We start from the raw sequence: 284,662 nt of genomic DNA, 5'->3' as shown, positions 1-284,662 counted from the left end.
CTCCTAGCAAAATGCTCTTTGAAGACTTTTAACCACTCTTCTCCTTGTTCCTTCCCTGCCAGTTTCTGGAGTTCTCAAGACACCCAAGTGAGAGTCAGTTGACTGCCATCTGCTGAGCTGTCCAGCGCTCACTCTAGCAAATGAACATCAATCAGAGTGCGAATCCCACTCCCGCGCTGCAGTGGGATAGGAATGCACAGCTGTTACTGCATCTTAGGTTGGAGAGACATCAGAAACCTGACAGTCATGACCACCACAAGCACATGCTGAAACTCTGACCTACTCAGGTCCTCACTGTGGTGAAGGCACATAATGCCCAGATACTGAATCTTGTCCCAGCATGTGGGCAAGTTCCCCCTTCTCCAGGAGGAAGACAAAAGCCAAGGCATTAGCCAGGCCAGCACGCACCCAGCGCATGCAGTGCTGGTGCTGACACCAAGTATGGCATAATTCTAGCTTCACACTTTCCATAGGCTGAAGCCAGTTGTTTATGAGAGTGCCCATTGGTCATGCCCAGCCTTGAGGAATCTATAAGTATCACCCCAGTTGGTAAACAAGTTGCCCCCCCCCCCCTTTTCACTTTGTCTCTGTGCTTGCTCGAGAGATCAACTCTCGAGCTGCAGCCTTTGCCATTGAGCTTATTGTTGTTAGCTTCTGTTATACATGCACGCATACTGAAAGCCTCTGCATCATGAGAAGCACAGAGGGAGGACCTTAGCAATGCTGAGGAGCCCAGCGTCGCTACAGCCAGTCGTACCGACCGGGAGAGCCCACCGTGCCACTGGAGGACTGGACCGACCCCGAGGGTAAGATCTGCCCAGTTGCCAGGGAGAAGAGACTTGATCAATACCGAGTCCACGTATGCCTAGCCCCGCCGTAGCGGGAGAGGAGCCGCCGAGTGCCGCTCTGAGCCCTGTGAATCTCAGGGAAGACTAAGGCATTGTTCGTGCCTATACTGCACCAAACCTGGGACCGCTCCGAGCGTCCCGCTGCTCCTTTAAGCTCAGTAAATGAGAATCCGCCACCTAATGCAGCCGCATTCTCTCCCCGAGGCTGTTTGCATCAGCCCCGAGAATCGCCGTGGTTGGGCCGACCCCCGTAGCTTTGCCTGCTGCCACGCCGTCCGAGCCCACCTACCGGCAACCGTCGTCCCACCCTGCCGTGTGAGCCGACTTTGAGGGCCGACCCCATGGACCGACCCCGACCAGGACTGATCCCTGTTGTCTGGAGGGAATCGAACATCTTCCACGTGTTTTCCATCCACTAGCACTCAGTTCAAAGTATCCACATCTAGCAGAGTAAGTGCTGACGCATAGGAAGATTGTAATATTGCTGTGTATAGCCAGAAGCCGCCCGCGTCCCGCCGAGTCACCATCTAGTGGCCAAGCAGCAGAACCACATCCTTTGTTATATAAATATAGAAATAGTCTGTAACTAGTTCAATTAAGTTCTAATCATAACACTAAGCCACCTGTGGAATCTATTTCACAAACGTGCACTAGAACGCCTTCTTTATCACACACTTTGGGATCTGCAGTTCTACACAACAGCAAAGCTTTTGTCCTGGCTGTCTTTGGATTAAAGATCAGCCTACAGAGAACAATGAGCTAAAAAAAGAGGAGAAAACAGTGGTTAACAATGAAAAGTGTAAGCACTGCTACCACCTCAGCAGGCCACACTGCACTGCCTTTTGTCTTTTTCCAAGAATGCTTTGGCAGTTCCCTGTTCCAGCTGTAGTGAGCAGGAAGCTGATGCAGCATCTTCACTGCTGACAAACAGCTTGAATTTCGAGGCAGTGGTACAGCAATGTACATCTACACTGTATGGTGGAGAACCAAACACAAAGCACTTACAGAAATGAGCCCTTTGGCTAGAGGGCAGGAGTTACACAAGGAAGAGAAATGCTGCACCTCAGATCAAAAGCTCAGCAGTATCCCCAGGGCACTGCTGGATACTGTTGTCACTACAGACTACCTCCACTTCTGCAGCAACCTGTGAAATTATTGCACCTCCACTAAGCCCAAGTTCAGTTCTGGTTTGAGTTCAATAGAAAATTCCTTTATCATATCTCAGACTAATTGGCCTGGATGGTCAACAATTTAACACAGGACTGAGATGTGGACTGTACATCACACCACATTGTCCCAGCAACTGCAGTCATTATTATTACATCAAGGATCTCAACTTGGAGCTGCATTCACAGTATCAGAGTGTCACCAAGGTTGGAAGAGACCTCAAAGATCATCCAGTCCAACCTGGCACCACAGACCTCATGACCAGACCATGGCACCAAGTGCCACATCCAATCCCCTCTTCAACACCTCCAGGGATGGGGACTCCACCACCTCCTTGGGCAGCACATTCCAATGGCTAACAGCTCTCTCTGGGAAGAACTTTCTCCTCACCTCCAGCCTTAACTTCCCCTGGCACAGCTTGAGACTGTGTCCTCTTGTTCTGGTGCTGGTGGCTAGAGAGAAGAGACCAACCCCTTCCTGGCTACAACCTCCCTTCAGGTAGTTGTAGAGAGCAATGAGGTCTCCCCTGAGCCTCCTCTTCTCCAGGCTAAGCAACCCCAGCTCCCTCAGCCTCTCCTCACAGGGCTGTGCTCAAGGCCTCTCCCCAGCCTTGTTGCCCTTCTCTGGACACCTTCAAGTCTCTCAATGTCCTTCTTGAACTGAGGGGCCCAGAACTGGACACAGGACTCAAGGTGTGGCCTAACCAGTGCAGAGCACAGGGCACAATGACTTCCCTGCTCCTGCTGGCCACACTGTTCCTGACGCAGGCCAGGATGCCATTGGCCTTCTTGGCCACTCCCACATACCAGCGATCCTCAAGGCTGTCCCTTTGCCCACAATTTCCTTTAACAATACTTTAGAGAAGGAACAAACTGTGAGAATCTGGAAGTTCCAGCTCTGACAAGCTCTAGCGGCTGCAGGGGCAGAGCACAACTCTGACCACAGAGCACTACTGCAGCAAGCACTGCCCCCAGCAGGCTGAGGGAGGCTCTCCCAATCCCACCCCTACAGAGATTTATACTATCACAGCAGAAAAAAATCAGCTTGCCACTGCCTAGCTTTGCACTTAAACTGATTTAATGTACAGCCCCAGCAAGAAGGTTACTGATTATCTCTACAAAGACTCACACTAAATCAACTGCCACACTGAGCTCCCTCATGGCTATCACAGCACATCGGCAGTGCGTGCACAGCATCATGCTCTCCTGTTTGTCACTCTTAGTGTTCCAGTTTGATTCAGCATGATTAACATTGCCAAGCTGGAATCTCCCCCTTGTTGCACACCAGTTCCTGAAGCATCCCTCAGGTGGTTGGCATGGTGACACTGACATGCAGACATCGTACCAGGTGACATATGCTCCAGGCTGCACACATCTCCTGGCTTTCCTGTTCACCTGTAGAAACCTCAAGTTCTCCTCCCACAAAAAAATTCCTTCCTTCCAGTCTCACATAATCTGAGATACTTCTTTAAATCTTTTTCTCAGGCTGCCTTACATGCCTGAGTAATGAGTCCCTCCCAGTGTTACTTACCTGGTTTAGACTTACTTTATCGACACTGTGGACTTCACACATGCAAGGAAAGAAATGATGAATGGTGTGGCAGGTTAGGCTGGGTGCCTCCTGCTGCTGCCACACAAGTTACACCTCTGGTGCCCAGAGGGTCCAACCCAGTGAGTGGACACAGGGAGCTGTGTATTTCATACCCATAATGTCCTGTGCCTTATAAATCCATCTGCACAGTCTCTCTCTTCCTCTTTCTTCCCTCTCTGCTCCCATGGGAGATGCTCCCTATCAAGTAGCACAGGGGGAGTATCTCAAGGGCTCTTAGGCCTGGCTAGGCCTAATGCCAGAAGGAGAAGGGGTTGGGGCAGTCTCAGACCTGGCCAGCTGAGACTAACCTAGCAGTGCAGGGGAAGAAAAAGCCCTGGGGGTTTTGGGTGTACCCTCAGGTGGGGAGAAGGGAAGTGCTGGGAGGCTCTTGGGTGTGCTGTAAGGGGATTCTGTATGCTTTGGCACCTCTTTTGTCACCGTGCTTGTAGTCCTCTGTTCTCTGCTTTCCCATTCACACTTTCCATCACTTCTGCAATCCATTTGTGTGAGTCTCATTTTTCTGCCCCAGTGGGAGGCAAGAGAGGATCTGCCTGGCCTCAAACTGGGACAAATGGCCAGACTGCAATTTAATTATGACAGAATCTGAAGAAAGTACAATGAGCAGCATGTGCAATATAACCTGGGCCATTCACAGAAAGTCTTGGTAACTCTTACAACCTGTTTTCCCCAAGCCAGACATCAAAGTATTGAACTTAATGAAAAACTACCTGCAACTCTTGCAACTCTTTTATAGTCCTGTTCCTGTTCCCTCCAGCTACACAGAACACTGAGAGAAGGCAGGGCCTGACATTTTAATCAAAACCAGCATCCTGCTAAGTTTGAACCTTCCCTTGTCTATCCAGCCTTTGAAGGCCTATGCATGTTCCCACTCTACTGTAGGCAAGTTTGCTGAGGACACAACTGAAAGGAGTGGCTGACACACCAGAAAGCTGTGCTGCCATTCAGTGAGACCTGGACAGGCTGGAGAGTTGGGTGAGGAGAAACTGAATGAAATACAAGGACAAGAGGCTAGAGTCCTGCATTTGGGAAAGAACAACCCTGTGGACCAATACAGGTTAGGGACTGACCTGCTGGAGAGCAGCACAGGGGAAAGGGACCTGGGGGTCCTGGTGGACAGAAGGATGATCATGAGCCAGCAATGTGCTCTTGTGGCCAGGAAGGCCAAGGCCATTTGGGGGTGTATTAGAAGGGCTGTGGTTAGCAGGTCAAGAGAGGTTCTCCTTCCCTTCTACTTTGCCCTGGTGAGGCCACATGCTGGGCACCAAAACAGACAGTGATGGTTTGACATCTCTATTATATTTCAAAAGTCATGGCAATCTGGGGCAGTCCCCACAGACTGGAAAAGGGGAAACATTGCCCCCATCTTCAAAAAGGGCAAGAAGGAGGAACCAGGGAACTCCAGGCCAGTCAGTCTCACCTCTGTGTCCGGAAATATCATGGAGCAGATCCTCCTGGAGTCACTACTCGCTCAAAAGAATAGTGAAGAGGTGATTGGGAACAGTCAGCATGGCTTTGCCAAGGGCAAATCCTGCCTGACCAACCTGGTGGCCTTCTATGAGCAGGTGACAAAATTAATAGCTGAGGGGAGAGCAGCTGATGTCATTTACCTGGAGCTGAGCAAAGCCTTCCACACTGTCCCACACCACATCCTGGTCTCCAAACTGGTGACACATGGGTGTGATGGGTGACCACTAGATGGATAAGGAACTGGCTTGATGGCTGCACCCAAAGAGTGGCTGTCCATGGCTCCATGTCCCAGTGGAGGCCAGGGACAAGCAGAGTCCCTCAGGGATCAGTCCTGGAACCAGGCTTGTTCAACATCTTTGTGGGTGCCATGGACAGTGGCATTGAGTGCACCCTCAGCAGGTTTGCTGATGACACCAAGCTGTGTGGTGCAGCAGACAGCTGGAGGGAAGGGATCCATCCAGAGGGACCTGGACAGGCTGGAGAGGTGGGCACAAGCCAACCTCAGAAGGTTCAACAAGAGCAAGTGCAGGGTCCTGCAGCTGGGTCGAGGCAATCCCAGGCACAAATCCAGGCTGGGCAGGGACTGGCTGGAAAGCAGCCCTGAGGAGAGAGACTTGGGGGTGCTGGGGGAGGAGAAGCTCACCAGGAGCTCTCAATGTGCTCTTGCAGCCCAGAAAGCCAACCAGATCCTGGGCTGCATCAGGAGAAGTGTGGCCAGCAGGGCAAGGGAGGTGATTCTCCCCCTCTGCTCAGCTCTGCTGAGACCCCACCTGGAGTACTGCCTCCAGTTCTGGAGCCCCTATTGCAAGAGGGATCTGGAGGTGCTGGAAGATGTCCAGAGAAGGGCCAGGAGGATGAGCAGAGGGCTGGAGCACCTCTCCTGTGAGGACAGACTGAAGGAGTTGGGGCAGTTCAGTCTGCAGAAGAGAAGGCTCCCAGGTGACCTCATTGTGGCCTTCCAGGATCTGAAGGGGGCTCCAGGAAAGCTGGGGAGGGACTGCTCAGGATCTCAGGCAGTGATAGGACTAGGGGGAATGGAATGAAGCTGGAGGTGGGGAGATTGAGGCTGGAGGTGAGGAGGAAGTTCTTCCCCATGAGAGTGGTGAAGCCCTGGAATGGGTTGTCCAGGGAGGTGGTTGGGGCCCTGGCCCTGGAGGTGTTTAAGGCCAGGCTGGCTGAGGCTGTGGCCAGGCTGATCTAGTGTGGGGTGTCCCTGCCCATGGCAGGGGGGTTGGAACAAGATGATCCTTGTGGTCCCTTCCAACCCTGACTGATACTATGAAAAAGAACCTCCCATTTTAAGCTGTTTCATAGCACAGGGGAGGATTGACTTACACTTAAAAGAATAACCAGCCCAGGGTATTTAAAACAAGTTTCCATCTCCAAAGCACAGACATGGTTTACAGAAGAATATCTGTTCTCTGGAAGAGACACTGGAAAGCAATATAACCTGTGTCTAAGCTATTGTCCTACCTCCTCATCAGCCCTTACAACCTATACCTGAAATACATTGTGCCTCATACTGTGTACAGCAGACAAACTGCTAAGACTCCATGTCCAGGTAATTAGAATACTCTGTCCAGAAGCTGTGCTGGATTTCTTAATGTGGTGAAAACAGACTGCTAAAGAGTTAGGGCACAGCCACAGATGCTCTGACAGGCAGCACTCTCTCCACAGGGACTATTTAAACTCGATGGAATTTTCTTCTCTTGGCTTCAAATCACAGTCTCACAGTATCACCAAGGTTGGAAGAGACGTCTAAGATCATCAAGTCCAACCTGGCACCACAGACCTCATGACTAAACTATGGCACCAAGTGCCACATCCAATCCCCTCTTGAACACCTCCAGGGATGGGGACTCCACCACCTCCCTGGGCAGCACATTCCAATGGCTAACAACTCTCTCAGTGAAGAGCTTTCTCCTCACCTCCAGCCTAAACGTCCCCTGGCACAGCTTGAGACTGTGTCCTCTTGTTCTGGTGCTGGTTGCCTGGGAGAAGAGACCAACCCCTTCCAGGCTACAACCACCTATCAGGGAGTTTTAGAGAGCAATAAGGTCTCCCCTGAGCCTCCTCTTCTCCAGGCTAAGCAACCCCAGCTCCCTCAGCCTCTCCTCACAGGGCTGTGCTCAAGGCCTCTCCCCAGCCTTGTTGCCCTTCTCTGGACACCTTCAAGTCTCTCAATGTCCTTCTTAAACTGAGGGGCCCAGAACTGGACACAGGACTCAAGGTGTGGCCTAACCAATGCTGAGTACAGGAGCATCATCGAGTCCAACCTGGCACCACAGACCTCATGACTAGACCATGGCACCAAGTGCCACATCCAATCCCCTCTTCAACACCTCCAGGGATGGGGACTCCACCACCTCCCTGGGCAGCACATCCCAATGGCTAACAACTCTCTCAGTGAAGAGCTTTCTCCTCACCTCCAGCCTAAACATCCCCTGGTGCAGCTTGAGACTGTGTCCTCTTATTCTGATGCTGATCCACATTTCCCTCCAAATATGCTATGAAGATGCAACCTATATGAACTATAGATACCCCCACTTACTGGTACTTGCCCCAGTAAATAAAACAGATGGAGGACTAAGCAAAATCCAAAGTGAAGACCAGCTGAGAGTGAGAGTATTCCCACAACACACAGTTCAGGTGAAGCCTTTAGTTCCTGTCAAACTGCCCACCAGGATGCTGCTTAAGACAGACTCAACACTGCTGATGTACAGATGTTTACAGAGAGATGCCAATTAGGCACTGCTGCAGGGTCAACTTCATAGGCCTAATCTGACTAATCAATGTCAACAAGAGAAGGAAAAGCTAGCCCTGGAACTCAAATTTGAAGAATGCTGTGAGATTTTCTAGCTGGGGTCAAATTATCCAGGAGCAGGAAAACAGCCTGAACTCAGGTGTCTCCTGGTTCCCAAGGCAATCACTCATTCACCCTAACTACATAGAATTACATAGAGTAAACCAGCTTGGAAGAGACCTTCAAGATCATCATGTCCAACCCATCAACCAATCCAACCCAAATCAATCAGAAATTCTGAACTGTGGGTGTGAAGCAGCTTTGATTTCTTCCTGACAGTCCCAGGGATACAGTTCAGTAACAGAACCTGCTGGCATGCCTACCAACCCTACATGTTCCATGTTCTAAAGCAGGAGTTCAGTTCTACCAAAAGAAGGGGAACAAACCCCACAAACCACAATCTGTTGGACTTGTAACAGTTCATTGATATCTTTCATGCTCTCTTTTCTTTCCTATTACTAATGATTCCCCACACTCTTACACGTGGGAAATGCACAAAGCATCCATTACATTATGTGTGAGAAGCTCACCCACTGCAGGACTCATGTCAAAAAGAAGTCTCCTTGCAAACACACTTTTTGGTTGTTTTGGATTTTGGGGTATTTGTTTGTTTGAATACAGATTGCAGTCATTGTATAGGACCCAGGAGAAAAATCCCTGTGACAGAGTTGGTTGTGGGAAGCTGCAACTTAATCACAAAGCAAAGCTGGTGGAAAATAAACTGCTTGTAGTTTTGCCTCATTCTTAGGAAATGACCTTACGATACAACAAACCAACCTCCTGTGCACTGCTCCCTTACCCCCCAGAGCCCTCTGTAAGTATGCAGTGTAATATTATGCCACTTGGCAATGTATGAGAAGTTATTGCCTGGAAAAGGACAGTTAAAGGCTGTACCAGATGCTGCTTCTCCAGAAGAGAAGCAAGACAGAGGAGGCTTTTGTATTGCTAACGCTCCCATGTTTGTTCTCAGCAGTTTGGCACCCTTAGGGAGGAAGAGACCACTGCAGCAGAGCTCCTCACAGACTTAACTAACTTAGAAGGAGAATTTAAGCTATTTGGATCACCAGCCAAACCGATGCTTGGTCTTGTTACAGAGAGTAGTACCATTTATTTTATGCTGAAAGAAGAACAGGAGCAAACAACCAGCACCCAACTGTTGCTGCAAAACTCTCCCACTGGGAGAATGGCTCTCAGCACCTGATCTGCCAGAGACAGTGGGATCATGGAGGAAAGTAGAATTTGCTACATCTTCCTCACACTGCAGAGAGAAGACATTCATGGTGGAACAGAACAAGTCTTATGGCCTACCATGGGGACTTTCAGACCAGCTTGATTGCCTGCATCAGGAACAGTGTGGCCAGCAGGAGCAGAGAGGTCACTCTGCTCCTGTACACTGCACTGGTTAGACCATACCTTGAGTCCTGTGTCCAGTTCTGGGCCCCTCAGTTTAGGAAGGAGGTTGAGTTGCTGGAAGGTGTCCAGAGAAGGGCAACGAAGTTGGGGAGGGGTCTGGAGCACAGCCCTGTGAGGAGAGGCTGAGGGAGCTGGGGTTGCTTAGCCTGGAGAAGAGGAGGCTCAGGGGTGACCTTATTGCTCTCTACAACTCCCTGAAGGGAGGTTGTAGACAGGCAGAGGTTGGTCTCTTCTCCCAGGCAACCAGCACCAGAACAAGAGGACACAGTCTCAGGCTGCACCAGGGGAGGTTTAGGTTGGATGTTAGGAAGAAGTTCTTCCCAGAGAGAGTGATTGCCCATTGGAATGGGCTGCCTGGGGAGGTGGTGGAGTCACCATCACTGGAGGTGTTCAGGAGGAGACTTGATGGGGTGCTTGGTGCCATGGGTTAGTTGTTTAGGTGGTGTTGGATTGGTTGATGGGTTGGACACGACGATCTTGAGGGTCTCTTCCAACCTGGTTTATTCTATGTATGTACTCTATGTATGTTCCCCTCCTTCTGATAGCCTGCTTTACATCCCATGGCACATTAGTGTGCTGGTAAACAAAGCTCTAGCAAGATCAAAATAAAAGGCAATGGTGTAGGATAGGTAAATGGTAATGATAGAGAAAGTCTCTCCAAAGTTGAGAGAGTCCAACAGAGGTCCACAAAGATAAGGGGACTGGAGATTACAAGGAGAGGCTGAGAGACCTGGGGCACTTTAGCCTGGAAAAGAGTAGACTAAGAGGGGATCTTATCCATTGCTAAAGGGTGGAGGTAAAGTGGATGCCCAGTGATAGGACAATGGACACAAACTAGAACACAGGAGGCTTCACTGCAGCATAAGTGGTTCAGTTGGTGGCACATCAGACCCTTAATGGGAAGGTTATGAGTTCAAGCCCGCATTGGGCAGTAGTGTCCTCCCTACTCTAGTCATGAGGTCTGTGGTGACAGGTTGGACTCGATGATCTTTGAGGTCTTTTCCAGCCTTAGTGATACTGATAGTGATAAGGAAAAACTTCTTCTCTTTGAGAGTGCCAGAGCCCTGGAGCAGGCTGCCCAGGGAGGCTGTGGATTCTCCACCTCTGGAGACTTTCAAAACCTGCTGGGAAATAATCTTGTGCAACCTGCTCTACGTGAACCTGCTCTAGCAAGGAGGTTGGACTAGATGATCTCTGGAGGCCCTTCCAACCCCTGCTAGTGTGTGGTTCTGTGCACAAGCTTTGTGTTTCCGGCAAAGTGCTCTTTGCTTTCCATTCTCACACGCTAGAGGAAGCTGTGCTCCTGAGAGCACAGAGAAACTGCTGCCAGGGCATTGTGTAACCAGGCAAAAAAACAAATCAAGCTACCAAAAGAGGCTGATCTTTTGATTGTTCATCATTTCAAATAGAAAGGAGCAAGGGGGAAATACCAAAGCAAAGCTACTATGACCTTAAAACATGAGGCATTAATATTGAAATATACAACATGCCCACTACAAAGCAATATTTTTTACAAGAGCCACATTACATGGACAGCCTGGTAAGCACTCAAGCTCAAACACAACCTGCTCTCAAACGCCATAGGAATAGCAGTGTCTTTCCACTAGACACAGCCCCAGTTTCATCTATGTGGTGGGTTGATGCCCATTCTGAAAAGAAACAAAGCAGGGGGGAGGGCTTGTGAGTGCTTTGCCCTCCCTGCAGGGCATTTCCCCCCTGGGAAAGCTGAGTCTGTCCCACTCCCCCCTCCCTGCCCAGATAGGGTATAACAAGCAGGGCATTGCAGCTATTAGCTCTCCTTTTGGCTCCTGCCTCTCCTGGAGGAGAGCTACTGCGGCTGCTTTCCTGCTCCTCTGGCACGTGGTCAGGCCTGATCCTTCTCCCTGCTGCCTCTGTGCCTCTTCAGAGAGAGACTGGTTTTGTATTCTTCTTCTTTGTCCCACTCCCATCCACCCTTGTTCCTTGCCCTTGTGAGCCTTACCTGCTATTGTTATATATAGAGTGTTTAAAGAAAACTCTGTCTCTCTACTTCCAGGCTGTCTCCAAATGATTGTTTGGTGGATTTGCTCCTTTCCTTTTTTTCCTTCCTCTCTGTCGGGGGGGGGTGGGAGGAGCAGGGGAGAATTTAATAGAATTTAATAGAATAAACCAGCTTGGAAGAGACCTTCAAGATCATCATGTCCAACCCACCAACCAATCCAACACCACCTAAACAACTAACCCATGGCACCAAGCACCCTATCAAGTCTCCTCCTGAACACCTCCAGTGATGGTGACTCCACCACCTCCCCAGGCAGCACATTCCAATGGGCAATCACTCTCTCTGTGTAGAACTTCTTCCTAACATCCAGCCTAAACCTCCCCTGGCGCAGCCTGAGACTGTGTCCTCTTGTTCTGGTGCTGGTTGCCTGGGAGAAGAGACCAACCTCTGCCTGTCTACAACCTCCCTTCAGGTAGTTGTAGAGAGATTCTCAGCCTTGCCCCCATCTGAGCTCTTAACTCCCAGTTAAGGCTCAAACCACCACAATCTATTAAACATAATGCCAACAACAGCTGGTGAAGGTCTAGCACTTTTTTGTCCTGTGGAAGCAATGGGCTTTGGAGAGAAGGAGCAGAAGTTTAGCCTTGACTAAAAGACATCAAAATAATTTACAGCTGGTTTAATTTCAGCAAGTCTACAAAGGAGATTGCACAGTGACAGTTCAGGGCATAACCACAGCCCAACAACTGAAACTCAGAGGAAGAAAATCTGTCCCTCAGCAAATTCCAGTGCTTCTTTCTAAAGGCTGCAATAATCTCTCCATTTGCAAGGATGGCAGCTGGGGCCAGAAGAAAAATGCCAGGTATTCTCATTTTAATTGGCTCTTTCTTGTGACACAGAATCATCAAGATTAAGGAAAATGCTCTAATACTGTCTTTAGAATAACTCCTGTGGAAATGCAGCTGCTGCTGCAGTAGGACTGTGCTAGTGTTCAAAAGCCAAGCAGCCCTGCACTTCACAGAGTCCCACAGAAAAACAACACACAAGCATCAACCATTTGTAAAACCTGCCCTAACCATCAGCAGAGGCTGGTTGAGAATGCTTGTTACATCCAAACGTGCCAAGGAGCTGTCAGAGATAACAGCTCTCTCTGCAACATAAAAAGGGAATGATGGGAGGCACCAAGCAAAAGCACAAAACCTGCAGCATTTTCAGGATATGACCTCAAAAGCAGATCAAGCCATTCCAGTCTCAGCACTCCAGCTCAGGCCCTTCTCTTCTCAAATCTAGGAAAGCTGCCATCCATAGTTTTGCATCACAGGATCAGCAAGGTTGGAAGAGACCTCAAGGATCATCGAGTCCAACCTGTCACCACAGACCTCATGACTAGATCATGGCACCAAGTGCCACATCCAATCCCCTCTTGAACACCTCCAGGGATGGGGACTCCACCACCTCCCTGGGCAGCACATTCCAGTGGCTAAGCAACCAGAAAAGGTGTCCAGAGAAGGGCAACAAGGCTGGGGAGAGGCCTTGAGCACAGCCCTGTGAGGAGAGGCTGAGGGAGCTGGGGTTGCTTAGCCTGGAGAAGAGGAGGCTCAGAGGAGACCTCATTGCCCTGAAAGGTGGTTGTAGCCAGGAAGGGGTTGGTCTCTTCTCCCAGGCAACCAGCACCAGAACAAGAGGACACAGTCTCAAGTTGTGCCAGGGGAGGTTTAGACTCAAGGTGAGGAGAAAGTTCTTCACCGAGTGAGTCGTTCGTCATTGGAATGTGCTGCCCAGGGTGGAGTCCCCATGCCTGGAGGGGTTCAAGAGGGGATTGGATGTGGCACTTGGTGCCATGGTCTAGTCATGAGGTCTGTGGTGACAGGTTGGACTCGATGATCTTTGAGGTCTCTTCCAACCTTAGTTATACTGTGATACTCTGATACTGTGATACTGTAACCCCAGCTCCCTCAGCCTCTCCTCACAGGGCTGTGCCCAAGGCCTCTCCCCAGCCTTGTTGCCCTTCTCTGGACACCTTCAAGCCTCTCAATGTCCTTCTTAAACTGAGGGGCCCAGAACTGGACACAGTGTCAACATTAACTATTTTGCCCTTTCCTTCCTCAAGCCTCCACTTTGGATTATGTTTTATGCTCACTAAGAGGGCAGAATAACATCTGGAAGGACGGAGCTTGTTGTTTTCAAACTTACTGGTGATAAAAAGATGACTTTAAAAGGACTCACAGAGCAAGGAAAGATCAGCTCAACTGCTGCAGAATTTCAGTTAGTATTACCTACCAACAAGAGCTATAAACTTAACTGGAAGTGCTACAAAAGAATCTTTCTTGATAATAATGACTAGAAGAGATGTTTATATACATTCTCACTCCTCCTTGTTGCTGAAACACTCATCTAATCACACAGGGAATAAAAGCATTATGCCTTCACAGCTAATAAAACATGAAACTATCCTCTGTCCTCGACTGCCACTCACTCTAACTGCATGAGAGAGCTATAAAGGCATAAAGAAAGCTAGAGAGTGGAAAGCCAGATTTTTAGGTTATGGAAGGGCTGAAAGAAATAAAGGAAATCAATTGCTGAAAAAATAAACATTGACAGGTGGCTAACAGAAGTCCCTTCTCCTGGTCATGAACAATGAAAGCTGCTCTCCTGCAGCTGGATGCCTCGAAGAATTGAAGGGTTTCAACTGCCCTCTAGTGTTAAGATTAATCATAGTATCACAGTATCAGTCAGGGTTGGAAGGGACCACAAGGATCAGCTAGTTCCAAGCCCCCTGCCATGGGCAGGGACACCCCACACTACATCAGCCTGGCCACAGCCTCAGCCTTAAACACCTCCAGGGACAGGGCCTCAACCACCTCCCTGGACAACCCATTCCAGGGCTTCACCACTCTCATGGGGAAGAACTTCCTCCTCACCTCCAGCCTCAATCTCCCCACCTCCAGCTTCATTCCATTCCCTTAGTCCTATCACTCCCTGAGATCCTGAGCAGTCCCTCCCCAGCCTTCCTGTAGCCCTCTTCAGATACTGGAAGGCCACAATGAGGTCACCTGGGAGCCTTCTCTTCTCCAGACTGAACAGCCCCAACTCCTTCAGTCTGTCCTCACAGGAGAGGTGCTCCATAAAACCTACAGGAGAATTGCTGGCTTTGATAATTCACTTCATTTACACTTAGCTATTTACATATAAGCATAGCTGATAAAATCAACTTTTCTTCCTCAGGCCCATATATGAATTTCAACTGGAGTTTAACTAGCATGTAGGACAAGGAAAATGCAGAGGGGAAACCTCTGAAAGGCACTGAAGGTTCTTTACCAGCAAATTAAAGGAAATCCTGAGCATCAATAAAGTTCATATGCCAGAAAATGAGACTCCTAAGAACATCAGGTACTGAAAGAAGGGAGAGAACCATTCCAACATATGTGCTATGCAATGAGCCAAAAAAGTGAAGTACAGATCAAGGATTTAATGACTGGGGGAAGAATCACCACTACATTTGATTGCTACACAGATTCACAGAATGGTTTGCCTTGGAAGGGGCCTTCAAGACCATCCAGTTCCAAACCCCCTGCCATGGGCAGGGACACCTCCCTCTAGCCCAGGTTGCTCAATGTTTCATCCAACCTAGCCTTGAACACCTCCAAGGGAGGGGGCATCAATTGTCTCCCTTGGGCAACCTTTCAGTGTCTCCCCACCTTCAATGTAAAGATTTTCTTCCTAATTTTCAGTCTACATCTCCTCTTTTCAAGCTTAAATCCATTCCCTCTCATCCTCTCACTCCAAGCCCTTACCAAAAGTCCCTCCCCAGCTCTCCTGTAGCCCCTTTCAGGTACTGGAAGATTACTCTAAGGTCTCTCTGGAGCCTTCTCTTCTCGAGGCTGAACATCCCCAGCTCTCTCAGCCTGTCCCCACATGGGAGGTTCTCCAGCCCTCTGATCATCACCATAATGGCTGCCTTCTCCCAGGCACCCAGCACCAGAACAAGAGGACACAGTCTCAGGCTGTGCCAGGAGAGGTTTAGGCTGGAGGTCAGGAGGAAGTTCTACACAGAGAGAGTGATTGCCCATTGGAATGGGCTGCCTGGGGAGGTGGTGGAGTCGCCATCCCTGGAGGTGTTCAGGAGGAGACTTGATGGGGTGCTTGGTGCCATGGGTTAGTTGATTAGGTGGTGTTGGGTGATAGGTTGGACAGGATGATCTTGAAGGTCTCTTCCAACCTGGTTTATTCTATTCTATTCTACAATCAAGACATCCATCCAGCAGAAAGTTATCCCACCCCCCTAAAATGGGCACATTTCTCAGTATCCTGCTGGGGATCATCTCAAGGGTTCAGCCCTGCAGTCCCAAACCTGGGGATGACAGACTCCAAAATCAAGCCTCAGATGAAGATTTCAATAAAACAGCTTCATGATCTTTAAAAGGAAAATCAGAGCAGTGACTTAAAAAATCCAAGTGGGTTTGGGGAATCTGACAGCAACCTTCACAAGGAGAAGCATCCTGAGGATGCTGGGATGCCTCACAGAAGGGAACACCTGGGCTCATTCCGTGCTCCACTTTGACCTCTTCTCCTTTCCTCCTGCTTGCTGTGTAGGGTTAGAGGTACAATGAAAGCCTGGTGAGATTTCAGCAGGCTGCAGAGAGCTCCTAGGATTTTTATCAAAGCAAGAAGAAACATGAGGAGATTTCTGAACTGATGATCTCATTCCCACTGAGACAGAGCCTTGAGCCTCCCAGTAGGAAAAGCATTATACCAGGATCCTAAGAAGCAACCCAAGCTTCACATCCCATGAGAGGAGATTCAGAGGGACAAGGACTCCAAACACCAGCTCCACAAACAGTATCTGATCAAGTGGCCTAAGGCAGTGCTGGACTGGGAAACAATTGCATTTAAAAGGAGGGCATTTCTATGATTTTAAACCACCCTCTGCATTTTCATTCCCACAGGAACAAGAAATCCATCTTTGCACCAACAAAGCCTTCAACTGCCCAGTCCAAGCCCCTCAGCTCTAAGAGGGGCTCCCATAAGCTGAAGGCCAATTCCATCCAGGGATGTTTTCATGTGGGTTTAACTGTATTCAGTTTTCTGGCAAGGAGCAACCCTTCCCCAATCAGCAGTTCACTCAGAAGCATCCAGCTGCACACCAGAAGTTCACCTGTGCTCGGTATTTGTGAACTGATCCACTTACAACCCAAACATGCCAATGCTTTCTGCTAAAGATTTACAGATCTCCTTTCCCCATGGTGCAGCAAAAAGCTCAGCCTGCCAGCATCTGTGCAGGGAGGATCCCTTTCTGTCCATCACTGCCCCTCACTGAGTCCCAGCACACACGGCTTTCCTGGCCCACGCTCTGCCCAGGGCTGCTCCCTAGCACCTAGGTTTGCTTTATTTCTGAGGCAGGGATAGACCTTTCTTTCTTCCCTGGTTCAAATGCTTATTTCCTGAGAGAATTCACATGGATGCTCTCATGAGCCTTCACCAGCCCACATGGAGAGGGGGACCAGCAAATGAGATGAAAGTCTATGGCAAAAGTCACTTCAGTTTGACCCTACTGTAAGAAAACACCAGGGACTAGATAGCTGGAAAAGAGCCAGCAACCACCAGTGGAGGTAACTCTACAGCAAACTCAGGAGCCAGGGCAGGGCACAACCTAAAGTAGGACAGGACAGGACAGGACAGGACAGGACAGGACAGGACAGGACAGGACAGGACAGGACAGGATCAATAAGGTTGGAAGAGACCTCAAGGATAATAATAATAAACCTTTATTAGAATAAACCAAACCAGGTTGGAAGAGACCTTCAAGATCATCGTGTCCAACCCATCAACCAATCCAACCCACCCAAACAGCTAACCCATGGTACCAAGCACCCCAGCAAGTCTCCTCCTGAACACCTCCAGTGATGGTGACTCCACCACCTCCCTGGGCAGCCCATTCCAATGGGCAATCACTCTCTCTGTGTAGAACTTCTTCCTAACATCCAACCTGAACCTCCCCTGGTGCAGCCTGAGACTGTGTCCTCTTGTTCTGGTACTGGGTGCCTGGGAGAAGAGACCATCATCTGCCTGGCTACAACCTCCCTTCAGGTAGTTGTAGACAGCAATAAGGTCACCCCTGAGTCTCCTCTTCTCCAGGCTAAGCAACCCCAGCTCCCTCAGCCTCTCCTCACAGGGCTGTGCTCCAAACCCCTCCCCAACTTTGTTGCCCTTCTCTGGACACCTTCCAGCAAGTCAACCTCCTTCCTAACCTGAGGGGCCCAGAACTGGACACAGGACTCAAGGTGTGGCCTAAGCAGTGCAGTGTACAGGGGCACAATGACCTCCCTGCTCCTGCTGGCCACACTCTTCCTGATGCAGGCCAGGATGCCATTGGCCCTCCTGGCTGCCTGGGCACACTGCAGGCTCATGTTCAGCCTACCATCAACCAGCACCCCCAGGTCCCTCTCTGCCTGGCTGCTCTCAGCCACTCTGACCCCAGCCTGTAGCACTGCATGGGGTTGTTGTGGCCAATGTGCAGAACCTGGCACTTGGATGTGTTCAATCTCCTGCCCTTGGACTCTGCCCATCTGTCCAGCCTGTCCAGGTCCCTCTGCAGAGCCTCTCTACCCTCCAGCAGATCAACTCTTGCCCCCAAGTCCAACCTGACACCCAACACCTCATGACTACTAAACCATGGCACCAAGTGCCACATCCAATCCACTCCTGAACACCTCCAGGGATGGGGACTCCACCACCTCCCCAGGCAGCACATTCCAATGGGCAATCACTCTCTCTGTATAGAACTTCTTCCTAACCTCCAGCCTAAACCTCCCCTGGTGCAGCCTGAGACTGTGTCCTCTTGTTCTAGTGCTGGTTGCCTGAGAGAAGTGACCAACCCCCACCTGGCTGCAACTACCCTTCAGGTAGCTGTAGACAGCAATGAGGTCTCCCCTGAGCCTCCTCTTCTCCAGGCTAAGCAACCCCAGCTCCCTCAGCCTCAGTGCACACAGTTCCATTGAATTCAGCAGATCCATTACTCATGTGTGGGTTTGCTGTATGCAGTACAGAGGTTTTACTGTCAGCAAGTACTGTGCTTGCTGCAGAACCAGTGCCAGTGTAATCCCATGGACAATGCTGCTCCTGATCTAATTACTCCTGCTGAGAGATAACGGGGATTAGCTCAGGTGCAGTGCTCTAATCACACATCTACTCCTCTTTAGGACTCAGACAGTATCTCCACACGATACCATAGGTGTCAGCCAGCAATAACCAAGGATTTTCTGATTGCAGTGTCTTATATTCTATGTCTGCTACTCTCTTAGCAAGATCAGGGATGGTATTGACCATAGCCTGCTGGCAGGCCAGGCAGATCAGTAAAATCTGCATGACACCTAGTTCAGAGCTGCACTTAGCAGACTGGTTTGAAACAAGCTCTTAAACCAAGGGAAGGAGAGGCTGGCAGGTCTTTGATGGCAACCTCCTTCAAGTGCAAGAATGGTCTGCTCAGGAAAGTCAGTGTACATACAGGAGACAAGGAAGGCAGGACTGAGCTCTGATGCAAATAGGACATTCACAAGAGACAGAAAGGAGGACATGTGACAGAGGCAGAACACAGAAACCCCGCCTGGCATGTAGAGTGCTGCTAAGAAAGCCAAAGCTCACCTGAACATGAAACTATGAAGAGGAGAGAGAAGAGGGAGAAGAGAGGAGAGAGAAAAGAGAGGAGAGAGAAAAGAGAGGAGAGAGAAAAGAGAGGAGAGAGAAAAGAGAGGAGAGAGAAAAGAGAGGAGAGAGAAAAGAGAGGAGAGAGAAAAGAGAGGAGAGAGAAAAGAGAGGAGAGAGAAAAGAGAGGAGAGAGAAAAGAGAGGAGAGAGAAAAGAGAGGAGAGAGAAAAGAGAGGAGAGAGAAAAGAGAGGAGAGAGAAAAGAGAGGAGAGAGAAAAGAGAGGAGAGAGAAAAGAGAGGAGAGAGAAAAGAGAGGAGAGAGAAAAGAGAGGAGAGAGAAAAGAGAGGAGAGAGAAAAGAGAGGAGAGAGAAAAGAGAGGAGAGAGAAAAGAGAGGAGAGAGAAAAGAGAGGAGAGAGAAAAGAGAGGAGAGAGAAAAGAGAGGAGAGAGAAAAGAGAGGAGAGAGAAAAGAGAGGAGAGAGAAAAGAGAGGAGAGAGAAAAGAGAGGAGAGAGAAAAGAGAGGAGAGAGAAAAGAGAGGAGAGAGAAAAGAGAGGAGAGAGAAAAGAGAGGAGAGAGAAAAGAGAGGAGAGAGAAAAGAGAGGAGAGAGAAAAGAGAGGAGAGAGAAAAGAGAGGAGAGAGAAAAGAGAGGAGAGAGAAAAGAGAGGAGAGAGAAAAGAGAGGAGAGAGAAAAGAGAGGAGAGAGAAAAGAGAGGAGAGAGAAAAGAGAGGAGAGAGAAGAGAATAGACCAGAACAGAACAGCTTGAAAGAGACCTTCAAGATCATCGTGTCCAACCTATCAACCAATCCAACCCACCTAAACATCTAGGACAAGGAGAAAAACTACCTTATTAGCAAAAGAGTGAATTAGGAAAGCACAGACCAGCTGGGAAGTAGAAGATGCAGTGGCAGTAGATACAGATAGGGCTGAAGCTCTTAACATGCCTCAGCCCTCACAAGGAAGGTCTCAGACCCCTATGCCTAAGGACGTGGTTCAAGGAGCAGAAGATGTGGTTCTTCACTAGCAGAAGAATTGCAAGTCAGGGATCTCTTAAAAAAAAACTCAAGCCATAGAAGTCTGTGAGACAAGAGAGGATATATCCTGGGGTGCTGAAAGAATCAGTGTCATGTTCAAAAGCTTGCAGAAATCATGGGAGGTCTCCCACAGCTGGAGAAAAGCAACTATTCAACCTGTTCTCAAGCAAGGAGAAAGGACAGTCCAGGCAGCCACCAGCTGGTTGACCTTGCTTTGGTACCTGAGAAAGTCAGGTTGGAAGGGGATGATCACAAGATCATCTCATCCAGACCCATGCTCATGCAGGGTCAACTACAGAGGTTGTCCAGAACTGTGTCCAGGCAGGTTTTGAGTATCTCCCAAGATGGAGACTTCACAGCCTCCCTGGACAACCCATTCCAGTGGTTGACTCATGGTGAAGAACTTCCTCCTCACCTCCAGCCTCAATCTCCCCACCTCCAGCTTCATTCCATTCCCCCTAGTCCTATCACTGCCTGAGATCCTGAGCAGTCCCTCCCCAGCCTTCCTGGAGCCCCCTTCAGATACTGGAAGGCCACAATGAGGTCACCTGGGAGCCTTCTCTTCTGCAGACTGAACTGCCCCAACTCCTTCAGTCTGTCCTCACAGGAGAGGTGCTCCAGCCCTCTGCTCCTCCTCCTGACCCTTCTCTGGACACCTTCCAGCACCTCCAGATCCCTCTTGCAATAGGGGCTCCAGAACTGGAGGCAGTACTCCAGGTGGGGTCTCAGCAGAGCTGAGCAGAGGGGGAGAATCACCTCCCTTGCCCTGCTGGCCACACTTCTCCTGATGCAGCCCAGGATCTGGTTGGCTTTCTGGGCTGCAAGTGCACACTGAGAGCTCCTGGTGAGCTTCTCCTCCCCCAGCACCCCCAAGTCTCTCTCCTCAGGGCTGCTTTCCAGCCAGTCCCTGCCCAGCCTGCATTTGTGCCTGGGATTGCCTCCACCCAGCTGCAGGACCCTGCCCTTGCTCTTGTTGAAGCTCCTGAGGTTGGCTTGTGCCCACCTCTCCAGCCTGTCCAGGTCCCTCTGGATGGATCCCTTCCCTCCAGCTGTCTGCTGCACCACACAGCTTGGTGTCATCAGCAAACCTGCTGAGGGTGCACTCAATGCCACTGTCCATGGCACCCACAAAGATGTTGAACAGGCCTGGTCCCAGGACTGATCCCTGAGGGACTCTGCTTGTCCCTGGCCTCCACTGGGACATGGAGCCATTGACAGCCACTCTCTGGGTGCAGCCATCAAGCCAGTTCCTTATCCATCTAGTGGTCACCCATCACACCCATGTGTCACCAGCCTGGAGACCAGGATGTGGTGTGGGACAGAGTCAAAGGCTTTGCTCAGGCCAGCTGTGAGTAGATCTACTGACAGAAATCTGAGAGCAACAATAACCCAGCAGGGCCAAACACACTGCTGCTTGGAATACAGAGTCTGATGTAATACTTGGCTTCAAGCTGCCCCCATGACTCCCAGTTACACCCAGCAGCACTCACCCACATGACATGACTATTTTTGTTCAGCAGTTTTGTGAAATCTGTCACAAAATTGCAGACTGTTCACAGCAGTACCAGCAGCAGGCACTGCAGCCCACTGAGCACCCTTCAGGAGGACAAAGGCAAACAAGAGCTTTACAGCAGAGAATGATGAGTATTTCAAAATAAAGTGTAAGCCTGGAAAGCAGAGGAACAGTGTTTATGAAGCACAGCAGCCTGCAAAGCACTCTGCCCAGCTACATGCTGCCCCAGCAGCGCTGCTGCCTCATGCACAGTCTCAGCATACTGTGATTGTGCTGCATGGGCATCCTCAGACCCTGCAGCCAGCACGTGTGCCACCCCTTGGCAATCTCTGAGTCAGTGCAGTATCTACTCTGGCAGCCAGCCATTTTGCAGAGCAACTCATCTAACCCTAAGCCCATTTTCCATCATCTTTGTTGACTGTCCCACAGCTGTGGGTAGACTAATTCCCCAGGGACTTCAGCCTGGTTCCTTTTTCCCCTGATACTCCCACTGCACAGCAGAAGTTACTGACCTGGATGGAAAAGCCTCCAGTTTTGCTGAATAAACATGCATCAGAATCACCTGCAACAACCTTCCTACCACATGGCAATGCCCTCTCACACATTCAGTGCTTCTCATATGCAGAAGTTCACTGGCCCCTTACCAGGAAGCTTCTGGACACCAGATCAGAGGGTACAAGCCATGATGCACAGCTTGCTGAAAATATCAGACCTCATGCAGTCTGAAATGCTGAGGGCAATGCTGGACAAGAATCAGAGAAGAGTCAGGAAAGGGAGAAATTCTTCCTGCTTGAAAACCCCTCACTGCACTCTGGTGAGGAGAGAGTGCTTGAAAACCCCTCACTGCACTCTGGTGAGGAGAGAGTGCTTGAAAACCCCTCACTGCACTCTGGTGAGGAGAGAGTGCTTGAAAACCCCTCACTGCACTCTGGTGAGGAGAGAGTGCTTGAAAACCCCACACTGCACTCTAGTGAGGAGAGAACAGGCTCAAGAGGTTAAATAAAATGTTTGAGTAGAATAGAATAGAATAGAATAGAATAGAATAGAATAGAATAGAATAGAATAGAATAGAATAGAATAGAATAGAATAGATCAGACCAGGTTGGAAGAGACCTTCAAGATCATTGTGTCCAACCTATCATCCAACACCACCTAATCAACTAAACCATGCAACCAAGCACCCCATCAAGTCTCCTCCTGAACACCTCCAGGGATGGTGACTCCACCACCTCCCCAGGCAGCCCATCCCAATGGGCAATCACTCTCTCTGTGTAAAACTTCCTCCTGACCTTCAACCTAAACCTCCCCTGGCACAGCCTGAGACTGTGTCCTCTTGTTCTGGTGCTGGCTGCCTGGGAGAAGAGACCAACCTCTGCCTGTCTACAACTTCCTTTCAGGTAGTTGTAGACAGCAATAAGGTCTCCCCTGAGCCTCCTCCTCTCCAGGCTAAGCAGCCCCAGCTCCCTCAGCCTCTCCCCACAGGGCTGTGCTCCAAGCCCCTCACCAACTTTGTTGTAGGACTTGTTGAGTTTTATATGTGGGTATTAATTACCTGAATGCACTCCCCTGGTGTTTGAAAGCCACAAGCCCAACATCAGCTCCAGTGCTGGCTTCTACAATGATGATGTGCTGTACCAGAAGTACACTAATGTCTTTCATTGTTTTTCCCACCTCTGAGTTTCAGTGAGCCTCCCCTTCTTGACCATGACAGGAAGCAAGCACAAGCTTCCTTTGAAGAATCTTGGAGGACTCCCAAACAAAAAGACAGGATGCCATGTATGATAATGCTGTGTATTTGTAAGAGCTTGTCTATGTTCTGGTTGGGTGTCCACAGCATCACAATAATGCACACAGAAGTGCACCAGGCGAATGAGCAGATGTTATTTTGAGGCAGGAGCACACAACTACATCTACAGCTTTGTGGACACTGAATGCAGAGAGCAAGAAGGTGTCCAAGGCACTAAATGGTTTCAGTATTTTCACCTATAGAAGTGCTTTCTTTTTCTCTTTCTTTACATGTCCTCCCTTAAAAGAGAACATTTCCATGCCCACACTATCTCATTTCTTTCCACACACTGCTGCTGTCTTTTCATTCACCCAAGGCTCCCCAGCCTCATTTACTGTATTTCAAATGGCATAGCTCTGTAGCTCTGGATGCTTTAACAAACAGAAATCTCCCTGAACTTGGCTGGATTCCCTCAGCCACCACTGGCAGCTGACTGGTACTAGGCAACTGTGAGCCACTGTTCCTGAACAAGGAACAATTGGTAAAACAACCATCAGAGAGTTTAGTCTGGGCATTGTTCTGTGCTGATATCAAAGGAAGCACTCACATGACAACACAAAGGCAGGAAACATTTTAAGAGTACATTGCTTGGCATCAGCTCTCTGCTGGCTTGAAGATGCACTGTGGGCAGCTTTAAAGGAGAGGCAAACAACAAAAACCAAATCAACCACCCACTCCCCCTAAAAAAACCCAAATTAAACCAAACCAGAAGCAGACTGAAGACAAAAGCTGCAAACACTCATGACTTGTAAATAAATCTTTAAGAAGGTCAGTGGTAAGCACTGCCCCTGAGACTTTTTATCTCTGCTATTAGCTTTGAAAGCCAGGCTTACAGATTGCCACAAATTCCCTCTTGTTTATATTACTTAACAAGGTTACAACAGGAAACAGCCAGGAAGCACACCAGTTCTGCTAGCAGCCTAATGTTCCAACTCAAGACTGAAGAAGAGCAATATTCAATTCAGTCCTGGATCCCTCATCCCATCTTGCACATCTCATAGTCTTAGAGTATCAGTCAGGGTTGGAAGGGACCACAAGGATCATCTAGTTCCAACTCCCCTGCCACGGGCAGGGACACCCCACACTACATCAGCCTGGCCACAGCCTCAGCCAGCCTGGCCTTAAACACCTCCAGGGACAGGGCCTCAACCACCTCCCTGGACAACCCATTCCAGGGCTTCACCACTCTCATGGGGAAGAACTTCCTCCTCACCTCCAGCCTCAATCTCCCCACCTCCAGCTTCATTCCATTCCCCCTAGTCCTAGCACTCCCTGAGATCCTGAGCAGTCCCTCCCCAGCCTTCCTGTAGCCCCCTTCAGATACTGGAAGGCCACAATGAGGTCACCTCAGAGCCTTCTCTTCTCCAGACTGAACAGCCCCAACTCCTTCAGTCTGTCCTCACAGGAGAGGTGCTCCAGCCCTCTGCTCATCCTCCTGGCCCTTCTCTGGACACCTTCCAGCAACTCCACATCCCTCTTGCAATAGGGGCTCCAGAACTGGAGGCAGGACTCCAGGTGGGGTCTCAGCAGAGCTGAGCAGAGGGGGAGAATCACCTCCCTTGCCCTGCTGGCCACACTTCTCCTGCTGCAGCCCAGGATCTGATTGGCTTTGTGGGCTGCAAGTGCACACTGAGAGCTCCTGGTGAGCTTTTTGTCCACCAGCACCCCCAAGTCTCTCTCCTCAGGGCTACTTTCCAGCCAGTCCCTGCCCAGCCTGCATTTGTGCCTGGGATTGCCTCCACCCAGCTGCAGGACCCTGCCCTTGCTCTTGTTGAACCTCCTGAGGTTGGCTTGTGCCCACCTCTCCAGCCTGTCCAGGTCCCTCTGGATGGATCCCTTCCCTCCAGCTGTCTGCTGCACCACACAGCTTGGTGTCATCAGCAACCCTGCTGAGGGTGCACTCAATGCCACTGTCCATGGCACCCACAAAGATGTTGAACAAGCCTGGTCCCAGGACTGATCCCTGAGGGACTCTGCTTGTCTCTGGCCTCCACTGGGACATGGAGCCATTGACAGCCACTCTTTGGGTGCAGCCATCAAGCCAGTTCCTTATCCATCTAGTGGTCACCCATCACACCCATGTGTCACCAGTTTGGAGACCAGGATGTGGTGTGGGACAGTGTGGAAGGCTTTGCTCAGCTCCAGGCAAACGACATCAGCTGCTCTCCCCTCAGCTATTGATGTTGTCACCTGTGCAGAGAAGGCCACCAGGTTGGTCAGGCAGGATTTGCCCTTGGTGAAGCCATGCTGACTGTTCCCAGTCACCTCTTCACTATTCTTCTGAGCCAGCAGTGCCTCCAGGAGGATCTGCTCCATGATCTTTCTGGGCACAGAGCTGAGACTGCCTGGCCTGGAGCTCCCTGGTTCCTCCTTCTTACCCTTGTTGCAAATGGGAGTAGCATGTTAGTAGCAGCTACTGGGAAAAAACTCACATCACGTTGAATATATTTCTGTCATAATAATCTCTGTAATCTTTGTGGAGTGTTAGTGCAATTTAAGGTGAAAACAGAAAGCAGGGTAGTTTGCAAATGAGTTCTCATTCTCATTGCAACAAATACTTGCTTTTTATAAGCATGGCTGTACAAAGAGAATGCCTCACAGCTACTTGATGTAAGCTCCAGGGATTTATTTTTAGCTGACACAGTGTTTGATATTTTCACTTCTGTTTAAGTGTTACATGCTTCTCTAACATCATTTCATACTGTTGCCTTACATGCATCCTTTAAGGCCAGGCTGGATGAGGCTCTGGCCAGCCTGATCTAGTGTGGGGTGTCCCTGCCCATGGCAGGGTGGGGGGAAGTAGATGACCCTTGTGGTCCCTTCCAACCCTGACTGACACTATGACACTATGCCTTCTACCTATTAAAATACCAGGAGGAAGCTCCTGAAGGCTCATCTTGTGATACTGACATTTTGCTCACTGTTTCGCTGTTAACTCCTGAATGGATGCTCCACAATTTAAGCTTAAACCATTGTGAGCAGTTGCTGAACACACACATTGTTAACTCTGTTTGGGTTTTGGTGTGTGGGTTTGGTTTGGTTTTTTCCCCTGTTGGTTCATCTTTCTAAGTTCTTTTCACCTACTAGAAAGGCAAGATGGGCTAAGAGCTGATTTTAGTTTGAGAGACCTCACCTGGGACAACTGTGCAGAGAGCTTTTCTTTGGCCACACCTATGAAAACTTGGTTCTGTTTTGGTTCTTCCAGAGATGGTAAGCTTGATGGCTGCACCCAGAGAGTGGCTGTCCATGGGTCCATGTCCCAGGGGAGGCCAGGGACAAGCAGAGTCCCTCAGGGATCAGTCCTGGGACCAGGCCTGTTCAGCATCTTTGTGGGTGCCATGGACAGTGGCATTGAGTGCACCCTCAGCAGGGTTGCTGATGACACCAAGCTGTGTGGTGCAGCAGACAGCTGGAGGGAAGGGATCCATCCAGAGGGACCTGGACAGGCTGGAGAGGTGGGCACAAGCCAACCTCAGGAGCTTCAACAAGACCAAGGGCAGGGTCCTGCAGCTGGGTGGAAGCAATCCCAGGCACAAATGCAGGCTGGGCAGGGACTGGCTGGAAAGCAGCCCTGAGGAGAGAGCCTTGGGGGTGCTGGGGGAGGAGAAGCTCACCAGGAGCTCTCAGTGTGCACTTGCAGCCCACAAAGCCAATCAGATCCTGGGCTGCAGCAGGAGAAGTGTGGCCAGCAGGGCAAGGGAGGTGATCCTCCCCCTCTGCTCAGCTCTGGGGAGACCCCACCTGGAGTACTGCCTCCAGTTCTGGAGCCCCTATTGCAAGAGGGATGTGGAGGTGCTGGAAGGTGTCCAGAGCAGGGCCAGGAGGATGAGCAGAGGGCTGGAGCACCTCTCCTGTGAGGACAGACTGAAGGAGTTGGGGCTGTTCAGTCTGGAGAAGAGAAGGCTCCCAGGTGACCTCATTGTGGCCTTCCAGGATCTGAAGGGGGCTACAGGAAGGCTGGGGAGGGACTGCTCAGGATCTCAGGGAGTGCTAGGACTAGGGGGAATGGAATGAAGCTGGAGGTGGGGAGATTGAGGCTGGAGGTGAGGAGGAAGTTCTTCCCCATGAGAGTGGTGAAGCCCTGGAATGGGTTGTCCAGGGAGGTGGTTGGGGCCCTGTCCCTGGAGGTGTTTAAGGCCAGGCTGGATGAGGCTGTGGCCAGGCTGATGTAGTGTGGGGTGTCCCTGCCCATGGCAGGGGGGTTGGAACTAGATGATCCTTGTGGTCCCTTCCAACCCTGACTGATACTATGCTACTTGCATCAGAGTTGAACAACAAGTCCATCACCTGCAGCTTGTTCATGCCGAGCACAGCACAACTACAGCGCAAACACTCCGTGTGAACACTCATGTCCGTGACACAGAGCCTATGAAGGCTGAATGTGCTTCAAGCTTACTTTCTACCCACATTCAGACTGACTTTTCTCTATGGATGAGTTTGTGCTTTTGCAGCTGCTCCCCACAAATCTGCATGGTCTGCCCTGCTCAGTCACAGGCACCAAAGTCTGCCTTTTCTCAGCCACCCCCACAGCACCTCACATCATTCTCACCCTGTCTTTCTCACCCTGCCAGGTTGGAGAAATGCAGGGAGGGGAACCTCATGAAGATCAACAAAGGCAAGTGTAGAGTCCTGCACTTGCAGAGGAACAGCCCCCTGCACCAGTATAGGTTAGAGACCGCTCTGCTGGAGAGCAACTGTACAAAGACCTGGGAGTCCTGGTGGACAAGTTGCCCTCATGGCCAAGAAGGCCAGTGTCATTCTGGGGTGCATCAAGAAGGGTCTGGCCAACGGGTCAAGGGATCTTTTTCCCCTCTACTCTGCCCTGGAGAGACCACATCTGGAGTATTGTGTCCAGTTCAGGGATCTCCACCTCCAAAGAGACAGGAAACTACTGGAGGGAGTCCAGTGGAAGGCCACAAAGATGAGGGGACTGGAGCATCTCCCTGATGAGGAGAGCCTGGGAGACTTGGGGCTCTTTAGCCTGGGACATTATCAGTTCTTATCAACATCTAAGTGTTGGAGATCAAGAGAATGGGGCCTGGCTCTTTTCACTGGTACCCAGTCATAAGACAAGGAACAATGGACACAAACTAGAACACAGGAGGTTCCACATTAACCTGAGGAAAAACTTCTTGACTTTCAGAGTGGCAGAGCACTGGGACTGGCTGCCCAGAGAGGTTATGGAGTCTCCTGCTCTGAAGGCTTTCAAAACCCATCTGGGCACATACCTGTGCACCTTGCTCTAGGTGAACCTGCTTCAGCAGGGGTGTTGGACTAGATCTCTGGAGGTCCCTTCCACCCTTACCAGTCTGTGATTCTTACCACTGCTAGCAGGGTACAGTCAAGCCTGTCTTAATGCTGAGAAGAGAAAGTAAAACCACACCAAATGCTAGCAAACTTGCCCTCCTATTTTATTCACCTTGCACAGCATCAAATAGGCCAGCTCCAAATGATTGGTCCATGTGAGGGGCTTTATTCAGTGGGTATGTCTTCCAGTCTCCATCAGCCTGGTCTTGTTACTGAACCAAAACCCAAACAGGTTTTAGCAACCCTCAACTCAAATAATTGACTCAGATAAAGGTCTGAGATTTGCAGCCCACTTAGAAAAAGAGGTTTCCTGCTGCATTACTTTGGGGAATCTCTCCATGAGCCTCTGAAACCCACTAGAGAAGGCAAATTAAAGTAAATCCCACAAGCTTTCTGTCTCTCACACCCTGAGCTCTATATAGCAACACTGCACTCATGCTGTATTTGGAATAATACTGCTCTTTGTTATCTGTCCTCAGAAGCTGCACACCAAATCCTGGCTAACTAACCATTTGTTTCCTGAGTCCCCTATTTTCCTTCTCAAATGTTCCTGGAGTGAAGGCTTTGAAACAGGAAAAATCCTACAAGGCTACATGAAATAATCCCCATGGCAGCTTGAGGGCAATATGCAGTGAAGGGATAGGACAGGACAAGACAGGACAGGACAGGACAGGACAGGGCAGGATAGAATAGAATAGAATAGAATAGAATAGAATAGAATAGAATAGAATAGAATAGAATAGAATAGAATAGAATAGAATAGAATAGAATAGAATAGAATAGAATAGAATAGAATAGAATAGAATAGAATAGACCAGGTTGGAAGAGACCTTCAAGATCATTGTGTCCAACCCATCAACCAATCCAACACCACCTAAACAACTAACCCATGGCACCAAGCACCCCATCAAGTCTCCTCCTGAACACCTCCAATGATGGTGACTCCACCACCTCCCCGGGCAGCACATTCCAATGGGCAATCACTCTCTCTGGGTAGAACTTCTTCCTAACATCCAACCTAAACCTCCCCTGGCGCAGCCTGAGACTGTGTCCTCTTGTTCTGGTGCTGGCTGCCTGGGAGAAGAGACCAACCTCTGCCTGTCTACAACCTCCCTTCAGGTAGCTGTAGAGAGCAATAAGGTCACCCCTGAGCCTCCTCTTCTCCACTAGCAGGACAGAAAAGACAGAACAACTGCATAATGTAGTTTAGTCAAACAGAGCACAAGGTTGTGAAGAAGCTAACAGCCTCCCAGTACTGCAATGGTAAGTCCACAAAGGGAAGGAATGATTGAAGCCTGACAGAAGGGAAAGAACTCTAGGACTAATGACAACAGAAGTGAAAGAACTACCATTAACACTGCCTCTTGTTACCTACACACATCCCCAACTCTGGTGTTTAAGAGCACTGTCAGCTCAAGTGATGGGCTTGGCAAAACACTCGGCAATGACTTCTACAGCCCATAATGCTACACCACACAAAAGCACACAGCACATCAGGAAAAGAATTGTGCCCCTGGCCTGGGGGAACCAAGCTGCCTGAGGGGCACTCAGCTGCCTGAGAATCCACAGGAACCAACCCAAAGTGTCAGGAGACACATTAGTAGGAAGCAATTTGATACTGGCTCTACAGAGCAGTGGCAAATGGAATGTTTTAGCAGGACCACCACCTCACAGCCCTGTGAGACTACCAACGTTTCTGCTCAGTGACAGAGGTACCCCTTTGAAAGTGACTGCCCAGAGCAGCTGTGAATGCTTCACCCCTGGAAGTGCTTTAAAACCAGGCTGGATGAGGCTTTGAGCAGCCTCCTCTAGCAGACAATGTCCCTGCCCATGGCAGGGGGTTGGAACCAGATGACCTTTACACCTCCCTTCCTCAAGGCATTCCATGATTCTATGACAGGGAGCAGATCAGTGTTGCTACCAAGGAAAGCAGGGCAGACTCCAAAACTCCCTCCTATGTCAACATGGAGCTACAAATACAGGGCCCAATTTCTCTCCTGCACTGAAAGAAATAGTTCAGAGCTCATAAAGCTGAAGATTTTTATGCAAAAGAATAAAAAGCAATAAGGAATTCACTGATAATTGAAGTTGTAGCACTCCAGTAGGTCCATTTCCTTGGCTCCTTAAGACAAAGACACCTAAGCATAGAGAGTCTCCCTGGAGCTGAGCAGCAGGAGCATGATGCACAGAGCAGGCATGACCAGGTGGGTTCAGAATTTAAGTACAGCACCTGAAAAACCAGAGTTCCAAGTGGGCTTGAAGTGACTGTGCAGAGAGCCTCTGGCAGGCCTGGTAATAGAAAGATAGAGAAGTACTGCTTCAAGGAACTGAATTTAGCTGACAGCTGCCCAGCAGCCCAGCATGTGAACATATCAACATCACTGTTAGAAAGGAGGCCTTTCCCCTTCATCACAGCTGTGCAAACAGCACAGTGCATGCAGAAATCCCACACCATGCACCCACTCAGGCCAGAGGAAGCACCCCACATTTGCTTCCAGAGGTAGCCATGCTCAAGAACTGCTGCATGGAAGGCAGGTGGAGACTACAGCTCTGCAGGATCTTGGTGACAAGCAATAGGGACAAAAAGCTATGGAAGAGCAGAGAATGGTGCACCATCAGTGATGACATTCCTCCATCCCCTCTGACAAACAAGGAAGAGGAAGCCCCACCTCATCAGAGTAAATTTGCAGCTGACACCAAGCTGGGGGCAGGAGTTGATCTGCTGGAGGGTAGAGAGGCTCTGCAGAGGGACCTGGACAGGCTGGACAGATGGGCAGAGGCCAAGGGCAGGAGATTGAACACATCCAAGTGCCAGGTTCTGCACATTGGCCACAGCAACCCCAGGCAGTGCTACAGGCTGGGGTCAGAGTGGCTGAGAGCAGCCAGGCAGAGAGGGACCTGGGGGTGCTGGTTGATGGTAGGATGAACAGGAGCCTGCAGTGTGCCCAGGCAGCCAAGAGGGCCAATGGCATCCTGGCCTGCATCAGGAACAGTGTGGCCAGCAGGAGCAGGGAGGTCGTTCTGCCCCTGTACTCTGCACTGCTCAGGCCACACCTTGAGTCCTGTGTCCAGTTCTGGGCCCCTCAGGTTAGGAAGGAGGTTGACTTGCTGGAAGGTGTCCAGAGAAGGGCATCGAAGTTGGGGAGGGGTTTGGAACACAGCCCTGTGAGGAGAGGCTGAGGGAGCTGGGGTTGCTTAGCCTGGAGAGGAGGAGACTCAGGGGTGACCTTATTGCTCTCTACAACTACCTGAAGGGAGGTTGTAGACAGGCAGAGGTTGGTCTCTTCTCCCAGGCAGCCAGTACTGGAACAAGAGGACACAGTCTCAAGCTGTGCCAGGGGAGGTTTAGGCTGGAGGTTTAGGAAGAAGTTCTACACAGAGAGAGTGATTGCCCATTGGAATGGGCTGCCTGGGGGGGTGGTGGAGTCACCATCCCTGGAGGTGTTCAGGAGGAGACTTGATGGGGTGCTTGGTGCCATGGGTTAGTTGATTACGTGGTGTTGGATGATAGCTTGGACATGATGATGTTGAAGGTCTCTTCCAACCTGGTCTGGTCTGGTCTGGTCTATTCTATTCTATTCTATTCTATTCCCCAGTTGGGCCAACATCATCCTTGTGTCTGATTTGAGTGACTTCTTGGCATCACGACTGATTCTTTGCCATACTGAGAGCTTATCCAGTTACATGGATGATGTTAGCAAATCTTCAGGACCATTATTAGAAGTCCTGCTAAGGTAGCATGAGATAAAGACAGTTCCTCTGAGCCTTGGGGTTGGCCTTTGGACAGGTCAGGCAATTTTGTTTACAGGAGTCTTTTTTAAACTGTATGCTGAGGCCTTGAGGCAGAACTGTAAATGATCTTGTCCTGCAAGTTACTAAGTAATGTGATACAGCCAAGTTTTAATGTGCCATAAGCTTGAATTTCCATGTGTGAAGGCACCCCACTGGCAAAAGATGAATTAGTTTTGGGGAAAGGAAAATGCTTTGTCCCAGAGATGCTGTTAAGAGTTAATTGCTGCCTTTCCTCAGGTTGCTTGAACATGGAGTATTTCCTCCCATCATTAATTAACTTAATGCAGAAGTTCTCTTTGGTGCTACCACTGTCACCAAGGAAGCATGTTTTCTCATTCCTTCTGCTCCCTTGGGAGGTCAGATCTGTGTCCCTCTCCCACAGGCAGATTTTTGTTTAAGATTTTTAATACAGAGGAAAGTTTCTGCTTAAGTCTTTAGTGACATGTCTAACCAAATCTCCTTATCAATGATAGAACAGAATAGAATGGACCAGGCTGGAAGAGATCTGGAAGAGGGCTGTGTTCCAAACCCCTCACCAACTTTGTTGCCCTTCTCTGAACTTGTTCCAGCAACTCAACCTCCTTCCTAAACTGAGGGGCCCAGAACTGGACACAGGACTCGAGGTGCTGCCTAAGCAGTGCAGTGTACAGGGGCAGAATGACCTCCCTGCCACTGCTGGAACACCTCAGCAGGTTACACACATTGTATGGATATGCACCTTTGACATAAGGAGGTCATCAAGTTCATTCTGAAACTGAAAGACAGCCAAATAAGTTAACTAACTCTGTTCTCACACTTCTCCTTCTCACCTCGCCTGCCTGACCTCACTTTGCATTAAACTCTACAACCCTCTCTGTGCCTCACTCCGCTGGGCACAGTACAAAGAACCTGGGAGCCATAACCCTGCCCAACAGTCCAAAACAAGCTAAACAAGTGAAAAACACACCCAAAGCAACAGGTATCCAGAGCCAGCCTAGCAGATCCCACACAGGCATGGTGCCAACCTGTCCCTGCTCAAGAGAACCTCAAGAGCACTGCAGAGGGACCTGGACAGGCTGGGCAGATGGGCAGAGGCCAAGGGCAGGAGATTGAACACATCCAAGTGCCAGGTTCTGCACATTGGCCACAACAACCCCAGGCAGTGCTACAGGCTGGGGTCAGAGTGGCTGAGAGCAGCCAGGCAGAGAGGGACCTGGGGGTGCTGGTTGATGGTAGGATGAACATGAGCCTGCAGTGTGCCCAGGCAGCCAAGAGGGCCAATGGCATCCTGGCCTGCATCAGGAACAGTGTGGCCAGCAGGAGCAGGGAGGTCATTCTGCCCCTGTACACTGCACTGGTTAGGCCACACCTTGAGTCCTGTGTCCAGTTCTGGGCCCCTCAGTTTAGGAAGGAGGTTGACTTGCTGGAAGGTGTCCAGAGAAGGGCAACAAAGTTAGTGAGGGGTTTGGAACACAGCCCTGTGAGGAGAGGCTGAGGGAGCTGGGGTTGCTTAGCCTGGAGAGGAGGAGACTCAGGGGTGACCTCATTGCTCTCTACAACTACCTGAAGGGAGGTTGTAGACAGGCAGAGGTTGGTCTCTTCTCCCAGGGAGCCAGTACCAGAACAAGAGGACACAGTCTCAGGCTGTGCCAGGGGAGGTTTAGGCTGGAGGTTAGGAAGAAGTTCTACACAGAGAGAGTGATTGCCCATTGGAATGGGCTGCCTGGGGAGGTGGTGGAGTCACCATCCCTGGAGGTGTTCAAGAGGAGACTTGCTGGGGTGCTTGGTGCCATGGGTTAGTTGTTTAGGTGGTGTTGGATTGGTTGATAGGTTGGACACAATGATCTTGAAGGTCTCTTCCAACCTGGTCTATTCTACATTCTAAAAATGGTTAAAATGTCCATCTCCCTTAAAATGGCTGCCTGCCCAAACCATACCAGTACACAGCATCTCACACACTCCTCCTGATTCCATTACACAACACTGAAAACATTCAGGGCTCACTGTGCTTTATGGACACTAAAAAAACCAGCAAAGTAGTTGTTTAAAGCTGTAACTGAAGCTTGTCTCCTCTCATCAGCCCAGGTCTGACATCCAGACACAGCAGTTTCCCACAGTAGCTTTTGCAACACACTGCAATGACTCTGAGTGATGAGCAGTGTGGCCTAACCAGTGCAGAGCACAGGGCACAATGACTTCCCTGCTCCTGCTGGCCACACTATTCCTAATGCAGGCCAGGATGCCATTGGCCTTCTTGGCCACCTGGGCACACTGCTGGCTCATATTCAGGCAGCTGTCAATCAGCACCCCCAGGTCCCTCTCTCTTTGGCAGCTCTCAGCCACTCTGACCCCAGCCTGTAGCTCTGCATGGGGTTGCTGTGGCCAAAGTGCAGCACCTGGCACTTGGACTTGTTGAATGCCATCCTGTTGGACTCTGCCCATCTGTCCAGTCTCTCCTTCCCAAGGGAATAGAATGCAAATATGGAAGAGAGTATTATGGACTGGAGATGAAAACTAAACCAGCTTTAATAAAAACACTAAAGAGAAAATGGAATCTATACACATACAGATATAAAGCCAGTATCAGACCAACTTGCCTGAGAGCAATGACACCACCATCATCACTGATGCTGTGGGCAGGCCCAGGCTGAACTCAGCTGTAGACAGGAACTAGACTGAGGTACAGAATTCTGCAACTGGTTTAAGGAACACATGGATCAGCAGAATGGACAGAGTTCTCCTCAGATGCTGGCCACTGTAAAAGAGGCTTGATCCTGGTGATCCCTCAGCTTTACCCTGCATATGATGTAGATGGAATGGAATCCCTTGTTGCTCGGTTTAGGGTCACCTGTCCTGTCTGCTCCTCCCTACAGGTACAGCCTTTTAACTTCTGCACCCCCAAGGTGGCACAGAAGATTTAGCAGTGAATTTGGTTTCCTCAGAAGCAAGTACAAGAAGCAAGAGCTTTCCTGCACCCCCATCTGTGGCAGTAACTCTAACTATCAGCATCATCACTGCTAGAATCAGACATTCTCTGCAGAAACACACCATGCACTCCACAAACTGCCATGACTTACAACAGAATCAGCTGAAAATTAGAAACTGGACTAATGATGTTCTCACTCAAACCAGGACACCAGGATTCTGCAATCACTCACCATAATTAACACATCATATGGTGACACTGCCATAGATTGGATCTGCAATGTAAATATTTGCCAAACAGCAGAGGGTCCAGTGCTACCTCACAGGGTAACACAAGACTCTCACTTGATGTGCTTTCCCTTCTACAGCAAGAGTTAAGGCTGCTCTGGGAATTCTCACTTTCATAACATAAGGCAGTTTAAACACTATAGATAATGTTACATTAATTCCTGCAGTATCAGGTTTTCAGGGGTAGACACAAGATGAAAGAGCTCAGAACACAGCAAGCACTTCAATGGTAGAGAAATTAGGAAGAAACTCCTGGAACAAATACCTAGTTCATGATTGCCCAGCTATCTGTCCCCTGCTGTATTCCATCACCCAAGAGCAGAGTCCAGCTTCCCTAGGATGCAGGTGTCCAGAGAACAACATTTGGTAGGATTCAGAGCAGGGCACACAAGCAAGATAATAACAATCACCAAAAAAATCACAGAATCACAAAGGCTCCAGCCTTGGTGAGAGAGAGAGACCTCAAAGATCATCAAGTCCAACCTGTCACCACAGAACTCATGACTAGACCATGGCACCAAGTGCCACATCCAATCCCCTCTTGAACACCTCCAGGGATGGGGACTCCACCACCTCCCTGGGCAGCACATTCCGATGCCTAACAACTCTCTCTGGGAAGAACTTTCTCCTCACCTCCAGCCTAAACTTCCCCTGGCACAGCTTGAGACTGTGTCCTCTTGTTCTGGTGCTGCTTGCCTGAGAGAAGAGACCAACCCCTTCCCGGCCACAACCACCCCTCAGGTAGTTGTAGAGGGCAATGAGGTCTCCCCTGAGCCTCCTCTTCTCCAGGCTAAGCAACCCCAGCTCCCTCAGCCTCTCCTCACAGGGCTGTGCTCAAGGCCTCTCCCCAGCCTTGTTGCCCTTCTCTGGACACCTTCAAGTCTCTCAATGTCCTTCTTAAACTGAGGGGCCCAGAACTGGACACAGGACTCAAGATGTGGCCTAACCAATGCAGAGTACAGGGCACAATGACTTCCCTGCTCCTGCTGGCCACACTGTTCCTGATGCAGGCCAGGATGCCATTGGCCTTCTTGCCCACCTGGGCACACTGCTGGCTCATGTTGTAAACAGACAGTGAACTTTGTTGCCTTTTGGACCCACTTCTCATCACAATTACCTCAAGAGGACAGAAAGGATGGATTGGGGTGGGAAGACAAAGCAAAACAGGAAAGGTTATGTCAAATCCCATTTGTTCTGAACAAAAGGAGTAAGTCTAAACCCTGGTCTCCAGGGCATTAAACAGTGATTGCATCTGGACTCACATCATGGCAATGGACAAAATAGTAAAACAGACTCACTCAGACTAAAGGGAAAAGAGAGATTAAAGGGAAAAGCAAAACTTGCTTTTGTAAGCCTGTTATGAGCTGTATGATCCATAGCAGAGGCAGAACTCATCTGAACAGCATCCTTTGAGTCATGCAACCCAGTGGTGCTAGCCACACAAAAGTCTCTAACAGACCAGAACTGAGGGGACACAAATTCCCAGGCAGATGTGACCAAGGAGCTCAACTCTTCCCTCCAAGATTTCCTACAGGGCAGAGGGAAATACAAAGTTGTTGCAACAAATGCAGGTGGAAGGAGCAGATTCTGCAAAGCAGGAAGAAAGGTGAGATGGCTGCATGAAGCAACATTCCTCCTGACTAAGCAGGTCAGAAAACACAGATGCACATTTAAATTACTTGCACTGATTTTGTTTCCCTTGTGGTTTAATTTAAAAGGAGAGAGGAAGAAATGGACTCCAGGCAAGAAAACAGAATGCATAGCTCTCTTACAACACAACGAACCTCCTCTGAAGAGCTCTTCAGAGAGGAATAGATGGAAAACAATGAGAAGGGAAAGCGAAGAGGACACAACTGGGAAAACCAAGCTGTGATGAGACATAAGCAAAACTTCTTGCTGTCATGAAAGAAAGAAAGAAAGAGAGATTGCTTGGGGGGGACTGGAGGGCAGGAAACTTCAACTGGTAGAGTAAGAAAAGTGTAAGAGGGAAAAAGAGAAAGATGAAGGTGAATTGTTCAGGGAAAACTGCTTTAAAAGAGACATCTCAAGAAATTCTTTTCAGAAAAACAGGATGAAGAGGGGAGAAGTGCTTGTGCAACTCTTGGGGGGCATTCTGTGGTGACCATCCGTAAGGAACAGGCAGGACAGCAGGGAAATTGGGAAGCTGAGAGCCATGCAGATGAATTTACACAGGGGTGGCAACCTAGACTCCATTGTTCTCATTTCCTTGTCCTGCTTCTACCTAGAGGATCCCTTCTCTGTTTCACAGCTCTTTTGATTCTGCCTTCTATATTTAAAACAGAGAACACTTCCAGAAAGCTCCCAGTCACAATGAAGCCTCTCTCTCATAGCCCTCTACAGGTTACTGGTTGCAGCACTTACTTTTAACATGGCTTTCTGATCCTAATCTAAAACTACATTCACCTGAAGTACAGTTCTGGGTGTACCCACCAAAACCAGGAGCAGCTTCACAGTGTTGGATCCAAGCCCATCTTCCATCCCAAGTGGTTGTGAGGGGAATAAGTTAGAATTGGAATGAGCTGCCTGAGGAGGTGGTGGAGTCACCATCACTGGAGGTGTTCAGGAGGAGACTTGATGGGGTGCTTGGTGCCATGGGTTAGTTGATTAGGTGGTGTTGGATGATAGGTTGGACACCATGATCTTGAAGGTCTCTTCCAACCTGGTTTATTCTGTTCTGTTCTAATTTTTCCAGAGCTGCAGTTCTTCCCCATTGCTCTTCATGGCATCAAACAGCTCACCAACAGCTATCTACACAACTCATGAATAGAATGGAATAGAATAGAATGGAATAGAATAGAATGGAATAGACCAGACCAGACCAGGTTGGAAGAGACCTTCAAGATCATTGTGTCCAACCCATCATCCAACACCACCTAATCAACTAACCCATGGCACCAAGCACCCTGTCAAGTCTCCTCCTGAACACCTCCAGTGATGGTGACTCCACCACCTCCCTGGGCAGCCCATTCCAATGGGCAATCACTCTCTCTGTGTAAAACTTCCTCCTGACCTCCAGCCTGAACCTCCCCTGGCACAGCCTGAGACTGTGTCCTCTTGTTCTGGTGCTGGCTGCCTGGGAGAAGAGACCAACCTCTGCATGTCTACAACCTCCCTTCAGGCAGTTGTAGAGAGCAATAAGGTCACCCCTGAGTCTCCTCTTCTCCAGGCTAAGCAGCCCCATAGCTGCCTGTGCTGCTAGCAGTAGTGTTCCAGGTGCTGTGAAATGCAGTTATCTTACATGTCTTGCTCTTTCCCACTGCTGGAAAACTGATCAGCACTGTTTAGCACTGAAAGCCACTGCTACTTTTCAAACCCTTGTGAGACAGCATAGCAGCACTGGGGAAAAAGTGCTCTGCTGTATCAGAGAGAACAACTTTGTTTGTATTTGGAAAGTTTCCTTCACAGAGTTTTACACTAGACATTTAGTTTATTTTACCAGGAAGCATGCTCCTGTCTGGTTGCTATTACAGGTCCCTTCTATAGCTAGAGCCATTATCCCATTCCTCTGATGGTGTTGTGTTCACATGTATATAAATACATATAGAACTCTGCACACTGTCCTACAATGGAAACAACACAACAGACATTCTTAGGACATTGCTGTGTGTCCTTCATCATTCCAGCTACACTTTCTTCAAACCATGCAGAGAACAACCTTCACTCACATATCATTACAGTTTTAATACACAATGCAATGCAAACAACCCCATGCAGTGCTACAGGCTGGGGTCAGAGTGGCTGAGAGCAGCCAGGCAGACAGGGACCTGGGGGTGCTGGTTGATGGTAGGCTGAACATGAGCCTGCAGTGTGCCCAGGCAGCCAGGAGGGCCAATGGCATCCTGGCCTGCATCAGGAACAGTGTGGCCAGCAGGAGCAGGGAGGTCATTCTGCCCCTGTACTCTGCACTGGTTAGGCCACACCTTGAGTTCTGTGTCCAGTTCTGGGCCCCTCAGTTTAGGAAGGAGGTTGACTTGCTGGAACAAGTCCAGAGAAGGGCAACAAAGTTGGTGAGGGGCTTGGAACACAGCCCTGTGAGGAGAGACTGAGGGAGCTGGGGCTGCTTAGCCTGGAGAGGAGGAGACTCAGGGGTGACCTTATTGCTCTCTACAACTACCTGAAGGGAGGTTGTAGACAGGCAGAGGTTGGTCTCTTCTCCCAGGCAGCCAGCACCAGAACAAGAGGACAGAGTCTCAGGCTGCGCCAGGGGAAGTTCAGGCTGGAGGTCAGGAGGAAGTTCTACCCAGAGAGAGTGATTGCCCATTGGAATGGGCTGCCTGGGGAGGTGGTGGAGTCACCATCACTGGAGGTGTTCAGGAGGAGACTTGATGGGGTGCTTGGTGCCATGGGTTAGTTGATTAGGTGGTGTTGGATGATAGGTTGGACTCCATGATCTTGAAGGTCTCTTCCAACCTGGTTTATTCTATTCTAAAGCTAATTTAGGGATAAGTACACATCTGAGAAACCAAAGACCTGTTCAAAATAAAGCTAGCTGAGTATTCTGGGCACCACCACCTTTCAGCTGCAGGCAGAGCTGTAAGTAAAACACAGCAGTAGACAAAGAAAGGGAAAGCATGCTTGCAAAAGCATTCTTGAACTGTTTAACCTTTATAAATAAGCACATCCAAATAGAAAGTCTCATTGCCTGTGCTCAGCACGAGTTCTGAGTACAGCTGCAGGCACTATAAAAAGTTTGCCAACATACTGCCACAAGGCACTTGAGGAGGCAGAACTCACCACTGAACTGCAAAAGATACTAACTCGGGTTTGTAACTTGAAGAGTGTGCAAGTCTGTGTCCCAGGCTCTGCCCCTTCACAGTCATTGGGAAATTAGTAGAGATTACCTAGAGGTTAGAGAGAACAATGAAAGCCCTGACTGCAGACACAACTACCCATCAGGCAGTACGGATCTAGCTTGTCACATCTGCCTTCCTAAGAGCCTTGCCAACAGTGTCCTAACCCCAGGATTCCTTCAAGGTCAAGTCTTGCCTCCTGCAATCATTCAGATCAAATCAATTAGGAGCGGACCTGAAGGACACCAGACACAGATGAACTCACAGATCCCTCTGCTCTCTGAGTTGTGACAGTCACAAGATTTAATGCCATCTCCTTCTAGCCTGCTGGGTGTGACATTTCAGCTCTCTGTGCAGCGCACCACCTCATCCTTCCTTTGCAGTCCTTCCTCCCAGAGCAGGGACACAGACTTCCTTTCTCTTAGCTTACTGCCTTCTCAAGACTCCTGCAATTTTACTCACTCCTCCTAAGATCCTTCTCTCTAGCCCCCTGACTCCTCCTCCTCAGATATGCCACATAAGGAAAATGCAGCTCTTGTGGTCCTGTGCTTGCATGAGGCTGATTTCCTCCATCATATCCTCATTGTGAGAACACAGAGTCCATGGAATTATCAAGCTGTGAAGACTGTCCATAGTGAAGGCAGCTCCACTTGAACATCAGTGTAGAAACCCAAGCTGTTATCACACTTAGGATCATAGTATCGGTCAGGGTTGGAAAGGACCCCAAGGATCATCTAGTTCCAACCCCCCTGCCATGGGCAGGGACACCCCACACTACATCAGCCTGGGCACAGCCTCATCCAGCCTGGCCTTAAACACCTCCAGGGATAGGGCCTCAAACAACTCCCTGGACAACCCATTCCAGGGCTGCTTCTGCTGATTCTAGAGACATGCAGTGACTTGGCCTCAGAACTATAACTGGCTTTTCACTAGTTAATGCAGTTTGTTTCCTCTTTTGAGCTTATACCAGGAATCATGGAAATAAACACCCTAGCTATTAGTCACTTCCACCTTCAGAAATATCAGGGTTAGAACAAGCATGACAGAGCTGGCATTAGCTAGAGCTCTGACAACACAAGGAAAAAGTGCTTTCAAAAGAATGCAAGGGAAGAATTCCATTTGAAACAAAGATGAATTCAAACTTCAAATCTTTTAACCTGATGATACTGCCTCAGTATGATCATAATATCACATCATGCTCCCATCACTGCAAAGAAATGCTAATCTTAATTCATATTTATCCACCTGAAGTTTTATTGGAGCAGATGCTCCTGATTTAGTCTGGCTCATCTCCCTGGAGTTATCCCCAGAACAAGCCTAGCTGGTTCACAGTCCTGATTTAAAAAGCTTTTTAATGATAGAATTTTTCCACTCCTCCTCAAAAGGCAGTTTAACAGCTTCATACAGCTCACTGCTATCAAAATGCAGTACATCATCTTCTGAGGATCCCACACTTCCTACCCACTTCTTCTGTGTGAAGCAGAGGTCAGATGCTGCCTGGTTTACTGTGCTTGCAGATGAGGCAAAAGCAGCAGAGCTCTGCCTGAGAGTTGTTTTTATTCTACAAACTCTGGGCAACCTGTTCCAACACTTAACCTTCCTGATAGCAGAAAAGGTTTTCATTACATATGGCTTGAACCTCCTGTTTGAGCTTGCCCCTCACACAACCACTCATACCAATGTGAAGAAACTAGCTCTGTCTTCTTAACAATCTCTTAAGTGCTGGGTTACTTTAGATCCTATCAAAGTCTTTTCTTTACTGGGCTAAGTGAGCCCAGTTCCATCAGCTAAGGGACACACTTTAGCACCACACTTAGTAGTGTTTAACAGTGGTTGGACACAATGATCTTAAAGGTCTTCTCCAATGTAAATGATTCTATGATATGATCCTCATACTGTACTAGGATCCCCAGTGCACTGAAAGGCTTTAAAGGACAAAATAAGCATCACCTCCACCCCTACTCTGTCCATGGCCACAAGCTCTCTATTTCAGCTCTGCCTTTGCCTGTCACTCCCTTTCTCTGGTCACAGACTGCTAATCCAGACCCTAGGCATGGTCTGACTTCCTCACTTGACCACAGTCCTGCCATATCACTTATGGACCTGCTCAGTGATAGCTTGACTACCATTAGTGGGCCTGATCCTGACCTGATGATTCACATCTCACAGTATCACAGTATCGCAGTATAACTTAGGTTGGAAAGGACCTCGAGGATCATCAAGTCCAACCTATCAACACAGACCTCATGACTAGACCATGGCACCAAGTGCCACATCCAATCCCCTCCTGAATGCCTCCAGGGATGGGGACTCCACCACCTCCATGGGGAACCCGTTCCAATGACCAATGACTCGCTCAGTGAAGAACTTTCTCCTCACCTCGAGTCTAAACCTCCCCTGGCACAGCTTGAGACTGTGTCCTCTTGTTCTGGTGCTGGTTGCCTGGGAGAAGAGACCAACCCCTTCCTGGCTACAACTACCCCTCAGGTAGTTGTAGAGGGCAATGAGGTCTCCCCTGAGCCTCCTCTTCTCCAGGCTAAGCAACCCCAGCTCCCTCAGCCTCTCCTCACAGGGCTGTGCTCAAGGCCTCTCCCCAGCCTTGTTGCCCTTCTCTGGACACCTTCAAGTCTCTCAATGTCCTTCCTAAACTGAGGGGCCCAGAACTGGACACAGGACTCAAGGTGCAGCCTAACCAATGAAGAGTACAGGGCACAATGACTTCCCTGCTCCTGCTGGCCACACTATTCCTAATGCAGGCCAGATCTCAGCATGGTCAAGGACCTTCCTTATACTCCACAAACCTGCCTGGTAATCTAGACTCTTGCTTGGCACTGGGGCCCTTGGTGCTGGGACACCTGCCTTGTCACCTGCATTGCCACCATCAGCTCCCAGCTCCCCATTCCATCCCCCAGTGAGGAACAGCTCTCCCATGACATATGCTCTGCCCCCAGTGGACCTAGTGGCCTTCCACTGGACTAGCTCCAGTTTATCCATACCTTTCTTGTCTCCTAGAGCAGAAAACTGGACACAGTACTCCAGATTCTAACAAATACTAAGTACAGGGAAATCCTTTCCCTTTGCACAATGGCTGCAGTCTTACCAATGTAGGCCTGCACACTGGTGGCAGCCTTTGCTTCCCAGGCACACTGCTGGCTCCCACCCAGCTTCTTTAAAGTGTTCTCATCTATTTTTATGCATCAATAAAAGCAGTGACATTTTGCAATGCAGAACACTAATGAGGCATCAGTCACTTGCAAGCAGCACGATTCTGAAAGGTGACAAATGGAGATGAGCTTTCAACTGCAAAGCCCAAGTGCAGTGGGAATGTTGATGTACTGCCTCTGAACAAGCAGGTCTGCCCAACCAAGGCCCAACCAACCCCATATTCAGCTCCCACTGAGTAATAGCAGGAGGCTTGAGTTCTCTAGTGAAAAATCACTAATTCTGTATACACCACAGATGTGAGTCACTCCTCCGAGCAGTGCTGCAGCCTCAATGCTCTTTTGCCATTTTATTCTGTGCAGTTCCTGTGTTTCACTTCTACTTTGTGTATTTGGGGAGGGAGGTGTTAAACACTGCAAATACACAGCTGTGTGGGAAACAGCTTCATGGACAAGCTGAGGGGCGCATGCTTTGGAAGAAAGGAACTTAGACTAGCAAACACTGTGGGATGTGTATCTCCAATGGCCATCTTCTGCTAAATAACCACAGAAGCTAAGATAACACTGATATTAACTATCTGCCTGCCTCAAGAGAGATGAACAGACTCATTCTAACACCACAGCTTCATCTGAGCAATGCTGCATTCGTCGTACTGATTCTGAAGTCTTCTCATGCAGCTTTATTCATGAGCATTAAAGAAAGTCAAGGTGCTCAAACCCAAATCTGCCCTCAGTTCTTCATCCTCCACTACAAAAAAAGACCTCCTTGTAGGATCTGTGCTTTGAACCTCAGAGGTCTAAAACTATGAAAGGGAATTATCTCTTGGCAGATTTTACATTAGCTCCCATCAGCTTTCACTCCTGCAGCTCAGAAAAACAATTGCAAAGTGGAAACAAAGGACATAGCCCCATAAGGACCAGGACTTTTTTCCCTGGGTGTTATCAGCCACATGCACATCACAACCAGAATTTACCTTCTGACATTGCTGAAATGATGGAGTGCTAACTTTGGCACCATATTCTGTGCCAAGGTAATTCACATGAATGTGTTTCCTCAGCTGCTGTTACCCTTTGCTATTATATACAGAATACAGAACTAAGCAGATGGGAAAAGACCTTTGAGATTACCAAATCCAACCTATCAGCCAACACCATCTGATCAACTAAACCATGGCACCAAGTGCCTCATCCAGGCTCTTCCTAAACACCTCCAGTTATGGTGACTCCACCACCTCCCTGGGCAGCACATTCCAATGGCCAATCTCTCTTGCTGGGACGAATTTCTTCCTACCATCCAGCCTAAATTTCCCCTGGCACAGCTTGAGACTGTGTCCTCTTGCTCTGGTGCTGGTGGCCTGGGAGAAGAGACCAACCCCCCCCGGCTACAACCTCCCTTTAGGGAGTTGTTAACAGCAGTAAGGTCACCCCTGAGCCTCCTCTTCTCCAGGCTAAGCAACCCCAGCTCCCTCAGCCTCTCCTCACAGGGCTGTGCTCAAGGCCTCTCCCCAGCTTTGTTGCCCTTCTCTGAACACCTTGCAGCATCTCAACATCTTTCCTAAACTGAGGGGCCCAGAACTGGACACAGGACTCAAGGTGTGGCCTAACCAGTGCAGTGTACAGGGGCAGAATGACCTCCCTGCTCCTGCTGGCCACACTGTTCCTGACACTGGCCATGATATGCTCAGGCTATAAAGAACTCCATCTATCATCTTAACGAATAAACCATTATAACTACCTGCAGCACCTCTGAACTCTGTTCAGTTCTGGCATCCACAGGTAAAGTTTCAGCCATCGGAGTTACGGCACAAAACAACCACAAGATTTGACTCTCCTAGCTGCTCTGGAGAATATCCAACCTTTTCCCAGTCAAATCCCAAGGGACTTACCCAAAGCCTTAAAATAAATTCAGTGAAGCCAGGTTAAGAAAATCCTAACCCCACGGTTCAAGCCACAGAACTATGCAGAGCAAAAGCACAGAATAAAAGCACTGATAAAGAGACTGAGCAGAAGAATGCAGCTTCATCCACCTTGTATTTAGATTTTCACCCCAAAGAGGTCCCCTCCTCTCTGCCCATCAGACATCTCCGGAGCTGAAGGCCTTTTCGGGAGTGCTGGGGAAGCACCCACCTCCCATCAGAGGAGCGGCGACAGGCAGATATCCAAGACTCAGCAAGGGAAGTTTCAAAAGCTTGAAGAGGAAAAGGCAAAGCCAAAGTCTTACATAAGCAGAGGGAAGGCAGGAACTGTCGGCACCATCTCTGCGAGCAGCTGCCAATGAGAGCTGTCAGCCAACTGACCAGCCAGGGCCTTGCTGCCCCATCGCCTCCCACCCGAGCTTCGCCCCCGCGCGTCTCCGCGCCCCACGGAGGCTTCTCCGCCCTCCCCCCCGTGCAGGGCTGGGCTTGGCGGTGCAGCCCCGGGCGGGGCGCAGGGCAGCAGCGCGGCGGGGAGCAGTCCCAGGCTGCCAGGGATGGGCACGGCGTGCTCCCGGCGGCGCGGCACCGCGCAGGCAGATGCCGCCGGGCTCCCCTCAGCCCTCGGAACTAACTTTCCTGTTTCCGCAGAAATCACACCGACAGGGCGGGGGCGAACGGTGCTGCTTTCACCCCACGCTGCTTACCCCCGCAGCCACCCACCGCTCCCTCGCACTCCTGCCGGGACCCGCCGCTCCCCAAGCGCCTCCAACCGCCAGGCCGGGGCCACCTGGCCCCCGCGCCCAGCCCCTCCGCCACCGGCTGTCCCCCGCCTCCCCTCCCCGCCGTCGCCCGTGACCCCCCGCCCGTAAGCCCCCGCCGCCGCCGCGCCGGCTCTCACCCGCGCGTCCCTGAGCCGGGCCGAGCCGGGCCGGATGGGGCCGAGTGGTAGGGGAGCCGCAGCTGCACAGCAGGACACGGCTCGGGCTCCTGCCAGCGGAAACGGGAGGAGGGACTCGGACCGGCGCTACCGAGCGGGGAGGAGCTGGGGGCGCTGCCCAGGGGAGGCTCCAGCCCCGCGGAAGAGGGGCTGCAGCGCCGGCGGCCGCTCCTACCGCGGGCTCTCGCCGCCCGGAGCTGGCCCAGCCGAGAGCGGGGCATGGGGCCGAGAGCCTCCCGCGCCGAGTCCCCTGTCTGAAAGCTCTGTCTGAAGGCTCTGCCTGCTCCTCTGCCGCCCGCCCCGCTACCGACGGGACCCCCCGGCAGGGCGCCAGGGCTGCCCCCTCCTGCATGCTCCCAGCGCTGGCCGGCGGCAGGCACTTACCGCCTCCCTCCTTCACCTGCCTGCCCTGCCCTGCCCTGCCCTGCAGGGCCTGCGGCTGGACGCTCCCTCGGAGCGCACAGCGGCCGGGGCAGTAACCACGGCAGGCCGAGGTGAATGCAACCCCCTGGCGCCTGGGCTGCTGCTGCAAATAGCCGACCCGGGGTTTCCCGTTTGCTCAGTGCTCCCCAGCCCACAGCTGCCAATGCACTGCTGGGGCTTCTGGCACCGCAGGCAGGCTTGTCTAGTGCTCGTCTGAGCACTCTGCTCCAGCAGCAGGAGGCTGCAGTCTGCGTAGCTTGTCATCCATGATGCTGAGAGGAGGCCGTGCGGGAGAGGGTCTGAGATCCTACAGAAGATCGCCATCTGCCTTCCCCTGGGCATCAGCAGAAGTGCAGCAAAAAGTTGGTGGTCAACTTCAAACACTGCCTCCATCAGAGGTGTCTCTGGAGTCTTAGCACAGCTGAGCAAGGGTCAGAGGTGAGCTCACAGGTGTTGTGTGAGGAAGAAGTGACCTCGAATTTGGGCAGACAACTATACAACAGACCAGTGCAGTTATGGACATGGGCCTCTTGGGGACAACTGTATTTGACAGCACATAAAGAGCAGCTCAAAGCTCTTCCACAAACCCTTCTGCCAAATGGAGGTCTGTTTCACATTCCTAGCTCCATTGTTCTCGCTTCCTTCTCTCCTGCTGCTGTTGTCACATTTCTTAATTCAAGGGTATGGCCCCATCAAATATGCTCTCCCATACCTTCCATTCTGTCCTCTGTGGGTTTTTATACAAACTGTTTAGTTCAAAAGAATCTAAACCTCCTGGTGGTAGTGCTGCCAACAACAAAAGTCTCACTTGCTGCATGGTTGTTCCTCTCTCCCCCAGGAAGAAGTGCTCTTCCTGTATTTATTTACAACAGTACACAAATGCTGCTGTGTGTTCACCCTGAAGAAAGCAATGAGGGAAATATGTCCTGCAGTGGAGCAGGGAATAAAAAGATTTATCATTTGATTCTTTGGTTCTAGGCTCTTGAGAACGGCCCATCTCCTGGATGCTGTACCTCTGATGCCGTAGCTCCCATTGTACCCAAGGACTGAAGGGTCTTCATTCCAGAATTGTTGTCTTATATAGGTGTGAGAGACTACAAGTTTGTCTCTCTTGGTGTGAGTCAACAAAGATAAACTGATAGCAGAGCCACTGGAAAGAAGGTGCAAAGAATCCTGTCTACCAATCCTGGATGCAAATCAGCTTGTGATTGCATCGCGATAACACAGGACTACAACAACGGACCCACGGACCCAGCCATCACGCCTTCAGGGCAAGATAATCTCCACCCATCAAGTACCCTGGGCAGGGTGACACAATGGTTTTTACCACCTGTTTCCTGATGTGTAAGGAATGTGGGGGAGCTTGTCTGGATGGAGACGGGGGAGACAGAGATCACCCCTCCCCCCATCCAAAATCTTGCCCAAACACACTGCAATACACAGAAAGATTTCCGGGGAAATGATACCTGGATGTTTACCTAAGGATTATTTCCTGCCCCTGGAATTCCTGAGGGACAATATTTGAATACATACCTAAGGACTAAAAACTGTATAAAAGACTGGAGCAACTACTGGCTTGTTAGAGGAGAAAAACGGGGAGAAAAACGGAGATGAAGGAAAACACAGGAGACGGGCCAGGCCGCTGAGAAGGGAAAGCCGGGACAATGCTGCTCCGGAGAAAAGAGGCTGCCCACAGGACCACAGCTCTTCTCCAGCCAGAGCCTCAGCACCCTTTCTCTACAGACCCAGGCTGCCCAGAGTACCACAGCTCTTCTCCAGCCAAAGCCTCAGCACCCTTTCTCTACAGACCCAGGCTGCCCAGAGTACCACAGCTCTTCTCCAGCCAAAGCCTCAGCACCCTTTCCCTACAGACCCAGGCTGCCCAGAGGACCACAGCTCTTCTCCAGCCAGAGCCTCAGCACCGTTCCTGTACCAACCCAACATCTCCTGCAGCACCTTTCCTCCACAGACTGTAACTGTCTTGGGGGGGATGAGGGGAGTGGTAATATAATTCCTTTCCTCTTCTCTCTCTCCCTCTCTATTTTCTCCCTCTCCCCTTCTTATGTCCACTTTATTTATGTAATCAATAGTGTAGCTGTTGATATTTTGGCCTCGTTTGTGCCTCTCATTTCACAACATGGGAATATTCAAAAGAACTGAGCCTCTTTCCCTCTCCGGACCGAGACAATAAGTCAGGCTCAAAGTTAGGAGAGAAAAGAACAGCTTTCTCAAACAGGAGTAGCATGAGAAACCAGCAGACAACAAGCACAAGTTTGACAGTTTTGGTGCTGATGTTATTGTGTTTGAGCAAAGACAGCAAGATGCTGTGATCTTTCCCTTTTGGCACAAGCACAACCAGGTGGATGGGATCTCTGTAGTTCAAGCCAAAGTGAAAGATGAGATAAACCCAAGTCATCATTAGGACTCTACCTTAGAAAGAAGGTTAAAAAAGCTTCAAAAGAAGATTTTAAACAATATGGGAGGCTAGTATTAGCAATCACTGAAGGAAGAACATGAGGATCAGTCTGAGACTGGGGACTGAAGTGGCTACTAGGCTGCAGATCTCCAAATACTAGCAAGTTTAGGAGAGTAATCTCATGTGACTTTCGTTTGAGCTTCAACTATCTGTTTCCCCTGTGACCAAACCTAATATGGGGGTACTCTGATGTTATCCAGACATTGAAGAACAGAAAGTGTTGGTGAGGGGTTTGGAGCACAGCCCTGTGAGGAGAGGCTGAGGGAGCTGGGGTTGCTTAGCCTGGAGAAGAGGAGGCTCTGGGGTGACCTTATTGCTGTCTACAACTACCTGAAGGGAGGTTGTAACCAGGTGGGGGTTGGTCTCTTCTCCCAGGCAGCCAGCACCAGAACAAGAGGACACAGTCTCAAGCTGTGCCAGGGGAGGTTTAGGCTGGATGTTAGGAAGAAATTCTTCAGAGTGATTGCCCATTGGCATGTGCTGCCCAGGGAGGTGGTGGAGTCACCATCACTGAGGTGTTCAGGAGGAGACTTGATGGGGTGCTTGGTGCCATGGTTTAATTGATTAGGTGGTGTTGGATTGGTTGATGGGTTGGACTCGATGATCTTGAAGGTCTCTTCCAACCTGGTCTATTCTATTCTATTCATCAGCAAAACAGTTGAATCTACACCACCTGAGCAGCAAACCTAAAGGCTATCTACAGCTTTGGGGAAAAAAAAGTAAAGGAAAAAAACCAAACGCACAACTTTGAGTAGCTGCATTTGAGGCATGTGGAAATGGACATGCAGCTTTCCAGGGTGAGTCACTGGGGGAGCTTTTTTCCCAAGTCCAAAAAAGCCCAAAAGGAACCAGATTTAGCTTTTCCTCCCCCTCTCCCTTTTCCCCAGTAGGGTAAAAGCAAGTTAGGCAGGGGAAGGGAGAGATAAAATCACACAAGGAATGGTCTGGAATTGGTTTAGAAGTAAAAAGGTGATTTTTAACAAAATATATGTAGCATTTGAGTAGCAGGGAAGGTTACAAAGGTATAAGGAAAAGGGTAAATAGGAAGAACACCACAACCAGGCCCAGCTGGCATTGGATTCCCTCGATGTGAATGGATACTGTTCTGTAGAAGTGGTGTGGAAGCAGCATGGAGGTCGGCCTTGCCACATGGCAGGAAGCAGGAGCAGCAGAGGCCCTTCTGTCAAACACACAGGCAGGGGGACAGAAAGTGAATGAAGAACATGGTCCCCTTTAAGTAGGCTTGCTGGACAGGAAGGGGGAGAGAAATAGACCTTTGACCCAGGGGACCCCTCCTCCTGGGAGGGGAAAACCAAATCTCGCTCTCCGTCCCGCTGGATCAAGTTTCTTTTGTCCATCTGGGGGCTGGGTGTAACCTGGGACAAATGGATATACCTCCTCAGCTGTGACAGATTGCATTGAGTCCCATCCACCAGTTTCAGGGGAAATAATACCATGGCAAAAGTACTGAGTACTATGAGGAGATGAGATAGGTTGAGAGTGAAAGTCAGTGCTGCTCTTTTTGGCAGAAAGAGATTATCCATCCAGACTGTGTAGCTTTGCTGTATTCAGCTGCTTCCCATCATTTCTATATTGCCCATTTGGAGGAGGGATGAGGGGTGTGTTTTAATGATGCACTCCTTATTCTCTTCAGAAGAAGCCCCAGTACTTTTTGGCTTATTTATTTGGCTTATGGATCACACCTCTGGAGTCCTGACTGGCTGCTGAATATGGTGCTCAAAAGAGTGAATCTGGATCTGGTGCCTAAGAGGGGTGCTGTCCACAAGAGCTGACCTTTGCAAAGTGTGGGACACACCATGACAGAAGGGGAAAGTTGCTCTTTGGACCTTGTTTGCACTAGGCCTCAGGTGCCCTGGCTAACTTTACCTGAGGTTTCCATCTGTTCACTACTCATTAGCCCAGGAGCTTTATCTGTGTTCAGGTTTGGGTGCTCCAGTCATTGTCTGAAAGATGCTCTAAGTTTTGCCTTAAGTATTGCCCTGGATTGACCTCAGCCTTGACAGGGCCTTTGTCTGACAGTGATGGACTCCTAGTGAAGCTTTTGCACCCCTTGCTCTGCTTGCCTGCTTAGGTAATATGAGACTATAGCCCAGTCTGTGAGTTTACTGACAGAGCTGTGGGCAACCTAAGCTTCAGCTAGCCTTCCCTTGTAGTTCCATGACTAGCTGTCTGCTGCATTGCTTCTTGGTTTGGTGTAGACCGTGCTTGCAGGGTTGATGAAGCAGCATGACTCCCTAGCAGCTTCCTGGAGGCTCAGCATGCACTGTCTCTGCCTCTCATACAACTTTACAATGAGTTTGAGCGTGTTCTCACCTGTCTGAATCAGTTTTTAGTCTTTGCTGTCACCACTCACATTCTCCAAGTCCTTCATCTGGTCCAAGATAACAGAGAGCCAAGTTAAAATGAGATGAGGAATGGGGAAGAAAAAGTCACTGGGAAACCTTTGCACTGAGGGCCAAAGCATGTGTGTAATAGTCAAGGAAATAATGATCCTTAGGTCTAGATATTGAAGTAAAAAGAGCAGTAAATTCAATCCTTATCTCTAGTCTCCAGCCCTGCTTACATGTTCTCTTTGTTGGCAATGTCAGCTTCAGAAGTTCCCACCCCCTTATCACAGATGAATGAATGAATTCAAATGAATTTGTCTTACCTGAAGGCTTTGAAGTGAAAACAAAAGGAGGGCTCCTGTCTTACCTAGTGCTGTATTGCTCAGCCCCCTGGTGGGTTGTGTCTTATCTCAGAAGTGGAATCATTGCAGTAATCGAATTTGACCTGACCCCACAAGCAGATAGAGCTGCACAACTGAGGGCTGATAAAGTGAAGTGTATGGGTTAGGAAATAAAGGAGTTGAATGGAAACTTTGGGGCTAGTTTTTTGTAAAGACAGACATTTCAGTGCCTGCTTTGCTGCTTTTATCTGCTGTGCCTGGGTGTTGTGGCTGTAAAGGGATCAGGGGAATCAGCCTTTCCTGGTTTGTCCTTTGATTTTATGGTAAGTTAGGCTAAGAAATTACATTTGTAAAACACTGATAGCCTTAATTTTTGTTGGTGCTTACAGTTCTGCCATGGGCTGCAGGTCATTAGCAGTTCTGAGTCACCCAAGACAGCTGACTTGAGTTGGCTACAGGTGTTCCAAGCCCATGACCATCACACACAGTACAAAGCTTCCTTCTCACCTTACTCCTTTTCCTTCTCTCTCCCTTTCTCACTTACCTGGAGAAGAGAAGACTCAGGGGAGACCTTCTTGCTCTCTACAACTACCTGAAGGGAGGTTGTAGACAGGCAGAGGTTGGTCTCTTCTCCCAGGCAGCCAGCACCAGAACAAGAGGACACAGTCTCAGGCTGCACCAGGGGAGGTTTAGGCTGGAGGTTAGGAAGAAGTTCTACACAGAGAGAGTGATTGGCTATTGGAATGGGCTGCCCAGGGAGGTGGTGGAGTCACCATCACTGGAGGTGTTCAGGAGGAGACTTGATAGGGTGCTTGCTTGCATGGTTTAGTTCGTTGGGTGGTATTGGATGATAGGTTGGACATGATGATCTTGAAGGTCTCTTCCAACCTGGTCTATTCTATTCCACTCCACTCCACTCCACTCCACTCCATTCCATTCCACTCCATTCCACTCCATACCATTCCACTCCATTCCACTCCATTCCACTCCATATTGTGAGTGCTGCACTTTATCTGGCCCCAGTACAAATGTATGTATGTTGTATTGTTGTAGAATGTGTGAAAATTAATAATACGGCAAATACACATCTTAACAAAAATATCAATAGCTTTTTATTAATATGCAAAACTGCCCCAAACATATTGAACCCATTCAATGTAGGAGTGTGCCATGCTTAGGCAATGGAGCAAGTTCAACAGTTTTAAGCCACCCAGACGGAATAAGAGAAAGAGAGCATCCTGAGGTGCAAAGTGGTGCTTGACCACAGGGGTGAGGGGGAGGTGTGACAAGATTATCAGGAACAGTGTGGCCAGCAGGAGCAGGGAGGTCATTCTGCCCCTGTACACTGCACTGGTTAGGCCACACCTTGAGTCCTGTGTCCAGTTCTGGGCCCCTCAGTTTAGGAAGGAGGTTGACTTGCTGGAAGGTGTCCAGAGCAGGGCAACAAAGCTGGGGAGGGGTTTGGAACACAGCCCTGTGAGGAGAGGCTGAGGGAGCTGGGGCTGCTTAGCCTGGAGAGGAGGAGACTCAGGGGTGACCTTATCACTCTCTACAACTACCTGAAGGGAGGTTGTAGACAGGCAGAGTTTGGTCTCTTCTCCCAGGCAACCAGCACCAGAACAAGAGGACACAGTCTCAGGCTGCACCAGGGGAGGTTTAGGCTGGAGGTGAGGAAGAAGTTCTACACAGAGAGAGTGATTGCCCATTGGAATGTGCTGCCTGGGGAGGTGGTGGAGTCACCATCCCTGGAGGTGTTCAGGAGGAGACTTGATGGGGTGCTTGGTGCCATGGGTTAGTTGATTAGGTGGTGTTGGATTGGTTGATGGGTTGGACACGATGATCTTGAAGGTCTCTTCCAACCTGGTTTGGTCTATTCTATTCTATTCTATTCTATTCTATTCTATTCTATTCTATTCTATTCTAAGCCAAGGAGGCAATGAATTAGTTACTCATGAAGAGTTCCTGCTGCTGTATGTTAGCCATTAGGGCTGTAAGGGTGCCAGTGTGGTCTTGGGGCTGGTGTGGCTTCAGCAGGACAGCAGGCTGTGTGATGCTTTCTCTCGAAGGGCTCTTGCATCTTCCTGGGTAAACTGAGGCATGGTACCAATTCTAGTTGCAAGGGGAAGCAAGGCTTGGGTCCTAGGGCTCATGGCTTCTCAAGCTTGCAGTGAGTAGGCTTCATGGCTTCTATCCCAGGTTTTGGACAAGGTGACTCAAGGCAAGGTGAGTCCAGGCAAGGCAAATACAAACCAGCCTGCATGTATCACTCACCCAAGATTCACAGTATCACAGTGTCACTAAGGTTCGAAGAGACCTCAAGGATCATCGAGTCCAACCTGTCACCACAGACCTCATGACTAGACCATGGCACCAAGTGCCACATCCAATCCCCTCTTGAACACCTCCAGGGATGGGGGCTCCACCACCTCCCTGGGCAGCACATTCCAATGGATAACAACTCTGGGAAGAACTTTCTCCTCACCTCCAGCCTTCCTGGCCACAAGCACCTTTCAGGTAGTTGTAGAGGGCAATGAGGTCACCCCTGAGCCTCCTCTTCTCCAGGCTAAGCAACCCCAGCTCCCTCAGCCTCTCCTCACAGGGCTGTGCTCAAGGCCTCTCCCCAGCCTTGTTGCCCTTCTCTGGACACCTTCAATTGGGCCAGTGGGGCCTCTGAAGCCAGCAAACAGTTGCCCTATGAAATGGGACTCTGCCAGGCTGTGGCCATAAATGGCATAAGCATACACCTCGTCTGGGAGAAATAGTGGTCAGTACATGTGCCCTCAAGGCAAAAGGAGACTTGTTTACCCAGCTGTGTTGGGGACTGTGCTTTTGTCCCTTTTCCTGTGTTACCCTGACTCCTGCAGGAAGGAGGGAGGAGGAGGGGGGCCATGTCTAGCCACAGCAGGACCTGGCTGGGTTTGTGCTGGGCCCATTTGGCCCTACCATGACATTGGTATTTATTTAGCTGTTTCATTACATCTGTTTTAATTTCAATCTGTGGCTCTCTTCTCATTTTCCTGTTTCCCTGTGTCCAGTTCTGGGCTCCTCAGTTTAGGAAGGAGGTTGACTTGCTGGAAGGTGTCCAGAGAAGGGCAACAAAGTTGGGGAGGGGTTTGGAGCACAGCCCTGTGAGGAGAGGCTGAGGGAGCTGGGGCTGCTTAGCCTGGAGAAGAGGAGGCTCAGGGGTGACCTTATCACTCTCTACAACTACCTGAAGGGAGGTTGTAGCCAGGCAGAGGTTGGTCTCTTCTCCCAGGCAGCCAGCACCAGAACAAGAGGACACAGTCTCAGGCTGTGCCAGGGGAGGTTTAGGCTGGATGTTAGGAGGAAGTTCTACACAGAGAGAGTGATTGCCCATTGGAATGTGCTGCCCAGGGAGGTGGTGGAGTCACCATCACTGGAGGTGTTCAGGAGGAGACTTGATGGGGTGCTTGGTGCCATGGGTTAGTTGTTTAGGTGGTGTTGGATTGGTTGATGGGTTGGACACGATGATCTTGAAGGTCTCTTCCAACCTGGTCTGGTCTATTCTATTCTATTCTATTCTATTCTATTCTATTCTATTCTATTCTATTCTATTCCCTTTCTCTATTGGGAAGGGATCATTGATGACAGAGCAACAGCTAGAATTTGCCCCAGATGCAGGCTAACTGCAGACAGAGTTGAATTTTGCTTCTCTTGTAACTAGGCTAGCTCCTTGTTGAACATTTTTGGTGTCTGCTTTCTGTTACTTTCTTCAGAGCTGCACATAGCTCTTAGTTACAATGTCTGTCTGGTTTCTTCTGGTTAAATTCCAAGCTTTGAGTACAGAGGCCCACAGTCTCTTCAGTCTTTGAAGTGTTTTTGCACAGATCTTGCTCAGTCTTCAAGGAGACACAAGCCCTTTAGTCCTGTACAAAACTTCCAGCATTCCTTTTGATTCACAGCTTTATTAAACCTTCTTCATCTTGTAGCCCTCATAAAAGAGAGGTCCTGCCAGACACATGACTTTCCTGTTGGTTTCTTCACTGAGCTTCAAAGGTAGGCAGGTACCTCTTGCAGACCCTGATTATTGACATCAAGGAGCTGTGAAATTCAAGTGCAAGAGCAGAAAGGAACAGTCCCAGAAGCAGCTTTTATTGCTCCTGAGTGAAAAGACAAGACCTTCATGACTGTCTCTAAAGTAGCGGTCCGACACCTCCAGCCTTCAGCCTGTTAACTTGTATGCATTGTATCCCAAGGCTGTGCTGATGTGGTTTTAGGCAGGATCAACTGATAGATGGATGTGGTCTGCCTGGACTTCAGCAAGGCCTTTGACACCGTCCCCCACAGCAAACTGCTGGCTAAGCTGTCAGCCCCTGGCTTGGACAGCAGCTCTCTGAGCTGGGTTAGAAACTGGCTGGAGGCTGAGCCCAGAGAGTGGTGGTGAATGGTGCCACAGCCAGCTGGCAGCCAGGCACCAGTGGTGTGCCCCAGGGATCAGTGCTGGGCCCCATCCTCTTTAACATCTTCATTGATGATCTGGATGAGGGGATTGAGTCAGTCATCAGCAAGTTTGCAGATGACACCAAGCTGGGAGCAGATGTTGGTCAGTTAGAGGACAGAAGGGCTCTGCAGAGGGACCTTGACCGACTGGACAGATGGGCAGAGGCCAACAGGATGGCATTCAACAAGTCCAAGTGCCAGGGGCTGCACTTTGGCCACAGCAACCCCATGCAGAGCTACAGGCTGGGGTCAGAGTGGCTGAGAGCTGCCAAACAGAGAGGGACCTGGGGGTACTGGTTGGTGGTAGGCTGAACATGAGCCTGCAGTGTGCCCAGGTGGCCAAGAAGGCCAATGGCATCCTGGCCTGCATTAGGAGCAGTGTGGCCAGCAGGAGCAGGGAGGTCATTGTGCCCTGTGCTCAGCACTGGTTAGGCCACAGCTTGAGTCCTGTGTCCAGTTCTGGGCCCCTCAGTTTAGGAAGGACATTGAGACTCTTGAAGGTGTCCAGAGAAGGGCAACAAGGCTGGGGAGAGGCCTTGAGCACAGCCCTGTGAGGAGAGGCTGAGGGAGCTGGGGTTGCTTAGCCTGGAGAAGAGGAGGCTCAGGAGTGACCTCATTCCTCTCTACAACTCCCTGAAGGGAGGTTGTAGCCAGGTGGGGGTTGGTCTCTTCTCCCAGGCAAGCAGCACCAGAACAAGAGGACACAGTCTCAAGCTGTGCCAGAGGAAGTTTAGGCTGGAGGTGAGGAGAAAGTTCTTCACCGAGAGAGTCATTCGTCATTGGAATGTGCTGCCCAGGGAGGTGGTGGAGTCCCCATCCCTGGAGGTGTTCAAGAGGGGATTGGATGTGGCACTTGGTGCCATGGTCTGGTCATGAGGTCTGTGGTGACAGGTTGGACTCGATGATCCTCGAGGTCTCTTCCAACCTTGGTGATACTGTGAGACTGTGATAGGCTAAGTAGACTTCTAGGACTCATCTTCTTTAGGGACTGCTCCCTGGGGTCTGCTGTATGAGAGTAAACTGCAGTGGAGGCATGCAAGGCACCAGTCTTAGTTTGTGGAAGGTAACTAATACACATCACAACCCATTTGCCACTGCTGAGCCCTTTGTACAGGCTTCCATGCACAATGGCTTTGTTGTCTGTGTTGCTCACGAGTCCTTTTGCCCAGCATCAGTGCTCTTTCTCATCAGCAAGATTTGGTTTGATTTGTTGTGAGCTCCACACATGGCTCAGAGATCAGGGCTGAAGTAGGCAAGTACATGCATCAGGAATGGACTGCAGGCAGGTGGTGCCCTTCAGAGCTGGGTGAGTGCCATTCACACCCAAGTAGTGATTGTTCTTTCTTGACTGCAGTAGCAATTAAATCCAGTTGGGAACTAATGGGAGTTTTCCATGGCATCTCTGTTCAGTAGAACCAAAGTTTCATAGTTTCATAGTTTCATTCAGGGTTGGAAGGGACCACAAGGATCATCTAGTTCCAACCCCCCTGCCATGGGCAGGGACACCCCACACTACATCAGGCTGGACAGAGCCTCATCCAGCCTGGTCTTAAACACCTCCAGGGACAGGGCCCCAACCACCTCCCTGGACAACCCATTCCAGGGTCTCACCACTCTCATGGGGAAGAACTTCCTCCTCACCTCCAGCCTCAATCTCCCCACCTCCAGCTTCATTCCATTCCCCCTAGTCCTAGCACTCCCTGAGATCCTGAGCAGTCCCTCCCCAGCCTTCCTGGAGCCCCCTTCAGATCCTGGAAGGCCACAATGAGGTCACCTGGGAGCCTTCTCTTCTGCAGACTGAACAGCCCCAACTCCTTCAGTCTGTCCTCACAGGAGAGCTGCTCCAGCCCTCTGCTCCTCCTCCTGGCCCTTCTCTGGACACCTTCCAGCACCTCCAGATCCCTCTTGCAATAGGGGCTCCAGAACTGGAGGCAGTACTCCAGGTGGGGTCTCCCCAGGGCTGAGTAGAGGGGGAGGATCACCTCCCTCGACCTCTGGATGCCTGGCTCTGGGTGCCTTAGTATAAAACAGGCCTTTCCATTTGCATGTCTGAGATGGAGAGCTGGATGGTGGTTATTTAGATTTACCTGGGTGCTTGGTTGCCTGGCTCAGCTCTTCTTGGCTCTTTCATACCACGGCCAGGATTGTGTGACACCTCATGGCCAGTGTAGGAATGCATGTGGTGACTGCAGATGTGGTGGCTGTACACACATGTGGACATGGCACTCTGGGACATGGGTGGTCTCAGGCTGATGGCTGAACTTGATGATCTTGGAGGTCTTTCTCAGCTGAAACAATTCTGAGAGCTGGGTGGGTTTCAGAGCAGTTCATTTGATCTGCAGTGGTTTGGTGACCTTGCTCTGGCTAACAGTGACACCGCCTGGGCCAGGGCAGGACTGCACTCGCACTTGCCATGTGTAGCACGCACCAAGAGGCATTGTGACATGTTCTGTGGCTTCTCCTCTGCCAGGCTATGTTGTGGTTACAGGCCATACAGATCTTGGGGCAGGCTGGTGGCAGCTGCAGTGTGTGTGGCTGTTTGGAAGGCGTTGCCTGAAGGCAAGCTTGTCCTGGAGAGAGCAGCCACAGCAGGACCTTCGTGCACACTTTGCTGAACCGGTGCAGAGAGGGGTTCTGCCCCTCACTAGCCACATTTAGCACCTGCACAGGCATGTTCAACAGCACCAGCCCTACACAGCCCTGAAAATAAGCATCATAGGGCTGGTTTGGTTGGAAAAGATCTTTGAGTGCAGCCATTTTTTAGCTCTACCAAGACTGATGCTAAACTCTCCTTCAGCTTCACATCTCCGCTTCCTTTCACACTCTGGGGATGAGAACTTAACTACCTCCCTGGGGAGCCTATTCCAGTGCCTGAGAATCCTTTCAGTGAATAAGTTTCATCTAACAGCCAACCTAAACCTCCCCTTATGTGTCTGGAGGCCATTTCCTCTCATTCTATCACTTGTTATTTGGGATGGGGAGCAGAAAGCAGCCCCCACAGTCCAGGAGGAAACAATCAATTCTGTATTGTGCCACTTAGATGTGCACAAGCCTATGGGACTGGATGGAATCCACCCCAGGGTACTTAAGGAGCTGGCAGAAGTGCTCACCAAGCCACTCACCTTTATCTGCCAACAGTCCTGGCTAACCAGGGAGGTGCCAGCTGACTGGAGGCTGGCAAATGTGACACACAAGGATGCTGTGGGAGATGGTGTGGAATGCTTGCCTGAAATCAAGACAAACCACATCCACTGCTCTGCCATCATCTGTCCACCTGGTTATGTCCTCATAAAAGGCTGTCAGGTTGGTCAGACATGACTTCCCCTTGGGAAAGCCATGCTGACTGCTCCTAATGACCCTCTTGTCCTTTTTAGTCATGAGGTCTGTGGTGACAGGTTGGACTTGATGATCTTTGAGGTCCCTTCCAACCTTAGGAATACTGAATACTGAATGATGTGCCTAAGGACAGCACTGAGGATAAGTTGCTCCATTACCTTTCCAGGGATGGAGGTGAGACTGGCCAATCTGTAGTTACCTGGGTCCTCCTTCTTACCCTTTTTGAAGACTGGAGTGATGTTTGCCCTCCTCCAGTCCTCAGGCAGCTCTGCCATGACTTACCAAAGATGGTAGAGAGTGGTCTGGCAAGGACCACCAGCAGCTCCCTCAGCACCTGGGAGTGCCTTCCATCAGGACCCACGGATTCATGGATGTCTAGACTACTTACCTCTTCCCTAACCCTCTCCTCATCAACCCAGTTCTCATCAAGCAGGAAAACTCGTGTCTTCCTCTGGGGCCTCTGGGGCCTGGGGCTCCTGAGGACAGTCTCCAGCAGTATAGGTGGAGACAAAGAAGGCTTTTAGTGACTGCACCTTCTCTATCCTCTGTCACCAGGCACCCCCCTCGTTCAGCAGGGGCCCTGCATTGCCTCTAGTGTTAGTTTTTCCTGCAATGTGTCTGAAGAAGCCTTTTCTGCTGTCCCTGACCTCCCTTGCAAGGTTGAATTCCCAGGAGGCCTTAGCTTTCCTAGTTGCCTCCCTACATCCTGACAACAGTCTCTCGCTCCTCCCCAGCGGCCAGCTCCTCCTTCCATGAGCTGTAGATTCTCTTCCTTCCCTTCAGTTTGCTCAGCAGTTCCCTATTTAACCATGCAGCTCTCCTGGCTCCCTCCTTGATTTCCTACTTGCTGGAATGCTCTGATTATGTCATTGATACATATTTCTTCTCTTGAGGAATATCCAGCTTTCCTGGACCCCTTACCCTTCAGGGTTGCCTCCCAAGGGATTCTGTCAGCCAGTTTCTTAACACAGCTCAGTGTGCCCTTTGGAAGTCCCAGGCAGCATTCCTGCTGACCCCCTTCCTTAATTCCCCAAGAACTGCAAACTATCATTTCATGCTATCTATGCCCAAGACAGCCTCCAGCCTTGACATGCCCCACCAGTCCTGCTCTGCAAACAGGCCTGGCAGGCGGCCTGCCCTAGCTGCCTCACCAGCTGCCAGTAAGTTACCTTCCATGCACTCCAGTAGCCTTCTGGACAGTCTCCTCACTGCTGTATTGCATTGCCATCTGGTCAATGGAAGTCCCTCATGAGGAGAAGAGGTAGTGATTGTGAGCCTGCTCCCAGCTGCTTACAGGATATTCTGTCTCTTGCTCCTAGTTGGGTGACCCATAACAGACTTCCACCGAGATGCCTCCCTTCTTGGCCTTCCCCATCATCCTGGCCCTTAAAAGCTCAACCCTAGCATCACTGTCATGCTCAAGACAGCAAAACCATAGCACCACCCATAGCACCACCCAGCCATCTCTCCTTCCTGACCTATCCCTTCTGAAGAGCTTTCAGCCATCCAACACAGCACTCCAGTTTTGTGAATCACTCCACCATGTTTCTGTGATGGCAACTGAAGCATCTTTCCTGCTGTACAGTGGCTGCCAGCTCAACCTGTTTCCTGTGCTGTCTTCATTGGTGTAGGTGCCCTGCAGTAGGACTACTGATCCCTAATCTGTCCCTGATTGTTCCTAGACATCACCATTTCTAGCCCAGCAATACCACATTATGTCTCTGCTATCACACAGCATTCCATCCCCACTGGCACTGCAGACCTTGCTAACATGCTGTCCCACAAACACTGAGGAGCCACCCCCAGGCTTATCCCCAGTGAGCCTGGTTTTATCCCCTTTTCCCCTTCATATCTAATTTAAGGCTCTTTAGATGAGCCCTGCCAGCTCCTGTGCAAAAAGTCTTTCCCCCACTGAAGCAGGTACAGCCCCTCTGCTGCCAGCAGGCCTGGCCTCCTCTACATTCACCCATGGTCAAAAATCCTGCCAGCCAGACCAGGCTCAGAGTCCACCAGTTTCTTCCCTTGTTATTCCCTGCAACTGGAAGGACAGAGAACACTGTTTGTGCTCCTTGAACACTCTTTGTAGAGCCTAACATTGCCTCCTCCAAGGATAGTGAAATCTTAATCCTCCAATGTAGCTCTGGAGGTTCTATGTAAACACAGGAAAAGATTTATTTGGAGGGTGGCAGAGCACTGGGATAGGCTGCCCAGAGAGGTTTTGGAGCTTCTGGCTCTGGAGGCATTCATAGTTTCATTCAGGGTTGGAAGGGACCACAAGGAGCATCTAGTTCCAACCCCCCTGCCATGGGCAGGGACACCCCACACTACATCAGCCTGGCCACAGCCTCATCCAGCCTGGCCTTAAACACCTCCAGGGACAGGGCCCCAACCACCTCCCTGCACAACCCATTCCAGGGCTTCACCACTCTCATGGGGAAGAACTTCCTCCTCCCCTCCAGCCTCAATCTCCCCACCTCCAGCTTCATTCCATTCCCCCTAGTCCTATCACTGCCTGAGATCCTGAGCAGTCCCTCCCCAGCCTTCCTGTAGCCCCCTTCAGATACTGGAAGGCCACAATGAGGTCACCTGGGAGCCTTCTCTTCTGCAGACTGAACAGCCCCAATTCCAAACTCACCTCTGTGTGTTCCTGTGTGATTTGCTCCAGGTGATCCTGCTCTAGGCTGATTGGACTAGATGATCTCCAGGAGCGCCCCTGCCATTCTGTGCTCCCATCTCCATTTCATTAAGCAGGCAGCACCATGAGACTTTCCTCTGATTCAGGTTCACCCTGAGCAATGCCACAGGCTTAGGGCTGAGCATCTGGAGAGTTAGCCAGCAGAAAAGGACCTTGGGGTGCTGGTTGAGAGCCCTATGAACATGAGCTAGCAGTGTGCTCGGGTGGCCAAGAGGGCAAACAGCATCCCAGGCTGTATCAGGAACAGTGTGGCTAGCAAGAGTAGAGAAGTGATCATGCCCTTGTACTCAGGGAACTGGGGAGGCTGAACCTTGAATACTGTGGTCAGTTTTGGGCCCCTCACCACAAGAAGGCCATGGAGTTGCCTAAGCACATCCAGAGAAGGGCAACAAAGCTGGTGAATGGTCTAGAGACCAGGTCTTACAAGGACCTTCTGAGGGCACTGGGATTGCTTAGACTGGAGATGAGGAGGCTGAGGGGAGGCCTCATTGTTCTCTACAACTCCCTGAAAGGAGGTTGTACTGAGGGGGTGTCAGTCTCTTCTCCCTAGTATCAGGTGACAGAACCAAAGGAGATGGCCTGAAATTGTGCCAGGGGAGGCTTAGATTGGATATCAGGAAAAATGTCTTTGCTAAGAGCGGTCAGGCACTGGAACAGGTTGCCCAGGGAGGTGGTGGAGTCACTGTGCCTGCAGGCATGCAAGAAATGTGTGGCCATGGCACTTCAGGCCATGGTTTAATGGCCACAGTGGTGTTAGGCTGATGATTGGCCTTGATGAACTCAGAGGTCTTTTCCAACCACAACAATTCTATGATTCTGTGTAGGTACCTCCGAGGCAGGCACTGATTGTCCTTCTGCTCATTTGCAATCCTTCTCTTGTTCTTTTAAGGTCATTTAAAATTACAGTTCAAATCATTCTCACTGTGTACTCTCCTGGTTCCACTGTTTCCTTGCTGTTGAGCTCACTCAAGTTCACTGCACATATTCGAGCTTGCAAAAGTCTCCTTCAGTTCTACCTGCAGATGAATTTCACAGTATCACAGTATCACTTAGGTTGGAAAGGACCTCGAGGATCATCGAGTCCAACCTATCAACACAGACCCCATGACTAGACCATGGCACCAAGTGCCACATCCAATCCCCTCTTGAACACCTCCAGGGATGGGGACTCCACCACCTCCCTGGGCAGCACATTCCAATGATCAATGACTCGTTCAGTGAAGAACTTCCTCCTCACCTCGAGTCTAAACCTCCCCTGGTGCAGCTTGAGACTGTGTCCTCTTGTTCTGGTGCTGGTTGCCTGGGAGAAGAGGCCAACCCCTTCCTGGCTACAACCTCCCTTCAGGTAGTTGTAGAGAGCAATGAGGTCACCCCTGAGCCTCCTCTTCTCCAGGCTAAGCAACCCCAGCTCCCTCAGCCTCTCCTCACAGGGCTGTGCTCAAGGCCTCTCCCCAGCCTTGTTGCCCTTCTCTGGACACCTTCAAGTCTCTCAATGTCCTTCTTAAACTGAGGGGCCCAGAACTGGACACAGGACTCAAGGTGTGGCCTAACCAAAGCAGAGTACAGGGGCACCATGACCTCCCTGCTCCTGCTGGCCACACTGTTCCTAATGGAGGCCAGGATGCCACTGGCCCTCCTGGCCACCTGGGCACACTGCTGGCTCATGTTCAGGTGGCTGTCAATCAGCACCCCCAGGTCCCTCTCTGTTTGGCAGCTCTCAGCCACTCTGACCCCAGCCTGTAGCTCTGCCTGGGGTTGCTGTGGCCAAAGTGCAGCCTCTGGCACTTGGACTTGTTGAATGCCATCCTGTTGGACTCTGCCCATCTGTCCAGTCGGTCGAGGTCCCTCTGCAGAGCCCTTCTGCCCTCTAACTGACCAACATCTGCTCCCAGCTTGGTGTCATCTGCAAACTTGCTGATGACTGACTCAATCCCCTCATCCAGATCATCAATGAAGATGTTAAAGAGGATGGGGCCCAGCACTGATCCCTGGGGCACACCACTGGTGCCTGGCTGCCAGCTGGCTGTGGCACCATTCACCACCACTCTCTGGGCTCAGCCTCCAGCCAGTTCCTAACCCAGCTCAGAGTGCTGCTGTCCAAGCCAGGGGCTGACAGCTTGGCCAGCAGTTTGCTGTGGGGGATGGTGTCAAAGGCCTTGCTGAAGCCCAGGCAGACCACATCCACAGCCTGCCCCACATCCACCAGGCAGTCACCTGATCATAGAAGGAGATCAGGTTGGTCAGGCAGGACCTGTCCTTCCTAAATCCATGCTGGCTGGACCTGAGCCCTTGGCCATCCTTTAGGTGCGCAGTTGTTGCCCCCAGGATAATCTGCTCCATCACTTTCCCTGGCACTGAGGTCAGGCTGACCGGGCTGGAGTTTCCAGTTTACCCTGCTGCCTTCTGCCTCCTCTAGCCCCCTGATGGTGTGAAAAGAGGATAGTTCCAAACAAAGCTTTTCCAGTAGCTCCTCTTCCCTCAGTTCAGTACATCATCTCTCATCTTTGTGAAAGGTCTTTTTACAACCATGGAATCATCGTGGCTGGAAAAGACTGTTGGGATTATTGAGTCCAACCATTATCTAACTCAGAACAAGAGGACACAGTCTCAAGCTGCGCCAGGGGAGGTTTAGACTCGAGGTGAGGAGGAAGTTCTTCACTGAGTGAGTTGTTTGTCATTGGAATGTGCTGCCCAGGGAGGTGGTGGAGTCCCCATCCCTGGAGGTGTTCAAGAGGGGATTGGATGTGGCACTTGGTGCCATGGTCTAGTCATGAGGTCTGTGTTGATAGGTTGGACTCGATGATCCTCGAGGTCCTTTCCAACCTTAGTTACACTGTGAGACTGTGACACTGTAACTCCACCCAGTCTGGCACTAAATGTCCCCCAGCACCACATCTCTGTGTCCTTTAAACACCTCCAGGGCTGGGGGTTCAACCACCTCCCTCAGAAGCCTGTCCCAGTGTCTGAGAACCCTCCCAGGGAACAGTTCAGTGTGAACTCCTGTGCCAGGCAAATATTTTTAGGGGGTCCTACATAAAAATTTTACCATGACCAACTTGCCTAACTCTATTTATTGATCATTCATTCCTTACTGTTCCTTGTGAGCAATGCACTCACCCTGCTCAAACACAGAGGCAGAGATTGGAGTGAATCCCAAGGGCATAAACTAAGTACTACAAACCTAGAGGCAGCATTGTAGCCTTGTAAAAGTCTTACATAGGCTGTGTAAAACTCCAGCAGCTAGCCAGCATGAGCCAGAGGAACACTGAAGTGTTAAGTCAGAGAGGAAGCCATGTTTCTCTACACTTACACACTAGCAAAGAGTAACTGCTTCTGATACCAACTTCCAAATGAAATGATGCTTCCAAGGCATCATCAGATTCTTCCTCAGAACTTATTTAAAGCCAAGCAAGAGCAAGCTCTGCTGGTGAAGCACAGAAGGAAGCTCATGAACACCATTAGGAGCTAGTGAAGCACTGGCTTGTTGAAACAAGCATCTGAAGTATCAGATCACCCACAACATCTTGGGGGGAAAACTTAAGGAGCCCAAGAACCCCTGGGAAGTACAGAGCCACAGATTGCATCAGGTTGGAAGGGACCCTCAATGGTCATCCTGTTCCAACCCCCCTGCAGTAAGCAGGGACACCAACTAGATCAGGCTGCCCAGGGCTACATCGAGGCTGATGTTGCTATCTCCAGGCATGGAGCCTCAACCACTTCTCTGCACAACCTGTTACAGTATTTGACCACTGGAGTGTGTTCTGGCAAAGGAAGCATCTCTTCTGCCCTCCTTCCACAGCTTAATATATCAATGGTGGCTGTGGGGCAGGCTGTGGATGTGGTCTGCCTGGACTTCAGCAAGGCCTTTGACACCATCCCCCACAGCAAACTGCTGGCCAAGCTGTCAGCCCCTGGCTTGGACAGCAGCAACTCTGAGCTGGGTTAGGAACTGGCTGGAGGCTGAGCCCAGAGAGTGGTGGTGAATGGTGCCACAGCCAGCTGGCAGCCAGGCACCAGTGGTGTGCCCCAGGGATCAGTGCTGGGCCCTGTGCTCTTTAACATCTTCATTGATGATCTGGATGAGGGCATTGAGTCCATCATCAGTAAATTTGCTGACGACACCAAGCTGGGGGCAGGAGTTGATCTGCTGGAGGGTAGAGAGGCTCTGCAGAGGGACCTTGACAGGCTGGACAGATGGGCAGAGTCCAAGGGCAGGAGATTGAACACATCCAAGTGCCAGGTTCTGCACATTGGCCACAACAACCCCATGCAGAGCTACAGGCTGGGGGCAGAGTGGCTGAGAGCAGCCAGGCAGAGAGGGACCTGGGGGTGCTGGTTGATGGTAGGATGAACATGAGCCTGCAGTGTGCCCAGGCAGCCAAGAGGGCCAATGGCATCCTGGCCTGCATCAGGAAGAGTGTGGCCAGCAGTAGCAGGGAGGTCATTCTGCCCCTGTACACTGCACTGCTTAGACCACACCTTGAGTCCTGTGTCCAGTTCTGGGCTCCTCAGTTTAGGAAGGAGGTTGAGTTGCTGGAAGGTGTCCAGAGAAGGGCAATGAAGTTGGTGAGGGGTTTGGAACACAGCCCTGTGAGGAGAGGCTGAGGGAGCTGGGGTTGCTTAGCCTGGAGAGGAGGAGGCTCAGGGGTGACCTTATTGCTGTCTACAACTCCCTGGAGGGAGGTTGTAGACAGGCAGAGGTTGGTCTCTTCTCCCAGGCAACCAGCACCAGAACAAGAGGACACAGTCTCAGGCTGTGCCAGGGGAGGTTTAGGCTGGAGGTTAGGAAGAAGTTCTACACAGAGAGAGATTGCCCATTGGAATGGGCTGCCTGGGGAGGTGGTGGAGTCACCATCACTGGAGGTGTTCAGGAGGAGACTTGATGGGGTGCTTGGTGCCATGGGTTAGCTGTTTAGGTGGTGTTGGATTGGTTGATGGGTTGGACACAATGATCTTGAAGGTCTCTTCCAACCTGGTCTGGTCTATTCTATTCTATTCTATTCTATTCTAAATAGAAGGGAGGCTGTTGGTACAGTGAGAGGTGACTGGCAAAGCATTTCTCATGAGTTTCCATTGAGGATATGGAATATTCAACGATGCTTATAAAAAGCCCAGGGCAGACTTGCTTCCAGAACTTTAAACTGCCCCATAAACATGGGAAGAACATTCTCCTGGAGTGGGAGACTTACACTTTGAAGGGAGTTGAGATTTACATGTACAGGAAACAACACTGTCAATCTGTGAGAAGATTCCTGCAGTGCCTGGTGAATGAGTACAATCTCAAGTACAGAATGAGACATTTTGAAGGACAGGAAGGTGCTCAGGAAGCTGGAGGAGACTTGCAGGACTCTACCTATGCTGTGGGAAGAGTTGTACAGAATCTTCCTTGGATTCACAAAGCCCTTTAACTGGGTGTTGAAGGGAGCACCAACAAGCTCAGGAGGTTTGGAAAGAAGGGAGATTTCATCTCTGTGTGGCTGAAGCCTTCTGGCAATGCTCATAAACCCTTGATTCAACAAGTCCAAGTGCTGGGTGCTGCACTTTGGCCACAACAACCCCATGCAGAGCTACAGGCTGGGGTCAGAGTGGCTGAGAGCAGCCAGGCAGAGAGGGACCTGGGGGTGCTGATTGACAGCTGCCTAAACATGAGCCAGCAGTGTGCCCAGGTGGCCAAGAAGGCCAATGGCATCCTGGCCTGCATCAGGAACAGTGTGGCCAGCAGGAGCAGGGAAGTCATTGTGCCCTGTACTCTGCACTGGTTAGGCCACACCTTGAGTCCTGTGTCCAGTTCTGGGCCCCTCAGTTTAAGAAGGACATTGAGAGACTTGAAGGTGTCCAGAGAAGGGCAACAAGGCTGGGGAGAGGCCTTGAGCACAGCCCTGTGAGGAGAGGCTGAGGGAGCTGGGGTTGCTTAGCCTGGAGGAGGCTCAGGGGAGACCTCATTGCTCTCTACAACTCCCTGAAGGGAAGTTGTAGCCAGGTGGGGGTTGGTCTCTTCTCCCAGGCAACCAGCACCAGAACAAGAGGACACAGTCTCAAGCTGTGCCAGGGGAAGTTTAGGCTGGAGGTGAGGAGAAAGTTCTTCACCAAGAGAGTCATTTGCCTTTGGAATGTGCTGCCCAGGGAGGTGGTGGAGTCCTCATCCCTGGAGGTGTTCAAGAGGGGATTGGATGTGGCACTTGGTGCCATGGGCTAGTCATGAGGTCTGTGGTGACAGGTTGGACATGATGATCCTTGAGGTCTCTTCCAACCTTGGTGATTCTGTGATACTGTGACTGTGATTTGTGACAGGGTCTCAGATTTCTCAGGTATCCAGGACTACTTTTCTCTGTGCCAGAAATGGAAGGGTGGAAACATGTGAGGTAACTGAGAGATGTTTCCTAAGGTGTGCTTATGCACTGTGGAAAGAGGAGATAAAACACATCATATCCATGGGGTATGGGACTGTGCCACCCCATATACTGCCAGTTCAGTGCCTGTAAGCCTGCCTGTGCCTGATCTACAAAGGCATGCACATGAGTTCAGACACTCAGGCCAGTGTAGCATGAACATTCTCAACCTGTTCATATGTGGCCAAACTCGTGGGAGCTGTTGCATTGCCCTAGCTGTGTGCTCAGGTACACACCACTGCTTCTGTACCTATGCTCACACCCTGTGTGTGCTGCATTCATTCCAGAGGATACAGTTTGAGGTGGAACCCTTCAGCAGGCACCTGCCTGTTCCTCTGACTCCCAATTGCATAAACCTGGAGATCAAGTTGTGTGACCCTGGCAATCACAAACAGCTCAGAGGTGCTTTTCTGAAAATACATAGTATCTGGAGTTTATTTTTCAGCTGGTAGGGCAGGGGGTGCTGGAGCACAGGCTCTGTCTCAGACGTGCAGCCCAGGGGGGACGCGGAGCAGAGAGTCTCTAGTCCTTCACCAGCCGGTAGATGTGATGCTGGGCGCCGTGGTCACTAGTGGACACCTCAAAAACATATGCTATGCACAGCAGTGTCTCCTGTGTGTCCCTGTTTGTCACAACCTAGGCAGAAAAGGAGAAGAAGCTGTGATGGCAACTGCTGTTTCTCTGCTCACACGTTCCAATGCATTTAACATAGAGCACAAAGTCACTAACAGGCAAAGGACAGAGAAGCGCAGGGATGACACTCGGCTCCGTCACCACAACCTCCTGCTCTCTGTACACCCCCCCAAGCAAAGCACTTCCATGGCATTAGGACTACCACACAGTGAAGAGACAGTAAGAAGAGTCCACTGTGGAGCACAAGCTGTGACCAAGCAGTGACCACAGCAGTGGAAGCATGTCCACTAGGCTCTCTACTCCCCAGCCTCTGGGGGTGCAGATTTCCACAGACAGTGTTCCACAGAAATCACTTTGTGCTCTGCTTGTGGGTACCAAGAGGGCCTCCTGTGGCACATCCACTCCTGCTTACATGTGTGTTGATGTATCCTGCCACGTGATCTCACTTGTTAGCAGCAGCAACAGACCATGAGGATTATAGAGTACAACTCCACAGGAGACAGGTTTGACTCCATTATACCTCCCACTCCATACACTGTAGGTGTCAGGAGAAGGAGAGCTGCTGCACTCATGCACTCCTAGAGAACCTCCTCCTTTCCCCATTTCTATTTTATGGTCTCAGGAACTCTCTGCAATGTGACTCAGTCTCAGCAGCATGGTGATGGGACAGTGTTGTCCTAGTTTCAGGAGCAGGTACTGCCTACACTACATGGCAGGGACAAGCCTAATGTTGCACTCCTAGCTCAGCTTCCCTCTCTCCCTCACTGCACAACTGCACACAGTCTGGTCCTGTGTGTCTGAGCCACAGCTAAAGCTTCAAGCAGTTCTCTCCTGCTGGAGGAGACACGTTTTTATCAGCAGTAGCACCAAATCAGCTGCAGAAGGAAAACATACCAGCTGAAGGCATGAGCTGTACCAAACCCCAGCTGTTCCTGGGGAAACAGAACATAGCTGGCTTCAAACTTGCTTATCAATTTTAGCAGCCTGATTCTGGTCTGTTCTGTTGTCTTTCTTACACCATGATCAGGTTTGCAGCTGAGCTTAACTAACCCATCTCCTTCCTCCTGCAGGCTGTTGTGAGCTGCACATATCCAGGTGTGGTGAGGCACAGCCTTTTCTGAAGAATGGGCTCTGAAAGCTCACCAGAGGGCTAGATCCAGAGCAGTGTGCACAGATAAACCCTGCTGTGAGACTAGGGGCATCCAAGGTCATGAGACAGTCCAGAAAAATTATACTGAGACTTGCCTCAGAAGCTGTTCTTGGGGACTGAGCACTAGCACCAGGCTTTGCATTAAACATGCCAACATTTCAGCTTTCCCATGGGAAGCAGAGGGCAGAAAATGCTCAGCCTGCTGCTCAGGGAACAGGACTGCAAGGCAATATATATCAAAGGGTGTGCCAGCACCCAGAGGAGACATGCCTCTCTGTGACAGGAGGTAAGGACAGGACATAAGACTACTCAAAACATAAAACCTCAGAGGAATTAAACTCTGAGACAGCTTTTCTCATAACATTCATGGAAGGAGCCAGCCTGCCTGAGGAATGAAACACAGAGGAAGCAGTGACAGTGCTCCTCAGGATGGATTACAGTGCACAAGCTGTCCCTGTGCCCTTTGGGTTTCTGCTCATCTGAAAACTCTCTTACTTCTCTTTTCTCTCAGGTGCTCAACACCTTAGTACAGATGATCTCCTCCTGCCCTGTCAGACACACTATTAACCTTGCATTTCATAGCTGAGGTACTTCAGACACAGTAGTGAAGTGAGTATGAAGTTCCACAAGATCTCCAGAGAACAGAATGAAGACCACTTGGTTTCTGGTCTTTCACACAGCCACTAGCATCTCTTCTGCTTACTCAGCCTCAGGTTTGCTGGGCAAAGATCTGGGATGAGTCTTCTAGAGGCAAGCACAGGACTCAGTCCATCAGGAAAATCCACCTCTTGAGCTGTCTTTGTCCTGCTCCCAAATGTATGCTGCAGCCAAGGCCTGGAAAGGCCTGGTGTAACACTGACATGAATGGAAGTTTAGTTTCTGCACCTGTAGTACAGCCCTGCCTAGAGGCTGCAGTGATTCAGGAAGTGCCAGAGCTGCCAGCAGCACACCTCCTCCTTCACTGGCCTGTATATTCTTCCCAGCTTCAGGAGGGCCTTGAAGAGACAACTACATTTTTTCTTTCTCTCTACCTGGTCAGTGAAGAACTCTTCCCATGATGAAATTATACAGCCACTTAACAGTGCTCTTGGGGTTCTTTTCATCTTGCACAAAGGGCACAGAAAGGACCTCAACCTTTGACCCACAGTGGAGTAAGCATTTCCTTCACTGACTTTTGCATCCTTCTCTTTCCTTTATCTCATTGCCTTGATGGTTCTCCCTTTATTATCCATTCCCCCCCCCCCCCCCTTACTTAGGTGTCTCAAATTCTTCTGCTGCTTCTCTGCATGAGTGACTGTTCCTAGAGCTTCATAAATGGGCAATACATAAACAGCCAACCAACAGCAGAGCTTCTTGAATGGGCAATATACGTTCAGATAGACCCTGAGCTGCAGAAGGCGAGCTGCTTCGACTCACAAGCGAGCTCCTGCAGGGGGTTTCCATGCTCCAATGCAAACAGCTGAAATTCCCACCTGTAAGATGGTAAAGTTCTCCAGCACACTGTTCATCATGTACTTCTCAGGAAGGTGCTTGAGTTTGTGGATGAAGTTGATCATGTACTCGCAGAGCGGCGAGCGGTGGATGCGGTAGGAGTAGTGTCCATTTTCATAGCGTGCGTACTCTGTCTGCAATGCAAAGCACAGAAGGGTGCATGGGGCTGGGGGTGTCACATGAGCAGCACTCAGCACAAAGGGATTCACAACAGAAAAGTTACAGTTGCATTTGCAAGTCACTTTACTAACAGTAATGAGCAGATCAAGCATTCCTCTGCAGTACTTCTCACCAATGCTAGTTTCCAGTCCACTTTGCCTTGGTTTTTGTCTCTACACAGAATAAACCAGGTTGGAAGAGACCTTCAAGATCATCGTGTCCAACCTATCAACCAATCCAACCCACCTAAACAACTAACCCATGGCACCAAGCACCCCATCAAGTCTCCTCCTGAACACCTCCAGGGATGGTGACTCCACCACCTCCCCAGGCAGCCCATTCCAATGGGCAATCACTCTCTCTGTGTAGAACTTCCTCCTCACCTCCAGCCTAAACCTCCCCTGGCACAGCCTGAGACTGTGTCCTCTTGTTCTGGTGCTGGCTGCCTGGGAGAAGAAACCAACCTCTGCCTGTCTACAACCTCCCTTCAGGGAGTTGTAGAGAGCAATAAGGTCACCCCTGAGTCTCCTCCTCTCCAGGCTAAGCAACCCCAGCTCCCTCAGCCTCTCCTCACAGGGCTGTGCTCCAGACCCCTCCCCAGCTTTGTTGCCCTTCTCTGGACACCTTCCAGCAAGTCAACCTCCTTTGTAAACTGAGGGGCCCAGAACTGGACACAGTACATACTTCAGGATGCTGGGTTCCAGCTTCCAAGCAGCAAACTGCCAAGGAACTGTGAAAGATTTTCAGAGAAGTAGAGCAGTTTTCAGCTATCCTACAGGTCTGCATCTCCACCAGAAAAAACATGCTAGGTGTGAATAAACTGGGAGAGTACTTTAGTGAGACCAGAAAGCTCCTAGTGATGACAGCAATCATGTACTCAGGATGCTTCAGAGCTGGAAAGGACAAAAGTCTTCTGGTACCTGTGAGAGAGAACACAGTCTCTCTGCTCCTCCTTAGGAGAATCACAGACTTGTTTTGGTTGGAAATGACCTTTAAGATCTTTGAGTCTGACTATCATCTAACTCCACCCAGTCTGGTGCTAAACCATGTCCCTCAGCCCCACATCTCTTGGCCTCTTTGAAACACCTCCAGGGATGAGGAGCCTGTTCCAGTCTTGGAGAATCCTTTCAGTGAAGAAGTTTCTTTTCAATAACCAGTCTAAACCTCCCCCCCTCCTATCACTTGTTGCTAGGAAGAAGAGACCAATACCCACCTGGCTCCTGCCTCCTTTCAGGGACTGAGACTAAACAACCTCAGTTCCCTCAGCCTTTCTTCACAAGACCTGAAAAGGCCTGGCCACTGTTACACAGAGGAATCTTCTGTTGTTAGCTCCTATGTATTTCATCTTCCTTTCAAGAGAATCTGAGCCTGGATTCTATTATTTCATAGCAGACTCTTAAATGCCTGTTACCTCCTTTTAGCCCAAGACCTAGGCCTCCTTTCCTGTGGACCATGACACCTATCTATCCTGTCATATCCTGGGTACAGGACTTCAGCAGGGAGGCAGCTTGAACTGACTGGTGACACGAGAACAACTTGTGCTCTGCACAGCGCTGCTCCTCCTGCATGGAAAGGCTCCGAGGGACCAGCAGGAAGCAGGTCAGAGCAACTACCTTAGCAGCTGAATGTGGCAGCAGGAAGAACTTCTTCAGTGCCAGATATATGCATCATTAGCATCTCCACTGCTGCTTCAGCTGTAAGAGTGCAAGCACAAAGATATGCCTCGAGGTGAGGAGAAAGTTCTTCACTGAGAGAGTCATTGGCCATTGGGATGTGGTGCCCAGGGAGGTGGTGGAGTCCCCATCCCTGGAGGTATTCAAGAGGGGATTGGATGTGGCATTTGGTGCCATGGTCTAGTCATGAGGTCTGTGGTGACAGGTTGGACTCGATGATCTTTGAGGTCTCTTCCAAGCTTGGTGATTCTGTGACCAGAGCCTGTAAATTGCTCCAGTCCATTAATTAATGGCTAGTCTTTCAGTGATCTGTTTAAGAGCACTGATGGAAGCAAGGCGCTGCCTACTTGTTTTCACTCTTCTGGACTACAAACTGAGGGTCCAGGTTTCCCAGCTCTTCTTTGTTCTCAAAAAAATCCAGAGAATCAGCAGGGCTGAGAGTCTCACATATTCACAAGCCATCAGAAAGTGGTATCCAAAGGAAAACCAGCAAACACTACCAGACATCCAGTGAAGGACGTGCTGCAGGCTGGAGCAATCCTGCCTGTCTCAGAAACCATCATCTATGACATCCACCTCTCTGACATGGGATATATGCAGGCAGGATGCATACTTGGAAGGGACAACACAGCAGAGCAGGTGTCTGATCCCTACCTCCACTTTCTCCACCACCTGCTTTCCAAAGGAGCACACCTTGGTGGAGCAGGTAATGACCATGTTTTCTGGGCTCTCGTATTGGCTGGAAACGCCATAGAAAGATCTGGATTCATCTTCAATGTTGGTGTTCAAATCAGCCTGCCAAAATAAAAAGAAAACCAGGTGGTTATCAACAGATTGTTGTGGTGGTTTTACACCATTCCCTTGTGCAGCCAAGACTGTGAGGTATTGGACTGTCTGAAGACTGTGCACTAAAATGCAGTATCTGCTTCAGCAAGTGGTGCTGGCTTATCCTCCCAGCAGTATAAACACACAGAACAGCCTCTTGCCCTGGCTGATCACCTACCACAACTGAACAGTATCACAGTATCACTTAGGTTGGAAAGGACCTCAAAGATCATCGAGTCCAACCTATCAACACAGACCTCATGACTAGACCATGGCACCAAGTGCCACATCCAATCCCCTCTTGAACACCTCCAGGGTCGATGACTCCACCACCTCCCTGGGCAACCCCTTCCAATGACGAATGACTCTCTTGGTGAAGAACTTTCTCCTCACCTCGAGTCTGAACCTCCCCTGGCACAGCTTGAGACTGTGTCCTCTTGTTCTGGTGCTGCTTGCCTGGGAGAAGAGACCAACCCCTTCCTGGCTACAGCCTCCCTTCAGGTAGTTGTAGAGGGCAATGAGGTCTCCCCTGAGCCTCCTCTTCTCCAGGCTAAGCAACCCCAGCTCCCTCAGCCTCTCCTCACAGGGCTGTGCTCAAGGCCTCTCCCCAGCCTTGTTGCCCTTCTCTGGACACCTTCAAGTCTCTCAATGTCCTTCTTAAACTGAGGGGCCCAGAACTGGACACAGGAGTCAAGGTGTGGCCTAACCAATGCAGAGCACAGGGCACAATGACTTCCCTGCTCCTGCTGGCCACACTATTCCTAATGCAGGCCAGGATGCCATTGGCCTTCTTGGCCACCTGGGCACACTGCTGGCTCATATTCAGGTGGCTGTCGATGAGCACCCCCAGGTCCCTCTCTGTTTGGCAGCTCTCAGCCACTCTGACCCCAGCCTGTAGCTTTGCATGGGGTTGCCATAGCCAAAGTGAAGCCCCTGGCACTTGGACTTGTTGAATGCCATCCTGTTGGCCTCTGCCCATCTGTCCAGTCGGTCGAGGTCCCTCTGCAGAGCCCTTCTGTCCTCTAACTGACCAACATCTGCTCCCAGCTTGGTGTCATCTGCAAACTTGCTGATGACTGACTCGACCCCCTCATCCAGATCATCGAACTGAACAGTGCCAGGACAGCATGGGTACCCACAAAGCATGTGGAGAGCCAGACAGCAGGGCGCTGGAGAGACAGAACAATGCAACTGACAGGCAAGACTGGGCTGCCTCACTAGGGGTAAAAATCATGGTACAGCAACTGTAATGAAATTTTTGCACCCTGCACATGCAGGTAACAGGAAAGAGAGCAGAGTGCCTGAGTGTGCAAGTGCACACATGCACCAGGCTCAACTGCATGAAGAACATAAGGAGACAGGATGCAAAATAAGGAATGGAGGATGTTGATAGTTCCAGCCTAGTTCCGTCTGAATACAAACCCATCTCCAGCAGCAGTGTGGAAGCTGCACATTGGAAGCCTACTCCTGAAAGTCCTGGTTATCTGAAGCTTCCACCAGGGGTCATCCAAACCACAAGTGTAACAAGAGGGAGCTCCCTTCAGCTCTGCCAATCCAGCAGGTGTGTGGAAATGCCCCAGCTAGGCTTGTAGCATTCAGACAATGCTGTGGGACACAGATTGACTTCAGGCAGGATGACAGAATGCTCCAGTGTTCACATCACCACTGGCAGCATTGAGGATGGATGCACAGCTTTCACTCTGCTCTTAACAGAGAGCATAACAGCACAGTATTTAAATACATTACCACAAATCAGTCTTCAAAATCACAGTATCACAGAATCACCAAGGTTGGAAGAGACCTCAAGGATCATCAAGTCCAACCTGTCACCACAGACCTCATGACTAGACCATGGCACCAAGTGCCACATCCAATCCCCTCTTAAACACCTCCAGGGATGGGGACTCCACCACCTCCCTGGGCAGCACATCCCAATGGCGAATGACTCGGTGAAGAACTTTCTCCTCACCTTGAGCTTAAACCTTCCCTGGCACAGCTTGAGACTGTGTCCTCTTGTTCTGGTGCTGCTTGCTAGAGAGAAGAGACCAACCCCTTCCTGGCTACAACCTCCCTTCAGGGAGTTGTAGAGGGCAATGAGGTCACCCTGAGCCTCCTCTTCTCCAGGCTAAGCAACCCCAGCTCCCTCAGCCTCTCCTCACAGGGCTGTGCTCAAGGCCTCTCCCCAGCCTTGTTGCCCTTCTCTGGACACCTTCAAGTCTCTCAATGTCCTTCTTAAACTGAGGGGCCCAGAACTGGACACAGGACTCAAGGTGTGGCCTAACCAGTGCAGAGTACAGGGCACAATGACTTCCCTGCTCCTGCTGGCCACACTGTTCCTGATGCAGGCCAGGATGCCATTGGCCCTCTTGGCCACCTGGGCACACTGCTGGCTCAAAATGACCCTGAGCAGTTGTACCAACTTCACCACAGATTATGGATGCAAGGCAGTCTGTCAGAATGGCTTGGTGCCCTTCTCACCAACTCCTCCTTTCAAGCAGAATTCCTCCCTTTGAAGCAGTGACAGATGTTCAGTGCCTGTGAGTACACTCGGCCGCACATGCCCACTGCGTTCCTATCAGCTTACACCAGCTGTGCACTCATTCCTTTATGTTTTCTACTCAAGAGCAGCTTCTGATTCACCAGGAGATCATCATACAAAGCTGGCACTTACTTCATTTGCATGTTTGCTCCTCCTTACAAGAGCTTTACAAGGCACTTTACCCTGTTGAACTTGTTCCTGACTTCTCTTAACAACTGCTCTGCTTTTGCCCCCAGAGTTTTCCTGCCTCCTCACTGAGCTGGAGAGAAATTTGGGCACATGTGTTGAAATACACCAGTGAAACAGTCTGGATTTACAACCTGGGTTTTAAGAATCATTTCACACCATTCACTTTTGCACCACTGAGGCAGTGCACGAGACCTGGAAACAACAGCTGAGGGAAGAAGAGAAGCCTGGGCACTGACATGACCGTCTACAGAACTGTGATGCAGTTATGCTCCAGTGGCTTGTCTACACTGGAACAGCATGTGGGCAAATCCAGGCTAGCTTGAAGCTGGCAGCACAGGTCTTAGTAAGAACAAGGCACAGACATTACAGACTGCAACATGGTTCAGACTGACAAGGAATGATTATGGTTCTGCTGAAGTCCTTGCTATGGGATTGTCCCCACTGTGGCCATGCAGCTGTGTCTGCACCACAACTGTGCACGGATCAGACAGCAGCAGTGCCAGTGAATGGAGTTAATCTAGTTGGCAGCTGGTCACTAGTGGTGCTCCACAGGGCTCAGTGCTGGGGCTGGTTCTCTCCAAAGATGTTATCTTTATCTGTGATCTGGATATGAGGATTGAGTGCACCCCCAACAAGTTTGCTGAGAGGGAGTGTTGATCTGCTGGACTGATGGTCTGAGGCCAGTGGGATAAAGTTCAACAAGACCAAGTGCTGAGTCCTGCACTTCACAGAATCACATAGAATCACAGAATCACCAAGCTTGGAAGAGACCTCAAAGATCATCAAGTCCAACCTGTCACCACAGACCTCATGACTAGACCATGGCACCAAGTGCCACATCCAATCCCCTCTTGAACACCTCCAGGGATGGGGACTCCACCACCTCCCTGGGCAGCACATTCCAATGGCCAATGACTCTCTCAGTGAAGAACTTTCTCCTCACCTCCAGCCTAAACTTCCCCTGGTGCAGCTTGAGACTTCAGTCACAACAACCCCATGAATGCTCCAAGCCTGAGGAAGAGTGGCTGGAAAGCTGCTCAGCAGACTATGACCTGGAGGTGCTCATCTACAGAAGGCTGAACATGAGCCAGCGTGTGCCCAGGTGGCCAAGAAAGCCAACAGCATCCTGGCTTGAGTCAGGAATGTGGCCAGCAAGACCAGGGAAGAGATTGCTCACCCTGTACTCAGCACTGGTGAGACCACACCTCGAGTACTGGGTTCAATTTTGGGGTCCTCACTACAAGAAAGACATTGAAGATGGAACATGACCAGAGAAGGGCAACAAAGCTGGTGAAGGGTCTGGAGAACAGCTCTGGTGAGGCGCAGCTGAGAGAGGTGTGACTGTTTAGTCTGGGGAAAGGCAGCTGAGGGGAGACCTTCTCACTCCCTGCAACTACCTGAAAGGAGGTTGGAGCAAGATGGGTGTGGGTCTCAAGTTGAGCCAGGGAGGTGGTTGAATCCCCATCCCTAGAGGTGTTTAAAGATGCAAAGATGTGGTGCTGAGGGACATGGTTTAGCACCAGGCTTGGTAGAGGTAGATAACGGTTGGACTTGGTGATCTTAAAGATTTTCTCCAACCAAAGCAGCTCTATGATCCTACTCTGTTGTGGTTCAGGTTTTGGAGCTGCTATCCCTCACACTCATTTACATGTCAATGCAACTGTGTAATTGATGTGACCCACAGTCCAGCTGTCTGAATGAAGATTAATTCCCTCCCTTCTGCAAAAAGGAACTGACTAAGCAGTCCTTCACAGTACTGATCAGCTGCTTCCCTTGGGGACCACACACACAAGGCATGGACTCAATTCCACTTTCCCCCCAAAACTGTCCCACCAAGTCAAAAGAACAAAGTCTCAGGGCTCCAGAAACTTGGTTGGACCACTGCTACATGCACACAGCAGAGGCTTGCCGGGGAATTGGAAGTTGCATTCTGCTAAACTCTCAATGGCAAATGGAAAAGTAAGTGCAGTAATTATGAGGCAAAGTAGAAAGGTTCCACTTAATGAGTAAAGCTTCACTAGCCCTAAGAAGCCACTCTAGGTGTCTCCACAATTTGGCAAGTCTCCCAGCAAAAGGCCAGAGCAGAATTTCACAGACAGTTAACATCCAATTAACCGACATTAAACTATTTGGCAGTAGGCAGAGCTATGCTAACGCTGCTTGAGCTAACCAGGCACTGCCATTACACACAATCAGGGTGCCAAAAGCTCTGGAGCACTGAAGCCATGGAGCCATGCTGAACCCTCTGGTGGGTACCCTGCACCTTTTCTGTCAAAGCATGGCCATATTATGGGCTAGGGATTTCAGAGAGGTCTCAGGGTGGTCAGTCAACAAGAGCTATGCACTCGCCTCCGTCCTCTGAACATCCTCAGCCCATAAGCATGGAGCATGTGTCATTTCAGCAGCTCAGGGAATGACAACAGCTACCTGAGGGCTCCAGATCCTGTTTGCAGGAGGAGAGAGATGCTGCACCTCAGACAGATACTGTTACTCTTGAAGGTACAACTTCCAGGTGCTGGTTCCCACTCCTCTTTCCTGGAAGCAACTACCCCTGTACCAGAGGCCATTGGGCATGGGGGTATTTGCTCCTGAACTCTTTGCTAACAGGTTTGTTCATGTCACTGAAACTGGCAACAATTTACACCAACACAAATGAGGCCAAAGGAACCACTCAGGGGTGGCACTTGAAACCTGCAAGCTTTGCCTGCTATAGAGAGGATTACCTCCTGAAGGGAGGCAAAGCAGCAAAGTGAGGAAGAGCACTGTCACATGCTAAGTGTCAGCTGGACCCTGGGGTAAATGGACACTTAAACTTCCCAGGATTGCCCCACAACAAAATACACACATGGGGAAGAACAACCCTATGTATCAGTACAGTTTGGGAGCTGGTCTGCTGGAGAGCAGCTCTGGGGACAAGGATCTGGGAGTGCTGGTGGACAACCTGACCATGAGCCAGCAATGTGCCCTTGTGGCCAAGAAGGCAAATGGCCTTCTAGGATGCATTAAGAAGAGTAAGGGCAGTAGGTCACAGTGTCACAGTACATTAGAGGTTGGAAGGGACCTCCAGAGATCATTGAGTCCAACCCCTGTGCCAAGGGCACCTAGGGCAGTCCACACAGGAACGCATCCAGGTGGATTGTGAATGTGTCCAGGGAAGGAGACTCCACAACCTCTCTGGGCTGTAAAGATGGTCGAGGGAGGTTCTCCTCCCCCTCTCTACTTTGTCTGGTGAGGCCTCATCTGGAGTATTGTGTTCAGTTCTGGGGTCCCCAGTTCAAGAGAAACAAGAGCAAAAATGTGCAAAGCTGACAAGAATCTCTGCCTTGTGTGCTGCCTCTGGAGTGCCAGGGACAGAACGGACATGTAGACCAAGCGACCGTCTCCCTGCTCTCCAAGCAGTTTCTGCATATGGTGGGCAGGGCAGGGCACAGGAGGGAATTTGCACTGCTGCTCTTTGGACTGGATTTGCTTGGGACAAGAAAGAAGCCAAGTCCAGGACAGCAGTCTCTAACACACCCTTCCAGCCACTTCCACAAAACTATCATTCATTCATTGGGAAGCAAACGCTCAGCAATTTGACAGGCTCTTCATGGAGAGGGAACGGCTACATACATTCATCACTGGCAAGAAAGGGCTCCCATGAAATTCCCCTGATCTGCCTGTCAGCAGATGGCTGCTCTGGACCAACTACTAACTTCCCTGAAGTCCTGGTTTATCATTTTCCTTTCATCTTCCAGCCAGAATCTCGACCCTGCTGTAAACTTCAAGCTGGAAGCGCAGCGCTCTGTGCAAGGCTCGGGAGCGCCTGCTCCCCGGCCTATTAATAACGACACATACAGCAGGAGTTCAGGGGGAGAAGCAAGTGACAGGTGGTAGAGATAGGATTGCACTGGAAAAGAGCAGAGCTCACACTGCCCATGTGTTGGGAGGCTAGTGTCTCACTTTCACTGTCATGTGCTAGAATGCACTTGGTGCACAGAGAGAAGTCCCCCACATGCCATACACGACCTGCCAATCCAAACCCAAGAGTTCACTGTGTCAAACTCTCAATGCCAAAATGCTGCTGGTGTTTAGAACTAATCCACCTCTGACTGCTAGCTATGTTAGAAATATTGCAAAGCACCACTGAACAAACACAGACTCACAGAATTGTTTTGGTTGGAAAAAATCCTTTCAAAGCCTTGCATCCAACCATGATCTGAATCTGCCGAGTCTGGGGCTAAACCTCCAGCACCACGTCGCTCCAGGGATGGGGATTCAACCACTTCCCTGGGAAGCCTGGTCCAGTGGTGGAGAGTCTTTTCAGTCAAGAAGTTTCTTCTAATATCCAACCCTAAACCTCTCCTGGTGCAAATTCAGGCCCTCTCTACCTATCACTTGTTACTAGGGAGAAGAGCAACACCCACCTTGCTCCAGCCTCCTGCTGTGGACTTGCAGAGCGTGAGAAGGTCTCCCCTCTCAGCCTCCTCTTCCACAGACTCAACCATTCAGGTTCAGGTTGGATGTTAGGAAGAAGTTCTATACAGAAAGAGTGATGGCGCTATGGAATGTGCTGCCCGGGGAGGTGGTGGAGTCGCCGTCATTGAAGGTGTTCAGGAGGAGACTTGCTGGGGTGCTTGGTGCCATGGGTTAGCTGTTTGGGTGGGTTGGATTGGTTGATGGGTTGGACACGATGATCTTGAAGGTCTCTTCCAACCTGGTTTGGTTTATTCTAATAAAGGTTTATTCTAATAACCATCTCAATTCCCTCAGCCACTCTTCACAAGACCTATTCTCCAGACCCCCCACCAGTTTTGTTGCTGTTTTCTGAGCCCACTCCAACACCTCAATGTCCTTCTTGTAGCGAGGTCTCCAAGACTGAACCCAGTACTCAACATGTGGCCTCACCAATGCTGAGCCCCAGGACGTCATGGATACCTTAGAGGAAAGGAGTTTCAAAGGCTGTCCCCTCTGCTTATACAAGCCCATGTTCAGTGAGCTGATAATCTCTGAACACCAGACACCTCATGCTGGCCCACCAACAGGCCAACTTCAGAACACCCCACCATCCCAGTCCTTCAGCAGCCTCACACAGGTTGGTCTCACGCAATGCATGTGTCAGATTTATCCATCTGCTCTTAAACAAAGCCAAAGCAAATCCCACGAGCACTAAAGCACACTGACAGTTCTGATAATCAATATCACAGCTGCAATCACAATGTCATTATACTTCAAGGAATTCAAAGAGGTTTATCCTCCCTGGGTAATAGCTCCTTCTAAGTCCTTCCTTTTGGTTTCTGAAATCCCAAAGCCCTTCAGAGTGATGCCACACAGCAGCCAGTGCTCTTTGCCTCCACATGAAGGGTTTCCTGGGGTCCTACCCCACATCAGGAAGCAGCTCTCAGAGCTCATACTTTCCCAAGGATCGTTTCTTAGAAACTGTCCCCTCCTACTTTCCTTCCTTTCTTTTGTCCCATCCATACTTTCCAGACATTTCTTAGTAGGCAAATCACCACCTAGATTTTGTCAAAGGATAGAATAATAGAATAGAATAGACCAGGCTGGAAGAGACCTTCAAGATCATTGTGTCCAACCTATCATCCAACACCACCCAACCAACTAACCCATGGCACCAAGCACCCCATCAAGTCTCCTCCTGAACACCTCCAGGGATGGTGACTCCACCACCTCCCTGGGCAGCACATTCCAATGGCTAACAACTCTCTCTGTGAAGAACTTCTTCCTCACCTCCAGCCTAAACCTCCCCTGGCACAGCCTGAGACTGTGTCCTCTTGTTCTGGTACTGGCTGCCTGGGAGAAGAGACCAACCTGCATCTGGCTACAACCTCCCTTCAGGTAGTTGTAGAGAGCAATGAGGTCACCCCTGAGTCTCCTCTTCTTCAGGCTAAGCAACCCCAGCTCCCTCAGCCTCTCCTCACAGGGCTGTGCTCCAGACCCCTTCCCAACTTTGTTGCCCTTCTCTGGACACCTTCCAGCAACTCAACCTCCTTTGTAAACTGAGGGGCCCAGAACTGGACACAGGACTCAAGGTGTGGCCTAACCAGTGCAGTGTACAGGGGCAGAATGACCTCCCTGCTCCTGCTGGCCACACTGTTCCTGATGCAGGCCAGGATGCCATTGGCCCTTCTGGCTGCCTGGGCACACTGCAGGCTCATGTTCAGCCTACCATCAACCAGCACCCCCAGGTCCCTCTCTGCCTGGCTGCTCTCAGCCACTCTTACCCCAGCCTGTAGCACTGCCTGGGGTTGCTGTGGCCAATGTGCAGAACCTGGCACTTGGATGTGATGTCACATTCTCAGCCAGGTGCTGCTGTCTCTCCCAAGTATTCCTCTTCTATCTGGAACAGAGCTGGTCTTTTACTTTCTGGTTTCCACCTTCCCAAGAAGAAAGTACTCTGACAGAAGCTAATCCTGTGTGCTCCATGGCACAGCCTGCAGGTAGTGAAATGTTTCTCCAAGAATCACCAGCAAGTAACCCTGAAAGCATCAAACACCTGGAGAGCAGACTGCCAGGAAAGATTGTCCAACTCAGATGTGGAAAGGCTGTGCTTGGGAGCACTAGGAAGCTGCATCTCAGTGCATTTCAATCACCTGTTCTATCTCCTGAAAGCACCAGTTAAGAGGCTTTCTAGTGCCAGCTTCTATGAAGACTACGAAATATGAAAGCTCACTTCTCCTTACAGAATCACAGAGTGATAGAGGTGTTGTGAGGCACCTCCAGAGTTCATCCAGTCCAACCCCCTATTAAAGCAGCTTTGCCTAGATCAGGTTGGTCAGGAACACACCCAGGCAGGTTTTGAGAATCTCAAGAGAAGGAGGCTCCACAACCTCTCTGAGCAGCCTGTTCCAGTGCTCCAGCACCCTCATAGTAAAGAAGCTTTTCCCTAAGTTCAAGTGAAAGCTGTGCTCTAGCCTGTACCCACTGCCCCTTGCTAGTGACCACCACTGAAAAGAACCTAACCCCACCCTCATGGCCTCTGCCCTAGGTACACAGAGAATAACTTCCTCCAAATTCTTCTCACATGTAAATAAATATTGTAAAGAACCTGAGATACCATTAGGAAATAAAATCTTCAGCCACTAGTAAAGAACAACTCTACAGATGACAGTGTGAAAGACACCTCTTGCTCCAGGGCAGAATGAGTGCCCTGGGCAGTCAAAGAAAGCTCTCTGGTGATGTTTGTAACTGCACTGAGTTGCCTGTACAGGGAAAGTTTATCGGGAGACAGCAGTCTTCTAACAGACAGGGAGGCCCTGCTTTGAAAGAAAGAACTTCACAGCAATTGAGTACCCTACAAAGGGTCCTTCACTTACCCAGAATTTGACAAGGAAGAAGGCATTAGCTGGCCCCCTTTCAAACAGCTCCTTCAGGCCCCCTTTCTTCTCAGGGAACTTGTCATAGATCTGTCGGATATCCACTGCCTCGAGGTAGGGGTCATTGTAGCTGGGGCTTGACTGCCCAATGTGCACAAAGAGGTGTTTGTTATACTGCAAGGAGAGGAACACATGGAATTAGGAAATTGTTAAGTATATACTGAACACTCATGCTTCTTCACAGAAGGCTGCTGGAACTCACTGAAGATTCCACAGCACTTTCTAGAATAGCAAAAGTATTAGAGGTGGTTGGGGCCCTGTCCCTGGAGGTGTTTAAGGCCAGGCTGGCTGAGGCTGTGGCCAGGCTGATCTAGTGTGGGGTGTCCCTGCCCATGGCAGGGGGGTTGGAACTGGATGATCCTTGTGGTCCCTTCCAACCCTGACTGATACTATGACACTATGAATATCTCTGCTAGCAGCAGCTCATGCTGGTCTTTCTTTCCTATCAACACATCCATGTTCCTTGCTTCTGAAAAGTTAGTTGGTTTTTCCCTCCACTCACTCCTAAATCAGTGCTTCATTGCTGCTGGTTTATAGTCTGAAACAACATGAGATACAGTGTTATCTCTTCCCAGGTCATCCAGGAAAACATTGATGCTCCAGCCCCGTGAAGAACTGCCTGAAATCCCACATCAGGGATCCAGCCAAATTCCCTGAACTGTCCTTTCTCAGGCAGAGGAAATGTACCTGGCCTACACCAGTGTACATCTCAAGATGCAGTACCACAAGGTTTAAGCAAGTCAGGCAAATCTTAATGCTTTCATTTTACAGGTGGCATCATGCAAACACATTGGTGCAAATCCATCCCAGCTGCCCTCAATTTAAGTTTCCAGTGCACCAGCAAAATACATGGCAACAGGTGACTCAGCCTCCTGTGATTATTGCCATCATCTGATTCTGGGTCTGTCCCCCAAGGCTGAGTGGGACAGCTGTGCCACAGTCTCATGACCTCTGTGCCTTGAACTCTGGTTTGTGAACATCCACCACAGCCCTCGAAAGGGAGGCAAGAAGCACAGAGCTGACTCTATCACTGTGGGCAATTCTACCCTCTAAGAGAGTGATATTCTGTGTTTCCCAAAGACAGTCTTCTATTCTCAGCAGATCAATCAAACAACTACAGCCATACACAATCCATGATGACAGGAGCTACTTGAAGACCAAAAGTCAGTCAGGAGTGCAAGTTGGGAGTGTATCTTACTGTGTCTTGGTCTTGTTGTTCCAAGAACGCAGAGAATTCTAACATCCAAAGCTTGGAGCTGGCAACCCTTCGTCCTTGCCAAGCTGGTGCTGATGGGGAAGGTGACAGGCCAGGAGACTCAAACCCTAAGCACAAAGGATTCATTTTAAGAAGGTTTAGCAAAAGGGAAGTTGGTAGTAGCTTGGCAGTAGAGCACCTGGCAGCAAAGCTAATCACATTTCCTTATGATTTCAATCATCATGCAGAACCATCACTCACACGGCACTCACTCCACCTGCAATCCAAAAGGCTTGTGCACTTGCAGCCCGCAAAGCCAATCAGATCCTGGGCTGCAGCAGGAGAAGTGTGGCCAGCAGGGCAAGGGAGGTGATTCTCCCCCTCTGCTCAGCTCTGGGGAGACCCCACCTGGAGTACTGCCTCCAGTTCTGGAGCCCCTATTGCAAGAGGGATCTGGAGGTGCTGGAAGGTGTCCAAAGAAGGGCCAGGAGGATGAGCAGAGGGCTGGAGCACCTCTCCTGTGAGGACAGACTGAAGGAGTTGGGGCTGTTCAGTCTGGAGAAGAGAAGGCTCCCAGGTGACCTCATTGTGGCCTTCCAGGATCTGAAGGGGGCTACAGGAAGGCTGGGGAGGGACTGCTCAGGATCTCAGGCAGTGATAGGACTAGGGGGAATGGAATGAAGCTGGAGGTGGGGAGATTCAGGCTGGATGTGAGGAGGAAGTTCTTCCCCATGAGAGTGGTGAAGCCCTGGAATGGGTTGTCCAGGGAGGTGGTTGGGGCCCTGTCCCTGGAGGTGTTTAAGGCCAGGCTGGATGAGGCTGTGGCCAGGCTGATGTAGTGTGGGGTGTCCCTGCCCATGGCAGGGGGGTTGGAACTAGATGATCCTTGTGGTCCCTTCCAACCCTGAATGAAACTATGAAACTATCCTCTAAGACAGCCCTGCTGGGCACAGTGATAATGTAAAAGACAATCCACCTGGCTTTTCACAACAGAGGAAACATATTCAATGACTTCAAGAGGCCCTTCACTGAGCCCCAAAAGAGCAACAAAATGAATTGCTTTAGTATCAGGGTGAAGTATTGCTGTTCACATCACCATTGACCTCTCACAATGAGGCAACTGAGAAGGTGAAAACACCTTTGTCATCCACTTCATGAGAAATGGGGGAGGCAATCATGTTGTCATGGAAAACAGTGGTCCAGTACATGCAGCAGAGTAGAAGAACAGCAGACACTCAAAGGTTTCTTTGCTGCTGAGCCAGGAGGAAGAGAAAGTCCAAACAAATTCAAAGCAAGAAAGCACTGTTTTAAAGTAAGACTGCCAAGGCTTCAGCTCCCTCCACAAAGGGCTGTGAGCCACAGCAAATGTGATTTTTGGCTCACTAAAGCGTTTAAAGAGGTAAAAATGAATATATAGCTTAATCATTTTTAACCCTTTAAAAGCATTCCCTGTTTGAAAGCAGGTTGAAGTTGGAACAAAAGGTAAAAGCCAGGAAGTACATTGCCTCACCCACCTGGTAATGGCAGTGGAGCCTGCACCGCGTAAGGCTGCTGAGAGAAAGGCTTCACGCTGCAGAAGGACACAGAGACAGATGGTTAACAAACCAAACCAAACCAAATCCAAACCAACCCAACCCCCAAACTAACCAGCCAAACCCCCACCAAACCCAACCAACCAACCCCAACCTAGGCCTTCCTGACCAGCTGTTCCTGTAATTAAATCAAGTGTTTCTGCTGAGGGACAAAGTGCTGCAAAGGCATTTGAGAAATCATCCTTCTGCATGGCCAGCAGCAAGACTCAAACCCCAGGACAGGGCCAGGAATGGACTAAGATTTTTCTGTAGGCATTCAGCAGGGTCTCTGTGCTGACTTGTTATATCAGCTCATTAACACAGTGGTGACTTTCTCCTTTCCCTTCCAGATTTACATTTATGCAAGTGGATGCACTGGGCTGGATACCTCTCGGGCACTTAGGCCCAGATTCAGAGATGCTCAACAGGCATAACTGGTCCTGGCTTTCAAAGCAGCTCAGCTCCATTTTAATACCACTGTAAGAAAAACCAGCATCTGGAGACATCATCTGACATCATGGATGGCAGATATGTCAAGCTTCTAGAAGAACCTCTCACACTGGTGCTGCTTTCTTGCTCACTTTCAAGCTAAAGGCATAAAATTTCTCTTGGGTTGGCTCCCATCCTTTTTCTCCACAAGCTATTTTAATAGTATCTGCTCCCTGATCTGCTCCACAAACATTAGCAACAGCACCACAAGACAGCAGCTGCTTGTCCTTACATTGGCTTAAATTGCTCCTGTTAGGTTACAAAGAGTGTGTCTCCATACAAACAAAGGAGCACAGAGAGCAGTGGCTGGTGGAGCAACATGAACACACACTGACACAATACTCTGACACAGTGACACCCATGGCCATCACTGAGGAACATCAAAGGGCCAGCTCAGCACCTAGACAAAGGAGCCCAGCAACACCCTCAGAGAAAGAAGCCCATCACAGGGCTGTCACAGGAGAGCCATCAGATCCATTGTTTAGGTATAAACCAACCCAGTGAGACAGCTGGGGATGCTTACAAACCAGTCACCTTACAAACTGAGTTACTGCACAGGTGGTATGGAACACTTTATGGCAAGCATTTTGGGAGTGCACAAGGTCAGAGCAACATTTATGCCTCCCCATATGGGGAGGATGTGGCGACAAGAAGTGTCGGTCGTGTGTAAGCAGCTCGGTGCCACGGTCTGTCCGTGCCCTGCACCTTGCAGTCTGTCCAATCTTCTCATTAAATTCAGTTGTCGTTGTTTCCCTGAATGAGGAACTCTCAGCCCTCTGTGTGGGTTTCTGGTGTGCCTGCAGTGAGGGTGTGATCACAGGTGATTATCAAACCAGACTAACCAGCAAGTAGGTGGTTTGGGAGTCAGTTGTGTGTGTCTCCGGAGGTAAGGATGCTTTCAGAGGGACCAAAGATTTCAGGCCAAATGGCAGAGAGACTCTGGAGTCTGGAGATTGACTGAGAGATGAGTTTGTGTGTGTATCTCTGTGGGATGTAAACCAGGGAAGGTGAAGATACAGCTTCTGGGTAGACTGAGTGTGTAAGCTCTGGAGAGATTCACACTCTGGGTTTTGTGCACATGTGTCTGTGTGTATAAGTGAGGCTGTGGCCTTGAGGGCTTACCTCCCTGGCTGCCAGCACCTGAGGAGGCAAGGGCTGTGGGGCAGCTACCAGATGGATCCAGAGAGCATATACTTCCCACTATCACACCTTCATGCTCATCAGGCAGACACAGTACAGGAGGAGGCTGCTGGCGCCGTTTGTAGTCGTGCGAGCGATGAGCACGGTCTGTGCTGTCCTGTGTAGCCAGCTGTGTGCATGCATGCAATGTGCAAGCAGATTTTTATGTGTGCCTGCCAGGGATACATGCTCAGCCTCACCACTGGTTGAACTTGAGAGCATGAAGCTGAAGCAGCCTCACCTCCAACAGGCTGCTAGAATCAGCAGCTCCCTGCATTAGTCCTTTTTAGGCTGCTTCAGCCATGGGACACATTAAAGAGGTGCACTCCATGGTGAAGGTAGCCTGTGAAGACATGGGGTTTAGGTGTTTAAGATGCTCTCATGACTCTCAGTTTGCCTTCAGTCATGGACTTTAAGTCTCAGGGAACCTGTGTGAGAGCAAAGACTACATTGTCTTAGCATTTTATGAATATTGCAGTATGTAGTGATGCTGCTCAGGCAGCACACAGAAAGCAGCAGGAGCCCAGCTCAGGAGGCTCCTGCGCAGGAATACTCACTCTTGAGACGATCCAGCTTGGCCTGGTAAAGCTCCTTGCCAAAACTACAAGAGAACATAGAATCACAGAATCACCAAGCTTGGAAGAGACCTCGAGGATCATCAAGTCCAACCTGTCACCACAGACCTCATGACTAGACCATGGCACCAAGTGCCACATCCAATCCCCTCCTGAACACCTCCAGGGATGGGGACTCCACCACCTCCCTGGGCAGCACATTCCAATGACCAATCTCTCTTTCTGTGAAGAACTTTCTCCTCACCTCCAGCCTAAACTTCCCCTGGCACAGCTTGAGACTGTGTCCTCTTGTACTGGTGCTGGTTGCTTGAGAGAAGAGACCAACCACACCTGGCTACAACCTCCCTTCAGGTAGTTGTAGAGAGCAATGAGGTCTCCCCTGAGCCTCCTCTTCTCCAGGCTAAGCAACCCCAGCTCCCTCAGCCTCTCCTCACAGGGCTGTGCTCCAGACCCCTCCCCAGCTCTGTTGCCCTTCAAGTCTCTCAATGTCCTTCTTAAACTGAGGGGCCCAGAACAGGACACAGTACTCAAGGTGTGACCTAACCAGTGCTGAGTACAGGGCAGAATGACTTCCCTGAAGGTAAAAGTCACCACTCTTAGCACAGAGATGAAAAGTAAGTCTTGCTCCTTTATGAGGAAGGAAACTGCAAGCTCACAAACTTTTAAGGATGTGCCTGAGCTATATCTCTTCTTTCCACACTCCTGGTTTCACCCTCCTGGAGGGGCTGATTGTTCCTTGTTTTCTTTATGCACACTACCAGCAGTGACATGCAAGTAACTGAACCAATAGTGTGTTATTAAATACTATGTATGCACCCTGTACCTCCATCTCTGAGGCTTTAATGATGTCTGCTCTCTTGGATGGACCATTTCCCCCAGGAAAGCTCCACAGTAATATTTTGGCAGAAGTCAATGCTCAGGAAAAGCCAACTAGGCCCAGCTCAAAGGTTAGGGGATGTGACAATCCTCCTTTGTTAAGGATTTTATCTAAGCACCACCTGTTCATTATCTAAGCACTCAGGATGAGCTTGGAGATGATAAGACTGAGAAAGGGTCAGGATGGCCCAATTGGCTTTAATCCAACAAGATCCTGAACTGATTTCTCACTTGTGTCATTAAATTACCCCCCTGTAGTGAACCTCTAATGTTTTACACCAAGGAGAGCAAAGAATCAGACTGAAACCACTGAAGCCATAAGACAGATTAGTTCCTCACAGACAAAGCCTTTTGGCCTATTCTTCCTGATGTTCTCAGGATTTCCTGAGCAAGTCCCAACACCTTTTCAAATCCCCACATGTCTTAACCTCAACTCCCCCAAGATGTTGATTCACTCACCCCAGAAACAGCAGGATAGGCTGGCCGTGGGAGACCAGGCAAGGTCACTTTACTATGGAAGGCAGTTGCAGAGATAATTTGGGCAGATGACATGGTAGCCATACTCTGCATGGCTTTATCTTTAGCTGCCTGATCCTGTGCACAAAAGCAGAAACAGAGAAACACAGAATTATTACCATGATCAGCGAGCTGCCTGGTCCAATGCTGCACAGCCAGGGTTCTCACCAGCTTCCATGGAGCAGACTCACCAGTAAGTGTCCTAAGAACTCATCAAAGCATCCAAGCCTTTCAGCCACTACTGTAACTTCAGATGTGACAAACCCTTAGTTCTGACCTCCTGGTGTTACTGGTTTAGCAACTATGAAGCATTTATCCTTTCCCTCTGAAGGCTTTCAGCTGTACAGCTGAAAGGTTTCATCAAGTATAGCCCTAACTGACTCTTGTGTTTAATCAGTGCTACTAATACTCAACAGGAAAGACTCTTGCTTAGCAAAAAACCTTCTAGAACAAGCTCTCAAAAGGAGTTTGTCACCACTGAGACTTCCTCAAGTTGGGAATGCATTAGTCTCAGCTAGAGTTGACATTTTAATTCCCATCCCTGGGGAAACAGGAAATCTTAATATCCCAGGGCACATAGGCAAAGACATTCCTTGTTCTGCCTGAACAGGGCTCTGGACTTGCACACACTTTTGCAGTCAATGACAGTGCAGCAGCTAGGGGATCTGATACATGTTTAAGCCAAATAGCAGGCTTCATTTTTTCTTCCAGGGAACAAACAGGCAAACAGAAGCACCTTCCTACGCTCTGCCTTTCTTTCTACATCCCCTACCATGAATCCTCACCCTTCCAACACTGCATGTCCATCTGTGACATTACAATGGCAATGCATACACACAGATGAGTGTATGGCTTGGAGAAACTGCTGGAAGAGGTAAGCTCTGGCTGTCTTTGGGGATGCTCAGCTCCCACTTGGATTGATTGAGCTGCAGTAATTTCTCAGCCTTGGGTCTCCATTCCCTCTAACCTCTCCACTTTCTTGAAGGTTTTCTAAAGTTCAAACCCCTGGTATCCTGATGTGTCTTACACAAAGCCATTTGGAAGAGGCACAACAAAAATCATAGAATCATAGAATAGTCAGGGTTGGAAGGCACCCCAAGTATCATCTAGTTCCAATCCCCCTGCCATGGGCAGGGACACCCCACACTAGGTCAGGTTGCCCAGAGCCACATCCAGCCTGGCCTTAAAAACCTCCAGGGCTGAGGCTTCCACCACCTCCCTGGGCAACCTGTGCCAGGCTCTCACCACACTCATGGTTAAGAACTTCTTCCTAACATCCAATCTGAATCTACCTATTTCTGGTTTTGTTCCATTCCCCCCAGTCCTACCACTCCCTGACACCCTAAAAGCTCAAGGAGCAATGGTAATGTTCAAGTGGAATGAGCAGCAGGAATGGACAAACCCTACATGCCTTCCTTTTCACAGGATCTATGACTCCTGTTAGTGTCACTCTAGTGAGTGGAAGGGGAACATTCTGATCCCTGAGAAAATCCCTCTGATTCTCCAAAGCTGTGGTAAAGTTGTGCAGAGTCCAGTTTAAATGAGGCCTTAGGGAATGCTTTCAGAACTGTGTGCACTCTCAAAGGTAAGAATCCTTTTGCCTTTTATTGTGCCATACATAAGAACCGTTTCACAGTTGCCATTGCAGCACAAGGATTTCTTTGTGTCCCTTCAGCCTCTCACTGAAAAAAATGGATTCATCTACCTCAATTTATACCTGAGTTATCATAGTGTCAGTCAGGGTTGGAAGGGACCACAAGGATCATCTAGTTCCAGCCCCCCTGCCATGGACAGGGACACCCCACACTAGATCAGCCTGGCCAGAGCCTCATCCAGCCTGGCCTTAAACACCTCCAGGGATGGGGCCTCAACCACCTCCCTGGACAGCCCATTCCAGGGTTTATGGGAAGGATTCATTTACTTGTGGAACCGTTAATGTTAAAAAAACCTCCTGAACAAGCAAGAAAATATTAGTATTGCATCCATTAACCTTGTTGTGGTGTTCAGTGTGAGATGCCTGACAGGCTGCTGCAAAAAGCCTCTTTTTGTTGAAGCCATCTCCTTTCCTTCCAGCCAAAAGTTCTGTATGGGTTTGTATTGTGTTTCCAGTATGAAAACCAAAACCCAGCACTGCTCCCACACCCTGCACCTCCCCCAAGGAAAAAACAGGAATTAAGGCTTTCACCAAACACTCACAATGCTTGCATTTAAAATACATCATCATCATCCTCATCACCACAACACCACTTCCCCCTCTTTCCTTAGTGATTTCACCAACAGTGATTTCTGTTAGCCACCCAAGACATGGAGAAGTTCTGATTTCTGAGAACAGGTATTCCTCCATGCTTTACCCTACTTTCCCACCTCTCTTATACACACTGTGTACCCTTAGAGAAGACACCCCCCCAGTTTGTGTGTAGACATCAGCATCATAGCATTTGCTCTAAGAAACCAGCATGTAGCTGCTCTGATCTCTAGGATATAAATATGAAAATGTAGCCTTGCTACTGGCAATGAACAGTGATAGAACACCACACAGCTACCAGCAGGACCTTTGAAGCAGGACAGCAGTTTCTGTGATTTCATTTCCTTGCTCTTTGCAAATGACCACAGAAAGCAAAGAAGTAAATGAGTTGAATCAGTACCACAGACTTGCCTCTGCAGGCAGGAAGGAACAGTCTGGTACTGGGGGATGGTTCACTGCAGGCAGCAGGGCAGAGCTCACAGCATGGCCCGGGGTGGTGTAAAAGGAGAACAACCAATGGCTCCATGGAGCTCCCTGAGACACCTGTGCTCCCTGAGAGAAAGCACTGGGCAGCTCCTGGGCACTAAGTGGATACGAGCTCGGCTGACTGCCTTTTCAATCATGCCAAGTCCCAGAGCTGTAATATGCAAGGAATGAAATCAAGGTTACAGCTGTAAGCAGCAGTAAATCTTTTAACACCCTGTGCAGCTGTTGTTTCCTGCTCACTCTAACTCCCCTCTCAAGCAGCCTCCACCTGAACTGTCCACTTAACAGCACCACAGGTTTCAAGCTCAGGCAGCTCTACCTAGAAGCACGGAATTAGATAGTTGTAATTTGTGGCTCCTTCTCTTTACCACCACAGCTGGAAACACAATGGGCTGATGCCAGGCACAAAACCACCTTCTGAACTAGAGCTGGGGATGGGCTGTGGGGCTGCAGTCGTAACTCACAGGTAACCACTGCTTGCAACAGAAATGCACACACTTCAACACTGCTCCAGACTGAGTGCCAGCAGCTCACTCACAGGATCAGAGAATCAGAGAATCAATGCGGTTGGAAGACATCTCAAAGATCATCAAGTCCAACCTATCACCCAGCACCTCATGACTAACTAAACCAGGGCTTCAAGTGCCACATCCAATCCCTCTTTGAACACCTGCAGGGACAGTGACTCCACCACCTCCCTGGGCAGCACATCCCAATGGCCAATCCCTCTCTCTGTGAAGAACTTTCTCCTCATCTCCAGCTTAAACTTCCCTGGCACAGTTTGAGACTGCTTAAATAGTAAGCTCCATGTGCAATCCTGAGTGACACTGTGTTCACAGAGAGAGTATGCTTCTCCTGGTGCCCAGTGAAGTCACCCAGTCAAGAGGAAGCACATACTAACAGCCACCCACTCAACAGTCAGGGCTAGACTGGGCTCTCAAGCTGAAGCTTAGAAGACCAGGGAAGCAACCACACTAGCCTCCAGATCACTTCCTGCCACACAAACTCAAGATGATCAGCACACTCCTTTGTCCTCTGGCTGTCTCTTGGATACATAACAAGGACTTCACCTCACACCCTGCTTAGTGAGCCCCTTCTAGACGGCTGACATTCTAACATGGGACACCCTCTCGTGCAGTTGTCACCCATAAACTTGACCTTTGTGACATTTCTGTCAATGCAGGCTGAGGACATAAACCACCCTGCTTCAAATGTGAGTGGAAACAAATGCCAAGAGTGTGGTTGCAGAGCTCTTCCAATAGAAAGAAAAACAAGTAGTCAACCGCTTTCCCCCTCATCAGCCCAGGCCTCCTCAGATCAGGTCTGAATTAATCAAGGGACAAAATCTGTGTAGTTGGTATCATTTCACCTAAGAAGATACCATCTGGCTTTATAGATTGCTCTCAAAGCTTAGGCCAACTGAGAACACTTTGTCAAGGACAACTCCACTACCACCAGCAGAAGAGGAACTAGTACTGAAGTAACTGCAAGGCCACCTTTTCCCAAGGGCCCCACACCACCAGGAACTGACTACTGGTTAGCATAAAATACTTCTCCTCAGATAAACACTCTTCCCATACTTCCAAGTCTAAGAGTCTTTCAGACTTGAATGACTGCAGCATAAACCAGAGGTAGAAATCAGACTCATTACATTTCAAGTTATTGTTCCTTTATTCTTTAAACAGAGGTGCTCCAGATGTCAAAGAGCTACCACAGTACAAGTGTTTTGATAACACTTCCTGGGAAGTACCTTTTCCTCCCCACTTTGCTACAGTCCAGTAGCTAATCTCACCCTTTTTTAAGGCTATTCAAAGAGGGAATGGGTGAGGGAATAGCTGACTCAGGGGTCTTACTAAAACATTAAAGGATATCCATCATACCTTGAGTTTGGCTTGGATCTCTCTAGCTTTCCGCCTTGCCAGGACCTGGATGTGACTAGATACCTGCATTGAAAGACAAAACCCATCTTTATTGCAGGAGTACTTGGTAGCTGCTTGCAGAAATAAATAGGCTTTAGGCATCCTGTGCAACAGGGACTGTGTTCAGGTTTGGAGGGAGGGGGAGTGGCTGAAGTAGCAATGAGATGCTTTTCTGAACCTGACTTCAGTGTCATGCAAGGAGGAGGGAGACCAGCAAAGGTGGGCCACTTAAAGCCTTTTCCAACTCCAACAGATTTGTCAAGCCAGAGACCTCCCCTAAAACTAAAGAACCCATCCTTAAATTCAGGGGTTGAGACTTCTATCCCAGAGTTCCACATCCCTGCCTACTGCATAGTGACTCTCAGAACCTCCACATACTGGAAATGCATCATGAAATAAATAGGTTGGGAGGAACTTTTGGTTGCTGGTCACCAACTCCCTGTCCAAAGCATATCCAGGTTTCCCAGTTCTGTGTCCAGCAGAGCCTGGACTGTCATTTCCAAATTACAAAGATTCATGTGCATCCCATGTGCCACCTCCCTGAGCTGAACAAAGACTCTTTGTGTAGAGGATCACTTGTGTGCCCTGGAATCCAAAAGAATAAAGATCACACTCTGTTTAACAGGAGAAAAATATCTGTCATGAGATGGTTGGGAGCTACTCTTGGCTTAAGGAGCGAGACAGATGCTCTTTACCACTCCCCAAAGCAGTGAAAACACAAGTGCTCCACACAGGACTGGACAGAACTGGAGATGTAAATGGCAGTACCATTCATCACTAATGAGACAGTACAAGAACGTGCAAAGATACCCAGCCCAGCTCACCAATCTGGGCTTCTCAACAAACCTCACCAGGCCATCACCTTCTCAAACCTTCCCCCAAACCAGACCTCATAGCCCCCAAAGTCTACAATGGCCCCACCCCCTCCCCTACCTTCCTACACCTCCCTACCCAGGCCTGAATGATGCAGGAAGGAAATCAGGCTTGCCAGCACCAGGCCCCATTCTCCCACACTGCAAGAGAGACAGCAGTCCACGTCAGGAGCGGGGAGAGGAGAAGGGGCTGAACAGCCTGTGCTGTTTGTTTATAAAGAGGAGATGCAGGCATTCTGGGAATGAAATAACAAAAGATTACACCCACTGGTCCACCTCTGGACCTATCTATCCCCTGGACTCTATGGTTAAGACATCCCAGCTTCCCAAACCCGTAACAGGAGCCATGAACATTACAACCCCTCTGCAAAACGCCCGAGCTGACTCTTCCCACCATTCTAATTAACCAGCTGAGCACAACCACCTCCTTCCAGCAAAGCCAGAAACCAGTAGCAGCTAGGAACTTGTTCTCTTAAGTCCTCATCATGTCTAGTGGCCCCATGAAACCAATGTTAACAGGGAAAGATTTACACTTACCTGCTTCCTTGTGCGTGTTTTCCCTGTTCTCAGCTTAATATAGCGCGCAATCAGCTCGTTCCGGCCTGCAACACAAACAGTGCAGAGAGACGTTTGGAAAGCTCTGCTCCCAGAGGAGAGGTGCACAGTGCAATTAGCCATCCATGGGCATCAGCAGTGGGAGGGGACTCTGTCATGCTACTTTCTATCTTAGAAAGGTATGAATTAGATCATGCTCGAGAGGTCTGAGTTTTAGGAGCAACTTAGCCTGGAGAAGAGGAGGCTCAGGGGAGACCTCATTGCTCTCTGCAACTACCTGAAAGGTGGTTATAGCCAGGAAGGGGTTGGTCTCTTCTCCCAGGCAACCAGCACCAGAACAAGAGGACACAGTCTCAAGCTGCACCAGGGGAGGTTTAGGCTGGAGGTGAGGAGAAAGTTCTTCACTGAGAGAGTTGTTAGCCACTGGAATGTGCTGCCCAGGGAGGTGGTGGAGTCGCCATCCCTGGAGGTGTTCAAAGGGGGATTGGATGTGGCACTTGGTGCCATGGTCTAGTCATGAGGTCTTGGGTGATAGGTTGGACTCAATGATCCTTGAGGTCTCTTCCAACCTTGGTGACACTGTGACACTTTGAAATGCAAGCCCTATTTCCCAGGTTGCAGCTACGATCGCTTCCAATCAGCGATAAAACTGAGACTCACAGCATCGCTGTGCAGTTACATTTCCACAGGGTGTAGAAGCTGTCAACATGGATTAAGATTCCCAGTAAAAAGAAGAAGGAAATCCACTCACCCTAAGACATTCCTGCTCAGTGGGAGGGAGTCTTAAACCAGGACAAATTCCCAAGAGTGCGTTTCAGCCAGGTTCATGAAACAGAACCAAAGCAGACACAGGGATAGGAAAGCATTTTACATTTACACATCTTAATCTTTTCCTGATGGTGTCATTAAAGAAGCTCTCCACATTCCCTGGGAGAAGAATCAGTAGCTGAGAAAATAACCCAGCTCCAGCTGCTCTAGACACGCACTAGGACCTCTGTCTGTTCCAGAAGCACAACGCGCAGCCTGCAACCGCTGCCCTCCTGGGTTCCCACGGGTTCTGTGTTAGCACAGTGACATGTCTAGAAGAGTTTGATGGGAGCAGATCACAGCATCACAGTATCAGAGTATAACTAAGGTTGGAAAGGACCTCGAAGATCATCAAGTCCAACCTGTCACCACAGACCTCATGACTAGACCATGGCACCAAGTGCCACATCCAGTCCCCTCTTGAACACCTCCAAGGATGGGGACCACCACCCTTCAGGTAGTTGTAGAGGGCAATGATGTCTCCCCTGAGCCTCCTCTTCTCCAGGCTAAGCAACCCCAGCTCCCTCAGCCTCTCCTCACAGGGCTGTGCTCAAGGCCTCTCCCCAGCCTTCTTGCCCTTCTCTGGACACCTTCAAGTCTCTCAATGTCCTTCTTAAACTGAGGGGCCCAGAACTGGACACAGGACTCAAGGTGTGGCCTAACCAATGCAGAGCACAGGGCACAATGACTTCCCTGCTCCTGCTGGCCACACTATTGCTGATGCAGGCCAGGATGCCATTGACCTTCTTGGCCACCTGGGCACACTGCTGGCTCATGTTCAGGCAGCTGTCAATCAGCACCCCCAGGTCCCTCTCTCTTTGGCAGCTCTCAGCCACTCTGACCCCAGCCTGTAGCTCTGCATGGGGTTGCTGTGGCCAAAGTGCAGCCCCTGGCACTTGGACTTGTTGAATGCCATCCTGTTGGACTCTGCCCATCTGTCCAGTCGGTCGAGGTCCCTCTGCAGAGCCCTTCTGTCCTCTAACTGACCAACATCTGCTCCCAGCTTGGTGTCATCTGCAAACTTGCTGATGACTGACTCAATGCCCTCATCCAGATCATCAGTGAAGATGTTAAAGAGCATGGGGCCCAGCACTGATCCCTGGGGCACACCACTGGTGCCTGGCTGCCAGCTGGCTGTGGCACCATTCACCACCACTCTCTGGGCTCAGCCTCCAGCCAGTTCCTAACCCAGCTCAGAGTGCTGCTGTCCAAGCCAGGGGCTGACAGCTTAGCCAGCAGTTTGCTGTGGGGGATGGTGTCAAAGGCCTTGCTGAAGTCCAGGCAGACCACATCCACAGCCTGCCCACATCCACCAGGCAGTCACCTGATCATAGAAGGAGATCAGGTTGGAGAGGCAGGACCTGCCCTTCCTAAATCCATGCTTGCTGGACCTGAGCCCTTGGCCATCCTTCAGGTGTGCAGTTATTGCCCCCAGGATAATCTGCTCCATCACTTTCCCTGGCACTGAGGTCAGGCTGCCAGGCCTGGAGTTTCCAGGATCTTCCATCTGACCTTTCTTATGGATGGGGACCACATTGGCCAGTTTCCAGTCATCTGGAATGATGTGAAGCTACCTTCCATCTGGCTGCTTCCCCAACCAGTGTAACCATTTTTACAGAGCTGAGACTAAACACTAGTGACACATACCCACACCACCTTCTCCTAGGTGCCAAGAATAATATTTATGGCTTTTCCAAAGCCTCTGCCTGTTGGACATGGATCCAAGATGAAAGCTAAGAAAGAACCAAACTGACTCTTCTCTCATATATCACAGCACATAGAGCACTGCAAGACAGTTTGACAGAGATCAGAAGTGGGAAATGTGGAGAACACAACAAGGTGCTCAAACTGCATAAATAAACAAGAAGGAAAACATATATGGATGAAAAAGACCCTTTGAGGGGCAAGGGGGATGAGTTACTGAAGAGAGAGGGAAAAATAGTCTTGAGAAGTGGGTGTGGGGAATTGCAAGCACATTTCTAAATGGTGCAGCTGGACTCTGCTGGCAGTTTGAACACCTGAAAACTCTGCAGACACTGGCTGAAATATCATAGTATCAGTCAGGGTTGGAAGGGACCACAAGGATCATCTAGTTCCAGCCCCCCTGCCATGGGCAGGGACACCCCACACTACATCAGCCTGGCCACAGCCTCATCCAGCCTGGCCTTAAACACCTCCAGGGACAGGGCCCCAACCACCTCCCTGCACAACCCATTCCAGGGCTTCACCACTCTCATGGGGAAGAACTTCCTCCTCACCTCCAGCCTCAATCTCCCCACCTCCAGCTTCATTCCATTCCCCCTAGTCCTATCACTCCCTCAGATCCTGAGCAGTCCCTCCCCAGCCTTCTTGGAGCCCCCTTCAGATCCTGGAAGGCCACAATGAGGTCACCTGGGAGCCTTCTCTTCTCCAAACTGGACAGCCCCAACTCCTTCAGTCTGTCCTCACAGGAGAGGTGCTCCAGCCCTCTGCTCATCCTCCTGGCCCTTCTCTGGACACCTTCCAGCACCTCCACATCCCTCTTGCAATAGGGGCTCCAGAACTGGAGGCAGGACTCCAGGTGGGGTCTCCCCAGAGCTGAGCAGAGGGGGAGAATCACCTCCCTTGCCCTGCTGGCCACACTTCTCCTGATGCAGCCCAGGATCTGATTGGCTTTCTGGGCTGCAAGTGCACACTGAGAGCTCCTGGTGAGCTTCTCCTCCCCCAGCACCCCCAAGTCTCCTCAGGGCTGCTTTCCAGCCAGCCAGTGCCCAAATATGGGCCATCCTTGTACGAATTCAGACTTTCAGAAGCCACTGACATTCATTGCAGTTGCTTCTCCACTAGATATAACATTTGTTACAGCTCCAGTTGAGCTTTGTGGTGTTTCCAGGAAAGTCAAGAAATTCAACAGTGCAGCCTGACAGAGAACTTCATCAGCAGAGGGACACAGGGATAATCTGTGTGGGAGGATGCCATGAAAAACGTCCTGTGACAGCCATAGCTGATTCCAGCCATCTCCAAAACAGATGACCAAAACAATCCATCAAAACCTCCATCAGCCAGAGGAGCACCAAGCTACCTCTGCTCAAATGTATTTCAGGAAGGGCAACAGCCACGAGGGGCAGGAGATCTAGGAAGAGAAACACAAAAGGAATGGCAAGAAGGAGAGGTGGGAGGATGGTACAGGAGAAATGCAAGATCTGTAAAAAGACACATTTGGAGAAAAAGAATGAAAGGAGACATGTAGCAGGGGACATTGTTGGGGACATGGCTGGAAAATTACTCTTCAAAGAGGTGCACCACGGCAGGAGTACACTTTGAGGCAGCTGCAGCCTAGGGAGGAGCCATGCCAGAACAGGGACAACTCTGAATGGATTGCAGCCAACTGAGAACCCACAGAGGGGTAGCAAGGAGCATGGGAGGAAGCAACAAAGAAACAAACAAAACCCCCACAAAACTAAAAAGCAAGGACTGGTGGGATGAAACCTTCCTGCAGTATCCCCAACCTTCTGCACCACCTAGCACATCAAACGGAATTAGGAGGGCCTGAGTACTGCAGGGAATAAAACAAGGGAAGCTGAAACTAGGAAGTGAGGAGAGGGGGCAGTACACTGTAGTCAAGCCTGGGAAAGTGGGAGGTGTCTCCCTAAGTGCATGTTTAGCTGTCTTTGACAACATCAAAAACTGCAAAGCTATCTCTTCTCACTGGAGGAGACTAGAGGGATGGGAAGCTGTTGTGCAAACTGCACACATCAGAAGCTGCTACAGAAGTTCTCTAGAGCCATTACCTAGAGAGAACATTCAAAGGTGGATCCCCCAAACTTCCAGCTTTAGAACTGAGTTCCCCCTTGCCAGGACCTCTTCCAGAAGTCTGTCCCCACAGAGCCAGGGAAAAACCAGAAAGGTGGCAGGATATACTGAGCTAAAAAAGATCCTGGCAGCAAACCCATCAGATCACTCTTACAAAGGCACCAGCATCACAGGAATTACTAACTACAGAGCTATGTGCATCATCGAGACCAGTCAACTGCAGCAAGAACATATTGAATTACCATGAATCACAACTGCAAGAGAAGCAAATCCTCAGTGTCTTTCTTTTTTCTTCCCCAAAGCTGGATGTGTTATGCAGCTGGTAGCCTGTAGGTTCACAGCCCCTGGAAAGAATTCCCTTTGTTTCACAGCCCTGGCTGCAGGGTCAGCAGGGACTAGCGCTCCTCACTTGGCTGGAACAGGCAGAGCTATCATAACCCCTCAGATGGTTCATTTTTCAGAGCCATGTAAAATGTCCCTCAGTAATCTGATCATATGTTGTGTTCTTAGAATAACTCCTGCTGGGGCCTGCCACGGTCACCAGAACCCGCCAGCAGTTGTGCCTCCTCTGTCAAAGCCGCGCATTAGATTTCATCAAGCTCCAGCCAACATACCAACTGCAGCACAGCACCCAAAAGCTCTTTATCCTCCCTGCAGCCTTCTCCTTGGAAGCATGGCATGAAAAAAGATGAGATAGTGTCTTATCTTTAACTCCCACTCCTCTAAGAGGTACATTTCCGAGGGCATCACTTTAGCTCCCACTCGTACTCCAAACTGCAAAGTCTTGTATTCAGTAGTTATACTGAGTACAGGAAGGTGCTGCTCAAGAGAAGTCCATAAAGAGATTTACTGATTCTCCATTCAACACCTGTGTGCCCTTCAGTACAAGGGAAGTGTCTGTGTGTAAGGAAGAGGGGGGGAAAATTAATCACAGGAGTTCCCACGGCCACAGAAAGCATTTCCCAGTCCTGCCTTGAAGCTTCGAGTGGCTTTCTGCTAGTAACGGAGTATTACTGCTTGTACAGCAGGCAGGTAAAGCATCTCTTGAAGCCTTACACTTCCCCACATCCTTGTTGCTGAAGAAAGCAGAACTAAAAGCCTCTCTGCTGTGATGGATGACAGCAAAATCTTTCTGGGGGAAACTACATGAAAGTGTTTGCTTCTCGGTGGTGCCATGGGATGGAGGAACCTGGAAACTACAGACCTGTCAGCCTGACCTCAGTGCCAGGGAGCAGGGAAGTCATTCTGCCCCTGTACTCTGCACTGGTTAGGCCACACCTTGAGTCCTGTGTCCAGTTCTGGGCCCCTCAGTTTAAGAAGGACATTGAGAGACTTGAAGGTGTCCAGAGAAGGGCAACAAGGCTGGGGAGAGGCCTTGAGCACAGCCCTGTGAGGAGAGGCTGAGGGAGCTGGGGTTGCTTAGCCTGGAGAAGAGGAGGCTCAGGGGAGACCTCATTGCTCTCTACAACTACGTGAAGGGAAGTTGTAGCCAGGTGGGGGTTGGTCTCTTCTCCCAGGCAACCAGCACCAGAACAAGGGGACACAGTCTCAAGCTGTGCCAGGGGAAGTTTAGACTCAAGGTGAGGAGAAAGTTCTTCACTGAGCAAGTTGTTGGCCATTGGAATGTGCTGCCCAGGGAGGTGGTGGAGTCCCCATCCCTGGAGGTGTTCAAGAGGGGATTGGATGTGGCACTTGGTGCCATGGTCTAGCCATGAGGTCTGTGGTGACAGGTTGGACTTGGTGATCTTTGAGGTCTCTTCCAACCTTGGTGATTCTGCGATCTTTTCTGTCCCCAAAGCAGGCCCAGGCACCTAACTGTGAAGCACAGCAAAGAAAACTACAGAAGCAACTATCCAGCTGTATCCAGTGAAAGGTTAACCAAAGAAAGACCAAGGAAGCCATCTCAGCTATCATTTCAAACTCTCTGTGCTGCTGAAAGATAGCTCCTGGAACATGGCAGTCTCCTGAACTTGCTAAGCATATAGTTAACTGTTGATCACAATCAACAAAGACAATGAAGTTTGTGCATCAGACAGCAGGAGAAACAGATGTGGGCACAAGAGGGAATGTGAGGACGCCTCAGCTGTCCGTTAAATATCAGTGTTTCTCTGTGCATACCAAGCAAAACACATGCAGAATGACATCATCACAATGACAAGGCCAAAGCAGGGTGTGTTATGTTCACACATGTGTGCATATGGAAATCACTGCCACTGGGGTCTCCCCCAGTCCATACCTCCCTGCACAACCTTACACTAAATGCCTTCCTGGGCATTACTTTGTCCAGAACAGGACTGCATGTGTCCCAACCCACGATTTTGTCTTTCTGAGGGTTAATCTTATCTTCTCATCAAGATGCACAGACACTCACCTCTTACTGATAAGCTGTAAAGATAGAATTACTAGACTTTTCCTTCATCACAAACCATCTCTTCTTACCAAAACCTTGGTGACAGAATCCTGCTGGCTTCCCAGTTTCCCAGAGCAGCTTTTTCAAGGCTAGAGAAAGTGCAGCATGTCTGGGTTCCCTTTGTCATCATCCTATCTTCCTTGACTCCTGGCAGTCACTGATGTTGCATCTTCCCTGACTGCTCAGCATGCTTGCTCTCAACCTTAAAATATCTTTTTCAGCAAACCTGATCATGAAGTTTTAGACTTTGGCCTCTCTCTCTCTCTCCTGTAGGTCCTTCTTCCTCTCAGAATTTGTGAGATTTGTCTTGGTATACAACTTATAAAATGCAGTGATAATGTTCAGCATCAAACCTCTGTCAAAGGCTCAATCCTTCCCTCTCTCTCTGTTTCAGCTCTTGCTTTTACTAGTAATTTCACTGCCAGAGCTGAGGCTGTCCCCAAAAGTCACTAAGTATTCTGCAACAACTGTCTCCCTAGTCATCCCTAACTTTAAACCTCTCCTTGGGAACTTCCACCTCACTCCCCCACCATTAAACTCTACACTCTGGTTTTTGCTCCTCACTGGTCACTTCAGCCTTTGTTGGTACTTCCAAGCTAAGCACACTGAGCAAGTAATGCAGTTTGGGGTCTTTTTCCCCCCCATTTATCTGGACTGCAACTGTGGGAAATCCACCTGGGGAAGTAAAGGCAAACAGCAGTGGAGAATCTCAAGAGCAGTGTGTTTATTTTTCGTTAGGAGCTGCAGACAACTCTTTAAACACCATATGAATGGCAACAAAGCTGACTCTGATCGAGCTTCTTTCGAGGCCTTTTCGAACATCCTCTACTTTCATTCCTAACTTCCATAATGAATCCAGAGGGCTGTTCAGGAGGTAGTAAAAGAACTATGACCATCACAATGGGATCACTTCTCATGAAAGAGACCCAAAACAAGCACAGTGCATTTCACTGCACTGGCCTGTGCTGTGAGGACCTCTCTCCCTTCACCACGCAGAACTTCAGTGCTCAATAGTCAGGCTGCAATTCCTATAGCGCAGTTACACAGATCAGAGGATTTTATGATCGGCTCTGAGAAGTTTCCTCACGCTGAGGATTTATTCCATGCTTGAATTTACACAGTATTAACCTTCCACAAGAAGATTCCCCAAGTCCATGCAATCCCTGCAATAAAGGGATTTTGAGATGGAGGCTCAAAGAAAGCTGAGACAGTACTTGTGAAAAGTGAGAGAACAGTTCTGTCCCTGAAAACACGATACCAAAGCGATTAGCACCGCCACCTCCCCGGCTCTCCCGACCCACCTGTCTTCGTCACGTCACTCTGCAAATCCTGAGCTCCCTCCTCTCCAGAAATGACAAAGTTGTTCAAGTTTGATTTGCTGGGCAGCATGTGCAAGCCAAACACCTCAAGTGGGGAACTGGCAGCCAGGTGAGCAGTCTATCCAAGTCATAAAACTCAGCTGTCTCAGTTACAGACTTGTCTAAATTCTGTGTAAAAGGCCCTTTGCTGGGAAGCTTTGAGTTCACTCCTCTCTCTTTTCCCACTCTGTAACCTAAATTCACAGCTAGAAAGAGAAGTGCTATCCCCATTTAGAAACTTCTCTTTCCTGATGGCCAGTTTAAGAGACTTCAAACAAGGTGCGTGACTAAGGCATAACAACTCTAGACCCTGAAGGTTTGGGGAAGCTTCTTATTGGTCCCAAACAAGGAATGGAGATAAGAGTCAGTCATCACAGGTGTAGTTACAGCAAGAATTTTCTCATCAGTAAAACAATCTGCAGAGGTTTCCCTCTTCTCTGCTGGTCATTCCTCCTCCTCCTCTAATATTCCATCAAATCCTGTGTGCAGCTGCACCAAGGACATTGTCAGAAGGACTGACACACATCACTCTCATTACTAATATTCAGAAGCAAGCTCCCTCTCCCCCTGCTTGTATTTTTTGGTTCATTTTGGTTTCCTCAACCAGCATATTTTTAACTGGACTGATGAACTAGTTCCTATTGTGGCCACATAAACCTCAGCACTGGCACAACAGAGAGAACAGAGAAAGAATCAGGACAGAACTTAAATTGGTTTTAACATCAGAGAAACTGTAGCCTGGAACTGTGCTCCACGTAACACAAACACACAGAGAGGTGAGAAAATGGGCAAGACTCTTCCTGAGCTTGAATCAGTTTATCTAAAGGCTAGACAGAGCTAAAGTGCCTTCTAATCGCTGCCCAAAGGCACATTGAGCTATTCCTTGTAAAGATGAGCTTTTACCAAGGTACAACAATGTATGCCTGCAGCAATCCCTCCACCCCAATCCAATGGGAACCTCCAGGCTATGAAACTCTTCACCACCCTTCAGCCTTTAACATGACTTGAATGTCCCCATCAGCTGTGTTTTCCCACATTAGCACCTCAGGCCACAGAAATGCAATGGATTATCATCCATCCAACAGCTACCTCTCCACATATGTGTTAAGGACTGCAACAGGAAAAGAGCTGGGACTTGTTCTGGTTCTGAGCAAGACTGATGAGAAGCTTACAGAAATGATTTATGTTCAGTTTGCCTGGGAAATCCCACACTCACACCAAAGCATACAGCAAAGGATACAGCAATGTCAGTCTTCCACATGCCATGCAGTGTATAATGCATTAAATAGCCAATTACAGTCTCACAGTATCACCAAGGTTTGAAGAGACCTCAAAGATCATTGAGTCCACCCTGTCACCACAGACCTCATGACCAGACCATGGCACCAAGTGCCACATCCAATCCCCTCTTGAATGCCTCCAGGGAAGGTGACTCTACCACCTCCCTGGGCAGCACATTCCAATGGCTAACAACTCACTCGGTGGAGAGCTTTCTCCTCACCTCGAGTCTAAACCTCCCCTGGTGCAGCTTGAGACTGTGTCCTCTTGTTCTGGTGCTGGTTGCCTGGGAGAAGAGACCAACCCCTTCCTGGCTACAACCTCCCTTCAGGTAGTTGTAGAGAGCAATGAGGTCTCCCCTGAGCCTCCTCTTCTCCAGGCTAAGCAACCCCAGCTCCCTCAGCCTCTCCTCACAGGGCTGTGCTCAAGGCCTCAATTACAATCCTACATGGCAAGGCACATCAAACTAACAGCTTTCAGTCTCTTAGAACACCTGAGAATCATACTATCCTAGTATCAGTCAGGGTTGGAAGGGACCACAAGGATCATCTAGTTCCAACCCCCCTGCCATGGGCAGGGACACCCCACACTACATCAGCCTGGCCACAGCCTCAGCCAGCCTGGCCTTAAACACCCCCAGGGACAGGGCCCCAACCACCTCCCTGGACAACCCATTCCAGGGCTTCACCACTCTCATGGGGAAGAACTTCCTCCTCACCTCCAGCCTCAATCTCCCCACCTCCAGCTTCATTCCATTCCCCCTAGTCCTATCACTACCTAACACTTCCTGAGCAGTCCCTCCCCAGCCTTCCTGTAGCCCCCTTCAGATCCTGGAAGGCCACAATGAGGTCACCTGGGAGCCTTCTCTTCTCCAGACTGAACAGCCCCAACTCCTTCAGTCTGTCCTCACAGGAGAGGTGCTCCAGCCCTCTGATCATCCTCCTGGCCCTTCTCTGGACACCTTCCAGCACCTCCACATCCCTCTTGCAATAGGGGCTCCCGAACTGGAGGCAGTACTCCAGGTGGGGTCTCAGCAGAGCTGAGCAGAGGGGGAGAATCACCTCCCTTGCCCTGCTGGCCACACTTCTCCTGCTGCAGCCCAGGATCTGATTGGCTTTCTGGGCTGCAAGTGCACACTGAGAGCTCCTGGTGAGCTTCTCCTCCCCCATCAGTACCCCCAAGGCTCTCTCCTCAGGGCTGCTTTCCAGCCAGTCAGAATGATGATGTTATACATGCAGAAGCATACTTATTAAGCCCCAGGATCAGCAAAACCATTGCAGGTGGCACTCCAAGTGATGTTTAACTGTAACATCTTCCAGGTCCAGGACATATGCTAAATTCTTCCTTAGGTCAATAAACCTCTTGCCTGCCTGTTTCAGTAACTTCAAATAGCCACTAGCTATCTGAAAGCAACTCTCAATGGCACTTCAGTGATGTTACCTCAATGAGCAGGAAAAACTTCAGCACCTCTCCTCCCCATTTTACAGTCAGCTGCCTCTGCTGGCACCAGTAAGTACACTGTTTCTTGCAGATTCCTTGCCCAAGTGCTTATCTTGGGCACATGCCCAGATGACAGTTCTAGCTAAGTACTCAAAGTTTCACAGCAATCAGAGCTAAAAGGGCTCTGAAACTTCCATGCAGCCACTTGCTGTGTCACCAGCACAAGGACTATGCAATTCCCAAGGCCTGGTTTGGATTAATCCTGTCTGGAGTTGTGACCACTCCACTTGACAAGGACCCACTCCTGGTCAACTGACTGAAAACTACAACAGCTTCAAGAAAAGCCTAAACACCCAGGAACTGTTCTTACATTATATGAATGACACTACTCTTTCATTACAAGACACTGATGTGAATAATTCACATAAGTGAATGGCTGCAACTTCATCCAGCCTTAGTTTCTGACATCATAAATAAGACTGTAGTCACCATGATTATTTTATATCATCAAGCTTTAGCTTCAGCCTAAGCAAATGGCTTGCCACTGCTAAAAGAAATTACTGCCTTTTTATCCTAACTCCTCACCAGATTGTTCCACAGGCCCCTTGAACTCACTGATCTCTCCATCTTGTTTTGCCAGAGGAGTTTGTTACCAGTTTAGCGAGCCAAAATGCATTAGCAAGGAGTCTGCTGGAAACTGAAGTCATCCCAAAGAGCGAGAGCACAAACCCAGGAGCAGGGCAGGGGATCAGGCAAATAAGAGTGGTGACTCCATCTCTTCCCCTGCAGTGAACTGCTAGGTCATCTCACTGTTTCTGAAGGAAATATACTCTTGGTCTCAACACAGAAGTTTGACACCACCCTAGCACTAAGAAAAATAGTTATTATAGATTATTCTGTCATTAGTTATTATAGATGTTATTCTGTCAAAGGTGAAGAGGGAACTGACAGAAAATCCTAGCAGAGATGCAGCTTCATAAGTGTTCTAGATAATAGCTGGATTCTGCTAAGCTTGTAAAATTTCCTAGCACTAACTTGTGACATTCTGCCCCACACCTCCCTTTCCTTTTCTCCTAACATGAGTAACTATGCTCCATATTTTTTAACCACCAGTTCACCAACTGAGTTTACACCAGGAGTCTGATAGCTGAGCAAGCACAATTCAGGCAGTGGCAGGAGAGCAGGGACATGAAGATGAAGAAACTACTCAGGCTGCTGCTGTGATACCTAAAAAAGCACATGGATGCATAAGGAAATTTGTGAAAACCTCTGTGTGCTTCAGCTCCCTTGCAGAGGAAAGCTGCTGGATTTAGAACCGCCAAATCACCTTCCTCCATTCTTAGCCACAAAGGACCAGACTAGACAAGAACAGTTTAAGTACTGGCTTTGCCTTCGAGCACAGGAACAGATGAGATCACATTTGCAGGTCCTTCCCAGCACCATTTTCTATGACTCTGCAACTAAAGCTGATGATGGAATGCAGGAATACTCCTAAGCCCCATTTAAGGTTGAAGGCAAGGTTGTGCTGCGACCACACACAGACACACACTTCCCTGTAATACTGTCAAGCTTAGAGCTAAGCCTATGGCTACAGCACTTGCAGTCTACAATTCAGGCCATTCCTATTTGCCTATCCCATCAAGCACTGGTTACGCTCCCAGAACTCAAGTCCATAGATCTCAATCTAAGCTCCTGAAGAGAGATTTGCGAATTCTGTACTGATCAGACTCAAGAGCACAGAGAAGTAATTCTCAAGGCATTTTACATGAAAAGTGAAAACAGTTAATTTCCTGTTCCAGAAGCCAGAGACAGAGCAAGACCATGCCTGTATAGGTGCAGGCAATACGCCTCAGAGAAGCTGAATGAGTACCCAGAAGATGGGTCACAAGTTCAAGGTGACAGTAATGAAGAACAGCTGCTGGCTATGCACCACTCAGCAGCAGGTGTACCCAGGCCCCAGAGGTTTAAATCAGCTCCACCAGTGACCAACAGACTTAGAAGACCATCTGTTTGGGCACAAAACACACACAGCCCTCCCAGCTTTGCTGCCCAGATCTTCACCACGCACAGACAATACAAGGCTTGTTATGGATTAGCTAGTAAGCAACTGTTTAAAGCAACAGACAAGTCCTGGTTCTCCTGTGCTCGTTATCTGGATCCCACATGCAGGAGAGCAGTGTCTCTTGCTCTAGCTGTAACATTTTCCTTTTCTCATCAAGTTCCCTTCATTCACTTGTTAAAGTCATATTTCATACATGCCCTCCAGGAATAAGGCATGCCCCTGACTGAAGCTTCTCAAGTGAGCTCATAGTCAAGGTTTTGATTACCTGCCCTACAGATGTAAGAAAGCTCCACCTTTCCTACACCAGGTCTCCACCCAATCTATGCATTGAGACTGTGCATGTGCACCTCCTTGCCTGAGAAATGCTACCCCCCCTTCCCTACCCCACATCTGAACAACCAACAGAAGACAAATTCTGAGAAGACACTCCCACTTGGTTGTCTCCTAATTTGCTCTGGCAGTCTCAGACCTGAGAAAGGCTCTCTGTGCCCATCAGTCTGACAGGGTGACTCGTGTCACAAAAGCATAGACAGTGTAAATCACAATGCTAACAATTTTGACAAAACCTGCACATATTTGCAATGGAAAGCCGGATTGGATCACTACCTAGTGCCAACTTCCTGTTTCCTGCACATCTAACCTAGATTCCACCTCTCATTCACACAGAACAGCCCTGCAGACACACACATGTGCCATTCCTTGGAACTAGTTTTACAAATCCATTCCTTCACTGCTTTGTTTGAGATAATTCTTAAAGCCCCAACAGCAGCACTTTCATTCCAGCACTACAAGAGATCCCTCAGCACCGAGTACCATGCTGTCACAAAGCTTCTGCTGATACCCATCCTATATTCCTCCTTTCTCTCTCATTAATCCTAGTCATGCTCACATGTTCCACATAAAATCCCTCTCCTTCCTAGATGTTAACACCCTTCAAATATTTTTAGACTGTTATTATGTGTCCCCCCCCACCCTCCACCTTTCAGTCATCACTTAGCCAAGCAATGTATATATAGCTACTTTAATCTTTCCTTCTAAATCAGCCTGTTCAACTTCTAGAGCTCAATGTTAAGTCTGGTATGCTTGTTGCTCTTCTCAGAACTCACTCTGTGGTTTGGAGACCTTTCTGGTAATGCCTTCACAAAAATCTGTCCAAAAAAGTTTTACATGGACTTGCTTTGAAGAAAAAAGCAACCCAGGGCAGCAGGCACTATTCATTTTCTTTTTCCCTGTCTTGCTTTGGATTCCAGGTTTTGAATCTCATCTGAGATATTAAATGTAAGTATGTTTGTATAGTGAAGAGATTAGCAACTGTATATGTTTGGATCCAACTGTGAAAGAACAGGATGTGAAAAAATGGTAAAAACCCCCAATACAACACCACCAAGGCCTTTGAACTAAACTTGTCACAAAACAACTGGAAAGGTGTGAGGTTATCCAGGAGCACAGCAGAGGCACAACAGCGAGGGAAGGGCTGACAAAACGGGAACAGCCTCTCAAGTACAAGGCAGATGAGTGGACACAGCGATAAAGCACAAGTCTGGCTTACTGAAGTAGAACTCAATTGAACTGTGTTATTAGCCTGGAGAGGAGGAGGCTCAGGGGTGACCTTATTGCTCTCTACAACTACCTGAAGGGAGGTTGTAGCCAGGTAGGGGTTGGTCTCTTCTCCCAGGCAGCCAGCACCAGAACAAGAGGACACAGTCTCAAGCTGCGCCAGGGGAGGTTTAGGCTGGAGGTTAGGAAGAAGTTCTACCCAGAGAGAGTGATTGCCCATTGGAATGGGCTGCCCAGGGAGGTGGTGGAGTCACCATCCCTGGAGGTGTTCAGGAGGAGACTTGCTGGGGTGCTTGGTGCCATGGGTTAGTTGTTTAGGTGGTGTTGGATTGGTTGATGGGTTGGACACGATGATCTTGAAGGTCTCTTCCAACCTGGTCTATTCTATTCTATTCTATTCTATTCTATTCTATTCTATTCTATTCTATTCTATTCTATTCTATTCTATTCTATTCTATTCTATTCTATTCACAAATACAGAAAAATTAGTAGAATTTAAGCATATATGACTACAGATCAATTTCATCTTTGATACCTACTAAATGTTTGAAACTCAGAAATTAAGAAGTCAGAGGCTGGAAAGTAGCCCTGAGGAGAGAGACTTGGGGGTGCTGGTGGACAAAAAGCTCACCAGGAGCTCTCAGTGTGCACTTGCAGCCCGCAAAGCCAATCAGATCCTGGGCTGCAGCAGGAGAAGTGTGGCCAGCAGGGCAAGGGAGGTGATTCTCCCCCTCTGCTCAGCCCTGGTGAGACCCCACCTGGAGTACTACCTCCAGTTCTGGAGCCCCTATTCCAAGAGGGATGTGGAGGCGCTGGAAGGTGTCCAGAGAAGGGCCACAAGGATGATCAGAGGGCTGGAGCACCTCTCCTGTGAGGACAGACTGAAGGAGTTGGGGCTGTTCAGTCTGGAGAAGAGAAGGCTCCCAGGTGACCTCATTGTGGCCTTCCAGTATCTGAAGGGGGCCTACAGGAAGGCTGGGGAAGGACTTCTCAAGATCTCAGGGAGTGCTAGGACTAGGGGGAATGGAATGAAGCTGGAGGTGGGAAGATTCAGGCTAGATGTGAGGAGGAGGTTCTTCACCATGAGAGTGGTGAAGCCCTGGAATGTGTTGTCCAGGGAGGTGGTCGAGGCCCCGTCTCTGGGGGTGTTTAAGAGCAGGCTGGATGAGGCTGTGGCCAGGCTGATCTAGTGTGGGGTGTCCCTGCCCATGGCAGGGGGGTTGGAACTAGATGATCCTTGTGGTCCCTTCCAACCCCGAATGAAACTATGAAACTGTAAGAGCTGAAAGGCTAATGCAACACTGCTAATGAAGCAGCACTGAGTATGTAATAAAAAGACCACTGAAGGCACTCCAGCAGTGAAAGTAATATTTTGATCATCCTTTGAAAACACAGTAAAAGAGGTCTGAGCTGTAATAGTAATATACATTTCTCTGACAGCATGCTTAGAAACTGTGATGCACTGCCATCGTCAGCTGTGAGGTACCAGCCAGCCTCTCAAGTCCAGGCTTCTTGCTGTCTCACACCTGAGCTAAAGCTCCACAGCTGTTTCCAGAGCACTTGAGAATTATTTGCCCCATGGGTAAGAGTGGAAGAAGTGGAGGGAAATGTTGCAACAGCAACATCTTACAGGCAAAAGCCTATGTTAAACAAAAATTGCTTACAGACAGCTTAGGAAATAACAGGGAACGAGATCAAGAACTGCACTCCAGCACACCATTACTAATTGTGTGGCTACAACATTCAGCTACCAAAAGCCCCATCCTAAGGCTCAGAATTACTTAAGCACAATGAAAGCTCTGTGGCTGCACACATGTATCATGAGAAAAACATAATCATACAATCATAGAATCAATAAGGTTGGAAAAGACCTCAGAGATCATCAAGTCCAACCTATCACCCAACACCTCATGACTAACTAAACCATGGCACCAAGTGCCACCCTCCATTTTAAGCCTGACAGAGAAAAATGGGACTACAAAGCTGCTAAAGAAGTCAAAAGATACAGGAAAAAGTATGTGCCATTTGTTGGAACAGCAGAACAAAGGCCCCTCTCAAAAGCAGTCACAATAAACGTAACATGCAGCAACACAGCTAATCAACCTGGAGGTTAGGAGGAAGTTCTACACAGAGTATCACAGTAGTATCACAGTATCAGTCAGGGCTGGAAGGGACCACAAGGATCATCTAGTTCCAACCCCCCTGCCATGGGCAGGGACACCCCACACTAGATCAGCCTGCCCAGAGCCTCAGCCAGCCTGGGCTTAAACACCTCCAGGGACAGGGCCCCAACCACCTCCCTGGACAACCCATTCCAGGGCTTCACCACTCTCATGGGGAAGAACTTCCTCCTCACCTCCAGCCTCAATCTCCCCACCTCCAGCTTCTTGCCCATTGGAATGGGCTGCCTGAGGAGGTGGTGGAGTCACCATCACTGGAGATGTTCAGAAGGAGACTTGATGGGGTGCTTGGTGCCATGGGTTAGTTGATTAGGTGGTGTTGGATGATAGGTTGGACACAATGATCTTGAAGGTCTCTTCCAATCTGGTCTAGTCTATTCTACTCTACTCTACTCTACTCTATTCTATTCTATTCTACTCTAATCTACTCTATTCTATTCTATTCTATTCTACTCTATTCTATTCTAATTCTATTCTATTCTAATATCTATGCAGCCCCAAGCATGTCAAAGAAAGATGCCACTACTAACTCTTAATTGCAATGACAGCCAGTTTCCTGGTTGGTTGGCATTTCTAAAGTGGGAAATGCCTCAATATTTAGTGAATGCTGGTAACTCCTGGAAGGATGTCTCTTTCCCTTTGCATGGAAAAAACAGCAGTTAAACTGGCACAGACTGTAGCAGGAAGAATCCTAAACTCAGCCTTAAGAGAAGACAGAAAGAAAAATCTGACAAACTCCAGCAGAAGTTCAGTCTGCTGTAAATCTCTCCAGCACTCTAGCTGCATCTAGTCTTCAACAAATAACTAGAACCACACAAAGGCAAAGCTGGAAGGTGACTCAGTGAAACCAAGATTTGTTATGAAGCGACTGCAAAAACATAACACCTACTGCTGGGAAAAGAGAAGGGAAGAGTCTGCATCCCGCCCCACGAGCCACAAATATTCAGTTATGTCTGTCTTCTATTGCTTAAATGGGAGATTCCATTTCTTAAACACAATTATGAGATGAAGGCCTACTCTACAGGTCACTAAGTCACAACAGCCACAGAATTGTTTTGGTTAGAAAACACCTTTAAGGCCCTTGAGTCCAGCCATTCCCCAGTTTCAGCAAGTCTGGTGCTAAACCACATCCTTCAGCACATCTCTGCATCTTTTAAACACCTCCAGGGATGGGGATTCAACCACCTCCCTGGGGAGTCTGTTCCAATGGTTGAGAACCCTTTCAGTGAAGAAGTTTCTTCTAATGTCCAACCTAAACCTCCTCTGGTGCAACTGGAGGCCATTCATAGTTTCATAGTTTCATAGTTTCATTCAGGGTTGGAAGGGACCATAAGGATCATCTAGTTCCAACCCCCCTGCCATGGGCAGGGACACCCCACACTACATCAGCCTGGACAGAGCCTTATCCAGCCTGGTCTTAAACACCCCCAGGGACAGGGCCCCAACCACCTCCCTGGACAACCCATTCCAGGGCTTCACCACTCTCATGGGGAAGAACCTCCTCCTCACATCTAGCCTGAATCTCCCCACCTCCAGCTTCATTCCATTCCCCCTAGTTCTATCACTACCTCAGATCCTGAGCAGTCCCTCCCCAGCCTTCCTGGAGCCCCCTTCAGATACTGGAAGGCCACAATTAGGTCACCTCGGAGCCTTCTCTTCTGCAGACTGAACAGCCCCAACTCCTTCAGTCTGTCCTCATAGGAGAGGTGCTCCAGCCCTCTGCTCATCCTCCTGGCCCTTCTCTGGACACCTTCCAGCACCTCCACATCCCTCTTGTAATAGGGGCTCCAGAACTGGACACAGTACTCCAGGTGGGGTCTCACTAGGGCTGAGTAGAGGGGGAGGATCACCTCCCTCGACCTGCTGGCCACACTTCTCCTGATGCAGCCCAGGATCTGATTGGCTTTGCGGGCTGCAAGTGCACACTGAGAGCTCCTGGTGAGCTTTTTGTCCCCCAGCACCCCCAAGTCTCTCTCCTCAGGGCTACTTTCCAGCCAGTCCCTGCCCAGCCTGTATTTGTGCCTGGGATTGCCTCGACCCAGATGCAGGATCCTGCCCTTGGTCTTGTTGAACTTCATGAGGTTGGCTTGTGCCCACCTCTCCAGCCTGTCCAGGTTGGATCCCTTCCCTCCAGCTGTCTGCTGCACCACACAGCTTGGTGTCATCAGCATCATACCAATGGAGGGCATAAACTGCAGTCCAAATTTTGCAATTACCTGGGCCAGACAGTTCAGTGTCAGCTTAGCATGTTCTCAGCATGTTCCAGTTCCCTTGACTGAAACATCACCAGGTGAATTGCTGCACTAGATAGAGAAGGAAATACTTGAAGACTGACACCTTAGAGGCTTTCATACTTGTACTAGCTGCCACACTCCTTTCTCCCCTCAAGGAGAAGTGATTATGAACTGGGACAGGCAGTGTATGCTTTGTGCTTCTTCAAGGTTGCTTTTTAGTTCTACTTTTAGTGACTTTTTGAGGTTGGGATAAACATTAACTGATACCATCTCCTTTTGAGATGAAGGCAATGTCATGCAAATGTACCTAGTTACTTCAGAACGGGAATGGCAGGGATCACCTGCCACATGGGAGTTTTCAGCATCACACTGACCTTTTGTGAGAGCTTAACTCATGTTGCAAGCTCAAGTCTTCACAGTTTGCTGCCTGCTCCAAGTTTTAACTAGTAACATGGTTAACTACTTTTATTGCTCAGCCTCTGAGCTTTGGACAGCTATCTTCTATCAGCCGTTTCAAGGCTTTGACTCGGAGGGCACCAGCTTGGGAGACAGATGAGAGCCCCCAGCTGTCTGCCCTACCCCTTCAGCACAGAAAAGGCCAAGCAAAACAGCTGCTAAACTACTGGGTACTACAGAACAGCAATCTAGCAAAGAGCTGCCAGTCCCAGTTGCTCTTACATAAAAAGGTGCTCGAAGCCAGATGTTTGTGTAGCAGAAAGGAGCACTGGGCACTTAGGGCAGTAGTTAGGTTCTTCCAAGCTCTTGCTTCCTCATTTGTAAATCAAGGCCCCGGCAGTTTTGTCAAAGCTGATTACTGTTTTTTATTGCTCTGTTCTCAGCAGTTTTGGGACACCTGCTCTGATAGCATCTCCATGCAAATCACACAAAGGTCATCAAGCATTTTCATCTCCTTTTACCAGATCAGTACTGAAGATACTAGGAGGTAGTGACTTCCATGGCTGCTTATTTGATAGAAACACTACAGGTGTTGCTTCTTCCATGAAAACAGACAGTTGGAAAATGTAAGAAACATATTTGTAGTACTGTGTCCCCACAGCATTCCAGCAAGCCTGACCAGTAAGGTAATGGTGCCCTGGACTCATTGGTTCTCTAACTGGTTCTCCTAAACACTGTTGGACTCGATGATAAACCCTTATTTAGAATAGAATAAACCAAACCAGGTTGGAAGAGACCTTCAAGATCATCGTGTCCAACCTATCAACCAATCCAACACCACCCAAACAGCTAACCCATGGCACCAAGCACCCCATCAAGTCTCCTCCTGAACACCTCCAGTGATGGTGACTCCACCACCTCCCTGGGCAGCCCATTCCAATGGGCAATCACTCTTTCTGGGAAGAACTTCTTCCTAACCTCCAACCTGAACCTCCCCTGGCTCAGCCTGAGACTGTGTCCTCTTGTTCTGGTGCCGGCTGCCTGGGAGAAGAGACCAACCTCTGCCTGGCTACAACCTCCCTTCAGGTAGTTGCAGAGAGTGATAAGGTCTCTTCCAACCTTGGCAATACTGTGATGCTGAGACAGCATACCACCCCAGACAAGACAGCTTTTTGTGTCTGAAGCAGGCAGCAAGCAGAGACTGCTGCAGAGGACAGTGAGGGCTTGAACCAGGAGCAGTGCTGTGCAATAGGAGCTTATGCAGTCAGGGTGCTGCCTCCATGTCTAGGAGGGAAAAAGATAATTAAAGAGGGCATCAAGAGCCAAGTTTGTCAATGTACAGAGAAGAGCTTGTCTGACCTTCTGGATGAAGCAGGAATCACATCCACTAAGCAATCAGCAGAGCATCTTCTAAAGAGCTGTAAACAGCAAGCTGACTGTGTGCCTCTGGCCCGTGGTCTCTACTGTGTGTAGGTTGAAACACACCTTTCTGTGCAACGTGAAATGTATCCAAACCCAACAGGCATAAGTCCTCCAAATGAGCTCTGTGCAACTAAGCTTGTTCAACATGTTTGCTGGTTAAAAGCTACTAACTAAGGTTAGTAAGGTTAGTTGACCTGATAACAGGTGAGAAGTATCTAAATTGCCCATAGAAAAGATACTGCAACCTGGAAAACCATGCCCAAAAGAGTAGAACCATGCAAGGCACTCCCCAGAGTGAAATGGCTGCACTTTTGTCAGGGAAAAGAGGCATACAGAACTCTCTGTACAGCTCTGTCCCTTGGTTCAACGAGCTCTGTACAAGTCAGTCACAGGACAGCTAAACAACTGTCCATGGGAAGCAAGGCCAGCTCCACAGAGACCTTGTCCTGCTCTGTCAGTGAGTTCATGAGCAGTGAAGATTAAATCACAAACTATATTTATTTCCTTTGCCTGGTCATATCTTCCTGTAGATCCTGGGCTGGACCCTGCTTCCTTGGCACAGATCCTGGAGACCAGTAAGTGAAGGAGGGCATAAATCAGTGCCTCAGGTTCTGTCAGGAGCACACTGAACCAACCATCCATGCCAGGAACAGGTGCACTGAAGGCAAGCAGGGACACTCTCACTTGCAGCAGGGAGGAGGGCTTACAGAAAAGCTGTTTGCTTCTCCTCTCAGAGCCTAGACTAAACTTTTCACTCTGCAAATGGGTTACTTACCTTCTGCAGCTCCCAAGTCCAGCTAACTAGAGACTTTCACTAAACATTAGTCCAATGCTAGGCCAGGCCCTAGCTAAGTGGGGTTGGTTTGTGTAGCACATTCTACTTCACTCTTACTTTTTTTCTGGCCCATTTCACTCTCTGATCCATTTCACTCCGAAGCTGAAGTATTTCAGTGGCTGTGCAGAATGATCAGTAAATGAAGACAGTCTTAGAACACAACTGTAGTTTTTCACTTGTGAGAACTAGTGCTGCCTTCCAGCAGCAAGGAGCACATCACTGATCTGTGCTTCATAACCATGGAGGGGATTCTCAATTAAAACTTTCGTTTGCATAACCTTTAAAGCAAGCATTGCTTCTGAAAGAAGTAGTCCTACCCTCACCTCAACCACAGCTGCTCTTTCCCACTCCCATCATTCCTTAAGTACCAGCAAAAGCAACTGTGCAGCGAAACGATTCAGGGAACACGTCCGAATTAGTTTGTCCCAGCACTGATGTCTAGGCAAGAATACCCTCAGGGTGATCAGCCTCACTCAACATGGATTGCTCTGCGCAGACACAATGCTTTATCTACCCAGTGAAACCAGCCATTGTAGATAAGGCTGTGTAAACAAGACCCCACCTATGCCTGCAGAGGGAGAGCAATCTGTTTCCTAGCTCAGGGAACAATGGCTTGATGGGTGGACAGAAACCTACAGAAAGACTTGTGAAGTGCTCCATCTGAAGCTTCGGGGAGGTCCCATAAGGGGGTCTGCAAAGGCACACAGGTGCCATTTACAAAACAAAAAGAGCAAGCACCGACTAGGTAAGGAGAGGGCTGCCGTTTGCAAGATCTTTGCTGGTGCTTTGAGAAAGCTTTAGCAGGGTGGAACTTACAACCAAATACTGTGCACTCTCAACCTTGGCTTCAGAGAAATACCTAATGGCTTTTTCCAGCACGGAATTAGAAAACCCAGCCCAGGTCAGCTTTTTTTGTGGACAAAATAGAGAGATTTTAAATGTAGGCTAGGTGAATAATCCAATTCAAGATCTACCACATAAAACCGGACTTCTGCTACAGCTGCGAGCTGCATTCAGGGCTGGGTATCTAACTACCTAGTTGAGAAGAGTCCATACATGAAAGGCATTCATACCAGGGCAATAGGAAGGCAAACAATAAAGAAAGGGAGCAGAGAGGCCTCTTTTCTGCCCTTCTTAATAGCTGAAAAGTGTAGCTAGTCAACAAACTGTAGGTGTTTTCACCATTCAGGGTTTCAGGGGCTGAACTGCTGCCATTGAGCACCAGTGACACTGCAGTTCCACACCGACACTCCCCCTAAAACAGACATCTGTAATTCTTCCTGCGCATGTGAAAATCCTGGGAACCCCTGCCAGAAGAGTTCAGAACATCATTTGGTACCAGTCAAGTGGCCCGCACAAGACAAGCTCCCCGAAGTGCTGTGAGGTGCCCTGTCTTTCTCCTTACCATACATCTTGCCTTCATCTGACAAGATGATCTTCCGCCGGCCACATGGTGGGTAGATGGCTAGCGCTTCCTGGAAGCTCTGCTCAATGTCCGGACTCCACACCCCCTCAGCATCATTGTCAATGGGTTTGTCCAAGGCCTCGCTGCCCCCCGAGTCGTTGCTCCCCTCAGGGGAGGTGGGAGAACTCCACTCGTTGGAGGTAATGGTGCCAGCTAGAAACTCCAAGGTTACACGTGGAGAAGCAGACTCAGAACCTGTGATGACAAACACATATTTAGAATAAACCAAACCAGGTTGGAAGAGACCTTCAAGATCATCGAGTCCAACCCATCAACCAATCCAACCCACCCAAACAGCTAACCCATGGCACCAAGCACCCCATCAAGTCTCCTCCTGAACACCTCCAATGACTGCGACTCCACCACTCACAGATGACTCACTGACTCACTTGTCAGCTAGAAATCCTCCTGTCTGGGAAAATGAGGAGATAATGAAGACAAACAGAAATCCCTCAGTGAGGAGGGTTCTACTTGAAGCTTACTCAGCCACCTGCTTGATTTATATTTAAGATTGAAAACTTTACTACAAATCCATCTGATAAAACAACCTGGCTCATTAATTCTTGATCACTTCCCAGTTCTTTTCTTGCCTGTGTCTTTGTACCCTAATTTATTTTTCCTGCTGTCCTCATCTGTATAAATGTTACTTAACTTTCTCAAGCAGGCATTCAGTGAAAGAATAGAATAGAATAGAATAGAATAGAATAGAATAGAATAGAATAGAATAGAATAGAATAGAATAGAATAGAATAGACCAGACCAGACCAGGTTGGAAGAGACCTTCAAGATCATCGTGTCCAACCCATCAACCAATCCAACACCACCTAAACAACTAACCCATGGCACCAAGCACCCCATCAAGTCTCCTCCTGAACACCTCCAGGGATGGTGACTCCACCACCTCCCCAGGCAGCACATTCCAATGGGCAATCACTCTCTCTGTGTAGAACTTCCTCCTAACCTCCAGCCTAAACCTCCCCTGGAGCAGCCTGAGACACTTGTCCTCCTGTTCTGGTGCTGGCTGCCTGGGAGAAGAGACCAATCCCCACCTGGCTACAACCTCCCTTCAGGTAGTTGTAGAGAGTGATAAGGTCACCCCTGAGTCTCCTCTTCTCCAGGCTAAGCAACCCCAGCTCCCTCAGCCTCTCCTCACAGGGCTGTGCTCCAGACCCCTCCCCAGCTTCATTGCCCTTCTCTGGACTCGCTCCAGCAACTCAACCTCCTTCCTAAACTGAGGAGCCCAGAACTGGACACAGGACTCAAGGTGTGGCCTAACCAGTGCAGCATACAGAAACTACAACAGTGATGAATTATTTAGTCATCACTGAACACTGGGCTTGACATTTTCTAAGCTACTGTTTCACTGAATCAGAATTGTTAGGCAGTGTCATTTTTGTTAACACTGCCATATCTTCCCAAGGATCAGCTGTGGTTCTACAAAGCAATCCCTGGAGCCAGCCATCTTTCAAATCTCAGCACTATATCCTGGCAGAAGCTGAAAGCACCATGAGTGAAAGGATAAAGCCACTAGGCTGCAGGTGAAAAATCTTAAGGCACTTAGTCTGTTTCTACTGCTCATCTTCAGAACCACCACAGGTCAATTCCTTCAGGACTCTGTGCCTCCCTGCTTGCTGCCTTTACCGGTCTTAGGCTGTCAGATTCACCACTGGGCAGAAGCAGAAACTGGTTTCTCCTTGAACTTCATCAGGTGGCTGCTAGCACTCAAAAACTACAATCTACAGCAGAGGCTTTAGTCACTGAATACAGCTGCTAGGAGACTCATTCAGAAAGCATCTTCAGATCACTTCCAGTCAACCACACAAAAGACAAATGGCTTCTAAAGACAGAGATCATCCCCCTGCCTTCATCCCAAAGCTGTTAACTTGCCTCTTCAGTTGTTTCCTTATCTGAGTGACAAAGAAGCTCACAAGCCACCACTGGAGAATCCTATTAAAGGAGAGTTCAAAAATTCCCTGCCTATCACCACACTGAGCTGGGTGAGGGGGAAAAAATTCTGAGTAAGGCACTGTTCTCTGTGTGAGGGTTTTGTCTGCTTGTTTTTTTGCAAGAGTGACAGAAAAAACAAACTCATATTGAACAAGAGAGTAAGGGGACAGCACTGACCTGATAATGTCGTTTGCCTGGAGCTGAGCAAAGCCTTCCACACTGTCCCACACCACATCCTGGTCTCCAGGCTGGTGACACATGGGTGTGATGGGTGACCACTAGATGGATACAGAACTGGCTTGATGGCTGCACCCAAAGAGTGGCTGTCAATGGCTCCATGTCCCAGTGGAGGCCAGGGACAAGCAGAGTCCCTCAGGGATCAGTCCTGGGCCCAGGCTTGTTCAACATCTTTGTGGGTGCCATGGACAGTGGCATTGAGTGCACCCTCAGCAGGTTTGCTGATGACACCAAGCTGTGTGGTGCAGCAGACAGCTGGAGGGAAGGGAGGCCATCCAGAGGGACCTGGACAGGCTGGAGAGGTGGGCACAAGCCAACCTCAGGAGGTTCAACAAGACCAAGGGCAGGGTCCTGCAGCTGGGTGGAGGCAATCCCAGGCACAAATACAGGCTGGGCAGGGACTGGCTGGAAAGCAGCCCTGAGGAGAGAGACTTGGGGGTGCTGGGGGAGGAGAAGCTCACCAGGAGCTCTCAGTGTGCACTTGCAGCCCAGAAAGCCAATCAGATCCTGGGCTGCATCAGAAGTGTGGCCAGCAGGGCAAGGGAGGTGATTCTCCCCCTCTGCTCAGCTCTGGGGAGACCCCACCTGGAGTACTGCCTCCAGCTCTGGAGCCCCTATTCCAAGAGGGATCTGGAGGTGCTGGAAGGTGTCCAGAGAAGGGCCAGGAGGATGATCAGAGGGCTGGAGCACCTCTCCTGTGAGGACAGACTGAAGGAGTTGGGGCTGTTCAGGCTGGAGAAGAGAAGGCTCCCAGGTGACCTCATTGTGGCATTCCAGGATCTGAAGGGGACTCCAAGAAGGCTGGGGAGGGACTGCTCAGGATCTCAGGGAGTGATAGGACTAGGGGGAATGGAATGAAGCTGGAGGTGGGGAGATTGAGGCTGGAGGTGAGGAGGAAGTTCTTCCCCATGAGAGTGGTGAAGCCCTGGAATGGGTTGTCCAGGGAGGTGGTTGGGGCCCTGTCCCTGGAGGTGTTTAAGGCCAGGCTGGATGAGGCTGTGGCCAGGCTGATGTAGTGTGGGGTGTCCCTGTCCATGGAAGCAGGCTTGGAACTAGATGATCCCTGTGGTCCCTTCCAACCCTGACTGATACTATGATACTATGATAACTCACACTGCCTCAGAAATACTGTGGTGATAATGTCAAGGAGGATAGAGGAGAAATGGGCTACATAAAGTTAAGCCCTAGCTGGTGATTAGGAAAAGCAAGTCCATTCGTTCAACTTCTGGTCAAAATTCCAGGACTCATGGCTCCAGAAGTTTAAAACATTACATCATACACTCCTTTTGAAGTCTCAGTTTGGGTTTTTACCTCTTGGGATTTCCAAGACCATAAAGACTCTTCTTTTTTTTTTCCTTTTTGGTAATAAAAGCTGACATTCTTAAGCCTTTTATCATCATGTGTGGACATGGCCCTTTGGGACATGGTTTAATAGCCATGGGGGTCTTAGGTCAATGGTTGGACTCAATGATTTTGGAAGTCTATTCCAACTCAAACAATTCTATGATTATCTTCATCCCTGCAGGCATTCCAAACACCCTAAACATGTACCTGTGTGATTCACTCTAGGTGATCCTAGCTCTGGCAGGGAGGTTGGACTCAGTGATCTGTTTAGGAAGAGACCAGATGGGGTGATCAGTGCCATGGTTTAGTTGATTAGATAGGGTTGGGTGATAGGTTGGACTTGCTGATCTCAAAGGCCTCTTCCAACCTGGTCTGGTCTATTCTATTCTATTCTATTCTACTCTACTCTACTCTACTCTTCTCTTTCTTTAGAGGTCCTTTCCAACCCCTACCAGGCTGTGATTCTGTGTGATTCCAAAAGCTGAAGTTACAAAAAGAGTTGATAGGAGTGGCTCTCAGAAGGTTTTGCTGCTCTTCAGTGACTTTAGACAGCAGCAGACACTGTTTCTGCATTTCCATGCCACCCCACAATGCTAGGCACTTGGGCAATTTCTAGACAAAGTGTACTTCTTATACCACAATGCAGCATTTTGAGTGGTTCCTATAAACATTTAGAAAACTCATTACACAACTTGCTTCCTATGATGATGTTTGGAACACAGAAACCATAGAGTAGAATAGAATAGAATAGAATAGAATAGAATAGAATAGAATAGAATAGAATAGAATAGAATAGAATAGAATAGAATAGAATAGAATAGAATAGAATAGAACAAAACAAAACAAACCAGGTTGGAAGAGACCTTCAAGATCATTGTGTCCAACCCATCAACCAATCCAACACCACCTAAACAACTCACCCATGGCATCAAGCACCCCAGCAAGTCTCCTCCTGAACATCTCCAGTGATGGTGACTCCACCACCTCCCCAGGCAGCACATTCCAATGGGCAATCACTCTCTCTGTGTAGAACTTCCTCCTAACATCCAGCCTAAACCTCCCCTGGCACAGCCTGAGACCGTGTCCTCTTGTTCTGGTGCTGGCTGCCTGGGAGAAGAGACCAACCTCTGCCTGTCTACAACCTCCCTTCAGGTAGCTGTAGAGGGCAATAAGGTCACCCCTGAGTCTCCTCCTCTCCAGGCTAAGCAACCCCAGCTCCCTCAGCCTCTCCTCACAGGGCTTATGTTCCAAACCCCTCACCAACTTCATTGCCTTTCTCTGGACAGGCTCCTGCAAGTCAACCTCCTTCCTAAACTGAGGGGCCCAGAGGTGGACACAGGACTCAAGGTGTGGCCTAACCAGTGCAGTGTACAGGGGCAGAATGACCTCCCTGCTCCTGCTGGCCACACTGTTCCTGATGCAGGCCAGGATGCCACTGGCCCCCTTGGCTGCCTGGCACTGCCCTTCCATCCATTTCAGCCCCTACATTAGATTATTTCAATCTGCCTGCCCCATGTTATATGTTTTCAGAGCTCTATCAAACAAAGGAATAAAGAATAAAATGTGAGGCAAGAGGGGGACTCACAGCTGGCTTTTACCACTGAGACAGGCTTCCCAATCTTACTATGAATGGCACTAAAGCAGGCAGTGTGACTGCTAAGAGACTCTGAAAGGAATGTTAACAGTTTCTTTCCTCACAAAGCATCTACCATTTATACACCTGGCCTTTCACTGGCAGATGCTCATATACATGAGTACTGAAGAGACTGTCCTGCTGGGGAATCAGTGTAGAGTAAGCTTTCCACAGGGGAACTCTGACAGAGGTACAGAAACTATCTGTTTCAGCTGCTTTTTTGCTGTTTCCTCTGTCACAGAATCAAAGAATCATAGAATGGTCTGGGCTGGAAGGGACCTCCAAAGGTCATCCCATCCAATCCCCCTGCAGTCAGCAGGGATGTCTTCAACTAGACCAGGTTTCCCAAAGCCTTGCCAGGCCTCACCTTGAGTATCATCCCTAGTCCTTGTAGTCTGTCAAGACCTTTGTACTCAATACACATTACAATTCCCACAAACACAGGCTGACTGAGAAGTTGAAGGGTTCAGAATGAAGCACAAGGTGTGACAGCTAGTGTCTTCATATCATAGTCTTGTAGGAGCCAGCAGGCTCCACACCCACTGTAACTCATACAGCTCAGTGTATGACTCCCAAAGCCACAGACACTGGCAGCTACAGGCTGTTATCAAGCCAAATCCTCTAGCAATGTATACAAGCAGACAAAGTTACCTCCTAGGGTATGTATGGCAATCATGACTATAAGAAACACCTACTCTGAAACCAGCTCTTTTCATCTCCTTAACATCCATCTAGACATAGATGAACACCTAGCAGGTAACTTCAGCATGACACACTCTTATGATAGAAACAAAGCAAATCTATCTGAAGTATAACTATGTCCACACCCCCAGCCCCTTGGAGTTTTTGCCTGTTCAGTTCATGTTTTGCAAGGCTTCACAGTTGCACCAGGCACCTTTGGTGGCAAAGGAATCTCTGGGTTCTTTCTGACCCAAGCTCCAGAGTAAGTGGATGAGGAAACGTGCTGCATTCTGTTCGGTGTCAGCTCCCAAGGCTCACTTCTCCAAGCACAAGTTGTGCCAGCTTGAGCAGGTCACTTCCGTACTCAGGGAAGTCCACTAAGCAAGAAATGGAATCTGTGAGCCTCATCTCACACAGATCTAACCCATGTGAAGGAGTGATTAGATACTCTTTTCTCTAAAATGCTTCATACTGTTTCTGCCCAGAGCACCAGTGTAAGTCCTATCCCATGCTACAGCTAGGTCATCAGGCACCAAAATGTGATGCCATGACCAAGCACAACTTTTCCATACCTTTGGTTCCATACCTTGGCACTAAAGCCATTCCTGATGGATGATGAGAAAACACTACAAAACCAAGAATGTTTGTCCATCTCCAGACAAAGCCTCAGTAATCACCCAGATACTGACACAATCTGGCCTCCTTTTTCCAGCTTCCAATGAAATCCTACAGACTGAAGGGAGCGTGAAAATCCTTGTAGCTCTTCTCTCTCTAGTTCAGTAGGATGCCAAATCTTAAAGGGCCTGCAAAGTTTTCTTGAATCATAGAATCAATAAGGTTAGAAAAGACCTCAGAGATCATCAAGTCCAACCTATCATCCAACATCTCATGACTACTAAGCCATGGCTTCAAGTGCCACATCCAATCCCTTTTTGAACACCTGCAGGGACAGTGACTCCACCACCTCCCTGGGCAGCACATTCCAACGGGCAATTCCTGTCTCTGTGAAGAACTTTCTCCTCACCTCCAGCCTAAACTTCCCCTGGGGCAGCTTGAGACTGCTTAAATAGTAAGCTCCATGTGCAATCCTGAGTGACACTGTGTTCACAGGCAATCAACAGTAAGCCATGTAAGACAGACAGTAAGTCCTGGCTGAGTGCTGTCTGGTCTTTGGGTCTCCCCTTTGGCTGAACACTTCAGGCCTTCTGCGTTCTGTGCTGTTGATCTGAACAAACATGGTCATTTTTTAAACTAGGCAAAGGAAACTGCAGAGGAGTCAGGGGGTAAACCTTATGGTAAACGGCTTTATTAGTATGGCAAGTTGAAAACTCTCCCTGGAATCAATTTCCATGGCAAAACCCAATCCGGTCAAAAGCAGAGCATTTTTCAGGAAGATGCTGATGTTGAGAGTGTTATTGATAAGAGAGGTTTGAATAATATTCACTAGTGACTAACAAGAGACAAGGTTAAAGGGAACACTAAGAACTTCTACAGGTATATGAATGGGAAGAAGCAGCCTAGGGAAAGTGTGGGCCCCCTCAGAAAGGAAACTGGTGACATGGTCACAAGTGATGAGGAAAAGGCTGAGGTACTTAATAACTTCTTTACCTCAGTCTTCACTGCAAGGGCCTCCAGCCACACTCCTGATGTTATGGTAGACAATGCCAGGGACAGGGAGGAAGAACTGCCCATGGTAAGTGAGGATCAGGTTGGTGATCACCTGAAGAACCTGAAAGTGTTCAAGTCCATGGGACCCGACGGGATACACCCAGGGGTGCTGAGAGAACTGGCAGAGGAGGTTGCTGAACCCTCTCTATTATATTTCAAAAGTCATGGCAGTCTGGGGCAGTCCCCACAGACTGGGAAAGGGGAAACATTGCCCCCATCTTCAAAAAGGGTAAGAAGGAGGAACCAGGGAACTCCAGGCCAGGCAGTCTCACCTCTGTGCCTGGAAAGATCATGGAGCAGATCCTCCTGGAGGCACTGCTGGCTCAGAAGAATAGTGAAGAGGTGATTGGGAACAGTCAGCATGGCTTCACCAAGGGCAAATCCTGCCTGACCAACCTGGTCAGCCCGCAAAGCCAATCAGATCCTGGGCTGCATCAGGAGAAGTGTGGCCAGCAGGGCAAGGGAGGTGATTCTCCCCCTCTGCTCAGCTCTGCTGAGACCCCACCTGGAGTACTGCCTCCAGTTCTGGAGCCCCTATTCCAAGAGGGATCTGGAGGTGCTGGAAGGTGTCCAGAGAAGGGCCAGGAGGATGAGCAGAGGGCTGGAGCACCTCTCCTGTGAGGACAGACTGAAGGAGTTGGGGCTGTTCAGGCTGGAGAAGAGAAGGCTCCCAGGTGACCTCATTGTGGCCTTCCAGGATCTGAAGGGGGCTACAGGAAGGCTGGGGAGGGACTGCTCAGGATCTCAGGGAGTGATAGGACTAGGGGGAATGGAATGAAGCTGGAGGTGGGGAGATTCAGGCTAGATGTGAGGAGGAAGTTCTTCCCCATGAGAGTGGTGAAGCCCTGGAATGGGTTGTCCAGGGAGGTGATTGGGGCCCTGTCCCTGGAGGTGTTTAAGGCCAGGCTAAATGAGGCTGTGGCCAGGCTGATCTAGTGTGGGGTGTCCCTGCCCATGGCAGGGGGGTTGGAACTAGATGATCCTTGTGGTCCCTTCCAACCCTGACTGATACTGTGATACTACTATGATACAAATTCAGTTAGTATCTAGCCTTCATTTTCCTTGTTTCCCCATCCAGTCCACAGTAACTCTACAGCTTGGTAACTTCAAAGGCAATTTGCATTACTCAGTGTTATAATATCACTAAATATTTTAGTAGTTGTAATTTCTGACCTGCCCCCCCCACACCCTCCCAAGTTCTATCTGTGGAAGCTTATAATCACAGAGCTTTCTTCTGATGTGGAAGGAACTTTCTGAAATCATTAAATGGACCTCCCATTTTCCAGGCATGCTCAGACAATTCCTCCACCATCTGAATCCCCTTGCCAGGCACAATTCCTAGGATCAGAGGAGTCACAGAATGTTGCCCCATTCTCCTAACAGGAAGTTTTGCCAGAGGTCCCAGGCTTGGTGTTTGCTCTCTTCAGACTCCCTCAGTTTGAATTTATGCTCCACTTCCTGCCTCTTGTATTTCTGGTATTGCACCTTACAGTTGTTCTTATTCTGACCCTGCTTGTATACTTTACTGAGAGAAGGTTAGCTACCTTTCTTTGTGAGGTCCAGTCACAAGTTCTTCACAGGATTACAGACACAAGCCCCTCACAGCACCTCCACCTCCTCAACACACTATCACTGCTTCCTTCTAATGTTTTCCTCTGTCCAAACAGTGTTTGTTATTCACTCTTGGTCCATAATCTTCTTTCTTTTTGAGTCAGAGGAAAGCAAAACCATGAAAAAACCCACAAAAATCTTTCAGCTCCAGCAGCTTTGGTTTGATTGTTCTGCTGGTGGTAATTTCAGCACAACCTCTCTTTCCCAGCACACATGGCATCTCATTGAGAGTCAGGGATCATGCAGAGCCAGGCAGCTGCCAAAAGCCCTTCATGAGGTCTCACTGGCAGGGAGCACATCTTTAACAGACTCCATGCTTGGACACATCTGCTTTTGAATGCCAATCTCTCAGTCACTGTGTTGGTAACAGCTCCCTTACACACTTGTGGCAACTGCTCAACACCAAATTGTACTTTCCTCAGGATCTGAAAAATTGCTGCCAGCTGTCTCCAGTTGTTCAGTTTTCTTACAGCCACTCTGTCCAAAAGACTCCTCCCATTCCACAGCCACCCCCTTCCCCCTGCTGGAATCAGTATGGAGCTCAGCACACTAACCAGAGAGCTCCCTATTTACTCAACCCTCTCAGGCAGGAAGGCTTGAACACAGCCATGAGGAGCCTGGCAGCGTGGCTCCATTCTGCACATTGCGTGACTATGCGTGGCATTCTGCACATAGGCCACAACAACCCCAGGCAGTGCTACAGGCTGGGGTCAGAGTGGCTGGAGAGGAGCCAGGCAGAGAGGGACCTGGGGGTGCTGGTTGATGGTAGGCTGAACATGAGCCTGCAGTGTGCCCAGGCAGCCAAGAGGGCCAATGGCATCCTGGCCTGCATCAGCAACAGTGTGGCCAGCAGGAGCAGGGAGGTCATTCTGTCCCTGTACACTGCACTGGTTAGGCCACACCTTGAGTCCTGTGTCCAGTTCTGGGCCTCTCAGGTTAGGAAGGAGGTTGACTTGCTGGAATGAGTCCAGAGAAGGGCAACAAAGTTAGTGAGGGGTTTGGAACACAGCCCTGTGAGGAGAGACTGAGGGAGCTGGGGCTGCTTAGCCTGGAGAGGAGGAGACTCAGGGGTGACCTCATTGCTCTCTACAACTACCTGAAGGGAGGTTGTAAACAGGCAGAGGTTGGTCTCTTCTCCCAGGCAGCCAGCACCAGAACAAGAGGACACAGTCTCAGGCTGCGCCAGGGGAAGTTCAGGCTGGAGGTCAGGAGGATGTTTTACACAGAGAGAGTGATTGCCCATTGGAATGGGCTGCCTGGGGAGGTGGTGGAGTCGCCGTCACTGGAGGTGTTCAGGAGGAGACTTGATGGGGTGCTTGGTGCCATGGGTTAGTTGTTTAGGTGGTGTTGGGTGATAGGTTGGACACAATGATCTTGAAGGTCTCTTCCAACCTGGTCTATTCTATTCTATTCTATTCTATTCTATTCTATTCTATTCTATTCTATTCTATTCTATTCTAATTCTATTCTATTCTATTCTATTCTCACTTCTGAGCTAACTGCACTTTAAGCAAGACATTCTACCAAGTCTCTTCATTCCTGGCTGCACTGAGTGGAAGTGCAAGCTGTAGGGGCAGCTGTTTCTTAATATCACCATAATGAACCACAACATTTTCATATTTGATCAGCAGTCAAACAGGGCATTTCAAACCCAGCATGAGTTCTGCCAGAAAAGCTGTCCCACTGCTCAAACTGCAACTCTGGAGTAACTGAGAACACTAAGGAAACCTGGAGACAGTAACAGCCACTGCCATCCAGAACACATCCACCAATGAGCTCAGACAATGCAGGCATGCAAGGAGACTGGGATATAGGAAAGCAACAGTCCAGAGCACCGAGAAATCTATTGTGCAAGTCGTGATGGCAGAGATCATTCAAACTTACCAGAGGAAGAAGGCTGGGAAATCCTGTGGGACACAACAGTAACTGCAGTTCCTCTGAAAGAGAAGAATGAATGCAATCAGCAGATGAGTAGCTCCAAGCAGGTGTAACTCAAAGGCTGCAAGAAAAAAACAGCTTACTGGCAAGTGAAAAGGCAGGGAAACAATCAACAGTAACTAGGGTCTGTTAAAGCCTGCAGGCAAAAGAGGACAGAACTAATGAACGTGTTTACGGGATCTCTACAGAGCAAAATAAAGATGCAACTGTAGCGGTGTGCTGGGGTAACAGAGGGGACAGCACTTCTGCAGCAGCAGCCAGCAACCAGCTGCTCAGGCTCACCAGGAGCTGAGCTCGTCACTCAATCAGCCTGAAGCCAGAGCCGCTCAGTTTCAGCAGGAAACCCACCGAGAGTGGAGACACTCCTATGAACTACTGAAGGTACCAAGCCGTTTGAGAAGGCTCCACTTCAGCAGTCCCTAACAGTTTAGCCATGTGCTGAGCCTGGCTACAGTCTCACCTTTTGCTCTGAGCCCACTGCAGTCCCTAAGCAATGCTGGCTATTCCCTGTGAGTATCCCTATCCACTCAGGACACCAGAGTAATGCCACCTAATCCTATGAGTAAGATCAGTTAAGGTGTTACTTGCTGTAGGTGAAGGCAGCAGCAGTGCCAGGCAAGGAAGAAAGGAGAAGTCAGATTTCCCCACTGTGTACTGGGTAAGGTCATATAATGATTACATCTACAGGCTGTGAGGTTCATTTCTCCATCTCATCATGAAAGCAGGCTGGTTTACAGAAGAACAACCACTACCAGCCTCAGATCATATCCAGCTTAAACTTGGGCTCTCACTGAATGCCTACCACACTTCTTAGCACAAAACCCAGCTTGGTTTGCTTGCTATGCCCAAACCACCTGCAGCAGCTCCTGTTCACACAGGCCTGACTTCAGAGTGAAGTACTACAGCAGCCTCCAATTATTGCAGTAGCTGAGCTCTTGCTGAAACAGAGAGAGGAGGTCATGTATCACGAATAGAATAGAGAATGGAATGGAATGGAATGGGATGGGATGGGATGGAATGGGATGGAATGGGATGGAATGGAATGGAATGGAATGGAATGGAATGGAATGGAATAGAATAGAATAGAATAGAATAGAATAGAATAGAATAGAATAGAATAGAATAGAATAGACCAAGTTTGAAGAGACCTTTCAAGATCATCATGTCCAACCCTAATGTCCAGCACAGAGATGTAAATCAAAATAAGGAGAGAGGAGAACTACTATCAATGCAGCCCTGGATAGTGCAGTCAGAGGGCATGTGGTAAGGATGTGTGGCCTTGCACATCATCCCATGGTGATCGAGAAAACCCAACAGAGAGCCTTGCTGCCCTGAGGAGTGTGAGAAATCGTTCTGCTTGGCTTTCACAAGGGGAAGGTGGGTGCTGTTGGGTGCTGGTGGGTGCTGGTGGGTGCCTGTGGGTGCTGAGCACTGCTGGGGACAGCAGGGTTCAATCCTTAAGCTGATTGGTTGGTTGTAGTCTGTGTTGTGTAGGATGTGTTGGGAGTAAATGGAGAGCAGGTGAGGCGTAGAGGTGTCAAAGACTGGCCAGGAGTGACGAGGTCAGGAGTGCAACCATTAACCCAGCCCTGAGACCACAGCCAACAAATGGGACTGGGACTGGGGGGGGGGGGTTGGAGCATGCTTGGCAAACATAAAAGGATTTGTGGAGACACTGATGGGTGTAAGTTTGATGTCTATAGAAGCTCAACTCCTGTGGCTATGGCACCTCCAGCAAACCTGCTCTGTGCCCAGCGCTGCCTGCCTATGTTTGATAACAAGCTGTTGGTATTTGAGATTCAGCAGTGAGTTGGTTTCTCACACTTTGGTGACCCGTACGTGATTACTCTCTCTGCTACGGCCTCAGGGACCCTTCGGACGGGGTGGGGCCTCCTTCCAGGAGCAGCCTGGAAGTCTCTCGGAACACTGTGAAGGATTCAGCGACTATTATAAGCTAAAGGCAGGGGACGGAGCTCGGAGCTGCTGCGGCTGCCTGTGATTGTGGTGCACGAAGATCCGGGTGAGAACAGGACTGTGAGCACTGTCCGGCTGGGAGGGAACTGAGGCCGGTGACTGTGTGCCTGAGGTGGGCTGGACAGCCCGGAGTCACGGCGCGAGTGCGGAGTCCTGCTAACCATGGCTCCAATATCCCCCTTTGCGGCTGGCAAAGGGACGAAGCAGTTGGTGATGGAATGAGTGGACCTCAGGAAATGGGGCAGGGGTTGGGTAGACAGACCTGCCCTGGGAGAAACGGGAGTGACAGGGTGGCCAGGGACAGACCCCTGGACAGTCCTCTGGGGTTACAATTAGCGTCTTGGAGGGATAATCACAGAGTATCACAGTATAACTTAGGTTGGAAAGGACCTCGAGGATCATCGAGTCCAACCTATCAACACAGACCCCATGACTAGACCATGGCACCAAGTGCCACATCCAATCCCCTCTTGAACACCTCCAGGGATGGGGACTCCACCACCTCCCTGAGGAGCCCGTTCAAACGACTCGCTCAGTGAAGAACTTCCTCCTCACCTCGAGTCTAAACCTCCCCTGGCACAGCTTGAGACTGTGTCCTCTTGTTCTGGTGCTGGTTGCCTGGGAGAAGAGACCAACCCCTTCCCAGCCACAACTACCCCTCAGGTAGTTGTAGAGAGCAATGAGGTCTCCCCTGAGCCTCCTCTTCTCCAGGCTAAGCAACCCCAGCTCCCTCAGCCTCTCCTCACAGGGCTGTGCTCAAGGCCTCTCCCCAGCCTTGTTGTCCTTGAATCCTAATACACAGGATAGGAATAAGGCAATAAATTATCGTATGGAGGAAGGAGCAAGAGAGAAAGTTAGACCAATTTATTAGGACAGCAGGAATGAGGATTTGGGAAAGGGAAAGTCAGCAGGGACCTCCAGGTGGCCAAAAGATGCCCCTAGTACCTACTAATTGGAACCATAATGCTAATAGGGGCAGGCAAAACACGAATGAATATCACACCCTGATTAAGCAGCACCCAGAGGGCAAAATACAAACAAGGCATCTGATGGGTGTGGAGATGAGGAAAAAGCAAAGGGAGCTGGGGTTGCTTAGCCTGGAGAAGAGGAGGCTCAGGGGAGACCTTCTTGCTGTCTACAACTACCTGAAGGGAAGTTGTAGACAGGCAGATGTTGGTCTCTTCTCCCAGGCAGCCAGCACCAGAACAAGAGGACACAGTCTCAGGCTGTGCCAGGGGAGGTTTAGGTTGGATGTTAGGAAGAAGTTCTACACAGAGAGAGTGATTGCCCATTGGAATGGGCTGCCTGGGGAGGTGGTGGAGTCACCATCACTGGAGGTGTTCAGGAAGAGACTTGCTGGGGTGCTTGGTGCCATGGGTTAGTTGTTTAGGTGGTGTTGGATTGGTTGATGGGTTGGACACGATGATCTTGAAGGTCTCTTCCAACCTGGTCCATTCCATTCCATTCCATTCCATTCCATTCCATTCCATATTCAAAGGCCAAAATTAAAGCCGCTAGCCTCACCAGGACCAAGGGAATGCTCAAGCTGGACAGAAGGGCACCAAATGTTACTGTTGTGGGTAAGCTGGGCATTTCAAACGAGATTGCCCAAGGAGGAAGAGAGATCTTAATGTTTTTGAGGAAGATGTAATATTTAGCTTCTTTAAGGAAGGAGCAGAGAAGTGATTCTGGAAGCTGAGTCCTGCACAGCCTGTGCATGGGCTTGTAGGCACTACCTAGTGACTGACCTGCAACCTTTCAACAGCCTGGGGTTTTTTGGGTGTTATTTTTTGTTTCTCCCTCCCATTTCCTGGACCATTTTGTTAAGCTTTGCATGTATTCATGTGCCAAGCAAGCACAGAAGGGAGAGAGAGGCCACTTTATAACAAACCCAAGTTTGTGGTTTTTTCCCCAGCCACAGGGGTATCAGGGGCTGTTTGAAAATACCAACAGGGGCCCTTGATAAAATTAAAAGTTCTAGGGACAAAAGGGGAAGGGTTTAAAGTCCCAGCAGTTAAGGACCAAGGGTACTAAAGGGTGTGTGGATCAGAGTACACCAGCATCCCATACCTAACGAAGGGAGGGAAGGATTAGAGCCAGTTATAGACCACCTCCTTAAGAGGCTGGAACTTACAGGTTGGTGCAGGACCTGCAGGAGGTATCACAGTAGTATCAGTCAGGGTTGGAAGGGACCACAAGGATCATCTAGTTCCAGCCCCCCTGCCATGGGCAGGGACACCCCACACTACATCAGCCTGGCCACAGCCTCATCCAGCCTGGCCTTAAACACCTCCAGGGACAGGGCCCCAACCACCTCCCTGGACAACCCATTCCAGGGCTTCACCACTCTCATGGGGAAGAACTTCCTCCTCACCTCCAGCCTCAATCTCCCCACCTCCAGCTTCATTCCATTCCCCCTAGTCCTGTCACTGCCTGAGATCCTGAGCAGTCCCTCCCCAGCCTTCCTGTAGCCCCCTTCAGATACTGGAAGGCCACAATGAGGTCACCTGGGAGCCTTCTCTTCTCCAGACTGAACAGCCCCAACTCCTTCAGTCTGTCCTCACAGGAGAGGTGCTCCAGCCCTCTGCTCATCCTCCTGGCCCTTCTCTGGACACCTTCCAGCACCTCCACATCCCTCTTGCAATAGGGGCTCCAGAACTGGAGGCAGTACTCCAGGTGGGGTCTCACCAGGGCTGAGCAGAGGGGGAGAATCACCTCCCTTGCCCTGCTGGCCACACTTCTCCTGCTGCAGCCCAGGATCTGGTTGGCTTTCTGGGCTGCAAGTGCACACTGAGAGCTCCTGGTGAGCTTCTCCTCCACCAGCACCCCCAAGTCTCTCCAAGAGTCTGATACTGCCTAGCATTCAGACACCAATGATTTCAGCTGAATTCCAGTTCACCTGGCAGTTTCATACAAGGGACAGCAAAGCCATCCTCAGCTCAGACTACTACCATCTGGAGTTCAGAACTCCTCCCTCTCAGCTGTGACATGAAGAGACTTCTTTCCAACCTGTTGAACATATAAGGGGTTCCACAGAAAGGAAGTGAAAGTCCTGAGCATTTCAAGTACAACTTCAACTCTCAAACAGGGAACAGTAAGGAAAGGCAAGAAAAGAAAAGGGGAAAAAAAGGTGAATGAGAGAACAGTGACTCAGTTTACACATTGCTGAGTCACATACCTCCAAGTCATAAATGGTAATAGATCTTAAGGATGCCTTTTGGGCCTGCCTGTTAGCTGAAAACAGCAGAGGCATCTTTGCTTTTGACTGGGAAGATCCAAGACTTAGACAAGTTATTATTACAATTGGTGGCACCTGAGGTTAAATATTTAGGACATTATTAACCTCAGGAGAAGGGGCAGAGAAGGACTCTAGGAAGATAGATCCCAAAAGAGTAAAAGGGATTGTATCTCTTCAAGCCCCCAAAACAAAGAGACAAGTCAGAGGATTGTTAGGATACTGTAGACTATGGATTGAGTGGTACAGTCAGGCAAGTTTTTGTATGACTTCATTTGGACAGAGGAAGATGAGGAGAAATTTGAAACAATTAAGAGGCTTTGACTATTGCTCCAGTCTTGGGCCTCCCTTCCCTGAGTTTGGGAGCAGTCAGCAGTACACTAACAGTGACAGACCTCAGGATGTTTATCAAAAGCCTTGATGAGCTTTGTGATACATATCCTGCAGCTCTCCCTGTGCCAAGCAGTGCACCAGCACGGAGAGCCTGACTGGATCCCATGGGGATGTGGAGGGAGGGGTGGTTTATGGAGTGCTGACTCAAGAATGGGGAGGCTCACGTAAGCCAGTGGCACACTTAATGGTGGATGACTTCACCTTAAAAATAAAGGCCAAGAAGGTTTTACTCTGGCTTGCAAAAGCTCCTGCTGTGCTGGCTCCAGATGTCTCAGTGCTGTGGCTTGCTGCAGCCACCTGTACACTGCCTCTGATTGTGTCTCAGGAGTGGGGACTTGCTCCTGGCTGGGGGTTTCTGTGAGGTGTTGAGCAGATGTCTGCACAGAGGAAGCTCGCACCTGACCTGTCTGTACAGTAAAAAGGGAGGAATGAAGTGAGGAGCCAGCAGCTCAGTGAGCAGGCTAGCACAGAGGCCTGAGCAGCTGACCAGCAAAGCACTCTGCTGCAGCCCATGCTGTGCTGTCTCGGCTCTCACAGTGGCATTAGACTTTCTGTCCCTGTAGCTGGCTGAGCTGTTGGGTGTGCCAGGTGTGTGTGGATGCTCCGCTGCCGCTTGCAGAGCCACAGGTGCCTGCCCAGGGCTTTGGTGGGGATCAATCACTGCAGAACATCCGGGGCAAGGCAGAGTCCTCTCCACACGTGCAGAGCAGGCCTTGCTTTTTCTGGAACCTGCTGCACCACAGAAGGCTACCAGTGAAGACAGCAAGCCTCTGGCTGTAAATAAATCTGTTCAGGCTCCAGTTGCAGTTTGCAGCAGTTTGGGCTGGGTGCCTCCTGCTGCAGCCACATCAGACACATCCCCGAGGGTCCAGCCCAGCGGGTGGACACAGGAAGCTGTGTGTTTCATCCCACAATGTCCTGCTCCCTATAAGTCCACCTGAACAGTCCTACACTTCCTCTGTCTTCCCTCACCACTACCGTGGGAGATGCTCCCTGTCTGGTAATGGAGGGGGAGCCACCTTGAGGCTCCTGGGGGCCTGGCCAGGCCTAATGCCTGGAGAAGGGAGAAGGCATCTCAGATCTGGCCAGCTGAGGTTAGCCTAATGGGGGGGGGGGGGGGGAAGAAAGAGCCCTGGGGGGTTTGGGCACACCCTCAGGTGGGGAGAAGGGAAATGCTGGGAGGCTTCTGGGTGCTCTGGGATCTCTTTTGTCACTGTGCTTGTGGTTCTCTGTAAAACATTCACTGCTTTTCCATCCAAACTTCCCACCACTTCTGCAACCCGTTTTGTCTGAGTCTCGGGTTTTTGCCCTGGTGGGAGGCAAGGAAGGATCAGCCTTCCAACCCACCACACAGCCACAGAAACAAGGGAAGATTTATTTGAATAGGAATTACCAGGAGGAGAGAAGTATTGTGTGGATGAGTCCTCACAGAGCATAAATGGGAAAAGTGTATTGGGGTACGCAGTAACTGGTGGGCTAAGAATGGAAACATCGGAGAAAGGAGATTACCCTCTCCTTGGTCAGCCCAAAAGGTCCAGTTCAGGTCTTGTTTACCGTGGAGACTGCGGTACAGACAGCCAAGAAGGGATGGACACAAAGGACCCGTGGATCCACCCACTGAATGGACTGTGGTACCCCAAATGGAGGACGTAAGGATGGCCATGAGATGAGTTCTGGTATTGAATGGGAGCGGTAACAGTCCTTGCCTGAAAACATAAACTAGAAAGAAGTCAGGGAGGGAAACTGGCAAAGCCTCCCTGGACAAGGGAAGGGGACATAATCATAGTATCATTCAGGGTTGGAAGGGACCACAAGGATCATCTAGTTCCAACCCCCCTGCCATGGGCAGGGACACCCCACACTACATCAGCCTGGCCACAGCCTCATCCAGCCTGGCCTTAAACACCTCCAGGGACAGGGCCCCAACCACCTCCCTGCACAACCCATTGCAGGGCTTCACCACTCTCATGGGGAAGAACTTCCTCCTCACCTCCAGCCTGAATCTCCCCACCTCCAGCTTCATTCCATTCCCCCTAGTCCTATCACTCCCTGAGATCCTGAGAAGTCCTTCCCCAGCCTTCCTGGAGCCCCCTTCAGATACTGGAAGGCCACAATGAGGTCACCTGGAAGCCTTCTCTTCTCCAGACTGAACAGCCCCAACTCCTTCAGTCTGTCCTCACAGGAGAGTATTGGCAGACCTCTGTAATTGCCATGAAGAAGATCTAGAAACATGGCCGTGGACAGCAACCCCATAGGCTGTGTGAGTGGAGTTGCAAGTCAAACCAGACTCCCACAAGCCAACTGGAGGGAGAAAGTTGTCACCCAGACCTTGGTGTAGCATACCCACTCACTGCATATGGTGCATAAAGTAAGGGAGGAAATATTCTCAGGCAAGGAAGATCAGTTGTTATCCCACTCCTTTTAGCAGGAAGTTGAAATCAGAGCCTTTTTGCTTGGTATAGAATTGTTGCCAGGTTATGTGACTGCTTCCCCCCACCTTTGAACTTGGTGGTGGTGGGGGAACAACTGAAAGGCATCTTCTTGGGAGAATTTCTTAGGTTATTATGGCTCAAGCCAAATGTCGTAGAAAGAAGAGGAGGGAGTGTGAGAAATTGTTGTATTTGGCTTTCACAAGGGGAAGGTGGGTGCCAGTGGGTGCCAGGCACTGCTGGGGTCTGCGGGGTTCAAGCCTTAAGCTGCTTGGCTGGTTGTAGTCTGTGTTGTGTTGGATGTGTTGGGAGAGACATGGAGCGGGGGTGAGGCACTGAGGTGTCGGAGACTGGCCAGGAGCGACGAGGTCAAGAGTGGGGGCTGGGAGCATGCTTGGGAAATGTAAAGGGATTTGTGGAGATACTCATGGGTGTAAGTTTGATGCCTACAGAAGCTCAGCTCGTGTGGTTATGGCACCTCTAGTGAACCTGCTCTGCACCCAGCGCTGTTTGCCTTTATTTGACAGCAAGCTGTTTGTATTTAAAATTCAGCAGTGAGCTCATTTCTCACAGGAGGAAAGAAACAAAATATCCAACCCAATGACAGAACCCAAACACTGCTTCTGCTCCCACGAGTCCAGGGTTGGCCAACCTGGGGACTGATCCTGAGCCACAGGCAACTCATACGTAGCTCCCCCATACAGGCTACATCACAAGGCCACTAGCACGATCTACTCGACTGGGGAAGCAAATGAGACAGCAAGGGCAGCAGAGATTGACACTGCCAGGTTGCCCTCGGTCTGAACCACACACTGGGCTGGCCCCAGCCCTCAAAAGAACAGTGAAATTCCTGGGGAGTCACTGTTATCTCCCATGTGGGACCTGTTCCCAGAGCTCCTACTCTCCCTGCCTTTCCAAGACATGTGGCACATGTTTCACAGCTCCCCAAACAGATGAAGCCTGTGGTGGGGTGAAAACAGTTTGCCAGCTTCGTGCTGTCAGCAACGGTCACCAGGAGTCATTCTCCCAGCATGCACAGGGCTGCTCAGAAAGCAGTGAGCCGAGAGGGAAGGTCTATTATTATGGCCCTTGTCTAAGGCAGAATAACCAGTGCTAGCTGACATGTTCAAACCACAACTGTCCCTTTAAGTATAGGCAAGTGTGGACACTGACTGACTGAAGTGACTTGAGTCTCACCAAACCAAGCTAGAGACAGCAACAAATCACATTTAGCCTTTCCCCATTTTTCACATCATTATTAAAGTATAGGGAACCTTTAACAGCAACCCAAAAAAGCCTTGCTCCTGAGCCCAGTCACTCCTGAACACCTCAGAATTTACCTATGGGAAAAACAGCAGCACAAAGACCGAAGCGAACTACCCCCTGCCAAACTCAGAGAGGGGCCAAAGCTCAGACAGGAGTTTGAAGCCACGAAAGGGTGGACGTTACAAGCCTGTTGTGATTGCAAGTGCTGTAAGTTCAGAGGGGGGCACGTTTAACACTGCCTGGAAATAGGGCACATTTTGTGTATGTCCTGACCAGTACACATGAAATTGAGACTCATAATGCCCAGTTGAAGACATCCAAATCGAGCAGGAGCAGGGAGGACATCCTGCCCCTGTACACTGCACTGGTTGGCCGCACCTCGAGTCCTGCGTCCAGTTCTGGACCCCTCAGTTTAGGAAGGAGGTTGACTTGCTGGAATGAGTCCAGAGAAGGGCAACAAAGTTGGTGAGGGGCTTGGAACACAGCCCTGTGAGGAGAGGCTGAGGGAGCTGGGGTTGCTCAGCCTGGAGAAGAGGAGACTCAGGGGTGACCTTCTTGCTCTCTACAACTACCTGAAGGGAGGTTGTAGACAGGCTGATGATGGTCTCTTCTCCCAGGCAGCCAGTACCAGAACAAGAGGACACAGTCTCAGGCTGCGCCAGGGGAGGTTTAGGCTGGAGGTTAGGAAGAAGTTCTATACAGAGAGAGTGATTGCCCATTGGAATGGGTTGCCTGGGGAGGTGGTGGAGTCGCCGTCATTGAAGGTGTTCAGGAGGAGACTTGATGGGGTGCTTGGTGCCATGGGTTAGCTGTTCGGGTGGGTTGGATTGGTTGATGGGTTGGACACGATGATCTTGAAGGTCTCTTCCAACCTGGTTTGGTTTATTCTAATAAAGGTTTATTCTAATAAAGGTTATTTCCTAATCCTGCCTCCTGTTGATGACATCTCTCAGCCTACCACCTAGAACTGCTGGTAGGTGTCCCCCAAAACCTCACAACCATGACAGTGCACTAGTGGCAGAAAACTCACATCAGCTCAGACAGATGTTTGCAAATCTCTTCCAAAGCAGTAAAAGTATTTCACTCAGGAAATATAGCCAGTCTCCAAGAAAAGAAACAGCTGAAGTGGGGCTCAGAGACTCACAAGTGAACGGACAGAAGCACTGACCACACACGCAGCCATGTTTCCCTGCACAGGCATGACCCGGCCTGGGCTAAGCCCTTCACTAAAGCCTCAAGAGAGAAGCAATGGGATCTTGATTCATTCACCCAGTCTTTAGCAGCAGTTAGACAGGAGCTTAAAGATGTCTGGTACTTCTGATAAATCAATGTGTAAGTAAAGACCAACCATGGAATGCCTGCAGCACACCAAGCCCCACCTGTGAACAGCAGCCACGCTGCACCTCCTCAGGGGCTTCAGGAACCACCCCGGAGCAGTTTCGGAGCACATGCTACACCTAAGCCACACTGCTTACTAAGATGATCACTTCTTGAGGGCTGACACTGAGGGAAGTCCACCAGATTGGTTTTTCTATCATAGTAGTATCACAGCATCAGTGAGGGTTGGAAGGGACCACAAGGATCATCTAGTTCCAACCCCCCTGCCATGGGCAGGGACACCCCACACTACATCAGCCTGGCCACAGCCTCAGCCAGCCTGGCCTTAAACACCTCCAGGGACAGGGCCCCAACCACCTCCCTGGACAACCCATTCCAGGGCTTCACCACTCTCATGGGGAAGAACTTCCTCCTCACCTCCAGCCTCAATCTCCCCACCTGTAGCTTCATTCCATTCCCCCTAGTCCTATCACTGCCTGAAAGCCTGAGCAGTCCCTCCCCAGCCTTCCTGTAGCCCCCTTCAGAGACTGGAAGGCCACAATGAGGTCACCTGGGAGCCTTCTCTTCTCCAGACTGAACAGCCCCAACTCCTTCAGTCTGTCCTCACAGGAGAGGTGCTCCAGCCCTCTGCTCATCCTCCTGGCCCTTCTCTGGACACCTTCCAGCACCTCCACATCCCTCTTGCAATAGGGGCTCCAGACCTGGAGGCAGGACTCCAGGTGGGGTCTCAGCAGAGCTGAGCAGAGGGGGAGAATCACCTCCCTTGCCCTGCTGGCCACACTTCTCCTGCTGCAGCCCAGGATCTGATTGGCTTTCTGGGCTGCAAGTGCACACTGAGAGCTCCTGGTGAGCTTCTCCTCCCCCAGCACCCCCAAGTCTCTCCAAGAGTCTGATACTGCCTAGCATTCAGACACCAATGATTTCAGCTGAATTCCAGTTCACCTGGAAGTTTCATACAAGGGACAGCAAAGCCATCCTCAGCTCAGACTACTACCATCTGGAGTTCAGAACTCCTCCCTCTCAGCTGTGGCATGAAGAGACTTCTTTCCAACCTGTTGAACATAGAAGGGTTTCCACAGAAAGGAAGTGAAAATCCTGAGCATTTCAAGTACAACTTCAACTCTCAAACAGGGAACAGTAAGGAGAGTCAAGAAAAGAAAAGGGGAAAAATAGGGGGAAAAAAACCCCAACAAACAGACAAAACCCAAGTGGGTAAACTTGCCCCTAGATATTACAGGAAAGCACAAACCTTCTGATTTATCCCTCTGCCCTCCCAGACCCTTCTGGCCAGGAAGGTCAACAGGTTATATACCTTCTGTTGGATTAATCTACAGGAGAACAAGGGCTGCCAGCCAAGCAAAACTCGATTCTTAAAGGGACAGAGCCTGTCCCAGACCTGAATCCAGTTCTGAAAACATACTCTTACATAGAAAACCTGTGACCAGCAGCAGTGGGAAAAGATGCTGCTCCTCCACTTTTCACTGAACTTTCTGGGTGACAGAAAGAGCAATTTACACTGCTTCCCCTGCAGTCATTTTCTTCTGTCCATGTACACACTTCCCCAACAAACTGGAGCGGGGAAGCAAGTAGGATTTTGCTGATTTTTATAGAGACAAATCAAAGAGCAGCAAGTGTGCTTGGAGAAAATCTTCTCATGCAAACCTTTCTGTCACACCTTTTTTCTCTCTAAGGGGACCAGATTTTTACCCAAGAGAACCTGTTTAAATCCTGCTAGTCTGGTATCATTGAGCTTTATTTCAAGGACCTGCTGAGGAGGCAAAATGAACCTGAGACACACATCGGTAAATCCCCCCTTTCCGTTTCAGCATGCAGATGACGTTTTCTCCCTCAATTAAAGCAGTCCTGGTTACAACAGATCAGACTTTGCCTAGATGTCTGCCATTAATGGTTAGTGTTTGAAGGGAGGCACTTTGAGGACTATGCTAGTTTGTTTTCTCTTGGCCATAGCAAAGGAGATTCTTCACAGGCTTGCATCCAGGCTCTGAAAGACACTGGCACCTACATCGCAGAAGCACAGCGATGTGAAGTCAAACACCCATCCTTTGGCAAGCATATTCTCACAAAGGTAAGAACAAGGTAAATATAAGCCTACAATGGAAGAGAAAAACAGAGCCAGTGACTCAGCTAGTGGCACTGGGAACTGGAAACCCTGCCCCTCCCTAGCAGGAAAACGTCTAATTCATACGGTGTTAAAAACAAACGGGACCGACTGCATCATCTCCATGAAAAGGAGGGCCCAAGGGGCAGGAACTACAAAACCAGAAATTAAGGGGAAACAAGACACAAACCACACCACAACCAAACCCCACAAACACACACCACCACACAGACAAACACACAAAGCCCAAGAACCCAAAACACCACCTCCAAACAAACTGCTCAGGTCTTGCAATGAAGGCCATGTATGCAGACGCCTGACTTTTCACAAGGCTCGACAAAGCCTTGGTGGAGGCTGATCTCTTTCCCTTAAGTGACAGGATGAGAGGAAACGGCCTCAAGCTGCACAAGGGGAGGTCAGATGTTAGAAGAAACTTCACTGAAAGGGTTCTCAAACACTGAAGAGGCTCCCCAAGGAGGTGGCTGAATCCCCCTCCCCGGACGCGTTTCAAAGAGATGTGGTGCTGAGGAGCATAGTTTAGCACCAGGCTTGGTAGAGTTGGGTGATAGTTGGACTGGATGCCTGTAAATGGTGGTGGTGGAGGTGTGTTTAAAGCAAAATTGCTCTGATCCTGTGAAAGGAATGGGTTGGGTATTTACTAACCATGGCAGTGGCATAATGCAAAAGTCAGGAAGATGAGCAACCTTGACAAACTCGATCACTCTTCAAAGGAGGACAGGAATGCCATGAAGTCAGGGCATAAAGAGCATGATGCCATAGATTTAGATTTACAGCACTATTTGCTACTTCCCTGGAGAATCATAGTGAGAAATTGCTTCAAGTTACCTGTGGAGAACACTGCTCATAGTATTAGAGAATTAATGAACAGCTTCAAAACTAAGTGCAATGATTTATACCAACAGAACCAACAGGTACAAGGGACATCGACTGGGTTGCTAGAGGGATCTCTCCCAGTTCAGCTCTCTTGGACATCACAACTGTAAATTTATAACTGACTAAAGGGACATTGACATTTGCCAACAATACAGAATGAAGCTTACAAACACCAGTGGACAGAGCTCAAAAACAAGTAAGAGAAGCAAGGGATTACAAATACGACCATGAGGAAGAACTATGCAAAGAAATGCAAGAAATCACTTCGGAAAAATAAAAGATCAATCGAGGAAAAAGCCTCAGAAGAAGCAGAAGAAAAGGTCTGCGAGTGAGGATGATGAAAAACGGAGAGAGCTGTTGGCACAGCAAATGCTTCCACAAAATGGCCAATGTAAGTCCTGTCTGCCTGTGCTCAGACATCACTTCAGGCAAGATGGAGAGATTAACCGCCTCCAAGGCGCTGACTGTAAGAGCTCACTCCGCAAGAGGCACGCAGGTAAAGCGAAGAAAGCGAAGGGGATCAATCACTAGGCTGAGAATAACAGATACTGAAAAATATTCACAGAAATACCCGCCAAGCCCAAAACTCTTGCAGCAGGACGAGAAAACTTTTCTGATGCTGAAGTACGTTGGGTGATGCCCAAGACAAATACTAGAGGATCCACTGCCCAGTGTTTATCGAAAAGGAAAACAGCAATAAAAAGGAGCACGGCAGAAACGAACAAACCAACCCCAAAATGAAAGAGGATGGCTCTGAGCTATGGGGAAAGCGTTAACAGATCTGTAAAGAAAAGTTAACGATGAACTTTTGCTTTCTTAAGATACAATCGTGGCCGGAGAAGACAGAAAATCATTTCACGATCGCAGGGGAAAGGAACTCCTTAAGGTGGGAGAAGATGGCAATGCTGCTAAGAGAATATCCCCATTCTTCCTCCGCCGCCCACACCCTAATTACTGCACCTCCTTCTCCAGACACAACATCGATGTGACCGTATGACTAACTGAGCCGGAGAACAAATGTCACTGAAACACAGCTCCAACAGTTTGAGGCCGTGCAGCTCCTGCCTACAGCAGCTCCAGCACCCACCCCTTGAGTTATGTTGTGACAGAACCAAGAGCTGAGAGGTAACCCGAAAAAGACACTAAGGAAGAAAAACTGTGAGCAAGCATTCCGAACAGAGATGAAGTAGTAGCTATCGAAAAGTACTTTTCAGCAACCGTCTCAAAACTGTGCTTGCTGTATTGAGTGTCTATTTGTATTTGTGACACGAATCTCTGAATAAGAAAACCAACAGCCACTCCAATTTTATTTGAGCCGCAAGCCAGGTTCAGTGCCACGGAGCCCTGTCTCGCTTCAGAGCTCGGCAGCGCTATTTTCACACCCTTTCCCCCCAGATGTTCTGTAATACACTAACATTGAGACAATTGTCACGGTAAGAACCTTCTTCACGAAGGTAAGAACCTTCTTCACGGTAAGAACCTTCTTCACGATACTTCGAAGTTATCGGTAAAATCAATCAGGACATTAAAAAGCGGTAGCAGAAACCAAGAAAAAGCATACCCCAGGATCGCCTCAGAGCAGGTAAGAGCAAGGAGCTTAGAGATGATGGACTTTGTGGCGTGCTCAGGTTTGAGGAGGCCATAAAGACCAAAAGTTAGGACAACCCCTGACTGCATCCAGTGGCTGATCGCTCTTCCCTCTGCCAACCCAAGTTCCAAAGGAAACCAGAGCTCCTCAGCATCCAACAGCCCGAAGAAAGCAGCCCCTCTCTACGCGACACAGCACAAGCTTTTCCAACCCAAACCATTCTGGGGTTCTGATTCAAGCTCCCCCTTGTCATGAGGAAAAGCTACCACGAGCAAGTGACTTTAACTGCACAGGTGACAGAGCAGCAGCTTCAACCCGGGCCTACCACTTGTTATATAACGGTCTGCCTTCCCCCCCCTCTTGTTTTTCTCTCTCCTCCCTGGGCCTTCATGCCGTGTCCTACTGCCCACTCCCTTCTGCAGAACAATGAAACCTCTGGCAGCTGTAAGACAGATGGACAGGCAGGTACACCCAATGCTCTAGTTGCTCTGCACGCTGCCACTGCAATCCCGGCTGGGGGAAGCCACTCACTCTGTTAGCAGCAATAGGAAACAAGAAAAAACCCCGAAACAAAACAACCTCACAACCACCACCGCCCCACAAACCAACCGAACAAAAACCGCCAGGAAAACAAAACCCCACAAAATCCATAAGTAAATAAATAAATCAGCCAACTCCAAAGAGCCAAAACTCGACACAAACCTTTCCTCTCACCCAGCCCTCTGCATTTGCAAAGGTGTTTTGCATTGTTTATTTGTAGCCCTCCGGAGCTCAACTCCTGTTAGGGAGTAACGTGAACCGAACTTAAGGTTAAAAGAAGAATAAATTAGTAATTAGCTGCTTGGTTTATTGCTTTGTTTTGGGTGGTTGGTTTAATTTTTACTTAATAAGCGACCGTTCACCATAAAACACTTCCCAGCGGTCCTTAAAATCCCTTGAGGTACACTCCTGCCCTCCACACAAAAAGCCTGATCTTCAGCATCCCATGCAAGGAGTTGTTTAAGCCGAATTATGTACGTGACACAGAAGATCACCTGAGTAAGCTTCTGGGCTTGGTGGCTGGGGGTTTGTTTTGTTTCGTTTTTGTTTGGGGGTTTTGTTGGCGTTGTGTTTGTTGCTTGTTTCTAATTTAAGCCCTTTCCGGAGGCATGCCACCAAAACTCAAGCGACTCAGACCTTAAGAGTCACTTCTCTGGGAAACAGTATTCCCTCACCTTTTCAGGGAACTGTTTCGGTTGGAAAAGACCTTTAAGATCACCGAGTCCAACCAGTATGTAACTCCGCCAAATCTGATGCTAAACCATGTCCCCGGGTGTGCGTCTTTAGACGCTCAGGTGAGATCTGGCAGATGCCCCGTCGGAACTCAGCCGCCTTCGCAGGGATCCACGGATTCGCTGCTTATTTCGTTGTTTTGGTTTTGGTTTGGTTGTATTTTTCCACAAAACATCTTCCAAAATTTACAATCAAATTAATTACAGAAACCACCGATTCTCCCCTCCAGCCTGCCCATTAACACCTCTACGAACGGTACAGAAACTTATCTTTTCCCACCAGACGGGTCAACAGTTTTCAGCCGATGCGACAAGCGACCGAGCTCCCTAAATCCCAGAGCCAGCAGCCCCTTCCCGTCGGGGGAAGCCTCCATTAAGGCTGTTTCCATCGCTTCCTTTGTACGCCTGTGCCTCCGCCGCCGCACACGACCGGCTCCCAACTCGCCCTTTCACCCCCTCCCCGGCAGGCACCCGCGTCCTTCCACCACTCGGCGAGAGCGTCGTGGAGCAGCGTGTCCTAACCTGAGCGAGGCGAGAACCGCTGTTGTTCCGCACGGACAGCTGAGACCGACTCCCGACCCACCTCCTGCACCTCCTGCTCCAGGACGTTCTGCTGAACAGCAGAGGGCTGTGGCTGCGCGCCTGCCCCTCGCTGCCCGCCGGAGCCGCAGGGGTGGGAGCGGGGGCTTGGACAGGGGGAGCGGGTGGGTCAGCTGCTCGCTCGGCAGCGGCGCCTCCACCGAGCCGGAGACGCTGACAAAAGTTGCCGGGGAGACTCGGGGTGGGCCCTCAGGGCTCCTTCCTCCCCGGCCCTCCAGCAGCAGGGACAATGCCGGCCAGGTACTCGAGGAGCAGCCAGCCCGGCCCCAGGCACAAAGGTCACACTCACCCTGAGCAGCGCGGAGCGGCCAGCGGTGGGGAGGGGGCGGCGGCGGCCGGGCAGCAGTTTGGGGAGGAAAAGGGAGGAGTTTTATTCTCCCACTCCCGGAGTTTGAACGAGGAAGTGAGGAATGCGAGGAATGAGAGTTGGTATGAAATGAACGCGGCTGAGGGAGGCGGCTGCCGGCTCAGGCGGGTGGGGGCTGGAACGGGGCCGGGGAGGGGCTGGCCGGGCAGAGACGAGAGAAAGGCCGAGGTGGAGTCAGGAACAAAACCTAGCAGGGCCGAGCACTCCCCGGCCGGGGGAACGCGGGCAATGGCCGGAAGAGGGGCCCGCGGGGCGGAGGGAGGTGGCCTCTCACTGGGGGAAGGGGAGGAAGGAAACTCCGGGCGGCCGGGAGCAGGGAGCGGGAAAGGGGGTGGGGGGCGGCGGAAGCGGCCGGGACAGCGCAGCCTCCAGGAATCGACGCCGCGCCCGGACGGGGAAGAAGTTGGAGTCGGCGTCCGGGACGAGCCGGCCGTACAACCCTGGAACAAGCCTCTGTTTTGCCTGGTTCTTTCCTAGGGGCGGGACTCCCCCGGTTTCTGGGAGCCAGGCACTTCACAGAGTCCAACCCCCTGCTAGAGCAGGGTCACCTCTTGGAAGCCCGTGAGTGGTGGGACGCGATTCCCACCCGCTGTACCTGAGCCACTGCGAAAAAGACCCAACCCCAACAGGGCAGAAGTGGTTATCTCAGTTTAGTTGTGCTGAGATCATGCCGAAGAGTAAGCTAACAGAAAAGCAATGCCCTCTGCGATTTTTCCCACTTTCCTGGCGAAGCTGCGTTCTCTCCCCTCCTCCCCTCCGCTACCCATTCATGCAGGAATGCCAGCATCCACTAGAGGATGCTGATAAGACTGAGAGCTACACTAGGGCTGTAGTAGTAGCGAACCAGCAAATCTGAAGTGTGACCAGCAGGAGCGATTGTCCCCTTGTACCCAGCTGTGCTGGAGCCACGCCTTCAGCACTGGGTTCAGTTTTGGGGCTCTCACTACAAGAAGGACTTCGTGGTACTGAAGTGCGTCCAGAGAAGGGCAATGAAGCTGGTGAAGGGTCTGAAGACCAGGTCTGCCGTGGAGCAGAGGAAACCGAGGATGTTTAGTCTCTAGGAGATTTTATTGCTCTCTGCACCTCCCTGAAAGGACCTTGTAGTGTTGGTCTCTAGTACAGGCCGAACAAGGAACACCCACAAGGGACAGCAAAAAGTACCCCCCAAAATAACTTGAGAGTTAAGGGGTTTTTATCAAGATATAAATTAGTTTATTTTCATATAGATATAAAAGTTATAAACACAAGCAATGTAGAACAGCATCTGATAAAAAAGCAGTGGACCTATTTGTGTACCTGTATAATTTGACTGACGCTGCTGGGATCATTGGATAGCAATAGATAGCTTGATCATCTCAAGCCAATGGAGCACCAGCTAGGGCCAGCATGTGCTGTCATTTTCAGTACCAATTCATCATTTACAGAGGTCACACAGGATTATCATTTTTTTTCCCCCCTGGTGTTGTCATAAAAAGTCTTCACAAAGTTTCCTGGTTCTTACCACTGCAGGCTCGAGATAATAAACCTGTCTCTTTGGGACTTGAAACAGAGTTTAGTCTGCTGACAGTAGCCAAAGGTGGAAAACACCTATGCCTGTCTAAATAGAGGGATGGAGTTACCCAGGATCATCAGGAATATGCATGCCATGAAACAGGCAAGATATAAACTGTTCTCTCAGTACACAGCAGGCACATACACTTCGAGTGCACATGCCCCAGTGTCCAGCAATCCACTCTCATCAAGGCCACCTGAGTCAAGCAGCATTCCATCCTGTGACCTGCAGGCTCCATGCTGTAGATCCATCATTGAAGCTGGAACTGCAAGGACGTATTGCAAAGCCCCAGGATACAGTCAGTAACTTTTCTGGTAAACTTTGAAGACATCTGTCACCTCCCTTGAGGTAACTCCTTCTTAGAGGCAGGCTGAAGTTATTATGTAAGGTCATGACTTGAGATCATCTCATGATGATAAATCAGTTGCTAACTTATTCCTAAAAATGTAGCAAATTGTATGAACAGTGGAAAAATGACAAACACTTCTGATCATGGCACAGCCTGGATGCCATCAGTCACAACACTGCACTTCAGGAACAGTGCTGTGTATTGCCACAGTAGTGCCTGCTGCCACACTCAGTTGGGATTCCACCCTCCATCCAGTCTCTCCACGTGGTTAAGAGCATCAAAACTAGCAATGGATATAATGCCACCAATTAAAAAGAGAGCATTTAAGATGTGACTGTTCTTTATTTGTTAAAAACACTGTCAGGGTACATGGGGAATGATGAAAGGGAACTGGACTTAACAGAGAGTCATCCCACAGAGTCAAAGTGTTTTACCAGAGCAAATGTCTCCTTCCAGTCCTGTAGCTGTTGAACGTTACCTGGACCCTTCCATGTCCAACTGCTGCAGCGGCAAAGTGCTACCCAGGGCAAAGCAAACACCTGCTAGTGACTGTTGTATTTGTTCTCTGAATTCATCTGATGGGGAACTCAGTCCCAGCAGCATGATCTCTAGGGGCACGGCAAAGGTTCCAGGTATATGAACACTAAACTACTGTTTTTCTAATCCTAGCTGCAAGAGGTTGCAATCAGTAGGTTAAGTTCCTTAGATTCTGAAAGCAGAATCAACACCCATGACAAAAACATCACCCACATTTACTGGTCTTCCACAGGAACAACTCAGGCTTGGAGTCAGCCTCCCATGATGGCCTACTGTCAGCTACCCTAATGTCCTGAAGCCTGCTACTGCAGAAATCCAGAGTCCAGTCCCCTTCCATCCCCAGTGTGCTTTTCATTACTCCACCTGGAACACTTTAACAAGATGAGAGGATGGGAGTGAGTTCCATGTTTCAAATCTGTTTCTCATTCACAGGCCAGTTTGCTATCAAAGCTGGACAGTCCAATAGCAAAGGCCTGAAGAGCACAGAGAGGATAATTGTAGTCCAAAGTGAACACATCTTCTGCCACACGGCCGAACTGCATCACGATGTAGTCAGCTAGAAAGGAAAAAACAGAGATTCAGAGACAAATTTCACTGTGAAGCCACAAAAAGAACCCCAAAACAAACCAGCCCACACCACCACCCAAACAAACAAACAAACACAAACCACCCAAAAAGCCCCAACAAACAGAACATCCAACAAAGCTGGGGAGGGGTCTGGAACACAGCCCTGTGAGGAGAGGCTGAGGGAGCTGGGGTTGCTTAGCCTGGAGAAGAGGAGGCTCAGGGGAGACCTTATTGCTCTCTACAACTACCTGAAGGGAGGTTGCAGCCAGGTGGGGGTTGGTCTCTTCTGCCAGGCAGCCAGCACCAGAACAAGAGGACACAGTCTCAGGCTGCGCCAGGGGAGGTTTAGGTTGGATGTTAGGAAGAAGTTCTACACAGAGAGAGTGATTGCCCATTGGAATGGGCTGCCTGGGGAGGCAGTGGAGTCACCATCATTGGAGGTGTTCAGGAGGAGACTTGATGGGGTGCTTGGTGCCATGGGTTAGTTCATTAGGTGGTGTTGGATGATAGGTTGGACACAATGATCTTGAAGGTCTCTTCCAACCTGGTCTGGTCTGGTCTGGTCTGGTCTACTCTATTCCATCCCATCCTATCCAACCAACTCCAAACATCTTGAAGTCCCAAACAAAAAATAGGTTTTAAAAATCAGGAAGTTGATGTGTTCAGCCTTTCTCACCACAGTGACCTTGACACCTGTTCTCTGGAGTATTATTCTTGAGATTGCTTCTCAGAACAAAGCTCAAACCACTTTTTTGCTGGGCTAAAGAATAGAAATAGGAATAGAATAGAATAGAAATAGGGATAGGAATAGAACAGAAATAGGAATAGAATAGGAATAGAATAGAATAGGAATAGAATAGAATAGAATAGAATAGAATAGAATAGAATAGAATAGAATAGAATAGAATAGAATAGAATAGAAACAGAATAGAAACAGAATAGAAACAGAATAGAATAGAATAGGAATAGAATAGGAATAAAATAGAATCAGAATAAGAATAAGAATAAGAATAAGAATAAGAATAAGAATAAGAATAAGAATAAGAATAAGAATAAGAATAGAATAGACCAGGTTGGAAGAGAACTTCATGATCATCGAGTCCAACCTATCATCCAACACCACCTAATCAACTAACCCATGGCACCAAGCACCCCATCAAGTCTCCTCTTAAACACCTCCAGTGATGGTGACTCCACCACCTCCCCAGGCAGCCCATCCCAAAGGGCAATCACTCTCTCTGTGTAGAACTTCTTCCTCACCTCCAGCCTAAACCTCCCATGGTGCAGCCTGAGACTGTGTCCTCTTGTTCTGGTGCTGGTTGCCTGGGAGAAGAGACCAACCTCTGCCTGTCTACAACCTCCCTTCAGGTAGTTGTAGAGAGCAATAAGGTCACCCCTGAGCCTCCTCCTCTCCAGGCTTTGTCTGGTGCTGCATTAATTGCTCTTTCCCCTCAGGAGGCTTGTGTTTGCCCCCCTCCTTTACTGCCACTATGGACAGTAGTGACTGCACCCACCCCAGACAGAGAACAGCCTTGTAAAACTTTCATGACAACTGAAAAGTCCCCAGTCATCCTGAGATGAACCCTTCCACCCACTCTCCCTTCTTCAGGAAGCGTGTCCTTGTTCCCTCCCAGGCTTCACCAAACTCTCCCTGCCCAGCTCAGCCCCTGGTGCTCTGCACCGGACTCTTACGGTCGTTGTCATGGACAATCTGGAAGTTCTTCACCGAGGCCTGGGTGACTCTGCCATGGAAGTTCAGAACATAGGACTGAGTATCATCATTCCAGACTGGAGCTTTGTTGTGCAGCTCAATGAGGTTTTCCAAGTTTCTGGTTTGCCATTTTGACAGCAGACTCTCATGCTCCTGTTCAGAAGAAAGAAACACATTCATCAGGTGTGCCATCGCTCTGCTTTTGAGGGCTGCTGTGCTCTGACACTTGAAGGCCATTCCCTGCTTAATCAGAGAATCACCAAGGTTGGAAGAGACCTCGAGGATCATCAAGTCCAACCTGTCACCACAGACCCCATGACTAATGCAACACAATGACAGCATTCACACTCAGTATCTCACTGAGAGCTCCCTGCAAGCACCAGAAAGAGACTCCTGTGGATTCTCAGTTCAGTCACTGTATTGCCACCCAAGCAAGAAAAAAGTGAGAGAGAAGGAAGTCTGTGTATAGGAAAGGGAGCAATTCACAGGCCACAGATGACTGCCACCCTGCTGGCAGGAGTCCTTTCTGAGTCTCATGAGCTTTCTCTGATCCTGCTGCACTCAGGATTCATTTCTAACATTCTACATTTCAAAACACAAGAAAATAATCTCCAGTTAACTGCACAGTGCCAGGCCCTGGGGTGCCTGCAGCAGGCTGTAAGCACACCTTAAGCAGGTTAGCTGTCATCCTATTGGGCCTAGTGAGTGATGCACAGTATGAAAACCAGCCAGAAGTAAAACCAAACTGCTACAAAACTGAGGTAAAGCAGCACAGTAAATCTGACAAACAGAATGAATTACAAGGAACCACAAAGAGCAGTGAGTGACACGAGTGACATATGATTTATTTCTTGAAGTTCTGCAACAAACCCAATCTGAAGTTATTGAACAGGAAAACAACCTGCTGTGGAGGTCTGGCTCACCTGGTTTAGTATTGGATATAGGTACACAGTATCACAGAATCACAGAATCACCAAGGTTGGAAGAGACCTCAAAGATCATCAAGTCCAACCTGTCACCACAGACCTCATGGCTAGACCATGGCACCAAGTGCCACATCCAATCCCCTCTTGAACACCTCCAGGGATGGGGACTCCACCACCTCCCTGGGCAGCACATCCCAATGGCGAAGAACTCTCTCTGGGAAGAACTTTCTCCTCACCTCCAGCCTAAACTTCCCCTGGCACAGCTTGAGACTGTGTCCTCTTGTTCTGGTGCTGCTTGCCTGGGAGAAGAGACCAACTCCCACCTGGCTACAACCTCCCTTCAGGTAGTTGTAGAGAGCAATGAGGTCTCCCCTGAGCCTCCTCTTCTCCAGGCTAAGCAACCCCAGCTCCCTCAGCCTCTCCTCACAGGGCTGTGCTCAAGGCCTCTCCCCAGCCTTGTTGCCCTTCTCTGGACACCTTCAAGTCTCTCAATGTCCTTCTCAAACTGAGGGGCCCAGAATTGGACACAGGACTCAAGGTGTGGCCTAACCAATGCAGAGCACAGGGCACAATGACTTCCCTGCTCCTGCTGGCCACACTATTGCTGATGCAGGCCAGGATGCCCTTGGCCTTCTTGGCCCCCTGGGCACACTGCTGGCTCAGGTTCAGCAGCTGTCAATCAGCACCCCCAGGTCCCTCTCTGTTTGGCAGCTCTCAGCCACTTTGACCCCAGCCTGTAGCTCTGCATGGGGTTGCTGTGGCCAAAGTGCAGCCCCTGGCACTGGGACTTGTTGAATGCCATCCTGTTGGACTCTGCCCATCTGTCCAGTCGGTCGAGGTCCCTCTGCAGAGCCCTTCTGCCCTCTAACTGACCAACATCTGCTCCCAGCTTAGTGTCATCTGCAAACTTGCTGATGATGGACTCAATGCCCTCATCCAGATCATCAATGAAGATGTTAAAGAGCACAGGGCCCAGCACTGATCCCTGGGGCACACCACTGGTGCCTGGCCTCCAGCTGGAGAAGTGGATTTGAGTGGATTACAGGAGTGGATTTGAGTATAACTTAAACAGAACTTCGTGTGCAGTTTCACCTCTTTACTCTCTATCCTTATTTTGACCTTTATTTACTTTTTAAAGATATAAAGTATCTTTAATTTGAATTTAATTTTCAAAGATGCAAAAATCAGATTGAGAACTGACATCCAAGTGCAATTAGATGCAATTTTTTCCTCCTTTGAACTGGGGGCAATAATGCTTGATAGCAGGCATTGCCCTACTGAGGAGGGCAAAACCAGAGTCAAACACCTGCACTGGCAGCCTTGGCAGCTTCTTAGAAGAGCTTTGTGCCTTGTCCAGTGTCAATATGCTTCCAGCTAGCAAAGCAAAGAAAAAGGCAGTGCTGAGGTTATCAGTGAGGGGGATGCAAAACAAACTGAAAGATCATAGTATCATGGTATCAGTCAGGGTTGGAAGGGACCACGAGGATCATCCAGTTCCAACCCCCCTGCCATGGGCAGGGACACCCCACACTACATCAGCCTGGCCACAGCCTCATCCAGCCTGGCCTTAAACACCTCCAGGGACAGGGCCCCAACCACCTCCCTGGACAACCCATTCCAGGGCTTCACCACTCTCATGGGGAAGAACTTCCTCCTCACCTCCAGCCTCAATCTCCCCACCTCCAGCTTCATTCCATTCCCCCTAGTCCTATCACTCCCTGAGATCCTGAGCAGTCCCTCCCCAGCCTTCCTGTAGCTCCCTTCAGATCCTGGAAGGCCACAATGAGGTCACCTGGGAGCCTTCTCTTCTCCAGACTGAACAGCCCCAACTCCTTCAGTCTGTCCTCACAGGAGAGGTGCTCCAGCCCTCTGCTCATCCTCCTGGCCCTTCTCTGGACACCTTCCAGCACCTCCAGATCCCTCTTGGAGTAGGGGCTCCAGAACTGGAGGCAGTACTCCAGGTGGGGTCTCCCCAGAGCTGAGCAGAGGGGGAGAATCACCTCCCTTGCCCTGCTGGCCACACTTCTCCTGCTGCAGCCCAGGATCTGGTTGGCTTTCTGGGCTGCAAGTGCACACTGAGAGCTCCTGTTGAGCTTCTCCTCCCCCAGCACCCCCAAGTCTCTCTCCTCAGGGCTGCTTTCCAGCCAGTCCCTGCCCAGCCTGCATTTGTGCCTGGGATTGCCTCCACCCAGCTGCAGGACCCTGCCCTTGCTCTTGTTGAACCTCCTGAGGTTGGCTTGTGCCCACCTCTCCAGCCTGTCCAGGTCCCTCTGGATGGATCCCTTCCCTCCAGCTGTCTGCTGCACCACACAGCTTGGTGTCATCAGCAAACCTGCTGAGGGTGCACTCAGTGCCACTGTCCATGGCACCCACAGAGATGTTGAACAAGCCTGGTCCCAGGACTGATCCCTGAGGGACTCTGCTTGTCCCTGGCCTCCACTGGGACATGGAGCCATGGACAGCCACTCTTTGGGTGCAGCCATCAAGCCAGTTCTGTATCCACCTAGTGGTCACCCATCACACCCATGTGTCACCAGCCTGGAGACCAGGATGTGGTGTGGGACAGTGTGGAAGGCTTTGCTCAGCTCCAGGCAAACGACATCAGCTGCTCTCCCCTCAGCTATTGATGGTGTCACCTGCTGGATGGTGAATAATGGCCACCTTCAGATACAGCTTTCCACTTTTTGAGGCTCTCATGACTCTGAATTTCCACTCCTGAAGATTTGTTTTCTCTGACCTCAACAAATACCCTCTTGTCCTACTCATAACACAACTGCAAATGCTATTTTCTAGCCTAAAGCACTAACAATGTCTTGCATTTGGCAGCTGCCCCTTCTGCCTTTTAGTCTTCTCTCACAAGCACAAAACCCATGGTGAAAGGACTGACAAAGAGACACATTGATTTGGCCACTGCATGGGAAATCCTCAGCTAAAGAGTCACCACAAAGCAGCCTCCTCCTTCTCATCCCACGTTTTCCTTAAAGAATCCTCCTTGATTGTGATTCCTACAGAGACTGACAACATTCCAACCAGAAGTGTGTTTACTCTCTTCCATCAGAACACCATTCATGTGTTAACTGCAGCCTCTTCCTCCGTTCTGAAACACAATCAGCCTCCGGGACTCACATTTCGTGGACGGATTGGAATTCGCTTATGGTTCATGTTCATTCCTGGAATGATCACAGACATCTTCCTGGGACCCTTGAAGCCCAACACATTGGTTTCCTGAAAAGACAAGGAAAGGCATCATCTTCAGTAAATGAAACACTCCAGGAAGGGAAGACAGCAAAACTGAAGCTGGATCCATGTTTGTACTGCTTTTTAGATCATCGTGTCCAACCCATCAACCAATCCAACACCACCTAAACAACTAACCCATGGCACCAAGCACCCCAGCAAGTCTCCTCCTGAACACCTCCAGGGATGGTGACTCCACCACTTCCCCAGGCAGCCCATTCCAATGGTCAATCACTCTCACTGGGTAGCACTTCTTCCTAACATCCAGCCTAAACCTCCCCTGGCACAGCCTGAGACTGTGTCCTCTTGTTCTGGTACTGGCTGCAAGGGAGAAGAGACCAACCTCTGCCTGGCTACAACCTCCCTTCAGGGAGTTGTAGAGAGCAATAAGGTCACCTCTGAGTCTCCTCTTCTCCAGGCTAAGCAACCCCAGCTCCCTCAGCCTCTCCTCACAGGGCTGTGCTCCAGACCCCTCCCCAGCTTTGTTGCCCTTCTCTGGACACCTTCCAGCAACTCAACCTCCTTCCTGAACTGAGGGGCCCAGAACTGGACACAGGACTCAAGATGTGGCCTAACCAGTGCAGTGTACAGGGGCAGAATGACCTCCCTGCTCCTGCTGGCCACACTCTTCCTGATGCAGGCCAGGATGCCATTGGCCCTCTTGGCTGCCTGGGCACACTGCAGGCTCATGTTCAGCCTACCATCAACCAGCACCCCCAGGTCCCTCTCTGCCTGGCTGCTCTCAGCCACTCTGACCCCAGCCTGTAGCACTGCCTGGGGTTGCTGTGGCCAATGTGCAGCCCCTGGCACTTGGATGTGTTCAGTCTCCTGCCTTTGGCCTCTGCCCATCTGTCCAGCCTGTCCAGGTCCCTCTGCAGAGCCTCTCTACCCTCCAGCAGATCAACTCCTGCCCCCTGCTTGGTGTCATCTGCAAATTTACTGATGATGGACTCAGTGCCCTCATCCAGATCATCAATGAAGATGTTAAAGAGGATGGGGCCCAGCACTGATCCCTGGGGCACACCACTGGTGCCTGGCTGCCAGCTGGATGTTTGTTAGCATTTAGGCTAAAGCACTCCTGAAGAATGAATTACACACTTCTTTGGGTGCCATTAATTGTGTTTAAGAGCATACCTACAATTTCCTCTCAAATCATGCTCTTTTATAAATGACTAAGGACAGACACAGAAGGCAAAGCATTCAGCACGTGCTGAGTCTTCAATCTTAAGCACATTTTTCTAGGGTGCTGCAAGAGAATGCTCCAAGAGGACCAAGTAGGAAAAGCACAGGAAGAGGCTTGGTGCTCTCAAACCATCCATTTAACCACGTCAACCAAAATCCAGGGCTCCATTGGAAGCGTTTGGTAACAATGTCAGATAACCTTTAAAATTCCCAGAGGCTAATTGAAAAGTCAGAACAATTCAGCAGCAGTGAATGGGTGGACAGAAGTCCTACAGCTGCCCCCAGCATGCTGGCACACTTTGTAGACACAGAGCAAACGTCTTTGGGGCTGCAACCTTTGTGATTTCACTTCAGAAAACCTAGGGGTGTGTTATGAGGAGGAGGGTGCTGACTGCATTCAGATCTGAACTTTATGAACTTACTGTACATGGAAGTTCAGAAATCTGACAAGATGACCTTGTATTATCTGAGGTACTCATTTTAGAATCATAGAATCACCAAGGTTGGAAAAGACCTCAAAGATCATCAAGTCCAAGCTGTCACCCAAGAGCTCATGACTACTAAACCATGTCTGCTTGGAGCACCATGTTGCATTTGTTAAATGCTGACACTGGCCACAGACACTGCTGAACTTCATTCAACACTAGTCATGTTTTGTGACATTTGTGAGGAACAGTTTAACATTTAGAATAAACCTTTATTTAGAATAAACCAGACCAGGTTGGAAGAGACCTTCAAGATCATCGAGTCCAACCCATCAACCAATCCAACACCACCTAAACAACTAACCCATGGCACCAAGCACCCTGTCAAGTCTCCTCCTGAACACCTCCAGTGATGGTGACTCCACCACCTCCCCAGGCAGCCCATTCCAATGGGCAATCACTCTCTCTGTGTAGAACTTCTTCCTAACATCCAACTTGAACCTCCCCTGGCACAGCCTGAGACTGTGTCCTCTTGTTCTGGTGCTGGCTGCCTGGGAGAAGAGACCAACCCCCACTTGGCTACAACCTCCCTTCAGGTAGTTGTAGAGAGTGATAGGGTCACCCCTGAGCCTCCTCTTCTCCAGGCTAAGCAACCCCAGCTCCCTCAGCCTCTCCTCACAGGGCTGTGTTCCAACCCCTCCTCAGCTTTGTTGCCCTTCTCTGGACACCTTCCAGCAAGTCAACCTCCTTCCTAAACTGAGGGGCCCAGAACTGGACACAGGACTCCTAGGGATCAGTGCTGGGCCCTGTGCTCTTTAACATCTTCATTGATGATCTGGATGAGGGCATTGAGTCCATCAGCAGTTAATTTGCTGATGACACCAAGCTGGGGGCAGGAGTTGATCTGCTGCAGGGTAGAGAGGCTCTGCAGAGGGACCTGGACAGGCTGGACAGATGAGCAGAGGCCAAGGGCAGGAGACTGAACACATCCAAGTGCCAGGTTCTGAACATTGGCCACAACAACCCCAGGCAGTGCTACAGGCTGGGGTCAGAGTGGCTGAGAGCAGCCAGGCAGAGAGGGACCTGGGGGTGCTGGTTGATGGTAGGCTGAACATGAGCCTGCAGTGTGCCCAGGCAGCCAAGAGGGCCAATGGCATCCTGGCCTGCATCAGGAACAGTGTGGCCAGCAGGAGCAGGGAGGTCATTCTGCCCCTGTACACTGCACTGGTTAGGCCACACCTTGAGTCCTGTGTCCAGTTCTGGGCTCCTCAGTTTAGGAAGGAGGTTGAGTTGCTGGAAGGTGTCCAGAGAAGGGCAACAAAGTTGGGGAGGGGTTTGGAACACAGCCCTGTGAGGAGAGGCTGAGGGAGCTGGGGCTGCTTAGCCTGGAGAAGAGGAGACTTAGGGGTGACCTTATTGCTCTCTACAACTACCTGAAGGGAGGTTGTAGACAGGCAGAGGTTGGTCTCTTCTCCCAGGCAACCAGCACCAGAACAAGAGGACACAGTCTCAGGCTGCGCCAGGGGAGGTTTAGGCTGGAGGTTAGGAGGAAGTTCTACACAGAGAGAGTGATTGCCCATTGGAATGGGCTGCCTGGGGAGGTGGTGGAGTCACCATCACTGGAGGTGTTCAGGAGGAGACTTGCTGGGGTGCTTGGTGCCATGGGTTAGCTGTTTGGGTGGGTTGGATTGGTTGATGGGTTGGATGTGATGATCTTGAAGGTCTCTTCCAACCTGGTTTGGTTTATTCTATTCTAAATAAAGGTTTATTCCTATCCACCAAAACACCTCTGTTTCTGCAAGAAGTGACTCTGCTTCACAGTGTACTCCAAATTCCTCCTTACAGTTCACCAGACAGCAGCTAGGCAAGAGGCAGTTCAGCCTGTGGATGGCTCAGACATGCTGACTGGCCACCCATCACATAGGCCAGTTGGGAAGGTCACCAGGATGTTAGCTGAGGTCTCTCTCCCATCCCTGCACTGATTGTTTTTTCCATTGAACTTGGAAGAACTCTTTTTTTTGAGGCCTCTGGCCTTTGCTGTACCTGGCAGAAATTGGTCAATTGGTTTCAAAGTGAAAGGTGGAGGCTGCAAAGCAGCAGGATTTGGTAAGCCCTGTTTCCTTGCTGCAAAAGAACCCAAAGGTGGGGGGTGCCTAAAGGGGAGGGGCACTACTTACGTAACAAATAGCTGCGAGCTCCTGCCTGGTATGAGCCTTCTCCACTAGCTCCTGTGCCTTGACTGGGCTGACTCCATGGTCATACACTGTAAACTTAGTTCCCATGAGGTTTGACCTAATGCCAAGGCAAGAAAAGACAGAGAGAGGCATCAGTGAAATAGACTTGTCATATTCTGAAACTCTTTGTACAGCCACAGTATCACAGTCTCACAGTATCACCAAGGTTGGAAGAGACCTCGAGGATCATTGAGTCCAACCTGTCACCATAGACCTCATGACTAGACCATGGCACCAAGTGCCACATCCAATCCCCTCTTGAACACCTCCAGGGATGGGGACTCCATCACCTCCCTGGGCAGCACATTCCAATGGCAAATGACTCTCTCAGTGAAGAACTTTCTCCTCACCGCCAGCCTAAACTTCCCCTGGTGCAGCTTGAGACTGTGTCCTCTTGTTCTGGGGCTGGCTGCCTGGGAGAAGAGACCAACTCCCACCCAGCTACAGCCTCCCTTCAGGTAGTTGTAGAGAGCAATGAGGTCTCCCCTGAGCCTCCTCTTCTCCTGGCTAAGCAACCCCAGCTCCCTCAGCCTCTCCTCACAGGGCTGTGCTCAAGGCCTCTCCCCAGCCTTGTTGCCCTTCTCTGGACACCTTCAAGTCTCTCAATGTCCTTCTTAAACTGAGGGGCCCAGAACTGGACACAGGACTCACGGTGTGGCCTAACCAGTGCAGAGTACAGGGCACAATGACCTCCCTGCTCCTGCTGGCCACACTGTTCCTGATGCAGGCCAGGATGCCATTGGCCTTCTTGGCCACCTGGGCACACTGCAGGCTCATGTTTAGGCAGCTGTCAATCAGCACCCCCAGGTCCCTCTCTGTTTGGCAGCTCTCAGCCACTCTGACCCCAGCCTGTAGCTCTGCTGTGGCCAAAGTGCAGCACCTGGCACTTGGACTTGTTGAATGCCATCCTGTTGGACTCTGCCCATCTGTCCAGTTGGTCAAGGTCCCTCTGCAGAGCCCTTTTGCCCTCTAACTGACCAACATCTGCTCCCAGCTTGGTGTCATCTGCAAACTTGCTGATGACTGACTCAATCCCCTCACCCAGATCATCAATGAAGATGTTGAAGAGGACAGGGCCCAGCACTGATCCCTGGGGGATGCCACTGGTGCCTGGCTGCCAGCTGGCTGTGGCACCATTCACCACCACTCTCTGGGCTCAGCCTCCAGCCAGTTCCTAACCCAATCCTAAGCCCTGTGTGCACATACACCTCCTGCCATCTGAGTCTCTACTGCTAGCTCAGGAAGGAGCTTCTGTGAAGTGCCTGTGGTGAACTGAGCCTGTAAGCTAGCCTGGAAAAGCACCAAGCCAGAATTCCTTTTCTGAGCTGCCACAGTGAGTGATAACTTACCCAGCTGAATGCAGATGACATGAAGTAGGACAATGCAAGTTCCTTACTTCTGTATTAAGACCAGATTTGTACCCACCCAAGTGAAATGGAAACCCAGTCTCTCCCGTCCGTAGCTTCCATCGGGTTCCTCACCTGAGTTTTCCAATGAAACTCTCCCCTTCCCGGGACAAATCTGTAGGGTCAACTGAGATGAGGTAATTGGATGTCTTGCTCTTTTTCCTTTTTCTCCCTGCAAGAAGGAATGTCTGCAAACACAAACCTTTGATCAAGACCTGAGCTTTGCAAGAGCACAGAGGCACTGCTAGGCATGACTCTCCAAACTGTTCTCTCTCCATTCCCCACATCCATTTCCCCGTTCGCTCTGTGCTATCATTCCTGTCTCCACAGTTTTGATCTCTTCCTCAAGTACCCACCCTGAAAGTACCCATGCCTCCAATTAGCTCACTGGGCAGTCTAGATTTCATGTAACTATGCTTTCTAGTCCTCTCCCCTCTCCCTTTGGAGCAGGTGTCTCCCTGCTCTCCTTTGTCCTTCACATTTTCATACTTCTTAATGTAACCTTCCATTGTCTTATGGCTTTTTCTCTCTGTAGTGCCTTGGCCAAAGATAAACTGTCCTCATCTGCATGCTGCCTCTCCTCAGCTTCTGCTTTCTTAAGAGAAACTCTCCTTTACAGCAAAGATGGAGAGGAGAGAGAGGAGGTTCGGAGAGGAGAGGTTCAGAGAGGAGAAGAGAGGTTCGGAGAGGAGGGGAGAGGAGGGGAGAGGAGGGGAGAGGAGGGGAGAGGAGGGGAGAGGAGGGGAGAGGAGGGGAGAGGAGGGGAGAGGAGGGGAGAGGAGGGGAGAGGAGGGGAGAGGAGGGGAGAGGAGGGGAGAGGAGGGGAGAGGAGGGGAGAGGAGGGGAGAGGAGGGGAGAGGAGGGGAGAGGAGGGGAGAGGAGGGGAGAGGAGGGGAGAGGAGGGGAGAGGAGGGGAGAGGAGGGGAGAGGAGGGGAGAGGAGGAGAGAGGAGGAGAGAGGAGGAGAGAGGAGGAGAGAGGAGGAGAGAGGAGGAGAGAGGAGGAGAGAGGAGGAGAGAGGAGGAGAGAGGAGGAGAGAGGAGAGATTTGGTTCGGTTCAGAGAGGAGAAGAGAGGTTCGGTGAGGAGAGGTTCGGTGAGGTTCGGAGAGGAGAATTAACCAGGTTGGAAAAGACCTTAGAGATCATCAAGTCCAACCTATCACCCAACACCATCTGATCAACTAAACCATGGCACCAAGTGCCTCACCCATTCTCTTCCTAAACACCTCCAGTGATGGTGACTCCACCACCTCCCCAGGCAGCACATTCCAATGGGCAATCACTCTTTCTGTGTAGAACTTCTTCCTAACCTCCAGCCTAAACCTCCCCTGGCACAGCCTGAGACTGTGTCCTCTTGTTCTGGTGCTGGCTGCCTGGTATTCTGTAGTAGGAATACAACAGCCAAGACACTGTATGCTGCTTCCAATACCTTTCTGCTGTCATCCCTTTCCAGATGCATGTAGTAGGTGGGGAAGAGCCCCCGGTCCATCCCCTTCTTGTCCCTAGTGATCCGACACTTCACTGTTACACCACGAGGGGCCGGCCGGAACGCAAAATCCTCCAAGTTCTCCACCTCTCCCAGCTGTGCATCTGCCTGAGGGGAGGGACTGCAGGAAGCACCTGTTTCCTGTGGGAAGATCCATCATATTAGCTCATTACCATCAGATCAGAGGCTCTGGTATTCCACAAGAAAGGCCTCTTTGAGAAAGGGAAGGTAAATGAGAGATCACCTGTGTTTCTCTACAGAAAGTGGCTGAAGACTTTTACCCTGAGGGAAGACTAGGTCCCCAAGAGGGAGTGATAGGTGGATTTCCAGGAGGTGGAAAATGGGATGAGACTCTGTCAAATAGGCCAAGCAAAGAGCCTCTCTGCTTTTAGAACTTCAGAATCACAGCATTAGCCAGGCTGGAAAAGACCTTTGAGATCATCAAGTCCAACCTATCACCCAGCACCATCCAATCAACTAAACCATGGCACCAAGTGCCTCAGCCAGGCTCTTCTTAAGCACTTCCAGGCACAGTGACTCCACCACTCCAGGCAGCACATTCAAAGGGCAGTCTCTCTTTCTGGAAAGAACTTTCTCCTCACCTCCAGCCTAAACCTCCCCTGGTGCAGCCTGAGACTGTGTCCTCTTGTTCTGGTGCTGCTTGCCTAGGAGAAGAGACCAACCTCCACCTGGCTACAACCTCCCTTCAGGGAGTTGTAGAGAGCAATGAGGTCTCCCCTGAGCCTCCTCTTCTCCAGGCTAAGCAACCCCAGCTCCCTCAGCCTCTCCTCACAGGGCTGTGCTCCAGACCCCTCCCCAGCTCTGTTGCCCTTTTCTGGACACCTTCCAGCATCTCAACATCTTTCCTAAACTGAGGGGCCCAGAACTGGACACAGGACTCAAGGTGTGGCCTAACCAGTGCTGAGCACAGGGGTCAAACTTCAGACACTCTGTGGCAAGTAAGGCAGCAAGATCATAGAATCACAGAATGCACTGGGTTAGAAGGCATCCTCGAAGTTCCTCTTGTCCAAGCTCCCTCAGTGAGCAGGGACATCTCTAGCTAGACCAGGCTGACACATCAAGATTGACCTTGAATGTCTCTGGGGACAGGGCCTCAGCCCACATTCCCAGGCAACCTGTTCCGGTATTTCTCCACCCTCATTGTAAAGTACTTCCTCCTAAAGTCCAACCCAAAGCTGCCCTGCTCCAGTTTAAAACCATTGTCCCTCATCCTATTGCTACAAGCCCTTCTAAACACTCCCTCCACAACTCTTTTGTAGGTCCTCTTCAGATACTACAGTGTAGCTACCAGGCCTCCCCAGAGCCTTCTCTTCTCCAGACTGAACAACCCCAACTCTCTCAGCCAGCCTTCACAGGAGAGGTGCTCAAGCCCTCTGACCATCTTTGTGGCCCTCCTCTGGACCTGCTACAGCAGGTCGATGTCCTTCCTGTATTGAGGACTCCAGAACTGGACACAGTGCTTCAGGTGAGGTCTCACCAGCACAGAGTTGATGACCAGAATCACTTCTCTCAACCGTCTGGCCACGCTTCTTTTGATGCAGCCCAGTACACAGTCTGCCTTCTGGGCTGCAAGCACACTGCTGGCTCATGTACAGCTTCTCATCCACCAGTATACCCAAGTCCTTTTCTGCAAGGCCACTCTCAAGCTCATCTTCCCCCAGCCTGTATTGGTACTGAGAATTGCCCCTGCCCAGATGCAGGCCTTGCACTTTGCCTCATGAGGTTCACCTGAGCCCCTTTCTCCAGCCTAAGTCCCTCTGGATGGCATCCCATCCCTCAGTCTCATCAGCTGCACCACCCAGATCAGTAACATCAACAAACCTGCTGAGGGCACACTGCATCTCCCTGCCTGTACCATCAATGAAGATACTGAACAGCACCGGTCCCAGCACAGACCCCTGAAGGACATCATCACTTGTCACCTGTCTCCATCTGGACATCAACTCATTCACCACTACCCTTCGGATGCAATCATCCAATCAATTCCTTATCCACTGGGCAGCACAGCCACTGGGTTAAAGGCTTTACAGAAACCCAGACAGAGGGCATCCCTTGGTCTTCACTTCACAGTCTCACAGTATAACATAGGTTGGAAAGGACCTCGAGGATCATCAAGTCCAACCTATCAACACAGACCTCATGACTAGACCATGGCACCAAGTGCCACATCCAATCCCCTCTTCAACACCTCCAGGGATGGGGACTCAAACCACCTCCCTGGGCAACCCGCTCCAACGACGAATGACTCGCTCGGTGAAGAACTTTCTCCTCACATCCAGTCTAAACCTCCCCTGGCACAGCCTGAGACTGTGTCCTCTTGTTCTGGTGCTGCTTGCCTGGGAGAAGAGACCAACCCCTTCCCGGCCACAACTACCCCTCAGGTAGTTGTAGAGGGCAACGAGGTCACCCCTGAGTCTCCTCTTCTCCAGGCTAAGCAACCCCAGCTCCCTCAGCCTCTCCTCACAGGGCTGTGCTCAAGGCCTCTCCCCAGCCTTGTTGCCCTTCTCTGGACACCTTCAAGTCTCTCAATGTCCTTCTTAAACTGAAGGGCTCAGAGCTGGACACAGGACTCAAGGTGTGGCCTAACCAGTGCAGAGCACAGGGCACAATGACTTCCCTGCTCCTGCTGGCCACACTGTTCCTGCTGCAGGCCAGAAGTTGTTTTTCTTTCACAAAAGCTTGTGTCGAGGGATGATTCTCCATAGATCGCTGCGAGGGAGCTGCTCTGCTACCTACGAAACCCTCACCCAGAATCAGGTTGTCTACGAATGGTTTAGCAGCGGGTGCCCCACGACCATGCGTTCCGGAACGGGGGAGAGGCGGCGCCCCATCCGTCCGCCCCTCCGGTTCCCAGCTACGAGCGGCATTCCCCACCGGGCGCTGCCCCACGCGGGCCGGGCCGGCCGGCTATCGCGAGCCCGCCGAGGCTCCGGCGGCGCTGCGCTATCGCTGCGTCTAGGCGGGATGCTGACTTAGAGGCGTCCAGTCCTAAGGCCGCAGATGGTAGCCTCGCGCCAGTGGCTCCTCAGCCAAGCGCACGCACCAGGGGGCTGAGCCTGCGGTTCCTCTCGTGCTGAGCAGGGTTACTACTGCAACAACACATCATCAGTGGGGTAAAACTAACCTGTCTCACGGCGGTCACGACTTGTCCACTGATGGAGTCACTCCACTGTAGACAATCATCTGATTGCTCAGGCAGGACTTGCCCTTGCTGAAGCCACACTGGCTGTCTCAAATCACCTCCCTGTTCTGCAGGTCCTTATCATAGCTTCTAAGAGGATCTGCTCCATGATCTGCACAGTGGTGAGGCCAACAGTTTGGTGATTTCTAGGGTCCTCTTTTCTGCCCTTTTTAAAAGCAGGCATGTTTCCCTTCTTCCAGTCACCAGGGACCAGGTTCCTGCCATTCTTCTGTTGATCATTACTACTTCTTTGTGTTTATCTCAAAGGCTGGCCCTGCAGTAAGATAACTGCTAGTCAAGACCCTCCCTCTGCCTTCCAGCTGCTGTAGCTGCAGCACTGTATTTTAACCCAGTGCTCAAGGGACTAGTACTAAAATAAAGCATATGCCTAGCCCTTATCAGAGATGGATTTCAAGATACTTACTGCAAAAGATTTGTTGCTGGTTTCAGAGCCAGGCCTCTCAGATTCAGAACAGGGTGAATGAGGTGATGGTCTCCTGCTAGCTGCTTCTTCTTCTGTGTCCTCCTCATCAAAATTCAAACTGCCTGAAATGCCTGTCAGAATACAGGATCAAGCAGGTAAAAGAGAGTATCATGGGTTCATGGCATCACAAACTCATGTACAACTTCTGCATAACTATTTGGTCTTTTAACAGATCTCTGTTGTTTCAACTGCTGATTCTTTTCTGTGCCATATTGCTACCTCACAATTCAACCCCCAGTGACACTTTGCAGCTGTCATCACAGTATCACAGTGTCACCAAGGTTGGAAGAGACCTCAAAGATCATCAAATCCAACCTGTCACCACAGACCTCATGACTAAACCATGGCACCAAGTGCCACATCCAATCCCCTCTTGAACACCTCCAGGGATGGGGACTCCACCACCTCCCTGGGCACCACATTCCAATGGGCAATCACTCTCTCAGTGAAGAACTTTCTCCACACGTCCAGCCTTAACTTCCCCTGGTGCAGCTTGAGACTGTGTCCTCTTGCTCTGGTGCTGCTTGCCTGGGAGAAGAGACCAACCCCTTCCTAGCTACAACCTCCCTTCAGGTAGTTGTAGAGAGCAATGAGGTCTCCCCTGAGCCTCCTCTTCTCCAGGCTAAGCAACCCCAGCTCCCTCAGCCTCTCCTCACAGGGCTGTGCTCAAGGCCTCTCCCCAGCCTTGTTGCCCTTCTCTGGACACCTTCAAGTTTCTCAATGTCCTTCTTAAACTGAGAGGCCCAGAACTGGACACAGGACTCAAGGTGTGGCCTAACCAGTGCTGAGCACAGGGCACAATGACTTCCCTGCTCCTGCTGGCCACACTGTTCCTGATGCAGGCCAGGATGCCATTGGCCTTCTTGGCTGCCTGGGCACACTGCTGGCTCATGTTTAGGTGGCTGCACATTTTACATATTACATAATGTGACATATTGCTGAGCACATACTGCCATGGAATTAATTTTGCCTATTTTTACAAGAAAAATATGATTTCCATGATTTCAGAACAAAGCAGAAGATGTGCTGGAGTCTCTACACTTTACATCCTTTACCATTTCCCTGTAGCCTTGTATCCCATTCTTACCTCAGCAGCAATAACTCAAGAGCTCAGAAATGCTACTGCAAGTTTGATTTGTAAAAGCAGAAGCACAGACTGAGTAGTTCCAGGACTGACTTACTTAATTTTAACCTAATGCAGAGATGGCTGTGGGTATATAACTAAAGTAATGGAGAAAGCCATTTATAAAGGGTTTCTGTACACACCATTGTTTGGTGTTTCCTTCCACTTGGAACTGTGACTCTATTCTTTCATTTGGTTGCAGCATGAAAAAGCACAGAGAGCACTACAGAAGATGAACTCATTCAGCCTCCTCAGCTGAATTATCTTCTGAGAACCAGTATTACAACAGTGCTCCAACATGACACTGCATAGAACAGGCACTGCTCAGATGAGACAGACAAATACAGTCTTAACCACCTGCCACTAAACTTCCCAAAGCACATTTTGCAAGAGAAGAGGTATTAACTTCTCCCAGGCAACCAGCACCAGAACAAGAGGACACAGCCTCAAGCTGTGCCAGGGGAAGTTTAAGCTGGAGGTGAGGAGGACGTTCTACACAGAGAGAGTGATTGCCCATTGGAATGTGCTGCCTGGGGAGGTGGTGGAGTCACCATCACTGGAGGTGTTCAGGAGGAGACTTGATGGGGTGCTTGGTGCCATGGTTTAGTTGGTTGGGTGGTGTTGGATTGGTTGATGCGTTGGACATGATGATCTTGAAGGTCTCTTCCAACCTGTTCCATTCCATTCCATTCTGTTCCATTCCATTCCAACCCCAGAGCTCTGGACAACTTCCAAATTCCAATTTCACTGATTTCCTCTGAAGTTTCCAGATATCCTCTCCTGCTTCATTTCCTGGTTTTTGTGTAATGCTGCTATCCATAGGTAAGCAGCTGCTGCATCTGACAACTGCATGGAAGTACTTCTGTACCTTAACATGTAAGCCACACTGGAATTATTCTGGGAGAGAGGCTCTGCAAAATAAAAGACAACCTGTCTACCATATTAAACACCAGCCAATACTCTGCTGCAGAGTGCTAAGGCTGCATGCAACCAAAATCTGTTTCCCATGGTAGTGGTGACAACATAGGATACAGGGCAGATAGAGGCAGACACTCCACTGGGAAAGTACTCATTTAGATGTAACTGCTGCATGTAAAGCTCTGAAATGTTGATTGTGACAGGATCTCAGGGAGTGATAGGACTAGGGGGAATGGAATGAAGCTGGAGGTGGGGAGATTCAGGCTGGAGGTGAGGAGGAATTTCTTCCCCATGAGAGTGGTGAAGCCCTGGAATGGGTTGACCAGGGAGGTGGTTGAGGCCCTGTCCCTGGAGGTGTTTAAGGCCAGGCTGGATGAGGCTGTGGCCAGGCTGATGTAGTGTGGGGTGTCCCTGCCCATGGCAGGGGGGTTGGAACTAGATGATCCTTGTGGTCCCTTCCAACCCTGACTGATACTATGATACAGCCTCTGACTTAGAAGAGCACCTTTCCTGTTAGTCTCCTGAACATTTCAGTGATGGCATTTCCTGGCTATAGAGGGTTCTGCTGCTGTGAAAATACTCAAGCATCATATCTAGACAGAGTTTATCTAGAATTAAAATACCCTTAACTTAAGCAAAGTATGAACACAGCCTTTTGTCACCAACCTCCTTAGGAAAGCCAGAACTTACACAACCTGTACCAGAAGAAGGAGCTGCATTTCTACATGCTGTAGAATTTACTAGCTCTGCATTTAGAATATCCTACAGACATTTGTTTCTTAGTTCTTCATAATCATTAGGGGTGTTTTAATGCTGCTTTAATGCCCATTATCAACTGTTACCTTGTTTCTGTAAGATTTCTTGCAGATCTGGCTTCCCCACTGTGTCTGTTAGAGTCTTTTCATCATTTTCCTCATCTGCACTGCCTTCTGTTTTGGGAGATTCAGCAGATAGAGTTTGGACCTTGGTCCCCAAGTTTTGCACTTCTGATTTCAGGAAAGCAGCTGGTCCATCAATGCCTGCAACGAAACAGAATGCTCAAGCCTGCTTTTGATAGCTAAGGACACATCCCAGCATGGTCATCCTTTTTGTCTGCCCTTGCTCCAGCACCTCTATCAAGTACTGATGTATCCATGTCCAGCTTTTCTCAGAATCTTGGGAGGAGTACAGAACACCTACCAAACATTAGGCATCAGTTTATCTCTTTATGAATACAGTGTTTTACAAGGGCTTAAGCAACTAAAGTGAGTTGTGTTTGTCACACACATTGATTTACTAGAATAGAATAGAATAGACCAGACCAGACCAGGTTGGAAGAGACCTTCAAGATCATCGTGTCCAACCTATGACCCAGCACCATCTAATCAACTAAACCAAGCACCCTATCCAGGCTCTTCCTGAACACCTCCAATGATGGTGACTCAACCATCCCCCTGGGCAGCACATTCCAATGGGCAATCACTCTCTCTGTGTAGAACTTCTTCCTAACATCCACCCTAAACTTCCCCAGGCACAGCTTGAGACTGTGTCCTCTTGTTCTGCTGCTGGTTGCCTGGGAGAAGAGACCAACCCCTTCCTGGCTACAACCTCCCTCAAGGTAGTTGTAGAGAGCAAAAAGGTCACCCCTGAGTCTCCTCTTCTCCAGGCTAAGCAACCCCAGCTCCCTCAGTCTCTCCTCACAGGGCTGTGTTCCAAACCCCTCACCAACTTCATTGCCCTTCTCTGGACACCTTCCAGCAACTCAACCTCCTTCCTAAACTGAGGGGCCCAGAACTGGACACAGGACTCAAGGTGTGGCCTAACCAGTGCACTGTACAGGGGCAGAATGACCTCCCTGCTCCTGCTGGCCACACTGTTCCTGATACAAGCCAGGATGCCATTGGCCCCCTTGGCAACTACTCCATTTTCTTTTCCTGCACATTCCTGGTAAGTAAGTGAGTGCTCCTGCCAGTGAGTGAGTGCTCCACAGTGCACATCACAAATCACTGTGATAGAAATACCTACAGCCACAGGCAGAAGAAAGCCTAAACAGATGCCCTGTATATTTTCAGCAGAAATGAAATTTCCACTGCACATCACAACTGGTGGAGAGGTCTCCCTGTCAGAGTCTGGCATACCACTGACACACACACTTTTGTGTCGCACACAGCATGCAAGGGTACATGCAGCTTTGGATTTCTTGCTTTCCCTCTTCTCCTCCTGCAAACTGTACTGCTTTATCTAGTCACCACATTTCTCAGGTTTTCTGCTCTTAACACTTTGGAGCAGGGTTTGCCTGGACTGAGGAAGCTTCAGAAGTATGGAAGCTAGAGAGGATGCAGTTAGTTTTCATTTTCTTTCTCACAGTTTTGCTACTACTCAAGTGTCCTAATTTGGAAGTGTTATCTATCTTTTCTCTCACTTGCTTTTTGGCTTAAAAAGCAGCTTTTAACAAACACACAAATGGTACCATCCACATCACCACTCTCCTCCCTAACCTGTGATCTTGAAAGACATCTGGAGGACAAGAAACAGACTAAAAAGACAGGGGGTAACACACTTCAAAACATCCTCTTCAATCCAGGCAACACTGCTTGGTGTGGGGGTTCAAAATTTCTCTCTATACTTTTAATTCCTGTTGTGGTCTAACACTAGCCAGCAGCTAAGCACCATGCAGCCACTTGCTCACACCCCCACTGCCCCTTCCCCTGTGGGATAGGAAAGAGAAAAACCCTGTGGGTTCAGCTAAGGACATTTAATACAACAATACAAAGAGCAAAGAAAACAGCAATAATACTAATGAAATAATAGATAAAATGAGTGATGTTCAGTGCTACTGCTCAGCACCCAAATGCTGCTGCCCCTGTCCCCAGCAACAGCTGCTCCTTCCAATCTCAATCCCAGGGATCAGTGCTGGGCCCCATCCTCTTTAACATCTTCATTGATGATCTGGGTGAGGGGATTGAGTCAGTCATCAGCAAGTTTGCAGATGACACCAAGCTGGGAGCAGATGTTGGTCAGTTAGAGGGCAGAAGGGCTCTGCAGAGGGACCTCGACCGACTGGACAGATGGGCAGAGGCCAACAGGATGGCATTCAACAAGTCCAAGTGCCAGGGGCTGCATTTTGGCCACAACAACCCCATGGAGAGCTACAGGCTGGGGTCAGAGTGGCTGAGAGCTGCCAAACAGAGAGGGACCTGGGGGTGCTGATTGACAGCTGCCTAAACATGAGCCAGCAGTGTGCCCAGGTGGCCAAGAAGGCCAATGGCATCCTGGCCTGCATTAGGAATAGTGTGGCCAGCAGGAGCAGGGAGGTCATTGTGCCCTGTGCTCTGCATTGGTTAGGCCACACCTTGAGTCCTGTGTCCAGTTCTGGGCCCCTCAGTTTAAGAAGGACATTGAGAGACTTGAAGGTGTCCAGAGAAGGGCAACAAGGCTGGGGAGAGGCCTTGAGCACAGCCCTGTGAGGAGAGGCTGAGGGAGCTGGGGTTGCTTAGCCTGGAGAAGAGGAGGCTCAGGGGTGACCTCCTTGCTCTTTACTACTACCTGAAGGGAGGTTGTAGCCAGGAAGGGGTTGGTCTCTTCTCCCAGGCAAGCAGCACCAGAACAAGAGGACACAATCTCAAGCTGTGCCAGGGGAAGTTAAGGCTGGAGGTGAGGAGAAAGTTCTTCCCAGAGAGAGTCATTTGCCATTGGAATGTGCTGCCCAGGGAGGTGGTGGAGTCCCCATCCCTGGAGATGTTCAAGAGGGGATTGGATGTGGCACTTGGTGCCATGGTCTAGTCATGAGGTCTGTGTTGATAGGTTGGACTCGATGGCCCTCGAGGTCCTTTCCAACCTTGGTTACACTGTGATACTGTGATGTCTTGCCCTTCTCAAGCCGGCTGCCCCTTACACAAAGGCCATGACTTCAGTACAGTACCCAGTGCCCCATCTGCTGGTTCCTTCCAGCTACCCCAGCTGTGGCCTCTCCCAGCTTCTTGTGAAAATGAACCCAGGACAATTCCATACTAATGCAATGGTGGCATTCTAACATCCTGCAAGAGAATGCATCCCCAAGCCTCGGGGTGTTTCCTGTGCCTTTCTTGACATGCCAATGGGATCCTGGCTCTCAAACTACTTCCTGACATTTTCCCTGGAATCTAAGGGTTCCATTGCTGCTGTTTTCCTCACTGTGACATGCAGGTCTCAAGGCACTCTCACTAATGGATTTCTCTTCACTCCTAACAGAATGGACGCTATTTTACTGCAATGTTTGAGCCCATCAAGTTACTACCTTTGGCTCTGATATAATTCCATGCTTCTGACTTTCTGGACCACTACAGTTTCACTTGTGACACTGAAGCCCACAGAAAACAAGAGAGGAGGTAAAAACTAGCAAGAACCAAATTCAGTATTAAAAAGACTTTTGTTTTCTTCTTATCTACTGTATCACTCAATCTTGAGCTGGAGTGACACCATGATAACATGAAGAGAAGCACAGGCAGTCACTATAGGACTGTTTACATTTGTCATCCCACAGCTTCAGAAGATTCTTGGTTTGGATTTGTATCTCTTTACCTTTACAGAAGTTCCTGACCCATCTCTACAATTGCTGTTAGCCCAGGACAAGGGAGAGGTTACTCAAAGGCATGTGGTGAAGATTCCCAGCTGTCACAAAAGTCGAGGTGAGTTTTTTCACAGCTCACTATAGCTCAACAATACCATACCATACCATACCATAAATTTGCTGATGACACCAAGCTGGGGGCAGGAGTTGATCTGCTGGAGGGTAGAGAGGCTCTGCAGAGGGACCTGGACAGGCTGGACAGATGGGCAGAGGCCAAGGGTAGGAGATTGAACACATCCAGGTGCCAGGTGCTGCACATTGGCCACAACAACCCCAGGCAGTGCTACAGGCTGGGGTCAGAGTGGCTGAGAGCAGCCAGGCAGAGAGGGACCTGGGGGTGCTGGTCGATGGCAGGCTGAACATGAGCCTGCAGTGTGCCCAGGCAGCCAAGAGGGCCAATGGCATCCTGGCCTGCATCAGGAACAGCGTGGCCAGCAGGAGCAGGGAGGTCATTCTGCCCCTGTACACTGCACTGGTTAGGCCACACCTTGAGTCCTGTGTCCAGTTCTGGGCTCCTCAGTTTAGGAAGGAGGTTGAGTTGCTGGAAGGTGTCCAGAGAAGGGCAACAAAGTTGGTGAAGGGTTTGGAACACAGCCCTGTGAGGAGAGGTTGAGGGAGCTGGGGTTGCTTAGCCTGGAGAAGAGGAGACTCAGGGGTGACCTTATTGCTCTCTACAACTACCTGAAGGGAGGTTGTAAACAGGCAGAGGTTGGTCTCTTCTCCCAGGCACCCAGCACCAGAACAAGAGGACACAGTCTCAGGCTGCGCCAGGGGAAGTTCAGGCTGGAGGTCAGGAGGAAGTTCTACACAGAGAGAGTGATTGCCCATTGGAATGTGCTGCCCGGGGAGGTGGTGGAGTCACCATCATTGGAGGTGTTCAGGAGGAGACTTGATGGGGTGCTTGGTGCCATGGGTTAGTTGTTTGGGTGGTGTTGGATGATAGGTTGGACACGATGATCTTGAAGGTCTCTTCCAACCTGTTTTATTCTATTCTATTCTATACCATACCATACCACACCACAATTCTACTCCTGTGCATAGAGAGCTGTGTAATCAACCCTGTTTATCAGCTGACCACTCTCACATCAACACATATGCCCACCCATGACACAAAATGCACACACTGGCATTTGGAGAACATTGGTGAGATGGGGATGATACTTACCATGTAAAATCACATTGCTTTGGAAAGGGATAGGAGTTTCTACTAAGGGAGTCTGTTCCTCACACCCTTTGGGCTTTGCCCTACGCAGCTTTGCCTCTGTGTTTGGCTGTACCATCAAGGGATCGAGACGTTTCTTCCTCTGCTTCTTCTCTAGGAGAGCTCTCTGGGAAATAAAGACAAAACCCCATAAAATGAGAATAGAAGAAGAGAATAGAACACTGGTTTGTACTGAAACATATCCCTTACCGCTGCAGATCCTCTTGCAGTAACTTTATGACAACCCAAGCAACACAATTTGACAGCAATATGATTTGCTTTATGAAGGCTTCTCCCTACTGCATTGACTCGAGGTGGAAAAATTCCTCAAGTCCACTGACAGCACAGACTGCAGCAGTTCATGTTCTCTACATAAGGTGGCAGAACAGCCTTACCTTCAGTACTATGTATTCTCAAGACTTACTCCCCTAAAATGAAGTAGAAAAAAAGGAAACTGGTTTTTTGTTTGGTTTTGTCTAACTAGTCTTTGTCTCCAGCTCTGTGTCACAGTAAAAATTAATGTATTACCACAAATAACTTAGTTCATCAAAAGGATACCAGAATAGAGTGGAGTAGAATGGAGTGGAGTAGAATGGAGTGGAGTAGAATGGAGTGGAGTAGAATGGAGTGGAGTAGAATGGAGTGGAGTAGAATGGAGTGGAGTAGAATGGAGTGGAGTAGAATGGAGTGGAGTAGAATGGAGTGGAGTAGAATGGAGTGGAGTAGAGTAGAATAGACCAGGTTGGAAGAGACCTTCAAGATCATCATGTCCAACCTATCATCCAACACTATCCAATCAGCTAAACCCATGGCACCAAGCACCCCATCAAGTCTCCTCCTGAATACCTCCAATGATGGTGACTCCACCACCTCCCCAGGCAGCACATTCCAATGGGCAATCACTCTCTCTGTATAGAACTTCTTCCTAACCTCCTGCCTAAACCTCCCCTGGCACAGCCTGAGACTGTGTCCTCTTGTTCTGGTGCTGGTTGCCTGCCTGGGAGAAGAGCCCAACCCCCACCTGGCTACAACCTCTCTTCAGGGAGTTGGAGAGAGCAATAAGGTCACCCCTGAGCCTCCTCTTCTCCAAGCTAAGCAACCCCAGCTCCCTCAGCCTCTCCTCACAGGGCTGTGCTCCAGACCCCTCACCAACTTCGTTGCCCTTCTCTGGACACCTTCCAGCAACTCAACCTCCTTCCTAAACTGTGGGGCCCAGAACTGGACACAGGACTCAAGGTGTGGCCTAACCAGTGCAGTGTACAGGGGCACAATGACCTCCCTGCTCCTGCTGGCCACACTGTTCCTGATGCAGGCCAGGATGCCATTGGCCTTCTTGGCTGCCTGGGCACACTGCAGGCTCATGTTCAGCCTGCCATCAACCAGCACCCCCAGGTCCCTCTCTGCCTGGCTGCTCTCAGCCACTCTGACTCCAGCCTGTAGCACTGCCTGGGGTTGCTGTGGCCAATGTGCAGCACCCAGTACATAAACCATTCAATAAATAGCAGATGCAGATTATTATGGTCTGTTCAGGATTTTGTGAACTCCAGGTCAGAATCATTTTCTTTCAGCACAGAAAAGCATAAGATTAGGATACAGGATGATTAAAGGATGATTGGTGGGCAAACCAGCAACTCCAGTTCCAATGATCACAGAAGTCAGATGTGTTAGATGAATATAACACAGCAGACTACTAAGACTAATGAGTTTAGTATTCTTTCCATGACTGCAATGAACAGGAAGATTTGGTCTCTTCTTCCAGGCAAGCAGCACCAGAACAAGAGGACACAGTCTCAAGCTGTGCCAGGGGAGGTTTAGACTCGAGGTGAGGAGAAAGTTCTTCACAGAGAGAGTCATTGGCCACTGGAATGTGCTGCCCATGGAGGTGGTGGAGTCCCCATCCCTGGAGCTGTTCAAGAGGGGATTGGATGTGGCACTTGGTGCCATGAGGTCTGTGGTGACAGGTTGGACTCGATGATCCTTGAGGTCTCTCCCAACCTTGGTGATACTGTGATGATGATATACAGGAGGATTCCAACCAGTCCACCCCTGAAGGTGCAGCACCATACTAGTGATTACTTGGTAGAGTTCTGCCTCAGTAGGCCAGGTGGGAGGGGTCTTAGCTTTAAAGAAAAATGTTAGCACTGAGGCTGGTTGTATTTTTCAGACCAAGCATTTTTAGCACTCTGCCTCCACTTGCCCCATCTCCAGATGGCTCATGTTTGGTGGTTCTTGGGTTTTTTAACCAGCTTGAGCATAATCCTTTACCTGATTCTCTAGTTTCAGCTGTCGCAGTTTCAGGCATTCATCCTCAAAGGCACTGGGAAAGGAAAGGAAACAAATCAATTATTGCTAGGTAGCTTGTTGGCATGGCAAGAGCACAGGACATCCACAGACTACAGCTTCACTGGAAAGACTTGAAAACAGCTGGTAAGCCATGACTTTTATGCCATGACAAGACCAAGTTACAAGGCATTAAAAAACCCAAACCATGTTTCATATTCTGTCATAAACAGGAGCACACTAGAGTTTGATCATCTTAGTAAACTATGCCAAAAACATTCTTGTACACAAGAAAGCCTTCATTGCTGATGAACAAGGTCATGCACTGGTCAGGCCACACCTTGAGTCCTGTGTCCAGTTCTGGGCCCCTCAGTTTAAGAAGGACATTGAGAGACTTGAAGGTGTGCAGAGAAGGGCAACAAGGCTGGGGAGAGGCCTTGAGCACAGCCCTGTGAGGAGAGGATGAGGGAGCTGGGGTTGCTTAGCCTGGAGAAGAGGCTAAGCAGGGGAGACCTCATTGCTGTCTACAACTTCCTGAAGGGAGGTTGTAGCCAGGTGGGGGTTGGTCTCTTCTCCCAGGCAAGCAGCACCAGAACAAGAGGACACAGTCTCAAGCTGTGCCAGAGGAAGTTTAGGCTGGAGGTGAGGAGAAAGTTCTTCCCAGAGAGAGTTGTTAGCCATTGGAATGTGCTGCCCAGGGAGGAGGTGGAGTCCCCATCCCTGGAGGTGTTCAAGAGGGGATTGGATGTGGCACTTGGTGCCATGATCTAGTCATGAGGTCTGTGGTGACAGGTTGGACTTGATGATCTTTGAGGTCTCTTCCAACCTTGGTGATACTGTGATACTACCATGTCTGGAAGTAAGTTTCCAGGTTTTCTCTTTCACCTGGAAGACAGCAAAATGCTGTAACTATTAAATCCCTGCCTTGCAGAAAACCTCAATGAAAAATATTGACTTTGTATTTTAAAATTGTTTCCTAGCCAGACTGGAATAAAGTTATAGGATGTCAAAGACAAGCCTGAAACTGTTGGAACAGGACCCTAACACAGATTACCCAATGCTGCACCTCCAGCCACTTTGCTGAGACTCAAACATGGTTCTAATATGTAAAGATTCCAACCCCCCAGCAAACTTACACCGGTTTTATTTACTCCTCCTGCAAGCTTCCTTCCAGTGCTTGGTCATCATGAAAGCACAACATCACTAGACAAAACAAAGCTCCCCTCACAGACACAACACTTATAACAGGGATTTTTTTGCACACCACAGCACTGCTGGTGCTACTCCAGCCTTTTTACAGGAAAAGGCTGAGGCAGTCACTAGCACAGCTCACCACTAAGGAATGCAAGTAATGTGCCTACAGTGCCGCAGGCTTGAAACAGAACCCTCCTTCCCATGGGCGGGCAACAGAGGCCAGTAACATCCAATTGCTCCTTGGGCAGACCCAGGCAAAGCTTCTACCTTTCACTGTGCTGTTCTGTGTGAAGGGTTTATGTGCAGTAAGATGACAGTATCACCAAGGTTGGAAGAGATCTCGAGGGTTATCGAGTCCAACCTGTCACCACAGACCTCATGACTAGACCATGGCACCAAGTGCCACATCCAATCCCCTCTTGAACACCTCCAGGGATGGGGACTCCACCACCTCCCTGGGCAGCACATTCCAATGGCTAACAACTCTCTCTGTGAGGAACTTTCTCCTCACCTCCAGCCTAAACTTCCTCTGGTGCAGCCTGAGACTGTGTCCTCTCGTTCTGGTGCTGGTTGCCTGGGAGAAGAGACCAACTCCCTCCTGGCTACAACCTCCCTTCAGGTAGTTGTAGAGGGCAATGAGGTCACCCCTGAGCCTCCTCTTCTCCAGGCTAAGCAACCCCAGCTCCCTCAGCCTCTCCTCACAGGGCTGTGCTCAAGGCCTCTCCCCAGCCTTGTTGCCCTTCTCTGGACACCTTCAAGTCTCTCAATGTCCTTCTTAAACTGAGGGGCCCAGAACTGGACACGGGACTCAAGGTGTGGCCTAATCAGTGCAGAGCACAGGGCACAATGACCTCCCTGCTCCTGCTGGCCACACTGTTCCTAATGCAGGCCAGGATGCCATTGGCCTTCTTGGCCACCCAGGAACACTGCTGGCTCATGTTCAGGTGGCTGTCAATCAGCACCCCCAGGTCCCTCTCTGTTTGGCAGCTCTCAGCCACTCTGACCCCAGCCTGTAGCTCTGCATGGGGTTGCTGTGGCCAAAGTGCAGCCCCTGGCACTTGGACTTGTTGAATGCCATCCTGTTGGACTCTGCCCATCTGTCCAGTCGGTTGAGATTCCTCTGCAGAGCCCTTCTGTCCTCTTAACAATTAAAGATCAATTAAATATCCAGAGAAAGTGAGCAGCATTTCCATAGCTACAGCAACACAATTCAAACCAGGAACATATTCAAGCAGCCCTATCATCATCTTCCTTTTCCCAGAGGCTAAAGCAGAGCAGACTAAGACCTGACCCACTAAGTCCTCTGCTACATCAGCTCAAGAATCCACTAAAGCTGCATGACAGCCAATTGCAGAATACCAAACCACAATGAGGAGCAAACTCATGAGTTCAAGTTAACAGATTTTCATATCTGCAACTAAGGCTTTGTCTTTACACAGCTTAGTTTCTTTTGTGCAAAAATGGCACACTAACAACCCATGCAACGTCCCAGGCTTGGGGAAGAGTGGCTGGAAAACTGCCCAGCAGCTAAAGACCTGGGGGTGTTGATGGACAGCCAGCTGAACGTGAGATGCATGCCCAGGCATCCAAGGTGGCCAACAGCATCCTGGGCTGATGAGGAATAATGTGACCAGTGGGATCACTTAAGTGATTGTCCCCCTGCTCCCAGAAGTGGTGAGGTCACAGCTGCAGTACTAGGTTCAGTTTTGGAGCCCTCATTACAAGAAAGACATTGAAGTGCTGAAGCATGTCCAGAGAAAGACAATAAAACTGGTCTGGAGAACAGGTCTTGTGAGGAAGAAGCATGGAGAAGAGGAGGCTGAAGTGAGAACTTCTCACTCTACAGTTCCCTGAAAGGAGGTTGGAGTGAAGTGGGAGGTGGGGGGTCTGTCTGCTCTACCTAGTAACAACTGGTAGGAAGAGAAGAAATGTCCTCAAGTTGCACTAGGGGAGGTCTAGGTTTCGTAATAGAAGAAACTTCTTCGCTGAAAGGGTTCCCAAACACTCAAATAGGCTGCCCAAGGAGATCACAGAATCACCAAGGTTGGAAGAGACCTCAAAGATCATCAAGTCCAACCTGTCACCACAGACCTCATGACTAGACCATGGCACCAAGTGCCACATCCAATCCCCTCCTGAACACCTCCAGGGATGGGGACTCCACCACCTCCCTGGGCAGCACATTCCAATGGCAAATGACTCTCTCTGGGAAGAACTTTCTCCTCACCTCCAGCTTAAACTTCCCCTGGTGCAGCTTGAGACTGTGTCCTCTTGTTCTGGTGCTGGTTGCCTGGGAGAAGAGAGCAACTCCCACCCAGCTACAGCCTCCCTTCAGGGAGTTGCAGACAACAATGAGGTCTCCCCTGAGCCTCCTCTTCTCCAGGCTAAGCAACCCCAGCTCCCTCAGCCTCTCCTCACAGGGCTGTGCTCAAGGCCTCTCCCCAGCCTTGTTGCCCTTCTCTGGACACCTTCAAGTCTCTCAATGTCCTTCTTAAACTGAGGGGCCCAGAACTGGACACAGGACTCAAGGTGTGGCCTAACCAGTGCAGAGTACAGGGCACAATGACTTCCCTGCTCCTGCTGGCCACACTGTTCCTGATGCAGGCCAGGATGCCATTGGCCTTCTTGGCCACCTGGGCACACTGCTGGCTCCTGTTTAGGCAGCTGTCAATCAGCACCCCCAGGTCCCTCTCTGTTTGGCAGCTCTCAGCCACTCTGACCCCAGCCTGTAGCTCTGCATGGGGTTGTGGTGATGATTGAATCCCCACCCCTGAAGGTGTTTAAAGAGCACCAGACATAGAGTTAGTAACAGCTGGATCTTCAAGGTGTTTCCCAGCCAAAGCAGTTCTGTGGCTTGTGATTCTCCAGCCATGCCTTTCAGAACATGCATTATTATTATTCAGTAACATGGTTTACAACTGCAGAATAGCAGAGTTAACACTCTTGTTTAGATTGCAACTTTTTGGTGTCCATGAATCTATATTATAGCAAAACCCACAAACAGTGATGTTTTAAGCACTTAGCAATAATTACTTCTGAATGAGCCTATGGAGGCAAATAAAAGGCTGCCTTTATTATGGTCTAATTTTGCAAGGAATGGGCAGTTTGCAGCTGTGAGGGAAAGGCAAGAGGCAGAGGAACCAAGAAAAGCCAGAAAGGGCAAGGAAGCTGGGTGAAGGGTCTAGAGAACTTATGAGGAGCACCTGAGGGAACTGATGTTGTTTAATCAGGACAAGAGGAGGGTGGTGAGGGGAGACCTTGCACCACACAACTCCTGGAAAGGAGGCTGGAGGGAGCTGAGGGATTGGGCTCTTCTCCCTAGTAGCAAGTGACAGGGCAAGTGGAAAGGGCCTCAAGTTGTGCCAGTGGAAGTTTAAATTGGATGTTAGGAAAACTTTTTCCCCCACTAGCCTTGTCAAGGCCTGGACCAGGCTGTCCACAGCAATGATTGAACCTGCCACCCCTGGAGGGTTGAGAAGTCATAGAGATGTGGTGCTAAGGGATAGGGTTGTGACCTGGCAGTGTTGAGTAAATGGTTGGACTCTATGATCTTAAAGTTCTTTTCCAACCAAAACAATTGCATGACTCAAGAAATACTTCAGTTTTCTCACTCCTAAGCAAGCATGGCCCTGCAGACATGTGAGTTTCCCAGATAACTAAAGCTCTTCTGCAATTTGCCAGCAAAACCTTCAGTTGATTTTAATGTGGACTGGAGTTGGAGCTTAGCACACCTTCTTACAAACAAGCTCAGTATTCTGTTAGTCTGGCACATAAATCCTTCTTTTAACAAACACAGTCTTCCAGTGTTGATGGGAATGTGAACCCAGGCATTAGCAATCACAATGTTGGAGGTTGGAAGGGACCTCCAGAGACTGAGTCCAGCCCCCTGCCAAAAGCAGGATCACCTAAGGCAGTCTGCAGAGAGGTACATCCAGGCAGGTTTTGAAAGTCTCCAGAGAAGGACTCAATCAAGATCTCCCAAGTTTACAGTTGTTTCTGTTGCTCTAACTCCTTTACAGGAACTCACACACTAAACCTCCCAATACATTATATTCCATTTCTTGCTCTACAAGGGCCGCTTGTATCAGGAGTCTAACAAAGCTCACCTAACTCCTTTTCCCATTGCAGGGCACTTGATTAACGTAGTGGCAGCAGTTAGGTCTCTACAGTGCTCCCAAAAGTTAAGAATCAGGCAATGAGAAGAATGTGGCTTGTGACACATCTCTTGGTTGGTGAGATTTGAGTTTTTAGTTGTAGGAATGCAAGTAAAAGCTTGGAACACAGCCCTGTGAGGAGAGGCTGAGGGAGCTGGGGTTGCTTAGCCTGGAGAAGAGGAGGCTCAGGGGAGACCTCATTGCTCTCTACAACTACCTGAAGGGAGGTTGTAGACAGGCAGAGGTTGGTCTCTTCTCCCAGGCAGCCAGCACCAGAACAAGAAGACACAGTCTCAAGCTGTGACAGGGGAGGTTTAGGCTGGATGTTAGGAAGAAGTTCCACACAGAGAGAGTGATTGCCTATTGGAATGGGCTGCCCAGGGAGGTGGTGGAGTCACCATCACTGGAGGTGTTCAGGAGGAGACTTGATGGGGTGCTTAGTGCCATGGGTTAGTTGATTAGGTGGTGTTGGATGATAGGTTGAACTTGATGATTTTGAAGGTCTCTTTCAACCTGATCTATTCTATTCTAAATGTGGAGCTAGATACCTGGTGTGAGAGAGGCTTAGCTCTTAAACCTCCAAAGAGCTTTCCTGGGAAATGCACTCATGTGAACTACAGCTACAAAACCCCCAGCAGCTGTAGAAAAGACAATTTGACAACCCAGCCTTATCTTTTAAAATATGGATTATCAAACAAAAATTGCAGTACTGCCTCTGAGAACCTGCTGAGGAGCAAAATTCATCTGCAATACAACTTCCAATCCACAGAAGGGCAGAGTCCCGTCTGCTTTCCTTGCAGCTCTGATTATTTCTGGGCAAAGAGCGAGGATTAGCAAATTTCTCTTTTGCCCAAGGCAAAAGAATGGAAGTTTGTGTTGCAGAGCCTGGATATCCTTTCCTCTGTAATTAAATTAACTACCAGGAGATTTTTCCAAAGTGAACCAGGTCTGCTGCAAGTCAGCCACACAAGGCCACACCTCAGTGACACAGCTCAGCCTGCATCAACATTTCTGTTGCGTTCACTATAATTCAATTAGTGGAAGTTCAGGTTTGTTTCTTTAGTTGCTTTTCCCTTCTCCATTCAGACACCAGCACACAATTGTCATTTTTCCCCAGTGGCTTTTGTAATCACACCACTTCTGTCAGATTTTGCTGCCTGCCCATATCCCTGCATTTAACTTAAGATAGCTGCAGGTTTGAGCTAACCAAGTTAGGGCTCTCAAACACTGGAATAAGCTCCCCAGGGAGGTGGTTGAATCCTCACCCCTGGAGGTGTTTCAAAGGTGCAGATGTGGTGCTGAGGGACATGGTTTAGCAACAGAGCAGGCAGAGTTAGATAACGATTGGACCTGATTATCTTAAGGGTCTTTTCCAGCCGAAACAATTCTATGATTCCAAGTGCCCCGTGCACAACCTCTCTCCAACATTTCTTCTCCAAAGTTCGGTTGTCTTTCCCATTATATCACTTCGCTTCACTTATTCTTCTCTTTTTCTTGCACGGGCATGTGGAACATGCTTCCACGTACACCGAAATTCATTAGGATCAGAAGAGCAGGGTAAGGCTGCAAACCCGATTTGCAGCAACACCTAGAAACCAGCAGCACAGACCGAGACCGCACACAACCCATTTGACACGCAAGTGTTTTGAGGATGCACTACGTATACCGTTGAACATAGAGTCAGAGAGGTTTCAGCCAGCTGCTGAGCTCCTGCCGCGGTCGCAGCCCCCAGCCCGCGGGTACTCGTTAGCGCCTGCAGGGCCAGCGCAGGGGCAGCGCAGCCCCCAGCCCGCGGGTACTCGTTAGCGCCCGCGCAGGGGCAGCGCAGCCCCCAGCCCGCGGGTACTCGTTAGCGCCCGCGGGGCCAGCGCACGGGGGAGCGCAGCCCCCAGCCCGCGGGTACTCGTTACCGCCCGCGGGGCCAGCGCAGGGGCAGCGCAGCCCCTCTGCCCGCCCAGGCCTCGCCGCCGCCGCTCCAGCCCGGCACCGGCCGCTGCCCCTGATGGACGATGCAAAGCAGAGCTGCGCCGGGCAGCCCCAGCCCGCACTTTCAGCTCCAGACACCGCCTACCCGAAACCGCGCCCGTCGGCCCGAAGGTGGCAACCCGATGGAGAACGCCGCACCGGGCCACCCTCACCGAGATGCGGGACCGGGCCGGAGGCAGCCCCACAAACACAGCGGAGCCCCGTCTGCCCCGGGCCCTGCTCACCTGCAGCTGGCCGGGACACCCCTGCCCCTCGAGCGCTCCATCGCCACCCAGTCCGGCGCCGCCGCTCCCCTTGGCAACGGAACTCGCTGCCGAAGCGCGGCGACACGGGCCGGAGGCGAGGCAGGCTGCCCGCCCATTGGCCAGGGCGCCTCGGCGGGGCGGGCCCAGCCCCGACCATGCGCACAGCCGGCCCCGCCACAGGCCAGCCCCGCTGCCTTCCCGCGCTTGCCTGCGGGCGCCCGGCGCTAGCAGACCGTGTGAGAAGTCACCGACAGAAAGCTCCTTGCAGAGCCGCCTATTCCCCAGGGAAACCCAGCCCCACGTACCCAAAGAAACACCCCGGCACGCCTCTGCAGTGTTTCTGAGGAGCACCAGCCAGCTGTTTCAGGGTTTATAGCTTAAACAATCTCCTCTCCGTCCTCCAAAGTAACATTACCTATTTGGATGCATCTTTGAACAGAATAAAACTACTGCTCCCACGACGTCAGAGGTTAGCCTGCCTCCTCGAGAGCTCGAGGCTTGCTTTCACCAGCACATCGGCAGCGCTCAGCCTCCCTCTCTCCTGCAGGTATCTCATCAGATGAGGTCGCTGCCTCCACGTCACCCTTACCCCATACTCGCGCTCAGGAGTGTCTGTAACCAGCACTGCTGCCGCCTCCCCTCTCCCGCGGGGCTCAACACCAAACGTCAGCTCCTTCTCTGGATGCCAGACCTGGCTGCTTTGCTTTGGCAGAGTGCTGCTGCATTGCTGGTTCCTTATGGAAGGCACCTCTGGAGTCGCTGTACCTGCTGGACTAAGGACTTCCAGCTCCACAGGCTGGGGAGCAGGTAACAAAAGTATTTCTCCAGTGGTCTCCTGACTGTGCACCTGGATGCTGGCTGTTGTTGCTGTCCCTTTGTTGGCTTGGCTGTCGGAGCAGTGTTTGTCCTTCCTTGAGCAATTTGGATAATTTGACAGGGGGACTGCAAATCCTTCTGGAGCCTCAAAAGTTAAAGGCAGAAATTTGCAGGCTGTAGTTTTTTGATGAGCTCCTCCTGCGTGAAGTAAACTGTGGCTGGAATTCTTAGACTGGGTTTTGTGAGGACCACAGTGCTGCTTCTGGTGGCCTTTCAACACCACTGACTTGGTTGTTTCAAACTGGGGGCAGACCTGAAAGGAAAGAAAAATACAAACTATTTTCTCCAGATGAAGGAATTCTGATTCTAGAATAGACTAAAACAGGTTGAAAAAGACCTTTGAGATCATCAAGTCCAACCTATCACCCAACACCATCTGATCAACTAAACCACAGCACCAAGCATCCCATCCAGGCTACTTCCAGATCCTCTGTCTTTCTTCCCAGTCAGATGAAAGTGAGACAATGGTGCGAGGGCTTCCTGCTGGCACTGAAATCCCACTCAAGCTGTACCTGTTTTCTTCTTTGACAGCTTAATTGATTTAATGAGTAGAAGGGCTTCAAGCTCGCAGCTCTGCAGGAGTATCTGGCTGCTGGGATGGGTGACTGACTTTGAATGCCTCTAACTCCAGGAGAGCTTTGTTTATTCTGGTTATTGGAGGATATAGACCCATATCTACTTTGTATCTTTCAGCGTTGAAAACTTGAGGTACCAAGCACAGATCAGCCATGGAAACTTCATCCCCCACACCTATCCCATTTTTCTCCCAATGTGGGTAATCTGGTCCATGGCAAAGCACATCTGTTGTTAACCAGGCTACTAAGCAGGAGTCACCTCTGAGCTTCAGTATCCTGTTCTCTAAAGAGTGACTGGGAGGCAAGTGAGCTCCTCTGGCAAATTACAAAGACCTAAACATTTGACTTCTATAGGAGTAGACAACTGTTGGATTCTTCTTTAACTCTTACACATTTGAGACATTTCAGAGCTGGATCCTGTTTCTTTATATGTCTCAGTGAACTACATCCTCAGTACCCCCAAACAGATAGAGGTTGAACTGAGAGCAATACAAAATCGTTTGAAGGATGTCCACTTAGCTCCAACGTACTTCCTGAAAACATCTTTGCTACAACCTCTGTATTCTGAAGTAACAGGTCACCCAAAAGCCACTTCTAAAATTGGTTTTCTATGGAAGATGGTCAAAGCTTATTTATTTCTATGTATTTCCCTGAAAGACTCTGAACTCTTACTCAAAACCTGTCAAACCTTTTACTACAGTATCCTTTACCTGAGCATCAAGAGTCAGGCTCTCTGTTTCATGCCATTTGTTTTTCCCTAGAGCACACTAAACTGGGTTCCAGCTATGTTAGCTGCAGATCCCTTTCAGCATTTCTAAGTTACTATATAATCCCTCCAAAACCCCCAAGTGGTCTGCTGCACAGCTGAACTGTTTGAATGCAAAGCCTTCATGCAGGAAAAGAGAAATGAGCACAGGTGAACCACTGACCAAATTTGAGGATACAAGTCCCTGGCTTGCACAGAATTACAGATGAGGGGGTTGAGTCAGTCGTCAGCAAGTTTGCAGATGACACCAAGCTGGGAGCAGATATTGGTCAGTTAGAGGACAGAAGGGCTCTGCAGAGGGACCTCGACCGACTGGACAGATGGGCAGAGTCCAACAGGATGGCATTCAACAAGTCCAAGTGCCAGGGGCTGCACTTTGGCCACAGCAACCCCATGCAGAGCTACAGGCTGGGGTCAGAGTGGCTGAGAGCTGCCAAACAGAGAGGGACCTGGGGGTGCTGATTGACAGCTGCCTAAACATGAGCCAGCAGTGTGCCCAGGTGGCCAGGAGGGCCAATGGCATCCTGGCCTGCATTAGGAATTAGGAATTAGGCCAGCAGGAGCAGGGAAGTCATTGTGCCCTGTACTCTGCACTGGTTAGGCCACACCTTGAGTCCTGTGTCCAGTTCTGGGCCCCTGAGTTTAAGAAGGACATTGAGAGACTTGAAGGTGTCCAGAGAAGGGCAACAAGGCTGGGGAGAGGCCTTGAGCACAGCCCTGTGAGGAGAGGCTGAGGGAGCTGGGGTTGCTTAGCCTGGAAAGGAGGAGGCTCAGGGGAGACCTCATTGCCCTCTACAACTACCTGAAGGGAGGTTGTAGCCAGGAAGGGGTTGGTCTCTTCTCCCAGGCAAGCAGCACCAGAACAAGAGGACACAGTCTCAAGCTGTGCCAGGGGAGGTTTAGACTCAAGGTGAGGAGAAAGTTCTTCACCGAGCAATTCGTTCGTCATTGGAATGTGCTGCCCAGGGAGGTGGTGGAGTCCCCATCCCTGGAGGTGTTCAAGAGGGGATTGGATGTGGCACTTGGTGCCATGGTCTAGTCATGAGGTCTGTGTTGATAGGTTGGACTCAATGATCCTCGAGGTCCTTTCCAACCTAAGTTATACTGTGATACTGTGACTGGTAGGGACCTCCAAAGATCATTTAGTCCAACACCCCTGATGAAGCAGGTTTGCCTAGATCAGGTTGAACAGGAGCACATTCTGGCAGGCTTTGAAAGCCTCCAGTCCAGGAGAGTGGGAAGAAAGTGGAGTCCAGGAGACTTAACCTCTCTGGGCAGCCTTTTCAGTGCTCCAGCACCCTCAAATGAAAGAAGTTTTTTCCTTATACATAGGTGGAATTTCCTGTGTTGTAGTTTGTGCTTGTTGTCCTTTGACCCAACCTCACCCTCTTGACACCTGCCCTTTAGATATTGATCAAGTCCCCTCTCAGTCTGCTCTTTTCCAGGCTGAACAGCCCCAGTCTCAGCCTCTCCTTATCAGAGAGATGCTCCAGCCCTCTCCATCTTTGTGGCTCTCCCTTGGACTCTCTCCAGTAGTTCACAGTTTTTCTTGAACTTGGGAGCCTAGGACTGAGCACAATACTCCAGATGAGGCCTCAGCAGGACAGAGGGGAAAAAGAACCTCCCTCAACTTGCTGGTCACACTCCTCTTAATGCAATTTTAGGCAACATGTATGGTAGACTTCACCAATGCAGGAACCTAGCAGCCAGTAAGAAGAGGGCAGCCAAAAATCAGTTGCCACTGAAACAAGTTACAAACCTCCCAGGATGTTCAATGGAATAATACCCAACAGTTTCAGTAATGATGACTTCAAATAAATTTCAGAACCTTTGTATGTTTGAAATTAAAGAGAGAAATACCAGTGTGGTTATTTCCACCTCTTCCAGACAAAAAGAACGCTTATTCACAGCAGCTATTTCACTTAGTGTTTCAAAAGCCATAGAGCTAATTGCCTCAAGTGTATAAAACAATCATTGAAGATGGGAAAAAAATCAAACATCTTGTGCTTCAAGGTTAAGGCAGCACAAAAATAACTCCAGGTCACCAGAAACAAAGGAATGGCTCATGCAGGTTTGAAGCCACACTTAGTGAGCCTGCCTTGGGAAGAGCAGAGCATCAAGCAGCAATAATCCTTAAGCAGAACTCCCCTAGGTGATGATTACAGAGTTTTAATCTCCCTGGCTAGATTCAATTCAAGGGAACACTAAGAACTTCTACAGGTGTATTAATGGGAAGAAGAAGCCTAGGGAAGGTGTGGGCCCCCTCAGAAAGGAAACTGGTGACATGGTCACATGTGATGAGGAAAAGGCTGAGGTACTCAATAACTTCTTTACCGCAGTCTTCACTGCAAGGGCCTCCAGCCACACTCCTGATGTTATGGAAGACAATAGCAGGGACGGGGAGGAAGAACTGCCCATTGTAAGTGCAGATCAGGTTGGTGATCACCTGAAGAACCTGAAAGTGTTCAAGTCCATGGGACCCCACGGGATACACCCAGGGGTACTGAGAGAACTGGCAGAGGAGGTTGCTGAACCCCTCCCTATTATATTTCAAAAGTCCTGGCAGTCTGGGGCAGTCCCCACAGACTGGAACAGGGGAAACATTGCCCCCATCTGCAAAAAGGGTAAGAAGGAGGAACCAGGGAACTCCAGGCCAGGCAGTCTCACCTCTGTGCCCGGAAAGATCATGGAGCAGATCCTCCTGGAGGCACTACTCGCTCAAAAGAATAGTGAAGAGGTGATTGGGAGCAGTCAGCATGGCTTCACCAAGGGCAAATCCTGCCTGAACAACCTGGTGGCCTTCTATGAGCAGGTGACAACATCAATAGCTGAGGGGAGAGCAGCTGATGTCATTTACCTGGAGCTGAGCAAAGCCTTCCACACTGTCCCACACCACATCCTGGTCTCCAGGCTGGTGACACATGGGTGTGATGGGTGACCACTAGATGGATAAGGAACTGGCTTGATGGCTGCACCCAAAGAGTGGCTGTCAATGGCTCCATGTCCCAGGGGAGGCCAGGGACAAGCAGAGTCCCTCAGGGATCAGTCCTGGGACCAGGCTTGTTCAACATCTCTGTGGGTGCCATGGACAGTGGCACTGAGTGCACCCTCAGCAGGTTTGCTGATGACACCAAGCTGTGTGGTGCAGCAGACAGCTGGAGGGAAGGGATCCATCCAGAGGGACCTGGACAGGCTGGAGAGGTGGGCACAAGCCAACCTCAGGAGGTTCAACAAGACCAAGGTCAGGGTCCTGCAGCTGGGTGGAGGCAATCCCAGGCACAAATGCAGGCTGGGCAGGGACTGGCTGGAAAGCAGCCCTGAGGAGAGAGACTTGGGGGTGCTGGGGGAGGAGAAGCTCAGCAGGAGCTCTCAGTGTGCACTTGCAGCCCAGAAAGCCAATCAGATCCTGGGCTGCATCAGGAGAAGTGTGGCCAGCAGGGCAAGGGAGGTGATTCTCCCCTCTGCTCAGCTCTGGGGAGACCCCACCTGGAGTCCTGCCTCCAGTTCTGGAGCCCCTATTCCAAGAGGGATGTGGAGGTGCTGGAAGGTGTCCAGAGAAGGGCCAGGAGGAGGAGCAGAGGGCTGGAGCACCTCTCCTGTGAGGACAGACTGAAGGAGTTGGGGCTGTTCAGTCTGGAGAAGAGAAGGCTCCCAGGTGACCTCATTGTGGCCTTCCAGGATCTGAAGGGGGCTCCAGGAAGGCTGGGGAGGGACTGCTCAGGATCTCAGGGAGTGATAGGACTAGGGGGAATGGAGTGAAGCTGGAGGTGGGGAGATAGAGGCTGGAGGTGAGGAGGAAGTTCTTCCCCATGAGAGTGGTGAAGCCCTGGAATGGGTTGTCCAGAGAGGTGGTTGGGGCCCTGTCCCTGGAGGTGTTTAAGGCCAGGCTGGATGAGGCTGTGGCCAGGCTGATGTAGTGTGGGGTGTCCCTGCCCATGGCAGGGGGGGTGGAACTAGATGATCCTTGTGGTCCATTCCAACCCTGAATGAAACTATGAAACTACTGTTGTATAGGAACAGTCTGCAGCAAAGAGGAGGGGGGGGAATCTTAGAATGCTGCAACAGTCCCTGGAATATTTTTCAGTCCAGAGCCCATCAGATGTGGCGTGATACAGAGAGAAGCTATTCAAAACACACAGAAGAGAGGGCAGGTTAACACAAATAATCCCAAAGTGAAAGCAAATCCTCTCTAAATTTGGCAGTGACAGGTTTAAACAAAATGCCTAACACCTCAAAATGCAACATTTGGGGTCCAGAAGTTATTTCAAGCAGCAACCAAATAAAACCCCCTCCAGCTAATGTTTATTGTGTGTGCAGTTTTCAGCTGCCATAGGAAAGTTTGCCTTGTAAGAACTAGTTTTTCAAAAGACAAACAGCCATACTCAGAATAAAAAAAAATAAAATAGAATAAACCAAACCAGGTTGGAAGAGACCTTCAAGATCATCACATCCAACCCATCAACCAATCCAAGCCACCCAAACAGCTAACCCATGGCACCAAGCACCCCATCAAGTCTCCTCCTGAACACCTCCAGTGATGGTGACTCCACCACCTCCCCAGGCAGCACATCCCAATGGGCAATCACTCTCTCTGTGTAGAACTTCTTCCTAATATCCAACCTGAACCTCCCCTGGTGCAGCCTGAGACTGTGTCCTCTTGTTCTGGTGCTGGATGCCTGGGAGAAGAGACCAACCCCCACCTGGCTACAACCTCCCTTCAGGTAGTTGTAGACAGCAATAAGGTCACCCCTGAGTCTCCTCTTCTCCAGGCTAAGCAACCCCAGCTCCCTCAGCCTCTCCTCACAGGGCTGTGTTCCAAACCCCTCCCCAGCTTTGTTGCCCTTCTCTGGACACCTTCCAGCAAGTCAACCTCCTTCCTAAACTGAGGAGCCCAGAACTGGACACAGGACTCAAGGTGTGGCCTAACCAGTGCAGTGTACAGGGGCAGAATGACCTCCCTGCTCCTGCTGGCCACACTCTTCCTGATGCAGGCCAGGATGCCATTGGCCCTCTTGGCTGCCTGGGCACACTGCAGGCTCATGTTCAGCCTACCATAGACCAGCACCCCCAGGTCCCTCTCTGCCTGGCTGCTCTCAGCCACTCTGACCCCAGCCTGTAGCTCTGCCTGGGGTTGTTGTGGCCAATGTGCAGAACCTGGCACTTGGATGTGTTCAATCTCCTGCCCTTGGACTCTGCCCATCTGTCCAGCCTGTCCAGGTCCCTCTGCAGAGCCTCTCTACCCTCCAGCAGATCAACTCCTGCCCCCAGCTTGGTGTCATCTGCAAACTTGCTGATGACTGACTCAATCCCCTCATCCAGATCATCAATGAAGATGTTAAAGAGGCTGGGGCCCAGCACTGATCCCTGGGGCACACCACTGGTGCCTGGCTGCCAGCTGGCTGTGGCACCATTCACCACCACTCTCTGGGCTCAGCCTCCAGCCAGTTCCTAACCCAGCTCAGAGTGCTGCTGTCCAAGCCAGGGGCTGACAGCTTGGCCAGTACATACCACATGCAAAAAGTTTTATGTATTCAAGTAACCAAGACCTCAGTGATTGTAGAGAGAATGTGCAGCAACTCAACAGCACTTATGTTTTAAGCAGCTACAGTGAATTCAGGTCTGCACTACTAATTCGGTATCCAGAACAGATGCTTTCTGCGGAGACATACAGGAGAAAACTCGAAGCCAGTTGCTGTGGCACACAAGGGGAAAGGATAATCTGTACCAACCCAGTCAGCCGAGGTGTTGTGATCTACAGGTTTTGTAGGAATACGTCTTGGATTCTTAGCTGAGGGTAGAGCAGCCTCGTAGCAGCGGACGGGTCCCTCTCGTGGCCTCTCAAGGAATACCAGCTCTGCCTTCGGCACCTTGGGGATGCGTTTCTTCTTTGGAGGCATCAACAGATACGGCAAACCCACTTTGAAACCTCATGATGCTTGCTAGGGAAAGTGGAAAGCACCCCAAGGAGATGCTAAAGGGGTCTCAAATCTGTAAAAGGCAAATGAAAGGTCTTGAAGACAAATTTATTTGGAAACCTCAGACCCTGTAACACATTTGTGCAGCAGGATGGCATCCACAGTGCACACACACTTCTCAGAGCATCAGTAAGGTTAGAAAAGACCTCAAAGGTCATCAAGTCCAACCTGTCACCCAACACTTCATGACTACTAGACCATGGCTTCAAGTGCCATTTCCAATCCCTTTTTGAACACCCCCAGGGATGGGGACTCCACCATCTCCCTGGGCAGCACATTCCAAAGGCTAACAGCTCTCTCTGGGAAGAACTTTCTCCTCACCTCCAGCCTAAACTTCCCCTGACATCCAGCCTGAACCTCTCCTGGCATAGCTTGAGACTGTGTCCTCTTGTTCTGGTGCTGCTTGCCTGGGAGAAGAGACCAACCCCCACCTGGCTACAACCTCCCTTCAGGTAGTTGTAGAGAGTAATGAGGCCACCCCTGAGCCTCCTCTTCTCCAGGCTAAGCAACCCCAGCTCCCTCAGCCTCTCCTCACAGGGCTGTGCTCAAGGCCTCTCCCCAGTCTTGTTGCCCTTCTCTGGACACCTTCAAGTCTCTCAATGTCCTTCTTAAACTGAGGGGCCCAGAACTGGACACAGGACTCACCACCAGTTGTGTTTGAAGCTTCATGTAGCTTGTGAAATGCACAGCAGAATAGATGAATACTCAGGAGCTTCGTTAAAGCTCATAGCCAAATCTATTAAGGGTGAGAGAGATGCAAACAACTGTCCCGAAGGAGTTAAAAGCTGGCCTTTAGGTGAGAGTAAGCCTTACCAGGAAAATGAGTTTCCCATGAAAGCACACATCTTGGACACACAAGAGAGGCAAACTCACACAGGTTTTCTTCATGAAAAAATCAGAAGTCATTTCAAAGACACCCATGGAACCATGGAATCATTTCGGGTGGAAGAGACCTCTAAGGTCACGGAGCCCAACAGCTCCCTAACTCTACCAAGTCTGCTGCTAACCCATGTCTCTCAGCTCTACATATCTGCATCTCCAAAACACCTCCAGGAATGGGGATTTCAACTGCACCCCCCACCCCGGGAGGCCTGTTCCAGCGACTGAGAACCGTTTCAGTGAAGCTTCTTCTAACAGCCAACATAAACCTCCCGTGGTGGTGCAACCTAGGGCTGTGTACTGTCATCCCATCACGTGTTACTAGAGGGAAGAGATCACTATCCACCTCTCTACAGCCTCCTCTCACGGAGCTGCACAGAACCATAGAGTCCTCTCAACCTCCTGCTCTACAGCCTAAGCAACTCGGTTTCCTCAGCTGCTTCTCACAAGACCTGTTCTCCAAACACTTCACCAGCCTTCTTGTCCTCTGGATCTACTCCAGCACCTCAATGTTTTTCTGGTAGTGAGGACCCCAAAACTGAACCCAGTACTCAAGGTTCCAGCACTCACCAGTGCTGAGAATAGGGGAAAACAAACAACTAACATTGGTACAGGAATAGTAGACCTAGTGACCAGCTATATCCAGTTAGTTACTAAGTATTTCAGAAACCAGATAGTTAGCTAGTGTGAACAACTAAGTCAGTCCAGTTACAGAATACCTTAGGAGCCAAAAGTCAGGAAAACGTCTTTCCCCCCAGGACCCAGTGCAATCCATAGTCCCGGGCTGTAACCCCAGCATACAGTATCGGTATCACAGTATAACTTCGGTTGGAAAGGACCTCGAGGATCACCGAGTCCAACCTGTAGGGCTGAGTCCAACACTGCAGGGCTGAGAAACCAGCCAGCTTCTAACTGCAGCTGCTTCCTCCCTATACTTTTTCCATTGTAAGGTTTTTCAGCACAGAGCATACCTGTTATTCCCCTGCGGTATTCTGCATGCCTTGCGCGGGTCTACTGGGGTTTGTTTGCTTTTTAACCTGGGGAATTATTTAAGTCAAAAGACATTTCATTTCTTTGTCCATTCAAAACGAGCTCACCGCAGGCAAGGAAATCCAAAGATAACGACAGACTCGGAGAAATGCGTTCTCTTACCGAATACGTGAGACCGCAGCTGCCTGAGCGCTCTCCCAGCTGCTGAGGGAGCGCAGCGAGCCCCTGCAGCCGAGCGCAGCCCGTGAAGCGGTGCACCCCGGCGCTCCGCATTCACCCGCGGCGGGCGCTCTGCCGCACGCAGGGCTTTCGGCCCGGGACAACACTGCAGAAGGACGTTCCCAAACCGTCCCCGCCGGGGTGGGAGCAGCTCTTCCAGGACAAAGCCCTCGCTACCGCTTGCCCAAACGGCCAAGGAGCGGCAGCGCGGCTCCGCCTCCCGGGCCCGGCACAGCGCTGGCCACCCCAAGCAGCGCCGGCCCTTGGCGGGCTACCGGTACTTCCGCATGCGCCGCCGCCGCCGATTGGCGCGCCCCGCGCCCGCCGCGCCTGATTGGCCCAGCCCGGCACGTGGTACCAACGCCCCGCCGGGCGCCAAATTCAAACCGGGAAAGCATCGCAGCTGCCAGCGCCGGACCGGGGGGTTGTTGTCTCTTTCTGTACGTCCCGCCGGGCCGGGGAAGCGGTGAGTTCCGCCCTGCCCTCGGCACTCCTTCCCGGAGTGTCAGGGCGCCTCTCCGTAGCGGCTGGAGACAGGGCCCGACAGCCCTGCGGGGGCTGCGCGGCAGGAAGAGGGAAAAGCGCCTGGGCTCGGGCCGCCGCGCTGGGACCCTGGGGCAGCAGGTAGACTTCCGGGCGACCGTGGCGGGCCTGGAGGTGGAGCGGGTGAAGAAAGAGCCCAGAAGCCTTTAGCGCTCTTTCCCCTTACGATCTCTGCGGCAGTGCACCCGCAGGGCTGCTCCTGGGCCTATGCTGGGGGCAGTGGCTCGAGGCCTTCCGAGGAAGTGCCTCGCTCCCGTTGGGAATGCCATGCCTTAGGGGCTAGCTGAAGGCGACTTTTACCCTTGTCCCGCGGGGAGTCTCTTTCTGAGGGAGTGGAACTGGTGCCAAAGGGTCGCATGTGTAATTGTGAACGTTTGTGTTAGTAGCCTTCGGTTGCTGGGCAGTCCCTGGTCACAGGGCTGTCTACTCCCTGCCCTTTAGGAGCCAGCTTGATGTTTTTATTTGCCAGACTCTTTCCAGTTTGTGTCTTCGTACAGAAATCCCTGCTGAGAATGTTCTTATTTGCTGGCTGGCCAGCTTAAAATCTAACAATGCCAAAGGCCTTTTGAATTCATTCATTTTTATTCTGCTTGCTATCCCTAATGCTAAGCAGGTACAGTTTGTACTCTTGTCCTGGTACAGCTTGCTGCAGGAGACAGCTTCCACCTAATTCCTGAATGGTGTGATATTTACAAGGGGTATTCTCAGAAGGGACACACCACATCTTAGCCTGAAAGCATTAACTCTAAGTTTCATCTCCTCTGCTTTATACTTTGTAATCTAAATTGTCTGTTGTCCTAATGTTTGACTCTTAAATTACATTCTGTTGACTAATGCATCTAACTGGTTCTTGACAGTTCTACAGAAGGAATGGCTAAAAGCATTTACATTACACTTTAAAGCACCTAACTTCTGCTGCATTTATTGTGTCCCTTTGTGATGTTCAGGAAATCTCTGCTTCTCAGTCCTTAAACCATATGTTAAATTCCCTTTTGTCTGAGATCAGCTGGTTACAATGATGAGCTAGAAGACTCAAGGCTGTTCTGAGTTCTAGTGTCCCCCCTGTCAGCCTGGTGGCTGACACTGGTCAAATCACTTTACATCCCCATTTCTGTAAAGCACATATACATACTGGACTTCAGCAAGGCCTTGGACACCGTCCCCCACAGCAAACTCCTGGCCAAGCTGTCAGCCCCTGGCTTGGACAGCAGCACTCTGAGCTGGGTTAGGAACTGGCTGGAGGCTGAGCCCAGAGAGTGGTGGTGAATGGTGCCACAGCCAGCTGGCAGCCAGGCACCAGTGGTGTGCCCCAGGGATCAGTGCTGGGCCCTGTGCTCTTTAACATCTTCATTGATGATCTGGATGAGGGCATTGAGTCAGTCATCAGCAAGTTTGCAGATGACACCAAGCTGGGAGCAGATGTTGGTCAGTTAGAGGGTAGAAAGGCTCTGCAGAGGGACCTCGACCAACTGGACAGATGGGCAGAGTCCAACAGGATGGCATTCAACAAGTCCAAGTGCCAGGGGCTGCACTTTGGCCACAACAACCCCATGCAGAGCTACAGGCTGGGGTCAGAGTGGCTGAGAGCTGCCAGGCAGAGAGGGACCTGGGGGTGCTGATTGACAGCTGCCTAAACATGAGCCTGCAGTGTGCCCAGGTGGCCAAGAAGGCCAAGGGCATCCTGGCCTGCATCAGGAACAGTGTGGCCAGCAGGAGCAGGGAAGTCATTGTGCCCTGTACTCTGCACTGGTTAGGCCACACCTTGAGTCCTGTGTCCAGTTCTGGGCTCCTCAGTTTAAGGAGGACATTGAGAGACTTGAAGGTGTCCAGAGAAGGGCAACAAGGCTGGGGAGAGGCCTTGAGCACAGCCCTGTGAGGAGAGGCTGAGGGAGCTGGGGTTGCTTAGCCTGGAGAAGAGGAGGCTCAGGGGAGACCTCATTGCCCTCTGCAACTACCTGAAAGGTGGTTGTAGCCAGGAAGAGGTTGGTCTCTTCTCCCAGGCAACCAGCACCAGAACAAGAGGACACATTCTCAGGCTGCGCCAGGGGAGGTTTAGACTCGAGGTGAGGAGAAAGTTCTTCACTGAGCCAGTCGTTCATCATTGGGATGTGCTGCCCAGGGAGGTGGTGGAGTCCCCATCCCTGGAGGTGTTGAAGAGGGGATTGGATGTGGCACTTGGTGCCATGGTCTAGTCATGAGGTCTGTGTTGATAGGTTGGACTGGATGATCCTCGAGGTCTCTTCCAACCTTGGTGATACTGTGATACTTCCCTTGTCTTTATGTGCTCTGTGGTTCCCATCTTGTGATGCAAATTTTCTACCCTGCAAATATCTTTCCTGTTGTCCTTTGTTAAACTGTAGGTCAAGGAGGTGCAGCACCATTTCCCACTAGCCTCATCAACCCTTTTAAATGCTTTCATTTTTAATCTGCTTTCCTTGTGTCTGGCTTTGTAGCCACTGCTGAGAGTCTGTGCTCTGTGCGAGGCCTGTGGTGATTTGCTGGAGCTTTCCTAGGTGTTCCTGCCCCCTACATGCTTTATGTTGTGTCTCTTCTTTTGCAGGGTTTGGTTCTGTCCCTTTCAATGGAGAGTGACTGCACAGATCCACAATGAGGACTAGCCCTCGGAGGCCCTTAATTCTCAAGCGCCGGAAGCTGAGCCTCCCCCCGCGCGATGCGTCCGGCGCCTCAGCGGGGGCTGAGAGCGGCGCTCAGCAGCGCAGCCAGCAGGACGCCCCCGGCAGCCAGCCCGCAGACCAAGAGCACGCTGGCCTGCAGAAATTCCCGGCAGGAATCAAGATGATTGACCACCCTACCATGCCTAACACACAAGTGGTGGCCATCCCTGCTAATGCTGATATCCAGAGCATCATAGAGGCACTGACAGTGAAAGGGAAAGAATGTGGCAGCAACGGGCCAAACAAGTTCATTCTCATCAGCAGTGGGGGCAGGTCCCGCTCCTCAGGTCTGATACCCTCGCAGCATCTCCCCTTGGAGAAGAAACCCAGTGCAGCAACCAAGGCTGCAAATGGCCAAGAGAGAGAGAAGACTGTTAAAAAGATAGCTGGCCTTGCAGGAGGAGCAGTGCTCTGGCATTCAGGAATTGATTCAGTGATTGGAAATGAACAGGAGAACAACAGTATGTAATTGCAACATTCTTCTTGTCCTGACAGATAAACTGATGTGAAGTGGGCCAGGGAACATAGTGTTCAGATACCTGTACTCAGTAATGGAAAGCATTTCCTTCATTGCAAAATAGCTATGGGTTTGATTCTGTAGAGTTATGTGTGTGTAGGGAAGTCTAAAGGATCTGCTGAAGTAGATACATTTTTGGTGAAAGAAATTGTAGAACAGCTTGAGTGGGAAGGCATCTTAAAGATCATCAAGTTCCAACCCCCCCTGCCATGGGCAGGGACACCTCCTACCAGGCTAGGTCCACAGCTGATCTGGCAACACATTCCAGTGTCTCACCATCCTCATAATGAAGAATGTTTGGGGCCCTCCTCAGGGAGGCCATACTCCTGGTATGCACTGGTTAGGCAGCACCTGGAGTCCTGTGTCCAGTTCTGGGCCCCTCAGCTTAGGGAGGAGGTTAACTTGCTGGAAGATGTCCAGAGAAGTGCAAAATTGGTGAGGGGTTTGGAACACAGCCCTGTGAGGAGAGGCTGAGGGAGCTGGGGTTGCTTAGCCTGGAGAAGAGGAGGCTCAGGGGTGACCTTATTGCCCTCTACAACTACCTGAAGGGAGGTTGTAGGCAGGCAGAGGTTGGTCTCTTCTCCCAGGCAACCAGCACCAGAACAAGAGGACACAGTCTCAGGCTGCGCCAGGGGAGGTTCAGGCTGGAGGTCAGGAGGAAGTTTTACACAGAGAGAGTGATTGCCCATTGGGATGTGCTGCTTGGGGAGGTTGTGGAGTCACCATCACTGGAGGTGTTCAGGAGGAGACTTGCTGGGGTGCTTGGTGCCATGGGTTAGTTGTTTAGGTGGTGTTGGATGATAGGTTGGACACAATGATCTTTGAGGTCTCTTCCAACCTGGTCTGGTCTATTCTGTTCTATTCTATTCTATTCTCCAGGCAAGGTCTCACGAGATCAGAATGCAGAACCAAGGGTCAGAAGCAGTGAGTTTGTAGTGTTGGGGAAAACAGAAGGGCTGGCTTGAGGATACAGAGCCTAGATGAACAAACCCCTAAGGTTAATTTAGAAAAAGTGTAATAGAATCATAGAATTGTTTTGGTTGGAAAAGATCTTTAAGACTGAGTCCAACCATTCTCTAACTCTACCCAGTCTGGTGCCAAACCATGTCCCTCAACACCACATCTGTGCCTCTTTTAGAATCATAGAATCAATATGGTTGGAAAAGAGATCATCAAGTCCAGCCTCTCACCCAACACCTCCTGACAACTAAACCATGGCTTCAAGTGCCACATCCAATCCTTTTTTGTACACCTCCAATGGCAATGACTCCACCACCTCCCTGGGCAGCACATTCCAATGGCCAATTACTTTCTCGGTGAAGAACTTTCTCCTCACCTCCAGCCTAAGCTTCCCCTGGCACAGCTTGAGACTGTCCTCTTTTTCTGGTGCTGGTTGCCTGGGAGAAGAGACCAACCCCCACCTGGCTACAACCTCCCTTCAGGTAGTTGTAGAGAGCAATAAAGTCTCCCCTGAGCCTCCTCTTCTCCAGGCTAAACACCTCCAGGGATGGATAGGGATTGGAGATTCAACCACCCTCCTGGGGAGCCTGTTCAATGGTTGAGAATGTGTACAGTGAAGAAAATTTTCCTAACACCCAACATAAACCTCCCTGGTGCAGGAAGAAACCTTCAAGATCATCTTGTCCAACCTATCATCCAACACCACCTAATCAACTAACCCATGGCACCAAGCACCCCATCAAGTCTCCTCCTGAACACCTCCAGTGATGGTGACTCCACCACCTCCCTGGGCAGCACATTCCAATGGGCAATCACTCTCTCTGTGAAGAACTTCCTCCTGACCTCCACCCTGAACCTACCCTGGCACAGCCTGAGACTGTGTCCTCTTGCCAGTCTGGTCTGGTCTTATTCTGTTCCGTTCTGTTCCATTCTATTCCATTTCCCTCTCATACTATCACTTGTTACCAGGGAGAGGTGACCAAGACCTGTCTGGCTCCAACCTCCTTTCAGGGAGTCATGAAGTGTGATAAAGTCTCCTCAGCCTCCTTTTCTCCAGGGTAAACCCCAGTTCCCTCAGCTGCTTCTCAGAAAACCCTTCACCAGCTGTGTTGCCTTTCTCTGGCCCTACTCCTGCAAGTCAGTGTCTTTCTTGTAGTGAGCTGTGTAGCTGAATTCAAAACTAACATAGGGTACCTTAGCCAGTGACAAAACACATGGCCCTGGAGCTTTGAAAAAGCCTCTAATAAGTAAGTGGCATGTTTGTTCTTTGTCTGTCTCTGGAAACTGCTGAATAGATGTCAGAAGTGGGATGGATTTTACTCTGAAGCACTGTTTGCATCAAATTTATATGAGCAGCTTTAAATAGCAGTGCAGCTTCTGGGCTGCAGCAAATCTTATCCCACAGCAGAGTGCTGTCTGTCAGGAGCCCACAGGCAGCTGAAATGGTTATATTGCTCCAGTCAGCCTTACAGGAAATAAAGGAACTGGGTTAGTTTCTGTTGCTGCAGTTCAAAGACCTGGATATGCCTGAGCTATTGACTTGGGTCTTGCACTAGGTCTTTCAGTTAGTCACTGCCTTCCTTGGGCTTTGCTTGCTAGGTTCACCCTGTAGCTAACAATAGTTGAGTTGTTGAAATCAGTGTTGTCCTGTTTCGTTTGAGAGCCACGGTCTGGGCTGAATGCTCGGTTTTAAGGCTGCAGCCTTTTCCAGGAATGGGGCAGATTGACACAAAATCAGGAATTCAAGATTGAATCCCTTCCACAAGAAACATTAGCACTGCAACAGCATCTTGTCTTGAGACAAGGGTGCCTCATTTAGCAGCGAGGCTAGTGCCTCCCCTGTGGCAGCTGAGACGAAGGGCGGAGAGGCTTCCTTTGGAGTAAGCAGAGCTATGGGCTTGTTATCCCAACAGGCAGTGGTGAAACCACCAACTCTATGTTGGATGATAGCCTAACTAACATCCAGTGGCTGGGGAAGATGAGATCTGATGGGCTAAGCCCCTCCTCGGTGAAGCAAGGCGTGGCGAAAGAGAACCGGGTGCCTCTGCAGGAAAGAATCAAGGTAAGCAGGAGGCAGCAGGCTGGGTGCTAAACACTCTGAGAGAGAAGTAGTCCCTGTGGGCCAGAAGACTTGCAAGAGCTAGGCATCACCATCTCTTAAGTAACCAAGTTTGGCCTTTACTGATTCGAATAGCCCAACCTGGAAGATCCAGGAATGTTTCATGGCCCATCTCATCGACTTTGTGAGCACTCATTGTCGTTCCTTCTGTCTCTCAGACTGAAGAAGATTATGCCACTGCCTCCAGGCCTACTGCTCCCCCCTCCTCCTGGCAGGATTCGGTGTCAGAGCGACCTCCTTACTCCTACATGGCCATGATCCAGTTTGCTATCAACAGCACTGAGAAGAAGCGTATGACTCTGAAGGACATCTATACTTGGATTGAGAATCATTTTCCATACTTTAAACATGTGGCAAAGCCAGGCTGGAAGGTAACAAGCCAGCCCTCGAGTTGCTGAGGGCCACGGGGGGGATATTATTTTGGATGAAAATGAGAAGTTGCTCCCCAGCCTGCAAAGCTCTGTGGAAGTTCATTTAAACACCCCACCCAAAATACCCTCTCCTTCCAGATGTTCCTTGTTCCACTTCTTTTATCCCATTTCTCATTCCACTTAGGTGAGATGATGTGATGTTTGATCACTGGAGTAAGAATAAGGACCTCAAAAGTAAATAGAATAAGAGACTGATGACAGGATGGGCTAGGTGTGCAGTGACTATGAAGGTCCACGTTGCCTAGCCTTTGGAATGTAATCCCTCTGCCAGGGCAGTCACATCTGAGGTAAGCCTTGCAGTACTGATAAGAGAACTACTGCTTTTCAACCTGCTCCTCCTTTCTCTCCAGAACTCCATCCGGCACAACCTGTCCCTTCACGACATGTTTGTCCGCGAGACGTCCGCCAACGGCAAAGTTTCCTTCTGGACTATCCACCCTGATGCAAACCGCTGCCTGACGCTGGACCAGGTGTTTAAGGTGAGTGCTGCCTGCAAAGAAAGTGAGATAGGCTGTGCACTTCCCAAATGCCACAGCAGCCAGATGCAGTTTATTTTAAGCTGCTTTGCCATCAGCCTGCTTATGGAACCTGGATTTAGTCAATCTCCTGTGTTTGAAAGCGTGCCGTGGCTGTACACGTGAGCTGGAGCTGCGCTAGGGTGGGGCTCTTCTTCAGGTTGTCTGCCAAATGTAATAGTGAGTTTGTTCCACTTCTTTCCCTGGGCCTGATTCAAATTCCTTGTGAGAAGCTTTCCACTGAAGTCAACGAGGAATTCCTGCATCGTTTGAGCAGGCAGTCACAGGATGGCATTGCCTTGCCCCAGCTAGGGACAGAGGGTGCTCTGAGAGCGCTGTTCTGTGGGAGAAACAGCTTGTGAGCCTGGCATGTGTGTGTTAGACAACTCTGTGTTTTCTGCAGTGGGTGGGCAGATTGTCTCTTGTGCTCAGATTATACAACTTCAAAATGACCAATTTGTTCCCTCCTTGGTTGATAACTTCCCCTCATTTTTCTCCCTCTCGATGCCTTGTTGCCACCAGCCCCTGGACTCGGGGTCACCAACGTCACCTGAGGGCTCTGAATTGGTAAGATTTACCCTCTGGCTCGGGGCTTGGGCTTCCACTCTCTCACCAGTTACTGAAAAAGGACAAGAGACTTGGGGAGGGGAACTAGGTCACTGCTGCACCTAGTCATAGAGCTCCACTCACACCCTTTCTGGGGAGAGGGGGCAGGCCAAAGCTTAACTGCTTTCAGGGAATAAGCTCTCTACAGCTGGCAGACCTGTACAGCTTTGAGAAACCACAAGTCTACTGCTGAAGTAGACTGCAGTGGGCACTGCCAGGCTTCAGAGAATAAACCCAGACACTGCTGGGCTCAGATCCAGAGAGAATAGGATCCTTCTGTGCTCCTTTTCATTTTGGAGCCCAGCTGCATTGTGACTCTTGGAAGGATGAAACTGCTGTGGCTCTTGGCACAGCTCCCTTCATACAGCCTGTCAAACACTTTTGTGCCATGGCTGCAGCCTTCTCTCCTCCATCTGCTTAGACTTCTCATTCCTCCGTTGCCTCTGCTCTTCCACTTGAACGTCTAGCTGGTCTGTGGTTTGTATAAGCAGAATACAAGAAAGCTATTGTGTTCACCTTTCCTCAGGCACTGAGGACACCAAAACCAGGCTGTTTCTGCAGTAGAGCCTGCAGCTGGAGCTGCCCTGTCATGCCTGCTCTTTGTCTTTGAGGTGGCATGGCTGCCAACCAGCAAGTGGCACAAATATAGCTGCTGTAAATGCTGGATGTTAACCGCTGCTCTCTCCGTGTTAACACAGCCCAGGCTTCTGGATTCACAGTTCTGAATGAGGCAGTGGAATAAAGGTGGATTCCTTTCTTTAAAGAACTTTCTTTTCTTCTCTTTCTTCTTTTCCAATGAATGCAGCATCAAAAAGGATACCTTCCAGGTTCCCAGAGCATGGCAAGCACCGGCAGCAGCAAAACTGAACCCCAGAATTCCCGTGAGTGTCTGCTTTAGCCTGGACTGAAGACCCAAATCAGTCCCATAAGTCTAGGGCACTCTCCAAGATTCCCTTAGGAATATAAGTGGCAATTTTTGTCCAGATTTGACAGCTTAGCTTACCTACTGTCAAGTATGGAGCTGAAGGCAGTATCTTACTATGTTGGAGAGGACATGATGGAGGGGATTGGATACTCGAATGACAGCAGAATTTGCCCCAGCTTGAGGGCTAGGATCTGTATGGAGGACTATTCTCTTCTTCATCAGATCTTCTGGTTTGGGATTTCTGTCCCCAAATTGAGCAGAGGAGGCAGGTGGTTAAATCAGAGTCATAGAATGCCAGGTTGGAAGGCACCCCAAGGATCATCTGTTCCAACCTTTCTACATGTGACCCTTAGAGTGCTGCTCCCAGATTTTCCAGTCCTGATCTATCAGTGGCATTGGCCCTTAGATAAGCTCTGACTGGCTTACAGCAAGGGTTTGCAAAAGAGCAGGGCAGGCAGAGTAGAGATTGTGTAGTCCATTGGCAAGCATGGCACTGCTGTCTGACAGACCTCAGGCTGCCTGCCTTCCACTCTCAGCCTGAGGTTCAGTTTGCCAGTTGCAAGTACTGAAGTCAGTGGCTTTGCTGGAAAGCTGAACTGAAGGCTGAGTAGGTCCTGAGTGAATTAGCAGTTACAAACAATGCTCAGTGCTAGGCTGTTCTGTAGTGATGAATACATTGTCCTTAGGAGCCAGACAGATTCTCATCTCTTTAGTTGTAGTTTGGATCAGTGCTGGGTTGTCACTTTTGTGTGGGGAGGGACTGCTCAGGCTCTCAGGTAGTGATAGGACTAGGGGGAATGGAATGAAGCTGGAGGTGGAGAGGAAGTTCTTCCCCATGAGAGTGGTGAAGCCCTGGAATGGGTTGTCCAGGGAGGTGGTTGGGGCCCTGTCCCTGGAGGTGTTTAAGGCCAGGCTGGCTGAGGCTGTGGCCAGGCTGATGTAGTGTGGGGTGTCCCTGCCCGTGGCAGGGGGGTTGGAACTAGATGATCCTTGTGGTCCCTTCCAACCCTGACTGATACTGTGATAATATGATAATAGAAAAAATGAGGTGGCCCAGCACCCTATCAAGCTCAGTCTTAAAACTGTCCAGTGTAGGGCAATCCACTACTTCCCTTGGGAGATTATTCCAATGTCTAACTGTTATGGTGAAAAATTTTCTTCTGGAGTCCAATCAGTATCTCCCAGGAATGCATTTTACCCCTTGCCCATTGCCCCTTGTCTTTTCCATGTGACTCTGTGTAAAAAGGGAGTGTCCTCCTACTTGGTAGCCACCCTTTACGTACTGGTGCATGGTAATAAGGTCTTCCCTGAGCCTTCCCAAGGCTGAACAATGTTTCTGAATGTTTATTTTGATGTATTTAGAGAGACTCCCTGTTAGACACCAGGATGTCAGCAGAGGGAAGGTAAGAGTCTAGCCAGTCCCTTCTATTCCCTTCCAGGGCGAAAAATGAAGCCTCTGCTTCCTCGCATCAACTCCTACCTGGTGCCCATCCAGTTTCCTTTGAGTCAGCCTCTTGTCTTGCAGCCTTCTGTGAAGGTTCCTCTCTCTGTGGCCCAGGGAGCATCCCTCAGCAGCTCGGAGGCGTTCCGGAGCAGCAAGCGCGTGCGCATTGCCCCCAAGGTGGGTTTCTCCTTACCTGTTTTATGAGAGCTCGAGGCTTTTTTGTCTGATCCTTCTGGTGGCTTTTTGATGTTGGTTTGGGAGTTGGTGGCTTTGCTATTGTTGTTCTGGTTTGTGTGTTTGGGTTTTTCCCTGTAGCTTGCCTTCTCTGGACCCGATTCCTCATAGGATTCCTTTGTGCACTGTCGCAGAATCGCACGCTGGTAGGTGCTGGAGGGAAGGGACCCCTGAGCATCACCCAGTCCAACCAACCTGCTACAGTGGCCTTGGCTAGAGCAAGTTGCCCAGGGTCACATCCAGGAGGGTTTTGAAATTCTCCAGAGAAGGAGAGTCCCTAACTGATCTGGGCAGCCTTTTGCAGTGCTCTGCACTCTCAGAGGGAAGATCTTGGGGTCTTTTTTCTCTAGGTTTAAGTGAAACCTCCTGTGTTCCAGTTTGTGCTCAGTGCCCCTTGTCCTGTGACTGGGCATCATTGGAGAGAGTGATGCTCTTGACCTCCACTCTTCAGATATTGATAAGATCCCCTCTCAGTCTGTTCTTTTCCATTCTAAAGAGCCCCAAGTCTCCTAGCCTCTCCTTGTCAGAGAGATGCTCCAGTCCCCTTATCATTGGACACTCCAGTAGTTCCCTGTCTTTCTTGAACTGGGCAATCCAGAACTGTGTACAGTATTCCAGATGTGGCCTCACTAGACCACAGTAGAATGGAGGAGAACCTCCCTCCATCTGTTGGCCACAGCTCTAATGCACCTTAGAATACTGTTGTTCTTCTGGCCATCAGGCCACATTTGTTGGCTCCTGGTCAGCCTGTTGACCACTAGCACTTCCCCATCCTTCTCTGCAGAGCTGCTTTTCAGCAGGTCAACACCTAACGTGTTGATGCATGGGGTTCCAGCCTATCCAAGTCTTGCTGGACTGCAGCACAGCCCAATGGTGTTCCAGTCACTCCTCCCAGTTTTGTATCACTGGCAAACTTGAGAGTACACTCTTTCCCTTCATCCAGGTCATGGGATCATAGGATGTTAGGGGTTCAAGGGACCTTCAAAGATCATCAAGTCCAACCCTCCTGCCAGAGCAGGACCATAGAATCTAGCACAGGTTGCACAGGAACACATCCAGATGGGTCTGGAAAGTCTTCAGAGAAGGAGACTCCACAACCTCTCTGGGCAGCCTGCTCCAGTGCTCTGTGACCCTCACAGCGCAGAAGTTCCTCCTGATGTTGAGTTGGAACCTCCTGTGCTGGAGTTTATATCCATTGCCCCTTGTCCTGTCACAGGGTGCAATGGAGAAGAGCCTCTCAATACCCAGCCCTCAGATAATTATAACCATTTATTAAATCCCCTCTCAATCTTCTCCAGACTAAACATCCCCAGGTCTCTCATCCTCTCCTCACAGGGCACATGCTCCAGACCCTTAACCATAATGTGGTTCCACATAACATAGCTCTCCGCTGGATTCTCTCCAGCAGATCCTTGTCCCTCCTGAAGTGGGGAGCCCAAAACTGGACACAATATTCCAGGTGTGGCCTCACCAGGGCAGAGTAGAAGAGGAGAAGAACCTCCCTCCATCTGCTGGACACACTGCTCTTAATGCACCTGAGGATCCCCTTGGCCTTCTTGGCCACAGGAGCACATTGCTGTCCCGTGGATAACTTGTTGTCCACCAGGACTCCCAGGCCCTTCTCCACAGGGCTGCTCTCCAGCAGATCACCTCCTAACCTGTACTGGTGCAGTTATTGTTCCTTCCCAGATGAAGGAGACTGCACTTATCCTTGTTGAACCTCATTAGGTTCCTTGGTGATATAGAACAAGACCAGACCCAGTCCTGACCTCTGGGGAACACCACTAGTTGCCCTGAAAACTAAGCTCCCATTAACTGCTCAGTGGAAACCCCTGCTCTCCTGTCATAGTATCCTAGTATCAGTCAGGGTTGGAAGGGACCACAAGGATCATCATCTAGTTCCAACCCCCCTGCCATGGGCAGGGACACCCCACACTAGATCAGCCTGGCCACAGCCTCATCCAGCCTGGCCTTAAACACCTCCAGGGATGGGGCCTCAACCACCTCCCTGGACAACCCATTCCAGGGCTTCACCACTCTCATGGGGAAGAACTTCCTCCTCACCTCCAGCCTCAATCTCCCCACCTCCAGCTTCATTCCATTCCCCCTAGTCCTATCACTCCCTGAGATCCTGAGCAGTCCCTCCCCAGCCTTCCTGTAGCCCCCTTCAGATCCTGGAAGGCCACAATGAGGTCACCTGGGAGCCTTCTCTTCTGCAGACTGAACAGCCCCAACTCCTTCAGTCTGTCCTCACAGGAGAGGTGCTCCAGCCCTCTGCTCATCCTCCTGGCCCTTCTCTGGACACCTTCCAGCACCTCCAGATCCCTCTTGCAATAGGGGCTCCAGAACTGGAGGCAGTACTCCAGGTGGGGTCTCCCCAGAGCTGAGCAGAGGGGGAGAATCACCTCCCTTGCCCTGCTGGCCACACTTCTCCTGCTGCAGCCCAGGCTCTGGTTGGCTTTCTGGGCTGCAAGTGCACACTGAGAGCTCCTGGTGAGCTTCTCCTCCCCCAGCACCCCCAAGGCTCTCTCCTCAGGGCTGCTTTCCAGCCAGTCCCTGCCCAGCCTGCATTTGTGCCTGGGATTGCCTCCACCCAGCTGCAGGACCCTGCCCTTGGTCTTGTTGAACCTCCTGAGGTTGGCTTGTGCCCACCTCTCCAGCCTGTCCAGGTCCCTCTGGATGGATCCCTTCCCTCCAGCTGTCTGCTGCACCACACAGCTTGGTGTCATCAGCAAACCTGCTGAGGGTGCACTCAGTGCCACTGTCCATGGCACCCACAAAGATGTTGAACAAGCCTGGTCCCAGGACTGATCCCTGAGGGACTCTGCTTGTCCCTGGCCTCCACTGTCGCTACCTTCTAGCTGCTGTAGGGCTGTGGCTGTCACTCACCACAGGAGGGGCTCTATGGATTGGTCATGACAATTTTCCCTTGGATGTAAAGAAGTAAGAATGGAGAAAATGGCCCTTAAAATATTTAGTGTCTTGACATCTCTGCAGAGACAGCCAATGAGGGAACTTCTTCTGGAAGAACATTTGCATGTAGCCTCTTCCCAGAGGCTTTTGTTACCTGCTCTTGTCTGATTCCATGGGTTTCCCAGCTCTTCTGGGCTCAGGCAAAACAGCTATTGAACAGGGCCTTCTCTTGGCATCTCACTCACTGCTCTGGACTGCTTAGACATGGTAAAGCTTTCACTCCTTCCATCCTGTCTAACCATAACCCTGTGCTCCCTTGCATGCCTGCTGCTTTATGTCCTCTTCTGCGATTCACCTTTCCCCTGTGCTGTCTGTTTTGATGACCTCATTTTTTTCCCCTTGATTTTGTTATTTCACATGTAGGTAGTGTCAGGAGGAGTCAAAGGGGTTACACTTTTCCAGAACTATTTGCCTCATGCCTGTGCTCCTAGAAGTTCTTCACAGCAGAAGTGCTCTGAAGGATGTGACTTCGAGTCACCTAGCTAAAACCCTTCTCATGTGATCTGTGCCTTCTTTGTATCATTTTCACACAGCTCAGTCTCTAACTGTTTTTACAGTAAATGCTTTGTGAAGAGCCTCCTTTGCTGCTGCCCTGAAGTGTCAGTCTTCCTCTTCCCCCTATCATTTATCACAGTATCACAGTATCACTAAGGTTGGAAGAGACCATGAGGATCATCGAGTCCAGCCTGTCACCACAGACCTCATGGCTAGACCATGGCACCAAGTGCCACATCCAATCCCCTCTTGAACACCTCCAGGGATGGGGACTCCACCACCTCCTTGGGCAGCACATCCCAATGATGAATGACTTGCTTGGTGAAGAACTTTCTCCTCACCTTGAGTCTAAACCTCCCCTGGCACAGCTTGAGACTGTGTCCTCTTGTTCTGGTGCTGCTTGCCTGGGAGAAGAGACCAACCCCCACCTGGCTACAACCACCCCTCAGGTAGTTGTAGAGGGCAATGAGGTCTCCCCTGAGCCTCCTCTTCTCCAGGCTAAGCAACCCCAGCTCCCTCAGCCTCTCCTCATAGGGCTGTGCTCAAGGCCTCTCCCCAGCCTTGTTGCCCTTCTCTGGACACCTTCAAGTCTCTCAATGTCCTTCTTAAACTGAGGGGCCCAGAACTGGACACAGTGGTCTGGGTCCTTGCATCCTGACTGTGTATCCCTTGTGTTTCTTTGTAGACGTCACTCTCTGCAGAAGATTCATCCTCTTTACCTATGGCTGCTGTCAAGGAGGAGAGTCAATGTGATGAAGGTTTATTTTCCTCAGCTCATTCTCTAAAGGAGAACAGCTCCCAGTCTGGTGAGCCTTCTTTCCCTGAGAGTGTCTGTATAAAGGAGGAAGAAGGCTCTCAACTGGATGACTGGCTCTTGCCATTTGCCTCAACCCTAATGGTAAAGGAAGAGACAAGCTTCTTGCTCCCAGTCTCCTCCACAAAGGAGAAGAAACAATTGACCATACTGAAGTCACCACCTAAGGGTGTTCCTGACACATTAGTCATAAAGAGGAGGGAGATGGGCAGATCCAGGAGGAAACAGCGCCTGGCCCTGCCTTGCTCAGAGGAGCCTGTCCTCGTTCTGCCGGAAGGCAGTGGCTTTGACCCGCAGGAGGGCCAGCCGCTGGAGAGCGTGTCACAGCTCAGCTGCTCCCCGGGGCAGGAGGAGCCCTTTAAAACACCAGTCAAAGAGATCTTCAGCAAACTGCCAGTTTCTTCCACTCCCAGCAAAGTCTCAATAACTACTACCCCACCAGTAGGGGCCCTTGACCCCTGGAAGTCTGCATCCTCAGCCAAGGGAAGTCATGAGCTGGACTTCAGTCCAGTGAGAACTCTTCAGTTGCCATTTACACCCCTCCAGGAGAACCAAGACCTGCTGGATTTTACCACCACACCCCTTAAAAATCTCCTTCCTGAGTCCCCTCGGGAACTGCTCTATGCAGAATCCAGTGACATGGAGCCTGCCCCTTTCACCAGCTCCCCAGCTCTTATCCATGAGTCTAAGCAATCACCTGTGGAACTGCCGGCCTCTGGCCTCACCGAAAACCGCTCGCTCCTGGAGGGTCTCATCCTGGACACCATGAATGACAGCCTGAGCAAAATCCTTCTAGATATCAGCTTTCCTGGCCTGGAGGATGAAAACTTGGGAACAGACATTAGCTGGTCTCAGCTCATACCTGAACTGAAGTAAGTTGACCTGAGGACTGGATTTGACTCTTGACATTACAGGAAGCACTCTACTCTTCTGAGATCTGTTCGTGGAGTCTAAGGAGACTATCTGCTTTTCACTTCATTCCCACATCCATGGGAACAGAGGGCATTACTGACTCCTGCTAAACTGGGAGACAGGCCCATTGGCTGCTATGAGCTCCCTATACACGTTGCAATAGGCTTTATATGGAATAAGATAGAACCTCTCTAACCTTGTGTTAGAGAGAAGAGTCCCTGGAGAGGTTATCAGGAGAACACCTAGGTGTAGGCCTTAAGTAGCATTTGCTACTTAAGGTATCAGAGGAAATGAATGCACTCTTCAGTTATGTACAATAGCAAAGAGCTTGGGAACCTTCCCCCATCTCTGATTTTACTTTCCTTCCCTTGGTCCTCCTGTTACTTACTATCTATGTGTAGTTTAAATGGCTGTAAATACTGTACATTCCTTAAATTAGCCTCTAATTATAACTTTATTCTTGTAGGGTTGTGGGGGTATTTTGGCTGCTAAAAGGTTCCACAAGTCCTGTGTTCTTCTACCCTAGGCAAAAGCCAAAGTGACTGGTCTTTAATCTTAGGCTTAGCAGCACATTGATCTAGGCTGTTCGGAACGATCTCCAAAATGGCCTACATGTGGCTGAGGTCAAATTGAGACTGGTTGCAGCATATTGCAACAGAAAATATTTGTATTGCAGCATAAAAATCATAGTTTGCTTCTTTTTTACACACTGGGATGAAAAAGGGCTTGGATCAAGCTCTTCTGGTTCCAGAGTCCTATTATCACGTACCTAGAGCACTAGACAGAGTCACTATTGTAGTGAGATGGGCTTCTACATAATGGTTAAAGCTGCCTTGGTTGCAATCATCAGATGAAAATGTGTGAAAGAACCTATATAGTCCAGGGAAGGGCAAGGAAGCTGGGGAAGAGTGTGAGAACAGGTCTTGTGAGGAGCAGCTGAGGGATCTAGGATCGGTTACCCCAGAGAAAGGAGGCTGAGGGCAGACCTCACTCTCTACAATTCTCTGAAGGTAGTTTGTAGTGAGGTGGGTGTTGGTCTCTTCTCCCTAGAACAAGTGACAGGATGAGAGGAAATGGCCTCAAATTGCACCAGGGGAGGTTTCAGTTGGATATTAAATGAAACTTCTCGACTGAAAGGGATCTCAACCATTGAAACAGGCTCCCCTGGGAAGTGATCGGATCCTTCTCCCTGGAGGTGTTTAAAAGAGGCAGAGACGTGGTGCTGAGGGGCAGGGTGTAGTACCAGACCTGGTACATTTAGACAGTGGTTGGACTTGATGATCTTAAAGGTGTTTGCTGACAAAATTATTCTATGATTCCAACTAGAAAGTGTCCCTTGGAAATCCAAAGCATGTTTCTCTTGGTGCACTAGGCCAACTCAGCCCAGTTCTCTAGAGCTCAGTGTCAAGAGGTGCCATAGGGAAGACCTTATCCTTCAGCTCACAGACAAATGATGGCTCAGGTATCTACATATGCAATACAGCTTTATTTGGAGCACATCTGAGTATTGTCTCCACTGCTTTTACCCATGGCAGTGTGTTCAGGCTGGGCCAGAGCACAGACAGTGGGTTTTTGTTTGGCCAGTGCATCAGTGAGTAAGTGGTCATTAGGACTTTCTTCAGCTACCTTGGCCATACCACATCAGATTTGATTGCTCAGCCCCTTGATTCATACAATATGCTGTTTCCTGCTCTTCATGAGTAGATCTTTACAAACTCAGTATAAAGAACTCCACTAGCTGACTGCTTGCTTTGTTTTGCCCATGTCAAACAAGCCTAGCTCAAAACTGTTTGTGCATTTGCCTCTTAAGACAAAACCAGATTTGAGTGTGTAGGCTTCAGAACTGCAGTTCTGGTGTGTGCTTAGTAGAGGGGATTCACCCTTGGAAGATGTTTTGAGCACTTTGTGTCCATGAATATTATTCCCATTGCTCTGGGGAGGGATATTGGAGACTCTGATCTGCATTTCTCTCTGCCTGGCACACAATGACTGCCCAGCTTGAAGCTGACATTGATAAATATGTTTGCCCTATGAATTTCAAACCACAAGGGTTTTGCCAGTGTTTAGAGCTTGACACTCTATTGCTTTTGAGTCTTGGGCTTTCCTTGCCTCTAAACAGAAAGTAAGAAAGTACTTCAGAAAGGTTTAGGGTGAAGAACTGTTGGGTGCCAGCAGCCTTGTAAGTGTATTTTGTTTAGGATTGATTTGCCAGTACTGAGGGCAGGAGGTCTTGATTCCTTCTCTGCAAATGCCTCTAGCCTGGACTGAAGTCAGCATTTGTGGCAGTGCATCCAAAGCCCCTCCTCCCCAGAGGAAGACAGGATGGAGGGGAAGCAGAGAAGCTGGGATAGAGGGAGCTAGGGGAAGACACCTCCCCCCTCCCAGGGCTGTGGGTCAGCAAGAACTCACATAAGCCCTTCCCCCCAGGTCACATGCCCTGCCAGGCACAATATGACACAGTGTGGTGGGTTGAAATTCCCCCCCAACATTAAAGTTGCCAGACCAGCTCAGTTGGGAGCAAATGAAGCTGTACTTAGAAGCAAACCTACAATGGAATGCAATGAACATGTACAAATATACAATATTTACAATTAATAAACACCACAAGAGCTGCCCCAGGCCCAGGACCAGGGGAAGCTCCTAGCTCCTGCCTCCCCCTTACCCCATGTACAACAGGGACAAGAGGCAGAAGCAGAGAAGTTAGTATCAGTCACAACAAAAGCAGTGCAGCCAAGGTCAAGCAGAAGCAAGTTAGCATCTCCCAGCCTGAGGAAGCGAGAAGAGAGAGAGATTGTTTTGGTTCAACTGGTTGAAGTCCCTTATCTCTCCAATGGGATTGTTTAGAACTATCATTCTTTTCCTTTTTACACCCAATAGTGATTTATTTGCATTTTACTTCTTTCTCTTCAAGATCTGAAAAGATTTTAAAGGCATAGGCTAAAACCACCCCACATAGACCCCTGTGCTGGGACATGTCTGGGCAAAGGAACAGGCACTTGCCTGCTCCTGCTGCCTACTTCTGTTCCCTGGGCTTTTGGGAAATGCTCTCTATGGTGGTAACCTGCAACAAAGTTAAATGGCTTTGATAAAAGAGAATAGAATAGAATTAACCAGGTTGGAAAAGACCTCAGAGATCATCAAGTCCAACCTATCACCCAACACCATCTGATCAACTAAACCATGGCACCAAGTGCCTCAGCCAGGCTCTTCCTAAACACCTCCAGGGATGGTGACTCCACCACCTCCCTGGGCAGCACATCCCAATGGCCAATCTCTCTTGCTGGGAAGAGCTTCTTCCTGACACCCAGTCTAAAGCTCCCCTGGCACAGCTTGAGACTGTGTCCTCTTGTTCTGGTGCTGCTTGCCTGGGAGAAGAGACCAACCCCCACCTGGTGTGCAGCAGAGTGAGCGAGCTCTTTGGCTTTGGGTCTTCACCCACCCACACATAGACTCAGCAGCTGGAGCAGTTCAGGAGGATTTTCCACTAAGAGAATATTCTCTCAACCAGCAAACAGCATTGAGAGTGTTTGATATATTCCTAAAGTCCCCAGGAAGTTCCTCCCTTTTGTTGGTGGGTAATACTGCTGCTTTTGGATCTCTCCTTTCCAAATGCTGTTCTCAGACTACCTGTAACCATTCCTGTTGTGAAGATGACCCTGAAGCGAGCTGCCACACTTGTGTAACCTTTGTATAGTGTTGTGTGGGAGGCAGAGCCAAATCAATAAATAAATAATATATTATTATTGATTCCTGACCTCATTGCTCCTTATTTGTACCAGCATTCTCTCAGGCTGCTGTGAAAACTGACCAAAGGTACTCAGCACATCTCTCTTAGGAAGGAGAGCTGAGAGGAAGCAGTGAGCCTAGGGGCAAGAGAAAGCAACATGGTGGTCGTGAGGCTGCAGAGGAGGGCTGCTGTGTGCTTTGTGGCTCTTCCTGTCAGCACATTGCATACAACTGTCAGGAGCACCTGGGTTTCTCAAGACACTCTGTCTCCCTTTCACCTTGCTTCTTGCTCCTGTGTTCTGATTTGTGCCCATTGCCCCTTGTCCTGTCATGGCACCACTGAGAGAAGAGTCTGGCTCCATCCTCCTGGTATTTGCCTCTTAGGTATATTTAGGTAATGGTAAGCATTAATGAGATCCCCCCCCCACCCCAGCCTGCTCTCCTCCAGGCTAAACAGACCCAGTTCTCAGCCTCTCCTAGTAAGGCAGGTGTTCCAGTCCCTTCAGCATCTTTGTGGTTCTGTGCTGGACTCTCTCCTTGTCTCCTGAACTGGGGAGCCTAGCACTGGATGCATGATGAGGCCTCACCAGGGCAGAGTAAGAACCTCCCTTGACCTGCTGCCCACACTCTTTAGTGCACCCTGGGATGCTGTTGGTCCTCTTGGCCACATTGTTGGCTCAGGGCTAGCCTGAGCTCCACCAGCGCTCCTGGGTTCTTTTCCCCAGAGCTGTTATCCATCAGGTCAGCTCCAACCTGTACTGGTGCAGGGCATTATTCCTCTCCAAGTGCAGCACTCAACACTTGCCTTTGCTGATTTTCATCAGGTTCCTAAACCCTTCAGCCTGTACAGGTCTCACTGTCTGGCAGTGTCAGCCACTCCTCCCAATGCTGTGTCCTCAGCAAATCACAGTCCCACAGTATCACCAAGGTTGGAAGAGACCTCAAAGATCATCAAGTCCAACCTATCAACACAGACCTCATGACTAGACCATGGCACCAAGTGCCACATCCAATCCTCTCTTGAACACCTCCAGGCATGGGGACTCCACCACCTCCCTGGGCAGCACATCCCAATGGCTAACAACTCTCTCTGGGAAGAACTTTCTCCTCACCTCCAGCCTAAACCTCCCCTGGCACAGCTTGAGGGGAAGTTTACAAAACAAACCCAAAGGCTTTGGGTTTGGCTGCAGGGAGATAATTATTGATGTGTACAGTCAGAGCAGGAAGCTGGGTGAGCAGGGCAGAAATTCTGCAGTCAGTTTGGATGTGTAGCAGAGAACTCCTTGAGCACAAACCCATCATTTCCATTCTGCACAAGCATGCATTCAGTGAGCTGAGCACTGCTGTTGATGTCTATTGCTGTTCTGCAGAAATGAGCTGAGTTTAAGTGCACTGTCAGAGAGCAGAATACTCTGAACTCTTTCCCTTTGGACAGATTCACCCTTCAAACAGCAAGAACCAGCTCGCTAGCTGAAGCTCCACCCTGATGAACCTGTGATGAAGGACTGCTGGGCCTGGTCTTACCTAGTCCTCAACCCCATTATCAGGAGACAGCACTGAGTCTTACCTTGAGGAAGAATAGCTGCCTTCTCTCAGGAGACTGCACCAGGCAGAGCAAAAGGCAATACAGCACAGTACCAACAGCATGTACAGGGGGGGAGCACATACTGAAGCTTGAGTGCTGTATACAGGTCACTCAGACAGGTGGAAGCATACAGGTTCTTGTGTCATGGGATAGGAAGTCACAAGTCCCTCAGTTCTTGGCACAGACAGAACAGGTAACACAATTGTCATCCAGACATGTTCCTTCTGTGCATCTGCTTTAAAACAGCACAGCACCTGGGCAGCACCACAACAGCCACACCTTTCCCATAGGCAAAAGCTGTCCTCTTTGTTCTGCAGCCCTGTTGATGAATAACTGAACATTTTGAAACATCCCTCTTAGTCTTCTGTCTAGGCTACAAAGTCCCAAGTCCCTCAGCCTTTCTTCATCAGAGAGATGCTTCTGTCCCCTAATCATCTTCATAGCTCTTTGATGTACCTGCTCTAGCAGTTCCTTGTCCTTGAGTCAGGGAGCCTAGAGCTGGACACAGCACTCCAGATGAGGCCTCACCATGGCAGAGTAAAGGGAGAGGATAATCTCCCTCAATGTGCTTAACAGACTCTTCTTGATACACCCCAGGATGTCATTTGCCTCCTTAGCTACAAGGGCACACTGCGTGGCTCATGGTCAGCCTATTCCCGGGTCTTTTTCCACAGAGCTTCTTTCCAGCAGGTCAACCCTTAACCTGTACTAACACATGGAGTTATGCCTCCCTAGGTGCAGCCCCCTACCCTTGTCCTTGCTGAGTAACAATTTCACTTCAGGCACTTGGGATAAGAGTGTCAAGGCAGTGTCAGATTGGCAATCCACAGGAAACAGGAGGTCTCTGTAGGACTGGGACTTGTAACCAGGCAAAGAACTGAAGAGTTGTGATCTTTGAAAGCAGAGTAACCACAGTGTCACAGTATCACCAAGGTTGGAAGAGACCTCAAATATCTTCGAGTCCAACCTGTCACCACAGACCTCATGACTAGACCATGGCACCAAGTGCCACATCCAATCCCCTCTTGAACACCTCCAGGGATGGGGACTCCACCACCTCCCTGGGCAGCACATTCCAATGATGAATGACTCGCTTGGTGAAGAACTTTCTCCTCACCGTGAGTCTAAAGTTCCCCTGGCACAGCTTGAGACTGTATCCTCTTGTTCTGGTGCTGCTTGCCTGGGAGAAGAGAACAACCCTCACCTGGCTACAACCTCCTTTCAGGTAGTTGTAGAGAGCAATGAGGTCACCGCTGAGCCTCCTCTTCTCCAGGCTAAGCAACCCCAGCTCCCTCAGCCTCTCCTCACAGGGCTGTGCTCAAGGCCTCTCCCCAGCCTTGTTGCCCTTCTCTGGACACCTTCAAGTCTCTCAATGTCCTTCTTCAACTGAGGGGCCCAGAACTGGACACAGGACTCAAGGTGTGGCCTAACCAATGCAGAGTACAGGGCACAATGACTTCCCTGCTCCTGCTGGCCACACTGTTCCTGATGCAGGCCAGGATGCCATTGGCCTTCTTGGCCCCCTGGGCACACTGCTGGCTCATGTTTAGGCAGCTGTCAATCAGCACCCCCAGGTCCCTCTCTCTTTGGCAGCTCTCAGCCACTCTGACCCCAGCCTGTAGCTCTGCATGGGGTTGTTGTAGCCAAAGTGCAGCCCCTGGCACTTGGACTTGTTGAATGCCATCCCATTGGACTCTGCCCATCTGTCCAGTCGGTTGAGGTCCCTCTGCAGAGCCCTTCTGTCCTCTAACTGACCAACATCTGCTCCCAGCTTGGTGTCATCTGCAAACTTGCTGATGACTGACTCAATGCCCTCATCCAGATCATCAATGAAGATGTTAAAGAGGATGGGGCCCAGCTCTGATCCCTGGGCACACCACTGGTGCCTGGCTGCCAGCTGGCTGTGGCACCATTCACCACCACTCTCTGGGCTCAGCCTCCAGCCAGTTCCTAACCCAGCTCAGAGTGCTGCTGTCCAAGCCAGGGGCTGACAGCTTAGCCAGCAGTTTGCTGTGGGGGATGGTGTCAAAGGCCTTGCTGAAGTCCAGGCAGACCACATCCACAGCCTGCCCCACATCCAGCAGGCAGTCACCTGGGCATAGAAGGAGATCAGGTTGGAGAGGCAGGACCTGCCCTTCCTAAATCCATGCTGGCTGGACCTGAGCCCTTAAATATTATAATACTGCAGACTCAGAACAGACATGTATACAGGGGGAGAAATGAGGCCAGAAGGCAGTTATCACCTGTCCCTCTGCAGGTTCAGGATTTGAATCATAGCACAGAGATGTGATTTTTTAAGATGAAGGATGCCTCTGTCCATTCTCTTTCAGTAAAAGCAGAGCTACACTTCCTGTCTTCTCATCAAGGTCTTGTAGTTCAATAGTTGGTACCTACCCTTAGTGGGCTCTTCACATCCTTTGTGCCTTCTCTGAGTAATGTGCAGGAGCATTCCAAAACTGTCCCTGAGCTCCAATAACAGAGTAGGCTGTTTTAACACCTTCTGGCTAGGGAAAGAAAACACTCATTTATGATACAGTTTTCAAAGTATCTGGGACACACCAATCTACAGGGAGCCAGCAAGTGCTGCAGATGCTCTGCTCCTCTGAACATTATCCTCTGTACACAGCAAGAAGTGGGACAGATGCAAAGGGGAAGGTAATTCCCCTCCACCAGTTAAGTGGCATTCCTCCAACCCTGTTCTGCCAGCTGAAAAGGACTCATACCAGGTAAGTGAAGATGACTTCCAACAGTCTTTGCAAGCTGAGCACAAGCCCTATGAGGAGAGGCTGAGGGAGCTGGGGTTGTTTAGCCTGGAGGAGAGGAGGCTCAGGGGAGACCTCATTGCCTTCTACAACTACCTGGGAGGTGGTTGTATCCAGGAAGGGGTTGGTCTCTTCTCCCAGGCAACCAGCACCAGAACAAGAGGACACAGTCTCAAGCTGCACCAGGGGAGGTTTAGACTCTAAGTGAGGAGAAAGTTCTTCACTGAGAGAGTCATTTGCCATTGGAATGTGCTGCCCAGGGAGGTGGTGGAGTAACCATCCCTGGAGGTGTTCAAGAGGGGATTGGATGTGGCACTTGGTGCCACGGTCTAGTCATGAGGTCTGTGGTGACAGGTTGGACTTGATGATCCTCGAGGTCTCTTCCAACCTTGGTGATACTGTGAGACTGTGATACTGTGAATGTAGCTCTCTGTGATGATTAGCCATGTAACAATCATAAACAGGTGTAGTTAAGCTTAGTGATACTGTGATACTGGCTGGTGGAGGAAGAACTTGAGCCCTTCCCCATATGGAAGCAAGAGACTCTGGTTTACAACCCATCAGTCTTTTTGTGAGGGTGTCAGGCTTCAGTTTCTGCCAGAGGAAAGTCTAGCTCTAAGCTAAAGTGGAAATTCCTATTTTGTAAAGAAAATACCTGCCCTCCTCATTCAAATGCATCATGGGTGCAGAGAGCAAAGTGACAAGCTCCAAAACTTGTGAGCTTGCTTCTGATCAGAAATAGCCTCCATCCTGCTCCCTTTTTCCAGCAGAAGTGAGCTCTAACTGGATAAAAAGATAGAATCATAGAATCATAGAATTGTTAGGGTTGGAAGGGACCTCAAGGATCATCTAGTTCCCAGCCCCCATATTCATGGTGTAGCAAAATATGAGTTGCCTGGAACTAAGGAGAAAGCCTTCTCCTTCACTAGTTGTATCAGACTAGTTTCTTGCTTTGATACAAGTAGAGTTTTAGAATGTAAAGGCCATGAATCTGAACTGCTGATGCAGTTTAAACAGCACATCTCTCCTTGAGTTTCAATTACAGTATCACAGTATCACAGATTCGCCAAGGTTGGAAGAGACCTCAGGGATCAAGTCCAACCTGTCACCACAGACCTCATGACCAGACCATGGCACCAAGTGCCACATCCAATCCCCTCTTCAACACCTCCAGGAATGGGGACTCCACCACCTCCCTGGGCAGCACATTCCAATGGTGAATGACTCTCAGTGACGATCTTTCTTCTCACCTCGAGTCTAAACCTCCCCTGGCACAGCTTGAGACTGTGTCCTCTTGTTCTGGTGCTGCTTGCCTGGCAAAAGAGACCAACCCTTTCCTGGCTAAAACCTCCCTTCAGGGAGTTGTAGAGAGCAATGAGGTCTCCCCTGAGCCTCCTCTTCTCCAGGCTAAGCAACCCCAGCTCCCTCAGCCTCTCCTCACAGGGCTGTGCTCAAGGCCTCTCCCCAGCCTTGTTGCCCTTCTCTGGACACCTTCAAGTCTCTCAATGTCCTTCCTAAACTGAGGGGCCCAGAACTGGACACAGGACTCAAGGTGTGGTCTAAACAGTGCTGAGTACAGGGGCAGAATGACTTCCCTGCTCCTGCTACTCCTACCAGACTTTTCAACAGGACTTTCATGTTTGCCAAGTTTCTTTCAGGAATACACTTCCAGGAGAGCAGGTGTCTCTCCATTGCCCTCCACAGCCTCTAGCCTTACATGCAGGCCAGGTGTCAAAGGATAGAATATTTCCTTTGTTTATAAACTACATGGCTCTGTTAATCAAAAGATCAATCACCTTTTATTAATGTGAAAATTGCCAACACTTATCCAAAGGGTCTATGTATGGTTAGAATATACTTGCAATGGGATGTGCAGGATTTGGGCAGCTGTAACAATTGTCCATTTTATGCAAACCAAGAGGAACAGAACAGAAAGAGAACCCCCCGGGAGCGGAACAGCATCGGCCACAGTGGGGGGAGACTCAACAAGAGCAGTTGTGCCAAAGAGGCAGTGAATTAACTGCTCACAGATAATTCCACCCAAGGAGGGGAGTGCTGCTGCTGTGTACTAGAGGCTTTGGGCTGCTCCCATGCACCAGGCAGGGCAGGGTGCCGGCAGGAAGGCCAGGCGGTCTCGACGGCTGTCTGGCTCCAGCAGACAGCAGGCTGTTAACGATGCTGCAGCGACGGGTGCTGGCTTTGTCCTGGGGAAACTGAGGCACAGCACAATCCTGGTCACAAGGGGATGCAGACTTGGCTCTGACTCCTAAGCTCATGGCTTCTCTCATGGCTTGCAGTGTAGACTCCTGGCTTTATCCCAGGCTCTGGGCCAGGCACTGGAGGCAATGCAACTCGAGGCAACTTCAAGCCAGACAAGGTCCAAGCAGGTTGAAGCATGCAAGGCTTGAGCAAGGCAAAAGCAAGGCTTGAGCAAGGCAAAAGCAAGGCTTGAGCAAGGCAAAAGCAAGGCTTGAGCAAGGCAAAAGCAAGGCTTGAGCAAGGCAAAAGCAAGGCTTGAGAAAGGCCAAAGCAAGGCTTGAGAAAGGCCAAAGCAAGGCTTGAGAAAGGCAAAAGGAAGGCTCGAGCAAGGCCACAGCAAGGCTCAAGCAAGGCAAAAGCAAGGCTCGAGCAAGGCCAAAGCAAGGCTCGAGCAAGGCAAAAGCAAGGCTCGAGCAAGGCCAAAGGAAGGCTCGAGCAAGGCCACAGCAAGGCTCAGGCAACTAGAAATCAGCCTGTATATAAATCTTGCCCAAGACTGAGTGGACCAACAGGGCATGAAACCAGGACATAATTACCCAATGGGAAGGGGCTCTGCCAGGCTGTGGCCAGCACACCTGCCCTTACCCCAGATACAGGTTGTCTGCCAGACACACTTGGTCCTGTCCCCTTTGTTCCTTTTCCTGTGTTCCCCTGGCTTTCTGCAGGAAGGAGTGGGGAGAGTGGGACCAGGTCTAGACACTTCAGAGTCTGTCTGGATTTGTGCTGGGGCTGTTTGGCCCTGCCATGACATCAGGGTGATCCCCAGCCCCCAAACCACTTTAGACACTTGCCATTCCTTCATCATTTCAAATCATAATGTACCCTTAACATTTCAAGCCATTAACAGTGTTTGATGTATGCAGCATCCAGCGATAGGAGAGGGAGAAAGGTCAGGAACACAGCAGAACCAGTACCATAAAGCCCATGGCTTGCAGCTTTGGAGTCAATGAAGATGCTTTCAGCACCAATATAATTTTCCAAGTATTTGCAAATAATGATATCAATGCCATAAACAGTCAGACCCCCTTCTAGAGAGGGCCCCAAAACTGAACCCTGGACTCAAGGTGTGGCCATGAGGAACTATCACTTCAGTGGCCCGCTGCTCACACTATTCCTGATACAGGCCAGGATGCTGTTGGCTTCCTTGGCCACCTGGGCACACATTGGCTCGTATTCAGCTGGATGTTTATCAACACCCCCGGGTCTTTATCTGCTGGACAGTTTTCCAGACACTTCCCCAAGCCTGGAGTGTTACATGGGTCTCTTTTGAGGCACCAAGACAGAAGTATTTTGTGAGTTAGGAGCCAGGATTAGCTGGTCAGAATCATGAGATAGTGGAGCTGTCAATATGCAGGGGATAGGGAGGAGCAGTAACAGAACCCTCACCTTGGACTGCTGGAGGGCAGACTGCAGCTTGTTCAAGCAGCTTATTCGCAAAGTCCCCTGGGTAGCAGCCCTCAAGAACCAAGGGATCCAGGACAGTTGGACCTGCTTCAAAGAGGAGCTCTTGAAGGCACAGGAACTGGCTGTGCCCATGTGCCGAAAGATGAGCTGGTGGGGAAGGCTCTGGGCCTGGATGAGCAAGCAGCTCCTGAAGGGATTAAGGGAATAAAAGAGGCTGTATTGCCTTTGGAAAGGGGAGGAGGCAACTCATGATATGTTTAAGGAAGTTGTTAGATCATGTAGGAGAAAAATTAGAGAGGCAAAGGCCCAGTTGGAACTGAAGCTGAACACTGCTGTGAATAAAAAGCAGTTTCATAAATACAGTCATGCTAAAAAGAGGGCAGGAAGCACCTGCACTCCTTATTGGACCTGGAGGGGAACACGGTGACTGAAGAGGAGAAAAAGGCTGAGGTCCTGAACACCTTCTTTGCCTCAATGTTTAACAGCAAGGCAGGAGGAGTTCAGGACGAGTGGCCTCCTGAGCTGGGCGATGGGGTCGGGGAGCAGTGTGGTGCCCCGGAAATCCATGAGGAATAAGTTCAGGACCTGCTGAGCCACTTGGACACTCACAAGTCCATGGGACCGGATGGGATCCATCCTAGGGTGCTGAGAGAGCTGGCAGGTGAGCTGCCAAGCCGCTCTCCATCATTTTCCTCCAGTCCTGGCTCACTGGAGAGGTCCCAGGTGACTGAAACTGGCCAAGGTGGTCCCCATCCACAAGAAAGGTTGGATGGAGGAACCTGGAAACTCCAGGCCTGGCAGCCTGACCTCAGTGCCAGGCAAGATCATGGAACAGGTCATCCTGAGTGCAATCACACAGCACTTACAGGATGGCCAAGGGATCAGGCCCAGCCAGCATGGATTTAGGAAGGACAGGTCCTGCCTGACCAACCTGATCTCCTTCTATGCCCAGGTGACTGCCTGGTGGATGTGGGGCAGGCTGTGGATGTGGTCTGCCTGGACTGCAGCAAGGCCTCTGACACCATCCCCCACAGCAAACTGCTGTCTAAGCTGTCAGCCCCTGGCTGGGACAGCAGCACTCTGAGCTGGGTTAGGAACTGGCTGGAGCCTGAGCCCAGAGAGTGGTGGTGAATGGTGCCACAGCCAGCTGGCAGCCAGGCACCAGTGGTGTGCCCAGGGATCAGTGCTGGGCCATGTGCTCTTTAACATCTTCATTGATGATCTGGATGAGGGCATTGAGTCCATCATCAGTAAATTTGCTGATGACACGAAGCTGGGGGCAGGAGTTGATCTGTTAGAGGGTGGAAAGGCTCTGCAGAGGGACCTTGACCAACTGGACAGATGGGCAGAGTCCAACAGGATGGCATTCAACAAGTCCAAGTGCCAGGGGCTGCACTTTGGCCACGGCAACCCCATGCAGAGCTACAGGCTGGGGTCAGAGTGGCTGAGAGCTGCCAAACAGAGAGGGACCTGGGGGTGCTGATTAACAGCTGCCTAAACATGAGCCAGCAGTGTGCCCAGGTGGCCAAGAAGGCCAATGGCATCCTGGCCTGCATCAGGAACAGTGTGGCCAGCAGGAGCAGGGAAGTCATTGTGCCCTGTGCTCTGCATTGGTTAGGCCACACCTTGAGTCCTGTGTCCAGTTCTGGGCCCCTCAGTTTAAGAAGGACATTGAGAGACTTGAAGGTGTCCAGAGAAGGGCAACAAAGCTGGGGAGGGGTCTGGAGCACAGCCCTGTGAGGAGAGGCTGAGGGAGCTGGGGTTGCTTAGCCTGGAGAAGAGGAGACTCAGGGGAGACCTCATTGCTCTCTACAACTACCTGAAGGGAGGTTGTAGCCAGGCAGAGGTTGGTCTCTTCTCCCAGGCAAGCAGCACCAGAACAAGAGGACACAGTCTCAAGCTGTGCCAGGGGAAGTTTAGGCTGGAGGTGAGGAGAAAGTTCTTCCCAGAGAGAGTTGTTAGCCATTGGAATGTGCTGCCCAGGGAGGTGGTGGAGTCCCCATCCCTGGAGGGGTTCAAGAGGGGATTGGATGTGGCACTTGGTGCCATGGTCTAGTCATGAGGTCTGTGGTGACAGGTTGGACTTGATGATCTTTGAGGTCTTTTCCACCCTTGTTGATTCTATGAGTCTAAAGCAGGACTACTCAGCACAGCTGCAGGGCAAACCAGTTTCAATAGGCCTTTGCCAAAATGTGGTGCAAGAGGAAGCAATGAAAAGTGACTGGCTGTAAGGAGGAACTGAATCTGGGAACTACAAGCACTCTCTTCATGCACTCATGCATGTCCAAGGTGGGAGACAAGCTCCTCAGAAATGGTATAACTCTGCTCTTTAATAGCAGGGTCTGTAGGAGATCTGGCCTCCAGATGGTCTGTTCTGGTTCATACTTCTAAGATCTGTTCTGAGCCTTTAAGAAAATGTGCACTATCATTGCTGCCAGCAAAAGCAGAGCTGGCTTGTCAAGGTATTCACTCTCAGCAGGAGGTGACACACTTCTTGGCCCCGTGTGAGAGTCGAGCTGCATGATGGGCATAGCTAAAGGACTTTGATAGTGAGACTCTAAGGATGCTCAGTGAAGGCATAAGAGGACCAAAGTAGTGTGTAAATCAGGACTCACAACAACCTAGAGGCAAGAAAACAAGACTGTGGGAACACAACATTCCTGGGAATATCCATTACTTAAACTCTCCTCTTAATCTGACTTGCAGATAGACAGGGAGAGGTGAAACCAGTTCTGCTGGGGCACTGCCTGCATTATCAGCTTCAAGTTTGGCTCTTTAAAGCAGGTAGGACATTTTCCTGTTCCCATTCCTGCCAAAGCCCGTTTGGCAAGCTGGTGCTCTGGGAACCATGATACCTGGTAGAAAAGCTGTTAGTGCACTGGGAACAAAGAGGTTAACAGCTTCACATTTTAGAAGGATCCTAAAAACGAGCAGCCTGCCCTCTGACACTTGAGGAACAGCAATCTCACGAGGAATGCTAACACTGATGATTAGCAGGCAGTGAAAGGCAAATGCCATGGTTTGCTTTCACTGTGGCCAACTCTTCTGTGGTTTCTCCAACAACAGTGGGGTCTGGCAGTGGCTGACTGGACACATCTGTGTCGATGGACCATCAGACATCCTGGCTGCCCTGGGTGCAGGGACACAGCCCACTCTCACTACCCTCCTTCCCCCCAGGAACCAGATTCAACTCCACCCATGACACTGATGTTGCCCACTCAGAGTTATACTTTGATATATGATCTAGGATAAATTGCTCTTTGTAATACTGGGATGTTACACACTACTAGGCAGGAGGGAAAAAGAGCAGCAGGGAAAGACAGCCTCCTTGTGCTGTAAATTTCACAGTCTGCTTCTGCTATTCCTTCTGTGTTGCACATGGAAGCTGTTTTACCCCTGGCTGGCACTCATGGAAAGGTAATAGGATAGAATATAGAATAGAAATAACCAGGTTGGAAAAGACCTTCAAGATCATCTGTCCTCAGCTTCAGAGCTGAGTAAAACTCACAGTATCACAGTATCACAGTATCACTTAGGTTGGAAAGGACCTCGAGGATCATCGAGTCCAACCTATCACCACAGACCCCATGACTAGACCATGGCACCGAGTGCCACGTCCAATCTCCCCTTGAACGCCTCCAGGGTCGATGACTCAACCAAGTTTCCTCCTCTGTACATGATATCAGAACTGGTGCTTACTGGGGCAGCACATTAGCCAGTGGAAAGGGATCAAAATACAGCAGCTTCAGTTCAAGCTGAAACTTGTATTAGTTACTTATTATTACTTAGATTCAAGCAGGGCAGTGTGGAGGCAGAAAGTTGAAAAAGTGAGCTCTGCCATGTCCTCCCTTCTCTGAGAGGAGAATGCAAGAGTGTCAGCACTTTGGTGGAACTGCTCTAGATGTAGAAGGGTGAAAGTGGGGGCTGAGTCAGGCCCAATACCACAAGGATGATCAGAGGACTGGAGCACCTCTCCTGTGAGGACAGACTGAAGGAGTTGGGGCTGTTCAGTCTGCAGAAGAGAAGGCTCCCAGGTGACCTCATTGTGGCCTTCCAGGATCTGAAGGGGGCTACAGGAAGGCTGGGGAGGGACTGCTCAGGATCTCAGGGAGTGATAGGACTAGGGGGAATGGAATGAAGCTGGAGGCGGGGAGAGTCTATCATCAGTAAATTTGCTGATGACACCAAGCTGGGGACAGGAGTTGATCTGCTAGAGGGTAGAGAGGCTTTGCAGAGAGACCTCGACAGGCTGGACAGATGGGCAGAGTCCAACGGCATGAGATTTAACGCATCCAAGTGCTGGGTTCTGCACATTGGCCACAACAACCCCAGGCAGAGCTACAGGCTGGGGTCAGAGTGGCTGAGAGCAGCCAGGCAGAGAGGGACCTGGGGGTGCTGGTTGATGGTAGGATGAACATGAGCCTGCAGTGTGCCCAGGCAGCCAAGAGGGCCAATGGCATCCTGGCCTGCATCAGGAAGAGTGTGGCCAGCAGGAGCAGGGAGGTCATTCTGCCCCTGTACACTGCACTGGTTAGGCCACACCTTGAGTCCTGTGTCCAGTTCTGGGCCCCTCAGTTTAGGAAGGAGGTTGACTTGCTGGAAGGTGTCCAGAGAAGGGCAACAAAGTTGGTGAGGGGTTTGGAGCACAGCCCTGTGAGGAGAGGCTGAGGGAGCTGGGGTTGCTTAGCCTGGAGAAGAGGAGACTCAGGGGTGACCTTATTGCTCTCTACAACTACCTGAAGGGGGGTTGTAAACAGGCAGAGGTTGGTCTCTTCTCCCAGGCAGCCAGCACGAGAACAAGAGGACACAGTCTCAGGCTGCGCCAGGGGAAGTTCAGGCTGGAGGTCAGGAGGAAGTTTTACACGGAGAGAGTGATTGCCCATTGGAATGTGCTGCCTGGGGAGGTGGTGGAGTCACCATCCCTGGAGGTGTTCAGGAGGAGACTTGACAGGGTGCTTGGTTGCATGGGTTAGTTGATTAGGTGGTGTTGGGTGATAGGTTGGACGTGATGATCTTGAAGGTCTCTTCCAACCTGGTTTATTCTATTCTATTCAGGCTAGATGTGAGGAGGAAGTTCTTCCCCATGAGAGTGGTGAAGCCCTGGAATGGGTTGTCCAGGGAGGTGGTCGAGGCCCCGTCCCTGGGGGTGTTTAAGACCAGGCTGGATGAATATTTTTTGGCTCTGGCCAGACTGATCTAGTGTGGGGTGTCCCTGCCCATGGCAGGGGGGTTGGAACTAGATGACCCTTGTGGTCCCTTCCAACCCTGAATGATACTATGATGCTATGATACCTTTGCCCTGGCTGGAAGCAGAAGGCTGCCCTTCACCAGTTTATTCAAGCTACACAGTAAAATCCTCCAGTGCAGCTTGTTCCACATTCCTTAAGCTCTCTGCAGAAGTGAGAGTGGGCACGCCTGCCAGCAGCCCTGAGGCAGATGCTCTCTCCCGTTTCCCAAGGCACCGCATCATCTCCTAGGCTGAACTATGCTGTGGACAGCATGTACAGCTCCAGCGAGCTGCACCAGAGCCCCGGCAGCAGCCCCGGCCGGGCGCGCCGGCGCATGTGCGCGCACAGGAGGCAGCTAAGGCCAGCCCCCAGCAGCAGGGCATCCTTCTGCTGCTGGATTTTTCCAGCTGGAGCATCTTGCCGGCTCTGCTGTAATTTATGGAAGCTGGCTTCTGACGCGGGGCGTTTCTGTTACGACAGAGACCCATCGGCTAAAGGAGGCCGAGCTACAGTCAGAGGAGGTGAAGAGAGGGAGAGAAAGAGGAGGAGAGAAGAAGGACATCGGGAGAGTGAAGATTACAGAGGGAGGAAAAGGCAAAGAGACACTTAAGAGATGGCTGAGTTATAATTAAGAGAGCAGAAGTGAAAGGAAAGGGCGAGAAGGAGAGCGGTGATGAAGGGGAAGGATCTCAGGGGCTGAGTCAGCCTCGGGACGGCGAGCCCCAGGGGACGAGCTCAGGGAACACCCCAGCGTATGAAGGAGGACCTGCACTGTCTGCATCTTCACCATGAGCACAAGGAAGAGCTGCCTCCTGCCACTGGGGCAAGGAGAGCAAGAGGAAAAGCAGAACGAGGGTACTTCTGACACGGAGCCACAGGAGTGCGAGGTGGAGCTGATGAACAAAGCTATTCTGCAACAGAAGAGGCGCCTGAAGCAAGCGACCCAGTTTGTGCATAAGGACTCTGCTGACCTGCTGCCCCTGGACGGCCTGACAAGGCTTGGCACCTCCAAGGATCTGGTGAGTCCAGTGGGACCCCATTTTGGAGGGGGACCTTCCTAACAGTCTTCACTCCAGTTGGGCTTTTGTGAAAGCTTCATAGGTTCGGTAAAGACAAAGCTTTGGCACCATCTAGGATCAGGTCAGGCTGAGGGGAAAAACTGAATTACACAGTTTGTGCACTCATCTCCCCAGGCAAGCCCACAGGCACCCAACTCCTTGCAGAGGCAGGTAGACATGGACTGGAAGGACTCTTCTGCATCCAACTTTCCACTTGCCCAGTGAATACATCTGACTTGTGTCTTTCCATGTGTCTAAAAACCCCATGCACTTCTGCCTGATCCAGCTCAAAAGCCAACTGCTTCCTGGACTCTGCAGGAGTTCATAAAATCCCCTGAGGCTTATCTTTGACCTTGTCACCTTTTTGCATTATTGTCTCTCCCCCAGTCCCTGGGCTTCTGGAGTGGCAAGCATGGCTCAGGACTGCTAGCCAGGCAAACAGGCAGCTGCTGTAACCAGCACCTGTGGATGACACCTCTGGGGAGTGAGGCTTGTGGGCATCCCCTTCTGGACATGTGGAGCTGGAGGCATCAGGGAGAGGATCTGTTCCAGGAGCCTGGGCAGTTTGTGATCTGGAGGGACTTCCCCAAGACTGGGAGCACTTTCCCGTGGGGTCTCTTGTTGGCTTAGATGCATGCATCTGACCCTTACTCTGACAGTTTTGTTGTCCAAATTCTCCTCTCTACTGTGTAGTTTAACTTCTCAAGGATGTGGTGGTTTAGACCATTTTCCTGAAAGAGGGCCTGCTCTGGCCAGTGGTGGGGGTGTAACCACTATTTCTGCTGTGCCAGTGGATGTTACAAGAGCTCTTGCCCTTTCCTGCAGCCCATGGTTCTCTCAGGCCATCATAGCAGCACCACAGATGCTCATGCATGTGCTATCTTCTCCAGCTCTTTCCTGGCTCCTGTGGCAGGCCCCAAAGCTTGTGTGGAACAAGTAGGGTTGTAAACACTGAGCTTGAATGGAAGACTTTGTGGTGTGGTGGCTCTGCCATGTGCAGCCAAGGGGTCAGTGTTGTGTTCCATGACAGTGCATGCTGCTGCTGCTGCTGAGAGTCTGTGGCATGGCTTGGCCAGGTCAAGGGTGACTCCTCAAAGTCATCTGCTCTGCCAGCCCCTTACAACCACACATGTGGCTGTCAGCAGGAACTGCTTTTGAGTGTCTCTCTGGCCCTGAGCACAATTGCTGTCTTAAATACAAGGCAGGAGTCCCATAAATGTCATGTAAGCAAGGAATGGGACCTCTCCTCCCTGTGGAGAAGGAGGGCTGGCCATAGCAGAGCTCAGACTGGCAGCATGGGCAGGCAAGCACCGGCCCTTCATGCCCTGCAGCACTGCAGCTGAAACAGGTCCTCAGGAAGGGTCCCTGGGCTCCTCCTTCTGCAGCTTTTGGCAGGGAATAGGGAGGAGCCACTCTTTGGTCTTTTGGTGCCTGTTCACTGAGTCCATTCACACAGGCAGGGAAAAACCTGTCTACCTGCTTTGCTTTGGAATTAACTCCTGACACACCACCTCAAAATGACAACTGTGTTGCTAGCCAGAGGCCTCTCTGAAAGTCCTGCACAGTACTGGTGGCAGCTCAGCCTCCAGAGGCTGGCATTCTGGAGCCCCAGGGGCTTGCTCTGGTGATACAGGCCTTGCTCGAATCACTTGTCAGAGGCAGCTCTCTTGGTCAGGCGAGTCGTCGTAGACAGGAGACTTCCTCAGGTGCAGACAGCATTGAGTCACTGAAAACCACTGCATAGTCCATGTTTAGTCTGCAACAGGAGGGCTGAAACGTTTTTTGCCAGGGTGTTAAGGAGCAGGGGATGAAGGTTGGCATATTTTGTGCCATGGAAATTTTGTGCTGGTTGTGGGAGGCACAGGATTGTAGGGTGCCTGCACAGGGTTCACACAGTGCCACACCTCAGGTCAACACAGGAGCTGTGGGACCTCTGCTTCCAGTTTACCTTGGAGCAAGAAAAGCCAAGCCTCAGATATCCAAGAGCAATTCAGCAGTTCCCACAGCCTGATGGGCTGTGACACCGCTGTGATGTCTCGAGGGCTGCAAACTAGAGTCCAAGATATAGTCTCAGGTACTGCTCCAGCCCCACATCAAACTCCATCTCTGTTTCCATTGGTCTGGCTCTCTCCTGGAGGAGAGGAATTCAAGGCTGAAAAGAAAGAATCACCCAGGAAGTGCTACAGAGGTTGATCTTAGAAAGAGTGCAAAACACTCCAGAGTCTTATAGCACTTACACTGAGGGAGATTTAATTACTTTCCCAAAGCATGTCCCTGTGGTCAGTGTCAGGGGCTCCAGCTGTGGCACCTTGCATGTCTGTGTGGTCAGTGTCAGGGGCTCCAGCTGTGGCACCTTGCATGTCTGTGTGGTCAGTGTCAGGGGCTCCAGCTGTGGCACCTTGCATGTCTGTGTGGTCAGTGTCAGGGGCTGCAGCTGTGGCACCTTGCATGTCTGTGTGGTCAGTGTCAGGGGCTCCAGCTGTGGCACCTTGCATGTCTGTGTGGTCAGTGTCAGGGGCTGCAGCTGTGGCACCTTGCATGTCTGTGTGGTCAGTGTCAGGGGCTCCAGCTGTGGCACCTTGCATGTCTGTGTGGTCAGTGTCAGGGGCTGCAGCTGTGACACCTTGCATGTCTGTGTGGTCAGTGTCAGGGGCTCCAGCTGTGGCACCTTGCATGTCTGTGTGGTCAGTGTCAGGGGCTGCAGCTGTGGCACCTTGCATGTCTGTGTGGTCAGTGTCAGGGGCTCCAGCTGTGGCACCTTGCATGTCTGTGTGGTCAGTGTCAGGGGCTCCAGCTGTGCATGTCCTAAAATTAGAGCAGGGGTTTGTGTGATGTTAAAAGAAAGCATTTTCTGATGCAGCCTCTCTGCTGTGTGCTCTGGCTGTGCATGCAGCTTATGCAATGCAGCCAGCAGGGGCTGGGATTTGATGGGCTCACCACAAGTGAAACCTTCACTTTTCCAGCTGTATAATACCTTCTCTGGGGGGAGAACAACCAACCAAGCAACCAAGCAACCAACCAAGCAACCAAGCAACCAACCAAGCAACCAAGGAAACCCCACAACTTTGAACAGTTTTTTTTTCAATGGGAAAAGATCAAGTAGCTGCATGGGCTAAAATATTCTGAAATGAGGTTGATCTGAAGGTCTGGCTTCTGCCCTCCCCAAAACCAAGATCCCTAAATCATACCACACCGTTAACCACAGCAAGGCCTTGAGATTTCACATTGGAGAGCCTGAATGGGTGAGTTGCAGTGGGAACTCAGCTGACCCTTCTAAAGGTCCTGAGGGGTTCTCTCTTCCAGCTGCTGGACCAACTCCCCTCAGGTCATCTTTCACCATCCTCTCCCTCATGTTGTTTCTTAACAACCCAAGTGAGACAACAGTCTCCACTTCTCCATCTCACTGGTGAGACAGAAGACAGGGAGAGCCTCAGGAGTCTGCTCTGGGAGTCTGCCACAGTCCCAAAGCTCAGCTCTACCTTGTCAGCACTTGGCCTCTTCCCAGCAGGAGTGGCAAGAAGAGGACAGAAGTGGCAGCTGCAAAGGGCTGGCTCGTTCTGTGGGAGAGGTTGCAGGGAGAGGGGAAGGTCCTTTGCATGCCAGATTGTGAGAGGAGACAGAAGGGAGGGAGGGAGGATGGGATGTGGAGACCTGCTGTTGTCTCCTTTGTCCCCTGGCCCAGATGTTAGTCAGCAGTCAAACTGGCACTGTGCTCAGAGGATTTAGGGAGTGAATGCAATGGCCAGCTGTGCTGTGGGCCTGCACAGTGGGCTGGGGAAAGACTGAGAAGAGAGGGATCGCTGTACTTTGCTTTTTCAACTGCTGCAGCACGGGAATGACCTGGCTGCAATCTGACCAACCACAAGGCTGGTCTGAGGCACAGACACTTTGTGTGGTTAATCCAGCCCAGCTGAGTGGCAAGCCTGCTCTCATTCAGAGGCTTTGCATGCACATTAATAAGATCAAGCTGCTGCACTCTCTGGAAGCTAGTTCCTAAAAATTGTTTCCAAGGAAGAGAAAAGCAACAATTTATGCTGTAACAGAACAGCTCCTTTGATTGCCCTTGTTCCCATGGGTGGTTGTTACTGAGAGCATTACTGTCAGCTCTGAGCAGCTGCTCTCCTGGGGAAGGGCTATGGGGCTGAGTACAAAGAGAAAGGACAAAGCTGCCTCCCACAGTTCTACTCCATGCCCCTTCTTCAGTCAGTTGCTGTGCAGGGACTGGAGGCCCTGGATCAACACTAGGCAAAGCTAAGTGTGAGGTGGATGACAAGGGGAACTTTCTCTCCAAAGCAGCACTTCCCTCTGTGTGCATACAAGTTTTTCAGCCATTGATCTGGCTTGATGGTGTTCCCTTCTAGTTGTGAACGACATAGGTGATCATAGACACTCCCCTAACCAGGAAGGGAGTCAGAAGAGTACCACTGGTGATGGAGAGGGGCAGGGACAGGTGACAAAACACACTGGAAGCTAGTTTTAGTTTCCTATGCAGGAGAAGCTTCCTGCTTCACTACAAACAATTGCCTGTACATCTGCCAGTTTTGGAGCCCTGCCTTCTTATACCACATTTACATCACATGTGCTGTGGCCCCTGTGGGCTCTCAGATCAAAAGCTGTAGCTGATGGGGCATCAGCACACGCTCACCAGGTAGGGTGTTGCAGAACTTGAACAGTGCAAGACTGCCAAGTGCATGCTTAGCTGAAAGAACAGATACATGTGAGGAGAGCATGAATCCAACATGTTTTTCTCCTCCAGCAACTGCATTCCACACCTGCTTGTCACAGAGCTCCCAGCACTTTCACATCACCTTAGTTGCTACACAGAACATCTTGGGATTTAAAGAAGGGGGGGGGGGTTGGCTAAGCCTGGTATTCATCAGCATGATCACTTGGGTCATGCATTTGGCTTTCCCAGGCTAGCAAATGTCCTTAGCTGTGTGCTCAGCTGGAATTTCTCTCTCTTTGTGATGGAGGCAGCAGCCACACAGTGTGGTCCAGCGGCGCCTCTTGGAAGGCAACCTGAACAAGCTGCGGGGCGAGGCCAGGGGCCAGTCTGCACGGGTGCAGTCTCCGCTGGCAAAAGACCGGGACGGAAGGCTGGAAAGGGGAGAGGACAGGAGAAAAGAGACTTCACCTCTGCTAATACAGTGCCAGGTAAGGCAACAGCAAACTGATGATGCTTTCACTGTGACAGCAAATGCTCACTAAGGTACAGCTGCCCCGCTCCCGAGGGCTGTGTTACTAACTGCAAATATCTGGAGAGAGAGCAGACAGAGGGAGTGCATTTCCTGCATGGAGTCTCCCAGGCTTTCAATTCAGTTTCCCAACAGACAGAGGACAGGCCTTCTGCATGGTTTGTCTGTATTGGAAGATAAATGACCTTCATCACTTCTCCTTGCTTCAGGGGCCAACTTTCCCATGATATGAGGTATTTCATAAGTGCATAGGGAAGCAAGGAATGTCTCTTTATGACCTTAAGATGGGTGCCCCCAGTTACTGGATCCAGACTTGTCTGATTCTCTCAGGCATCAAAGGACCTCCTAAGAAGGTGGCTAACTGCTCTGAATTAGTGCCATTGCATTTCTTGATGGAAGCAGCAGTTTTAGCTCACTTTCTCAGGATCTCAGGGAGTGATAGGACTAGGGGGAATGGAATGGAGCTGGAGGTGGGGAGATTCAGGCTGGAGGGGAGGAGGAAGTTCTTCACCATGAGAGTGGTGAAGCCCTGGAATGGGTTGTCGAGGGAGGTGATTGAAGCTCCATCCCTGGAGGTGTTTAAGGCCAGGCTGGATGAGGCTGTGGCCAGGCTGATCTAGTGTGGGGTGTCCCTGCCCATGGCAGGGGGGTTGGAACTAGATGCTCCTTGTGGTCCCTTCCAACCCTGACTGATACTATGAATGATACTTGGTGCCATGGTTTAGTAGTCATGAGGTGTTGGGTGACAGGTTGGACTTGATGATCTTTGAGGTCTTTTCCAACTTCATTGATTCTATGATTCTTCTTATATCTTCTGTATAGCAGAACACACTCCTATCTGGGCCCCTTTAGGTGAGAGAAAGATGTGTCCCATGGAAGAGGGCTGCATGGTTAAGCTGTTCAGTAATATGCAGGTATGAGACTCCTCAAGATATAGCCCTAGTACATTAAGTCTGTGTTAAAGCTGTGTTTATTTCAGTTGCCTGTCCTAAAGGACAGCTCACATGCTAGAGTGTAAACTCTACACACACACCTCTGCAAATTCAGCTGGCACAACTGCCATGGCCCTGTGCCCTGAGCCAAAGCTGGGCTAAGATTCCAAAATCCCCTTGGAGTTAATTAAAGCAAACTGACAGCAAAGAGCTGAGGAGTTGGGTTTGTGAGAGCCAAGGAAAACTCCTGGTAATGGATCTTAGAGATGCTTGACTGTACTGGAGCAGACAGATAATGGGAAGAAGGAGGAGAAGAGAGAGCATTAAGAAGTAATTATAGAGGCAGCAGCAGCTATCGGCACTCCTTGGATCCAGTGACATTTTCAGAGGCATAGTCCAAGTCCTTCAGTGGCAGGTGTACATCCTGGTAGGGTCTTCTGCAGTAGAGGCAACGTGTGGGCCCCAGAAGTTGTGGTCCTCATACCCTTTGGGCGGGGGGCGGGGTGGGGTAGTGGTCTCTACAAATCACAAAGGGAGGTGTGCAGAGTGCTGCGGTGCAGTGTCTGCCTTCAGCCTTTCCGTGGCGCTGTTGCAGCGGCTTCCCACCTCCACAGAAACCATCTGCCAGGCCAGCAGCTCTCTTGCAGAGCTATTAAGGGCTACCAAAACCATCACCCTGCCCATTCACAGCAGGTATGTCATACATTGTTTTGAGACAACAGAGTCACTGGGCTCTCACACACAACGAATTGTCACATAAACATAGCCTGGTAGCAGGTTTCTGCCATGTTCAGATCAAGCATCATGGGAAGCCACCCGCTGGCTTTTGCACCCAGCCTTTAGGCATTGCTGATTCTGGGTTTCAGACTGCTGTAGGCAGGTTAATGTAACAAAACTTGGCCTCTCAGTGTAATTTCTCCAAACAGCTGGAGTATTTTTCTCCAGCAAGTGGAGGGGTTTGTTTTTCTTTAATCACTAGTCAGTGTTGCTCTGGAAGAGGAACCTCAGTGGCAAAGGGCAGGGTTTTTCCAGGCAGGCACATGGAACAAGGATAGGTGTGCACAGGTACCAGCTGCAGTAGCTAACTCAGCATCAGAGACCACTACTTCGTTCTCTTTTGTGTTTCTCGTGGCACTGTACCCCAGCTGTCACAAACATCCTGAAGGAGGGGAGGCCTGTGGATGTAGTTTACCTGGGCTTCAGCAAGGCCTTTGACACCGTCCCCCATAGCAAACTCCTGGCCAAGCTGTCAGCCCATGGCTTGGACAGCAGCACTCTGAGCTGGGTTAGGAACTGGCTGGAGGCTGAGCCCAGAGAGTGGTGGTGAATGGTGCCACAGCCAGCTGGCAGCCAGTCAGTAGTGGAGTCCCCCAGGGATCAGTGCTGGGCCCCATCCTCTTTAACATCTTTATTGATGATCTGGATGAGGGGATGGAGTCAGTCATCAGCAAGTTTGCAGATGACACCCAGCAGGGGGCAGGAGTTGATCTGCTGGAGGGTAGAGAGGCTCTGCAGAGGGACCTGGACAGGCTGGACAGATGGGCAGAGTCCAAGGGCAGGAGATTGAACACATCCAAGTGCCAGGTTCTGCACATTGGCCACAACAACCCCAGGCAGAGCTACAGGCTGGGGTCAGAGTGGCTGAGAGCAGCCAGGCAGAGAGGGACCTGGGGGTGCTGGTTGATGGTAGGATGAACATGAGCCTGCAGTGTGCCCAGGTGAAGAACAGTGCATTAAGAACAGTGTGGCCAGCAGGAGCAGGGAGGTCATTCTGTCCCTGTACACTGCACTGGTTAGGCCACACCTTGAGTCCTGTGTCCAGTTCTGGGCCCCTCAGTTTAGGAAGGAGGTTGACTTGCTGGAACGAGTCCAGAGAAGGGCAACAAAGTTAGTGAGGGGCTTGGAACACAGCCCTGTGAGGAGAGGCTGAGGGAGCTGGGGTTGCTTAGCCTGGAGAGGAGGAGACTCAGGGGTGACCTTCTTGCTCTCTACAACTACCTGAAGGGAGGTTGTAGCCAGGCAGGGGTTGGTCTCTTCTCCCAGGCAGCCAGCACCAGAACAAGAGGACACAGTCTCAAGCTGCGTCAGGGGAGGTTTAGGCTGGAGGTTAGGAGGAAGTTCCACACAGAGAGAGTGATTGCCCATTGGAATGTGCTGCCTGAGGAGGTGGTGGAGTCACCATCCCTGGAGGTGTTCAGGAGGAGACTTGATGGGGTGCTTGGTGCCATGGGTTAGTTGATTAGGTGGTGTTGGGTGATAGGTTGGACATGATGATCTTGAAGGTCTCTTCCAACCTGCTTTATTCTATTCTATTCTATCTTATAAGAAAGAATAGTTAAAGCATACTAAGTAATGAACAGCACAGCCAAGGGAATAGATCTAACATTGCACTTAGCTCTCTCTGGACTAAGTACTTTCTGCACAGGCATTTCTCTCTTAAGATCCAGTTGCTGTTTGTCACACTCTTATGCTGAAGGAAGGGAATCTCTTCTTTTTAGCCTCACTGATTTCCATGTCCACATCTGTGAACTTCAAAGAGCCTTGCTTGTCAGTACAGCTCTATGGCAGGAAATAGCACTCAGGCTGCCAGTTCCTTTTAGCCAGAGAGGTGGTCTGGCACTGCTTTGGGAATTCATTGGTGTAGTGTTTTTATTAGAAACACAACACAACTCCCATCAAGTCTCTTCTCTCGGACAGCAGCTCCCAAGAAAAGATCATCTACCAGCATAAAGCTTCTATTTACACTCAGGCAAGTGTGCCTCCACAGCAGCAGCAGAAGCATCAGCTCTGGTAACTGAACTAGGATGAACCAGGAGGAACCAGGGAACTCCAGGCCAGTCAGTCTCACCTCTGTGCCTGGAAAGATCATGGAGCAGATCCTCCTGGAGTCACTACTCGCTCAAAAGAATAGTGAAGAGGTGATTGGGAGCAGTCAGCATGGCTTTGCCAAGGGCAAATCCTGCCTGACCAACCTGGTGGCCTTCTATGAGCAGGTGACAACATCAATAGCTGAGGGGCGAGCAACTGATGTCATTTACCTGGAGCTGAGCAAAGCCTTCCACACTGTCCCACACCACATCCTGGTCTCCAGGCTGGTGACACATGGGTGTGATGGGTGACCACTAGATGGATAAGGAACTGGCTTGATGGCTGCACCCAAAGAGTGGCTGTCAATGGCTCCATGTCCCAGGGGAGGCCAGGGACAAGCAGAGTCCCTCAGGGATCAGTCCTGGGACCAGGCTTGTTCAACATCTTTGTGGGTGCCATGGACAGTGGCACTGAGTGCACCCTCAGCAAGTTTGCTGATGACACCAAGCTGTGTGGTGAAGCAGACAGCTGGAGGGAAAGGATCCATCCAGAGGGACCTGGACAGGCTGGAGAGGTGGGCACAAGCCAACCTCATGAAGTTCAATAAGAGCAAGTGCAGGGTCCTGCATCTGGGTCGAGGCAATCCCAGGCACAAATACAGGCTGGGCAGGGACTGGCTGGAAAGCAGCCCTGAGGCGAGAGACTTGGGGGTGCTGGTGGACAAAAAGCTCACCAGGAGCTCTCAGTGTGCACTTGCAGCCCGCAAAGCCAATCAGATCCTGGGCTGCATCAGGAGAAGTGTGGCCAGCAGGGCAAGGGAGGTGATTCTCCCCCTCTGCTCAGCTCTGCTGAGACCCCACCTGGAGTACTGCCTCCAGTTCTGGAGCCCCTATTCCAAGAGGGATGTGGAGGTGCTGGAAGGTGTCCAGAGCAGGGCCAGGAGGATGAGCAGAGGGCTGGAGCACCTCTCCTGTGAGGACAGACTGAAGGAGTTGGGGCTGTTCAGTCTGGAGAAGAGAAGGCTCCCAGGTGTCCTCATTGTGGCCTTCCAGTATCTGAAGGGGGCTCCAGGAAGGCTGGGGAGGGACTGCTCAGGATCTCAGGGAGTGCTAGGACTAGGGGGAATGGAATGAAGCTGGAGGTGGGGAGATTGAGGCTGGAGGTGAGGAGGAAGTTCTTCCCCATGAGAGTGGTGAAGCCCTGGAATGGGTTGTCCAGGGAGGTGGTTGGGGCCCTGTCCCTGGAGGTGTTTAAGGCCAGGCTGGCTGAGGCTGTGGCCAGGCTGATGTAGTGTGGGGTGTCCCTGCCCATGGCAGGGGGGTTGGAACTAGATGATCCGTGTGGTCCCTTCCAACCCTGAATGAAAGTATGAAACTATGAAACTAGACTAGGAAATAAAGCTGAATGTCTGAAAATTTCAGTGATACAGGGAGATTCAGGATTCAGGCAGGAAGTGTTTTCACTCTTAACAGGTTATAGTTGTCCTGTGCCTAAGGCCTCTAACTGTCAGAGATCCAAGACAGATCCAGCCTATAACAGTTGTACTACAGATTCACTCACTCTCCTCTTAGGTGGGTTGCTCAGGTGGTGCTTGAGTGAATTGCCTGGTTTCCTGGCAGTTTTAGCCAAGCTTACCATGCTTGGCATCTGTATCATTAAATCAAGCTGCTCTTTCTTGTTTCTTTGTACTGGGGCCTCCCTCCCTCACTGATTTGTAAATAGATGCTTCAGTGGATTCCACTGCTTTTCTTCTGTGCCAAAGCAACCTGGGATTAATCAGCCTTGGTTGGTTGGTTAAAACAGCTTCTTGACTCTGGAGATTAGATTATCTCAGGGGGAAAAAAAAGGTCTTTATAAATGGTCATCCTTGCTGATTCCCCTCATCCTCTCTCTTGGAAATCCCTAGAGGTGTTCTTTAGACAAAGACTAATGATAACTGGTAGTAATGGACTGAAAGTTCTGGGATAGAGGTGAGGATGAGGTGTGAGTGAAAGTCCTTTGTTTTTGAGAAGGCTTGTAGTGCCTAAGCTGCCTTACCTGATCTGCATTGTATCTGTGGTACACTGGGCCAAGGACTTCCCTTGTGCCCCTGGTGAGGTCTCTGGGAAAGCAGTTAGTGGTCTAATAGAACACTGGGTAACTTCTGTGAGGCTGCTTGAGCTGATCACTGTGCAGGGCTGCTTACCACTGAATGGGATGAGATGTTGTTTTCTTCAGCATAATCACTGCCCTGTTTTCTCCCAGCAAGTGTCCAACTTGCATCTTTCCCAGCCTGCTCTGAAACACAGCTCAAGAATCTGCCTCGGTGCAGTTCAGGTTTATGATCATGAGAGTGCTGATAGCTCATGTATCTCAGGCTTGCCTGCTTTAGATTCCTCAGCAATTGCTCCCCACACCCCAGGGCTTCTGTTTCTGAAGAGCTGGTACAATGCCTTTTCTGTAGCTAGGTGATGAACTAGGCTTCTGTGAGCCACAGGGATGGTTAACTCTCTCCCACTAGAGTCCATGTCTGTTTATGAGGCTGAGCTGAGTCAGCTAGACACTTCTGTCAGGTTGCAATCTGGGCATACATGGTAGTACACCTGACCTGACAGTCATGGGTGACTTAGGTAGCCAGGAGGCACGGCACAGGATGAGGAGGCAGATGCTTAGGATGTATCTGCACATTGTGCTGTACCTTACCTTTCTGCTTAGTCTGGCCACAGTCCTTTCTGGCAGGGAAGTGAAGGCCAGACAGCACAGACACAGAGCTCCAAAAGCAAAAGGGGAAGCATTTTTCCATAGAATGCTTACATTTGGAGGGGACCTTAAAGATGGTCTGGTTCCAGCTCCCCTGCCATGAGCAAGGCTAATGGACTGTTCTCTGGGTCCAGTCAATATCCCAGCTCTTTTCTTCCCAGAAGCTTGGACTTTGTAATGTCAGCTTTTGCCCCAAGCAACAGTCATGAGGTAGACTAGGATCTCTCCAGCTGGTTTTGGGAACCTCTGTGGGCAGGCACTACTCCTAGTCCTGAGTGTTTAAACTGGGCATGCCAGGCAGCCCGGAGCCACCGCGACAGTGGTTTTTCTTAAGCAGAAGTATTGCCAAAGTCAGGAGCATCTAAGCAGAGTGCTTTGCAGCTCTTCCCCACCTGCAAGGCTCTAGCATGCACCCCTGCTTGTGGAAAGCAGATTTATGCCAGGAGGCAAGAGGCATGAATGAACAAAGGGAATGGATTCTGGGAGCAGGCTTGCTCAGCTTGGTCTGCTACCAGCTCTGCCATGTGTGATCTGCAGTACCATGGGACCTCAGCCCCAGATGCTTGGCAGTGAAATGGGACTGCTTGCTTGTGAAGGATCTGGGGAGTATTCCTCTATGACTGTAGAAGGAGCTGCAGTGAGGGCTTCTGGGGCTGGCTCCTCTGTGGTCTGACTGTTTCATAAATCTTCCAGCTGGCATCAGGTTAAATTTTGTGCTCCCCCAGTCTGTGACTTTGTAGTTCTGTGGCAATGGACACACTACGTGACATGCTTTTTTAACCTGAAAAACAGTATAACAACATCAGGAGCTGTTGAAAACAGGCACCTGTGCATATAGTCTGTGTAGATACTGCTTGAACATTGCTCTCCTTGTTCCCAGAGGAGGTCACAGTATCACAGTCTCACAGTATCACCAAGGTTGGAAGAGACCTCAAAGATCATTGAGTCCAACCTGTCACCACAGGCCTCATGACTAGACCATGGCACCAAGTGCCACATCCAATCCCCTCTTGAACATCTCCAGGGATGGGGACTCCACCACCTCCCTGGGCAGCACATTCCAATGGCTAACAACTCTCTCAGGGAAGAACTTTCTCCTCACCTCGAGTCTAAACCTCCCCTGGCACAGCTTGAGACTGTGTCCTCTTGTTCTGGTGCTGGTTGCCTGAGAGAAGAGACCAACCCCTTCCTGGCTACAACCTCTCTTCAGGTAGTTGCAGAGAGCAATGAGGTCTCCCCTAAGCCTCCTCTTCTCCAGGCTAAGCAACCCCAGCTCCCTCAGCCTCTCCTCACAGGGCTGTGCTCAAGGCCTCTCCCCAGCCTTGTTGCCCTTCTCTGGACACCTTCAAGTCTCTCAATGTCCTTCCTAAACTGAGGAGCCCAGAACTGGACACAGGACTCAAGGTGTGGCCTAATCAATGCAGAGTACAGGGCACAATGACTTCCCTGCTCCTGCTGGCCACACTGTTCCTGATGCAGGCCAGGATGCCATTGGCCCTCTTGGCCACCTGGGCACACTGCAGGCTCACACAGGTTTAATGCACTTCCTTCTATCCCCACTGGTGCTATTCAAACACATGCCATATACACATCCATGAATGTTACATGATTCTTGCTGACCTCTGTCAGACAGTGTAGGTTGAGATCTCCAGCTTCAGTCTTCCAGTTCTTGAGAGTTTCTCAGCTAAGTGACCATTCCTGGAGAACTGTATATCCACATGTACAGAATGGAGACATTCTCTACCCTGGTGAGATGCAGTATAGGCCACAGGAACAACTCCAAGATAAAAAGACTTGAAGTTTCCAGCATGCACTCTCTGAAGCTGCCTTGAGTGCTGCCCTCAGGCTACTGCTGGTGTTGGGTCTGCTTGCAGCAATCTGGTATTTGTCACAGGAGGTGGTGTCTGTTCTCTCTTTGTAACAAGTCCTAAATAACACATCTTGGGAAATGAAATCTTGGAGATGCTGGATCACAGAATGCAGGGTTTGGAAGGGGCCTCTGAAGATCATGTAGTCCAACCCCTTCACTAGAGCAGGGTTGCCTAGAGTGAATCACCCACAAACATGTCCCAGAGGGTTTGGAATGCTCCAGAGACAGAGACTCCACAACCTCTCTGGGCAGCCTGTTCCAGTGCTCTGCCACCCTCAAAGAGAAGAATTTCCCCCTTGTATTTATCTGGAACCTCTTCTGTTCCACTGGGTGTCCACTGCCCCTTGTCCACTTGCTGGTCACCATTGAGAAGAGTCTGGCTCCACTGAATGACAGCTGCCTAAACATGAGCCAGCAGTGTGCCCAGGGGGCCAAGAAGGCCAATGGCATCCTGGCCTGCATTAGGAACAGTGTGGCCAGCAGGAGCAGGGAAGTCATTGTGCCCTGTACTCTGCATTGGTTAGGCCACACCTTGAGTCCTGTGTCCAGTTCTGGGCTCCTCAGTTTAAGAAGGACATTGAGAGACTTGAAGGTGTCCAGAGAAGGGCAACAAGGCTGGGGAGAGGCCTTGAGCACAGCCCTGTGAGGAGAGGCTGAGGGAGCTGGGGTTGCTTAGCCTGGAGAAGAGGAGGCTCAGGGGTGACCTCATTGCTCTCTACAACTACCTGAAGGGAGGTTGTAGCCAGGTGGGGGTTGTTCTCTTCTCCCAGGCATCCAGCACCAGAACAAGAGGACACAGTCTCAAGCTGTGCCAGGGGAGGTTTAGGCTGGAGGTGAGGAGAAAGTTCTTCCCTGAGAGGGTTGTTAGCCATTGGAATGTGCTGCCCAGGGAGGTGGTGGAGTCCCCATCCCTGGAGGTGTTGAAGAGGGGATTGGATGTGGCACTTGGTGCCATGGTCTAGTCATGAGGTCTGTGGTGACAGGTTGCACTTGATGATCTTTGAGGTCTCTTCCAACCTTGGTGATACTGTGAGACTGTGAATGTAGCTCTGTGTGATGATTAGCCATGTAGCAATCATAAACAGATGTAGTTAAGCTATCAGGAAATGGAGATATTTGCCTTGCCCCTGCTGGTGATGCACTGAGTCCTTGATGGTCATGCTAATCCTCTTAAGGTGTTTAAAGCTTGTCAGAAATGAGCATCAGGGCAGAGGAGCTGTGGGAGGGCTGTTTCTGCTTCTGAGTGGCTTGTGTTCCTTCAGAAGCTTTTGTCATAGCAGCTATTGCTCTGCTACTAAAGCTTTCTGAACCAATTCACTAGCTGGGTATCTCTTGCCTGAAACACTGCCCCTTTAAAGTCAAGGATAACAGGGAAGTATCTGGGCAATCAAATACAAATGAAGGGAGACAAATTCAAGGAGCAGCTTTGGGCAGAGGTTTGCAGAGCACTCAGGGCAGTGGGTAGAGCACCACTGTCTTGGATGAGCCTTCTGTGGTTTAACTGTTGCCTAAAACACCACTCTTGGCTGTGTTGCTAAGGAAGACCTAAGGACCTGTCACACTGCTTGAGGAGTTGGTATGTCAGTTGTGAGACCACAGTAATTATCTGTTGTTGTTTTCTCTAGTGCCAAGGTCAAGTGTTGAAAGTGATTGTTAACACTGGATGTCTACCAAATCTCATCTCCAGGAGCTGTTTAAAGCAGCTGGGGTAAGTCTGCACAGTAGAAAAGGAGGAGTGGCTAAAATAAAAACCCATTGCAAGAACATAGGCAGCCCCAAGGCTGATTGCCAGCAGCTTTGCATGTGCACATGGCTCTTTAGGAGGAGCTGAAGAGGGTGGGTGACAAGGCAAGGTATCAGGAGTGCTGGCAAAGCTGTGTGCACACCCCAGGTGAGGAGACAGAGCTGTATGATTCTCTCTGTGTGTACTGCAGGGCAAAGCTGCCCAGCTGATTGTTTAGCCTCAGTGGTGAGGAACCCAACTGGACAGCACGTTGTGGTTTTGCTTGTGGAGGGTCAGATGGAGGAACCTGGAAACTCCAGGCCTGGCAGCCTGACCTCAGTGCCAGGGAAAGTGATGGAGCAGATTATCCTGGGGGCAATAACTGCACACCTGAAGGATGGCCAAGGGCTCAGGTCCAGCCAGCATGGATTTAGGAGGGGCAGGTCCTGCCTCTCCAACCTGATCTCCTTCTATGCCCAGGTGACTGCCTGGTGGATGTGGGGCAGGCTGTGGATGTGGTCTGCCTGGACCTCAGCAAGGCCTTTGACACCATCCCCCATAGCAAACTCCTGGCCAAGCTGTCAGCCCATGGCTTGGACAGCAGCACTCTGAGCTGGGTTAGGAACTGGCTGGAGGCTGAGCCCAGAGAGTGGTGGTGAATGGTGCCACAGGCAGCTGGCAGCCAGGCACCAGTGGTGTGCCCCAGGGATCAGTGCTGGGCCCTGTGCTCTTTAACATCTTCATCGATGATCTGGATGAGGGGATTGAGTCAGTCATCAGCAAGTTTGCAGATGACACCAAGTTGGGGGCAGGAGTTGATCTGTTAGAATGTAGAAGGGCTCTGCAGAGGGACCTTGACTGAATGCCTCCAACAGGATGGCATTCAACAAGTCCAAGTGCCAGGGGCTGCACTTTGGCCACAGCAACCCCATGCAGAGCTACAGGCTGGGGTCAGAGTGGCTGAGAGCTGCCAAACAGAGAGGGACCTGGGGGTGCTGATTGACAGCTGCCTGAACATGAGCCAGCAGTGTGCCCAGGTGGCCAAGAAGGCCAATGGCATCCTGGCCTGCATCAGGAACAGTGTGGCCAGCAGGAGCAGGGAAGTCATTGTGCCCTGTGCTCTGCATTGGTTAGGCCACACCTTGAGTCCTGTGTCCAGTTCTGGGCTCCTCAGTTTAAGAAGGACATTGAGAGACTTGAAGGTGTCCAGAGAAGGGCAACAAGGCTGGGGAGAGGCCTTGAGCACAGCCCTGTGAGGAGAGGCTGAGGGAGCTGGGGTTGCTTAGCCTGGAGAAGAGGAGGCTCAGGGGAGACCTCATTGCTCTCTACAACTACCTGAAGGGAGGTTGTAGCCAGGTGGGGGTTGGTCTCTTCTCCCAGGCACCCAGCACCAGAACAAGAGGACACAGTCTCAAGCTGTGCCAGGGGAAGTTTAGGCTGGAGGTGAGGAGAAAGTTCTTCCCAGAGAGAGTCATTTGCCATTGGAATGTGCTGCCCAGGGAGGTGGTGGTGTCCCCATCCCTGGAGGTGTTCAAGAGGGGATTGGATGTGGCACTTGGTGCCATGGTCTAGTCATGAGGTCTGTGGTGACAGGTTGGACTCAATGACCTTTGAGGTCTCTTCCAACCTTGGTGACTCTGTGATTCTGTGTGCTTCCAGACCTGCTACATGAAACAGATCCTTCCTCTTGGGGGTCTGTTCCCACTGAGACCAAGAAGTTCTGCCACCAGGGAAAAGTCTTCTTCCTCCACTTGAGCCAATAATATCTCTTGTGTCCCACAGGCTGGAAGAAGCATCTGCCATGGACTGTGGAGACCTCTCTCTTCCCATGCCCAGCGCTGTTGGCCGAGTAGAGCACATGGAGCTGCAATTTGGCCAGGAGACGGTGCTGTGCTCAGCACTGGTTGTAGGTGAGTGTCAGCCCCTTCTCTGTTTTGCTGTGTCTCTTATGCCCTCCCAAGGGCATTTAAAAGCATCTCTGGGAAAAATGCAACATGGTGGGAGGTTGGTGATGTGGTCACCTCCACTGCTGGCCAGCATCATTGTGTGTTAGGAATACCCTCAATGGCAAAGGCAAAGGGCATAGCAAGAGTACAGGCTGAGGGAGCTGGGGTTGCTTAGCCTGGAGAAGAGGAGACTCAGGGGTGACCTCATTGCTCTCTACAACTACCTGAAGGGAGGTTGTAGACAGGTGGAGGTTGGTCTCTTCTCCCAGGCAGCCAGCACCAGAACAAGAGGACACAGTCTCAGGCTGTGCCAGGGGAGGTTTAGGCTGGAGGTTAGGAAGAAATTCTACCCAGAGAGAGTGATTGCCCATTGGAATGTGCTGCCCAGGGAGGTGGTGGAGTCACCATCATTGGAGCGGTTCAGGAGGAGACTTGATGGGGTGCTTGGTGCCATGGGTTAGTTGTTTAGGTGGTGTTGGATTGGTTGATAGGTTGGACACGATGATCTTGAAGGTCTCTTCCAACCTGGTCTATTCTATTCTATTCTATTCTATTCTATTCTATTCTATTCTATTCTATTCTATTCTATTCTATTCTATTCTGTTCTACAGAGAAGACAAGAAGAGGTTGGAAGTGGGGAGCAATGAGATGCTGTTTTGATCTTAACACAGGATGTGAAAAAAATCTCTTTTCCCTCTGAAATCAACCTTACTTAAAATGATCCAGACTGCTTCGTTAGTCCTCTGGTGCCCTGTGTTCTCCTGTTGAAGGGACACTTGTGGCCTTGGCTGGTTGGAAGTCACCAGAGAAAGTGACAGAGGGCACAGCTTAATCCCCAGGGTGTTTCTCTGGGTGTTCAGGGTGTGCACCCTGAGCACACTTAGGAGGCCAGAGTGCTGAGTTTTGCTCTGTGTCCTGAGGCAGGAGCCTTTGAAGGAAGGAGCTGTAGGAGACAAAGCCAGGTCAGCAGACCCTGGAGCACATCCAGTGCATGTTCTGCAGTTACACCAAGCTGTGCATATGCTCAAAACAGCTTAGCCATCTTTTTTTCCCTTCCTGTTGTCTCTATTAGTCTTCTAAGTTTTACCTTCTTGCTTTTATCTGTCTCCTTATCTCTGACAAGTACTATTCATCTTCCAAAGCCTTTCTTGCTCTCTTTCATGCCAGTTCTTCCCACATTCCTGGTCACCTAGAAAGAGCTTTCTTCCCCATTCCCATCTCACTCTTCTTCCCTGGTGTCTCCTCTACTTGTTCTTGGCCTTCACTGGGAGTCTACTGCTATCAGCACAGGCTAATTTAGTCCTGTAGCACCTGTCCATTTTGCTGTGCTGTGGAAAAGGCTGCCTGGAAGGAGCAGAATTGCCTTGCAGCTCCCTGTGCACGCAGCGCCCTTGCACATGTGATTGCAGACAAATGACAAAATACAGTTGCAGGTTACAGGGCAAGCAATATCCAGCAGACATGGGACATGTCAGTGATGTTACTGGTTGAATCCTGTAGACTCCAGGGATTCCTTATTCCCCATCACTGAAGTTCCTATGGATAGCTCTGGGATGCAGGAGGTCACTCTCTTCTTGTCCATGCCTGTTGTCAGTGGCAGGTTCAGACAGTGGCAAGGGTGAATTCCAGTGAGGACACAGACAAAGCTACATAGATTACCACACACAGAGCAAAGGCTTTACCAGCACTCACATGAACATAATCACTAATGGCCCAGCCCCTGGTCCTGCTTTCTGGCTCCTCAGGATTGCCATTCACTGGCAGAAGCTCGTACATCCTGAGCCTCTAGTGCCACAAGCACTCACACTCACAGGATCCTCAAATACCACTCTAGCTTCCATGGCTGTCTCATACCCACATCTAGACCCTGGGCCTTTCCTAGTACTAACCCACATCTTGAGTCTTTCCAGGTGCAGCCTTCCTTCTACTCACTGGCTAGACCAGACTGGACTTTATCTGTTACTTACATAGAACCACAAGCATATAGCATTAAATTCACTAGGGTAATACAAACACACCCAAATCCTTCTAGTTAGCCCCTTTAGACTTGGCACACATGGGCCCTGGCCTCTCCAGTTGCTGACTGAAGAACCTAAAGCCTGTGTGATCCTGGTCAGAGATGGGACCCAGAGCTCTCTTGCATGCTGATCTCTCCAGCTGATGGCATCTAGCTCTGTGGCCCATAGTCCTTATCCAGTTAGTGAAAGAGATCTTACTGCACCCATTGCAGTGCCTGCAGTTGCTGCCACCCAGCTGTGTGATCCCTGTGCCCTGTGCTCCCTTCCAGCTGCTGGCACCCAGACTTGCACGTCGGTCTCGCTAGTTGCTGGCGTCTGTGAGCTATGTCCTGTGGTTGCTGACAGACCTAGGAGCCCTGTTGCCTGTGGTCCCTTCAGTTACTGGCACCCCTCCTGCATGAGACACCCTCTGGTAGCTGATCTCAAGACCTATTTGCCCTTTAAGCTGTGGCATCTTCTGCACTTACTAACACTTAAGATGCACAACAGCCACGTGTAGGATAGAGATTCCAGAGAGGAAAACCACTTGACAAGAAGATTGCAGCCACTGGGCCCAGGGTTTGGTCAGACAGGTGAACTGACCAACAGTCTGCTTGCATGTCACTGGCCCCTTATCCCCTCTCCTTTCCCTTTTCCCATGCTTGTTCTTCCTGATGCACCCTGCTGCTTGCCTTCTCCTGCCTTTGGCCATTCTCCTGCACATCACATAGTAGGTTTTACATGATCTCACAAGCCCCTTCTGATATCTCATAGTTAAGTTTCAAACAACACCACAAGCCCCCCCAGATATCTCAGAATACTCATGGTTCCCTCCTCTTACCAACTGCAGTTTAATTTTGACACTCTTCAGGGCTCCTGTACTGGCTCATCAGCTGGTGACAGAAGAGTGCTGCTCTTTATTGTCACTGTTACAACCTGCTTGTTAATGTTTGTGTGTTTGAGTCATCACTTTCCTTATGGTTTACCTTATACTGAACAGACCATAATCATATAACTTTGTGAGCCAGATGCTCTCATGGCCAAGGGCTCAGGCCCAGGCAGCATGGATTTAGGAGGGGCAGGTCCTGCCTCTCCAACCTGATCTCCTTCTATGATCAGGTGACTGCCTGGTGGATGTGGGGCAGGCTGTGGATGTGGTCTGCCTGGACCTCAGCAAGGCCTTTGACACCATCCCCCACAGCAAACTGCTGGCCAAGCTGTCAGCCCCTGGCTTGGACAGCAGCACTCTGAGCTGGGTTAGGAACTGGCTGGAGGCTGAGCCCAGAGAGTGGTGGTGAATGGTGCCACAGCCAGCTGGCAGCCAGGCACCAGTGGTGTGCCCCAGGGATCAGTGCTGGGCCCCATCCTCTTTAACATCTTCATTGATGATCTGGATGAGGGCATTGAGTCAGTCATCAGCAAGTTTGCAGATGACACCAAGTTAGGAGCAGATGTTGGTCAGTTAGAGGGCAGAAGGGCTCTGCAGAGGGACCTGGACAGGCTGGACAGATGGGCAGAGTCCAAGGGCAGGAGATTGAACACATCCAAGTGCCAGGTTCTGCACATTGGCCACAACAACCCCAGGCAGAGCTACAGGCTGGGGTCAGAGTGGCTGAGAGCAGCCAGGCAGAGAGGGACCTGGGGGTGCTGGTTGGTGGTAGGTTGAACATGAGCCAGCAGTGTGCCCAGGCAGCCCAGAGGGCCAATGGCATCCTGGCCTGCATCAGGAAGAGTGTGGCCAGCAGGAGCAGGGAGGTCATTCTGCCCCTGTACACTGCACTGGTTAGGCCACACCTTGAGTCCTGTGTCCGGTTCTGGGCCCCTCAGTTTAGGAAGGAGGTTGACTTGCTGGAATGAGTCCAGAGAAGGGCAACGAAGTTGGGGAGGGGTTTGGAACACAGCCCTGTGAGGAGAGGCTGAGGGAGCTGGGGTTGCTTAGCCTGGAGAAGAGGAGGCTCAGGGGTGACCTTCTTGCTCTCTACAACTAACTGAAGGGAGGTTGTAGACAGGCAGAGGTTGGTCTCTTCTCCCAGGCAGCCAGCACCAGAACAAGAGGACACAGTCTTGAGCTGCACCAGGGGAGGTTTAGGCTGGAGGTCAGGAGGAAGTTCTACACAGAGAGAGTGATTGCCCATTGGAATGTGCTGCCTGGGGAGGTGGTGGAGTCACCATCATTGGAGGTGTTCAGGAGGAGACTTGATGGGGTGCTTGGTGCCATGGGTTAGTTGATTAGGTGGTGTTGGATTGGTTGAAGGGTTGGACTTGATGATCTTGAAGGTCTCTTCCAACCTGGTTAATTCTATTCTATTCTATTCTATTCTATTCTATTCTATTCTATTCTATTCTATTCTATTCTATTCTATTCTATTCTATTCTATTCTATTCTATTCTATTCTATTCTATTCCTACTTCTCACAGGAGAGACACACTTTAGAGGGGCGGTGCATACAGTCTTAAGCCTGATCAGTCTCTTCTCTCTTCTCAGATGATGAAACCCTGGAGTTTTGCCTTGGTCTACAGACTCTGTTGTCTCTCAAGGTAAGGAACAAGTTGCTGCTTACTGCAGGGATTCTTTCAAGAAGGTCTTCAAGATTTGGTGGCTGCAAGCAACAAAAGTATTTACATCCAGGTCTTCCAGTGTGCCACTTGCAATACTTGTTGCACAGCTGCCTGGCTGACTGCAGCTTGCTCTGAGCCACTGGTTCCCTTCCAGTCCTTCTTAAAGGCCTTAAGAAAGGAATCACCCAATAGATACTATCACATCTTCCATTCTTTGTATTTCTGAGTAGCAGGCAGAAAGAGGAAAGTGAGGAGGAGACAAGGCAAGGCACAGTGTGTCATGAGTTGTATCTGTGCTGTCTTTTGCAGGTAGATGCAAAAAAGCTCTGCCCTTGCTTTGAGCCCAAAGAGCTGTATTACCATGTCCAGTGTCCAGTACTAGCTGGAGCTCTCCTTTTGTTAGCTCAGCTCAGGGTTAGTGCTCTGCTGAGCCTGTCTCCTGGGTGGCTCAGAACAGGGCTGCAGCAAGCTGGCTCTTTGCTGTGAAGTATTTGTAGCCACATGCCAGACTCATAAAGAAGGGAAAGCACTGGGCTGAATGGCTGAGTGATGTGAGGACATCACCTCAGAGGGAGTCACAGGAAGGAGTAAGTGGAATAGCCCTGTGAAGGATTTGGAGAGGATTCTATTGCAAGGAATAGAAGCAAAGAGGCAGCATGGGGATTGGGGGGTGTGTGTGTGGGAACTCTAAGGTGTCTCCAAACCCAGAGCAGAGTTGGTTGATGACACAGGTTTTCCCCTGTCTGTACAGGAAGTAACTGGCTCTTCCCCTTCTTTAGTGTTGCATCGACTTGGAGGAAGGAATCCTGAGGTTTAAAGCACTGAGTCAAGAGCTGCCTTTTCTACATGCCTCTGAAGAGCCTGGTCAGTGACTGGGCACATTCCCCATGACTGGGGGTGAGGAGACTTGCTGCCATGAGATGAGAGAGAGATGAGGGTGAGGCTCACGTGCCCCCAACCTTGCTGAGTTCTAGGCTAAGGCATTCACTGGGGAGTGAGAAAAAGGCCAGTGGTGCTGGAAGCTGTTGTTGCTAGGAGTGCCTCATCTTGAGAGATGTTCCTCCTTCCAGTGGAGCCTCTTTCTTGTCCCCACCTGCTGAGTGGCATTCTGTTCTTTCCTTTCCTGGCTTTCTTGGATTGTTTCTCTGCTCACTCCAGTTTCTGCTTCTGTACTAAATTCCCCCTACCCTTGTAATGATTTGTTTACAGTACCCTCTGTTCATGAGACAAGGAAGTATCTGTGAGCAGTTGCCTGTCCTTTCTCCAACAGCCTCCTAGGATTGCCATGAAAGTTCTCTTCTCTTTGCCTCAGTATGGTCAGCCTCCACTCCTGGCTGTTTGTGGGCAGGGCTCTGTAGCCTGTCCCCTCACCTGTGCTCTGGGACACTGGGTTGTGTTATTTTGTGCTGGCTTAGAGCAGAACAGGAGTGTTCTCTTGGGAAAACCACACAGCAAGAACACTTCCAGAGCTCTGAATTGCAAGGAACTTGTGCAGAACTGCTGAGCATAGATGCCTAGAGTAGGGTGGATACTCCCAGGGGCTTAGGCTTTGGCACTGTGTACATGGCACTAAGCTGTATGATATGAATGGCAATGCTTATCCTCTCCTGGTGTGATACCTAGCAGCCAGATCTGCACACCCTGCTCTTCTCACCAGGCCTCTCCTTTCTGCACCCCAGCTGCTGGAGCTATGTTCCTGCCACCTCATCAGAGATTCTGCCCCTCAGTTTCAATGCTGGGATGACTCACAGCACCCAGAGTGTTCTGTTCTTTCAGCTGCTTCCTTTCAACTCGAAATCCAGTGATTCGTCACAGGCACAGCCTCAAGGTCTGGCATGTCACAGCCCAGCAACTTTGCTAAGCCTGCATGAAACAAGACCTATTCCTTACAGCATCAGCTCAGGTCAGAGACCTGTGGGCTGATCAGGTCAGAGACCTGTGAGCTGATCTGGGCTGATCAGGGGGACTCTTAAGTCACTTCAGGGTTGGGGCTTTTCCTTTTCTGATTTTTCTAAAGGGTTTTTGTTTTATTGACATTCAGACCACAGCTCTGTGAGGAGTGCACAGTCTGCTCTGCACCAGGGCTAGGAAAGATGCACCAGATCAGGGCTTATCTATGCCTCATGACAAGTGATTCACTAACCAAACTCTGCACAGCATCCTTTTGCCCACCCTTAGAATGCCATGACACCCCCCTCTTGCTCAGCTCTCTGCTCTCTTCCCTTGGGGAACCAAACCACTCCTGCTTTCTGTTGTGCTTCTCAGAGAACTTGTGTGTGCATCTTTGCTTTCTTTCCTGCAAGCTTCTTTCCTAAATCAGATGCTGAGTGCTGTAGCTTAACACATGCTGAAGAGAGCAGAATGCAGCCTGACTGATAGCACCTGGGATGCACTTCCCAGTCTCAGGTGGTGTGAGTGGCTTCTGCCTCGCAGAAGCAACAACAGGCCGGTGCCTTTTGCCCTAACTCATCATGTTGCAGCTTCTACTCTGTTTCTTGGCTTCTTTGTCATTCTTCTACTTCTGATTATTTCTGGCTGCATGAGCTACTTCCCATGAATGAGGCCAACAGTTCCCTCTTATGTCAGAATCCACACCTGCTCTTGATGATCTTGTCTTCCAAATCACCAGTAATCCCTCCTAGATTTGTACCTTCTTAAACCCAGGGGGTTTTAATGACAGCTCAAACTTGTACTAAAGCATCCTGTGTGTCAGCTGGAAACCATGGGCAACCTAGGGCAACTCTGCTGGAGAAAACCTGTTCCTGTGGGCAGCAACTCACCTAGCTTCCAACTCCCATTGACAGGTGGAAGAATGACAGCTGACTTGCTTGAGAGGGCAGGTACTATGTCTATTGCAGACATTATTGTTAATCTGGTTTATGATTTCTTACAAAACCCAAACACCTAACCCTAAACATTAAGCCTAACTCTAGCCCTAACCTAGACCCTAACCCCCACTCTAAATCTAGCTGCTAAATCCAACCCTAAACCTCAATGGTAACCCTAGCACTAAACCCCAATCCTAACCACTAGCCCCTGACCATAAATCTGAAGACAAAACATAAACTCATAGAGCTAACTCACAAACACAAGGTAGCTCTCACCACCTAACCCTAACACCAAAACATAAACCTCATTCTATCCACACCATCCACTAGAAACTCTAACCCTAATTCCAAACCATAAACCTCTAGCCACTAACCCTAATTTTGTCCCTAAACCCACCACTGTCTTTGATACTAACCACTAAACCTGACCCTACCTCTAAATTTAACCACCACCATCTGAACACCTGATCACCTGACACTAACTTCCTAATCACAAACTGACCTCCAAACACTAAACCATAACCCTAACCCCCTAAGCTTAACCCTAATCAGAAGAGTAAGGTTAACACCAAACCTTAACCCTAACCCTAAGGCCAACCATAGACCTAACCCTTAATCCCTAATCCTAAAGCTAAAGCTAAGATTAACCCCTAACCCTGACTAATTCTGAATTCTAACCTTAAACCTGACCACTAAATCCTAACCTTAACTGTAACCCTAACCCCTGACCCTAAACCTAACTCTAACATCTCTAACCTCTGATTTCCACACTAACCCCTATCCCTAACAGCAGCTCTAAACATTAACAACCCCCCTAACCTCTAACACAGGCAGTGATTCCTGACTGAAACACCCTGCCCTTACCCCTGGACATGAACTCCAATGTAACCAACTGCACCACTAGCTCTGACCCAATAACAAAAACCTTAGCTGAAAAATCTTAAACCTCACAACTTTAACTCTGAACTATAAACCCTAATGCTGACCCTAACCCTAAGCCTCTAGTCCTGGATCATAACCCCTAAACTCTAATGCTAAATCTAACCTTAACACTAAATCACAAAGCTAAACCTCACCTTTACCCTGACCCATAACCACTAACCCCTAAAATGACCTTAACCTCTAACTTTAGCTCTTAACCCTAAACCCTAAGCCCACACCTTAACCCAAACCCTAAACCTAACCCTTAACCCTAAACTCTAATCCTAATGCCTAAAACAGAAGCTTGAAACCTAATCCTAAATCTCAGCCTAACTCCTAACCCAACCCCTAACCCAAACTCTGACCACTAAACCAAACTCTAACCCAACCCTGACATGTAAAACTAACACTAACCCTGACTCCTAACCCTAAACACTCTCATCCACTACCCCTAACTTTCAAGCCTTAATCCTAACCCTAATTCTCACCCCTAAAGCCTAACCCTAACCTCAAACCCTGATGCTAAACATAACCCTAGCCCTGTCCAGGAAGCCTAGCCCCATCCTCAAAGACTAATCCTAAGTCTAAACACTAATACCTTAACCCTAATCCCTAACTCTGAACCTACTGCTAACCTCACCCCAACCCTGTGAGGCTAAACCCTAACCCTACATCTATTCCTAATTCTTGACTATAACCCTAAATGCTAATCTCTAGCCCTGACTCTGACACTAAACCTACATCTTATGCTGCCCTTAAACCTTATGGTAACCCCAGCTACCTTACCCCTACCCCTAACCCTGCACTTATCCTCAACCCTAACTCTGTCCTTATCCTCAACCCTAACTCTGTCCTTAATGATACCCCTGACTGTAAACACTAACTGTATAACTGAACCTAATCTCTAAGCCTAACTCACAGCATACCCCTAACTAACTTGAAAGCTAACCATAACCCCAGCCACCTAACCCTGCCCCTAACTCAGACCCTGACAGCTTTTGTAAAGGGCCCTGCTTGCCTCCATAGCACCCCAGGGCTTGTGCCAGGCTTTGCTGATGCCCACAAGTGGCTGCTGAGGGAAGGGTGAGGGCCAGCAACTTCCAACCTGCTCTGCTTCTCCTCTCCCCTCTCCTCTCCCCTCTCCTCTCCCCTCTCCTCTCCCCTCTCCTTTCTCCTCTCCTTTCTCCTTTCCCCTCTCCTTTCTCCTCTCCTTTCTCCTCTCCCCTCTCCCCTCTCCTCTCCCCTCTCCTCTCCCTCCCCTCTCCTCTCCCCTCTCCTCTCCCCTCTCCTCTCCCCTCTCCTCTCCCCTCTCCTCTCCCCTCTCCTCTCCCTCCCCTCTCCTCTCCCCTCTCCTCTCCCCTCTCCTCTCCCCTCTCCTCTCCCCTCTCCTCTCCCCTCTCCTCTCCTCTCCCCTCTCCTCTCCCCTCTCCTCTCCTCTCCCCCTCTCCTCTCCTCTTGTTCAGGAGCCCTGGGGGGTGGATGTGCATTTTGGAGCTGGACTCTGGCAAAAGTGAAGGTGTAGGTGAGGGTTGAGTGGTAGAGCAGGCATAAAGCCCCAGTGTTGGTGGGGCTGTGAAAGGAAGATGAGAGAGCAATGGCATTCAGTGCTGGGCACGTCTGTGGCAGTGGGTGTCTGTTTTGGAGCTGGGCTTTGGCTGGGGTGAGGGTATGGTTGAGTAGGAGTCTTCCTGAACTCAGACTGAAGCCAACAGGAATCTTTCCAATGATTCAGAGGGTGCTGAATGGGATCCTACATAACATGGGAAGGAGTTTGAGCTGGAAATTCTATCTTCACTAGTGTCTATCACTTCAAGCCCTCAGACACTTGCATACCAGCTGCTGCTGGAATGTACCCAGTGCTGTTCCTACGTGTCAGTCTTGGGATAACTCTGCTTCTGCTCACCTTCAGCATAGCCTGAATGTCCTACAGTCTTTCTGAAGCTTTCATAGGTCTCATTTCTCAGATCACCAATAGTTAGGTTCCTCTGTGAACTGATGTGCTGCAGTAGGTGGAAATCACCAGCCCTAGCTGTCCCTCTTGTCTCTGCATAAAGAATTTTTCCTCACATCCTCCTTATGTTTCCCTCTGCCAGTGAATCATTCATTCTTCCACAGGGAATCTTCCATTCTTCTTCTTGTATGTGATAGATTTGCTTCTTCCCAAAGGAATTACTGTCTTCTGACCTAATCCTTTTGACACTTTCCTGTACCTTGGGTACTCACTCTCATATTGTGCCACTGTCTTGCCAGCCTTTCCTCTTTGTTGCTAACAACTGTACCAATGCAGACTGTGCCCCTTGACAGTCATAGAAAGGATGTTCCCAAGCAAGTGCTAAAGTTGTGTCTGAGAGCTCTTCTTCTCATGTGTGAAATGAGTTCCAGAGCAGAAGACAGGCTTTTCATCTCCCTCCTGCCAGTTGAATATGCAGGTCCACATGGTAAGGGTCTCTTCCATCCAGACACAGAGGAACCTGTTGCTAACAGTTACCCTGGAACCTCCCTATGAAGCTTTGTTGCAGGCAGAGCTTACAGGAAACAAACCTGAATATGAGAAAATGAGCACTGCAGGTCACCACCCCATGGCTGACACTTCAACTCATGCCCTAAATCACTTCTGATCCTACAGTCTCAGTACCTGGTTTCCTTATCATTAAACAGACCTCCTGCTGGGTTCCCACCTCCTGAAGTTCCTTGTTGTTAAACATGTTGTCACTGCCCTGAACAGATCCTTCTGGATTCTGGCTGGCACTGGTGTTTTCTCCCCAGACCACTGTATTGGTGTGGGAATCTCAGTTGTTACCACTGTGAAAGACAGAAATCTTGCCTTTAAGAGATGTGACTGCAAACCAGGATATCCATGCTCCCAAAGAAACTCAAGCCCACCTGCAAAGAAACATGGCCATGTCACAAAGGTTTCCTGGGCCAGGGAGCCCAGTTATCATGTTTTCATGGCCTGCCAAGGCTGAACACTGTTCCAGTTGTAGTTTCTTTCAGAAAAGGCAGATCTATTTCCCTACCCCTAATGCCATTTGTATTGCTTTGGGGGAACAGGAGAAGGAAAGAGCTGTAAAGGTCTAAAAAGACCTTGATGAAAGACCACTTGGAGATCAAACATGTGAATGCTTCCAGGTGGCAAGCACCAGCTGCTGCCTCAGAGCAATACACAGACATAGCCTGGCCCTGTCCAACACTGGCTTCCTCACCATGAGGCACAGCCCTTCAATCTAGCCCATGGAATGTTGGTGTATTAAGGAGAATCTTTCTGAACCACAGCTGTGGTCAGCTCCTGCTAGGGCTACTTTTCCAGCAGAGTGGACACTACAGTTGTGAAACAGTATGTGGGGAAGTGTCTGTCACAATGTCTTTGGAACAGGGAAGTAAACATTACAGAGGTGGTGTGACCTATGACTTGAACTGGCCTTGAAGATGGATTTCTGAGGCCTCTTCCAAAGCCTGTGTGCAAGAGGTGTATCTATGCCAAGCACAGGCATGCTGCTGAAGCCACAATCAAGACCACTTCCAGAAGCTTAGGGCCACTTGGTGTTGAATGGAATGGGAGCTCCAGCCATCCATGTCCCCAGAGGCTTGCTCATTCCTTCACTGCTCGTGGGTGAAGCCTGGAACTGAAGACCACTGAGCTGCTTCCAGCTGCTTCCAGTCAGGCCTTCTTTCACAACTCCACTGGCAAGTGCCAGGCTATACCTGACAAGTGCCAGGCTATACCTGAGAAGTTCCAGAAGGAACTGTATTCAGCAGAGAAATGACTGAAAGTGAAGGACAGCTAGTGGCTTTATCATGTCTCAGGAGAAGAAAGCAACCCTCCTCTAATTTCTTACTGGTAAATGGAGTATCACAACCAAAGCCATGAATGATTTACCTGCAAGTGTCCCCCACAGTGTCTGAGAGTGCAGCTGGGACTCCTCACTTGCTGTGTGCAGGCACTGGGCCACAGTGTCTTGCAAGTCCTGCCCTGTCGAGAAGCATGCCAGGCTGCTGCTGACTAGGATGCAGCAAACATTTTCTGCTGCCTGGGAAGGAACAGAGGCTAATTCCAACTCTGCAGCTTGTGTTGGTTGGCAAGGATGAACAGGCACTGCAAGCATAACTCCAGCAGCCTAGAGACAGAGCCCATGTTGTGCTTTCTCAGAGCTGAGGTATACCTCCTTAGCAGTGGGAGTAGCCTGAAGCAGACTTCAGGAAGTATTGAGTGCAGCCAGTTTGTTCACTGTGACTTTGGAGTTTAGGGCATGGAAAAAACCACAACCACACACACACACCAACAACAAACCCCACAAACCCAAAGAAGGAAAGCAATCTTTTAGGCAATGAACAGCACATTGCCATGAGGGGGGCTGCCACTGGCTGGATGCCACATTCCCACTAAAAGCCATTCTATCACTCCCCACCCCAGCTAGGAGAGGGACAGAGGAGAATAATATGTGGTGAGAGGCTTGTGAGTCAGGATAAGGACAGAGAAAGCTCACTCACCAGTTACCATCATGGGTAAGCCAAGACCCAACTTGTGGCAAAGCAGCATGGTTTATTGCCAGTCGAGCCAGAGCAGGCTCATGAGCAAACCAGATCTTAAAATGCCTTCCCCCATTCCTCCCTTCTTCCTGGGCTCAGCTTCATCCCCACTTTTTCTACCTCCTCCCAGCACAAGCAAACAGGGAATGGGTGTTGGAGTCAGGTCATCACATTGCTGCTGCCCCTCTCCTCAGGGGAAGGACTCCTCATGCTCTTCTCCTGCTGCAGTCTGGGGTCCCAGCCATCCACAAACTTCAACTTGGCTCCTTCCCACAGACTGCACTTCTTCATGAGCTGCTGCAGCATGGGCTATAGTCCTTCAGGAGATGAGTTTCAGGGAATGCATAGAAGAGCACCTGTATCTATCTTCTCACCTCTGCTTTCCACGAGCCTGCCCAGGCTTGCACAGCACACAGCACTGTTATCCTCAGGGCAAGAAGAGAAGAGGGTGAGGGTGCAGAGGGTGCCCTGGCGCTGGGCTGGCTCCATTCTCTCTTAAAGATGGTTCCTAGGAAAATGCCAGTTCTGACCATCAACCCTTCCCTGCTTCTTCTCAACAATTACAACAGCAGATCAGTTTCACTCTCCTTCCTTGGGAATCACTTCAGCAGGACTGCAAAGTCTGTCTCGCGTAAACCAGTTTCAGTCACACAATCCTTTGTGCTTGTGTTGCTAATAAAGGTTTGTATCTGGCATGTCAGACAGCCTTGAGTTGTTCTGTGTTCTGGGTACAGACAAGCCTGTTTTGCTGTGAAGCATCACAGAGGAGTTACAATAGAGCAGCACTGCACTAGGCCCCAAGACCCAGCAATCAAGTCAGCTCAGCTCAGCTCAGCTCAGCTCAGCTCAGCCCAGGCCAGCTCAGCACGACCCACAGGCAAATGAAATGCTCCAAGCAACTGCCACAGGAAGCCCTGGGGTTCCAGCAGTGAATCAAGAGTGAGAGTAGTTCTGTGAATACCTGGCCCCACCAAAGCCAAAAGATGTTGAGTGGGGCCATGGTGGGCACAAGCTGTGGCAGGACTCAATCTGCTTTTGTCAAAGCATACGCAGCAAAGTGCACTGCTGAGCAGCACTACACAATCAAGCTGTGCAAGCCATGGCTGAAAACTCAGGCACTGCCAGTTTCTGTTGCTTGCAACCAGCCTGTTTCTGTCCCTGGTCGGGCAGACAGAAGCCACAGAGCGAGAGTGGGATCACAAGAGGAGCAGGACAAGAAAACACACAGCCTGAAGTGGAAGATGATGAGCAGTCTGTGTTGGGGATGGGAGAACAGTGGATGCACTGAACAGGCCTGCTCAGAGACAGTGCTACTGTGCATTTCTGTTGCTTCTGGAAACTGCTTTGCAGGCTCCTGCTCCACTGTCACACAATCTGGTAAGGCTTGGAAGGGATCTCTGCAGATCATCTACTCCAACCCCGCTGTAAGAGCAGGGTCACCGAAAGCAGGTTGCAAAGGAGAGTGCCCAGGCAAGCTTTGAATGACTCCACCACCTCTCCAGGTAGCCTGTTGCAGTGCTCTATCACCCTCCAAGGAATGAAGCTCCTCCTTGTGTTTAGATGGAACTTCCTGTGTTCATTACCTCTTGTCCTGTCACTGGGCACCACTGAGAAAAAGACTGGCCCCATCCTCCTGACACCCACCCTGTTAAGTAAGTATTTATAAGCACTGGTAAGATTCCCCCAACTAAAAAGGCCCCAAGTCCCTCAGCCTTTCTTCACAAGAGAGATGTTCCCATTCCCTAATCATCTTCCTAGCCCTGGCATCCCTCTTCCTGTCAGTTCCACTAACTTTGGAGTGCAAGATTAAAAGCAGGTAGCAGAAAATATCCCAGAACACAGGGAAACCAAACTGTTCACCCCACCTGTACAGACAGCTGCTTCTCCCGAACTCAGCTGGGCTCCTAGGGGAGGAGGTCAGAGTAGCAACTACTACTACTTATCCTGAAGGGAGAGAAGAATCCTTATTTGCTCTGGTCATCAGAAAGAGCAGCTTTGTATTTTGGGGAACAGAAGCATGGAAGTAGCAAACTGTTCATAGCCCAAACAAAACTCATTCTTGCTAGGAAAGAATGATGGGACTCATGAAAGGCCAAGGAGTCACACTGACCCACTTGACAGAAGCAATGGTGACTGCCCACTGGGAAGGGTGGCTGCACATCTCAGCATCATCAGCTGGCCAGCTTCAAGACAAGTCCTTGCTTTTGCCCATCTGTACTATCAGCTCTCCATAGCTGACAAACTCAAGCCCTGCTGCTCTGAAACCTAGTAACTGAAGCATTAGTATGGCCTGGCAGCTCCTGACTGAAAGGGCCAGTTGTACACAAGCACTTAGTATGACAGGGTAACAGTTACACATGCTTCTCAAGAGGTCATTAACGTGGAATCTGCCCCTGCAGTTCCTCAGAAGATGGAGCAGTCTGGGAAGCAAGAAGCTAGCTGGTAGAGTAGGTCACACTATTTCACTGCTCCATGTGTGGAACATCATCTCCACTCCACCTTTCACTTGTGCAAAACAGTGTGACACTTCCACTACTCATTATGGAATGGCCAAGCTCTCACACCACCACAGGACCATGGTTATGCCAGGCTCAGCCTGGTGCTGAGCTCATGGCTGCTTTGCTAAGTCACTCACCTACGGGATCACCCTGCCCAAGGAAACGGAGACAATCGATGCCTTGAGTACAGCTGGAGCCAGTACAGCTGAATCCAGGTGAGCTTTGTTTGATGTGGGTGGGTTAAACCATCACACCTCTCCATACCTTGTTAGTGAAAGCTGTGGTTCTTCTAACACATCTCTCCTCTTCTGAGGAGCTGGTTTGAAAATGCTTGGTAGAGGAGCAGCATCACAGCAAAGAACACCTGGGTCTACTCCAAAAGCATCTACACGGGAGAGAAGGCCCTTGCCTGCTCCAGAACTCAGTTCCTGCACTGTGACCCTGCTAAGAACTCAGAAGTAATCACCAGAGCAGTTGTAAGAACAGGCCAAACACAGAGAGAGCTCAGCTACGCTCTCTCTGCGTGTCCTTGGTGCTCCTGGTCACCCACAGCTAGCTTTGGCTAGCGGGGCACAAGGGAACTGGCAAAGGAAGGCCAGTGACCAGGACCCTGGCCTCAGCTAAAAAGCCAATCACCCCACCACCTTCACCCAAGTCCACAGTCAAGCACATCCCTCCAGAGAGCCCAGCCTGCACAGCCTTTGCTGTCTGGAAGCCTTGACAGAGAGGGAAAAAGAACAGCTTCATCTTTATTAGATGCCCAGTTCCAGTCAGAGGAGAGATTGTGCCAGTACTGAAGATGTCAAGCCTCCATATAACTGGCTATATGGGGTCCTGGCTGACAGTGTGGTGGGTAGAGGAGTCTGCTCCAGCAGGGTCCTGGCACTGTGAGGGGCTGCTCAGATGATGCTTCTCAGGGAAATACAATGTTTTGTGAATCAGCTCTCTGACAGCAGAAACATCACTTCTTTCTAAGGGAAAGAGAGAAAGGCAGCTGTTAGGGATTCTCAACAAGCCCCCTTGCCCCAGGGTGTACCTGGAACTCCAGTTCCTAGCACATCACCTGCCTGTCTTTTTCCCTGTACATCCTTCACCTGCACTCACCAACACCCAGCTGCTGCAGGAGACTTCCAAACTCTGGGTCACGATCCAGGATCTTCAGGAGGTTGGTGGACTCCATTCTCTCCAGCTGCACATCCCAGTAGATGTAGATCTTCTGACTGAAGCTGACATAAACCAGGCAAGGGCTGTTGCTTCCTCCTTTGCATGCATAGAGACCTGCAGAAAGCAAAAGTGGGGAGAGCAACTTCCAAAAGACCAGACAAAGCAAATGGGTAAAGCAAAGCAGTGTGCAGCCAGAGGAGTGGCATGGATAGGGCTGGGATGTCTGAAGTCCCTTTGAAACAACTCCAGCAAGTGTCTCCCAACTGTTATTAATGCACAGGGTTTGGGGATTTGCAAGCTGCTGCTTGCAGGTTTGAGAGAGGGGACTGAGCAGAGGCAAGGCTCAGGCTGGCTTATGGGACCCCACCTGAGAACAGGTGAGAAGTCTGCAAAAGGGGAAGAAAAGAAACACAAGGAAATAACCAACAAACCCCTCACAGACAGTGCTAATAACCCACAAACCCCTCACACACAATGCTAATAACCAACAAACCCCTCACAGACAGTGCTAATAACCAACAAACCCCCCACAGACAATGCTAATAACCAACAAACCCCTCACAGACAGTGCTAATAACCCACAAACCCCTCACAGACAATGCTAATAACCCACAAACCCCTCACACACAATGCTAATAACCAACAAACCCCTCACAGACAATGCTAATAACCCACAAACCCCTCACACACAATGCTAATAACCCACAAACCCCTCACAGACAGTGCTAATAACCAACAAACCCCTCACAGACAGTGCTAATAACCAACAAACCCCTCACAGACAGTGCTAATAACCAACAAATCCCTCACAGACAGTGCTAATAACCAACAAACCCTCACTGACAATGCTAATAACCCACAAACCCCTCACAGACAGTGATAATAACCAACAAACCCCTCACAGACAGTGCTAATAACCCACAAACCCCTCACAGACAGTGATAATAGCCAACAAACCCCTCACAGGCAGTGCTAATAACCAACAAACCCCTCACACACAATGCTAATAACCCACAAACCCCTCACAGACAGTGCTAATAACCCAAAAACCCTTTATTAGAATGAACCTTTATTAGAATAAACCAAACCAGGTTGGAAGAGACCTTCAAGATCATCGTGTCCAACCCATCAACCAATCCAACACCACCTAAACAGCTAACCCATGGCACCAAGCACCCCAGCAAGTCTCCTCCTGAACACCTTCAATGACGGCGACTCCACCACCTCCCTGGGCAGCCCATTCCAATGGGCAATCACTCCTTCTGTATAGAACTTCTTCCTAACATCCAACCTGAACCTCCCCTGGCACAGCCTGAGACTGTGTCCTCTTGTTCTGGTGCTGGGTGCCTGGGAGAAGAGACCAACCTCTGCCTGTCTACAACCTCCCTTCAGGTAGTTGTTGAGAGCAATAAGGTCACCCCTGAGTCTCTTCTTCTCCAGGCTGAGCAACCCCAGCTCCCTCAGCCTCTCCTCACAGGGCTGTGTTCCAACCCCTCCCCAGCTTTGTTGCCCTTCTCTGGACACCTTCCAGCAAGTCAACCTCCTTCCTAAACTGAGGGGCCCAGAACTGGACACAGGACTCAAGGTGTGGCCTAACCAGTGCAGTGTACAGGGGCAGAATGACCTCCCTGCTCCTGCTGGCCACACTGTTCCTGATGCAGGCCAGGATGCCATTGGCCCTCTTGGCTGCCTGGGCACACTGCAGGCTCATGTTCAGCCTACCATCAACCAGCACCCCCAGGTCCCTCTCTGCCTGGCTGCTCTCAGCCACTCTGACCCCAGCCTGTAGCACTGCCTGGGGTTGCTGTGGCCAATGTGCAGAACACCTCACAGACAGTGCTAATAACCAACAAACCCCTCACAGACAGTGCTCAGCACCACAGCCTCTCATCCCTACCTTCCCCAGGTGCCACCAAAGGGAAAACTAGCTAAGCCCTCTGCAGTATGCACCCAGGGCTCCCTCTCCACTGCAGATGGAGAAAGGATCCCAGGTCCCCCAGAGGGAAGCAGTAGCTCTGACAGCACAAGGCTGTGAGGGCAGGCTTTGTGCTCAGGCTCCCACCTGCACAGAAGGCACTGACATTCTCGTCCGCCTGAAACCTGGCAACAGTGCGGCTGTGATCGATGATGTACGTCTGCCCGTCCCACGCGCAGGCGATCACCTCCTCGTGCCCGTTGCCCTGCAGGAACAGCCAGACTGCCAGTCAGCACAGACAGAACTGCCCCCACAGCCAGCCAACAAGCTTCCTGCTCGTTAGAGACACAGCACTAATATGCTGCACTGGTTTGAGCCTTAACTGGGAGTTAAGAGCTCAGATGGGGGCCAGGCTGAGAATGTCTCCCCGGCTCCCCCCTCCTCCCTCCCAACAGAGAGGGAGAAAAAAGGAAAGGGAAGGAGCAAATCCACCAAGCAGTCATTTGGAGTCAGCCTGGAAGTAGAGAGGTAAAGAGTTTTCTTTAAACACTATATATATATATAACAGGTAAGGTTCACAAGGGCAAGGAACAAGGATGGGTGGGAGGGGGACAAAGAAGAAGAATACAAAACCAGTCTCTCTCTGAAGAGGCACAGAGGCAGCAGGGAGAAGGGTCAGGCCCAACCACGTGGCAGAGGAGCAGGAGGGCAGCCACAGTAGCTCTCATCCAGGAGAGGCAGAAGCCAAAAAGGAGAGCTAATGACTCCAATGCCCTCCCTTTTATACCCTAGCTGGGCAGGGAGTGGGGAGTGGGACAGACTCAGCTTCCCAGGGGGAAAACACCCTGCAGGGAGGGCAAAGCACCCACAAGCCCTCTCCCCTGTTTTCAGAGTGGGTGTTAACCCACCACACATGCCAACAAGGTATCACTTTTGGGTGCCTTATCCAGACACCATACACTTTCCCAGCCTTCTTGCACTTGGAGACCATCTTCTCCATTGCAATCCTTAAGTACTGCAAGATCTTGCATACAATTAATGTGCAAGAAAGAGCAGCTGGGAGATGATAAAGTTTCTAGCAGGCTGCTGGGCTCACCAGGTTAAACAGGCAGACACACCTCACCCTCTCACAGATGGACAGACTGACATGGGTGCAGAATGCACTGGCAGTCAGAGCACTCTGTGTCATCCTGACATAATCCCACCCCTTTCCAGCTGAGTTGCTCTCTCTCTGCCCTTCCACACACACAAGGCCATGTTGATTCCCCTTTGTCTTTATCCCTCCCAGCTCCATTCAGACACTCACAGTAACATCCAGCTTCTCCAGGGCAAACAGCTGGTGATCAACCTGCACAGACCAGAGCAGCTTGTCTGCTCCCTCCATGAGTTTCAATGTCCCTGAAGTGGAAAACAAAACCACAAAATATTGTCTTGGAAGTATTAAAAGGCAGCAAGATGTTTGCAGGCTCTGGGCTCTGTGCTCCCTTCCACACCCAGGGTCTGCAGGCAGAGCAGCTGGGCCCACTGTAGGGGCTGTGGCTGGGGAGAATACAGAGCATAGAGTCTCACTCCTGGGAAGGACAACAGTCCATTGTCTTGTCATCAGGAGCTGCAAACCCAGAGAAATGACAACATCTCTGCTAGCTGGATTGTGCTGTAAGACAAAACCAAACCTGCCCAAAGCAGCTTCCCAAAGCATGTGAGAAGTTCTCACAGGAGACAGTGAGTAACTATAATCTTCTCACTGTATGCCACAGGTGATGGGATCTCAGGACAGGATGTTGACAGCTATCAGCTGGGAGCTGGCTGGATAATGTCACAGGCTTCTAATAGCAGCCTCATGGCTGCTCAAACCACATTGGACATTGGACACTTACCTCTTGTGCCACTTCTCTGTCATCCAGCAGTACTGAGATAGTAGTGGGGGAGGTGCATGTGTGTGTATGGCCATGAGAGACTGGAACATGAAGCTTCTCACAGTGCCCTCAGCCTTGTAAAGCTCATGAGTGAACAACAGTGAGGCAGGAAGCCTGGCCAGATGCAGAAGCTTCAGAGTTCAGACTCAAAGAGTAACTGGAAGTTCCCTGTCAGGACTGTCACTGGGCAGGCTGACAGCTGGCTCAAACAGGCCAGGCTGCCTGTCTGGGGAGAGAGCAGCGGAGCATTGCTGTGCATCTCCACACTGTCAGCTTTTTGGACAGAAACCTGCATTCAGCTCACTCAAGTGAGTCCTCTATCACTTCTCAGTCAGAGGCACAGCAGAGAACCTGCCTTCAAGTCTGTGTGAGGCCAGCACCTCCCTACAAATATCCAAGTTCCAGCATCCATTTCCTCTGCTGCTTCTGGAAGAAACCCAAGTCCTTCAAGCACAAGGACACACCCCTGCTGTGGCTGAGAGGCTCCTATCTACCATGAATGGCACTGCTGAACTGGCATCTCAGCCAGCTGTTCAACCACTGGGTAAACTGGCAACTTAGGAGCCAGCAGATCAGAGACCTGGTCTCACTCTCAAGCTTTTTGTAGGATTTTGGGCCAATGAGCTAACCTCTTTATTTCCTGGTTGCTCGCTGCAGCATGGCTTTAATACTTCACCCTCACAAGCCACAGGACCATGCAATAATTAGAGTCTGTAAAATATTTAGCAATCCACAGATGGGAAGAATGTACTAGGGAAGAAAGGCAGTTATTAGCAACAGGCAGGAAAGACAACTTCCTTGGGAAGAGCAAGTCTGTGCAGTGTCAGACCCAGCTCAGTAAGGAACAGAAAGACAGGCTGAGCTTTCATGTTCCACCATAGCTTCAGGTACAGGCACGTTATTACATGCCTGGTTGATGGGACACTTGCCCACAGTCACACCTGGGCTCCTGTCTTAGCTTTCATGTGTAAAATATGTGAGCAGCAGCAGTCTGAGTCAGAATCTCTTCCTTCAGATCCAGGAAGCATTTCTGAAGGCCAGCTCCCTCTTCTCTCAAAACCAAGTGCACTGAACCCCTGGTTTCCTACTTTGAACCCCTGGTTTCCTACTTTGAACTTGTGACAGACTGTTCTTGCAGGACAGTGGTAGCACTTACCATCCAGAGTACAAAGGGCAAAGAGACCTGAGCCACTCTCCCCACTGGAGCAGCCTGTGAGTGCAGAAGAGAATTAGAGTTGATGAGCACTGAGCATTTCTGCCACTTCTCCTGAAAAAAGTGAGATGCTGATCCATCCTGCTGAGTTCTGTGTCCTGCCCCCTCTTCTGCTGAGCCTTGACAACGCTTAGCAGGTGTCTGCAGATGCTTGCAACCAATTGTACTTCATGCTGACTTTCCTTTGTAGGGCACTGGCATCTCAAAGTCCAGTTTGCACTGATAGAGGCATGCTGGGTTCTGCTGGCTATTCCCAGGAGCCTCTCTGACCAGATAAGCACTTGCAGACCCATGGCAGTTCTGACTTCAGTGAACTGCTAGGGAGCCCTTGATTTAAGAGCACATTAGACATGTGCCTTCATGCTCATCTACACACTCAGCTCTGCCTTTCCTGGGCTATCTACAGCTATGAAGTGGCAAGCAGTATCCTCCCCAAAGCCTGTGTATCAGTTGCCTGCAGGATGGAAGTGACAAGTGTGAAAGTGAAATCTGAAGGGGAGAATCCTCTGACCACTGAGTGGCATTGACCCTTCAGGTCCCTCTCCTCCAGTTAAAAAAGACATGCCTGTTCAAGTGTTGACAGTGAGGTCACACTTGGTAGGGAGGACTGGAGATGGTTTCAACTAGGGCTGCACTTAATCTTTTCAGTGACAGTGAAGGAGTTAACACTGGCTCCCCGAGGTTTCCAGAGTAAGAGGCTGAGGGGAGACCTTCTTACTCTCTACGGCTCCCTGAAAGGAAGTTGGAGCCAGGTAGCACTTGGTCTCTTCTCCCTATAACAAGTGATAGAATGAGAGGAAATGGCTTCAAACTGCACCAGGGGCAGCTCAGGTTGGATACTGCAAGAAACTTCTTGACTGAAAGGGTTCTCAAAGACTGAACAGGCTATCCAGGGAGGTGGCTGAATCCCCACCCCTGCAGGTGTTCAAAAGAGGCAGAGATGTGGTGCTGAGGGGCATGGTTTAGCACCAGCCTTGGCAGAATGGGACTCAATGATCTTAAGTCTTTTCCCCCCCAAAATGACTCTGTGATTCTCCATCACTGCCACAGATCAGCTTAAAGCACAGAGTTTGCTGGCTGAGTGCTCTACTGCTCCTAGCTGACATTCACCTGGACAGGCCAGGGCCTGAAGACCTGCTGTGTCCCCCATACAAACTGCTCAATGTGGCACACTTCATTCACCTGGTTCATTAGTGACAGCACAGCAGCTGGAGGCTTTCCACAAGCATTCCTTCATCCCTTATTCCATGTGCCCTCATTTTTCACAGACACCTCTCATTAGATGCAGGGCTTTGGATGCAGAGAAAAAATTGGCTTCACACTCTTGTTGGCTATGTTTCTCATAGCAGCATCCAAGGTGCTGAAAACATGTCAGGCTTTGGAACTGGGGGAAAAGAGCATTCTGGGGAAGGGGAAGAGGAGGAGTTTCAGTGGAGTGTTCCTCTCCCCCAGCTCCAACTACTTTGGACAGCCTAAACTGCTCTTGGACAGCAGTGCAGGGGGTCATACCTGGACAGAGCAAATGCAGCTAGCTGCAGCCAGCTGCAGATGAGAAAGTGACCTGCACTGGGAATTTTCTGCCTTGTATTATGCCCAGACACTCCAAGGGGCAGTGAGAGCTGCTTATTCCCCATAGGCACCAAAATGGGGCTCAGCAGGTGCACCAGGCACAGGTCAAAGATAAAACAGTTACCCAAGGGAACCAGTGGCAAGGTGTAAGGAAAGTCTGGAGACAACAGCAGTTATGAGGAGCAAGCAGCTAGGGAGAGTTTACATAAACCAGCTGAACAGAATACACTGGGAAGAGAGTGGCACAAATGGAATGTGGAAATGCTGGGACTGCACAGGGAAAGCAGTAACAGGGTACAGCTGTGAAGTATCAGGAATCAAATGCTGAAAAGCACAAAAGCAAGAAAAATAAAGAGGTGGCAGTGGAAAAGAGACATCTGGGGAATAATGTGGTCCCCATCCACCAGAAGGGTCAGATGGAGGAACCTGGAAACTCCAGGCCTGGCAGCCTGACCTCAGTGCCAGGGAAAGTGATGGAGCAGATTATCCTGGGGGCAATAACTGCACACCTGAAGGATGGGCAAGGGCTCAGGTCCAGCCAACATGGATTTAGGAGGGGTAGGTCCTGCCTGACCAACCTGATCTCCTTCTATGCCCAGGTGACTGCCTGGTGGATGTGGGGCAGGCTGTGGATGTGGTCTGCCTGGACTTCAGCAAGGCCTTGGACACCATCCCCCACAGCAAACTGCTGGATAAGCTGTCAGCCCCTGGCTTGGGCAGCAGCACTCTGAGCTGGGTTAGGAACTGGCTGGAGGCTGAGCCCAGAGAGTGGTGGTGAATGGTGCCACAGCCAGCTGGCAGCCAGGCACCAGTGGTGTGTCCCAGGGATCAGTGCTGGGCCCCATCCTGTTCAATCTCTTCATTGATGATCTGGATGAGGGGATTGAGTCAGTCAGCAGCAAGTTTGCAGATGACACCAAGCTGGGAGCAGATGTTGGTCAGTTAGAGGACAGAAGGGCTCTGCAGAAGGACCTCGACCGACTGGACAGATGGGCAGAGGCCAACAGGATGGTATTCAACAAGTCCAAGTGCCAGGGGCTGCACTTTGGCCACAGCAACCCCAGGCAGAGCTACAGGCTGGGGTCAGAGGGGCTGAGAGCTGCCAAAGAGAGAGGGACCTGGGGGTGCTGATTGACAGCTGCCTGAACATGAGCCAGCAGTGTGCCCAGGTGGCCAAGAAGGCCAATGGCATCCTGGCCTGCATCAGGAACAGTGTGGCCAGCAGGAGCAGGGAAATCATTGTGCCCTGTACTCTGCATTGCTTAGGCCACACCTTGAGTCCTGTGTCCAGTTCTGGGCCCCTCAGTTTAAGAAGGACATTGAGAGACTTGAAGGTGTCCAGAGAAGGGCAACAAGGCTGGGGAGAGGCCTTGAGCACAGCCCTGTGAGGAGAGGCTGAGGGAGCTGGGGTTGCTTAGCCTGGAGAAGAGGAGGCTCAGGGGAGACCTCATTGCTCTCTACAACTACCTGAAGAGAGGTTGTAGCCAGGTGGGGGTTGGTCTCTTCTCCCAGGCAACCAGCACCAGAACAAGAGGACACAGTCTCAAGCTGTGCCAGGGGAAGTTTAGGCTGGAGGTGAGGAGAAAGTTCTTCTCAGAGAGAGCTGTTGGCCATTGGAATGTGCTGCCCAGGGAGGTGGTGGAGTCCCCATCCCTGGAGGTGTTCAAGAGGGGATTGGATGTGGCACTTGGTGCCATGGTCTAGTCATGAGGTCTGTGGTGACAGGCTGGACTGGATGAACTTTGAGGTCTCTTCCAACCTTGGTGATACTGTGAGACTGTGATAGGAAGAGGGCATAAGTGGCAGCCATGCAAAAGCAAAGATCAAAAACATCTGCAGGAGCAAGGCAGGAAAGTGGATGCTGCAGTCTCTGTTGTGCTAGGTGGAGAGTAAGAACTACCCAGGGAAGGACAAGGCTATAAAAACAGAATGCAAACAGAGTCAGAGAATAGTTTTGCTTGGGAAAACACTGTAAGAGTGTCCCCTTACTCTACCAAGCCTGGTGCCAAACCCTGGCTCTCAGCACCACAGCCCTGCGTCTGTGAAACACCTCCAGGGATGGGGATTCAACCACCTCCCTGGGGAGCCTACTCCAGTGGCTGAGAACCCTTCCAGTGAAGAAGTTTCTTCTAATGTCTAACCTAAATGTCCCCTGGCACAACTTGAGGCCATTTCCTCTCACCCTTAAATACCCAGCTGTCTTTCTTTTGGCACTAGCTAACAGAAGCTGAGTTCTCTCTGTTCTTGTAGCTGCCTTCCACTGGGTTTTTTCACTGTGATGCTGGACTGATGTATTGAAAAGCTGTGGGGCCAACTGCTGGGCCAGAGACCCCGAGGGCCTCATCTCTCACCTCGGCCAATGCTGCCAATCAGATGAGTGGAAACGTTCTTGTTGTGGATCCGTCCAGACGTCTGGTGCAGAACGACGTCCCGCACAGGAGCCTCGCTAGGCAGAGCACAGACACACGTCAGGGAGGTGCCAGGCAACAGGGGCTGGACCTGTGCCACCACAGCCTCAAGAGCAGTGTCCTTTGAAGCTCGACAAATCCAGAAGCTGATGGAGCTTGTGCATAGTTTAGCCCTTCAGTGGTAACAACAAAGGCATGCAGGCTAACCCAGATAGGATGTTTGCAAAGCAGAGCCAGAATGAGCAGAAAAGTGAGAGGAGCTCCAAAACCCAAACAAAGCTCAGTAAACCAAGCCATCCAATCAAGGAAAGAAAACAGACAATTTGTATAACTACTTGTGAGAGACTGAAAGTTTGTCTCTCTTGGTGTGACTAAACAAAGATAAAATCACTTGCTGCTTGCCCAGACAATTGCTGATATGTGTTGGGCAGAGCCGCTGGAAGGAAGGTGCAAAGACCAATCCTGGATGCAAATCAGCTTGGGATTGCATTGTGATAACACAGGACTACAACAATGGACCCACGGACCCAGCCATCACGCCTTCAGGGCAAGATAATCTCCACCCATCAAGTACCCTGGGCAGGGTGACACAATGGATTCACCACCTGTTTCCTGATGTGTAAGGAGTGTGGGGGCTTGTCTGGATGGAGACGGAGGAGGCGGAGGGCTCCCCCCACCTCCATCCAGAACCTTGCCCAAACACACAGCAATACACAGAAAGATTTCCAGGGGAACGATACCTGGACATTTACCTAAGGATGATTTCCTGGCTCCTGAATTCCTGAGGGACAATACTTGGACACATACCTAAGGACTAAAAACTGTATAAAAGACTGGAGCCACTACTGGCTATTGAGAAGAAAAACGGAGATGAAGGAAAACACAGGAGACGGAGCATGCCGCGGGGAAGGGAAAGCCGGGACAAGGCTGCTCCGGAGAAAAGACCTCATCTCTTCTCCAGCCAAAGCCTCAGCACCCTTTCTCTACAGACCCAGGCTGCCCAGAGGACTACAGCTCTTCTCCAGCCAAAGCCTCAGCACTGTTTCTCTACAGACCCAGGCTGCCCAGAGGACCACAGCTCTTCTCCAGACAGAGCCTCAGCACCCTTTCTCTACAGACCCAGGCTGCCCAGAGGGCCACAGCTCTTCTCCAGCCAAAGCCTCAGCACTGTTTCTCTACAGACCCAGGCTGCCCAGAGGACCACAGCTCTTCTCCAGACAAAGCCTCAGCACCCTTTCTCTACAGACCCAAGCTGCCCAGAGGACCACAGCTCTTCTCCAGCCAAAGCCTCAGCACCCTTTCTCTACAGACCCAGGCTGCCCAGAGGGCCACAGCTCTTCTCCAGCCAAAGCCTCAGCACTGTTTCTCTACAGACCCAGGCTGCCCAGAGGACCACAGCTCTTCTCCAGACAAAGCCTCAGCACCCTTTCTCTACAGACCCAGGCTGCCCAGAGGACCACAGCTCTTCTCCAGCCAGATCCTCAGCACCGTTCCTGTACCAACCCAACATCTCCTGCAGCATCTTTCCTCCCCAGACTCAAACTGTCTTGGGGGGGATGAGGGGTGTGGTAATATAACTCCTTTCCTCTTCTCTCTCTCTTCTCTCTCTCCCTCTCTATTTTCTCCCTCTCCCCTTCTTATGGCCACTTTATTTATGTAATCAATAGTCTAGCTGTTGATATTTTGGCCTCATTTGTGCCTCTCGTTTCACATCACAGGAATATTTAAGAGAACTGAGTCTCCGGACAGAGACACTACTGCCATGTAAGTCTGGCTGCTTTTCATTTGGGGTTGGACAGGTTGGTCAGAGATGATGCCTCACCTGGCTCTGGCTAGGAGGGTTCCATTTCACTAAGGTCTATGAGACATTAAGAAGCCTTGCCTAGCTCCCCTCTGGCACAGCTTTCTTATCTGCCTTAGAAGCTCACAGAACACCTCAGCTTCCCCACGAGGTCCCTCCAGAGACAAGGGCAATCTCCTCATGGCTCATCCCAGTCGCTCTGGTTGCAACTGACAACACTGACTGCAGAGCTCTCACAACATGACAGAAGGGTAGGGGCTGGAAGTGACCTCTGAAAATCATGGAGTCCAACCCCCTGGCTAGTGCTGCATCACCTGGAGTATCACAGTATCACCAAGGCTAAAGGTGCAGGTCCAGGTGGGTTTAGAAAGCCTTCAGAGACAGAGGCTCCGTAGTCTCTCTGGGTAGCCTGGTCCAGTGCTCCAGCAGGCTCCAAGTGAAGAATTCGTAAGGAAAACCTCCAGTTCCTTGAACTGGAAGAAATAAGTGAAGGAACCTGAAACATCACCATGGGCTTCAGACCAAGTGGGCTTGGCCCACCCTTTTAGTCTCTACTGTTCCCATCAGTAGATACATCACCACATTGCCTTACTGCTCTCCCTCTGGAGACCTAGGCCAGTCACTGCCCTGCCTTAACTCCCTCAGTGAGCTGCTTTTGCTGCTCTTATTGCCCAACCTAGTGAGAAGAGAATGGGGTACAGAGAAACCAGCAGCATTTGGGTTTGTGATAAACAGATGAAGAGTGTTCATAGAAGCTCAGGTGCAGCTGCACTTCAGTCATGCACTCCCAGCAGCAGAGCAGGTCACTGAAGCAAGGCCAGCAGCCAGCCACACCCCAGCTCTGCCCAGCAAGCTGCTGTGCTGGTGCCTGCCTGCAGCATCTTTGCTGTGTACTTCTGTCACATCTACTGTCACGTCTACCCCATGGAATAACGCTCTTCACCTGCTTGAAGCGGAGCTGTCTCTCCCCTCTGCTGCGGCCTGCTGCTCAGAGTCCCAGGTGCACAGCAGAATGGCATAACCACAGCCTGGCTGAGACACCATCAATTCTGGTGAGCCATCAGGGCCTGGGTTCACAGAGAGGCTGTCCACCTGTACTGGCAGAGAAAAACATGGATAGAGTTGAACTGAGAACTTTGTGAACACCTCAGCAAGGTTCTCTGTGCTCCTTGCCTCTAAACTTGCCTCTGGCATACCTTCTGAGGAAGCTGAGCATGAGCAGAACAAATTCAGCTCAAGGCCAAATATCCATGCCATAGTAAAAAGGCTGTTCCCCTACCAAAAGCCACTTAGCAACACTGGTATTTCACACTACTGCTCTCTAGCCAAGTGTTTCCCACACCAACCCACCAGCTGCTCCACACAGAATCACAGAACTGCTAAGGTGGGAAGAGACCTTTGAGATCAAGTCCAACCACTTGCCTAGAGCTCACAATCCCACTACTGCTACACTACTAAATTACACCAAACCATGGCACCAAGTATCACAGTATCATTCAGGGTTGGAAGGGACCACAAGGATCATCTAGTTCCAACCCCCCTGCCATGGGCAGGGACACCCCACACTACATCAGCCTGGCCACAGCCTCAGCCAGCCTGGCCTTAAACACCTCCAGGGACAGGGCCCCAACCACCTCCCTGCACAACCCATTCCAGGGCTTCACCACTCTCATGGGGAAGAACTTCCTCCTCACCTCCAGCCTCAATCTCCCCACCTCCAGCTTCACTCCATTCCCCCTAGTCCTATCACTCCCTGAGATCCTGAGCAGTCCCTCCCCAGCCTTCCTGTAGCCCACTTCAGATCCTGGAAGGCCACAATGAGGTCACCTGGGAGCCTTCTCTTCTCCAGACTGAACAGCCCCAACTCCTTCAGTCTGTCCTCACAGGAGAGGTGCTCCAGCCCTCTGCTCATCCTCCTGGCCCTTCTCTGGACACCTTCCAGCACCTCCAGATCCCTCTTGCAATAGGGGCTCCAGAACTGGAAGCAGTACTCCAGGTGGGGTCTCCCCAGAGCTGAGCAGAGGGGGAGAATCACCTCCCTTGCCCTGCTGGCCACACTTCTCCTGCTGCAGCCCAGGATCTGATTGGCTTTCTGGGCTGCAAGTGCACACTGAGAGCTCCTGTTGAGCTTCTCCTCCTCCAGCACCCCCAAGTCTCTCTCCTCTGGGCTGCTAAAAACCACATCCATGCATCTTTTAAATGCCTCCAAGGATAGTGACTCCTCCACTGCCTCCCTGGGCAGCCTGCTCCAATGCCTGGTAACACTTTCTGTGAAGAGTTTTTCTCCAGTATCCAACCTGAACCTCCCTTGGCAAAACCTGAGGCCATTTCCTCTTGTCCTGTCGCTTGTTGCATGTGAGAAAGACCAACTCCCACCTCACTCCAACCGCCTCTGAGGTGGCTGTAGAGCAATGAAGGCTCCCCTCAGCCTCCTCTTCTACAAATGAAACCACCCCAGTTCCCTCAGGCATTCCTCACAGGACTTGTGTTCAAGGCCCTTCACCAGCTTAGCTGCTCTTCCTTAGACACATTCCAGCACCTCCACGTCCCTCTTGTGCTGAGGGGCCCAAAGCTGAACACAGTACTTGAGGTGTGGCCTCAGCAGTGCCAAGCAGAGGGGACCATCACATTCCAGCACCTGCTGGCCACCTTATTCCTGATACAAGCCAGGGTGCCACTGGCCTTCTTGGCCATCTGAGCACACTGCTGGCTCATATTCCTCCAGCTGTCAGTCAGCACCCTCACATCCTTCTCTAATGAGCAGCTCTCCATCTGCTCTTGCCCAAGCCTGTGGTGTTGCACTAGGCTCTTGTGAGCCAAGTGCAGCACTCAGCACTTGACCTGGTTGAATTTCATACAGTTAGCCTCAGCCCAACTATCCAGCCTCTCCAGATCTCTCTGCAGGGCCTTCCTGCTCTCCAGCAGACTGACACACTCACCTGACTTGGTGTCATCTGCAAACTCACTGAGGGTGCATTCAATTCCCTCATCCACATCATTGACAAAGATGCTAAAGAGAACAGACCCCAGTACTGAGCCCTGCAGAACACCACCTGGAACTGGCTGCCAACTGGATTTGACTCTCTGGGCCTGGCACTCACCCAACAGAGTGTGCACCCATCCAAGCCATGAGCAGTCAGCTTCTTCAGGAGGATGATGTGGGAAACTGTGTTGAAGCCCTTACTAAAGTCAGCAGAGAACACTGACAGCCTTTCTCTCATCCACCACCAGGCCTTGTCATAGAAGGAGATCACACTGGTCAAACAAGATTTGCCTTTCATAAACCCATGCTGCTGGGCTCAATCTTCTTGTCCCATGTGTGACACATGATGCCACTCATGATGATCTCCTGCATGACTTTCTGTGGGCTGGCTAACAGGCCTGTGGTTCCCCAGATCCTCCTTCTGGCCCTTCCTGTGGATGGGTGTCACATTTGCTAACCTCCAGTCCACAGGGACCTCACCAGTTATCCAGGACTGCTTAAAAATGATGGAGAGTGGCTTGCTGAGCTCTTCTGCCAGCTCCTTTAGCACCCTTGAGTGGATCTTGTCCAGTCCCACAGACTTGTGTGCATCTACATGGCACAGCAGGTTGCAAACCATTTCTCCTTGCAGCATGGGGGCCTCATTCCCTTTCTCTTCCTGTCTACCAGCTGAGGGGGCTGGGTACCCAGAGAACAACTACTCTTACTACTAAAGACTGAGACAAAGGCAGCATTGAGTGGCTCAACCTTCTCCTCATCCTTTGTCACTGTGTTTCCTCTTGTGTCCATCAAGGATGGAAATTCTCCTTAGCTCTCCTTCTGCTGCTGCTGTATTTACAGAAACATTTGTTTATTGCCTTTCACAGCAGTGTCCAGGTTAAACTTGAACTGGGCTTTGGCTCTTCTCATTTTCTCCCCACAGTGTCACACCAGACCTTTATAGTCCACCTGAGTAGCCCAACCCCTCTTCCACAGGCCACAAGCTCTCTTTTTAGTCCTGAGCTCCACCCAAAGCTCTCTATTCAACCACACAGGTCTCCTTCCTTGCCAGCCTGGCTTTGGAGACACGGGGATGGCCTGTCCCTTTAAGACTTCCTCCTGAAGAAGTTCCCAGCCCTGTTTGACTCCTTTGCCCTGCAGGACAGCCTCCCAAGGCATTCTGTCCATCCACCTCCTGGACATGGCAAAATCTGCCCCTGTGGAAGTCCAAGGCAGCTGTTCTGCTACCCCCTCCTTGCTCCCTTGAGAACTGAAAGCTCTATCATTCTGTGGTCACTACTGCCAAGATGCCCTCCAGCCACTACATCCCCAACAAGCCCTTCCCTGTCAACAAGCAGCACATCCAGCAGGGCTTTCTCCACAGCTGGCTCCACCACCAGATGTGTTAACAAGTTACTTCCCACACATTCAAGGAACCACTGGCATGGTTGTCTCTCTGCAGTACTGTATTCCCAGGAGACATCTGGGAAGTTGAAAGCCCCCACACCATTAGAAGAGTGTGAAACCTCTCACAGCTGCTTGTAGAGTGCTTCACCAGCCTCATCATCCTGACTGGGTGGCCTGTACCACTTCCAACATGACAGTGGCTGTGTTCACAGGACTGAGATTTTGTGCTTCCTCCCTTGGTGAGACACTTGACAGCTGCATGCCAGTCGTGCTGCAAACAGCCAGTTTCCTTACCTGCCCTTCCAGCAGCCACTTCTTGAGGAGGAGCAGCTGCCCAGAGACATGGTCAGCACTCTCCGAGGAGTCCTCCCAGCGGAAGGCACGTACCACCCTGTCTGTGTAACCCACCACCAGCTCACACTTCCCATCTCCATCTGCAGGGAATAGAAGGAGACAGGCAGGCTGTCTTACAGTCTTCTAACCCCAGGCCCCCCAGCACTCAGCAATTACTGCACTGGTTTCCATCAGGCAGCATCCCTTAGGATCCCAGTCCTGGAGTAAGAGCTTGCACTTCAGCACAATTCCTGAAGCTCTTGCTTCTCTCCTCCAAGGCCTGGCTGTGATTTGTTAGAGCACCTGTTTCAGCAAGGCAGTAACTTCCTTCTGAGCCCCATATGCTTTCCCTCCACCCCCCTGCCGCCTCCTCCCCACCAACGCCCTCAGACTGTGCCCCCGCAGCAGCTCACCGATGTCACTGATCAGCATGACCTTGGTGTTGGCAGGGATGTGCTGCTTGAACACCGGCTTCTGCTCCTCTGTCACGGCCAGCTCAGGGTGGCCTGAGGCATCTGGGTGTTTTGAAGCTGGAGAAGTCAGGTCAAACAGATGAAACCAGCCTTCTGCACTCACTGCCACCACGAGATTCTGAGAGGGGAGAGGAAAACCTTTTCATCTTGCCTCTTGTAGAACCTGCAGAAGCTGTCACACAGCAGGCTGCAGGAAGGGGGGAGGGATAGGTCCACCAAGATCACTAACTGCTACAGAGGTCACAGCAGCAGGGGTTTGGCCAGCACTGAAACCACTCAGGTACTGCAGGGTCCAAACTTCTTGTCTACACCTGCCACACCAGGATATCAAGCTGAGAGGTGCATGCAATCCTCCACCAACATGTGGCGTCCTCAGTGCTCACTTCAGCTCTGCTGCTCACTGCAGCACACAACAGCCACAGCAGGCAGATAAATTACATGTTTATGCAAGGTAATTAAATTAGAAGCACATGCTAAATGTGACAGCTACATTTCACCCAGCAAAACCAACCAGCTGAACTCTGGGACGTTTGGATTCAGTGGTCCTGGCTTTAAACCCTAGAAACAGCAATCCAGCAGAAGGTGTCAGATCAGGCCCCATGGAATCTGCTTGGACTTCCAGACTGTTCTGTGTCTCAGGCACGCTTAGATGACCTCCAATGCACACAGCCAAGTGGCAGAAGGGCCATGACCCACAGCAGGGACCAGCACAGAGCAGGACAAAAGCCAATGAGGAGGAAAAGGAGCAACCCTCCAACCACCAAAACCTTGTGGTACTCACACAAGGGGACACAGAATTCAACAGTGCTGTCTGAAGGTAAGGTGAATTTCCTTGCTCCCTAGAACCTGTGTACAGCTCACAGAAAGACAGAGGTTATACCTAAAGAGAGTAAGGTTTTAAAACACTAGTACTGAAACCCTGTGAGCAAAAGCAGACCCTGGAGAGGAAGCACCTGCAAACTATCCTCCACGCTCATGATGTGACCCTAGTTCCCTGAACACCTCTTACCAGTCTGACAGAAACAGCTGGGCAGAGTTGGGCTGCTCTTACCTTTCCTCTATTACATATATCTCCCACACCAACACATGTGAGCTGCAAGAAAAAGGAAGGCCACTGATGAGAGAAGGCAATCCAAACCAGGACTTTGGGACAAGCTTCTGCTCTGTCCCCTCCCCCCTCACAAACTCTCTCTTGACCTCTGCAAAGCCTTCTCAAGGTCAAAGCAAACAGATGCAGGAATGGAACCACATCAGCTGAACAACTGCCCAGAGCCCTGGGGACAAACTCCACAGAGCAAAGGAACAGGACCCAGGTGGGATAGAATCCCAGCTCCTCTGCTTGTTCAGCACTTAGCTCAGCACTTCCAGCCCCTGGGTGCAGCTGTGGGCAAAGGCAGGGTCTTGCAAAACTACAGGCAAGGAATTAGAACCAGTTCTGGCTGCCATTCCCCTCTAGCCTATGGCCTGCTGCACAGTGGTTAAGAATAGCTGGCTGCACACAGCCCCTAAGGCCCAACCCTTAAACAAGGCTCTTAGAAACTGACCATTCCTTGGCAAGATCGCACAGCCCAGGGTTTGCTGTCATCGTTCTTGTAAACATAGAGCTTCCCACTGGTGTCTCCCACCACCAGCTCATTCAGCTGTGAGAGAGAACAGGGCCAGTGAGAAGGAATTCACAACTCCAGGAACAGTATTCCCACACAGCAGTAATTACAGAACCAGGCTGGGGGAAGAAGCAGCAAAGCAAAACACAAAGAGACAGCCTAACATCAGTGATGTCTGGGGAAAAACAAATGCCCTAACTCCACTCTCTCACACAAACAAGCTGGGGAGCAGGGCCTTCAAGTAACATATTGTCATTCCATCATCAGTAAATGTGCAGATGACACCAAGCTGGGGGCAGGAGTTGATCTGCTGGAGGGTAGAGAGGCTCTGCAGAGGGACCTGGACAGGCTGGACAGATGGGCAGAGGCCAAGGGCAGGAGATTGAACACATCCAAGTGCCAGGTTCTGCACATTGGCCACAGCAACCCCAGGCAGTGCTACAGGCTGGGGTCAGAGTGGCTGAGAGCAGCCAGGCAGAGAGGGACCTGGGGGTGCTGGTCGATGGTAGGCTGAACATGAGCCTGCAGTGTGCCCAGGCAGCCAAGAAGGCCAATGGCATCCTGGCCTGCATCAGGAAGAGTGTGGCCAGCAGGAGCAGGGAGGTCATTCTGCCCCTGTACACTGCACTGGTTAGGCCACACCTTGAGTCCTGTGTCCAGTTCTGGGCCCCTCAGTTTAGGAAGGAGGTTGACTTGCTGGAAGGTGTCCAGAGAAGGGCAACAAAGCTGGGGAGGGGTTTGGAGCACAGCCCTGTGAGGAGAGGCTGAGGGAGCTGGGGTTGCTTAGCCTGGAGAAGAGGAGGCTCAGGGGTGACCTTATTGCTCTCTACAACTACCTGCAGGGAGGTTGTAGACAGGTGGGGGTTGGTCTCTTCTCCCAGGCACCCAGCACCAGAACAAGAGGACACAGTCTCAGGCTGCGCCAGGGGAGGTTTAGGCTGGAACTTAGGAAGAAATTCTTCCCAGCAAGAAAGACTGCCCATTGGAATGTGCTGCCCAGGGAAGTGGTGGAGTCACCATCCCTGGAGGTATTTAGGAGGAGGCTGGATGGGGTGCTTGGTGCCATGGGTTAGTTGATTAAATGGTGTTGGGTGATAGGCTGGACACAATCTCCTCGAAGGTCTCTTCCAACCTGGTCTGGTCTGGTCTGGTCTATTCTATTCTATTCTATTCACTGCTTCTCTAGACATTCCTTCAGAGCTGTGTCACTGGCTGTTTGAACATAGAATCACAGAATCAATAAGGTTGGAAAAGACCTCAGAGATCATCAAGTCCAACCTATCACCCAACACCTCATGACTAAACCATGGCACCAAGTGCCACATCCAATCCCCTCTTGAACACCTCCAGGGACGGTGTCTCCACCACCTCCCTGGGCAGCACATCCCATCCTGCTCTAATCCCCATCACCTCCTTTTCCATCTTTCAATCCAGACTGACTTGTTCTTTCCTGAATCAGCAACAGGGAAAATGCACTCCTCCAAAAAGATGCTTCAAGAACTCTTACATCAGATTTATACTGGCCACTCAATCTGGCTGATGAAACAGAGAAAGCCTTTCAGAATTATGGTTATTATTTTAAAGGGGACTCAGAAAGCTCATCAGCCACCCCTGCTGATGATGAGCCTGTTCCCCTGCTGATGATGAGCCTGTTCCCCTGCTGATGATGAGCCTGTTCCCCTGCTGATGAGCCTGGTGCTATTATCTCTTCTTCTGTATCTCTGTGGACTGAAATTGTGTACATTTTGGAACTTCTGGGGAAAATCTACTGCCTTGCCAGCCTTGATGCTTTTCAGAATAGCCAGGCAGAGCTATCATAAAATTTGACTGCTGAGGAGAGAAAGAATCACAGACAGAATCACAGGATGGTAGGGGTGGGAAGGGGCCTCTGAAGATCATCTAGTCCAAAACCCTTGCTAGGGCAGCATCTTCCATGTGTGTTTGGAGACCTGACAGAGATTTGAGACTGCACCACCCCTCTGGGCTGCCTGTTCCAGTGCTCTGCCACCCTCAAAGTAAGGAAATTATCCCTGATGTTATGTGGGTGGCACCTCCAGGTCGTGCCCCTTGTCCTGTGACTTGACTCCACTGAGAAGAGCCTGGCTCCATCCTCCTGATGCTCACCCTTTACATACTGAAGCATTAAGTTTCAGTCTCCTTCAGGCTAAAGCACCCCAGCTCTATCAGCCTTTCCCTGTAAGGTTCCAATCCCCTCAGCATCTTAGTGGCTCTCTGCCAGACTCTCTCCAGTAGTTCCTTGTCCTTCTTGAACTGGGGAGCCCAGAACCTATTCAGCTGAGGCCTCACCAGCTCAGATGAAAAGGGACACACCTGGTTTAGCTAACATATACACACATAGGTGACAGACAAATCTAACCTACCAGAATTAACCATCTGACAAGCCAACAGCAACGTTCCTGAGGCACATGCACCCATCATATGAGTCAAGAGGCACTGTTTGTGCCCCAGGAATCCATTTCCCCACACCTCTACTTCTCCACCACCACAGAAGAATGCTCCTCGAGACCAGAAATTAGCCTTCCCACTAGCTGTCCATCACCCAGGGCCCATGCATTAGCGGCACGTTTAATGGTGATGGAAGTACTGGCTAGCTACCATCCAGAATCACTGAAACGTTCGGTTTGCACGGGATTTCTGAGGGCCATCCGAGTGACAGAGAGAAGCTGCAGAGGGACATGGTTCAGCGCCAGACTTGGGAGAGTTCTGTGGTTCTAGATCCAAGCTGTCTCCAGCGTTGTGAGAGCACCCA

General features: G+C 50.3%; 6 protein-coding genes across 12 annotated transcripts in view; 2 read left to right on the top strand and 4 right to left on the bottom strand.

Annotated features, from left to right (window-relative positions):
- Positions 1 to 46,447, bottom strand: part of TSPAN9 (tetraspanin 9) — a 224,063-nt gene extending 177,616 nt beyond the window's left edge. The window contains exons 1-2 of one of the 5 annotated variants that reach the window (XM_068166086.1): positions 46,346 to 46,445; positions 45,659 to 45,719 (exon numbers count right to left, since the gene is read on the bottom strand). In XM_068166086.1, the coding sequence (XP_068022187.1) occupies positions 45,659 to 45,665 (7 nt within the window). In that variant the 5' untranslated portion in view covers positions 45,666 to 45,719; positions 46,346 to 46,445. The other 4 variants (XM_068166085.1, XM_068166082.1, XM_068166084.1 and 1 more) reach the window with 4 other exon arrangements.
- Positions 46,448 to 69,263: 22,816 nt separating this feature from the next.
- On the bottom strand, positions 69,264 to 151,525 carry TEAD4 (TEA domain transcription factor 4). Its single transcript, XM_068166070.1, has 15 exons — positions 151,512 to 151,525; positions 149,681 to 149,735; positions 149,055 to 149,605; positions 131,605 to 131,657; positions 120,540 to 120,794; positions 97,346 to 97,410; positions 95,898 to 95,960; positions 91,230 to 91,364; positions 89,877 to 89,920; positions 87,595 to 87,650; positions 86,084 to 86,208; positions 84,826 to 84,999; positions 74,614 to 74,754; positions 72,109 to 72,261; positions 69,264 to 69,489 (listed from the first exon to the last, which is right to left on the bottom strand). Exons 1-15 carry the CDS (start codon positions 151,523 to 151,525, stop codon positions 69,376 to 69,378), a joined length of 1,998 nt encoding a protein of 665 aa, XP_068022171.1. The 3' UTR covers positions 69,264 to 69,375.
- On the bottom strand, positions 151,356 to 186,625 carry TULP3 (TUB like protein 3). Of its 3 annotated transcripts, none has more exons than XM_068166077.1 (11): positions 186,535 to 186,625; positions 178,526 to 178,577; positions 176,225 to 176,387; positions 171,314 to 171,490; positions 168,371 to 168,501; positions 164,688 to 164,885; positions 163,334 to 163,446; positions 161,796 to 161,910; positions 157,901 to 157,999; positions 153,830 to 154,001; positions 151,356 to 152,126 (listed from the first exon to the last, which is right to left on the bottom strand). In XM_068166077.1, the coding sequence occupies exons 1-11, from the start codon at positions 186,546 to 186,548 to the stop codon at positions 151,993 to 151,995; spliced, it is 1,368 nt and encodes a 455-aa protein (XP_068022178.1). In that variant the 5' UTR covers positions 186,549 to 186,625; the 3' UTR covers positions 151,356 to 151,992. The 3 variants fall into 3 exon arrangements, with proteins under 3 accessions (XP_068022178.1, XP_068022177.1, XP_068022179.1); XM_068166076.1 differs by lacking the exon at positions 186,535 to 186,625 and adding an exon at positions 186,099 to 186,194; XM_068166078.1 differs by lacking the exon at positions 178,526 to 178,577 and having other exon boundaries at positions 186,535 to 186,582.
- Positions 186,626 to 196,818: 10,193 nt separating this feature from the next.
- Positions 196,819 to 216,273, top strand: FOXM1 (forkhead box M1). The gene is made up of 9 exons (XM_068166055.1): positions 196,819 to 196,865; positions 199,503 to 200,078; positions 203,008 to 203,156; positions 203,372 to 203,584; positions 203,995 to 204,123; positions 204,682 to 204,726; positions 205,571 to 205,646; positions 207,130 to 207,311; positions 211,522 to 216,273. Exons 2-9 carry the CDS (start codon positions 199,550 to 199,552, stop codon positions 212,524 to 212,526), a joined length of 2,328 nt encoding a protein of 775 aa, XP_068022156.1. The 5' UTR covers positions 196,819 to 196,865; positions 199,503 to 199,549; the 3' UTR covers positions 212,527 to 216,273.
- Positions 216,274 to 229,908: 13,635 nt separating this feature from the next.
- Positions 229,909 to 257,355, top strand: NRIP2 (nuclear receptor interacting protein 2). Its single transcript, XM_068166025.1, has 6 exons — positions 229,909 to 230,545; positions 235,562 to 235,738; positions 245,754 to 245,836; positions 247,634 to 247,761; positions 252,280 to 252,332; positions 253,133 to 257,355. The coding sequence occupies exons 1-6, from the start codon at positions 230,315 to 230,317 to the stop codon at positions 253,223 to 253,225; spliced, it is 765 nt and encodes a 254-aa protein (XP_068022126.1). The 5' UTR covers positions 229,909 to 230,314; the 3' UTR covers positions 253,226 to 257,355.
- Positions 257,356 to 263,856: 6,501 nt separating this feature from the next.
- Positions 263,857 to 284,662, bottom strand: part of ITFG2 (integrin alpha FG-GAP repeat containing 2) — a 21,540-nt gene continuing 734 nt past the window's right edge. The window contains exons 2-12 of the mRNA XM_068166075.1: positions 281,833 to 281,928; positions 281,340 to 281,381; positions 280,229 to 280,406; positions 279,777 to 279,916; positions 276,057 to 276,205; positions 273,256 to 273,350; positions 269,279 to 269,332; positions 267,513 to 267,604; positions 266,354 to 266,471; positions 264,232 to 264,405; positions 263,857 to 264,098 (exon numbers count right to left, since the gene is read on the bottom strand). Of these exons, the coding sequence (XP_068022176.1) occupies positions 263,950 to 264,098; positions 264,232 to 264,405; positions 266,354 to 266,471; positions 267,513 to 267,604; positions 269,279 to 269,332; positions 273,256 to 273,350; positions 276,057 to 276,205; positions 279,777 to 279,916; positions 280,229 to 280,406; positions 281,340 to 281,381; positions 281,833 to 281,928 (1,287 nt within the window). The 3' untranslated portion in view covers positions 263,857 to 263,949. The remainder of the gene's footprint in view (positions 264,099 to 264,231; positions 264,406 to 266,353; positions 266,472 to 267,512; positions 267,605 to 269,278; positions 269,333 to 273,255; positions 273,351 to 276,056; positions 276,206 to 279,776; positions 279,917 to 280,228; positions 280,407 to 281,339; positions 281,382 to 281,832; positions 281,929 to 284,662) is intronic.

The sequence above is a fragment of the Melanerpes formicivorus genome, unplaced genomic scaffold (genome assembly GCF_026170545.1).
Source record: "Melanerpes formicivorus ecotype bairdi unplaced genomic scaffold, bMelFor1.0.p_v2 SCAF_96, whole genome shotgun sequence".
Lineage (NCBI taxonomy): Eukaryota > Metazoa > Chordata > Aves > Piciformes > Picidae > Melanerpes > Melanerpes formicivorus.
Note: the sequence above shows the minus strand (reverse complement) of the source record. Positions and strands in the feature narration are given on the sequence as shown.

Bases quoted from the DNA above. Each gene is read 5' to 3' on its own strand.
- TEAD4 (XM_068166070.1), bottom strand. The intron at 95,961-97,345 runs GTAAGTGTAAAT...CTTTCAATGCAG, and splicing joins AAACACGCACAAGGAAGCAG to GTATCTAGTCACATCCAGGT. The intron at 89,921-91,229 runs GTGAGTGAATCA...GTTCTCTTGTAG, and splicing joins CCTATCCTGCTGTTTCTGGG to TTTTGGCAAGGAGCTTTACC.
- TULP3 (XM_068166076.1), bottom strand. From the start codon at position 186,139: ATGGAGCGCTCGAGGGGCAGGGGTGTCCCGGCCAGCTGCAG. The intron at 176,388-178,525 runs GTAAAGGATTAT...TTTATTTCCCAG, and splicing joins AGCTGAAACTAGAGAATCAG to AGAGCTCTCCTAGAGAAGAA. The intron at 163,447-164,687 runs GTATTGGAAGCA...TTGTGTTTGCAG, and splicing joins AAAGGGATGACAGCAGAAAG to ACATTCCTTCTTGCAGGGAG.
- FOXM1 (XM_068166055.1), top strand. From the start codon at position 199,550: ATGAGGACTAGCCCTCGGAGGCCCTTAATTCTCAAGCGCCGGAAGCTG. The intron at 203,157-203,371 runs GTAAGCAGGAGG...TCTGTCTCTCAG, and splicing joins CTCTGCAGGAAAGAATCAAG to ACTGAAGAAGATTATGCCAC. The intron at 203,585-203,994 runs GTAACAAGCCAG...CTTTCTCTCCAG, and splicing joins TGGCAAAGCCAGGCTGGAAG to AACTCCATCCGGCACAACCT.
- NRIP2 (XM_068166025.1), top strand. From the start codon at position 230,315: ATGAGCACAAGGAAGAGCTGCCTCCTGCCACTGGGGCAAGGAGAGCAA. The intron at 245,837-247,633 runs GTAAGTCTGCAC...TGTGTCCCACAG, and splicing joins AGCTGTTTAAAGCAGCTGGG to GCTGGAAGAAGCATCTGCCA. The intron at 247,762-252,279 runs GTGAGTGTCAGC...CTCTCTTCTCAG, and splicing joins GTGCTCAGCACTGGTTGTAG to ATGATGAAACCCTGGAGTTT.